This window comes from Corvus kubaryi, unplaced genomic scaffold (assembly GCF_017639235.1).
Source record: "Corvus kubaryi isolate FWS band 111438036 unplaced genomic scaffold, C.kubaryi_AGA036_p1.0 37398, whole genome shotgun sequence".
NCBI lineage: Eukaryota > Metazoa > Chordata > Aves > Passeriformes > Corvidae > Corvus > Corvus kubaryi.
Window position 1 is genome coordinate 34,678,046 of NW_024581137.1, and position 212,775 is coordinate 34,890,820.

General features: G+C 39.6%; 4 protein-coding genes and 1 non-coding gene across 17 annotated transcripts in view; 2 read left to right on the plus strand and 3 right to left on the minus strand.

The window, feature by feature from the left end:
* Positions 1 to 273, minus strand: part of PPP1R9A (protein phosphatase 1 regulatory subunit 9A) — a 135,390-nt gene extending 135,117 nt beyond the window's left edge. The window contains exon 1 of the mRNA XM_042044147.1: positions 23 to 273. The gene's annotated coding sequence lies outside the window, so the exon portion shown is untranslated. The remainder of the gene's footprint in view (positions 1 to 22) is intronic.
* A 36,426-nt stretch (positions 274 to 36,699) lies between these two features.
* On the plus strand, positions 36,700 to 71,377 carry SGCE (sarcoglycan epsilon). 12 transcript variants are annotated; one of them, XM_042044092.1, is made up of 13 exons: positions 36,700 to 36,896; positions 45,473 to 45,577; positions 49,397 to 49,519; positions 51,961 to 52,118; positions 55,073 to 55,145; positions 55,966 to 56,164; positions 57,826 to 57,988; positions 62,490 to 62,701; positions 63,449 to 63,475; positions 64,180 to 64,368; positions 65,986 to 66,029; positions 66,852 to 66,886; positions 68,574 to 71,377. In XM_042044092.1, the coding sequence occupies exons 1-13, from the start codon at positions 36,788 to 36,790 to the stop codon at positions 68,622 to 68,624; spliced, it is 1,488 nt and encodes a 495-aa protein (XP_041900026.1). In that variant the 5' UTR covers positions 36,700 to 36,787; the 3' UTR covers positions 68,625 to 71,377. The 12 variants fall into 12 exon arrangements, with proteins under 12 accessions (XP_041900026.1, XP_041900029.1, XP_041900025.1 ...); XM_042044091.1 differs by having other exon boundaries at positions 36,702 to 36,896; positions 55,963 to 56,164; XM_042044094.1 differs by having other exon boundaries at positions 36,702 to 36,896; positions 55,963 to 56,164; positions 69,868 to 71,377.
* Positions 71,378 to 72,249: 872 nt separating this feature from the next.
* On the minus strand, positions 72,250 to 101,488 carry CASD1 (CAS1 domain containing 1). Of its 2 annotated transcripts, none has more exons than XM_042044089.1 (18): positions 101,223 to 101,488; positions 95,370 to 95,466; positions 94,773 to 94,893; positions 93,193 to 93,237; positions 90,888 to 90,950; positions 89,654 to 89,698; positions 86,832 to 86,955; positions 84,946 to 85,160; positions 83,570 to 83,995; positions 83,075 to 83,164; positions 82,394 to 82,513; positions 81,311 to 81,467; positions 79,700 to 79,779; positions 78,745 to 78,846; positions 77,342 to 77,482; positions 76,719 to 76,796; positions 75,634 to 75,726; positions 72,250 to 74,612 (listed from the first exon to the last, which is right to left on the minus strand). In XM_042044089.1, exons 1-18 carry the CDS (start codon positions 101,353 to 101,355, stop codon positions 74,346 to 74,348), a joined length of 2,397 nt encoding a protein of 798 aa, XP_041900023.1. In that variant the 5' UTR covers positions 101,356 to 101,488; the 3' UTR covers positions 72,250 to 74,345. The 2 variants fall into 2 exon arrangements, with proteins under 2 accessions (XP_041900023.1, XP_041900024.1); XM_042044090.1 differs by lacking the exon at positions 101,223 to 101,488 and adding an exon at positions 97,056 to 97,206.
* Positions 101,489 to 107,312: 5,824 nt separating this feature from the next.
* Positions 107,313 to 107,386, plus strand: TRNAN-GUU. The gene has a single exon. It is a non-coding gene; the product is annotated as a tRNA-Asn (tRNA).
* A 6,737-nt stretch (positions 107,387 to 114,123) lies between these two features.
* Positions 114,124 to 153,226, minus strand: COL1A2 (collagen type I alpha 2 chain). The gene is made up of 52 exons (XM_042043192.1): positions 152,982 to 153,226; positions 150,805 to 150,815; positions 150,169 to 150,186; positions 149,467 to 149,502; positions 147,716 to 147,799; positions 146,351 to 146,407; positions 144,175 to 144,219; positions 144,025 to 144,078; positions 143,684 to 143,737; positions 143,255 to 143,308; positions 142,672 to 142,725; positions 142,361 to 142,414; positions 140,611 to 140,655; positions 140,361 to 140,414; positions 140,210 to 140,254; positions 138,102 to 138,155; positions 136,588 to 136,686; positions 136,458 to 136,502; positions 136,250 to 136,348; positions 135,619 to 135,672; positions 135,412 to 135,519; positions 134,496 to 134,549; positions 134,296 to 134,394; positions 133,379 to 133,432; positions 132,908 to 133,006; positions 132,097 to 132,150; positions 131,421 to 131,474; positions 131,241 to 131,294; positions 131,088 to 131,141; positions 130,245 to 130,289; positions 128,048 to 128,146; positions 127,279 to 127,386; positions 126,400 to 126,453; positions 125,780 to 125,833; positions 125,178 to 125,231; positions 125,016 to 125,069; positions 124,807 to 124,914; positions 123,782 to 123,835; positions 123,635 to 123,688; positions 122,536 to 122,697; positions 121,714 to 121,821; positions 121,170 to 121,277; positions 120,198 to 120,251; positions 119,983 to 120,090; positions 119,719 to 119,772; positions 119,274 to 119,381; positions 118,543 to 118,596; positions 118,305 to 118,412; positions 117,652 to 117,898; positions 117,039 to 117,232; positions 115,134 to 115,376; positions 114,124 to 114,544 (listed from the first exon to the last, which is right to left on the minus strand). Exons 1-52 carry the CDS (start codon positions 153,049 to 153,051, stop codon positions 114,398 to 114,400), a joined length of 4,095 nt encoding a protein of 1,364 aa, XP_041899126.1. The 5' UTR covers positions 153,052 to 153,226; the 3' UTR covers positions 114,124 to 114,397.
* Positions 153,227 to 212,775: the final 59,549 nt, after the last annotated feature.

The following is a 212,775-nucleotide window of genomic DNA, read 5'->3' on the forward strand; positions in this document are numbered from 1 at the left end:
CGGCGGGTGACAGGTGCCTCACCTCCTCGGCGAGCCGCAGTGGTTCGCTCCGCTGGCGGGGCGGGGGAGGTGGCCAGCCCGCTGCAGTCCGGCCCCGGGCGGTGACTGCCGAGAGGCGGAGGACGGGCTCGGCCGCGGCCACAGCCACGCTCCCAGCGCCGAGTCCCGCTGGCTGCCCCCGGCCCGGTTTATCCGCTTCTTCCCTCCCCGGGAACGTTCGATCCAGCCTGATCCCCGCGGACCGGGCCCGCCCGGCTCCCGCCTGTTTCGGAGGAGGCAGCGTGCCCGCCCCCGCCCGGGAGGGGCAGCGTCCCGGGTCCTGGGAAAGCCCCCGCTGCTTCCCGCTGCGGGAAACCCGTGGGGCGCGGGTGGCACCGGGCGCACGGCGAACTCCCTACAGTTCCTAGAGCGGCAGCCAGCGTGTTCCCTCCCTCGCTGTTGATCCACTCACCCAGGCTGTCCGAGCGAGGGACGTGATGGTGACCAACCCCGGGAAACCGCTCACATCTCCGTGGGCATGGCTTGTTCTGGCAGCTGCTGACAGGGACGGAGGATCACCCTTGGAGCACAACCGCAACCACAACCACAATGCCTTTGTTGTTTATTAGCTGGCCGAGTTCACCACAAAAATGTTTTGGCTTTATACCGCGAATAAGAAAACTTAATTGCGGAACATGAAATCTCTAGGTAATTTGTAAAATGGATAATCCAGGCAGGTAATGACTGTTAATCTCATAGCAACTCGTAAGCAAAGTTCGTTAAACTAACTGCCTAAATATCCAGAAAATGGCCTGGGGATGTACACTGCAAAGTCTGAAAACTAATTATTATGTACAAAGAAGCAAGACAGTGGTGACTGAAAATAAAGATATGAGGTATATAGATCCACAAACTTAATTCATTAGTTTTAATGTGACTGAAGCATGGGTACTATATACCACTGAATGTTCACAGGTGTCAATCTCTAGCTAATTTGTACCAAGGGGTTGCAGCACAAAACCGTTTGCCTCAATAAAGTTTAAATAACCAGCATGTTAATATTGACGGGCAGACAACAAATCTTACAAGATAGATTGAAAAGCAGCATTTTGATAAATACATACGCAATAGGCCAGGAACAGAAGTGGAGGCATTTCAGTATTTTCCCCATTGCTGGCAGTAGCCTGTCCTGGCGCACGGCACGGCTCCCGCTCAGGCTCTTGCTGCCTGCGGACAGAGGCACGGGAGGACGTGGGGGATCCTCGACGCCCTGCAGGCTGCTGAGCAAGGCCATGCCAAAGCACGCTAACACAGCAGGGAGAAAAGGAGATCGCATGAGATATGTAATGAACCGAGATAGGAGCCCCGGAGCTTCCAAAGCAGTCACAGAAAGCTCCCATGACCGTGTTCCAAAGCAGAAGAATGAAGGAATTACTTTTTGACAGCTGCTTGCGATAAGAAGTCCTACAGGTGATTTGCTGCTCAAGGACTGAAAATATTGCAACAAACAGGACATCACCTATTAAATTCTAAACATCAGATATGACAACAAATCTGAGGCCCAGCCTCTCTGTCAAGTGTCTTTCTATTGGCATGATTTTTTAGACATGAAGCTGTAGGAACACTTAGAGAGCCGCTTGACTTTTGGAGATAAAAATGTATTAACAGAACTTCAGGTGTCATTGAAGAAGAAAAATAGAGACATAAAGCAGAAATTTAAACATTTCATTTACCTTGTGATTTTTGGCTAAGAATTTGGTGTGGTTGAAGAGCTTAGTATGTACCAGATACATATCCTTAAGAATTTTATAATTACCACGCACAAACAAAAAAAAAAGGGACACAAGCAAACATTTAAAAGTCAATGAAACAATTGAGACAATCTTAAAGAGACTAATTCACATCTAATTATGTAAAGATAATCAGGAGAGTATCCACTACCTTATTTGCATAAGTGAAGCTACAAATATCTTTAAATTAATTTTCTAACCAAAGTTGTGCAAACAAGATGGTCACTTCTTACCCATAATATACATGTTAAACAATGTACCTAAGAGAACAGCTGTCTTATTTCATGGCAGAATAGTGCAAACTACCTCTATTTTATACTTTAGTACGAAGTAAGGAAAACTCACTGATGCTGATAGAAGCAGTGCACATTAAATCTCAAGTTTTCCACAATGAGAGACAATATATCACATTTGTATTTTCCTTAAATGTACTGTAAGTAGGCAACATAAATGTTCAAGCAGACAACACCAGCTTTGAAACAGAATCTAATGCAAAATTATTTTAAGTAATGTCACGTTCCTTCGGTACCACCTCAGGTTCATAACAGCCAAGATGTACAGAAACTACTGGAAATTTTGGCTGCTTTATCAGAGACAACTGGGACCCTATTTAGAGGTTCAGCTTTGGTCACTCACATCTAAATTATTCAAACCTATAATCACTTACAAAAAACTTTCCATCTACATCCTTATTTACACAATGCCTATGTGAAGCAATATTATTGTTATTATAATGCCTAGGATAATAAATTTTATTTTATTTCAATTGCTATGTTGCTTTTTAAGACAGTCTCTTCATGTATGAGCATGGCCATGCAGCTAACTATAAAAGTCAGAATTGTCTGTCCTTTCGCATTTTCAGTACTTTTCTGATAATCCATTTGACTAGAAAGTATTTTTAGGCTTTGCTAAAGTATGAATGATACTTCTGTTAATTCCTGAGCAATATTAAACTGCTGCACAGCATACTTGAGAGAAGATAAGAGACCAAGGGCCTCCTTACTATGTCAGTATAAAATCGGAGTAACTTCACTGGAGTTATAGAATTATTCCATTTCCCAACCAATGGGAATTTAAAATCTGCTCAGTTTAGTATTTACACATGATAGAGTATGACTGTCATTTTACTTGCAACGCAGTAACAACTCAATTCAAATTATTCTAAATTCTCACGTGTCAGGGAGAGACCCAAGTTGTTTAACCTTATTGGCCTGACTTTAAATTATACCCAGTATCTTTTAAAACCAGTTTTGGTGCAGTCCCGCAACACTGAAGACAGCTGATTTTCTGATTACTCTATATGTGTGAATTATATTTATTTACAATATTTTACTTGCTATATTTACTTTGGATGTCACTGAAGGGTTGTTTCAAGTCACTTCTCTGCTTTTAAGCCACTCAGTTTTTGCGATAGCGATTTATTTGTGCAGCAGAGCAGCAGTGCAAGTTTTTCCACATGGCTCAGGCAAAAGAAATGTCATTCCATCATTTGTTTCCTGTCAGTGTCTTTCAAGTCTTGTCTGTTCATGTAGAAATGGAAACTTAATTTAATCTGATCTTTGGCCAAGAAATCCTCTCCCTGCTATCCTGCCAAACCATTGGTGGGGAGAAGGTTTTTCTTCCTTACACATATCACAACATAAACAGAATTGAATTCTATTTTTTAGCACTTAGCCGTGAGTTCTTATTATGTAATCCAGTTTAAAGAAAAAGATCTAGTCTGAACAAAATACTTATATTTTGGCAGATAAGGTACATTCAAGTCAGGGTTCCCCTGAACGAGACAAGCAGAGACTAAAATATACAGCAAACAGCAATAATAATAAGTTGATAACCTGTAGTTTCAAACATGAGCAATCTGTGATTGTCATAAGTGGAATTCTTTTATATAGGAAGCCATTAATAGTTAAAAATGGGAGCTCATTAATATCACTAATTTGGCAACTTCAGAAGATTGTGCTGCTTTTACATAGAACATGTCAAACTACTTGAAAGATCAAGAATAGCTTCAAAAAAAGAAATTTGTCCTGAAAGATCTGAAGAAAATCTGCTAATGATAACAAAACTGCGTATTCTAGCAGTTTATCAGAAAGGCAAATATTAGCATATGAAGGCCTAAACTAAGACTAGTAAAGCCTTTTTTCAGTTACTCTGAGGAGACTTTTGCATCCATTCTTAAACATTCTGCTGTTAAATTATTCAAGAAATGCATAGCTATGACTAGAATAAAATAGAATTTTCGAGAGAGGAAAACATGAATTATACACTGCGTACAACTGCTTACTTTGAAATGGTGGTTGTGCCTGCATTAAAAGCTAGAAATCTTAAGAATGGTCAAAAGAGCTGTATTTCACACAGCTTTCCCTCATGAGCCCTCAGCACTGAACTCTGCATTAACACCACAACACAGACAACTATTAGTTACCAGCATAACTAGAATGATGGCAGCTAGTTGCAGAAAATATATGATCTCATGGAAAAGGAAAAGACTAAATGTTTCACCTGTTAGGATTTGCTAAGAATCAATCCCGGCAAAACTCATTTCATGTTAAACTATTTAGGTGGGAAAACTGCTAGAAAGCATTCCATAAACCAGATTAGTTGACAAAGTGAGTAAGATCCTCCAAGGTGAATGGTGCCTGTCACATACCTTGATTCATCAGATGAATATCATATGTAGATATATGGTATAGAAAGCTCTCCTTTCCAACATCACTGAGAAAGATTCAGACTTGGAAATGTTACTAATTCAACTATTTCAAACCAGAAGAGCAGAAATAAGAGACAGTTGGGACTCTCACCATAATTCAATAATTATCTATTCATGGAAATATTTTGTTATTGTAACAACATTAATTTTCTATGGAAAAGTTTTTCTTTACAGTCTGAATCTAGAATACAGAGCATAATGGGGTTTGGCAGTCTGTGCAAAAGCATTATTTTAGAGTATTTCTTGTGCAGCAGATACCCATTGTTACTCTTAAAGAACATCAAGTAAGCCAAACTGGTAGAAGAGGGAGAAGTATACTAGGAGGGAGAGATACACTTGGTGGTCAGAGCTTATGAGTGTACTTGACATTGCCTGTAAATAACACACAAGCAAATCTGATTACTGAGTTCAGAAATCACTACCTTGGCAAATCAGGTAACATTTTGGACCATGAAGAAGACAGCAAGTTTTCCAACTCTGTTCAAATTCGGTGACACTTTGGAGCTTATACTGACAGTCTAGAAAGAGCAGAAGATGAGAGAGAGAGAAGAACAGAGGCCAGAGTTCACAAAATACAGCACACCACTTCTGCCTTGCAGCGTGCAATGTATTGCCAAGTCGGAAAAATTTGGCTGGATTGCTCCACCCTGAAGCTGATGCTTATGCCTCTATTTGAGTTCATATTTTAGTAGTCTGTGTTCCACACCCTCTTGCTAACATGAACGTAGGCTTCTAACAATTGCATTACTGGAATTTGTTTCTCCTTTTTCCTTTTCAAAAATCTAGTAATTTGAAGAAATAAAATTGAGAAAACAGCTGTTTATCTCAAAACAGCTCTCTGTTACTTATAGAATGTAACCTCAAATATTGTTTCCCATACCTTGGTTACCTGTAATGTACTTTGATTCTCTTTTTCCCTACCTTACAGGTACTGTCTTGCTAACCCACCATCAATGAAAGTTCTCTCTTAAAGCTAGATTTGGTAGTCAATTTAATTTAGTGCATAAAAGCATTAAATACTTAATTATTGTGTTCTGTATGGCATCAGATAATGAACAAAGGCCAGCCAAAAGTATGCCTTTATTTTGGAAAAGCGGTGTTCTTTGCCAAAGCATAGAAACAATATCACAGCGCTGCAGTCACTGTAGAAATACAGGTTACCAGTTAGAGGCATTAGTTCTGTGCTAACACTAAAACACTCGAGTAAGAGAAAGAGAAATCAAGAAGGGGTCACACCATTGAAAAGAAAAACACAAAACATAAGAATTGAATTGAAACAAAACATAAGAATTACTGAATCAAAATCTGCAAATTTAACTATGCCATGTTTAAGAAAGGGAAGGAACACTCCCATTAATCAGTATAGCATTACAGAGGAAAAGGATTACATAAATACTTGCATGAAACAGAACAAGCAATTTCACGACACAGAAGAGAAAACTTGTGAAGGGTCTGGGCTATTGCCCAGGACAAAAACGGCCACCAACAGCTGCTATAAGGTAGCCAGCTTTGCACAGGCAGAACCATCGAGCCACGAGGGTAACAGAAAAGCAAGCCCAGGAGCCCAGGTGCTGAATAGCGGGTGTGACAGTGAACCTCGGGGGTGTTCTGTAAAAACCCCGAGGATTTTACCCCGAGCCCGACCGCGAGCGGCCGCACTGACCGGCGGCTCTTTGGCGCCTCGTGTCGGCTGGAAGGGGCAGGAGCCTCCTGCGGACAGCACCGCGGGGAAAACGCGGGGGAAAAGGTGGGAAAAGTACTGGGTTTCACTATTGCTCTGCAGGGTTATGTTCCGCTAGCCCTGCAAGTGCATTGTGCACCTTCAGACAAGGGAAACCTCTTATCATTTCACTGCCAAGTCAATGGCTAAATCCACACAAGATAGCTGGAAAACGAAGCTTCCATTTTTCGGAAGCTCCACTTCCTGTCCTTCGAGAGAAGGGCTGCATTCTGGAAAGCTGCATTACGTTACAAACACGCTGATACAGCACATGTTTCTGGTAGGAACAAAGTAGATGCACACTCTCTCAGAAGGGAAGCAGCCACAGAAGAACGTGAGAAGCTGTAACTTGTATTGGTAAGTGTTTGACTAGACCGGCACGGTGGGTCTATTAGGTAATGGATCCTGCTCACCAGGAGGAGAAGGCTCTGTCTAAACCAGAGGCAAACAGCACTCTTGCTACCAAGGCAAGGTATATTTGCATACAACCCACCCATCCATTTTCACCTAACAAATAATGTCTGATTTGGTCATTTGTATGCTAACTGTGAAATGACAAAGAGACTGAAGAGCTCCAGGGTGCATCTGCTGAATGGCACTCAGGCCTGAGAGATTATTCCAGTGCCCCCTGTTAAGGGTGAGTGTTTTCACTTATTCAGGCGTAGAGTCATGCACACTTTAGCAGAATAACAAGATCACTTAGTAAATAAGCTGAGAGTAGGGTTTGGACCTAAATATTTGTAAGTGCTGGTGTCTGGACTGCAAAAGCAAGTACTGCAAGCAGGCTGCCTCATAGCTCAGTAGAAGCAACCATACCAAAATCAAGATTCTATGAGTGAATGGGACAGGATGCAGAACCAAGAAGAAACAGAATGCAGAATTTTACTGGTTTACCAAGGACTTTACTTAAATACAATTTATGCAAAAATTCTGTGTAATGAGGTCATGTTACTAGTTTTTCCTCTGTATTGTGTCACATTGCTCTACATAATACACCTCTTACAAATGCCCAACCTCTCGTCCAGGCAGTATCTTGTCATCTAAGAAAAATAGCTGTAAAGGAGGGGGAGGAGAGGACTGGGTGGAAGGGTGAATGAAGGGAAGTGAGATTGCAGAGGTCTAAACAGCAGTCTGCATTAGTTTTACATCATGCAGTGTGAAAGAAAAATCACATTTAGGAATAGATGGTGAGGAGGCGGAGGCAGAAGGGAAATACAGGTGGGTACAAAACTGCCAACAGCCTGTTGGATCTGAGAGGGAAGTTGTAAAGAGTGCATGAGGAGCAAAAGTACTTGACCCTTATTTATCTGTTTTGGATGTAGTGGAATTTTCAGATAAGGGATAAAATGACAGAAACAAAAGAAAGGTTAGCTGCATGTGCCCATGCCTCTATATAGGCATCTTTGAGAGTCCTGCTAGTGCCTTGACTACAATGCCTATCAGGCATGAAATCACTGGCTTTGGTTCATGTAGGTTGTATGGCAGAGACACCATCTAATCAGTCCCAAATAATCCCAGCTGTAGGTAAACAGTTTTACTTCATATTTCAGTAACTCCAGCTTATCCTGTAACTGGAACAGGAAAAGAAGTTTTTAAAAATAAAAAGGAAGGAAGCAGCTCAGGCAGAGCAACAAGGGGATGATTAGCTTGCATGGCAGTGTTCCTCCCAGAGTGCGCAGAGGACTGAATAAGAACTCAGAAACAACAGGCAAGTAACTGGACTGGGACAGGGGGAGGACAAGAGAGCATTTTCCTTGTCTCCTATACTTGAGAACTTATTCAATCAGCTTTGCACAACTGTTCTACAAGAGCATATACAGGCAGTGAAGAGACTGATCTCATTGCACAAAGAAATTCTTTCATTATTTCATTGCAAGGAAAGAAAGTAAGTAGATATTTAATATAGTGTGAGGTAGTAGTAACTCACAGTGCTACTACTGGTAATGCTCAGTGCCATTCAGAGAAGGAAAAAGAACACAGTGCACCAAATCTTCCGAAACAGCTGAGAGAGTGGGAGTTTAATAAATCCCAAATTCACTAACACTACAGTTCGCCCATGCATGGTGTTTTCAGCAGTTTAAGTGCTTTGGGGAGGCCATCTGAAGCTATACATAGATGCATGCCTGCAAATGGGTACCACATTACTATTTTACTATCTTTCTAAAAAGTAAGAGAATGCTAGGCATAAGTTTAACTATGATCATTTTTCACTTCCCACAATTGCAAAGCTGCCAAGTCCGTGCCAGATGCCTGAAGAAGATTTGTGGATTGCTGGAGGGAGTCTGCACCTAGTAAGTGAGTTTGAGATGTTGCTATTTTTCGTTTTCATTGTTCTCCATCCTCCCTGGACAGCAGATGGTGGCATTATCATGAATGGATCATTTGTTAAGAAGGAACTTCTCATAACTTCTCAATATAAATTCACCTAAGTATCAGAACATAGGACACACTAGTGTATTACCTGTTTTAAGTTTAAAAAGACAACTGAGACAACTTACCAGAAAAAAAACGTGGAAAAAATCTTTTCCACTGCAAAGAGAAAACACTGAATGAAATTCTGCTGCCTTAACTACTACAAATTTACATTGTATCAAGACACCAAATCCTGGGGTTTTTAATCAGGATGAAGATTCACAAATCATCAAATTATGCCACAGCTTTCTTGAATTCATTATGTTTAAAAATTAGGGGCTGCTCAGTAACACTGTGAATCACTAAAGAGAATGGCAAATGTCCTGACTATACTGACCTATGCTGATCACTAGAAATGTCTGCACACCTCCCAAACTGCAGAAAGCACTGGCTTGTTTAAAAGTTAAGTTTAGGACTCTGAACCTGTACTGTAAAGGTAGAAATATAGACAATACACGCATAAGGCTAAAATACTTATTTTTCGGCAGGCCTTCTGATTTCCTACTACTCTTAAATGCCCCAAACAATTCTTATTTACTTTATAAATAGATTTTCTGAAGCTTGCATTCACTACTGCTATAATAGTGAACTCATTAAATAGTCAGCAGAACAATCTGTTGGCAATAGAACAAAAACTGGGAAATATATTGAACAGTGGGGGGCAAGGCAAAAGAAGAAGATATTATAGGGAAATAGAAATGTATATATTACCACTTAGACCTTTCTTTTAATATGCTGAGTAAAACTGGGATGCAGTAGTAATACGAAAGGGTAAGTAAAGCATCCTTCCAAGGACACTATGTATCCCATGTTACTAAAGGAAAAAGAAAAAACTCCATTATGATCAAAAGACAGGCTGGACAAGTCACTCTAGGATCTCAGTAAAACTAATCAGCTCCCTTCATCCTCCTAATTTTTATGGGCCTATTCATACAGATAAGTTTTAGAAAAATTGCTTGTACTGTTTTCCCCATTTATACTTATCAGCCTCTCTGCCCTTGTGGTCTGAAGTCTGGCAGCTGATGCTAGCAGGAAGTTCAAGGATTCAGAATATCAAAATTGAAGCCTTTATTTTTTTTCTACCTTCTTCCACTGAAGCCTTTGCTCTATCAAACTATCTAATTGCAAGGAATCACTTCTGCTACATTGCTCTTTCAGAAAATCAACTTCCTGTCCACTTCTATTCTTCCTCCTTCCTTGTCAAACTGTCTTCATAGATGTAAACCATGTGATTCAGCACTGATGGAAATCACTGACCATGTAGCCTTGTATAAAATTTTGCCTTTTCCCTTTCATTTGTAGTGAGCTTGAAAAGCATAAACTTGAAATCAAATATCCAACCATTTGTAATACCATTACTAAGATACACAGTATTTCTCAGACTAAAACTCCCTGTAATACTTTGTACCACTGAATATGTAATTACCCATGATACTTATCAGCTGTGTTTGTAGTCAGAGATTGTAATGCCAGAAATCTTGAGTTTGATCATGCCTTCCATTTCAGCAATAACTCAGTAACAAGGTCATCGTGGATGCAATATCAAAAAAGAAAATTAAGAACTTGCTGATGAAATGAGAAAGCTTGCTAGGACGTAAGTCAATAGGGGTATGACCCTCAGGCCACATAGGTGGGGAAGTTCAAGAAGTTTTTTCTAGGCATGAATCATGAATTTTTCACTAACTGATTCATCTGTAACACAAGAAATTTTAAAGAGGACACATACAGAACAGTCTGTGTTTTTCATGGAAGGCTCAAAATTGGAGAAGAAAAATAGATGCTCCAGAGGAGAACTCTATTTTTTAAGTTAGCATGCTGATCTTGGGCACGATTATGACAATGTTTATCTAACTTTTTGCTTTCTTAGAGCTGAACACAACTCATAACAAAACAGACTGTCTTTAAAGAGTAATTGTTGCGGGCTATACTGCCTTAAAATGTTCTAAAAGTAGCAATTCATGTTAATTAGAAAGTTGTTCATGTCTCATGAAGTACCACTTGTTCCGTGTTGCTGTTTGAGAAGGGAGCTGATCTGTTTTATGTGCAGGATTATGTGTATAAAGTAACAAGGTAATATGAGGTAGCATTTTCTAAAAAAAAGCAGAAGTCCTAAATATTGGGCTATGCCATAATTACTTCTCTGTAAACTTTGAAAGCTGACTGTGTATATTTAAACAATAGCAGGCAGTAGGAAATCATTGTGATGATGCTTATTTTTATGCTCTTATTTCATTGTTTAGTCAAGCCTGTACAGACAATTTCAATGAAATCCAGATCAAAATTCTACATTTTTAAAAACTCTTTTAAAAATTACTGAATGAAAAGGTTATAGACTAAAATCAGGAGTTCTGCTGGAGGGTTGTGGCCATGTAGATTGCTACAGTATACTGGAAACCTCTCCCCCATCAATAACAAACAGAAGGCATAACCTTCTTCGCAGTAGGTAGATGTAGGAACTTTCCTTTTCCCCTGCTTCTCAGTTGAGTCAATCACAGTTCATAATAAACGCACAGGGGAAAGACAACTACTAAGCCCTTCCTGTGGCATAATCTCATCCTACCACGCAAGCTATGGTCTTTTCTCTAGATGGTTACAGAGCAGAGAGAAGCATGCAAAAAGCTTCTGCACCTCCCACATTAGAATGCCATGTTTAGACACAGAAAACAAGGAGAAGGTCATCTCCATCCCCCTTGACTACAGAGTCTATAGCTTTGCTTGCCCAAACAAGGCAGAGCAGAGCTGGCAGTATTGTCCTCTTTACCTATGCACACAGGCAAGGGTTAACTATATAGGGCCACTGAGGGAGGGGAAGCAAGCAGAGCATTGTTCCCTGGAGCCATTTTTTTGAGCGGTCAGGAAGGCCTGAAACATAGTGGTACAAATCTCCCAGAATACTGCCCAGAATTCAGTCTTTCTAGAGCTTGTGTGGGAGTGCAGATGATTGACCCTGGCTGGACACCAGCTGCCCCCCAAAGCTGCTCTATCACTCCCCTCCTCAGATGGACAGAGGAGAGAAAATATAACAAAAGGCTCGTGGGTCGAGATAAGGGCAGGGAGAGATCACCCAGCAGTTATGGTCAGGGGCAAAACAGACTTGACTTGGGGAAATAAGTTTAATTTATTACCAATCTAATCAGAGTAGGATACTGAAAAAATAAAAAAAAAAACTCTTAAAACACCTTCCCCCATCCCTCCCTTCTTCCTGGGTACAACCTTACTCCCCATTTCTCTACCTCCTTCCCCCTCAGCACATTGGGAGAGGGAATGGGGGCTGTGGTCAGTTAATCACCTGTTGTCTCTGATGCTCCTTCCTCCTCTGGGGAAGCTGCTCCAGTGTGCACCCCTCCCACAGGGTGCAGTTGCTCAGAAACAGCCTGCTCCAGTGTGGGTCCCCCATGGGGTTTCCCTGCCAGCAAAACTGCTCTAGTATGGGCTCCTCTCTCCTTGAGGCCACAGGTCCTGCCAAGAGCCTGCACCAGCATGGGCTGCCCACAAGGTCGCAGCCTCCTTTGGGCATCCACCTGCTCTGGCATGGGGTCCTCCACAGTCTGCAGGTGGATCTCTGCTCCACCATGGATCTCTGTGGGCTGCAGGGGCACAGCTGCCTCACCATGGGCTGCACCATGGGCTGCAGGGGAATGAATCTCTGCTCCAGTGCCTCATGCACCTCCTCCCCCTCCTTCTCTGGCCTTGCTATCTGCAAGGGTTTTTCTCTCATACATTCTCACTTCCGTCTTATCTGGCTGCAATTGCTTCCACCAATAATTTTTTTCTCCTTCTTAACTATGTTATCCCAGAGGCTCTACCACCACAAGTGATGGGCTCAGCCTTGGCCAGCAGTGAGTCCATCTTGGAGCTAGCTGGCACTGGCTCTGATATAGGAGAAGCTTTTATCAACTTGACTCTGAAGTCACCGACTGTAGCCTCCTGCTACCAGAACCTTGCCACGCAAGCCAAATACATTGTGGGAACATTTTGGCTCTTGAAAAGAGCACAGTGTAAATCCCTGTCAGATTTCTGTGTAAGTCACAGTCGTTACCAAGGACAAAAACATAACCCTGCTTATTAGAGTAGATCCTCTTTTAGCCTATGTCAGCATTGCTTGAGTCGCTTTGCAGCAGCCTAACTCGTGTATCACCAGGGCATCTGCTGAGTTTTTGTGAATCCAACTCCTCTGCTACAAAAACTGAGCAGAAGACAGCCTTTAATTTCAGTGAAATCAGGAACAGATCAGTCCTTGGGAAGGTTATGCTTCTGACATACTGAATTATAGGTGTTTCTTGGGTGCTGCTTTTACTTGGTCCTGAAAAAATTCCTTGCCAGTTGCTCTAGGATCTTCTGATCTAGCAGCCCTTTCTTTCCTTAAAAAAAGTGACTTCAGTAAGTTTAATTCAAGAAGTGATATCTTAAAGGGAATACCTGGTATTATTTCAGACACAAACAGTATGATGCTTATGTACTAAAAATAATCCTAGGCTATGTCATACACATTGTAATATCTGCGTAAGAAATGAAAAAGGAATGTAGCAGTTCAAGCAGTAGCTGGAAGTAATGATAAATGGTTGTAATTCTTGAGCTGCTCCCCACCATTGTAAAAGTAGAAGTGAAACTATTTTGACACTTAGCATACTCTTTTTGTCTCTTACCTAACCTTACTTACACTTTCAGGCTTACTTTTCATAAATTTAACAACTTGCAGAAAAAGAGACATCTTATTTGGAGGACTACTTAGTGGTCATTAAGTTACTTCTTGCCAAATTATCGAATAATTGCCTCAAATTGCTGTAACGTAGAATATATTTGACATACATAATTGGAAGAGACAACATAAAACATATATTGCATCTTTTAAATAAACAATTCAAATATGTTTGGTTTACACAAGACTACATAAACAAGTAACAAAGACTTTGCTGGCAGAATTTTCTCACCAGGTCATTAAAATAATTCTGCTTTCATGCTTCTGCCCTTCCATGGGAATTGGATTTTTCTTTCTTTTTTAGTTTAAAATTACTACCATTATTCTTGCAGATAAAAACGTAACCACAGCATATTGATGTTAGACATGAATGTCACAGTAACAACCTTCTTTTAAATGACTCTTGTGACATTCTGAGCAGTGCTTTTTCTATCCTAGCTTACATTTTTTAGAAGTGCCTTCAAGCTTTTCATCTCATAATGAAGTTCAAATAGTAAAACACAATAGAACATAGATCACTGATGATCAAGCATAATATAGGAGAATAAGCACACAGTGGACAGATTTTTAGTGATTGTAAAGTATTTGGTGCTCGTATTTCTTCAATGAAAAGCTTACTTACTGAGAAAACGTTCATTCTTTCCTTGGATGTGTAAGAAAAAATTGTAGATCTGATAGTTTTGCCTTCTGCTGCAATACTACACTTTACAAAAGAGTGAATTATCCATTAGCATTGTTCTACCAAGATTCTCAAAAATGAAAAGCGCTACATCATGAACTCTGGCTTGTACCATATCAAACTCACATTAATTCCAGCAGTGAGGCCCACCTTATGCAGTTTGAGGAGAGTATGGCTGTAGATTCCGCAGTCAGGACTATGCAAGTCCTTCTCTAACCTCTAGAAATATAGGCTCTCCTGAGAGGGGAGAAAATGCCTGTTGCTTCACTGAAAGATTTCCTAAACACCTACATTTTTATAATAACAGAGGGAACTGAATGGGTTCAATATAAAGAAGACCGCAGCATATAACCATAGCTACAGGAGAAAGTCACAGTAAATTTGATGTGATTTCAAAGCAATTTAGTTAGCAGCACACTAATCTGCACAAAACATTTATTTCAGTGAGCGTGATAGCAATATTTACCAAAAAAATTAGTATCTCATGCAGGTCTGTAGATTAGGCTGATTACAATGAATTAACCAGCTTAAAGTTTGATTTTAAGTACAATTTTCTCATGAAGACAAGCCCACTTTCTCGGCACATTGCCCACATTTATCACACTTGGACATTTTGTTCAGAGCAGACATAACATTTTTGATAATATAAAGTATGTAGGATAAAGCTGCAGTAGTTTGTCACGGGTGGGCTGATCCTCGCCCACTCGAGTTAGACAGGTTTTGGAGGACTTGTGAGAACAGCAGAGCTTCTCTCGTGATTAATAGGCACGCAGTGTTGTTCCATCTCCCAGGAAACGGTGCTGTTGGATTGGGGCATGCTGTGATGAAATGGCACTTGTGTCAGCCCTGTCCTTTGTTCCACTGTCTCCTATCAGATGTTTAGGAACCACCACCATTTCTGCTGTTCCCATATGAATATCATCACATTCTTCCTCACTACACTCCTCAGACCTCCAGAATAAGCAGCAGCCCTGATGCCTTTTTATCCAGAAGAACAAGTGTTTGAAATTTATAATTCATCAGTGATAATAGTCTTCAGTTTCTCCTTTAATAAGTTTCTCATCTTCCCTAGTGTCTCTGGTCAGCAGTTAGGGATCTAGCACAGAGAACAGTAGGGAACAGCATTAAGCAGCTTACCAATACTAGCATTTGGTGGCCTGTCACACACCTCATCCACAGCAAGTCTGTTTTACAGACTGTAGGGAAGAGAAGGACCAGTCTCTTTCCCAGCATAACTTCAGTTAGGTGACCTGGTCACAGGAATGAAGATTTTTGTGATGTCCTTCTCTCCTGGAAGTCAAGGCAGGCATAGAACTGGGTAAACACAAGCAGTAGGAAGTGAATAAACTCTTCTAGGCATTAAAAACAACGAATAGTCTTTATTTGTGTTTACTTTTGATCACCAGACCTGTACAGGGCAGTAATTTAACATGAAGACATTTTAAAACATACAGTAGGAAACCTGAAATTAGAATTCAAGGACAAATTGAACACTACTTTGCACATTTAAACTGCTCAGCTCTTGCTTACAGGGTCTCTTTGTGCATGGCTAAGGGGGCATACACTTTGGGGCAATACAGTGCCCCAAAGACAGAGCATAACTGTGCTTCATCTGCCACCCCATCCTCCTCCTGTATTCTTTAATATTGCCGGTAATACACCTGAGTTTTTATCTCAGAAGCCCACAAAAATACATCTTTAATGTAAAAAAATCCTTTTCATGCCTTTTTTTAATGCAAGCATTTTTTTTTTTTTGTATTTTAGCTTCATGCACAACCTAAGAAAAAATATTTCAACATTTGAGTCTTCATTTTTCAATACAGTAACTGCCATCAGTGTTTACAACACAGTAATTACTGGTAAGAGACAGAAATGGGATTTCTTAATTTAATCACTGGATTAGATCATTAATCACCTCTGTAGCTGATACATTTTACAATACAAAAATAACAATATTCTCCCACGGGTTATGTTATTTCAACCAACTTCAAAAGAAAAAAAAATTTCCAAACACTGTGATAAAAATCTATGTGCACTTTTCCTTTTTCTCTCTTTATGTTTGTGAAATGGAGATCAAAATAATTACACATAGGCATGTATTAAATACTCAAACCCAAAACCACTGGAAAACTAAATGATGGTAAAGAATATACAAATTAGTTTAAGTTAAAATACATTTTTAAAAAACATACCTTGACATTTACTCTCCTATAATTCACATTTAAATTGTGCTATATTAAAACTCAGCTTATTGGTCAAATTTAATTCTTGGTAAGGAAACTCTTCTGGTCTTTTCTGTGCATCAGCATTTTTAGAGAACTGCAACTTAGCTGCAAGATTTGTGGAACCTGATTTCTTCTCCTTTTGGAGGGCATCTTTCGTAACAATATCACAGATCTAAAAGAGGGCAGACATCTCCGTATCCTTTCCATATTTTTTTCTCCCATGAATGAAATGCAGTGTTCCTTCTCAGTATTTCAGGAAAATAATCCCAATGACTATGACTATGGAAACCAGATAATGGGGAGTTTAACAGAGCACCTCATTAGACTTCAGAGTGACTTTTTTTGTTACCTCACATCATTCTTGAGAGATTTTTCTCCCTCCCATGAAATTGCAATAAACATCCCCCATTGTAGCTAATACTCAGGCATGGTAAGAGGGCACTCAACACTGCAAAAACCAGCACAGTTCAGTTCTGGAGACAGGTCAATGCTCATGCCTGGAAAGCCCTTCCCAGGGATACTTTCTGCAGGATCATTTAATAGCCTCTCAAATTTTGTATTCATGACATGACTGTATCTCCGCCACACATATAACTCACCTTCTCATGACCACTACTCCCTCCTCACCTTCCCTGGACTATGAGCATTTTGATTTAACAGAGAGTTTCCCTTCCTATCATTCAGGAGTCTACAAGCAGAATACAAGGTATACAACAAACCTACAAGGAGAACATAGTGGTTTTCCCTTTTAATACAGCAAGAATGAACCTTACAGGTATACAAAGCAGACTTGGTCTCCTTCCAGATATCTTATTTTCCCCCCTCATTCAAAACATAAGCTTTAGTGCCTTCCATTAAACAGTGGAGAAGTAAATCTTTGCCCACTGGTAAAAAGGAAGATTATTATTTGACTGTTTCAAGATTCATCAGTTCTCACTCTCTGGTTCCCATGGAAACTATCCCCAGTGAAGTTTGAGAGGGGCTTTGTGTGCAGCAGAAATGGCAATAATTATGGAGAGAATTAGGTTTATGCAAGGGAAAATCTTAAGTAATTTTCAAATTTGGTCCAGACCTTAGGGAGCAAATCATCCACTAGTTTAACTTTTGCCAAATAATGAAGTATTAATGAGTATTTTGCTATGTTGATTTATAGTTCATGAGATTTTTTAGGGAAAAAAGGTACTGGAATAAAGAAGTATATTTTATCTGAACAGAGACCAATGTGATCAGCATAAAATAAAAAGTACACTGTTAGGCTGAAATTAGTCCAACAATGTTTTCTGAGAGAAGTTGTATCTAAATTTATAGATAAAATTCTGTTGTGAGAGGTGTATCTCGCAACTCCCTTGAAACGGTGAGACTATTTCACTGCATCTCTACTATAAATTAATTTGATGGAGGAAAAAGTAAACTGGCCCTGCATCTTCAGCAGAAAAATACAGAGGTAAGAGGTTACAGTAAAAAAAATGAGAGGAAATAAAGGGCTGACTTAAATACGAAATTTTATAAGATCTATGAGTGCTCTATTAAATTCTGGTCCTTGATGAATGAATTCAATGATGACAGTATTTCCTAAAAAAACCTATGCTTATTATTGAATCTAGTTATGTTCTGTAGAAAAAAATTATATAGATTTAAAACAAGATGGATATTAGAAAGAAGTAGTTCTAATGACGAGCAATATTACAGAGACATAACTATCAGGTAAAGTATTACAGAAATTATGATTAGTAACTATTTTATATCTCTCTTTTTTAAGATTTGGAAATAGAATAGGCAAAGAGACAGCAAAAGGAGCAGGGACACTAACATGGGGCCCTACTCAGTTAAGACTGCATACAACAGGGAATTTAAACATGGATATAATTGTATAGCAATTCCAAAACCATGAACCAGGCATCTGCAAGTGCCTACTCCAAGGGGCACCGCCCACTTAAATCTGGAAGTTTTCTAAAAATTTTGCTTCTTAACAAGCCAAAAATGAAACATCTTGGCAGCTGTGTCACTTGCCTATTCTAAATGAAGACCCAAAACCCCCCGGTGACACTGGCCCCTAAGGAGCCAATACCTGTACTCAAAACACACCCAGCCTACAGCTGGAGCTCACAGTACTTCACAAAATGAACAGGTAAACATTTTCTTGTAAAACACAGCCAGAGAGGACAAAATTGTTGCAAGTGTTTATTTTCCTACAGTTTCCTGCTGGTTAGAGCACTCACTGGAAAAAAACCTGAGACACCTGGGTTAAAGGCCTCTTCAGCACGAGGAGGTTCCTCTCTCCTCCTCTTTCTCCTGCCTTAAAAATGTGCTTAAATGGAGGGTAGGCAATGCAGAGAGGGAGGGGGGCACAAGACATGATAAAGCACATGTTTACCACTGAGCAGTTCAGGCTGTCACCTGAATAACAAAAATACAGGTTGGACCCCTTGGACTTGTTTTGGAGTTGTGTTTAAAATGCACCAAGTCTGGAAGATGGGACTCTGCTCCCCTCCCTGCCAGGAGAGCCAAGTCACGAGTCATCCTCCTCCATGCCCCAGCACTCCCAGCTTACTCACACAGCCTTGCAGCACAGCTCCCTCCCTAGCTCCAGCCTCCCGGGCAGCCTGCTAACTTGGGCATTCCCCCAGGACCTGGGAAATGCAACTTCAACATGCCCAAGTGAGCAGTAAGCCCTCTCAGTCAATGCTTGTGCTACTGATTTGTGTATAAGAGATGTGAGGAAGAGGGAAACCACCATGGGTTTGGTGGGGGTTTGTGTGTTGATTTTTTTTTTTTTTAATAAAAGACACAGAAGGATAAGAACATGTACCAAAGCTCAAAGCTTGCATGCACTGGCAGGAGAGACAGTGTGCCAAAGGAAGGAGGTGTCTCTGGCCCATAGAGAGCTAAATGTCAAAGCTGCAGAAGGAGGCAGAGGTCCCAAAACATCCCTGTTATTGCTAATTGGCTCAAAGCAGCTTCCTACTGAGAAAGCCAATGCTTTCTGATCACTCTTCCCCATATGCAACATTCATCACCCCAACTGTTTAACAGAGGTAATTAGGGTGCCAAACACCTGGAAGTTATGCACAGGAGCCTGGTGTTTCTTCCCTCTGAAGGCTAGATAAAATTCTAGCCTCTACGAATCACTGTTTTCCCTTTGTTAAAAATACATTAAATATAAGCTTTGTATTCCACTGGGTTGTCAAGGATAAATGAACATTGAGATGCTCAGGCATCCAGCAATGAGAGCTGTAGCACAGGATAAACCTCACAGAGATAAGATCCCTGTCTGAAATCTTACCTATGCAAGCAATAAACATAACTGAGAAGAGTAATATGAATGTGATACAAAACTATTAGAATATTGAGTTGGTTAAAATAGAATGACCAACCAACATTGTGGGAGGAACATACCCCTACAGGCAATGCTAAAATCACAAGCTTTCTGCATAAAAGCAGCAAAACTACCTTCAAAATTCTCTCCCAGTTCTGCTATGTACATGAAGGAAAAACAGTAATAGCCTAGGCCAATAATTACCCCTTCCCATCAGCAAAGTATAAGTAAGGAAGGGAAAATCATAAGGAACTGGCACAACCAAAACAAAATAGAATTTTTTATCCTTGGACTGGGGAGAGATGAACGACTACAGAAGTGAAAAGCTTTGCATAAAATGGAATGGGGCTCAGATTTTGACCCTGCTGCTAGGGCTGCCTGAAGAAAGACATTTCTGCTTCACAAAAGCTGAAATTTCAAAATCTGGCTTTAAGCCAAACCAAGCTAGATTTTTCCAAGCTGATAGTTTCCAAACATGACTTTTGGAAAATAAGCAAGATGCTTGATTTTCCATCCAGCAATTATTCTGTAATGCAAAAACAGCATTTGTCATAAAACCACAGAATTTTAGCATCAGAACACAGCTTTAGCATCAGAATTTTTTGGTTTTGTCAATGCAACTTCAGTTGTAACTACATGATTTAATAAAAATTTCTAAAATAACTGCATTTTTTGATTAATTTCTCTGTGAAGTTTCTGTCATTAACTATTCATGAGTAAGACTCATGATGAACACAAAACCACAAAAAAGGCAGGAACTGGACACAAAAATCAAGTCAGAAAATAAGTACTAACCAAGAGAAAAGATGAATCTTTTAAGGCATGAGAATGAATGCAGGATGAAGGCTATGTACCTTATCTTGTCTCAAGAGCGAATCTATCCAGAGTCATGCAGAGTTTCACAATGATAGTGATTGCCATTAAAAGTACTCTGATATGGGCAAGACTAGTGGACTGTGTGAATAAAGCCTTAATAATTCATTAAGACAAGAGCAAGTATACTAAAATTCATCAAATTAAATAGTTCCTTTCTCATTTTTGCCAAACTGTTTCTGCTTTATCACTGCGCCACAGGAGCTTCAGCACAGATTGATAGCAGAGCCTCACTCCTGTATATAATCGAAGTCACAGCCTGACACACAGATAGTAGATCTAAGGTGTCCTAACCTCCCCTTCCTTCAGGCACAGAAATTCATTTGATAAGTTGCCATTTTTCAACTGAAGGACATACATTCTGTCGTATATGTAGAAATATATGAAAATAGAATAGATGGATAAAAATAAGCTCAATCTGGGAGAACCCAGAATTTTCAAACATTCACCACTGTGAACTGTTAGGAGCTGCAGAGCTGTTTTGCAGAGGCCCGAGTTTGGAAGCCTAAGGTTGCCATCTTTTGGAATTGCGTGTGAATTGTGTAGCTCCCACGCAGTGCCATTTCATGAGGTCAGGAAAAAGCAGTAGCTTAGTGAACAAAATTTTGGATCAGACAAATTGTCTGTACTGCTAAAAAGTCTTTACCTCAAAGTGTTTTAATCTCTAGTAGCATCCAACTTCAGAAGAAATTTCCATGCCTGTCATCAGTCCTCACATCACCTAGGTAAGTTTAATAATAGTTCTACACAGTAACTGTGAAGGACCCCAAATCAACCTCCATTTTCTGTGGAAATGACACAGAATCTACATTTGAAAGGAACATATGGAAAGGCTTTCTATTTTAACCTCCACCCAGTTCCCCTGCCTTGTCCCCATGCTCCTTCAAAGTGTCTTCCTCCTCATCCTGGATGAGAGCTGGCCCAGGGCCTACACCGGAGCTTTTCCATCTCCCTTCTTGTATGGAGTTACTTACTCCTTCCCTTCCATGTCCTACTCTGCACTCCAGCCTCCCCATATCATGCAAGTTGTGTTGTTCTCCCCGAAGATGCCATCTTTGCTCTCCTTCATCCGGTGTGCAGCAAATTGGACAAGAGGCAGCCAGTATTCCTCTTCTGGCCAATATGCCACCTTTCCAGCTCAGGATCCAGAAAATGTAAGCAGATTAAGCTGTTTTCCAGAATAATGAGGTTCAGTTTTTTCCTCAACTTCAACACAAGTTGCTCCTGAGCCTAATGAGATTTTCATTTAAAGATACTATACAAAAGTCATATGCACCACTCTAGTGATGGAAATAGTATCTGTATAAAGCAAACTTTTTTACCAACACCTCATGGTGGATATGCCTGGCACAGCTGGTGACTGAGAAAACTGGATCATGAATGACATGGAGACCATACCATCCAAAGCTCACTCTATTCTTACTTTAATTCAATTCTCTGGCTTCTGTCAAGCCAAACTTGACAGAAGTTTGGTGTTGGCAAAGATGGCCAGCATCCTTCTGGGCTATATTAAGAAAAATGTTGCCAGCAGGTTGACAGGTTCCCCTCCCTCCACTCCGCAGTGGTAAAACACTCCTGGAGTACTGAGTCAAGGTCTGGCCCCCACAGTGTGACACAAACATTGAACTGAAACAAGTCCAGTGAAATGCCATGAAGGTGACCAAGTGACTGAAACACCTGTCACACGATAAAAGGCTGGGAGAACAGGGATTGTTATTGGAGAACAGATTGGAGAACAGAAAGCTCAGGAGGATCTTGTCAGTGTGTATAAATACTGGATGGGAGTGTGTAAAGAAGATGGAGCCAGGCTCTTTTCAGTAGTTGCCAGTAAAAGGATAAAAGCAATGGACACAAATTGAAATATAAGAAATTCCACTTACATGTAAGAAAATACTTTATGACAGTGAGGACGGCCAAACACTGGAACCCTGGTCTAAACTAGGGTCTAAACTTCCCATCAGTTCACAATGACCATATATTTGCTTCCCATAAATATGTCTCCATGACCCTTTTCCTCAAAGGCACTCCTCTGAAACATCCCACAGTTACAATCCTATCAACCTCCACATCACAGAGTAAAACTCTTGTTACAAAGTCTGCAAAACTCTCAATTATTGGGTTGTTGATGGGTTGTGATTACTACTGACCCTGGCACTCTCACTGCCCCTTTTACTCCTTCTGTTTTCCTGTGTTCTTCCGTCATGTTGTTTTATACTTAGTGTGTAAACTCTGAGAATTAGGACTGGCTTTTTATTCTGTGATTATACAGCCTCGAACACCTTATGCATACCTAGAGTTCCTAGATACTATTGTAAAAGCAAGCAGTAGAAAAATAGATCTGTTGATGTAAGCTTAAGAGAGTACATTATCTATCACTTTCATTTTTAGACACCTGTTCGAGTAGGTTTTCATTGTGGAAGACATTAATTTCACTTAAGTTTAGCCATTTAACTGTCAGAGACCTCATGGAAAGACAGATAAGCACCATCAGAAAAGCATTCATCTCACCTCAGGAGACTTGTCTCAGCCTGGTATGATCCTCCCTCTCTCTTCATTTATTAGAAAGTGAGCATAGAGACATAAAATTCAGCCAGCTGAATTTTGCAAAAAGGCATCCTTTTGACTAGACATAAATCTCCACTCTCATCAGTAAAAATCTAGCTTCGATAATTTTTACTTAGATGGCATGAACAAAATCTCATCTTTTATTTTTCCCCCAAAATGTAAGAGAGTAATACAAGATGTCTATTAACACATCATTCATATGATTTAGTTACAGTATTATGCCTTACTAGTTGCTATCTTTCTTCTCAGAAGCTGAGAGGAGATTCCAGTGTGCATCTACTTCTTTGTGCACTGACACTGCTTTCTAGAAAACAACTGTTTTTCTCATCACAGTCTGTAAAGCTTCTATGAAATACAAAAAGGCATTTAACTGAGCTGTTCCAGTTTCAATTAAACTTGCTTAAGATCTGGCTTAGGCATTTCTAAAATATCCTTCAATGCTTTGCAACTTAGATAAAATTGAAGTAGCACCAATGACCTAAAATTGTGGTGAGGACCCTGAAAGTAGTGCTAGACTAACTGCAACAGGTCTGGTAATAAAGTGGTCCTGTAAATGGCATTCGATATTCTGACACTTCTGTTTGGGTGAGGAAGAGACTTGTTAGAAGTAACAATGGATGACTGTTGGGATACAGAAAATGCTGAACTCCAGCAGTCTGTGATTAACAACTTATACAGCCAAGCAATTAACTCCTGCCTTTGCAATATAACTTAAGTTACAAAATGCCAGTGAGAAAAATTGGTTTAATTCCCCAACAAGCTGACCCAGGCTGTACCGTACACAATCTGAAGCCAATTTTGAGTAAAAGAGATTGAGAGAGAGAACTTTTTTTTTCTTTGTTGTGAAATTCAGTCATGCAGAGAAAGAACAAGCGTTTACTATTCTTTCAGAAAAAAGAAGTATCTGTGATGATTGCCAAGAAGAACTTGCTCATTTAATGATGTGCAAAATCTTGGTCATGGGCTGGAAATATTTTAAGTTGCATTTGAATTTCAGAAGGAACAGTGCAAAAACTACTTTGTGCACACATAGCGGTCATCTCCAGGGCTACTCAAAGGAGACAGAATTAATTTTGGACCTTGCTATGCTTTATAAGTTTATAATAATGCAACTACAGGACTGACAAGCATGAGATATCACTTCTGGAAGGGTGCAGAAGGGGAAAAAAGGCAGGCAGGACTTAGTTTTGGTTTCAGCAGCTTTAACTCATATCTAAGCATGATTTTACTCACTAAATAGTCTCAGTAATCTTTACATTTAAGTAGTTACAAGAGAGTCTAATTCCTCACAAAAAATGTAGAAGGGAGAAAAAACCACATCAAACAGGATTTTGAAGCTAGATATCAATTCAAGATTTAATGGCATCTTAAAATCAAAGGACAACTTTGCTGGCAGCACACTTCTCAAGATTATTCTACAGAATCTAATCTTGAATATAATTTATGTTGTTTTCCTTGATATGAAGTCATAAAGCCAAAGCTTTGCTAAAATATTTAAGACGGAGTTCAAGTTACAGACATTAAAAAGGAGGTTGTGTTATAAAACCTTTCATCTCCGGCAAAAATTGTAGAATCATAGAATTGTTTAGGTTTGAAAAGACCTTTAACTTCATCAAGTCTAACCCTTAATCCAGCACTACCACTTCCAGCACTAAACTATGTCCTCGAGCATCACATCTACACATCTTTTAAATACTCCCAGGGATGGTGACTCAGCCACTTTCCCTGGCAGCCTGTTCCAATGCTTGGCAACTGTTTCAGCGAAGAAATTTTTCCCAATATCCAATCTAAATCTCCCCTAGTACAACCTGAGGCCATCTCCTCTTGTCCTATCCCTTGTTACTTGGGGTAAGAGCCTCATCTGGCTACAAGCTCCTTCCAGGTGGTTGTAGAGAGCAGTAAGTTTTCCCCTGGGCCTTCTCTTCTCCAGGCTAAACACCCCCAGCTCCCTCAGCTGCTCCTCGTAGGACTTGTGCTCTGTATAACACTAAATATTCTCATGAATAATGGCTAGTTGAACTCATAGTAGGCAGTTGAAGTAAAACTAAACATAACTTCCTTGTTTTCATTTCTTTAATAATTACAGGAGTCTGTGAATCAGCAAGATCTTATGGAGAGACACTCTGCTGTGTTCCATGAATGTTCCTGTCCCAATATTTAAAGCTCAGCTATACTGTGACAGTCGCATGAGCGACATTTGAAGTCAGTCAAATAGTAATTTGATCATGTGAGCTCTTATTGCAAGCCAGGGCCTGTCTTGTCACCCTTAAGTATGTCTGCTGTACTTCTGGCATACACAAAAAGATTTGGTCTATACAAGCCAAGCCAACTTTTGTTACCTGATTGTCAAAGATTGTTCGTACTTATTTCAAAAGCATAAACAGGATAGGTGGAGAAATGTCAATTAAAAGCCATAATGTACTGTCACACCTACTTAAATATCAGAATCTTCACTCTATAAATTTAAACGGGAATATTCAGCTCTGTTCAACTAGTCTTAATATCTAAATGTGTTTATAATCTCACAGCAGTTGCCCCATTCAAAAGCGCTCTTCTGTGCTTTCACAGCTCCAACATCCTCCTGTTTGTCAGAATAACACATCTATCATTTTGTAGTCATTCTTCTCTCCCACCTCTCTGAGTATTTTGCCAAGCTGTTGATTCCCCCTTTATAATTGTCCTTGAAAAACAAGCAAGCCCTTTCTCTCACTTCCTGTGGGTGAAACCTTTGCGTGAGTTCTGACTGCCTTTCTTCTGAAGTTCCTGAACTACTGCTACCTACCTGTTGCCTTTTCTAATTCCTACTTGGTACTTTCACAACTGCTACAAATCCTTTCACAAAAGCATCCCCTCTTACAAACCATGAATTACCTTTCTAGTTTCCTCCATCCTAGCAAGCAAGTATTTCCAGTTTTGCTTATCCTATTCTTTCTGATTTGTCATATTTTTCTGTCAATCTTATATTCGATTGTATTGGCACTTCCAAACTGACTCCATTCTGGCATTGATAATGCAAAGTCATATCCTACCCCCTGCAACCAACTTCCACTGTCTCCTTCCAGAACATATCAGTACCATACAAATCATTATTCTACATACATCCTTAGGGGATTTTTTTTTCCCAAGGAAAGTTGAGTTTGAGTATTCCTGAATCAAACAAGAACTTTTGCACACAGCTTCCTACACTGGCCGTGCGACAGGCTCACATTAGAACTTCATGGGGAATTAAATACTGTAATTTCCAGCTTAATGCAGCTGATCTGCTACATAAAGATCCTCCTACGCAGTAAGTTCTCTCATGCAGAGATTCTGTCTTTGTTCTGACATTTTGCTGAGAACACATGTGTTTAGTTCGTATAATATAGGACATTTATTCCTTGTAAAAGCAAAATAACTCCCTGCCTTTCCCTTCCTGCCAAAAATACAAACTACCCTCCCTCTCCCTGCCTCAAATAAAAGCCAATCAACAAACCTCTAATTAAACCAAAGGACTTGTGTCGTTAGCTTGTCTGGTGGCAACAATTTTACAACTTAAGGGATGGCACATGCTGAAAATGGAATGTTACTTTTACAGGGAAAATACCCAAATTTGTTCTTCAATTTGGAGTGGTTTAACCTTTATGAAATTGTGTATTCACTAAAAAATATGAATTTATCTTGTATTTTAACTAAGCTTGCAGTTTCAAATTCAGCTACTTGTGCCTTACTGAAAAAAAAACCCCAACAAAAAAACCAAACAAACCACCAAAAATCTGTATATGACACTGACCTAAAATGCCCATGTTTGGGAAGGCTGGCAAGTATGCAACAACTTTAGAAAAGAAGGATGGCAGGAGTGTTCCCCTGTCCTATGGCAAAAATATATCTTCAGTGTACAAAGTCACTTGTTTGTACCTTGACTGAAGTGCAAAATGCTTCAGTTCTATTCTCTGTCTGGATGCTGACATTTGTAGTGCAACTTCCTACAAGTCAAATGACTGAATACCTCTCTGCTCTACCTTCATATACTCTGTGGGATCTGTGGTTTTTAACACGTGGTTGCTACAATAGGTAGCAAAATCCTGGGCTTTGCAGAACTGACTGATACGCTTCAGAGTATCTACTCTCTTTACACTTACTTTTAGGATTCCATTTACTAACTTCTAAAACACAACTGGAGGAAACAATTTTGCAATCCCTGATTTCCTTGAGTTCCAGAATATTCCACTGGTTGCGTACAGCTCATTATTTCATTGACAAAGTTATTACAAGTCTACTGGTTAAAACCTTGTCTTAGGTTACAATGTAAGATGTAACCAAAAGTATGTATTCTATCACCATCTGTTGAAACCAGGTGGGGCAGTGTTCTTTGTCTCTTCCATGACACATCCCTGATAACTCCCTCCAGAGGGATATCTTTGTTAATGAGCCATCCAGCCTCACTGCGTAACTCATAAAATTACATCATCCCATTGTGAGATGCTCTGCCCAGGGGGAGGAACCAAGCGTTCCTACCTGGGTATAATCTGAGGTTTGGAACACCACAGGTAGCCATTACCTACTGGATTCCCAGAGGATAAGAGCTACATAACCACCACTGGACTGTCAGAGGAAGACCCTTCTACAGGGTCACTGCTTCAACAGAACCACATCAATCACTTCAGGAGGACTGCAGCCACCATCCTGCCCAGGAGGGTGTCAGGTTGTATCCTGACTCTGCCAGGTTAAGCCAGTGTTTCTGTATTATTGCCTTGTTATATATACGAGTAAGCAGCTGTTATTCCCATTTCTCATATCTTTGCCTCAAAGCCCTTAATTTCAAAATTAAAATAATTCAAAAGGAAGGGGGTTACATTTTCCATTCCAAGGGAGGTTCCTGCCTTCCTTAGCAGACACCTGCCTTTTAAACTAAGATGAACCTTTTTGCCTAAAGATAAACAGAACTGTCACCTTCAGTAAAGTAAATAAACACTTTTGTCTTGGCATATACAAGGTGCCTGAGACTTCACTTAGTTCCCCCCTGTAGGCCTAACTAACCAGAGTGACAACACATATTCACAAGAAGATACAGAAAAGGAATATATCACAGAAAGGACAAAAATTACAAGCAAGTCAGGCTAACTCCCAAAACCTGGGCACTAATCCCTCCTGCCATCAATTCTGGGCATACAGCTTGCTCCTCCCAGCAGCCAAACTACATCACATGGAAAGAGAGAGCGTGAGAGACTGCACACAGACAAGCAGAGAGGTCTAAATATTGCTCTGCTATTTTCACAAATCTGTACACAAAAGAGCAAGGAGCATTTCCATTTCTGCAGCAACGTTTTGAACAGAGTAGGGTACATTTAATACATGGAAGGAAATACAGTGCATAAACTATCTTGCAGAGTTAGAGAAAGAAGAGATTGACAAGGGACCCATAATTTAAAATTGGAAAACTATTTTGAACCTGCAAAATTGTCTGTAGTAAAATTGTATTAATTTAATTTAAATTAAAATTTAATTTATTTAATTAATTGTATTAAATTAATTTAAATTAAGGTTGCATTTAAACATTTGAAGAAAAGAAACTGAGAGATTTAAAGGTAAAAGTTCTAATCAGATGGAATAGGAAGATACACACACACTAAACAAAGATTTAAAACAAATCTTCGAAGTAATTCCGAGTTGCTGGAGGAGATGGAGGTCTTACTCTGGCTAAAATATGAAAACTTCCAGAATGTCAGCAGATACAGTCCATAATATTAAATCAACGAGTTTTATATCTATGGTCTGTATTTGGCATAGAATTTGCTTTACAGGAGAAAATGGCACAGATGAAGATTTTCATTGTGCAGAACAACACTTCAGAGCAATGAAACTCAATTACATTTAAAATGCAGATTTGCCAACAATGCAAAAACTATGGAAATGACAGATCACAACCACAATTTGACTTAAAAATCTGGAATAATGCTGCATTTGAATTCCATCTCTTGCCAATTACTTCAAATCAAAAGACAGCTAGAATCTATCGAAAAATAATACGTGAATGCTTAAAAAAATTCTTATAAAAACCTGAGGAATCATTATAGGGCTTATTTTTCGCAAGACTTGTGAAACCAGAACTGTCAGGTACTAATGATGTTTTGTGGTCAGATTTATTAACCTGATGTTTTTGCAGGAATTTACAATACTCAGCTTTTTGCATTAAAAAAAGAATCCAGAAAAAGGTGTATAATACTATAGGTTCACATAATCCAAATGTTTTGCATGAAGGCAAAAACAGTGGGCTGCCAGAAAACTGTAGTTTATTTCCACAGAGGAGCAAACCTAGAAGAATCAGAAAGCACCTTTCCTTTCCTACTGCAGAAGAAGCTGAAAAGAAGAATTTTGAATCCTACTGATCTGAAGCATGCCAGCAGCATGTATGGAAAGGACTAGATCCAGAAATCTGACAGTTAAGGAAAGCTTTGCCACATTTTCAGTTCTGCACAAATCCTTTCTAAAGGTGAGGCTCACAGGATTTCTGACTTCCACATTACCTTCCTTCTCCACCTCCCTATGATTACAGGCCTACAGTGAACAGCATTCCCAGTTCACAGTGGTAATGCCCACCTTCATTCATGAGATAAAAGCACTATTTACAGTCTACTGCAATAACTATACTCTTCATCTACCTTGGCTACTTAAGCATTCACATGATTTACTATCATCAGATAGAGAAACCTTACCCAGAGAAAACTAAAATCCTGTCCAAGACTGGTAAGTGAAAATCTTGAAACATGAATGCTCAGAAAAGCACTAATGCATTAACTCTTTGGGCACCCAAATATAAAATGATCTAATTTTCCAGGATGCCAAATTCTCAATTCCTTCTGAAGCCAATGAGAGTAGCAAACGACAAGACCCTGTCTAGGCTGCTCCTTCCCAGATTAATTTCTAGTTTCCCAGATCACCTGCCTTCAGCTCACTGATCCTCCACCTCTCCCGATGAAATGCTGCAATTCAGTAACTCTCTGTGACATTTTCCCCCTCAGGATCTGTAATATTTCATAAGCTGAGACATTTGGCAACTGCTATTTAGTTACTTTGCAAGCCAAACAACACCACAACACAGTGATACAGGATTAGCTTTTCCTAAACAAAATATGTCCTACTTGCCAAAAGACATAAGCACTCCATGTGTGAAGACATGGCAGTTAAACAACAACCACCTGAGCACAATCTTGTTTATATGTGGCATTTTTTCTGAAAACCAAAAACATCTGTCTCCTTTAGAACTTGCTATCTGGGAAAAAAGTGTTAATGTTTGCTGTTCTCAGTCAATATATATCTCATAAAATCACATCTATACAAGACACAAAACTAGGCTAAGATCCTCTATATGAACTCCACACTACTGAAACTAGTTCTGATGTGCTTAGATAAGGCACGCCTTCGGATCCCACTTTAAACAGAACCACATTCAACAATCCTGAAACTTCAGCCCTTCCAGCCTCCATGTTCTCCTGGTTGTAAATCCAATTATTGTACTCTGTGGCATGCTCTTTATTTTTTTGGTCTTTCTTAACTGCTACCCTCAAAGAGCCACTTTCAGCCTGGATTTCTCCATATTAGGTAATACTTCACACAAACACATTGGAGAGCACATGATACATATTTAAAAGAAAACATACAAGTATTTCACTGTTCCTCCAAGCAAAGTTTGTCCTGGAACAGAGAGAAAACTTGTTCTTTGTTCTATGTGACCCTTGGCACTTTCTCCTAACATCACTTTCAAATTTCATGCCTTCAGGCTGAAAACATTCCATTTTTCATCAAACTGTTTTCTTAAATCTGCACATAACACACCTGTCACAAACTTTTGCTCTGCTCCTTTGAGGTGTTTTCTGCAACTCCCACACTCTTGGCAAGAGCTTACTCTAGGTAAAAATCAAACACCCTCCTTTATTCATCATCTAGGATGTAAGATTAACTTGTTTTTATCAAAGATCTTGCCTTAAGCTCTGGGTGTTGACTACTCCCATAGGAGGAACTACACCTTGTTCAGTGTTGGCCCATGTTTCCACTTCTTTGGGCTTAGAGTTCCTAATTAAGCTGGATCTATGTGTTATGTAACCTGGCCAATGTGATACTGACATCCAAGGTTTGGCATTTGCAAGAGTTCCTGCAAAGTATTCCATCCCCCAAATTATTCATAGATTCCATTTTGACATGGGAACTACTTCTCCAAAGCACCACTGACTTATTGCATCAAACATAATAAAGGACTTAAGTTCACAGACATATGCAGTCTCACCTATGCTGATGCACAAGAAACCCTGAATGAGAATGTGCCACTTTCAGTCTAGTTACATTTCACAGATAATAAGTTGCTTTCACTACAAATACTGGTTCTAGGATAATGCCAGCCCTTTCCAGTAAATTTTGTAATAAATTAGTTGGGCAAGGGAGAAGACATGGGCATTTTTGCCAGAGATTAGGATTTACTAACTCTGCATTCACCAATGTGCTCATCTAGCTCATTGTTTTCTCTAATAATTCTTTTTGAGCTATTTCTGTGTATCCAGGGAGTGTATCATCATGCAGCTGCATTCCAGGGCCTATGCTCTGTTAAAAAGAAAACCAAAAAAAAAGTTCATCCAAACTATAAATATTCTCCTGTTTCCACACAGAGAACCTCTGAAGTACAGAGGACCTTAGTTACATTATCCACACAAGGTGCATAGCTTTGGTAAGCCACATGTTAGCAGAATTTAGAAGCTTTCATTTTTCAGCCATTAACTCTGATAATTGTATTTCACAAATGCTTTTGAACAGACACTCACTCTTACCTTCCCAGGTGAGGGAGATTCCTCTTGCTGAGGATTACAAAAAAGGCTGAAACATGGAATTTTTGTAAGAATTGTTGAACAATGAAGACACAATAATTAGTTCAGAATTCAAAACTAATTTAATCATCAAACTAACTTCTCTATGGAGAATTTAAAAGAAATTAAGCCAACTTAAAACCTAGGAGTTTAGAAATGGCAGAGCTCACAGAAACAATGAGGGAAATATTAATTTAGTCCTACTTATACTGGACTAAGAAGTTTGCTAATCTAATACTACAAACAGACATTTTAAGAGATTCAGATGATGCTTCTGGTACTATTTTTCTCCCTATGATAAGTCATTACGTGTACAGTATTTATTCTCGGTGCCATTTTACAAGATGCAGCTTTCCCCAATACAGAGCAAGTAAAGAAAAATCAAACTTACCACTGTCTAGCTATTTTTGTATTTTTTTAGAATAGCAGTTTGAAACCCAGATAGCAACATTAATTCTTTAAACCAACATGTTGCCTAAAAGCTTTGACCACAGGAAAAATTGTGATGGAAATCAGCCAATAGTTGGGTTTTTTTTAACTATAGTGTGAGCCATCAGTGAGCACCCAGCAGCAAGTATGTTTGAAATGGAATCTTTTCATAAAAGAAAAGCACACCTCAATATTATTTCATTCCTTGCTCCCTGACTGTGTCCTAAGAGGGAGAGAGGGACAAATATGGGCTATTTGTACATATAAAGGAGTGAAAGCTTGCTATAATGTTGACAAGAACCAGTATTTCAGGTGCAGTAGAGCATGTCTTAAAAGCCACCAAGAACTACACAAACATGTGAAACTATAGCCTCTAAAATAAGGCCAAAGTCACTGTCACACAGGGCTGCTGGCTATACAAGTGCTGCTTCAGCAAACTGAAATCACTTGTGGGCTGGTTTAACTTACAGTGCACTTCTTATTTCTTCCAAGGTCTTTTTTTAAAAAATTTGTTCCTGTTTATCACTCCTAAATTTGGATATGTATAACCTTCTTTCTCTGAACACATGGTATTTTCCAAAATACATGCCAGATTCTAGAGACAACTACTACATTATGTAATTTGATCTTTTGAGCTCCTCTTTACACGTTAAAATTACAGTTAAAGATAAAATACATGGGCTAAATCAGTTAAAAACAGCTCATAAAATCTATTTCTGGTCAAATGTGGAAGTTATTTTTGAATAACGTGCTTTGTTTCAATAAGCAGCTGTTGGATGCAGTTGACATAATACAAAAATTCGTAACCCTGTAATTTTTTAAGATTTTTTTGTTGTATATAGTATCCTGTAGCAGTGCTGCATATAAAACATTTAGTTAAACACTGCATAAAAACAAATAGTGTACTGCAGTCACAAATTACTACATTAACATGCCAAAAGGCTCCCAGTAAACATTAGAAAGACAGATGTACAAAAGAAATAAGAATCCTTGGAATGTAATTAATGGTGATATTATAAACTCAGCACTTGCAAACTGGAACAAGAATTGCAGTTGTTCTCTTTATGTCTTACATAATGACTTGGTATACTAGTTGCAAACTTTACTGAAAGCTATACAACAATATAAAAATATTTTTCTCATGAGAGTGCCTGAAAAAAAAAAAAGGAAGGGAAGAAAAAGACTACCCTTCCTTCTTTTGTTTAGATAGGCTGATCTCCAGAAACACCAAACACTTGCAAGCATTCAGTACCTATGAAGATCAAGCTGGAACAACCTGTGCTCTAAAAGAGAGAGGCAAATGGATTAGGTTGTATTCCTTCTGCATGAAATAAACCTCCTAATGTGTCTGAACAACAAAATAAACTTTTGAAGTCTGCAGAATGCATAGGGAAACAGTGATTGTAATTTTTGCATCCCTAAAAAATGAGGGGTTTATACTCTGGAATTAGAAAGTTTTACCTAAAAGCTATTGTAGTATTAGAAGCCAACTCTCCTCTTTGCGAAAGTAAATGCAGTAAATATGGAATACAGAACAATTTCTGTAAAAATGTCTCATTATTGCTCCCTTTCAATTAATTTCAATACAAGTAGTCTGTTAAATTACAGGAGAAAGAAATACTTACAGAGGGAGTATTTCTAATCAATATCAAATCATTGGTGGCTGATTTAAACAAGTTGTTCCATCCATATCACTTCATTTTAGGAATGTAAGGGTAGAATTCTTAAGTGCACTGCAGTAGCCAAAGTTTCTCAGGTGAGTCAGTCTGTCATGCAGGGCTGGGTCAGTGACGTGTGCTTTGGAATCCCAGCCTCAAGATATGCTTAACAAAAAAGACAGAGATACCCACCCACCCACCCACAAGGACTGCCATGAAGGAAGCAGTGGGACAAGGCAGGCTCCTGTGGCACTTCCTTACATGTCCATGACACATAACCTTTTCTTCTCAGGCAGTACATCTCACAAACATGTTTTAGACAAACGGAGCCTTCTTTCTATGCAAAGGTGGCAAAGCACTGAACACTATTACAGTGCTGCTACTACATTAAAAATATGTTGACAGTTTTATAGGGCATAACATCTCAACATGCAATACTTGGAAAGAAAATGGTAGTTAACAAGCTGATGACAGTACAGATGTTTACAAAAATCAGACACTTCGCTAGCATAAAAATTATTGTTGGAAAGCTACCAGTGTTCTCACTTGTTAGTCTAAACATTACCATCATAGGGTGAGCTGGCTATCTGAGATTCTTATGGCACAGCTGCATCTTATGTATACTTACATAAGGGAATGAGCAAAAAAATCCCATTTAACTTCAGAGAGGAAATAGGCCTACTCAAAATTATAAAGTGCCACGAAACCAAGGAGTACTTCTAGGCACAGGTAAGGGGAAGGAGTGTGATTTCTGCTCTTAAATACCTTTGTAGTCAAATTAAAAATTAAATATATTCTGAAAGTCTCTGCAGAATGAGAAGAAAAAAGTCCTTTATCTGGGATAATGAGCTGGCTGACTAAAACACCAGAGTATTTTGCATCTTAATGTCAGGGAGAATATTTATACTGAAGAACCTCTTGCTATGTAAAGTTCGCCTTCGTGAGATGGATTAATGGAAATTTAGAGCTGTAACAAGACTAAAGTCAGATGAGGTAAAGTCTTCTACAGTTGTCTTTTTTCCCCTGCTTATAAAGAGTTCAATAAGGTCAATACAATTTGAGTAAGACAGATTATATTTCTTTCTTCCAAACCTCAAAAGCATACAATTATTATTACTTTTTTGCAAATATGTTTGGCTTGCTGGAGTGGAAATGCTAATGAAATTCCATGAGAAATCAAAATTTTCTATGCAAAATGAAGGAAGGTTATTTTCATGGATAATGGAAAATGGTGCAATTTTCAAATATCAAACATGACAGTCCACCAGAATGAGAAAATAAAAGTAAAATCTGATCTATTTGTTAAGATGGGGCTTTAGTTGTGGAATATGCTGTTCTAGTACAGGGACTACTCTTACATGTATCATTCAGAAAGCTGAGAGAGAGTAGCTCCCTAAAAGAAAATGTGGTATTTACATAGCACTGTGTCTTAAGTGGTTATATATGACATACACACACACCTACTCTCAAAATACATCACCATTTCCAAGAACTACATTTGACAATGTTCTTCCATCCTCCACAGGGAGATTTGCTTTCACAGCTCAGCAAAGACTGCCATAGCTTTTGGGCTATGCCACAGATATTAAATGACAGTCAAAAATCAGTATTGAGTCCAGAAAGCGTAATGCAGACAGTGGAAGTGAGACAGCATGGAATGGTCAGACCTGACACAGGTGAGCCTGGAGCTGGGACCCCAACCAACCCCTCCAGACACCCCACTCACACCACCACCAGCTGCAGGAGCTGCTGCTGAACACTGGAAAAAAACAAACCACCTTGGTGTAGAGTAGGGATATAGGCTTAAAATAGGGTAAGTTGTTCAGAAAACTGTAGTTGCACGGGCTTTCACTGTGATGTCCTCCAAGAGCACACCACATCTGTGTGCAAGCCTGCGAGGTGCCCTACTGCTGGTGTCACAGAATCAGTGAATTGTTAGTGTTGGAAGAGACCTCTTAGAGATTATCTAGTCCAACCTCCCCGCCAAGGCAGAGTCACCTAGAGCAGGTCACGCAAGAATGTGTCCAAGTGGGTTTTAAACGTCTCCAGAGAGAGAGAGTCCATAACCTCCCTGTGCAGCCTGTTCCAGTGCTCTGCTGCCCTCAATGTAAAGACCTTCCTCACGCTGAGGTAAAACTTCTTGTGTTTCAGTTTATGGCCATTGCCCCTCGTCCTGTTGCTGGGTACCACTGAAAAGAGCCTGGCACCATCCTCTTGGCACCCGCCTTTTAGATGTTTACATGCGCTGATGAGATCCCCTCTCAGGCTTCTCTAGACTAAAGCGGCCCGCCTCGGCAGTCTCTCCTCATAAGACAGACGCTCCAGACCCGGAATCATCTTTGAGACCCTCTGCTGGACCCTCTCCAGTAAGATGGGGTAAGGTGCTTAGAAAACTACTGTTGCGAGAGCTTTTGCCACGATGTTTTCCAAGAGCACAGCACACTCGTGTACACCAGGCAAGCCTGCGAGGTGTGAGACGCCGCCCTCCGCTGCCCTGGCTCCAAGGGAGGGCACGGGGCTAGGCTGCGCTGGGCGAGGCACCTCAGCCGCTGCCTTGCCCCCTCCACCAGGGGCACCACGGCTTCGTCCCGCCACATCTGCACCGCGGGGCGGGGCAGGGCAGCCCCCGCCAGGGCCCACAGCCGCTCTGCCCCCGCCCTCAGGGGAACCGTGTCCCGCGGAGCACCGAGCAGCTCCGCTCCCCGCGCTCACCCTGCCATGGCGGGGAGAGGCTCCTCCCGGCATGCCCGGAATTTCCCGGCCGTGCTGCCTGGAGACGGCCGCCGGGGCGGGGCGGGGAGGAGCGGGGCGGGAAGGGGAGGATGCTGCGGCCGCCGCGGGGCGAGGCGGCGGCGGTGGTGGTGGCAGCTGCAGGAGTAGCGGTATTTGGTGGCACAGAGGATGCGGCGGCGGTCGTGTCGGCAGCAGCAGGCGGAGGAGCGGGGAGCGATGCGGTGCTGCGCGGCGGGGCCGTGGCCGCACAGCGCCCTCACCACGCTCCTGCTGACAGGTCGGTCACAGCGCGTCTCCCCGCGGCGAGCGGTCGCGGGCCCCACCGGCAGCAGCCGGCCTGCGCCGCGGTACCCCCTCTGCTCGGGCTTCGCGTGCCCTCCCGGCGGCACCGGCCGCCGCCTCGCCCTTTGTCTGCGGCTCGCTGTGCGCCCCATTCCCGCTGCTCCGTGCCCCCTGTCAGGGCGGGGGCCGGGCTGTCCCAGCATCCCCCCATGCCGCGGCTCCGGCGGCTCCCGGAGGACGCTCCACAGGCGGCGCAGGGACGGCGGCCTGCGCGCCCCCGCCCTAGGACAGCCGCAGCCCCTCCCGGCACGACGGGCGCGCCCGAGCCCGGCGGGGCCCCGGGCTGAGGGAGTCCGGGGGCGGCCGGTGAGGCCGGAGCGGGACTGCCGGCGGGGCACGGGAGCCAGGCCTGGCTAAGAGCCGCTGGATGGCGCGGGAGGCTCCGCTCCCGGGGACTGGGCCGGGCCCGCTGCTCTTCTCTGCTCGCTCGACCTGGTGTCTGCCGCGAGAGACGGGCTGTTGTGAGTACGGAGGTGACTTCTGCGTTGTCCTTTTTCTCCCTTCTTCCCGTCTTGACCACTTAATCCAACCGTGCCGGAATTAGGGGTTCAGAAAAACTCTTGATCCTGGTCCCAAATGCGTGAAAATAATAGCTTTCATGCATTAGGCAGGCTTTGCACCCACAAGGTTCTTCACAGTGAAATACATCAAACAGCTAACACTTAACAGCAGCCCAGCCACAGGACTGCCTTTGTGAGACTTGTTGCACCAAGAGCAAGTTAAGAGCAAGAAATCTATTTAGGTTATTTTGAGTTCTGAGAGGTCAGTGGTATGTTATCTGCTAGCAGTTTGTTCTATATCCTCTTGAATAGTATCTAGGTACTCTCCTAATACTTCTTTTACTTACAACCATACGACATGAAGCAGTGGATATATTAAAGATATGGTAAGAACTTAAGTGTGAAGTTGTTCAGTGTGACAATAAAACTTTGCATTTGTTAGATGCAAGAGCCTGCTTTCCCCTTTAGTGGAAGTTTTTCCTGCCTCTTCTGCCTCTAACTCCATGACTGTTTGTGGAATAGCAACCAAGCAAGAACTAAGACAATTTAGAATGAGCTTTCAGTATCAACTGAAATAATGTATTTTAAAAAGGTCAACTAAAATGACATTCTAGAAGCTGAGTTGTCAGCTTAATGCACAAGTCCTTTCCAGGCTACATTGTAAGGGAAGAGGTCTTAAGGTTTTTTAGTGATAACTTTTCCACTTAGGGCTTTCTAAGGTTGGTTCAGTTAGATTTCATTGGTTAAAACAGAAGAACACATTGTTTGAAAGTAATGTAAAAAAGGAGCAATGAACTTTAATTCAGTTACATTCTTTTAAGAGATACCTATAAAAAATTTGTTCTTTGGCAAGGTGGAGGTTTGTAGTATGTTCCTAATGTGAATGAAACTGTCCCAGGAGCTCACCTGAGCTCCCCTCTGTTCTCCCTAAGAAAAGAACTTCCAACCTCATCTGCTGGCTCCAAGATGAGCCATAGCCCAGCATGAAGATCCATTTTTTTGAATCCTGATCGTAAGTAGACTTTGCAGTACTGCAGCATTACTTAACAAGGCAAGAGACATCTTACAGACAAAATGGCACGTGAGAAGGAGCATGGGATTTGTAAATAGATTTCTTTTAGTGTTCCTCAACTAATACAGATTAGTTTTTCCCATTTCTGTTGTAGCACTTGATCTACAGAAGAAAGCTGACTTATGCTTTTTGCATTTCTTAAATTTGTATGAAAAAAGGCTTTTTGGAGGACAGCTGCTGTCAGAAGGGTTGTCTGCCTGTCACTGTGCCTCTTACCCTGTCCTCCTTGAGGCAAAACATTATTTCAAAATCCAGGGATTTCAAGAGAATTAAGAATTTAAAGGGTGTAAGAGTGATTTCGGAAGTCCAACAGCTGCTCCTAGAGATCTAGTATAGTACTCAATTGAAGGTATTGACTCTCAAATGCAAGCTGATGATCCTCCACTGCTAGGAAAACATGGGACTTTGTTGTGAGAAGGGACATATAGGATTAAGCATTTCTAATACAAACTAGTTAGCTGTTCTGTGACTCTAGCTTCATAGTAACAGACTTCATAAAAGTTTGCTAAATTACACTAGTAGAGATGTCTCTCATATTAGTTTGACAGAGCAATGAATTGCCCCATATTGTGTATCTGCAGAGAGAGTGGTTATCAAAAGGTTATTTGAGTGACTGTGGCCAGTGGTTTTGCCATATATTTCTGCACTTGAGGAGTTAATTGTCAGTGTCCATGTTGTCCCTGAAACCCCTGTTTTATCCAAAGAATAGGGAGTTGTAGAGCAATGGAGCTGTATTCTCCTTTCCCTATAAAGGGGTCAAAATGGGGAAGAGCTCATTAGTTCTCACTTTGCAAGCTGTGGTTATGTGGTCACATTAATTTGTGATAAGGCTGCACTGCTGCCAGAAAGCATTCTCCAGCCCTTGCACAGCTAGGGATTATTTGCTGCTTCCCTTGGTGATGAATAACTTGTACAGTGATACTGTGGATTGGGTCATCTGGCTGAAAACTAGTCCACCCACAGAAGTAGTTCACTGAAATGTATGTGCTGACCAGGACTGGTATGGGATGGTTTCCACTGGTCTATGCTAGGTGATGAAGAATGTGCTGGGAATGCCCCCTTTGAGCAGGGCTGCAGACATGCCTGTGTGAAACAGCTGTGAAATCACTGGCTGGGGCAGGGATCCAGGAGGCTGAACTAGATCCCTGCACTTGTCCTGCTGTTGACAGCAGAAGTGCTGTTGGCAACACTCCACTGCTAAGCCGCGCCCTGCGCAGGGAGGCAGAACATTTCACAGATGGGCTGGTGTTTTCAGACTAACACCACAGCACACCTGTCCTTTTTCCTTTTGTGGGTGCAACCGTAAGGGCAAAGAAGCAGGTTTCCTTCAGAGAGCCTCTGTATGTCTGTCTGCCTGTGAAGATGCTGCCTGTACTAATGTGAGCCAGGTCAATACATAAAATCTACTGTCAACAGGTACTTACTTGAATAAGTAATTACAGGAGGGGAAAAGCAACCATTCCATTAATATGCTTTTCATTACAGAAACATATTATTTATAGGCGGTACATGGAGACATCTTAGAGGTCCTAAAGCCAGACAATAAGAAGTCAGCTTTATAGCAGAAGATGTAACTGTTCAATGTGTAGAGAGGCTTATTTTTGCTCCATGATGTTTTCAGATGTGGTTGGAAGTTCATTAAAGTACTTCAGGAATTGCAGTCATGGAAGTAAAACCCTTTCTTTAGAAGAAAGAATATTTCCAATCAAACTAAGAAAAAATAATTTAAAATCTAGACAAGAGTATCTCTTTTTTCAGTATCTGAAGAGCTTTTGGACTCTCCCTGAATAGATAGTGATACATTTATAGCAGTTACTATCAGTGTAGAGTGCCTTCCTTGGCAGACATCTAGATGAAAGGAGGGAGTTGCTAGTTTTGATTACTTCCATAGGAATTTGAAAGACACAGAAGAGACTAGGAACCAGAGAATTCAAATATTAATTTCCCTCCTAATCAGCTGAACTGCTTTTGAAGCAACTAGTAGCAAGAAGTAGTAGAACTAAGAAGTGCTCTAACCTGAGAAGAGTTTTTGCATGAATATCTTGCTGAAGTGTTTTCAATGTGAAACAAGGTGCTGTGGATTGAGAGCTGAAGGCATGGATTTCAGTATTCACCGATGAGTATTGTTTTGTTGGAATTAACATGAACAAGTTACACAGGTTGAAATGATACATTGCTTTGTTAATAGCATGGTTATGGAGCTCATTATATAATGACAAAAAGTATGGTTTATGTAAACATGGTCTGTGTCTAAATGTTGTTACATTAGCAGCACAAACAGCCAAAGTGTCTTTTAAATATAGCTTATTTTATTGACAGTCCAAGCCATGAAAATAAGAAGTTAGAACAACCTATTGAGCTGACAGAAATCTTAGCATCTTGAAATCAATGACTTTTCTGAATTCTTTAGTCTTTCAGAACAATTGTCACTTCAGAAATTTGTAATGCAATTGCAGGGCTACCCTGATAATTCACATCAAAAGATATGGTAGAAATGTAGGAGCATCCTGGAATAGCAGGCTTACAGGGTGGCGTTCTCATGGGCCTTACGCTGGACCCACAGGAACTGACAATGTTTTCCTCACCTTCCTGGAAATGCTAACCTAATTTGGTTCTCTTTTCAGGCCTGCAGTAGGAGGGAGAATGGTGGCGGGCAAATGCTACTAGTAATAAATCATGAGGGTTTTTTTCTCCCAGTAGTTAATTTGTAGCATTCCCATGAATGCAAATACTGAAGTTTAACAGTGAGACTGACAAATGCTTTATTTGGTTACTTTTCTTGAATGATTTAGGAGAAATGTTCAGATGTTACAGTAATTAATGGATAGCACCGGAACAGATGGAAAACCATTGCCTACTGAGCAAGGATGAATAAGAACAGAGCTGAGACGCATTTCTGGGGTAGATTTGGACTTTTAAACAGTTTGAATGAATGGAATGTAGAGGAATCTGAGCAATCCGCGGTGGAGAACTAACACAAAATAATTCCTATTTCTTACGTAGTAGCTGTTATTGTAGAGGGTTAGAAAACATCCAATCTCAATGTGAATTTCCACTGAGAGAATCCACTTTAATTCATAGTAAATTTCTGCCATGTACTACATAGTAGGTAAGAGGATGGTGCATGGAAGTTGGAAGAGGAGGGGAGAGTAGGTGGGTGCTGCAACTTCTGCCTCCTTTAATGGATGATGTGACCAACTGGGCAAGTATCCAGTGCAGATACCAGTGGATCCTTAGTAACTGCCTGGCTACAAGCTCTGATTTCAGCTGTGGGCCAAGCACCTTGGTGCAGATGGTTCTCTCTTCACAGATGTTTTGTTTCAGCTTGCGATGTCAGTTTCTAACTGTTCTGCTGTGTCATTCTCAGCAGCCCTTCAGAAAAATGTGCTGTGTATGGATCTGCACTTCCAGCTCTGAATTCAGGAAGGAGGACTGAGTCAGATGGGATATGCAGTAGAGGAGTGCAAGGGTAGCTTTTTGGAGCAGGGTTGTGCTGTAAGAGAGTAAGGGGCAGTGTAAGCGTGGCCCAACCCTGGTCGATGGCATCAGAGTAACAAGCACGTGCTTATGTGAGGTCCCAGGGGAAGACAGAGCTGTAGGAGAGAGAGGAAGTGGCGGAGTTTGAGAGCTGGAGCTGTGGGCTCCTTTAATAGTGGGAGAGATGGGCTTGAGATCCTACTTCAAAGGAGTAAGAGGATAGGTAAAGGTGCAGGATACTGTGTGGAAGTCAGAGTGCAGTAAAGGAATGGGGAAGGTGAAGTTGGCCCATGATACTTGGGTCAAGTATCTGATTGTTACATGGTCAGAAATTGTTATGTGTGTCCTCTCTGTTAAACACTCAGTTGTTAAATATGATGCAAATGTACTTTAAAAAGGGGAAAAAAGTCTAAATTAATATAAAAATAATTTTTATTTATAAACCAACAAAATTGTAATTAAAGAATAATTAAAGGAAAATAGAATTGGAGTAAAGAAGAAAAAACTGTGATATGCTTCATCTGGGCATGTTTGAGTCCCAGGCACAGAGCTATGAATTGCTCCTGCTGTTGAAGGCAGTGGTGGGTTCTCCAGCAACTGTGGCAACATGTGTAACAGACTGAAGAGCCTGACACTATTAACATTTTTTTCATCGTGAGTACAAGGCTGGTTAAATTAATTCTAAACTGTCTCTTTGATAAAATGCATGGTTTGAATCCCTGCATTCTGTAGTGTAAGGTCTCTTTTGTCATCCTTTAATCATATTCAGATCTTCCAGGGCCTTCGTCATGTTGTCAGTGTGCTTGTTGAGGGCTCTGCTAGACAGAGCATTTGAACAGTGATCGTATCTGTGTCAAGTACAAAAATAAAGTCTGCCTGTTCCTCCTTGATGTTGCTGTTTATGTATCAGCTGTTCTAGCCAGTGTTCTGGTGAAAGCCCTGTTCAACCTGCCTTGCATCTCTAGGTTGTTACCCAAGCTGAGCATCCCTGAATTGTGTGCTCACAGTGTGTGTTTGGCATGCTGCTGCCTTTGTTCCTGGTGTGCAGCTTCATTTTATTCTATTGAACTGCACATCACTGATCATCTTTTTACCAGACAATGCAGACTGTTCTGTCATCTCTATTATTTGTCAGTCTCCTAGCCTTTGTTTTTACCTGCAAATTCTATCAGTAAATTTTATACATACAAGTCATTCTTTGTCTCCCTCGCCATCTCCCTCTCTGTCCCGCCTCTCTTCCCTCCACCCCAGTTGCATAAGGCTAATGCCAAAACTTTGTGAGACCCACTAGAAAGCTCATGTAAACAAATTAACTTTTTAGTAGCCCTATTCTCTTGCTTTTCATACCTGTCATTTGAAATCAAATCAACGGTGATATATATGAAAACATCACACTGTAAACTCTAGGATCTGAAAACAGGCATACTGGTTGCTTTTCCCATTCCCTTGTGAAATGCAGCACAGCATGGAGAGGTGGACAGGTAACTTCTTCAATCCACACAGCTGAACCCAACACAACTTGGAACCCAAATCAAAGACACTTACTGGTCATTTATATTGAAAAACACATTGTGGAACTTGCCTTTTATTTTTTAAAAATGGATTTAAATATAAAATTTGGATAATTATGGATAATAAAATGATTTAGTATCTACTTTCTTGGTCAAAGTGTTAGGTGATAAACTGTATAGCTAAGGGTGACATGTCATTATTACTGTCTTTATCAGAAAAATCTTGTGGGCTCACCATAAGTGCCTAAAATGATGCATTAAATCCTTAATAAGGTTTAAATAAGGATTGTAATAAGTATAATAATTTTGACAAGAGCTATGGTAACTCTCATACTATTCTCCATTTAATAATTCAGTAATCTAATCTTGTATTAATTGTTTTGTCTGGTACTGGTGCTGGTTTGTAGCTGACAAGCCTCTGATTGCCCAGCTCATCCTGTTGAAATAATGGAACAAGTTTGTTTGACCATTTTAGGAATTTCTTGAGTTTTTCAAGAATTACTAAAATTTACACTTAAAGTCCTGTGCAGTACTAAATTTCATAATCGCTAGGATGGGTATTATAGTAAGACCTGCAATACAGGCAGGTCAGTTCAGCAGGGAAAAAAAGTTGTTAGAAACACTATAGTGTTGGTATGGTAATTATTGCATTAACTAAATTATTAAATTTAAGTAATAAATTAAATTAAAAGTGCATTAAAAATGCAATTTTTTATTACACTTCATTCTCAATTCAGTTTTGGGTGTTTTCTGGAAGTTATCAATAATAAATATCTGTCTTACATGCATAGATTGAGTGTGGCGTATCTTTATTACTGCTTAAGCGAGATGTGTTTGGCCTCCTAAATTCTGTTTGGAGACTGTCTTGTCAGTAATAGCTGCCTGGTGTAACAGGTCAGAGGTTTCCACAGATGTTTAAGCTTCTTTCATGTACTGTGCATGTTTTCCAATAAGTGTTAATTTCTTCCTGCAAACTGGTGTATCTGTACACAAGTACTGCTACTTGATGTTACTGGTATTGCTGTTTTTACAAGGACATTAAGATGCTAATCCAAAACCATCTTTGATCCAGGGTTTGACATGAGTTCTCACTCCAAAACTATTTAAAAATAAAAATACATACTTATTATGGCCACTTTCCCTTTCCTAGCATCTGACTGCAGTGCCTTCCCTCTGCACTTTCAGTTGGCATGTAACTGTACAGACGGTATAGCTATTATTCATCACAGAAGAACAGGAACTAAAAGTGGGAAGTGAGGAGGGAGTTTTCTCAGGCACCTCTGCTGCTGGTGAGATGGAGTCTTTCTGTCAGCTCCACAGCTGCTTTCTGTCTCCAGTAATCACTTGCTCCTCACTGCATTTGAAACTTCCACCTTCAGCTGCATGGATCCAGCTGATTTCAGGCTGTGTTCAAGTTGTGTGGGATGTAGACAGCCATTTTAATGGGTTCTTCTTTCAAAATTGATTATTGGTTATGCCTGCAAGGCATTCAGCCCCATGTGTCTTTATATAAGCATCATTATAAAAGAAGAGCTTGGTTACATTACTTTTCCTACTTTGACCGAAATACACTATTCTAGTGAAAGTGACTTTATATATGTTTTTGCCTGTATGTGAGGTTCTGCCAGTGCAAATATACCTATTAGAGAATGCTCTTCCTCGTCTTTGTTATCTGTACAATTATGTTAGCAAAAGTGTCCACAGAGGTTTAAGCATTTAGCATGAACTTAGCGTATTTGGAAAAACGAGTGTCAAAAATTTTACTGTCAGAAAGACTATTATATGTTTATATATTCAAACCAAACACCTCTATTTTTTTAACCTGTGGTTCCTCAATCATGACTAAAACCAAAACATGGTGTAGAAGGCAGCTGATCCCATCTGATCAGATTGTTTGTGGAAGTCTGTTGATATGACTAATTTTTTTTTGCATTTGTTTTATTCTGGAAAGCTTTTTTGCTAAGCTCTGCTGATGGCAATAATGGAACTGTTAACTGGACGACTAAGCGAGCCCACAGTTATATTATCAGCAGAATAAAGGCTGTTCAGAAGAATGGTGAGTTTAGGTTGTAAATTTAAATCCCATGTTGGTTCAAGCAAACCTGCTTTTAATATTACTCTTGCTTTTCTAGTCATGTCCTTGTTTTAGGAGTAGGGTGCTATTTTAAGGTAAGTAATTTGGAAAACTTGACATTTCTTCAATCTTCAAACATTCACAGACCTGCGTGTTCTTGTTAGTCTTCCCTGACTTTTCCTGTTCCTATAGCTTTGCTTGAAATAATGGCTGTGTTTATACCTAATACTGCGCATTTTCTTATCATGGCTGGTTCTTGAAGATACTTCTGCAGTTTGCTTAATACAGTAACTTCTCTGTAACAATTTGAAAAAGTCTTCTCACACGTGAATGTAAAAAGACTATTTTACTGTCATTTATGCAAGTATACATCAAACATTGTAGCTAGTGCACACTGGCTGAGGAAAAGCTTTGCACTGATTGCTCATCTAGGCAGGCAACTGGGATTGGCCTCCAGATCAAGTTTTTCTGGGATTGTGCTTCATCTGGTAAATATAAACGGGGGGAGAACCAACTGAAATTTCCAGAAACAAAAACTTCCGGGTGAATTCTTTCCTGAAGATCATCAACATACAGGCTGCAACCAACATGGTGACTCTTCTAAAATTTATGGAGGTGGGGGTTTTCTGTTTCTGGCAACAGACTCTGGGATGCAGGCTGATAAAATGCTGTCTGAATTCCGGGCTGTGCCCATGTTCAAGACCTACAAGGAGATCTTGGGATCTATAGAAAGTCCTCCAAGTGATCTAGAAACAAGCAAGAGGAAAGCAGTGCTGTCAAGGTAGTTGATTCTAGCAGGAATCTGATGTGATCCTATGTAAGGAAGATTTTTAATTTCCCATGATTAGTTTTACAGAAGCTTTTCACAGTCCCTGAGATTTTTATCTATCACAGGGAATTTGCTCAGATAATTCACAGCTGGCAGTCTGCTATTAGCTTAGTATCAATTTGTTAAGTATATTCACTTTCTTCCCTAGATCACCCAAGATGATGATTACACATTCATCTCCAGTCTCAGTCTTACGAAAATGATCGTGGGTTTTAAAAGCTTGCAAAGAAAGTAGCATTTCACTTGTTTAGTTTTTGAAAAGCTAGTGATAGCTGTAGTGGGCTGAAGACTCATAATTTTCCTTCTGTTTCTGAAGAAACTTCATGGGGGAAAACAAGGAGGGCTTCTCTGACAAGGAGGGCAAGAACTTTTGAGTTCTTGATCGTCATACTTGTGTCATTATGTTTGTCATTACAAGATAAAACAGGTTTCTGGGTTTTTTCCTTCTGAGAGATGTTTCTAGACTTCCACCAAGATCAGTGTTTATATCTGTATCAAATCCTTACTGGGATACTTATTTCAGCAGCAGGGAATGTCTCATTGCTAGGAATGAGCAGGCATTTAGTGGTGGTAATAGGTTTCCTATAGCAGACAAAATAAGTATTACATGGTTTTTTTTAGTAACTGCTGATTCTATTATGCTTCTTTCTTTCTGAAAGAATTGCTTATGGAGAAAAATATGCATCACTTTTTCATTGTTTTTCGTGTTTGAAGTGGATTTTTGTTGTTGAGGAAGAGCATCAGAAATGGAAAACCAGACTTTTCTAGGTATTTAATATACTTCTAGCCAGCCACCATGTTTTTGTCAGCTCTTCTATTAATGTTATTGTACTTTCTCAGCTTTTCTTGAAAATATTTTAAAGGAAATTAATTAACTTCCTTGTGCTGTTTACAGCTCATTCATAGAATTGAGTGCAGAGGCTTTTTGGATAATTATTTGCTAATTTTAAGTAAATAAATCAACAGTCTTACTGTACCTAAGTCTACATAATGAAAATTACAGTAACTGGTTTATTAACCACACAGAACTGTAACAATTCAAATTTCAGGATAATTTTAATTTTGTCACTAAGATAAAATTATTAGAAAGGTATTCTGTTCAGTATTGTGTTAAAAGTGGTTTTCAAATATGGGAAAAAGCACATGCTGTGGAATGTGATCAGTAGTATATCCAGAGCTATACATTCTGCAATATCAAGCTTGAAGAGTGGGAAGTATGTAACTAAATGTGGAGGTCTACATTACAGATGTGTGCATCTCCTCTCAGCTGCTTCCTGCAGTCCATGGAGAGCTAGTCAGTTTAGCCTGGAATCTAGGACATGATTCATCTCATTTTAAAGGAGAAATCAAATAAATCCACCCCTAGAAGAGTCTGTTTCTTCTTCACTGACTATAAAAGGAGCCTGACTAACTCAGTGGTGCATGTTGTTTCTGTAGGCATCTAAAATTAGGTGAGAGAGATTCCACTTAGAGTACATGGTGCGAGGGCTGGAATGCCTGTGATTAATGCCTAATTAGTGGTGCCTTTTTAAGCAGATCCCAAGTAAGAAAGTTGGTATAATTATAAGGCTGGAGAAATTATACCAGGATTAAAAAATTACACCAGGATTAAAAAATTACATGAGCTTTATCCACATTTCAAATGTGTCCTGCTTATTGATCCAAGTGTTGAAATTAGCCCCTCTAGGACCTACAAGCTTGTTCCTATGAGTTTGTTACAATGACTCTGCAGTGTCTTTTGGAGTTTGTCTTCCCAATGACAGCACCTCCATGCTGTATGGCCTATAATTTTTTTTTGGAGATGTGATTTCTCATAAAGTTCCTTTCAGTTTGGCAAGCAAGACTGGTAGCTGTGTGTGATTATCTGTGACTTACCATCTTTATCTACCACTTTTGTAATCCTCATCTCACTAACAAAATCTACTAGCAAAGATCAATTCTTTCAGGGCATTGACTTAAAATTTGGTAGTAATAAAATTAATAATATAAGCGACAATCAGTCTTATTAAGACACCTGAGAAACGCCTATTAATTCAGTGTTCTCTGTTTATACTTACATTTTGAAACTTGTTGATGAAGTGATTTCTTATCCATCTAATTTATTGTAGTGGTTTGTTTATTCTTCTAATTCATTAAAATATGTGTGTAGTTCTGCATCAGATGTGTTATACCTTAAAGAGATATGCTTATCAATGAATTTTGTGTTAAATAAAAACCAGCTTATTACTTTTACGTATGCTGATGGTTCTGAATTAAGTTTTCTTTAGGGTTTAATTCTTAGTCCTGTAAAACATGGCTTCATTTTTTTTGTTTGGAATCAGTTTCACCTGACTGGCCTATAAATACCCACGTCCTTTTGTTTTATCCTTCAATACAAGCACAACATCTTCAGAAAAGAGCTCTCTAACCATAGCTTGAGATGTTTCTTTCCTGAGCCTGCTGGTCTGAGAAAGTCTAGCTTTAAGAACTCACGAAAGTCAGCTGAAGTGCATTGCTATGTCCTTTTCTGCACAAGGACTGAAACATCTGCCATTTCTGTTCAGTGGGGAATGAGAACTGTTGATTGGTAAGGTTCCTCTGTATTCCTCTGTTCCTTTTTTGTGTAAAGTATCAGGAAAACATGATTGTATAATTCATTTAATGTATTTTTATTAATGTAATGTTTCAAATAAACCAACTATAAAATTACAATAGCCTTCCTCATTTTTTAAATTACAATTAAAATAAAGAGCTTATACAACTTTTGAAATCTTAACATAGGCAGTTTTGTTTACTGCAGTCTTGGAAGGGATCCTGGACAAAGAGAGGGTTTGCTCTGTGTTCTGTTCTTAAATCTGTTAACCTTTTGTGTCTAATATTTGTTGCTTTCCTTCTCCCAGATGCCTGCATTGCTGTTGAAATGCATGAAGTTACCTACAGCATGTCTCATTTTTGCCTTTTTTCTGTCTCTGATCTCTCCTTCTGCTTTTCAGTGTACACAATTCTGTCTAAGGTGCACTCTGATCGGAATGTATACCCTTCTGCTGGAGTTCTGTTTGTTCATGTTTTGGAGAGAGAGTACTTTAAGGGGGAATTTCCTCCTTACCCAAAGCCTGGTATGAGATGCCAAGTTCTTCCATATTATATAAAAATACAGAAAAAATATTGTTTTAAAAAACTGAAGTCTACTTAGCATACCTTAGGTTCAATGTATAAGATAAACAGGACAAGTTTTAGTTTCTGTTGAAATATCTTCAAATTAAATAAAATGTGTAGTCCTACACTTTTAAAATATTCTAGTTTGTGATAATTTGTAAAAAGATGCATATAATTGTGTATTGTGACAAAATGTACTTAATTTGGGAAGGTGTAATAACACATTATATATATCTGATATTAAGAAGTGTTTCTTTAGCATTAAATATGAAATAGTGGAAATTTAATAATTGTCTGTTAAAAATGCTATTTATCTGATCACTCTTTCAGACATGGTATGTATCAGGCTATATGAAGGAGCAATTTGAAAGCATATAGTAAACATAAGACAAAACAGAAGGTTCAGTCAAATATGAGACTTCCTAATACTGGTTTTGACAGGTTAGGATATGTGTAAGCAATGTGGTAGGGGAAGAGAGAGAGCATTCAGCCACCCATGCTTATTAACAATAAAAACAAATAAATGTATCCAATTTATATGATTATCTTCCTATAAGAATAGGAAAAAACTGTGTACAGTGCACACATAATCTAAGCCTGTTTCATCATTTAACTTTTGAATTGATTTGAGAGTGCCATTACTGAGACTTACTTTAAAGAAAAAATAAGCTTCTGTTAGCATTGGTTAAAATTTGAGTAAACATGAGTAAACCTAAATGTTTTACGAATTTCTTCTCTTTGAAAAATGGATACCTGAGTCTTCATTTATGTTATGTCGTGGTGACTGGCAGAGTGAAGTTGGCCTCTGTCCCAGTTTTCTCCCAGTTTTGGCACATAGGTGAAAGGAACTTGGAAATTTTACTAATGATGGATTGTCTTTACAGCTGCAGCCTCTTGACATTTGTGTAATTCCAAGGCAATAGGAATCTGGTTTGAGATCCTGTTGAAATTGCTGTTCCCATAGACAATTGTGATTGTATGAGAAAGTCACTGTGAGGTCAGGTTTTGTCATGATCCTTTTATTTTTGTCTGCTGAGCTGGATCATTACCATGGCCTACCTTGACAAAGGAAGGGCAAACCAGAATGTCTCACAGGTGGCTTTCAGAATTTTGCCCAAATCATTTGTGCTGCTGGGAATTTGGTTTGAGCAGGATGCTAATAATGCCAAGTTGTGGGTTCAAGCTCTGAACAACCCATTCACTTAGGAGTTGGACTCCGTGATCCTTGTGGGTCCCTTCCAACTCAGAATATTCTGTGATTCTGAATGCAATAGATTAGTTTACTGGGATGTCCTGAGAGAATTGTGAGGGAAGTTGTGTTACACCCAAGTACTGGTTTGGTGTGGTTCTGGTTCATTTTACCAGATGTGTAAATGTGTACCTGAAGAAAGACTTGTTACGCTTGGGCAACACATTTCATTCTCTTTGTCCCTCTCTGGAGGAGATGAGAGCTGTTCATTCTTCAGTGGGCTTGGTTTCTGCCTTCTGTGCCAGCCTGCCTGTTATCTTCTTTCATCACTTTTCCTACAATGCTGTTGCCATCTCAGAGCTGAGTTGAAGTGCAGGGCAGAGGTGCCTGTACAGGCTTGGAATGGATTTGACTTGAGTTCTGTGCCTCAGATGCACACTGTCTTCGTGGTGAGGATTTGGTACTGGATCAGGCATGATTTCATTTACAAAAGCTAAAATAAACTGAAGTAAAATCCAGACATTTGTAAGAGTATCAATAAGAACCACAAGAACTGATGTACTAGTTTGACTTGAGGGGTTTTTACAGATTTCAGCTGGACCACTGTATTTGGTAGCCATCAGTGGATCCAGTTCACTGGAATGTCTGATCCTTTTTTGAAACAATTTGTTCTCTAAATTAAAATGACTGCCAGGCCATTGGTGCCAAAGACCTCTATGTGTATCCTAATGCTAACAGAAGCTTTCAGGCATTATTGATTACACAGCCACTCTTTACAGTACACTGAGTACCTGAATCCATCATTAAAAACATGAATATAAGTAAGTTGGGAGGGGGAATTAAAGGACTGAAACCTTTGTGCTTTTGTCTGTAAGGAGGTTAGATGTTTCAATTTGAGGTGGAACTGAGTTCTAAAAATCAGACCCACTAGTTACTGAACATGTGCACTCAGCCAAGATTCTAGGAAGTACTAGTACATTATCTCTGCAGTTGGTTACGCTCTCCAGGTATGAATTTCTTAATACCTATAAGTGCTAAGTAATAGTTCACCTATTTCTGATATGGTAAATGTTAGCAAATTTTAATTGTTTTTTCTTTTTAGAAAGGTTCAGAAAACACATGAAAGCAGAGTTAGACTTCCTAGTTGAAAAATTAAAATGAAAGCATTTAGTGTTTTCTTGTAAATATTCTAATACAATTTTTCTTATCTAGGTGAAATAAGTAATGATCCTATAACATTTAATACCAATTTAATGGGTTACCCTGACAGACCTGGATGGCTACGCTATATACAAAGGACACCATACAGTGATGGAGTGCTGTATGGCTCACCAACTGTAGAAAATGTGGGCAAACCAACCATCATTGAGGTATTTTCTTTCAGAAGTTCAAAAATATGTATTTTGGTTTAGAGTGTAAGGTTCAGAACTGTCAGTAACTTCCCCCTTATTTTTGAATAGTTAATTGCAGTATTAAAAAGTTTATAAGCCATGGACACAGACTTGTGATATGAACATTTTCTCATAGGTACCATTTTATCCTCCTTTGAGAGAAAGCCAGATAGTTTGACATTTCATGTTCTACTTAAAAGGTACAGCTAATAAGAAGCAATAATTAGTTAAGCTGCATGCAGTACCTTTTCACTTTTGCCTTTGAACTTTCTAAGAGGCATTTCGTTTCAGTAAATTATATTAAATTATATATTAAAGTTTTACTCAAAATACAGAACAAAAAAACCCCCCTTTGTAAACAACAGTACTTGAAGAATAACTGAATTCGTAACTTTGTAACTTTCAACGTAAATATGGGCCAGACTTTTCCCCACTATATTAGTGTTCAGTCAATAAGCAGTTGTGGGATTATTTTTCTTGTTTGTTTACTTGTTGTTTGGTTGGTTGGGTTTTTTGATTTGGTTTGATTGGTTTGGGATTTTTTTCAATTTTTCATCAAATATCCCCTTGTTCATTATTCATGTTTATTGATAGCTTTCATTTTAATTAGCAGTTTTGTGAATTTAGTTCTTATGAGTGTAACAGTGACAAAACTATATTTCTGAGAGTTAGTTATTCAAATGTTTAAAAACACTAATTATTCATTGAGCAGCAACTTAAAGGGAAAAGGGACAATATTTTCTATCATTTATTTCATAGGCAGCAGACTGGATCAGACACTGTGTGGTTCACAGTGTTAAGAAATCTGCACATTAACTTGCTCCAGCCATTTTGCTGCTTCAGCAGTGTATTTGTCTTAAACCCTTGATTTTTTTTCTAAATTGCATTTGATGTAGTTTTTCTTCCTCAAGAATGACAGCTCCTAATGTTAAGTTATACTGCAGATAGTTTCACCCTTGCTTACTTTTGTATACATGATTCTGTTTTGATTTCTAATAACAATGGACAAATAACATTTGAGAATTGATCATGTGCAGAATTTCTTGCAGGCTTTGCTTAGTTTCATGTAGAGGAAACCATTATTTAAAATTGCCATGTTTTGCATGTGCTTTTAGATTCTAGGATCTATATCGAGACCTCCATTCTAAGCATGACCCCAAGCCATATTTGAAGTAAATCTTGCCTAGCATACAAATTAATTCCTTGCAGTTCCAGTCTTAGATGTGGCTTTTGAATTAATTCTATGGTATGTGAGGAGGGCAGATGCATTTGATCCTCTTCTTAATGCCCTCTGAGAGGAGTGATTGCATCTTCCTGGCCTGAATATAACTTCCATCATGTAATTCCTGAGGGGGTGTTGTGGGTAGGCCAGTTAACTGGAGGAGACCTGATGATTAGAGTAGCCTAGCATTGCGCATAGCACTGCAGTAGAGCAGGTAACATTCTTGAGCTCAAGCTCCTTTGAAAGCTGTGCAAAGACAGTCTGTGTTTGAATGAATGTTCAGGACAGAGGCAATTCTGCTATTCCTGGATGTGGTGTGTGGGCTATGCTGGCAGCTCCCACTGCTGGAGTGGAGGCTCACAGTGGGTACTGCCCTGCTCCTCTAGAGAGCCTGTACAACCAGGGGTTTGATTTTCTGAGTACTAGTGGTTCAACTGCTGTTGAAACGACCCTTTGAAAAATTAACAGAATTAGGACTGGAGAAATCTCAAATTTATTTTCAGGTAATTTTATAATGAAATTGTAACATTAAATGAGATCTGATTATGTTGGTTAAGCTTTTCCTTCTCCACTTAAACCTGCAGTAGATACTCCACAGCATTTTTCTTTTCATTCAAATCCTTTAAAAGAAGTGCAACATCTGTTACTTTCATTTATTTAATAGTTAGTGTCACAGTGGTTTGTGGCTTGGTTTGCTGAGAAGCAACATAGTTCTGTCACTATTGTCACTCCTCTGCCTCTCCTTTGTTCTTGAAATGAGTGAACTGAAGTCTAAAATTAGAAAGGAAATTAGTCTTCTTCAGTTTGTTTCATGAAAGATTTATCACCTTGCAGGGGAAAAAAAGGTAGAGAAAATAATACTTAATTATACTGCTATCCATCCTTGTTCTATATTTCTTATGAATGAGCACTTAATTGTAGTACAACCTTGGAGTACAGTCACCACTGAGAAGTAGCCACTTGCATGCATTTCAAGTATCCTAGATATTTAAACTTTTAGATTAGTATCCTTGCATATTTTATTCATGAGGGTGTATGTTTCCAGCTATAAGAGTCACAAATGTTGCATCTACCTCCTAATTTTCACTTCCCCTACAGTTACAGATTCTAGGATTTTTTAAAAAACAGTTGTGTTGGAGCATTATTTTGAATCCATTCATGGAGGGAGACTTCACTGTGGCTAAAGCTAGAACGAAACACCAGTCCCAAAGATGAGAATTTCTGGCATCCCACTTTTTCCTTTAAAAACCTCTCCATGTAGTTTATTTCCCTGGGAGCTATCGATGAATTTAGATGTTACGGTGTTGATGGAGGGGAATTGGAGGCTGCACTGGGAAATGGAGAAAACAATCTTTCCTTACGGTGATTCTTACAGGTAACAGAAGAGAAAGAATACACATGTGTAGCAGAACACTTCTATCAGGACCAAAATATATAATTTTCACATATATCCCTTCGGTAATTGTATTTGGCTATAGACTGGTCAAGAAAATTCCAATATTCTGACTTGAAGGTAGTACTGCAATAAATAAATTGACTTTACCTTTTGAATTTTATATTAGTGAATGAATGTTCATACGCTTCAAAATAAGGGGGCAAAGCACTTAAAAACTGATAAGTATTTCTAAGTTATCAATTTAGCTTTCACTGATGTTTGATTGATATAATTTTCATTTTTCAATGTTTTGTAATCCTATCTTTTTCACTCTAGATCACTGCGTATAACAGGCGTACCTTTGAAACAGCAAGACACAATTTGATCATTAATATAATGTCAGCAGAAGGTATGTGTTTTGAACCAAATAAGCAAAACCATCTTATGGGCTCCTGCTTTTGAAGATAAATACTGTAAAATAGTTGTCTGGTGTTCAAGCCAAACACAGGGGCACAGGGGAGAAGTAAGAGAATTTTTCCTGCTTTAATTCATTTTGGTTTTTTAGTCCAGATTTTTTCTGTCATTCAGGACTGTTTTTCTTCACTCACAGAAAACTGTTTGCATCTTTGTTTTTCATTAAACTGTTTTTAATTTGAAATTTGCCCCATCTTTTCAAATGGACCTCACATAAAGGATTTCATTGTCTTTCTGCATATTGTTTCGTTTTCTTAGTCCTGCGTTTGCCTTATGCAATGAACAATTGTGTAGGCAGAATCAGAAAACAACAGGTTGTGGCAAATATGGACATATGGACCTTAAAATTAGTTATTTTTATCACATTTACCTATTTACATTCTGGAGTGTTGTGGGTTAGAATCCATTGTTGCTGCAGATCTGTTTTGACCCCCAAATTAGCATGAATGTAATTATATCTGTTTAATGAAGTTTTACCAGCTGATACTCTTTTCCTCTAGTCTGCTTCTTCATCTCCCAGTTGTTTTATAAATAACTGAAGGTTTTCAGCTCAAGTAGCAGCTAATGGTACTCACTATTGAATTAAACATAATCACATTAGGTTCAAAATGAGCTAATTCAAACACAAGATTTTTGGAAAGGTGTATCAGTCATAAAGTAGTATTGCATTAATCATTACTCCAGCTATTTTGGAGATTTATTTTTTGATTTATGGAGCCTTTGTTTAATGCAACACTCTTTTTCATCACAAGTAGATTTTCCTTTACCGTATCAAGCGGAATTCTTCATAAGGAATATGAACGTAGAAGAAATGTTAGCAAGTGAAGTTCTTGGTGACTTCCTCGGAGCAGTGAAAAATGTATGGCAGCCAGAACGCTTGAATGCTATAAACATTACTTCAGCCCTTGACAGGGGAGGGAGAGTTCCACTTCCTATTAATGACATGAAAGAGGGGTAAGCATGTGTCAGTATGACGTTTTTGCTTCATTTTTTGTTTTTTTCTTACTGAAAAGCCTAATATTTTTGCAGGTTTTCTAGAAACTTTGCAATTGCTGTTTCATATTTTAGAGTTAGTTTACTCATGTTTGGAAAAATTTACTCATGTTCCGAGCCCCAGTTATAATATGGATTTATTGTGTTAGATACCACTACAACAGGGCACAGCTCCTATATATTAATGTTATAACCCAAGAAATACTAATAAATTCTATTAATTATAAACCAGTTGGTAGTAAATATGGTTTTTTTGTAATCCCAGTTTTACTTCTGAGCAGTCATTTGGTGTGCTTTTCAAGTTTTTAACCATTCCCAATTCATGAAACTCAAGATTTTGAAGCAAAATATGATAGAGGAGAAATTCCATTCAATTTCTGAGAGCAGTTAGCATGTAACATTGTAATTTTTAGCTGTACTCTTACTAAGTTATGTGATTCAAGAGCACTGTTGACTTTCTTCTGAAAGTCGTAAGGTGTCTGGGGAGCTCAGGTTACTGAGTGTAAACTGTAGGAATGGACTGTTTCCAGTGGTGATTTGTAACCATAAATACTGTTCTGAAATACTGTACTTGGAAACTAGTAAGGATTTGGTTTTTTCAATGTGGCTCTGATAGTGCTTTTCCCTGGTGAAAGTAAAGATGCCTAGTTATATTTAGATAATTTTAGATACTTTGGAGTCACATAGTATCTAAGAGAGGGGTGAAGGTTCAAAATACGAGTTGTGTGTTCGAAAATACTGGTTTTTAGAGTCCTTTTGTGTCTCTAGAGTTTTTGAGCGCATTTAAAGAAGGAAAGTGACTTCTGTACTAGCCAGAGTAATAGCAGAGTCACTTGTAGTAGGTGGCTACACTTCAAATATTTAGTTAGATAATGCCTACTATGACAAGTGGCAACCAGGACCTAATTTCTGTTTCAGAATCCATTGGTACATTATTACCTGGTGCAGCAGACTGTATTTTACAGCAGTGTTCCATATATCTAAATATGCCAATGAATAATACAATTAGTGTAGTAGCTCTTATTTTATGTATGGTAATGCTAAATCAAGTATTAGGTTTACCTTCAGCTTTCAGTATTCTGAAGCAAATTTTGTTGACAGTGCATAGCTACAGTTTGGAATCTTTCAGGAGAAGCTGGGGGTTTAGCATGTGCACATCTGTATTAGGTTTAGCAATAGTCATTGTGAATTTAATTTGAAAACATGGGAAGAAACTCTTTTAAAATACTATGATGAGTAAGACCAAAGATTTCCTTAAGACAAAATGATGCTATTTTAGTACAATTTTCAAAAGTAGTACTGATTTACTTACATGAGGAAGCCAGACTTGGAGCTCTCTGACTTCATAGAAATTGACACCACTGACGGTAATTAAACATTTACACTAACAAGCAAACCAGAATATGTTGTAATAAAAAAATCCTTTTGATTTCAGTCTGTTACTTATATGCTTAAAAAGAGAAAAGTATACTATGAAGGAAAATACTTTTAAAAAGTAATTTCGATCTTTAAATAACAGCTGAATGCTACTGTGTACAGCAGTAATGTTTGGAAGAGTACATAATTGTCCTTTGGGGATTTTTGAGACATCCTGCTGGTCTGTCACTCATCTCTTTCTGCAGTGTGTATGTGATGGTTGGGGCAGATGTTCCTTTCTCTTCGTGTTTACGAGAAGTGGAAAACCCACAAAATCAGCTGAGGTGCAGTCAAGAAATGGAGCCTGTAATAACCTGTGATAAAAAATTTCGCACTCAATTCCATATTGACTGGTGTAAAATCTCTCTGGTGAGTTATTTTATTGTTGCATAAAAGCGATGTTTGTAGAAGTACAGCTGAGAGTTTTGGCAGTTTGGGCAGACAACGTTGCCAATTCCACTTTATTGTGACTGATTTTTTTTCACCTAGCAGACACTCTCAAGATTGTGAAAGGATTTTGCTATGTAGGCTAAATTCTATTAGAGTTGAGCCCCAGTGAAACCACTGTATTTGTTTTCACTAGCAGTGTGTTCTATAAATGGCTAGAGAACTCCAGGGCTTAATGCTGATACTGCTGTTGCGCTTGCTTCCCTATAAAGTGTGTGCATACATAACATATTTTCTCAGATACTGATTCTACACTGACCAGTTAATACTATGCTGTTAAAAAAATGTTTCTGAAAATTCTCTAAAACATATTCTATATTAAAAATTAAATAGAAAAAGGAATGAAAGTAATGTTGATTAATGAAATAATAAATAGGAACATTCTTCTCAGTCAAATGCAAGAAAAATGATAACTGAACACTAGAGTATTTGCCATGAAATGAGACTAATTCCCAAAGAGGCTTTTTAAGGTTGTTTTTTTTTTTTAGTTCCTGCAAGGAAAATCAAGAAATAGTACAGTATTGGAAGAGAATGTTGCAGATAAATTTGAACAATGATGCTGAAGGTATAAAAAATAAATTTAGATGGTTGTTGAGCTGCTTCAGACACTACCCAGGAGGAAGCTGAAAGGGAGATAATTAATGCTTTTTATAATGGAAAAAACATGTGGAGTATAAGGAAAGGTATTCATACACAAAATTGATTGGATAACTTCCAGTCTTTTCTGCCTATACACTGTAAATTAGGAAAGCTTCTAGAAGGTTGGAAAATACTTGTTTCAAAAGAATACCCAGATTATTTGCTTTTTATTTGCTTTCTGTTGAGAAATTGTGAAAGGCACAAGTGTACACAGCAATACTTACCAGCACCTGAAAAATAGCAGAAGGCAGCTGGTCTTTGGCAAGAACATACTATGTCAAATCTTCCATTTCCTTCTACAAGGAACAAGTAGAATCAAGGTGGAGCAGCAAATGTCATTCCTTTTTGGTAAGGTTTTTGATACTGTCTCACAAGCCCAGGAACATGGCCTTGATGAAGCTAGGACCTAGTGGAGAGCTGGTTGGTAGCCATAATCATAGCAGATTTAATAGTAATTCGTGGCTATTCCTCATTAATAGCTGGATGATGGGATGTGCTTATTAAATTAAATTTGTAGTTCCCCATGAAAGTGAAAGGATCTGTAGGTGCATTGAAGGACACAACAGAATTCAGAAAGGTCTTCAGAAATTGGAGAAACAGTCTTGGAAAACAGGATGAATTTTAAAAGGAGCAGCAGAGGGATAGTGCACTAATGCAAGAACAGTCAGCAGTGCCCATGCAGAAAGAAAAGCAGCTGGTTAGGAGTACTTATTTAGAAAAAAATGCCTGATAGTGGCAGTGGCTCATAAACTAACCATGAAGCAGCATTGTCATGCTGGTTTGAGAAAAGCAGAGATCACCCTGGGATGTGTAACAGGAACAGGCTTTTAGAGAAGTGTTATTTTCTGCAGCATCTGTAACACAACCATCTCCAATTCAGCACTTGTTTTGGCGGTGTGCCACAGTAACTGAATTTAAACTGTCTTAGGGGTGTTTAGTGTTGCCAGCAGCATTTCTTCTGTAACCTGCTGCATCAAAGGGAAAAGGGAGCCAAGCTTCCCTCTATCTAATCACAGTCTGCTTTTCACAAGGCAAGCTGAGAGACAGAAATTCTCCCCAGATCTATGGGCTGGGAGGGAGTTGAGCTCTATTTCCCATATCCACAATGTAAACAAGTGATAGAAAATAGAGCCATCATATCCTTATCCTCAGACTATTTATGAGGTAGCATTGGCAGTTAGCACCATATCAAAGAGTGGATTTAAGTTTGGGGGTCCCACACTCTGCAAGGATGGGCAATGTAATAAATACTCCACTTGAAGCTGCATTCTGACAGCTTGTTCTCACACTGACCTCTGTCAGTCACATCAATAAGTACATATTTTTTGTCCATTGTTAGGGTTTGAGATTCAGCTAAGCAGCCAGGTGGAACTCAGTGTACCTAACATAAAAGATACTGTGGAATTAATGAGCAGAGAATACATAAATTAATTTTCGTTTAACAAACACGTACATATATATATATAATGTGTGTGTGCGCGCACATTTGAAGCTCAGAAGGATCTCTGGAAGTTCATAAAAATCTCTTCACCTATTGCCTAAGTTGTAATACAGCGTTTTATGACTTGAAGTGTAAATTATAAAGAAATGACCATCAGTTGCAAGATTTCTTGATAAACAGTCAGACAAAAGGTCAAGCATGTAAGGAAATATTTTATTTGTATTAATGATCTGGAGATCAATGATCATAAAGCTAGCACTGATAGCAACTGACAGTAGCATCTAACTGAAGATAACAAAAAAATGGATGCAGAAAATTAGGTCATCTGGTAATGGCAGTCAAAAGCAATAGGAAATTTAGCAGCAAAACAGGTTTGTATTTCTAGGATCATTGGGTACAGACACACACACACAAAAAATTGTGACCAGGAACGCAGCCTTTGGAAGCTAGTTGAATTTGTGTGAGGGGGACAACGAGCTGTCCTCGGCATCTCAGTTGATGCCTCTTGACCTTTTAAGCACTGGATGTAAAGCTCAATATGAAGAAGGAGAAGGAAGAAAATTGTAGGTACATGACTCTTCATTTTTGCCACCTTATACAAGAGAGGACAGCATTGTTATTTAGGAAGACTAAAGAAATGGATTAATTAATCAAAAAGAAATCAGAATCAGTTAATTAGTTTGCACTAAAGATGTTTACTGAACTTCTACTCAAATACTGTTTGTGTGAGATTGTAGTGGTTTGGTCCAAAATACTCATTACTGTTTATCTGCTGTGAGATAAGAATTAGGAGAAATGCAAAACAGGCACTAAACTTGAAATAATATAAAGAAGTTTATTAACAGACCTAAAAGAAGAAAAAAAATTATACCACCTTCAGAACTCTCCTCCTCCCCCCACCTTCCTCCCTTCTCCCACTGACAATGTGAAAAGACAACCCTTAAGATGTTCAGTCTGTTTACCACTTCCATAATAACCTTGTTCAGTCCATTTAGAGAGAGAAGTCTCTTCTTGCTCATGCTATGAAAACATTATCACAACGAGACAGCCGCCCACTTCCAAATATTGTTCAGTCCATTTAGGAAGAGGAGTCTCTCTGCCTGCGTGTGAGTCCTTTCCCCCGACTTGCAGCTTTTCCCGCAACTGCTTTCGAGGGTCCACTCTTGAAGTTTTTTGGGGTACAATTTTAAGGTTGAGCCGTTCAGAAACAAAAACAGAGGCCCTTCTCCTTCTCTGGGAGCAAAGGGTCTTCATCATCTTCATCTTTAGGACTATCTCTGGGAGCATCTCTAGGAACTGAGGTTTTCTCCTTTCCCATTTGGAGCAAAAGTCCTCATCTGGTTCATCTCTACGGACTGAGGTTTTCTCCTTTCCCCTTTGGAGCAAAAGTCCTCATCTGGTTCATCTCTCCCTGTCCAAACTTCTCATGAAATTACAGCTGCGTCAGCATCTGCCTATCTCAGCGCAGGTGCTTTTGCTCACGAGTTGAACACTCCACCCCCCATATCTTCATGAAATTACAACAGGATACTCTGATATATCATAGCTTCACAACAGAATTTCAGCTTTAAGCATCTCCTCTCTCTCTTCCCTCAGGTTTTCAGCTCTTCACAGCAATAAAAGGGTTAATCTCACCTCGGCCTTGCAGCTTTGCAGCTGGAATGTTGAATTTTTCTTATCGCAGTGGAGAGGGGGGAGAGCCGAGCCGCTCCGGCTGCCCACGGCAAGGCAGTGCGGGGGGGTTCCACGGCTGGAACAGGTCCATGGCTCCAGGATGGCCGTGGCCCGGCCCGGCCTGGCCCAGGCAGGGCCTGGCCGGGCCCGCTGGCCCCCACACGGGGCCTGCAGCCACTTGTCCCAGCGCCGGAAACGAGAGAGCGCTTGGAGGGGGAGTTTGCCTATTCTTAAATGTGGATCACAGAGGTGATCACAACTTTAAGTGGCTTAGAGAAGTGTCCATATTCAAACTGGCCAGCTGATAGGTTCTATCAGTTCCCAGAGGAAACTGTAAGCACCCCTTAGCAAGGACGTCCCTTCCGGGACTATGCTTGCTAACCTATGACAGAGATATACCTAAAATTAATCCGTAAAAGACATGCAGGCACAAAAGAGAGTAGTAATATTACAACATCACTTACCACACTGATCAGAAGCTTCATAAAATGTAAGCTTCTATTATTTAAAAAAAAGTGGTTAGATGAAATTGTATAGAATTTATCAAATGTGTAATATGGATCTTTTTATATGTTATGGTTAGTTAAATACCCAACTGTTTTTACATTCTGTTGCTTTGTTATTTAATTGTCTTTTTTCTTCTTCTTCTTTTTTTTCTCTGGGTATCAGGTTGACAATACAAAACAAGTTTCCACCTTTCAGGAAGTGATTCGTGGAGAGGGAATATTACCTGATGGTGGAGAATACAAGCCACCTTCTGATACACTGAAAAGCAGAGACTATTACTCGGATTTCCTAATTACACTGGCAGTGCCCTCGGCAATAGCACTGGTGCTTTTTCTAATACTTGCCTATATCATGTGCTGCCGACGGGAAGGAGTGTGAGTACTTTAACATGCTAATAAGTAACTAGACTTTTCTAAGATTATAATGCATAGAAGGTTATTTGTTAGAATATCTCCATTCAGTTCATTATAAACATTTAAAACAGGCCAAAAGATATCTGCTTGTAATACTGAACTGTTTCGCACTTAAGCACATGCACTAATTTCCAAGCAAGTGGATATAGGGCCTTTAGTTGTTCTAGAAAGGGTTAAAATACTCAACATATGCACAAAACTCCCCAAAATATCCACATGTGCACAGCTCTCCAAAATTACCCCAGCAAATAAAATACTAATAAAAGGATCATTGGTTCAGGAGAATATTAAGTAATTTCTAAAATGCTAACTTTCATAACATAAACTGGGTTGAGGAGATTAACTGAATTTAGACATACTATAAAACACATAAAAGGAAAGCAGCAAGTAACGTGATTTCTGCCATTTCTTACACAAACTACAATTTCATTTTGTCACAGAATTTATTTTAGCCAGAAGCTTGTTCTTTAACCTGCATTTTTCATTTCCCTGTGTGTGTGTCTGTGTGTATGTCTGTCACCACTATCACATCTCTCTACGTGCGTTCATCAAGGCCTCATCATAAACCCCATTGCAAATGCTGCCAAGTTGCGTTTAGCAATAACCTTGTCAGCATTTCTACATCATATACTGTTTTCATCATCAGATAGATTAATGTTCCAACTATCAATGCTATTATTTAATTCATAAATTTTGTTTTGTTTTTAGGGAAAAGAGAAACATGCAAACACCAGAGTAAGTGTCTTCTTTCCTGTTATTTTTCTTTTACCATTTAATTTTCATTCTCAGTAGCTCGTCATGCTTCATACATGTGTGTCATAATCTTCTTTCATTCTCTCTAATTCATGGTTTAATTCATAAATGTGAAAGCTGCTTTTAAATCAGAGTCTTGGCAAGGATAGAAAAGCAGAATAAAAAGGGTTTGAAATTAAAGATTGTCAATTCAAAATAAAATAGTGCTGTTAGAGTAAGTATGTTAATATGCAGTCAATACTCCTGGTTATTGGACTTTTCAGCCTGTCTTTTAAAGTGATTGAAATGATGAGAAAAAATATCCTGGAAAGTGTCCAGTGCCTATACTATGGCACGTTTTAAAATTAATTTACAAGCTTTTATGAATCTACACAAGAATCAGGAGTTAACCAAAACTTTAACTGCAGCAAATAAATGGAACATCAGCCATAAGAATGCACAGTCTTGAATCCTATGAAAAATATCTATTCAGACAGAAAAAGCTAATGGAATAATTACTGCCTTAAAAATGGAATAAATCCAATATTTATTAATTTAACTGTGCAAAGGTTGTAATTGTTGCACTGTAGTCTGTAGCATGCATCAGTCCTTGTACTTTAAGAATAATAATAATAATTGCAAAAGTCTCTCCGTTTTGATAGAGCACTTAAAATAGATATTCACTGTTTTATTTCCTTCTGACACAGCATCCAGTTGGTCCACCACAGTGCTATCCAGAAATCAACCAAAGAGCTTCGTGACATGTCTAAGAACAGAGAGATCGCGTGGCCGCTTTCCACGCTGCCCGTGTTCCACCCTGTGACGGGCGAGATCGTCCCGCCCCTTCACACGGACAGCTACGACAACACCAGCATGCCTCTGATGCAGACACAGCAGTAAGTGCTCACACTTGGTCTTGGTTCTTAATGCTCACTGGGTTGCACGATCTAACTATAGATTCCAGTTTGTCCTCCGAAATGCGTTTCTTATGGAGGATTCAGTAGCTCTCCAGCTCAAGATTGCTCTGATGTTTGCATTTGCAGCAGAAAGAAAGGCCTTCTGTTATAAGATTAAATGGCTGGCTTTCAGTCTGCAGGCTTGCAAGAAGCTTGGCATGGAACAGTTAGATTTCTGCATGTTTTGGAGAAAAACTACATTTGACAGAGGAATCAATTAAAACTGTTCTATTTTAGATATCCTGTCTCTTGAGCCCTGTCTTTGGGGTTCTGGTATAAAACTACCACCAAGTCGGTGGTAGTTTCGTACCAGAAAATCCAGACTTTGTAAGTGGTTAATCATGTACCTGTCACACACGGTTTGTGTTTGAAATGTTGACATTGAACAGAAGAACATATTCCATGACACAGATAATAAATTCAGACTTGCCAAGAAAAACGCTCATAGGTCTTTCCCGTTTCCATTGTTGCCACTCTCTTTCCAAGACAGAAACCAGAAAAAGAATGAATTCTGTTTTTTAGAGTTCATTTATCAGTAACTTAGTGAAACTAGTTAGACAGACCCAGTTCTTTGCACATGTTCTAATTCAGACAAGTCCATAGAGCTATAGCAAAGAAGCATTTCTGGAGAGGTTTGGTTGAAGTGCCTGGGGCCAAGCAGATCTGAGGCAGTGGTCTCAGAAGTGGCTGGCATTTTTCAGTGCTGTGCTGTAACACCAGCTCCAGCTGGTATCTCCTCTGATGGCAGGCCTGCATAGCTCCAGTGGTATTGGTCCTGTGCCAGCTCTAACTCAGCCCTAATTTACACATACTTGTCCTAAATTCCTTTCACTATGTAGATCCATGCTGCAGGCATGTTTTCTTCTCCCTGTCCCAAAGCTAAATTCTCCAGAAAGGACAGCTGTATAAATTATTCCTTGTACAAGTGCTGCAAGGTGCCCTGCCCCATCTTTTACAGCTTCTCTATACAGAATAGCAGATTTTATGACTGGGGTGCCAAATCCTGTACCAAAGGCTTTCTTGAATTGTACATAGGGTATCTGCTTCACCTACATTGTAACCCTTAATTCCTTTCTGTAAAAACACCTAAATATCTGGTAGCTGTTAAAATAGACACTTAAGCAGGGCACAAAATGCAACTTTGCCTTGATGAACATGTCAGACCAGTTCACTTAAGTGGCTGACCATTCATTCATTTCACAGCCAAAAATGAAGTTGCAAATGCTGTCACCTTTGCTGTATTCATGGAATATGGAATATTCATTTACAAAAACCAAACTTCGCTAAACATCAGAAACCTGTGGTGACTCTTGTTACCTCTGGCATTTCACCAAGTCTGAGCCTTCTGAATGTAGCTGACAAGTGAAATAAGAACCACTTTAACACTAATTGTCTTTATTTCATGGTCTTTGCCAACCTTTGGATATCTATATTTGCATAGTGAAAAAAGATTATTGCTTCATAAGCAAAAAAATGAAGTGTAAATACTGAGCTTTCATCATAATACACTTCAGACTTTGTATGGAAGCATTAAAGATATTAAATGGTTTTTTATAGGAACCTGCCACATCAGACTCAGATTCCACAGCAGCAGAGTGCAGGTCAGTACTCAGAAAATACTGTAATTATTAAGTGACCAGTGTGGAAGAAATACTAGTCAAATTGAATACAGTCTGTAGACAGTGGAAATTATTTTCAAATAAAGTATTACAGAATTGTCATTGTAGATTTTTTTTTTTGATACATCAGTGAAAATTTTGGCATGGGATTGATTAGACAAGGAAGAAATGCTATGTTAGGACTCTGCGTGAGAGGCTGGAATTTGGTTCAGCTAACTTAGAAACCTCATGTAAGTAATTTTCTGTTATGTGAAGCTACAGCTGGATTCATAAATGCAGCTACATGTTTCATATTCTGACACTTGATAGGAAATCCAGATTTCTAATTCCCACCAATATTAGTTAAGCTTTGAAGAATGAGCTCTTTATTGCAGTTACTAGACATAGAGTGGATACTGGTGAATCTGTGGTGAGGCACATCCATGTTTGAGGTTTCCTATGTCCTAAGTCATCACTTTTATATTATTCTCACAACTGCTCATGTACTGGCTGAGGTCAGGAATGACCCATCAGACTGTGGACCAAGGCTGACTCTACTTAGCATCTCAGGTTTGAGAAAAACCTACAGCCAAAGACATGTGAGAGGGGATAAGGACCACACAGGGAAAAAGTAGAGGCCAAGTGTAATTTTTAAATATTCAAAGAGGTATTTAATCAAAACTCTAGAGAGACACATATCTTTGGAACACAATATGGGAACTACAGCTCCAAGTGGAAGATTTGTTTTAACTTAGGAGTCACATAAGCAACTCTTTCTTTTCATTGAAAATCCTTCTTCTTCATTACTGCTTTCGGGGATTAAAGGAGAATTTCGTATGACAACATTTCAAAGATTTGAGGCAAGTATATAATAGATGTTTCTGCCCATGTGGGTTGTTTTGTTATGTGGAAATTAAAAACATAGGTATAAAAAGTCTGACAGCAGTTCTGATAGCCTTGCTATTTGTGTGCTTCATTGTATGCTGGAAATGGTAGATGACCCTGGCAGTCAAAGCCTTGGTCCAGAGCCTCTAGCACTGGTTTGGGTTGACATTTAGCACAGCTCTTCACACTCAATACTGCAGGAATTTAGAAGGCAGAATAAAAGTGTCACACTGCTGCTCTTCTGCTGTGACTGTTTCATTACAAGAATTCGAGTCTGTCTTGCAGCAAGTAAGATGCAAAATCACCTGGTGATACTGTGACAGCAGTGAGGCATTTTTGCAAAGGTATGAAATACAAGCTAGCACGGGTCTGTCACTTGGGAGTTGCACTGAAAAACTGCCCTAAAATTAGATCTTAAGAATTCTCCCATGTCTGTATTTTCTGTAGTACATTATTTTTGTAGAATACAACTGTTCTTTCTTATTCATCACAGACCCTGCCTGTGACAAGCTCTCAGAAATGCAGGGAGGTGGGAGGTGGAATGTATTTGGGACACAGTGTTTCCTCCTCTTCCCTTAGTTTATAATGACACCTTGTTTTGTAGCTCAGATGTGCAGGTGATCCTGCAAGCACTTCCATGACATGATGGCATATGCCTCGTGCAGCTTTTCTAAAAGGATATCCATAACTCTTGTTCCCAGATTTTTAGATACAATTTAAAACAAAATTCAGGCACTACTAAGAGTTTTTTAGTAGCATGAGTACAAGCTTAGCAATCGATTTTATTGATCTGTTCTGGTAAGAAATTTACAGAAATAGAACACCTAAGGCCAAAAAACCTGTAGAATGAGACATTCATAGTTAAATTTTCTTCCTTTCCTCTAGAAAATACCCAGTAATATACTCAGGGAATTTAATATCTTATCAATCATAGCTATGAATAAGAAATTTCTATTTTAAATCTTCAGTAGACCATATTTAGTAATTTGAAGAGCAGACCATGGAGAATAACTGTTGTCCACTTCAGGAATTATCTGAATCCCCAGTAAGGAATGGTTTTATTTTAACCTTATATAAAAAGGCAGACTTAATAGCTGACATAATGCTTGACTATTTCACAAAGTTAAAAGTTAATTGGGAAAGAATTGTGTGAAGGGTGACCACTGGCATCTAATGTTTATTACACTGATGAAAATTGCTACTGCTCTCCAATATGAAAAGATACATTAGGTTTTATAATTGTCACATTAGGTTTTATAATTGTCTGTCAATAGGCAGAATTCACAAGGACTGTTTAAGGTGCTTAGATGGAAAAGCTTATCGGGTATTCCTATAATGTGAAAGACCAAATATTGCATGTACACCATGTGCCATCTTTTCTGTTTTGTGCCTCAGCCTCCCTATGAAGTCTGTTAGATCCCAAATAGAAAGATAAATTCCCTGTTAAACAATCTTTTACCAGCCTTCTCCCTTCCCAGAAGAATGCTTTGTCATGTATATGGCAGCTTTTGATCCAGGTTGTACTTGTACTGTTTCTTGAATGTGGTTGTTGATAAAGGAATAATAAATACTATTTATGTGCTGTGCTCACACTTGACAGTCCAGTATTGTTGAAGCATCATGTGCCACTGATGGATTATATAAATTCTCATCTATTTGCAGGTAAATGGTATTCCTGAGGAAAGAAAACTAACAGAAGCAATGAATTTGTAATCAAAGAAGGCAGCAAATTGTCTCACTTCCTTATTTGTTCTGGTCGATGCATGAGTCCCTCTGGTGTATATTGTGCATGCCCACAGTATTATGATGCTTTCAGTGCCAGGAGTACAATCACTTCCATATAACTGATGTACTGTATCCTTTTGTACTTTGGACATTTTTGACAATTTGTAAACACTGATAACTTTTTATATTTGTTACATTCAGAAAGTAATCTTTAATGTATATATATACATATATATATGTATGTGTATATATATGTATTAATAAATATCAAGCTTTATTCTGTCTTGTGATCTCTCCTGAAAGTTTTAACAGGGAAATCAAAACTTCAGAGATTTCAGACTGTTAATGGGATGATATAATTGCCTAATATTTGCACAGAAAAAGCAGTAGTATACAAGCATGAAAACTTGCAACATGATAAGGCTGAGAAATAGTACTGCACATCTATTAGATATTAATTTTTTAGAGATTACCAAATATAATGAGCAAAATTATTTTTGAAAAATAAATAAAGAAATAACCCCCCAAAGAAAATAACTAAAACTACTCATAAAATTCTTTTACCAGATATTTATGCTATTTGAAAGCCTGTAAGCAATAAAGGATTTAAAATCTGTCCATTCATTCATCTGGTTATGTTAGAAGAAACTGTTACAAACTATTGTAGGCAAAAATTAATGTCTGCAAATAAACAAGGGTTTAATTTGGTACAGTATACCTGGATTAATTTAAAAACACTCTTTAATGTTTTTTTGGTGATATGCTCAATGAACAGCCCTAATGCTGTTTATTTTTTGTATCTTCTACATACTTTTTCTTTTTGGAACACAGTGTTGCAGGAGAACTAGGTACCCCGTAAACCAGGGATTATATTTTCACATCTTAAAAAGAACTTAGTTAAAGGCATATTTTGCTGGGAGGTAGTTTCTTTGAGAAGCATTTGTCCATGCAGCTGAAAGCTTAATAATATATGGAGTTTGCTAAAAGGATCTGAACTGGGGTTTCCATATTTTTCAAGAGACAACTATAATTTGTCTACTGACACTTTTCACCAGATTTTAAATGAATTTCTGATGCTTCTTTAAATCTTCAAATGCAGCATAACACAGGACATCAGGGTCTGCAGCTGTGACAGCTGCCACCAACAGTTGGGGTTTTACCTCAAAGCATCACATTGTTTTAAGCTGACACTTACGCTTTGTCTTTTTTTCTGTAATATTTTCTCTTTCAGAAGCTGTATGTTCATCAGGACATTGCATTGTAAGCAGAAAGCTGCGTCTGCTTTAAAATTGCTAAATGCTGGCTACATTTCCTTAGCTGAGGTTCCTGAAGTCTCTGCTAAGAGAAATTTGAGTAATTTTGGAATTTAAGACTGAGGATAAAAGGAATCTGTAAAATGAGGTCATTTTGTAAAAAGATCGAAGTAGTTGCTCTCGGTTTTGTGGGTTTTGGTTTGCTTTTGTTTTTCTCTTTTTACAGTTATGACCCCGTTCTGTCACAACACTTTAATTTACGTTAATTTTTAAGCATCAATGGCGTGTTTGTAGGCTCGGACCTGAATGCAGGATCTCTGCAGATAGAACGAGTCCTGAGCTGCTTTTTAGACTAATGTTGTGCAACAAGTATGATAACTATGGCAGCAAAGTAGATAAGCAGTGCTCAGTACGTGGTACCTACTTGTATATTGTCAAACCTTCAGTATCAGTTTACAAAGCTGCCCAGCATGCTCAGCACAGCCCACAGAATGTGGCAGCAAATCCTGCTGGTGGTTGTTAGACCAGGAGAGGTAGTTCAAGGCACAGGCATTCAAGTGGAGAAATTAAAGGCAGTTCCTGAAACAGGTGGAATAAAGAGCCATTCCTACTCACTTTCCAAGTGGCATCCATCACACCTTCCTACCTCATCCAAAAGATACCAGGGATGAGACTTCACCAGTCAGTCAGCCTCCTCAGACATCCCCCCTTCTTTCCAGCAGCTTGGGTGGTTATCAGTGAAAAGTGAATTACAAAACTGCACAGTGAGGTTTATAGTAAATTAAACATTTTCATCTTTTACCCAAGCTGTAAAAAAAATCAAGTACAATCAGCATTTGTCTTCTAGTAGTTTATACTACTGTTTTCAAATGTATCAGCTGTCAGTGTTTTGAAACCAAAATGAATGGAATGGATTTTAAATAATGATTTTTAATGCAACTTAAGATTAAACTTTGTAAATAGTACTGGGTGTGGATCATAGCAATTTCTGATAACTCCAGGATGATATGACAATCAATGGATCTACCAGTTGAGCTGCTCCCACCTTATTTGTATTAACGTAACAGTGCCAATATATTTAAAGAAATAAACTGTTACATACATGCATAATCAGTTTGTAGCAGTGGAGGCTCCACCTGTTTTGGAAAGAATCTAATGATGTGGGGCACTCAGGTATTAAGAATACCTGGACTATTTTATGATTGAAAGCTTCATTTAGCTGAGGTAAGTTTAATAACAAATTATTTATTTTTACTTATTAAAACAGTTACTCTGAAAGCATAGATTTATAAAGCTGGTTGAAGAGACTTAATGGCTAAAGAATTAGTAATAATTAAGACAGTAAAGTCACAGCCTCTTTTTAACATTATATGATGGCAATATGAATTGATACTGTGTTAAGTTGCAACCAAATTAAATAGAAAGCCCTACAGCTGTCTTTGTACATACACGAAATGTATAATCTAATAAAATGGAAAACACAAAGTAGTGACATTGTTGACTGGTTATTTTACAAAAGGGTGCCTGAACAACATTGTTACAGCTTTTAATGTTACAGACACAATACTGCATGGTCAGGTCTGAGAACTGGGGTGGAGCTAATGGTGAAGGGTTTAACTGGGGACGATGCCTAAACAGATGTCCTAACTGGAAAGGATAGAGAGGATTTGCAGTCCTTAATGTCTAGTGTGGGCACCTGAACTATGTATCTCCCTGGTTATAAAATCAGGATCACAATCACAGAATATGCTGATTTGGAAGGGACTCATCAAGATCCAGTCCAGCTCCCAGCCTGCAGAGGACCATTTCCAAGAGTCACACCATGTGCCTGAGAGCATTGTCCAAATGCTTCTTGAACTCTGGCAGCCTTGGTGCTGAGACCACTTCCCCAGGGGAGCCTGTTCAACCATAATCTGGGTAAAGAACCTTTTCCTGATATCCAATGTGAACCTCCTGACACAACTTTAAGCCATTTCCTTGTGTTTTGTCACTGGTCACAGGATTAAAGAGATTGGTACTTCCTTTGCTTAACGAGCCCCTTCTATTGAGAGTGGTATTTAAGTAGCTAAAGTAGAATCTAAATTCCTTAACTCAGGTAAGTCTTAAAGTTGGGTTTGGTTTTTTGATGTTGCCAGACCAAAGAAAAGCCAAGTCAGTTCCTCTGCTTTCCTGCAGAGCTCTGTTGCACAGTTCCTGGCAGGGAAAAGTATCCGACGCCTCCGCTGCGGAGTTCTGCTGAGGGCCCCCGAGCTCGCTTTGGCTGTTGGAGCTGTAATTTCAGGGACAGTGCAATTTACTGCAGAGCAATCTTCCTGCATTTCATCTGCCTTAGTTTGTGATTCAGTGAACTGCAGCGCAGCTGGAGTCAAGCAATAGAAAGTTTTTACTTAAATGATGCTGCTCCCATTACAAAAATAAGCATCCACAGCACATTTATTTAATGTTTAAATTACTTCATATTTTTACATAACCTGAAAAGAAAATATATTTATCCCACATACAGTAATAGTAAACAAGTGCATTATTTCAAACATTAAAAATAAATCTTTTAACCAAGTCTGTACAACAGATAAATAGAATTGTATCTACAATACTTAAGTTGTGAAGAACAAAACAAAAATTATCCCTCAAGCTCACAGTTCCCTGTTGCTCATAATACTGGCATAGATGAAGGTTATGCTTGCTATCCCCCACTACGGTGTCCACCTACACACTTTCCTTCAGTCAATCAAATTTATTGATCGAGGAGGTTAAATTCCCAAGCACTGGAAGTAATATGCACACAGAACAAACACTGATTATCTTTCCAGTATCTTGAAAACAGCTGGCAGGCTTAGTAAAACTGCTAAATTTGGGGGAAGTGAATGATTTCTTTTTTGTTTTTCATGATGAATGACTGGTCATTCTTTAACAGAAACTGTTCTCCACCACACAAAAAAATAGAAATTGAAGTCATTCTTTTCACAAATTTGTTTTGCATTCATTCATGGCTGTGAGATTGAATTCAATGTTTTACCTGGGATAAGAACAAAAACATGCATGTGGCAGTATATATGGTACAAATTAGGATTCAAGTTGTTCATAACCATACGTAATTGCACATATGCTTGGAAAATAATATTGCGTTTATGTTTTTGACTGCTAACAAATAATAGCAGAAGAATAAAATGAAAAAGCAACTAGAGGTCGAACTATCACTTGGACCAAACCCACAACCAACCAAGAAATGTCCATAACTTCACTGATAAGTAGAACATAAATAACAGCTTGTCACTGTCACACTGAATGACTATTTCTTTCAATTACAGGGTTTTTTGCTAAAGGAAAGAATTAGTAAGAAAGACTGGGCACTGCTAAAAAGGATGGGAAAAAAGTTTTCTCCAAACAGCTCCAATCTCATTTCACTTGTAATTCTGAGACTCAACCACTTGCATACAACAAAGCTGACCATCAATCCCTCCTCCTCATGATACCAACAGATTGACTTGCATCCTTTTAAATGTAAATATTATTACAGCATGGAGTATGGCACCAGTTCCATAATAAGACCTAATTCAAGGTCACCTACAAACACAGGGAGACGGTCAAAGATCACCATTCCCCTAAGATCTGATGGAGTGGATATGAGGGGATTCCATCTGACTGAAAAAGGTTGGAGGGACTTCCAAAAATTGTCCATCTTGAACTGAGTCTGAAAATTATTCATTTGTTTGTTCACTGGGGTTGTACACAGAACTACATACAGTTAAATGAATTAGTGGAAAGTTTATGAGAAAGCAAGTAATTTAGGATAAAACCCCAAATTTTCTTAATAAAAAAATTTAATCTCAGAATTCACCATATTTGCTGAACACATCTTGAATTTCTGAAAAACCCTCAAAATATTATGTAAACTTGTATATAATCTTCAATCACTGAACTGATGATTACTTTTCACTTCCACATATAAAGGGTTTCGTAGAACATGTACTACTGTTTCCACCCAAAGCACTGATTTCTACCCAGCAATCACCGCTTTGTTCAGAGCGGTGCCCTGGTTTCAGTGGATCAGCTCCGGGCGGCGGTGCCGAAGGCTCCGCGTGTGCTGGCTTTGCTCCTTGCCGAGGATGGCAGCGCGTGCCCCGCGTCGCCGTGCGCTGGAACAGCCCCTCGCCGTCGGCTCACCCAGTGCCAGCTGCATTCCGTGATACGCCCGGGATGCTGCTCAGCCTCGTGTCCCGTTTCAACAGATATGTAAACAGAAACAAACATCCAGTAGAAAAGACTCATTTTCACATGCAATTCTGTACAGTGCACTCTTGTTTCTCAGATTATTTGAGAAGGCTATTTCCACACAAAATATGTACATTTCCACTATATACATTTTCCACACGCTTAATTTAAATGTCTTCTTGTACCTCCAGTTGAGAATTTTTGTTCAGGCAGACACAAAGTAAACCTGAAGAAAGTTTCCAAGTTAATGCCTTGACTGATCTTGCATTGCTGAGAAGAAGTGTAGTCCAGAAAAAAATCCAGCTATGCATAGCAACCTTTTCAGCAGAGTTGAGTTATCTTTAGGAACCACAATCTGTGCTAGATCATTAGTGATCTGAGAAATCTCATGTGCCACGCACACAAATATGAAAGTGCTGACAAGAACATTAAACATTGGATATCCAGGAATGAGCACCAAGATCCCTTTTGTGTCTGCTGCCAGCCAAATATGGTATTGGCAAATGAAAAGCTGCAAAAAAAAAAAAAAAAAAAAAGCTTAACAGTACTTATACATGTAAATATTTTTACTAATCCAAACCCATGTAATTCCTATTGCATCAACTGTCACACTTCTGCTTCAGTAAGAAGCTGTTTTCCACATGTCTTTGATACAAAACAAAACTATGAGCTTGTTAAATCACAAAGTGAAATGGGTTTGCTTGGCCCTTAACCAAATACGGCTCAGGGGAACACTGGATACATTCCATCAGAGCAGGGGAGAATCTGCCTCCCTCAGTTACTGTCTCTGGTGAGGATCTGAACTGATGGGCCTGCAAATAAGAGAGAATGCTTCACCTACTGATGAATGCACTCCAGCTCCCTGGAGCACCTGAAGTTCACCAGGAACTGGAGGAGTGAAATGTGACCCTTAAAAAAACCCCACAAAATCCTGTACTCCAGATACACTGTATTGCAATAAGTTTCTCCTATAAATGTATTTTAGTAATACAATAAAATGTCACATTTAATATCACTAAACAGCAAATAAAATGGGAAGCAAGATAATTCCTACTGTTTAAAAATACACACTCAATGGAACAAGGTAACATTTGCATTAAGAAGGGGTTTATTTGTTATGGTACATTTCTTTATTAGTCACAAGAAGCTAGCTAGGGCAAGCACATTTATAAGTGTACTTACACTAGTAAGTATAATTCATGCAAATTCTTCAACTGGCCTAAATTTTTATCTTCCAACTGCATACACCTCGCAGCATTCTCCAGCATTTAATCCCCACTCTCACAACCTTAAATCACCCCATCCCCTAAAACAGCACAAGAATTAAGCTTGGTACTGTGATATTGCTATTACAGCGACGATTTTTAAGTGCAACAAAAACTGTAATGCCAAAAGAGGTCAAACACGACAGCATGGTACCTATTAAGCCAATAAGTGTTTTCTCTATTTATGTGTTATATTCCAATCTAGACAATTACATCACCTTACATTTCCAAGTTTTAATTCACTGTACTTCTGGCCATTCTACTTACCTCTAAAGAAATTTTGCCAAACCATGCGAAGAATGAGCTATACACAGATCGGACATATCCGGGAATGTTCCTGATGAGGATGAATGCCAAAATCTTTGTTTTTAAAAAAAAAAAAAAAAAGGTAAAACAAAAAAAGTGACTGTGGATGACAAGCTGATTGATTACAAACACATAAAAGGTGTATCCATTTTCACTGCACTAAGTGAAGTACATCATGCATTAAAATTTCTTTAAAAGCTAAAAAAAATATAAACCGAACAGAAATCAATGCAGTTTATACTTAATAAAGTAGGTATTGAAAATAAAAATATTTTACACATATTCTTACAGAATAGCAAGTCACATTTATATCTCCAGTAAAATCATGGCCTTGATGCTGACAGATGTTACTATACGCTTACTAGGCACAGTCACAAACATGTTTCACCATGCCAGCATAAAATGAAGGTGGCCACAAATCTGAGTTAACCCTCGATTTTTAAAGAAAGGGTGTCAAGATGGACAAATTAATATTAAAAAATCATGTCCCACATGCTGCCCCTCAAGAGAGCAGGAAAAATTAATGAGAAAAGAAACAGGGCACAGAATGAGACAGCTGGGGTAGAGTGGGGCAGGGGACACAGCAGGAGGAAAATCTAAATTTAAGAAAACCACATGGATGGCCCTGTGGCCCACCTCTTCCCTGCCTGAAAGTGACTAGAGGGTCCCATAGGCTGCTTCCTACACTAATACCTCCCAAACACTCATGCTTTTCTACAGCTTTCTTCCCCTCCACAGCTTTCTTCTTTTCCACTGCTATGCAAATAGTCAAAAGTTGGGTTTGGAATTAAATGGTGCATATGAAACCTACACTAAGGACATCCAGATAAATCAAAAGCACAATCACAGTGTGCAATTTCAGTGCTTAAAGGCAATGAAAAACTGGCCAATGTTGTTAAACTCTTTTTCACTTTCAGACACGGGAATGAAGCTTAATATCTGACATTCCATGCTAAAGCACAAATATATTTTAAAGCAATTTTTAAAAAAGCCCAAGTAAGAACAGACTAGATTCTATCACTGTACTCAAAAGCATTAATAATTACCTGCACCACAGAAACAGAAGGATGTAGCTCATTGCACTCTGTCTTGTTTTTACAGCTACTAGCCCAAATAGAGTAGGTCTAAAAGATATTAAAAAATTAGTCTGTGTAGCAATTATATGTAACATTTAAAAATGAAACAAGAGCATGCTGTTTTGAATTGCTTTAGTATTAGTTGGTTCACTGAGATGTGGGACACTAAGAAAAAAAACCTATGTGATGTAAAGTTTTGTGCTTCTCTCAAATTCTCCTTTGCAACTGATGAATACTTATCTGATGAATAATTATTAGTACAACTTTTTTTCATCAAAAATAGACAAGCAATCAAGTGTGGAGATAAGAGCTGTGTTATCTACCACGTTATTTTTATGATCCAATTTTCTTTTAAGCTTTGCAATGAACTGAAAGAGTAATGATGTTTTCATCTACATCTGACTGAACAGAAAAATATTTTAGTGACTAGATAGGTAGGGTTGTACAGAAAAAAAACCAGCTGAAATAGCTCCAGATAAAGGTTTGATTTTTCAAGGTTTGTATTAGATAATATTGACTAAACAAGAACATTGGAAAACTTATTTTTCAGATATTTACAAACCTGATTATACTAGGTTATAATAGACACTTACCAAAAAGGACACAATTGAAATAAATAATAAAACATTTGAAACTCTGTTGGAGAAAAGAGGATCTCCTTTTCCTTCTGATATCATCTGACGTTTCTGCAATGCCAGATAAATAAATGCAAACAGCATCCCATGAAAAACCACCTGTAAAAGACAAATGGAATGCAATGAATATTACATGACTTTTACAAGTACTTCAGGTATAAACTCTTAATAGAAATACTACCAGAAAAAGTATTTTTAAAGCTATGTTTCAAAAGGTCCTTTCCCAGATTTGCTGAAGCAAACAAAACCAGACTTTCTATGCGAGATAGCCATAAACTGCATTTTTAACTCAACTCAAAACCTACAAATAAAGAACCTTTACTAAGCTTCAGAGAGCATTAAAGACAAGATGATGAAATTTCAAGTTTTCAAGTACCTACTATTCCCTTTGCAATCTACGCCACCACTGAAAAAGGCTTTCTCTGGAGAAAAACCACGAGTCTCTGGCTTTCTCCCAAGCTGGCAGGTGAAAATATTCAAGAAGCAGGACAAGTGCTTCCCTCTCTCACAGATACAATTCTTCAACAGAGTGTTTTACAATCTTATGCTAAGTTCTCATTAGCTGGCAACACAGGGCTGTTTCAGGCCCATGCAGCGCTTGTCCTCTGTGTTTATTCTGAGCTTTGCTCTTAGCAGCACCACCCAACCCACACTGCTCACAGCAGCCAAGCTGCTGCTGGGGAGCCCCGGGTGTGACAATGCTCTGCAACCCAGATTTCACCTCCCAGAGACCCCAGGGGGAGATGTGTGCCACTGATCCCACTAAGGGTAAGTTTAGCACATGAAGGCTTCCATCTTAGAAACTCCACTTACCTCTGCCAAGAAGGAAAGAAAAAAAGACCAATGTCTCCCTGTTCTATTCCTCCACATTGTAGGGTCAATAACTGGAAGGAAAGCACTTTCCCAGTGGAAAACCATTTAAAAATATGTACAATAGTCTGGTTTGGGAACCAAGACCCTGATTTTAATGTTTTAAATGTAACCTTAAAAGAAATATATTCTTAACTGATAAAACTTCCAAAAAGTATTATTAAAAATGCTACCACAGTAATTTTCCTTGTATTTCAACAACTTGAAGTGCTACAGGTTTCACATTTTCACAGTAAAATTTTTGAGAAAAGACAGATCTAGGATACTTCACACTTCACTTTTTAAATCCAGAAGCAAATAAATCAACCTCCATCTTGTAAGCTAGGCTTTGATAGACATTTGCAAAACTAAAGTGGGCGCAGCCTAGTCTTTTATTAAACACTGAGGCAAACTCCTATTTTCTCTGGAGGAAAGGAAAACAACCCTCCCTCCTCCCACAAATCAAAACATGCACTTAAAGACCAGTATAAATTTATGCAAATGTTACATACATAGCGATCCAGCTTCCACCTAAACCACCATTCATAGACATTCCCATTCAGTTCAAAACACTTGGACAATGGCCAAAATGAAAATATCTTCTCAAATGCACCCTGTGAAAGATAAACATGGCAAAAGCATTAACACTGATGTCAACTGTATTTACTAAATTTACATCAATAACATGTTTAATATTACTCTATCCTTATTTCGCTAGCTACGGGGCATTAGAAAAATAACAGGATTCCTTAGAAGCCTTTCCCTCACAAAAAAAGAAAAAAAAAAGAAAAAAACTTCTTCACATGAAAGAGAATTTCAGTTTTGCCTCTCCTTAAGGTATTAGCATGCCTTCCATTTTGTACTGCTCTCAAAGGGAGAGATCCACTGAGATGTTGTGACAAGGAATATGCACTCCACAGTTCAAAGAAGACCACACTTCAACAGGCTGAAAACCAGTGAGGGATTAAAACCACACAACCCCCCTGTAGGATCCTGGAGTGACAAACTCTGCCCTGACTTCTGTCAGCAGTACTTACAGCATTCAGGGAGTTGCTAATTTAGCCTGAGAACCAATCTTGTGATGATGTATCAAAGCCAAAGACACAGAACTTCATTATCACCATACCACCATATGCATCACCATATGCTGGCAAAACCCAGTAGCTCTAAGCACATCAAAAAACCCCACCTCAAACCCAAAGCATAGCCCCTTGTATTTACTACATTCACTGCAGTACATTTAAAATATGTCAAACATAACAAACCAATGAGTAAGACACACAATTGTGGTTTTTTTCCAGCACCCACACCAATTCAAATATGAAAAGAAATCAAAAGGTTCTTTTTTTGTTCTTCTGTATTTATGATACTGGAGCAAATGTACACATTGAGAGCACGTTAAAATATAGAGACAGTAATAACAAACTCTTAGGTCATTAAGGATAAATATAGCCAGGATTTACTAACCTGAGAATATGACAGAAAATATATACATGTCAGTAAGCAAATCAGTTTCAGCAGTAAACCAAAGTGCCATAGGCAGTTCCCTGAGGAAGAAATATCATTATACTGTCATTAATTTTTCAATAGCAAACCCCAGGACACATTAAATAATAAGTGCCAATTATTTAGTGTAGCTATGCTTTGTAATAGATCCATTCATAAATAAATAAATATTAAAATATTACCAGCAATATCTTATCACTGTCTACATTTAAATTTTACTTTAAGCCATTAAAATAAACATTCACAGCAATTAACAACCTATTAAGCCTAAACTAAGCCTCATGTCTAAGACAGGGACAACATACATAAAGAAGAGAATTTAGGTGCTCGAACAGAAACACTATTTTAAAACCTCTGCTTTCCCAAACACTCTGCACAGGCAGTCCTTACTCTAGGTGAATGTAAATAAATATATACATAAAAACACCCGTTGTTTGTCATGTGAAGCAAGTAGTGCAAATATTGTAAACTTTGGGATACCAGTTTTACTCCAAAGTTCAACTGCAGGTCATTAGGGGCAAGCATCTTGTTAAAACAAGCCTGAGAAACTACTCCTCAAAGCTGTCGGCTGGTATTAAGCTCTACCCAAGCCTCAACGCTGCAACAGAGATCATCTCCCCCTCCTGCCATATAAATTGGCAGCTGTGAACAGGGTCATAAACAACTGAAAGTTGTCATTGAAAGATTTTCTAGTTTCACAGTACACTATCGCTCCAAAGTACACAAGGGTAATTTCTCTGTTTCTGGAAGAAAAGTGCCTTCACAGAAAAATAAATTAAATTGAAGATACCTGCCCTTGAGGTATCTTGTAAAACTACTCTTTAAGTGCATTTTTGCAGCATCTATTCCTAGTATATTTTAGTATATTTCATTGTCATATCTTCAGGCTATAAAATGGGGATATTCCTCCATCAATAGGGAATGAGGACTTAAGGCTTTTAAGGTTTTAGTTCTAATCTAGGTGAATTAAATAATAAGCATTTATCACATGCTTTACAGCTTTTCAATGAACTGCAACACATAAACTGAGATTTCACTTCAGTTTTTATTTTAAATATTTGTATCACAAGACATACTTCTGATAGCTCACTTAATCTCAGATAGTAGGATAGCCAGCCCCATGTTCTTATTTGGCCAGCTAAGGCAGAATTGGTGCTCAAGATGGACAGACACATTGGCAACACAAAACAAGAAATCTAAACACGCCCTGTTCACACTGCACCCACGAGCATATGACAGACACCGCCTCAGCAAGCACAGACACTGCAACCTATGATTTTCATTTCCATTCAATACTAATATTACAATTATTGGTAAAACACATTTCTGATGATCAAAACCTATTAAAAAGTATTCTAATCTGACTGTAACCAGAGGCAGAGTTCTGTTATCAGCTGTTAACATTTTTCAACTGACCTAATTCATCTATGACAAAGAGTATTTCTGTGAGCAGCTACTTAACATATTTTGACTAACAAAAAGACTGAGATCTACTAACAATGCCATTTCTATAATTTTTATAATTTGTTATAATTTGCCATTATAGCAAAAAGGAAAAAAAAAAAATCTTACCATTTGCTTTTTTCTGGACAATCTGAGGCCATACAGCTAAGGTGGCATAAATGATCATAAACCAGACAGTGACTAATGGCACAAAGTAGTAGAACTGGTAGGGTCGGTCCATCACTATGCACAGTACCACAACCAAGAAATTGAGACGAAATAAAACCTGGGGGGTGTCAGAGAACAAAAGACAGAGGATATATAAACTGGGAGGCAAAGCTGAGAAAGATGAGGGCATGTTCCTTTAACGCTATACAAAAACATCTGTGTATTTCATATCTCATATGCTGACTGTATTTCGATTGAAACACGGATAAAGTAGTACAGGGAACATCAGCAGGGCAATGGAAGACTGCAGGTTGATTATGTGGTTCTGGACCTGTCCTACCCTGGCCTGCTTGGGTAGAGATTGCAATGAAAACAAGGTTAACCAGATCTGACTATTTCTCAGGCTAGGGACCAAGTATTCCAGTTGCTGGATGCTGTTAATGTCCCTGTTTTTTCACTCCCGTAGCTACCAGGGCTAGCTCAGTTAAAGCCAGGGTAATGCCAGTACCAGGCTGTAAACATATGTTTAATCGGGACAATGACCTGAGTTACAGGACAATGCAAGACTTCACAGCAATAGAAAATACACACTAGGAAAAAAAAAGTAAACTGCTACAGTATATGCTGCAAAACCTGGAAGGGAAGCCACTAAACCAGGTATGTTCTCCAGTATTGTTACGGTGTGAAAATTATTTTTCTTTATTAATAAATGTAGGCTTCAATACACTGTCTTTGAAAGCCCACCTGGCTCATTACTCATGTATTGCTATATATTGTAAATTGCTAATGCAATGGAAACTCCATTGCTATTAGAAAATACTTGTCTTGTTTCAGAGTGTACATACTTGCATTTTTTACATTGTAAATATAATTTATATGGTTTAAGTTTGTATTAGATAAACACTACCAACTAACAGCCATTTTTATTGTTTAAACCTTGGTTAAGTGATCTGATATCACATTATTTAGAAAGTATGGATATATTATGGATATTTTGCTATCTGAACAAATTTATTTATAAAAATAGTAGGCAGATATTCTTACCTGACACACTCTGTATACACCAAAGTCCCCTTTTATCCAAAAATATGAGAAGTGCCCATAACCTGTTTGAAACAGATATGCAGCAACCAGAACTCGAATGTGCATGTACACAGGCAAAAACTGTTGAGAAAAATAAAGTACCTTTCATAAATGGCCATGTAAATGTTCGGGCTTTCCTTTCCCCCTCTATTTTAAGCTATTTCTGCATCACAGTAAATCACATTGAACTTAGAAAAGAAACACTGTGGTACACTGCCCTATTTCTTACTAAGCTATTTTGGTGTCCCAACCTCTGATGTTAAAATCAATTTCTCCTCTTTATTCCTCTACACTTGCCATATTCTATTACTAGTTATGAGAGACTGAAGATGGGTGCCTTGAAAGCTCACCTTCAGCAGTTTCAAGTTGCTAGCAATTAAAAATAAGTTAATGTAATATTCCACACAGAGGAAACAAATGCATTTTTTCACTGGTCAAGTAACATATATAATGTTTTTATCAATCAAATCTACACTCAGAGAGAAAAACTAACTCTGCTAATGCCATGTTTAAAACTTCTGGAACAACAGCATTACTTATTCATTCTATTCAGTTCTAATGCCCATTTACACTATTTTTCTTTTGAAACAACATACCCAAATTGCATTCCCATTAAAAAAAAAAAAAATTCAAATCACTTACAGTGCTTGCTCCAGAGATATGATAAATCAAAATAACAAGTTGCATCCAGCCCTTCCATTCATCAGTCTGTTCTCTATTTAACACTTTAGTCTAATGCAAAACAAAACAAGAGTGTTGCTATTCCAAAAAGAACAACGAACATCCACAAAATGAGGAGAAAAGGTTCAAAACAATAAACCACTTTATGGGTAAATGATCTCAACTGTAAAAGTCTTGTCTAGTGGACACAGATTTAGCATGATTTACACTCTCTTACAGCTGAGCTCTGATCAATTCCAGTTTGAAAGAGTGTGAATGACTAAAGTGGTCACATCCATATGGCTTCAAAAGGCCTTTGCATCTAATTCTATGCAAACATTATACTGCTTGAGAAGGCATTTTTTGCAGATGAGTTATACTGACTTTGAAAAATTAATTTTAAATACTTAGCAATTGGTTATTTCACATACAAATTGGGAAACAACATTTTAAGCAGGATGTCAAGGTGATCATTACCTCTTTGGTATTTTCAGTATAAAATACCCCCAAAACCAAGATATAGACGATTGGTATGAAGAAAGATGAATGCGTGTAAAATTTATTTTCCTTCATGAAAAGATTTGCTCTGTCACACAGATAAAAATAGGTCATGATTAGACCAAGTTTGCAAAAGCATTGTAAGAGCATCTCTAAAGTAGAAATGTTAGGTGTGCTGATGGCAGGTTTCTTCTCCTCTCCACTTTCCAAATCAGTACATGATTTGTTCTTCCGATAATTATTCCGATGAATTAAGCTGATAATTAAATATCCAATAATGGACAAAGTAAAGAAACAGAAAGCTATCTTCTGTATCAGAGTGAGAGGAGGCTGAGGCTGGCAGCAGGAGCCATCAATGGGCTTCATTATTTTATTGCAGTAGACATTCATAAGTATCATTGCATTCTGTAAAAAAAATAAGCAGTTTTGGTATTAAATTTCTAATAAAAAAGTTAACATTTCCATCAAAGGAAATTTTCTTCTGCACCATGCACTGACATAAAACATGCAATTCTCCCTTATCATTACAAAGATAAAATCTCCCACTATATACCCAGTTGCATTCAGTAGTCCAGTCAAAACACCTCTTCCAAACAAAAAATACTTGAGCTTCTAGAGGTATGCAAAAATGCCTAATCTTAGAACAGGAGGATTCTCTCTACTGGATGCAGAAGGTCTATAAATGAAAAATAGCTCGCTAGCTATGGTCCTAAAAGGGTACAGTAAGGCAAGTCTCTAAAACATGACAGTGAGACTGAAACATGTGGTAAGGTGACATTTAGTTCATCCAGTACTTTCAAGCAATTGAAACCTGCAAAGGAATGGAACCAAAAGTGACATGATGGGAGAGCTCTTTCAAATAAAGGGCAGACTGAAAAGCTCAGAGGGGCTCACTGCATGCATATATATATTGGTTAGTAAAAGAGAAGAAATAAAGTCAGAGGCACTCCATACAACCAGGAAGGTCTATACTGTTTGTTATCTTCTTCATACTCCCTACCAAACCAAATTTTCTGGACACAAAGGGGAAAATTTAAGACTTACTTCTTAGGACTGCTTTACAAGTCATTACCACCTTAACTCACTCACACACACAGGAAAACATGAAGTTTACACTCAGGTTCTAAAAGATCTAGTGGATTAACAGCTATTTTAAAATAGTTACGCACTATTGTGTTTGCTATTTTTTTTAAAATGCCTATAAAACTGACTGCACTCCCACCCACTGGGGAACAAAATTCCCTGACGAATGCAGTTCTCATTACACCCATATTGTTTGCAATTTCAGAACATTCATTTCAGATCTTCTTTTACTATTAATACTTTTAATGTTGACCAGTGATAAAAACACTTACTGTATCTCTGCTTGATTCAGGGAGATGCAGGCCATCTGCAGACTTCATGATAGTTTCTTGTGCTATCAATTTTGATACGCTGAACACTTTAACTTTAGCTTTGGAATTTCGGGAGCTGCTGTTCAGAATCCGAACAGCTGCTTCATTATAAGCATCTATTTTCTCATTAGTGATCATTTTCCGATTTTCACTCAGCATATCTTCATAAACAGGATCTGAATTTGCAAGGACAAAGAATGAACACATTAGTCTTCTACTTGTCAAAGAGCTTCCTTAGCTCAAGTTGCACAGGCTACTTTCATTTAAGAGGTCACAATTGTTTAATTGTACAGAAAAAATGTACAGGAATAAACGACTGCTACAGTTACTAGAGTTGTTTACGATGAAATGTTCTTATCACCATTCCCTATTAATGCGTATGGACTTGTAGGTTAGAAAGCTCTGGCCAGACATGAATGCTTGCTTAATTTTCTGAATCCAGAAAAAGCACATAATGCTGGAGTTCAGAGCTGCTTATGCTTTCTCTCAGCAACAGAACCTCCCAAGAGAAGACTCTAAAGGAAAAAGGGCAGAAGACAGGCACCAGAACAGACATACGAAAAAAAATAAATAACTTTCTCAAACCCTCTAGTTTCTGTGGGAAAAAAACAGCTTTCTCCTAAGTCATAGGCCACAAACATATTCCACTTGCTCCTACTGATTCCAGTTTAACTGATGGCAGAATCTCAGTTTTACAGAAAAAAGGGTCGACTTAATTGCCTACAGGCTTCAGAAATCATGTAAAGCTTAAAATAAAGTGATATGGGGTTCTAGATCAAAAGGTCAGCTGGAGGTCATTAGGTTCCTGTGAAAAGCTGTTGCTGTGACACATTCTGTGAGATGCAGGTTGATTTACTTTAGCTACCTCACGCCTATGTTTGGATAACCAATGTCTAGACAACTCTGTGTACAGACTGCTTCTCTTCCCATTTGGGCCATTAAGATGCTCAGAGATTACCTAAATGGACTAGATCCTTAGCAAGAGGATGGTGGGACATGTCTGACAGTCAATTGCTTCTGGTATAAATAAACATGGTTTTGAAAGGAATGGGAGAAGATTGATTTGTTTATTCAGATTTACCTCTAGAACCACCTTTGATAGGCACTTGGATGTGACTGTAAGGGTACAGCTGGGTATGTTGCTCAAAATCTGCCTATGTTTCTAACTAAGGTGATGATAATCTAAAATGCCGTGTTCTGTGACAGAGGAACCAGGAGAAAATTCTACCTATGAGCTCATTTTTCAGTTTCAGGGAAATATTTTAGTTTTATTGAAGAAAAGCAAAACAATGTAAGCTTGGTGCCGTAATAAAAATCTCACTGACTCATTGTGAGCCATGATTTCTCATCACAGGGTAGAGAAACAAGTTTCATTCTAGAGACTTAAATTCTCTATACTCTCAGGACTGCGTCTATTCATTCCAGACACACACAGAGGATGCACCTGTTCAACCTCTCCTATAATTAATATAATCTGAAAATTCAATTGAACAAAACCACAGGAATACTGCTGTTGCATGCACTTGTGCTCTTGACTCCCAGGAGGTATGTATGGAGCACAGCACAGGGAGAATAGACCTGGCATGTTGAGTCTGAGAGTAAGCTAACAAAGAATTAAGAGTTCATAGTGCAAGTTTTTCCTGCCAGAGCTTTGAAATCTCTATCACTAGTAACAGCTATTTAGGTATCAGCTTAGTTAAAACTGCAAGAAAGGACAGACTGAGGTTCAAACAACACCTTTTTCAGTCTGCAAGTAAGCAGTAGGGATTAAGTTTTCCATATCCTTCAACATAATGATTCAACAGACAGTGACGGCACAAATTGTTACCTACTGTTCACTACTTTACCTTGTAAGACCCAGTAAACATCGCTACTTATTGCTAATTTTTCCAAAAGAGGTGCAATTGAAGTGATATTGATTTTATATTGTGCAAGGGCTTCGTTGCTGCCATTGTGAATCTTGATAGACCACTGGAGAAACAAAGAAATAGATTCAGAACCTGTATGTCTGAGGAGTCTTAATTGATTCCCTTGCTCCGTTAGTAGCTATTTTTCATTATTTCTATACAGCTAGATTTCTTCAGTGTCCTATTCAAAAGTGCTAAAAAAAATTCTTTTGGACCAAGCAGCTGTCCAGACAGATAATTACATTCAATCACATCATCTACAAACAGAGTATTTAACATTCAACTTATGTGTATATTTGGCTTTTCAGAAATTCATGACACAAGATGTTTTAATTCAAAGTCTCTTGGCTTTATCCAGTGATGAAGTAGCAAAGCCAGTCTTGTTACTGAAAAATCATGGCCAGTTCAGTCAATTCTACTCTAGAAAAACTGACCACAGCAAGAGATGCCTGCAAACAAAACTTGATGGTGGTATCAAGTTCCAATATTTCCATCTGTTTTGCAGATATCCACTGGGACAAAAAAAAGGAGGGGAAAAGAAAGCCATTTTAATTTCTGGTTTAATCTTCTATAGGAAATGACAGGGAGAATGCTACAGCCACACAAGAATTCCTCCTAACTTTTGAAAATTATTTCCCACACTGTATGAAAAATGCATGTAGCATTTTTTAAAGTGTTACTGTATCTATACTGATGTAGCCAAAACTAAAAAAAGCAAAACCAAAACAATTAGCCTAAATTTAGCGCACTCTAGTTATTTCTAAATATCTACATAAAAATTTAATTGTAAGACAAGTACACTGATTAATGCACTTCTTGAAAATATTATTCAATATAAATTAATACTTCATGAAACCAAATAACAGACAGCTGCTCTGAGAACTCACACTGGAAAAAAAGCAGCAGTTTCTCCCAGCAGCTAAATACTTATTTTTGAAACACCAACAGAATTTAACAGACAGTTCGTTAAAGCAGCATTCCATACAAGAGGAAGTCAGGAATTAAGAATCAGAGCACTGTAGTGACATGCTCAGAGAAGCTCCTTTTCCCAAAATAAGCAAGCAACTGACTTTTGTATGAGCTGGAGTTCCTCCAGCTTTTAAGACTTCACTTCTATTTATAAACTGTTATGCAGTTGACATCTTAAGGCAGACATGTCCAGGCCAAAGACAAACTCAAGAGCTAGGTTAAAGACAGGTAAATTTCAAAATGCTGCTAAGTCCAAGAGCACACACCAGTTTTAATGTACTGGCAGGTTACCACACCAGTGTCAGCTATGGTGAGGTTGCTGATGTGTCTGATTTTTGAAGCTTCTAGTTTTTTGGAAGTCCCTTAAAATAGGGGATGTTTATCTTTGTCCAACTTTGGATATCATATTAAATGTTTTGTATAAATATACAAGTGTTAAAAAGAGCAGAGCCTCCCCTGCATACTGTTAGTTTGTATCTCCTGCTGTCCACAAAAGGCAACAAGCTATGGCTAATGTATACATATGAGTAAAGGGAATTACTTAGCTAAGTGTCCTGTAGTTTTGCAACCTGAGCTTCTGCATGCCAGAACATTATCCATATATAATGGTATTTTCTGTATGAAATACAACGACTCATCCTAGTAATAAATGCTACATTCTAAGACTGAGAAAAGATATTCTAGGCTTACTACGATTCCTAAAACTCAAATATTTGTGTGGATTCTATAGAGGAAGGGAACTTAGGGGCTCAACTAAAGGAAAAGGAGAATTTTTGATCCCTCAGGAAATGTATGGAGGTCTACATACACACATGGCCTCCCCTTAAAACTGAGGGAATTCCTCCTTAGATGGGCATGCCCAGAAATTTCCAGATTGGTAGAGTGCCTCAATGTCTCTGAACCAAACTGCTTTTGAAGGATTTTGTTTAAAATGCAACACATTTCTCCCCCTCCTTTACATTTCAGCTGGTATGAAAATATAATAGCTAATTCCTTTCAAATTCCAATTCCCAAATATATGGAAGTAAGGGACATTAAATGTGGAAATAATGAGATGAGCATTTGTTTGACTTGACTGTATTACTAGAACAGACTACTTAGGGGAGGCTGTTGAATTCCATCCCTGGAAGTTTTGAAGAATTGGTTGACTCTTGTCAAGTGCAACACAGGTAGAAACTATCCTGCCTGGTGACAAACTGATGGGTTAGGACACCTCTTCTGGTCCTTGTCAGCCCTGTTTTCTGTGATGTTGCAGTGCACAGCCGTGGTGGAATCTTCCAGTGGAACAAGATTCCAGAACTCTGATCTGTTTGGTTGTTGAATTATCCATGTAAAATTATGATTTTTACCTCTCTCTCTCTCTCTCTCTATATATATAAAAGAAATAAGTGCAGTCAAAGAGACCATCCCAGATCAGGCCATGCTCAAAAGTAGAATTTTGTGAGTGCAAAAGGTGTATTAAAAATACACCTCAGTTAGTATACAAATACTTTATTTAACTTTTGAAATTAATAATCTGCTTTTAATTAAAAACTTTATTAGCTACGTTAAAGCGAATTAATGTTTATTAACCAGTATTGCTGACAAAAGCAAGTACTGTACATCACACAGCTATAATAAAGTACACCTGATATTTTAAAACTACTTTTTGTAACAGCACATTCACTGAAAACAGATATTTTATTATAAACTGGGTTTTTAACAATTTGATCATGTAACCAACTTGAGAATATTAAAGTTATCCTACAAGAACTTCCTTCTTTACTAAAATCCCCCATACACGTATAACTTACCGTGGCAGCTCCTACTACAATTATATGAGGTTTTGCCACAGAACCCTAAGACACAAAAATAAAAAGGAATTAGTTTGAAAATAATCGTAAATTATACTTATTATTAAGACTCATACTTAATTAACTGTGACTCACTTGTCCATCAGCTAATGGTTACAAAAGAGTAGACTGCGGATATATTACAGAGAACAGATACCTGAATTTTCACATAATAGAATCTACAAAAGCCTGAAGTATCAATAAGCATCTACAATCATGATCAGTTTAGCAGCATAAGTTCTCTTTAAAAGCTATTTAAACATCTATTCCTAAGGTCATCAAGTAAACTGTAAACACTATTGAACTTTTTATCTCAGTCTCAGCATTGTCAAACATCTGTTAGAGCTGCTGCACTGACCATTGCTACCCCAGGGGTCTGACAGTTCTAGGTAGGACAAGGACAAGGGCCAGCGTACTCAAACACAAGAGCATACAGAAACAAACAGTCCTGAACACCTCAGTACCAGTTTTACCCTGGCATAGCAAGGAAAACTAGCAGCTCTCAGTTTTTGTAGAAACCACAGAAAAAGAAAACCAAATGATAACTTCAGCTATCCTGATGGAAAGTGTTGTGCAAGAATGATCAATAGGATAGCAAAAAAATAGTCCCACAAGAATCACAGTGCGCTACTACTAAATAACTCCAGGCTATTGAAAGGTCAACTAAGGAAGAAACAAGAAAAAATTATTTGCCAATCTGTAAACATATTACTTGTTGTCAGAGTTACATACAGAATAACATGACAACCTGCATCATAACTGAAACATGTAAAATAATTAGTATGCTAATTGAGGGAGATATTGAAAACAAATAAAATCAAGGAATTCTTGATTTTGCAAATTACCTTTGACCATCACTCTGAAACACTCAAATTATCATATATACAAAATCATCGAATCATAGTATATCTCAAGTTGGAATAACCCGTAAGGATCAAAATATTTGGCCACATTGAAGTGGAGTCATTGCAGCCACAGAGGAAGTAAAATGCCAAACCCGACTGAAATTCTTTTAGCTCTTAACAGGATAAATTAACTTGCTCCTAGAAAGTAGGGGTTTTGTAGTTTGCTTAGGGCTTTTTTGGTCTGAGTGATACCATCCTTGGAAGACCAGGAGATACCCAGAAACATATACACCAGTAAACATCCCCTTTTCACTACTCTGAAGTCAAATTTTACATCTCTTAAAACAAACCTCAGTCCAAGATTTGATACGCTGCCTCATAGAGCCATTAACTTCTGGATACCACAGAAAATCCTGTAAAATAAAGGAAGAGTTTCTCTGCAAGCTTAAAAGACAATCAGTAGACTAAAACAACAAATGCAAAAAAACCAAACGAATTGCCATCAATTCAACTGTAAAGGAAAAACATTTGTCTCAGAGTGTGATCTCCTTATAGTTAGCATTAAAAGCCTGACATCTTACTCCCGCATGGAAAACAGAAAGCAAAGAAAAACAAGGGGAGAAAAAGCCAACAAACCCTCAAAACTTTTCCCACATGAGAAACAAATTTTTATTTGTAGTTCAGGAGTTGGAATTTCACCAAGAAGGTAATCTTTTAGTGTCTGCCAAATAGGATGTCCTTGGGTTTCCAATGCAATCAGGGACAAATCCAAGGTCACATCTATAACTTACTAGAACTTGCTTTTTGCTCAATTTTCCACATTTTTACCAGCAGGTTTTCTTTGTTCCAAAGCTTAAAATAATTGATAGCATGAAATCATAATTTTCAAACAAAACCAAAACCTAGCAATTTACCTTACAACTTCATAAATTATCAGCTGTTTAAATCTAATAGTGTCATGGCTATTAAACACATTACCTACGAGCATTCTTTTAGATGCCAGGAGCAGTGCTCAACTTTCATCTAGGACAGTCTAGACTAGTGCTATTATGTCTCCCAGCTAAAGCCATGACTTCCTAGCACTTAGTTACTCCTTAGGACAGCACTATTGGATAGTCTAAAAATACATGTTGAAATGAAATGGCAGGGACTACACGTGCAGAAACTATTGTGAGGAAATTTTGTAACGCAGAATGTTGAAACACCATTAGCAGAAACACTCCTCTGGATTGTTACATTTTGGTAGTTCACTTGAGTACTGTCAATTCATTATTTGGCTGTGGAACCTGTGAGCAACCATGCAGTCCTCTGCAGTGGCTAAAGGACAGAAGAGTCACTGTGATGACTAGAAAGGGCAAAATTAAACTCTCCACTTGTTCCCAGTAATTTTTTCTTTAGTTGGTCAAGTATTTTCCACATATAGATTACTGGGTCACAGCCAGTCTGAATGTGGAAATTCAGCTACCATGCCAATAATGTCGAAGAGCAACACTTCATCAAAACAAGGAAGCAGCAGACTGGGAATACATTCTTAACTACCTAGACATCTCCCAGAAGCCCAGACCTGCCATCTCAAATCTCAGTGGTTAGGCACCTTCCAAGACTTAAGGAGTTTTGAAGATGTGATCCTGTCAGGTTAGGTCAATGCAAATCACACTGCATCAGCCTCTTTGTCCTGTCTTGTGTCCTGCGTCATCTTTTCCATCATTCAGATAACCACATGATGAGCCACATCAGACCTGAACAAAAAGTAACTTTTTGAATCCTACAAAGTAACTTTTTGGCTGACTGACTCCTGAAACAACCCACTCCACAGCTTACCAGTGCTAGTTATAACTCAGCACAAACACAGGAACATACTGTGAAGGCCAACAGAGTTGGTTAGCACATGCTTGAACTGCCATGGGCTTACACCCTAAAATGTTATTCTGTACCCAAAATCTTAAACATGTATACAAACAAATACTGAAAATTCACATTCAGACAACTCAGCAAACACACTGCTTCTTTGGTTTTGGTGAATAGAGAATGAGTTTTCTTCAGGGCATAAATAAATACATGACTAGCACAATCCCAGCACTGCTGATAGCTGTCATGGGAAGCAAAGAAAGCTATTCAGGACAGCATTTCCATTGCCAGGGCAGAGGAGAACAGAGCCCTTCAGAAAAACTAGCCTCAAGTACTTTGTTTGTTTTCTTTTTTTAAATATCCACACTATAACCAACATTGTGCTTATTTCTCCATGAAAAAACAGTGCAAGGAATACTTGTTGAGATAGCATAGAAAACTCAATGGTAATTACAATTACCAATCCAAGGAAGACCCAGATACATATTCTTACAGCATGAAAAGAGTAAACTTCCTGGCAAAAGCTATTCTTGGAAAGGCCAAATTATAAGACCTGACAAAAAGAAAAATTATACACAGTTCCAGAGCTTATGCCCAAAACTAAGCCACAATACAAGTACTCCATGCCAAATTCTCTCAAAATATAGTATGTTACGGTACACTCTGAAATATTCATAGAATATTTACAAAGAATGTTGATGGTCTTAACCTTCTTTTGACTTTACAGATCTGACTGCAACTTCAATTACATTGTATGAAATAATAACATGATTATGGCTTGCAGTTTAACACTAGATAAAAACTTACCACTTTAATTGAAGCAGATTTATCTTCAAATGGGATATTTCCATGCTGTCAAAAAAAACCCAAAACAATAAAAACTAAGCAAAACTTTTAGAATGAAAAGAAAATATTTACATACATATGCTAACTTGCTCTCACCCAAAGGTTTATCTTCAGTGGAAAGAATTTTTCTTGTATAAACATGTCAGTGTACTCACACAAAATATTTATGTTGCTTTCTTGATAAAACAAGCTACTCGAAAAAACAGTTATTTTTCCTGGAAGAAATCTAGCCAACAAAGTCTGAAATGCTTTCTGGTCACTCTGCTGCAAAGGTATTGAATCTTTTCCTAAATTTAGCCTCCCAACACAAGAAATACTTATGACTTTTCCCTTTTTCCTCTTTCTTTTCTTACACTGCCTTCCTCCAGCCTTCCTTTTCATCTGCCCATCTCCTTTACACAAGCAACACAGTTTTAATTAAAGAATAAAAGAAAATAAACTCAGGCAGAAATAAAATCTAGAATGCATTATTAAATTTTCTGAGTGAAAACTGTAAGAAACCAGAAAGGAAGGAGTCAGATATGCATATACAATCCTCCTTTAAAATTACTAAATTCAGTATTAATTTCAATCCAGGTCCATAAGAACAAGTGTACTTCTTCAAACTGAGATCTTGATTTCAATAACACTTGACAAAAGATACTCTCAACTCAAAATCCATTATAACACTCTATCATCTCACCAGTATTTTTGGGCAGCAAGAGTGACCTAACCAATTGACTAGGAAAAACAGAGTTCTGGGATCAATCAAACATCTTGTTTTGACAAGAGAAAGTGACTGCAGGCTGAATGCCGCACAATGCCAGCTTGCACTTCTAAGTGACAGGATTACTAAATAATTGACAAATCTGATGTACTGTTGAAAGTGAAAGGTGTCTTTTCCGTCACATATATACATACATCTATGAAGATATTGCCCAAGAAGTATGATACAGCAAAAGAAATCAACATTACGTTCAACAAATGATACAGCTATATCTTTTCTTCCTCCTTCCACCTGGCTGTTTACATACTTCACCTTATAAAATTCAGACAGCTCTTCATCAGTGATCAAGAAGAAGGTAAGACTTGAAGCTATTTTTAGTTTCAAGTTAGACCTGGAAATCTGTCATTGCCCCAAGGATTTTTACGAACAGATTAGATCAGCAATTTAACTGACATTTTAATTGACAAATTATAGGGCATGAATTACTACTATTTAAAAAAACACAAAGGAGCAATCATTTTCTCATCAAGAAACCAAATATGAAGCATAAATTGCCATGGGACAAGTCAGCTTCATTAATTTATTCCCAGGCTGCTGCAAGCTTTCTCCTGAGCTTCCTAGTTCTCTTCTCAGATTCATAATTATCTCATCTGTAACCAAACAATTATTTTGGTCTAATCTTGTTCTTCTTCAAAAGACCTTTCTGTGCTTCTCCTTCCTGATGGCTAGGCCAGCAAACAGCATAATTTGCTTTCCTGAAGTTTAGACAAGAGTTATGAGGTAAATTGGGAAGAAAGAAACAAAAAAAATCAATCACTAAAATAAGCTATCTCACCTTAATTCCCTCTTCTTTGACTTGAGGATTTATGAGTTTTATAAATGAATAGAACAGCTGTCGAATTCTAGAATCTCCTATAAACACAACATGTTTGTCTATGAGGCAATTTTTTGCTTCACTGTAAAACAAAACAGTAACAGTAATGTTACAGAAAATATATATCTTAGAAAGAAGTATTCTGAAATTCTACAGAGCTATATAGATCATTCTAAACATTATATCCAGCTCTAAGGCATGGTAATTTCTTTTAAAAACATGCTGAGTTAATAAACAGTTTATTGCAATTTGCATAGAATTGAAAATGAACTCTCTTGCTAATGTGATTAGGCAAACAACTAAGCAGGTTTTCCTATTATGTGTACTACAAATATAGTAGTCTCAAAATGGTAATATACAGCATAATTCAAAAAAACCCCCAAAACTTCTCTTACTAGGAGGTGAAAAAAAGTGATTGGTAATTTTATTTAGGATATTTTTACTTGCAATTTGACACGTATAAAATAAAGTGAACAAGAAATGACACTACAATTACTACAGCTGCAGTCAAAAAATGACTCTTCTTTCCAGGTGAACAGAAGACGTGAGTTTCCTTACCTATTTTTATACTTATGCATCATACAACTGTGAGGCTGCCATACTTTTTCTCCAAGAAATCTCCCACTGGACAGAAGATACTCACATGTATCACCACCTTTAAAATGTTATATTAAGATTAGAATTCAGACACATGAAATGTAAAACATAGCCCCATTGCTGTTATAAAAAACAATCTGACATCTGACAATATTTGAAAAACAGAAATTGAAATAATCAACAGCAGTAAACAAATTTAACTGATTGTAAATACATCTTGTACAAGTTTCTGCAAGTTGCCTTTTCACTTATTATACAACACTGTTCTGTAAATCCCAGCCCTAGTCACAAAATGTTAGTGATCCCACTTCTGCTGTCAGAAAGATGTTATGACTTAGAATGGCATTTCCTTTAAAATTTGCCAATCCACTAACCAGATTATGGTTATTATCTGCAACCTACTAACCAGAATATGCTAATATGAAATTAAAGAATACAACTGTTGAATAAAATAATCTTCTACACAGAATCACCATGCACAGCATCTTGTATAGAACACAAAACTCATCACAACATTTGGAAGAAAGTCTGTTACATCTCCCTGTTTAAGACATTTGGTCACGTGGTCACATGGGTTAATATGCAAAAAAAAATCCCAAAAATATTTACATGTCAATTTGCTGATCATTCTGAACTGCATTCATCTTTTCCAGTCAGTAAGTTTTATGCTAATTAAGATTAATCACTTTACAGGTGCTGATGTTTCAGGTCATGTTAAGTTTCAAATATCTCAGTTGTGAAATCAGTGACTGTTATCTTCCCAACTCCATGTCAGATTCTGCTGCCTTATAACTAAACACAACTGAACACCATTCACTGCAAGAGAAGTTGCTCTCCAACATTTTTGTCATACTTGGCATTTCCAAGCACTGACAAACAGTGAAATGGTTGTGAATGAAACGGTAGGGACTTGTTCTAGCTCGTACAGAAACAATGTACCACTGCCCGTACCTAACAGTTTCTTCATTACACTCAACTCATACTTTGGTTTTCAAGCAACACACTTCCCTGATCCTCAAACTTGCAAACTCTACATGTAGCAAACTCTACATGTAAACTATCCTTTCAAGTAAGTTGCATGAAAAACGAAACTGTCAGGAATAATAAAAAAACCGATCTAATCAAAAGCAACATGAATTTGATAATGAGGTGACTGAGAGTTATTCCTGATATAAAGTCCTCCACTTTGCAGATGATGACAACTAGGAGATGCATCAAAGTGATATAAGAGTGAACCATGTAAAAGAATACCTATGACTAATCAGACTCCCTCTGACATCCATTAACTTGCTGAGAAGGATGCATAAGGAAATAAGGACAGTTATTCATGGTCAGACCAATGGTCAGTCTAGCCTGGTATTCCACCTTCAACAGGGGCCATAAGCAGATGCTCAGAGATGAATAAGAAGAGGGCAAGTAAACATCACGTTCTTGCCTAATATTGTCCCAACTATGTTCATTCCAGGGACTTACTAAACTGGACATGCAGTCTTCAAGTTTTTAGCACCCACAGCATCCTTCTACAAGAGTTTTCTACATCCACAGCTGATGCTTGAAGAATCATCTGCCTTTATTTGAAATATGGTTTCTACTAGATTTACTTGGCACTCCCTGGTTCTTCCATGGGACAAGGCAGCTTGGACTTACGTCTGTCATGATTTGTAGACCGCTATAACTTCTTTCTCAATCAAGTTTTCAAGACTGGAGGATGTCCTTATCTTGAGGTCATGACCCAAGCCTGGTATCGCTGTATTACAGCTGGTGGTGGGGTCCGAAGCTGTGACCCAGGAAGAGATGACCGGTCCGGGGAGATGGTCCTGAAAGGAATCGCCTTCCCGGGGCCCGGTGTCTTCCTCTCAGCTGCTGGCAGAGGGGCCCTTGCAGAGGCTGTCAGCTCTTTAGTGATATCAGCTCGTGATTCCAGCTCAGCTCTGCAGGGCAGCCTCCAGGCCAAACCAGACCAGAGAGAGAGACGAGAGGCCCGTGTGGCTGGTTCCGCACAAAGGTAGCTTTATTGTGGGTCCCCTCCGGCAAAGGGAAGGCCAGGGACGAGCTCTCCTTCTACAGAGGCGAATTGGTCTTTTATAGGGATACAGGGGATCAGCAAGGGGACCAATGGGTTACAGAGGGTCTGGGATAGACCAGTGGGTTACGGAACGATCTGCATAGGGTATCCCAAAGGATTGTGGGTCTACTTTTCCTCACCATGACTCAAAAGTCCTTTCCAGGGAATCCTGCTGGGCGGTTGCGAAATCTCTTATCTCAGCAGACATCCCTCCAGGGCAGTGGCTGGGCATATCCCACATCGCTGTACTCCATGGCACTCCCACCACAATAATTGCCCATAAATAGATCAATCCATCATCCTACAGTATGTTCACTGAAGTAACATTCTAAACATCACACATGGTATATATTTTAAACATAGAGACAATAATTCATGTCAAGGGGTTATGCCTTCTTTCCCAACTCCAGGTACTGATTATCTCATTATTGCCCTGAGCAATAATTAGAAAGCTCCTGAGACTCATTAGGAGCATTACTGACGTTTGATATCTTCCTTTAAACATAACAGTAGAAAATAGGGGGAGAAGATGAGGGAGGGGAATAAAACAAAACTGCAACAGCAGCCAAGAAAGTAAACTGGAGGTTACAGACCAGACAGTGCCTCCAGAAATGCTCAACTCTGGCTTTAGCAGATGAAATAGCAGCCAAAGAACATGCTCATTTTAATACACCACAACTTCTTCTTAACCAACAACGAGATCTTAAAAGAAAAAAAAAAAACAAAACAAAACCAAACAACAAAAAAGCCCAACCCCCAAAAAACCCCAAAACCTGAGAAAAAGAATTCCAAGCGCCATTGTATACCCAAAACACAGACCACTCTTTTAAAATTCTTTTTGTGTAAATTATCCTTCCAACACATTACCCTTTTATGCTCACTTAGATACACTACATTATAGGTATACAAAGTGCATAATTTCTCTGAAGTTTATTATGTTCATTATTCTAATTTATCATTCCTCAAAATTGTGGTTATTCCATTGAAATTGTGAAATCTCAAAATCTTCATTCAGCATCAGAGCAGACGAAGTTTCCCAAAGCTTTCTCTAAAAAGCATACTCTCTTTTTCAAAGAGCTGGAAATTCAATTGTTCTCTATTATTCAAAATTAAAAAATGTCATTTTTAACAAAGTCTACTACTGTTGATCTTAAGAATGCAAACTTTTAAATAAAAGCTTATTTCCAAAAAGGTTTAGGACTGTACCTTTGAAATAGAACAACTGAAAAACACTCAGCACTAACTTCACAGGATAGTATGTAAACATTCAATCCACTTAACTCTTCACAAGTTAAAGACAGTTTGTACCTTCTCTTAATTCACATTCTTTTGCAAAAAATTGTAGGTGACCCCTAACACAGTCTTCCTGAACATGAATCTGACCTTTCACAACCCCAGTTCAGCATCTTTTCATACAAGCAAATTTTATACAGGCAAGTTTGACTGGGAAGTACACTGGGCTGCTCCTATCTATTACATGTACTTGCATGGCTGAGGCCAAAATTAGATAAAGCCTTTACATGTAATGACAATCAGACAAAAGGGAAAGGATAAAAGCACAACAAACACAGCAATCCCTTCAGTGACATGGCCTGGCTTTCACAGCCTGGCAACCTTGAACCTGTTTGCAGCACCACCTCATCCGCCCTCTGGAAACTAGAATAACCCTTTTTGGGATATTTCTGGTATAAAATCTTGGTATAAAATATCTTGTGTGGAAAAGAAAGTCCTTTCTTGCTATCACTTTAAATGTATTGCCTGCTAATTTCATTTTCAGTTGATATGTTTTCTGTTGCAGCACAGTAACAATCAATTTACCTTCCCCCAATAATTCCTAATATTTGAGATCATTAACAGGTTTCTGTCCAGGCTACAGAGTTTTATTCTATTTCATTATTTCCTGTAGAGAAGCTGTTTTATTCTTCTGCCATTTGTGCTGCTCTTTTGTACATGCTTTCCAAGTTCTATTATCCCACTACTAAGAGTGGGTGACCAACACCACTGAGAGTAAGTGAGGTGCCAGTCAGCTTTAGCTGTGCACTATCAGTGAAAACCTCTGTTTTTTTCATTAATTGTCCAAAGTATTGTGGCATTTGCTGAATTTCAACTGTTTGATATCACTGAAGGTTTGCAGAATGATCTCTTCGATAAAAGCACCTCTGCTTTTATCCATCCTAAAAGTTCATCTGCTGTAATTTTTCCACCCTCCTTTTCTAAACTTCTCTTTTGAACATTGTATGTTCACAGAAGCCCAAGTTGGGAACTCTGTTTTCACTATGACTCCATGTCCTCCTACCTTTTAAACAGTTATGGGAAAACCTCTCCCTTACCCTCTAATTGCTTCAAGAAACTAAAAGCCTTAGGCGAAAAAACTTGAAATGTTTGTAACAATTCATACAGACCATATCAATTTACATAAAGGCCAGCAGATTCTCACCATTTTGCAATCTGAGACTCACTCCCTTTCTTAGCTCTCCCAGAATATACTGAAATTATGCATATTTTATTTTCCTTGTAACCTGCTTGATATGGCAGTCCCTATTTTCTTAGTCTTCCAACACCTCTTTAAAAGTTTGCCACCCTCCTCCTGTCTAGTTTTGTGACTCTCTTGTGCCTTAAGGAACACGGCACAACAGGCAAGTTCAATTACCTCATGCTTGAGCTACACTAGAATTCAGTAAAGGCTTCCATGTCTTCCAATTTAATACTAGTCGGTTTATCAGACTTAACTGACATGCCAGCTAGAGGGTGAAATCTAGGGAATTGCATACATAAAGATCCCTACTCCGTTTCCCATTTCCACAATGAATTGTCTCAGCCTTGTTTACCATGAATGCTGGCAGCAGGTGTTAGAACACGACACCAGTTGTCCTACAACAAAGCCTGAGTGACCTCCCTACAGATCAACTTTTTAATTTACCCACAAAAACATACCACGTTTTTTAGCGTGACACAGAAACAAGTAAATATTTCCTTCAGCAGCTCCATTTGCATTTACGGATCGTGCCAAGAGTCTCTGCTTCACGGCCAAAACAGCCCTAGCGAGGAGGAACGAGCAGAGCTCCCAGCGCCCATAACCGAGGTGCGCCCGGGCGCAGCCGGTCACGGCCACAGCTGCGCTCGCTCGGTCCCCAGAGCTTGTCCACAGCCACCGACAACACGTGAAACCAAACAGCTCTTTACTTCGCTTCATCCACCAAAGCGGCTGGTTTCGTTATGTTTGAGGCGATGGTTCAAAGAGTGAAACAACATATACCAAATCTCGTACCAATTAAGACTTTAACCACTAATTGCCAGGTAATTAGTCATTAATCATGCCGTACGGGAACGAGTGACAGGGAAGAAGTCACCCTTTACCCCTGCAGCTTCACCTGCCGCAGGCCGGGTCCCCGGAGCTGCGGCGCGCTCTCGGTGCAAACACCGCATCGCCACAGCCCCGCCAGCCTCACTCGCCCCTTTCACTCCGAGGGGCCTCGCCCGACCGCCGGGGCCTGCGGCGACCCCCAAGCCGGGCCCGCAGGGCCCCGCGGGCCGGGTCCCCGCCGCTGCCCCCCAGGGTCGCGTCCCGCGGCAGCTGGCGAGCCGCCGCGCCACGCTGCCCACACCGCCGCGGCTGCCTCGGGCGGAGGGACCCACCGCTCTCCCTACACGGCCACTGTTCCCGAGCTCCGCCGGGGCTCTACCGGGGCTCCGCCTCCCCGGCCCGGCAGCAGCGGCCCCCCACGGAGCGCCCGCGGCCGCCCCCTCACCTCGGTAGCGGCGGGAGGCGGCGTGACAGGCGGTGAGGAGCAGGACGGCGCCCAGCGCCAGCGCCTTGGCGCTCCTCACGCTGAAGTAGTAGTTGATCTCCCGTTTGCCCCCGGTGTAGGCCAGCGCCGCCATCTTGGCTCCTCCATGACAACAGCGTGCGATGGGGCAGGCGGGCGCGGCGGGGCAGCACTGGGTCCCCGCCGGCGGCCAACGCGGACCCTGCCGCTGCCGCCGTCCCCGCCGCCGCGGCCGCGAGCAGCCCCACACCCCGCGACCGCCGGGGCGGGGCCGGAGCCTCTCTCCTAGCGCCGCCGCTTCCCCTCGGCCGCCAGCGGGCGGCCCCAGTGCTCGCCTCCCCGCCCCGCGGCGCCGGGGGGGATGTGGTGGCTCCCGGTGGATCCCACCGGATCCCTCTGCGCTCAGCCCGAGCTCCGCGGCTGAGGGGGCGGCGGCGAGGCGGAGAGCCCGTGGGGACTGTGCTCCGTGAATGAGTAGCTGGGCGAGGGTCCGTGCCGCACACGGTCCGTAACTGGCACTGAACAGGGAGGGCTTCTTCCAAATAATGCGATTTTTAAACACTTGTCACTCTTGTGTTGACAAGGAAATGGTCATTCCGGTCTGGGAGACGCTCACTCCCTCTTAACGCGGGTAACTGTACAAGCAAGCTGACATACTCACAGAATCACAGAATCAATTATGTTGGAAAAGACCCCTGGGATCATCGGGTCCAACCTATGACCGAACACCCCCATGTCAATTGGACCATGTCACTAAGTTTAAGGAAAGACATCCAGGCTTTCCTTAAACACTTCCATGGTGACTCCACGACATCCCCGGGAAGCCCCTAATCACCTTTTCTCTGAAGAAATTCTTCCCAGTGTTCAACCTAAACTCACCGTGGTGCATCTTAAGACTGCGTCCTCTCATCCTATAGCTATTTGCCTGGGTTAAGAGGTCGACCCCCACAGATTTACCTGGGCTTGGGGGATGGATGAAATGATTGCTGAAATCAAACTTTGCTAAGATTTGCAAAAGGGAAATTCTGCTCCTCCACAAGCAGCTACCTGAGCTGGGCAGGAAATCTGGGCTCCGAATCCAATCCCTCACCAGTGGTGGGGCTGGGAAGCTGCCACCAAGCCCGGCAGGCCTGCAGCAGGGGAGGCGGTCACGGGAAAGACATTTCCACAGAATAAAGTAACCATGTATAAACTGCATAAACAAATCTAAAACTTAGGAAATGTGTGCACTATATAGTCACATGAAGATGGGAAATGAATAAGGGAAATAAAGAGTGAGCATTTATCAAGCCTTGGGTGCATGATGAAGTACATACTGTACTAGACAGGTTCCCTCAGATGCAGCAGAACTCTTTTCATTAGGACTAGCCAAAAAAAAAAAAAAAACCCAAAAAAAGTGGTGGTGGTGTGGTGCCCCCCCCCCCCCTTTTAAAAAAAAAAAAAAAATTAACTGAATGAGTAAATAATAATAATTAATTGTCTGGGTTTTGAACACATAAAAAGTCCAATTTTCATTTCACTAACCTTTCATTTCCCTGTCATCCAAAAAAACCCTAATCTGGAAATTCTGCAAATCACTGAATTTGATTATTCATTTAATAATATGTGAAAAAATAATTTTGTGGAGAAAAAAGAGAAGAGAAACATTTGAAAAAAACCCAGGAAGTCTACACATTGCAAACAAAGTTTTATTTTGAAATGTTATCTGAAAAACTGATGAACTTAAAGCAGTATGCAAACACAATGTAATGTAAGTACAAAATGTGAGTTCTAAGTATTATTCTGATGTGTGCTGTTACTATATATTCAATGTATATCCCATTTCTATCCAACCAATGTCTTTACTATCTGCCAACATATAGCCCATACTTCTTTTCTATTCAAGTCTGTCTGTTGATTTGTTCACTTTCTCAGTATTCTTTTTAAATAATAAAAGCACTATTTTAAAGTGCTCAGATTTATTCTCTCAGGGAGAGGGAGAGAGAAAAGGTACCAAGTATACAGATGGGTAGTTACTTGGTTATGTATTTCCAGAAAAACCCCAACAAAACCAAACTAAAACAATGACAACAACAAAAATCCAAACAAACCAACCCCCCCCAGTTCTGGTTGTAGTAGGGATTCGTTTGCTCCATAAATGAAAAATTCTCATGGATGCATTATTTTTTGGTCATGCCTCTTTCAAAAAGACAAGAATTTTCATAGCCTTCTTTCTGTGAACAAACCTTCTTGTTTGTTAAAATATTCCTGTTAGTGCTCCAGTTTCTTTGTGTTCATTTCACATGCATTTTACACTTGAAGAAGCAACTTAAACACTTTTTAACATCTTCTCTAGCTAGAATATTTTTGTCACTTTTTGCACTGTTGCTCATTAATAATTCTTAACAATCTTATGAAATATATATTTCCTGCAGTCATTGAAGACCACAGATACTCTTCTTCATCTGTTTATTTGTTGATGAAAAAGTGAGACTTTTCATCCAACTGAAACGTATTTACTTCAGCTTGTCTCATTCTGCAATGTAACTATGTTAAGTCTGAGGACAAGTCTGCAAGGTGCATTTATGACCATGAGTGCAGCTCAGAACTTACCCAAATTACTGCTGTTACTATAAGCAGTGTAGATGCAGAAAGCGTGGGGTTCTGCCACAGCTCCTGTGTTGACTCAGCTTCTCAGGGTGGATGCAATGCTTAAGCAGGGAAATGTAATTTTTAATTTTTATTCTCAAAATCATGAAATGAATTCAACTCTCCACAACAAGGTGGAGAATTTCAGGGATCTTCAACTAAATCAGCTTCTTTCTCTGAAAGAGCAGCAGGAAGTAAAATGCTATCAAAACAACCATTCTTCTGTTTATAGATATCTCAGAAAATTACAACCCTTAGAAATAGTAATTCTGTCCTTCAGCCTTTGGAGGGCTCTTTTGGATCTGCTGCCTACTGCTGGAAGTCCCTGGGCATTCCTCATTTGCCATGAAGACCTAACACCAGCCTTCAGTAATGCCTGAAAACTCCATGTGTGGATTTCAATTGTGTTATTTTAGGACTGTACAAATACATGCTGATACTGTTACAGGTTGAGTATCTTAATTAAGATAATTCCCCTGTGTATATTAAATATTTATATGGATGTGAGCAAGACATCTGCTTTTGCTTCCTTGCTTCTTTGCAGACATTGCTTAGGTGTTCGATAATTGAGATCCCCTTCATTCACTCAGAAGCTTTTGTCTGAAGTGCCATGACTTAGGAAGTGGTTTGCATGCATGTAATCTTGCTTCTAAAAGGTTCCTCCTTGTTTTTCACAAGCTAATTGAATTTGGCATCATGACATATACCTAAGTAATTCACACCAAAACCACTATATATAAAAGGCCTGATATAAAAGGCTAATTAGGGATTGCTAAGTACCCTATAAAACCAACTCCAGACATGAACTAGAAGCTGCTTTGTAAATTGTGTACCTACTTTTTTTCTTGTCTGCTGATCAACTAAGTGTGCTGGAAGTAAACCAGAAGTCTGCTAGCTGTTCTGATCAGTCAAACCTCAGCTTTTGGGTTGCAAATGCTACAGCTTCCTGTTGGCTTTCTGCTTGCTCTGCCAGAAGCATCAAGGGCCGTCAGTGGGAACACCTAGAGCAGCAACAGAGAGAAGATCCAGAGAAAAGTGTTTCCTTTGAGAGGCAGAGGAGACGTGACACTGTTGTGCATGTGGGATAATATCTATGAATGTTAAAAGTAAAATGCCTCTGGAAGAATTTCACATTTCTTTTTTCTACAGATGTAGCCTTGGCTTAACTGGATTAATTATTTTCATAAGAGATTGTGGTGTTTTGTATGGTCACTCATGACTGATGCTGTCATTACTGTGGTTTTTGGCTGCTCTATTTCCTCTATGAGTCAGTCTAATAACAGTCAGGAATGAAGGGGTTCATCCCACCTAATTCCATTCACTCATAGAGAACCAATCTATTTTAAACTAATCATCACCCTCCCTCTGTAGAACTGGAGCAAGTAAGGTGGTAATTTACTTGTAAGTTAGAATAAGGTGAACGACTTACCATGAAGAATGGTGACTTTCTGCTCAATTTAGGAAATGAATTTAAATTGGACAGACGTCATTTACATGGGTATAATTTAGATGAGGTAATTCTTCTTTTAATGCTTCCTGACTTTGCCTGGCAGGCTCAGCATAAATGGAAGGAGAACTTTGTTTCACGGGTCAAACCTGGCATGTACATACGAGTTTGCTGATAAACTGAGTTCATAGGAGATGTCCTTTCTCCTGTTTACAGCATTACAGCCATATGTAGCTTCTGGAGTTGGACCTACCATCCTCAGGCAAAGGCACAATGTAATCAGAAGGACTGGGTGCATGTAAGAAGATAAAGTGACTGCTGTATATAAAGTCAGCTGTAACAGAAAGCTGATATTTAAATATTCTCAGTCAGAGGAGTAGTAGGGCATTCTCATGTGATATTTTCCCTTTTGAGTTTTTGTGTAGTTATAAAAGTATAATTTTTCACAAGTATATATAGGAAGGAATATAAGCACCAGAGCTGGAAGACAAATTATCACTTACCTTTAATCTTTAAGGTTCATAAGGAAAATGATCATGTGTTCATAAGGAACATACTGTTTGTTATATGATAAGTAAAATATTCCCTACATTAACTAACAGGTTAAGTGTTGAATAATTAATTAGTAGATCTGCCATACCCCAAACCATATCACTTCTTAGTTTAAATGGTGCAGCATTGCCAGATTGCTCTGGTCATATTGTAGTTCCAGAAATAAAGCTACATTTCCAATGGATTCCTGGATAGTGTACTATTTTCAGTACATATTTTTTGTCTGGGGAGCTTTTAGGTACCTGCCAAATGATGGCATCAGACATTTTAATTGCTGGGTTTTCAGCCTCATGATGGTAATCAATTTTTCCCTAAGAATCAAGTTTCCCTGTTGCATGTGTATGCCTGGTAGCCAATATTGTAAATATTTGATTGCATTAATGAAGAGGGATTACAAAGTGTAAGAAGTCTTTTTCTCAGTGGACTCATTCAATCAAGCAGTGTGGCCTGAGTACTGCCACATCCAAATGATGAAACAAATATGCCCTCAAACCTGTAAGATCTTGGAATTCTATCACAAATTACTGCTTTTACAGTTTTCTAATTTTGTAGCAGTTATAAAAATGGTTTCTCAATTGTCTGTACTAAAATCAGACTGATATTAAATGAAGTAATTATGAAATCACATGTACAAAGGCCATATTTAGCTTTATCACTAAGAGATAAATACATCTGCTGTTCTATAACACGAGACTTAATAGCGTTTTCATTTCAGGCTCTGTGGGTCTGAAGCAAAGATGGATCGGATGAAGACAGGGAAGGGAAATGGGCAGATAGCAAATATTTAAGTCATCTGTCCTCTTTCATTTAGGACAGTCAAGGGGCCTCACCTTTCTGCATCGTGGGAAGTGTCATTGCTGTGCAGCTACACAGTCCTGAGAAAGGGGCTGGGACCCAGCTCAGCTCACTAACACAAATTATTTTTCTTTCGGCTGCTTACACTTTATCCTCAAAGCTTTGTATCCATCAAAGTAAAGGGTTAAGAATGTTTGATTTAGATGAGTTTTTTGGTATGCAGGTATAAGTTTTTTTCTATTTCCCCTCCCCTCTCTTTTCTTGACTCCTGGTTGAGGGAAAATGGCAGTCACTGTTAGTCCCTTGTCAAATTGAGTTATTCTTTTTTCATGAACGTTTTGTTTCATATTGTTCCTCTTTCTGGTTCTCCCTTGTGCTCCCAGTTGTGCCTTCTTAAAATTCAGAATTCTTATATTTACAAGACAGCATTTGGAAGCCTACACAGCCACAGTCCAAGCTTTGCTGTGTTTGTGCAGCTTTATAAGCCTTTCCTTCTGCCTGCCAGCAATACAGATGCCATGTGATGACCGTGTTCTCTTTTAGCATCTCTGCACTAAATCCCTGCTACTTGAAATCAATGTTTTTAGGAACATAAATTTATTTTGGGTAGGAAAATTATTTTTTCTTATGAAGATTCCAGTGCCAAGGGAGTCTCTGTGGCGCAATCGGTAAGCGCGTTCGGCTGTTAACTGAAAGGTTGGTGGTTCGAGCCCACCCAGGGACGTGTTTTTCCTTTTCCTCTGCCATGGCAGGGGATTGGAACCAGATGACCTTAAGGTCTCTTCCAAACCCAGCCATTCTTGAAATTTTAGAAACTTGGAATTCTCTGTTTAGCCTCAGGTTCACTTAAACACTAGTTTGCTGAAGTATCAGCAATGGAACAGACTAAAATATTTCTATACATCGTTATTTAAAAATGAAATTGCATAGAAATAGTTTCATTTTAGCAGGATATTGCAGCCTTCCCTATTGTGTCATTTTTGTTTGTTTCTCTGTTTTGTTTCTCTCTTGTGTTGGTTGTGAGCTCTAAAGGATCTGTGTTATTTTATGATGTTGAGAAGTAAATGCGTATCTACAAAATATCAACATGGGCTACTGTGCACCTCAGGCTTAGAAAACACTTTTCATTTAGGAATTAACAGGTAACTCAGTAGTTGTGCCATTTCCAGCAATTTTGTGTAAGAGCCTGGTGAGCTGGAATCTACAGGAGAGCTATTGTTTTTTGCTTCTAGCTTTAAATCTCCTGTGCATGGCACACTTCAATAATTGCTCAGATGGCAGGCAGGTAGATCTAATTCTTTGATGTGTTGTTTTTTCTTATGCTTTAAAAACACTTGAACTGAAAGGTTTAACTAACAGCGTATGATTTTCTGTAAAGCATAAAACCAAAACAAATCTGTATGCAGTGAAACCACTGGAGCCCATTATCCTTCGGCAGCTTTCTTGTGGACTCTTTTTCAAGAACTGTAGTGATAGGGCAAGTAGTAATGGGTATAAATTGAAAGAGGGAGAATTTAGCTTAGATACAAGGAAGAAATCTTTTACTGTGAGGGTGGTTAGGCACTGGAACACGTTGCTCAGGAATATTGTGGATACCCCAACTCCAGCCATGTTCAAAGCCAGGCTGGACAAGGTCTTGAGCAGTCTGGTCTAGTGGGAGGTGCCCTTGCCAGGGGCGGTCAGGACTAGATGGACTTCAAGGTCCATGCATACCCTTTAAAATTCAATCGTTCTATGATTCTATTTGATGAACTTGCCCTTCTCTCACAGAGCTGTCTCCACAGACGTTTTCATGGTACATGCAAAGCAATTTGGAAATGGAATCCAAATCCCAGTTGGTTTTCAACACACTAAATCCAGATCATACAAGATAAGGAGTTTAAAACTGCTATTTTTTTAGAAGTCATGCTGTCCTAAATTTTAGAGCTTCAGGTTGTAGAAAGCCATGAGTTTAACAAAAAAAAACTATTAAACTTTGTAATCATGCTAAGAAACAGATGAAGGAGTCAGTAGAAATCAAGGCAAGTAGTCTTCATATTATGTCTGGGCAGTGCATTGTCCATATGGGTGGCAAAGAGGTGAAGGAGTTGTCCAGGCAAAGCCCACAAAAAACAGCTACTGAGTTGTTGCATATGAAATTTCCACGGTGTTTATGTAGAGTTAACATAGAGAATGGATTTTTAGCCTAATCTGCAGCAGAGAGTACGTAGAATGTAAGAACATTGCTGTGGACCTAGAAAGAAGGTGTGAGACAAACTCAATTAATCCAAAGGTCAGACCACCAGCTTGTCTTGCACAGGGAAGGAATTCTTAACCTTAACTCTAAATCCCTCCAGAAGATTGGAGACTACCAACTAAAACAATAGTTTCAAAAGTTACAGGAACTTTATGGAATAAAGTATTTGAAACTGTACTCCAGAATCACATATGGAACTGAAAAATTTCAAAGAACCTCTTGTATCTGTCTGTATCTATTGTACCTATCTTGTATCTCTTGTATCTATACGCTAATTAAAGTAGATGAGAGAAATGAAGTAAAACTGTAATTCTACTTTTTGTCTACTCTGAGGCAGGTGCTCTTCATGGGTGTGGTTTGCTATCTTTGCTGTTCCTGAGAAGAATAAGCAGAGGTCCTTTGGATCTCATTGCAGAATCTGGGGAACAAATAATTTTGGCAAAATGGGCCGCTTCTGTAGGAATTGAAATTTTAGATGACTGTGGTAAAGCAAATGTGGTATAGAGGCAGGTGCAGACAGCCATAATAGCAATGGATGTTCTTTCAAACTGAGGAATTAGAGTGGTCTTATTCCCTGTTAAATGCTGAAAGATGAAAATAAATTAGAAGGTAGCTCATTATTAACTAGAAACAGTAATGGAAAGCATTTTTCCCAAATTAAGTCAGGCTGTGTTTGGGTGACTCCTCTTGTCACACATTCTAGGCACTGTTGTAGAGAATATACTGGGATATATTGGGAGCAGTGACTTATACCTTGAGATGTTAAATACCTTAACCAAAAAGTAGTGGTAAATCCCTTGGGATAAAATTTCCCAGAAAAAACTTAAAGCCATTATGGAGGAAGGATTTAATGAAGAACAAATCCTGCCCTTTATACCACTACACAGAGAAGATAATTTCAGATTCATAGAACCTGACAACTAAAAGGCTAAATTTAATTATTGTCTTTTTTTCTGCCCTGAGTGAGCCTGTAGTTTGCTGCCAAGAGCTTTCCTGTTTGGATGAGTGTTCTTCTCATATGTTATGCATATTTAGGGTGAGTTCTGATGCTGATGTTTTGAAGAAATAGCCTTTAGGATATTCTTGGTACAGAAGATTTTGACAATAACAACCCTGAGATTAGCTCAGTTGGTTAGAGCATAGATCTAATAACACCATGGTTGTGGGTTTGATACCTCTGTGGGCCATTTACTTAAGAGTTGGACTAGATGATCCTTGTAAATCCCTTCCAACTCAGACTATTTTGTGGTTCTGTGAATGACAGTGAATTCAGGAATAAAAGCCCTAGATAAAACAGGGGCTGGTAATTAGTGTGTGAGTCAGTAGGTGGTGCACAATGCCTATGGGAATTCTGGAGAACTGCTCTGCTGTTTCACTGTCTTCCGAACTGGCAACTGGGAAAAGTTTAATTTCACCCAAAGGTCCAATTTCTGTAGCTTGAACACAGTAAGATATTGATAATAATTATTGGAATTTATTATATATATATTTCAAATGCTTGTGTTCAAAATAATATTCAAATGTTGTGTTTGTTTGTTTTGATAGTTATATTTGCCTTAATGAGAGCCGTCATTTCCTGAGTAGCTGGAGTGTATACATAAGCATGGAATCATGTATAGGAAATTTTGCTCATGTAATATTCAATCACATGTTTTCCAGGAAAGGATAAATTTATTCCAGCCTTAGAATATAGACATGCAGGAATTTCTTTGGTTTTGCGCTGAAGATTGCATTCGTTAAGCATCTGAGATTCATGGGAGAACCCTACAGAAAATTAGTGGATTTCTAAGGAGCTCAGAATGAGGCATGAGTAAAGCTAAATGAATTAGGGATTACTTCTGTTTGCATGTATGATAGCTTTAGTTAAGCTTGCTGGTATCTCATTGGAATTGGGTACATGATTTTAATACTGTAAAACACTGCATCAAATGGATGGTAGCAAGGCAGATTCTGGGAGATCCTGTCTGAAACCACTACAAAGAAAACTATTCAAAAGTCACATCAAAAGCTGCAACTTAAACATGAGTGGTGGAAGTGTAGATGTTATCTGGTAATGTTGTTTTATCACTCACCTGTATTAAAGGACATTTGTCTGTAGCACAGTATTCATGTTTTAGACTGACAAACTCAGATCCTGAAGACAACTGGCAGTGGCTCGTATTTCTCCCCACATGGCTGCGGGGTTACAACTGCCCCTTCTAGAACCGTGCTGCATGATTTGAGTTTCTTTTTGCTCCATGTTGGTCACATGGATTGTGTTCTCCTTACCTTTAGTTTTTACTTACTATGGCCATATTAGTGCAAAAGCACATGCTACAGAGAGCCCAATGTGCTGCCAGCTGAGCCTGCTGCAACAGGAGACAGTGTGCATGGATACAATAAGGCATATTTGAACTGGAGACATCAGAAGTCCACTTAGATACAATTTGAAGCACTTACTGACAGGAGCCTTTTAATCTCTTCGTCTCCTGGGGGGATGGCATAAGAGAAGCTGATAGAGAGAACATATTTATAGATCACACAAGTGAGGGTCATCAGGCACACAGATTCCAGGGAGGAAAATGGTCTGAGTGCTGCAGTACTTTGGTTTATGCAATTGTATCGCAACCGAGCCCTACACGTCAGTTGTCTCTCTACCCAGCTTTACAGAGCTTCTCCAGCGATTCTGTTCTGCTGTGGTACAGTCAGGGCTTGCTGCAAACTTTGCCTTTCACTTAGTTACTCCAGCTGTTTTCCTTTCCTTCCAAGATTCTTTAAAAAACTTTAATCTCTTGTTTTAGCTAATTTATGCTAATGCTCTAGATGTATTGCTGCTGATAATTAAATTCTCCAGAGATAATAGTTACAGGGAGGCAGACCACTCCCAGAAACAATTAAGATCACTTTACCAGAAGTTTATTCAACATCTTGTATTCCCAAAACTAGACAATATGAAGGCTCGCTGCCCTGTCTGCCATTTATCTCTCTTATTTTCAGCTATGATCTTTGAAAGACAGTTTCTTCAATATTGTACATAACATAAGCAAAATACGTGATCAGGCAGTAAGTTCTGATGAGCTCAAAACCTGCAAAGCAGAAGGAGTATCTTTTCAGTGCTAATGAGCCTGGAATTTGTGAGGTAAACACTATGTATTTTTTCAGGTTTAATTTCCAAATGAGGCTGCTTTTCGGGCAAAAATCTGAAAACACATAATTTGGATGTTATCAGTGAGCTGATAGAAAGTATTCTCTGCCTGGGAGGACATGCCATGGAATAGAGCACAGAGAGCAAAGGAGAAATCAGAAGATGACAAAAAGAGACAGTGTTTGTTATGTGTAGTTTCCTTTCTAGACTCAAGTGTCCCTCCTTTAACTGTGGTTTGGGGGTTTTTTTCTCCCCAGGTAACAAAGGTTCACCTCCCTATCCTAGCATTAACCTTTGCATACCTTCTAGTGGATTGCATATCCTGAGGGATGAAATTTTAACTTTTCAGTCCTTGTAGGAACTTCCTGTCTTGTAGTTAATCTATACAAGGAAATAAAGTCTTTACCATTTTCAAATATTGAATTACTGTTTTTACAACGACAAATTTATTTTGAAATTGTGAAACAATGCTTAAAATACTAATATTTTAAGAATCATCATGTTCCAATGAGTAAATGCAGGTATTTTAAAAACAGACCTTCAGTGTGTTTTACTCAGTGAAGAAAAAATGGGGCCTATTTCATCATGGAAATTCTCATTTTACTAATTCAGCACACAGCTGCAGACACATAGCAGCTGCACTTAAGATCATGTTTTGATATTTTCCCTATTTTCCTTAATCAATTCATTGCAAGCAAGAACAAAAAAACTGTCTTTAGAAACAGATTTTAGTGTTTATCTCCCCTTGCACCATTTGGAGCTGCCTTCAGACTCTCAGCTGCTAATCTTTAGAGTGGTGCTTTCTTCAGGTTACAGGGACTTTATTCTGGATATTTTCATCATGTCTTCCTTTGGGGGTTCCAGCTGACAAAACCCATCTCACCTCTTGCCTTACCTGATTTTGCTGTTGTCTTTGTGATCCTCTGTGGGTTCTCCCAAGCACCTTCCCAATAACAAAAACATGGCTGTTGGAATTGTAGTTCATTTACGGTTTTCAGCAGTCTTCTAAAAGGTCTCAGAGAAGAAATATTTGCTTCTCATGGTGGTTTGTGTGACAGTAAATTATTAAAGTCAGTAACAAAGGTTCAGCATATGGTTCTGTGTCTCATACACAACTGAACAAACTGTTAGGGCCTAACAAACACTGAGTTTCCTGACAAAACAACTAAATTTAAGATTCTTGGAATAGACTTCTGCACATCCTTTCTAAAGCACACAGGGACAGTTCTGCTGATTACAGCACAGCATCAGCCAGCACAGCTCTATCAACAGCCAGGAGCTTTCTGTCCCTCCTTTAAGGGAGATGATGGCCCTCCTTTCAGCCATTAATCCTATTCAGTATTTGGAAAAAAGGAGGGAATTATTTCTGCTTCTGAACTTCTCATACTCAGAGGCACAGAGATACTGAGTGAGTTTCTTGACAACTTTTCAAACATTAGTGTTGAAATGAAAAGTAGACAATCACACCCTTAAGGCAGTTGTAGGCAGCTTTACGAGGCTTTAACAAAATGTTTTATAGCAATGTGCTAACAAAGTATCGTAAAATCTGGGTGTGAGTATCTCCAATGCATCTAAGCAAGTAACTTAACTCGTTAAATAGTTTCTTTTGGAACACTTGACATGCTTTATTTCATTTTTTTTCACAATTTATTTAAACATCTCACATATACAAAATACATTTTCTTTCTTTTTTTGAGAAATGATGGGGGGTGTTTTTTACCCATAGTAGAAGATGGAAATGAAATTTGAAAGCAGGAACACCTGATTTTGGAGGAAGAAGACAAAGAGGAAGAAAAATTATCCACATGCTTAAGCTGTGGGTGAGACAGGACATCCTAAGTTTTAAGACAGACTTCAAAGAAACAGAGAAGCAATACTTAAATGCTACTAGCACCATCAAAGTTCAAGTATTGGAAAGATACTCTGTAAGTATGCAATTAGCACCACTGTATTTTGAGTGGAACTGAAAGTACCTCAGATCATATGGAGAAGTTCCTACAAAAGATGTGGATCACTCTTGATTTTAGTGTATGAGGTAGTTTAAACCTTTGGAAGTCATGGATTTAAACTTCCTCTGTGGAAGATATTCAAAGGCCACAAGTGGTGCAAACTTTCATGACTTTTTATTTTGGTTTTTTTTCTTTACAAAGGTTGACATTTCCCAAAACAAGGTGTTAAATCTTGAAAGACTTCCAAGTCCATGTGGGGCTGTATTAAATTTCATTGCACAATGCTCCAATCAATTCTTCTCCTTCTCTTTCGCCCAGAGTTTAAGCAAGTAGATGAACAGAAGAAATGGAAGGAGTCAGCTTTCATTATAAAAAGAAATGACAAGAGAATAATTTGGGAGAGGCTTTAAGTTAATTTTAGTTCATTCATTTAAAACAGACTGGGCCAATGTCCAAACCGAATTCTTGGTCAGCGCCGCCAATATCCAAAGGTGCAATGTCAAGGATGGGCAAGCGGGATGGCTTATTTGTTCTGTATTCAATGATTGTTTTGCCCCATTCGTTGTTCTTTCTCTGTAAGAGAAGATTCATTGCAATTGTTATTGCATTGTTCACAGTACTGAGAATTGTTTCACCTGAATGGATAATTTCTGGAAGAATTTCATATTAATTTTGCTTCTATTGTTTGCAAATCAGATACCCACATCCAACTATTCAGATCTCCAATACAGAGAAAATCTTTACTTGAATCTTCTGTAGTCCTATGTGTGATGCTGTATACAAGCTACTGTATTATTCACACTGATGTTAGATCCTAAGAGAACCCTGCCTGAGTGTTTCAGGACTTAAAAGATCCTGCCCCTCCTACAGCCTATGTGCTGTTTTCTTATCAGTCTTCTGCTTACATAGAATTTGGATCTGGACCCTCTGAAAACTTTTTTTTTGCCACACTGCACAGTACAAGGTAGGATTTGTTTGTAACCTCTTCCCTCCTAACTTGTTAGTGACCTTGCATGGTTGGGTTTGTAGCCTATGTATTTTCACCACGCAAAATTTTGCTGGTCTGACAGATAATCTAATTCTAAACTAAAGCACAACTCTGTCTCTAATCACATGCTTAGGCCTGGGCAGTCATTGCACCCATGGTTTCTGCATTACTTACAGAGCAGCCATCCTCAAGAACACTGAAAGTGAATCTGCTGTTGCCTTCAGCTCGTAGTTCAACATCGTTGGATCCCTGCAGTACAACAGCCTTTTTAAGGTTGCCAGTTTCTGCATCCATGTAGGCAATGCTGTTCTTGCAGTGGTAGGTGATGTTCTGAGAGGCATGGTTGGCCAGCAGACGCATGAAGGCAAGTTGGGTGGCCATATCCTTTGAGGTCACTCCTTCACTATTGTACTCAAACTGAAAAACAGAGAGGAACCCAATCAGTTGTACTGCTAGGGAAAGGAGGATGTTTGTTATGGAAATGTGTGATAGCTGCTCTAGTGTCCTGGTTTCAGCTAGGGTAGAGTTAATTTCTCAGTTGCTGATACAGTGCTGTGTTTTGGATAGAGTAGAATGAGAATGCTGTTGCTAACACACTGATGTTCACTTATGTCTTGGTTTTTTGCTAAGTCGTGCTTATCCTAAGTCAAGGATTTTTTTTTTTTTTGGTCTCATGCTCTGCCAGTGAGAAAGAAGTAGCAATAGAAACTGGGAAGGAGCATAGCTGGGATAGGTGACCTGGGCTGACCAAAGGGATATTCCACACCATAAAACATCATGCCCAGTATATAAACTGGAGTGAAATAACCCTAAGGAGTGGCCTCTCCGGGTTCAGAAAAGGGGGCCTTTGCACCAGTCAGCAAGTGGTGAGCAATTACACTGTGCATCATTTGGTGTTTCACTTTTTATTATCATTATTATTTACCATTTTTACGGTACTTTATTTTATTTTCAATTATTAAACTGTTCTTATCTCAACATACCATGATTCTCCTCCCCATTCCATTAGGGTAGACTGGGGGGAAGAGAGAGGGAACTGAGCAAGTGGTACCTCATTTCCATCTGCGCTTAAACCACGACAGCTAGGAACTTTTAAAGAAAATGAATCAGAAGTCTTCAATCACTTTTCTATTGTCACTCCAGAACTAAAGAGCATGAAATAAAACTAGTAGGAGGTAGACTGTCAACCAGACATGAGTGAATGTAGTTAAACTCTAGAGTTCTTGGTTAACACCAAGAAATGGTGTTAACAGTTTATGTGGGTTCTGAGACAAGATCAGGTAAGTTCAAGGAAGACAATCTACGGTTTCCACAGCTACACACAAAAAATGCCTGTTTCAATAAAACCCTGGAAATTTTCTTTGAGTCTAATAGAGTAGTGTCTATGGATAATACAAATCTTTACTTCACTCTATTCTTTTTACAGCATCTACTTTTAGCTACAGTAAGAAACAGGACCCTAAACTGTTCTGACCCCATGTAATCAAATCTTATCTTGGACACTTCATCACAATATCAACTCAATTTCAATTAAGAATGATGTAATTAAATCTCCTTAGCTGTACAAAAGTAGTTTACTTGCAATTTGCTGGGACAGTGTCTAACATGCAAGTAGACATGGTTCTTGCTTTTCCTTTTGCCAACAATTCTGAATGTTATGGTGGCATGCACTCAGAATCTGTGATGTGTAATATAAGTATCTTTCCAGGAATAGTGTTGTGTGTATTGTATGTAAAAAATATCAATTAAAAAGACTGATGTTTTTCGTACTCTTTCAGACATTTTCTGGACTGTCTTTATATGTATCATATTCCAGTCCAGGCTTCCCTTAGCAATAACCATTATTCAGGCTGAATGGATCATTTGCAGATATCAAGAAAAGTTAGAAGAATAATGAGAAGTACTTTAAACAAACTGATCTAAGCCAGAACCAGAGTTCTATGCCCGTGAGGTAAAAGGTAGTTGGCTTTTTCATATTTCTCCCCTAAGAATTTATCTGCTTGCTTGCTGAGAGTCAATGAATTGGGAACTCTTCAGACAATGCTGTAGGAAACAATCACCCTGCCATACATCACTTACCTGGCTGCCACCATTGATAGTTTCACCAAACCATATGTGCTGCTTCTTGTCCTTGGGATTCTTGTTGATATACCAGTTCTTAACAGGAATATTGTCAGGGTTGGCATAGATGCAAGTCTCACCAGTGGCAAAATCACAGTATGCTCTAATGGCATCTGCAGTGCAGCCTTGGTTGGGATCAATCCAGTAGAAGCCTGCCATTATGGGAAGAAATGTGAACAATGGTTCACTCAGCCTAAACTTTGCATTCAGTTCATATTCACTTGTCTGATACAGGAACTCAGGCCATAAACATCACGGCTAGGTACAATATTAAGGTGATAAGTGCGATACATAGATATTTTGGATTGTTAACGTATGAAAAACTGTATTTGAAAACAAGGGTTAAATATTTTTGTATTATTTTGGAAAATTATTGGAATAATGTCCAACAATATCTATAAAGAGCTTTTCAAAATGTACTTGCATCTATTTTCAGTAGAGGCAGAAAGAACTTCTTCATTGGTCATTTAATATTTTTGCCGTGTGGCCAAAGATACCATTCACCGAAGAAATCTAACGACCTGGAAGTACTCCCTGAGCCAGAAAGGGCAAACGTCTGGCAGTAACATACCACTGCTCCATTCTGGGTGGCTAAGTCTGAGGTCACGACAGGTGCGAGCTGGGTTCTTTTTGGAGCCTTCTGGGGTCAGCAGGGTCTCAATTTGGTTGTTCAGTGTTTTCAGAGTGGCATCAACTTCATAATCCTTGGGTCTGAGAGAAGGCTGATCAGCCCGGTAATATTCTGCATCAAAGCCAACTTCATATCCACCACCGTTGGGACCAGGGGGGCCAGGGGGACCAGGAGGACCAGGAGGACCCTAAAGTTTTTCAAAAGCAGAAGACAAGAAGGATTCTGTCAGATATATGGTGCTTTTAATGAAATTATTCCACACATGGACATTCCTGCTTAACTCCTGGCACCCTCAGCTCTGATTGGAAACAGCACACATGGACTCGCCCTGTGGTGACTGCTGTGGGTTGAAGCAGTGGAAGATGCACAGTGTAGGACTACCACATCTCCTTTGTGTATCTGCTCTCTGGCCATAAGGAGTGAACAAAATCTCTTAGTTTAGGTCTATTAAACATTTCCCTAATATTAAATATATTTTTAAAGAAATAAAACCACATGCATTATTAAACTGCTAGGCTTCTGGAATGACATAACTGCTAGGCTTATAGTGTAACATAAATGTGTTAAATCAACAAAAAAAAGGTTATACTCACAGCAGGACCTTGGCTACCGTGAGAGCCACGCACACCAGCAGGACCAATAGGTCCAGGGAGACCATTGCGACCATCTTTACCAGGAGGACCAGAAGGACCAGGTGGACCCTAAAAGGACATTTGAACAGTTTAATGACAGTAAAAATGCTACAAATAGAGATTCATATGAATGGGAGCATACATATATACTGCACAATCAGAATGGGAGTTATTTGAATATATTCTGAAATTCACATACCCTTGGGCCAGCAGGGCCGGTGTTACCAGGAGGACCTTGATCACCATGTTGGCCCTATTGGGAAAGATACATAATCATCAAAAAAAGAGCAGTGGAACATTTTTGTGTTTGCTTCATTCAAGAGGGAACTATAGGCAACATGTATTTGGGCTCAGAGAATGGGAATCTAGGGCTAATGACATTTATTAGTGGAGTTGGGTATAAAATGCTTGTTTTGGGAAGAGCAGAGAGAGGGAGTAAAGATGTATATAAACATCTTTAGATCTGTAAAATTCTTTATATTGTTTCTTCTGAGCTTCAGAAAAGGCTTTAAAATAAAAGTTGTAATTCCTAAAGTTGATACCCAAATTTAATACCCAAATTTAAAGGGAAGAAGATCCCCAGCTTACTTCGGCTTTTCTGAGATAAAGGTTTTACAATTTCTGGCCAAAATAAGAAATAATACTGAAACAAAGGCAGAGGATTTTTTAATTCTTTGCTAGCCAAATGCAACTGAGCTTCAAGGCAACTAATGGTACTCACAGTTCTAATGCCAATACCAGAATTTGCCATTTTGTACAAAAACATTGAATGTTAAAGAGCCTATTTATGACTCTTGATTTGAAGGGTGCTGCACAGTGGAGTAAGTGGTATTAACATGCTCTATTGTGCATATGTAATTCCTTGCTAGGGTGACCTTATTTTGGTTTTTTTGCTCTTTATACTCAACCCCCTAAAAACCATTTACTTACAGCAAGACCAGGAAGACCCTGCAATCCATTGTGTCCCTTCAAGCCAGGCAGACCTCTAGGCCCCTTATCACCAGGTAGACCTTTCTCACCACGTGGACCTTGTGGGCCCTAGGAAGGGATATAGGTGTCAGAGGAATAAATTAGAAGGCTTCAAGAACATACTACTGTCAAGGCAAGAATTCAGTATAAGTATTCTACGTTAAGCCATATCCCAATGTATATAATGGACATCCCCTTAATACACCCAGGAAGAGTGACAATCCCAAAAGCTTCAGGACTGATCCCACAAAAGAGAATGCTAATATTGAGATTCTAAGTCCCTAAATATTTTCAGGTCCTTAAGCATTACGTTTTGGGCCCCTTGATCACTTCCAAAGTCCTTATCGATAAAGCATGCTTTCTCTTCTTGCATCAACGTGGTAATGTATTTAAAAATCAGACTTACAGCAAGACCTCTTGGACCAAAAGCACCAGCAGGACCGACAGCACCAGCAGGGCCCTGAAACAAGAATAGAAAATACATGTAACTGCTGTATATTGTTCTAATGAAGGTTCCGTGCTCAACACATCTCTGGAGAAAGTGAAGTAATTATCTATACATTGTAGAGGTGTGATGTATTTTGTATATATGTATATATGATAGATAAGTCTTAGTCCTCTTAGACCTTAATCCAAAAAGTTAAGGTATATAATTATCTCATCAACTTACAGGTTCACCACGGTTTCCAGGCTTTCCAGAAGGACCAACTTGGCCATGAGGACCAGGAGCACCCAGAGCACCACTGGGACCAGGACTACCAGGAGCACCACGCTCACCCTGGGAACAAAGGAATGCAACAAGAGAGACTTTGTGTTATTACTGACTTACACATATTGGAATATTTCTTCCAAGACAATGAAATAAAAGAAAAAGAAACAAGTTACCTTGAAACCAGGAGCACCATCTCGGCCTGGAGGACCATCATTTCCAGGATTGCCCTATTAAAATACCATGAAAAAAATTACTAAATTCAATCACCTTTCATCTCACACAGAACTGTCTCAGTCTAATTGCTTACAGTGAGAAGATATTGAGATAGGATAGTATAAATCTTGAAGAGAAAAACGTCTTCCTTATACACACCGTTCTCAAATCCCTTAAATATACTAATGTTGTCAGAAAACTAAAATGGTCTTCAAATATTTTAGTTTTTAAAAGTTCAGTAAAGAAAAAATTACTGGGCTTTGCAACACTTCTGTAAATGAGAAGGCTAAGGCAATTGTGGTTTTCATGTAGCTTGCAGTCTTTTAAAACTGAGACTTTCTTTTTAGGTGAAAAATGCCAGTGGAGGGAAAAGGACCTAAACAATAGCCACAACTAAATTATTTTGTTGTGGTACTTCACAAGATTAAATGGTTTCCTTTGCGAATGTTAATTTCACTTCAGCTCTTAGACTGTGTCCAAACAAAACCCTTTTCCTTCAGAAAATTCCAATGAAACAAACTTTGGGATTTTAAAATTAATATTCTCTGTTCTCTTTGCAAGATTTGTATTAACAATATAATTAACAATGCTTCAGGTTATCAAATAATCTTCCCTGATAAGGCTTCAATTTTTATACTTTCCTGAAAGTTATCTTTTTTCCCTGCTCCATCTTTCTTGGCATTTACGTAAAAAGTCAAAAGATTCTGAGAGTGATTTCAGGATGTATTTCAGACACAACTTGTGCTTTAAAAATTTGTCACCGAGTTGGGCGTAGGAATCCATGTCTATAAAAATCCTGATAAAACCTTCTCTGAAGACATTGTACAAGTTTGCTAGCAGAACAGCCTCCAGTTCCATGCACTTTTTTTGAGTATTTGTCTTTGGCTCAGAATAAAAGAAAAGCAACATGAAGAGGATAAAAGACAGCTTACATCACGTCCAGCTTCACCAGGAGCACCATTTGGACCAGGAGAACCCACAGGGCCAGAGGGACCACGGGCACCAGGAGGACCAGAAACACCCAGGGGACCAGGTTCACCCTAATACAGGAACAGTGGTAAGAAAATGTGACATTATAATACAACACAAACCAACCTGACAGAACTTTTGGCCTTCATCTAAGCGAAACATTTCTCTGCAATCAGTTTGGGAAGGAAAAACAATCAGGACATAAGAAACCTACCTATCTATATCAAATATTATCTTCATTCTAGATGTTACTATTAGAAACCTCTAACATTTCTGACATTGAGAAATATGCTCACTTGCTAATAATTCTCTACAACAAGCCATAATTTCTTCCATTTCTCTACGTCTGGTAGGTCCATATCCTCTGTTTCCAACAGAATTGGAAACAACAGAATCTACATCTCCCTGGTTTCCCATAGGAGGGAACCTCAAATGTGTGTGGGTTTTTTCCATTTTCTTTGTTTTACATGTTATCTGTTTAAAGCAGTTAACTAACGGTATACTCACTGTTGCTCCAGAGATGCCTGGAAGACCACGTTCTCCCCGGGAGCCAGGCAGACCAAGGATACCAGGAGCACCAAGAATACCCTGAGGACCTGGGGTACCAGGAGGACCCTATGACATGAAGAGAATAATATTTATATTAATGGACAAAAATAAATGTAACATACACATCTGACAATGACACTGAAAATTTCATTCTCAGTTGCAATTTCTGCAGATCACAGAAGTTTCTATAATTTTTTCTTGAGTAACAATTGTGATATTTCACACAAGTGCTTACTTCAATAAGACAGAAACATGTTTGACTGTAAAAAAAGCCAGTAATTCTGGATGTGAAAGCTTAAAGATACTCAAAATGAATTAATTTTTTTGTATAATTCTAAGTCAACCTGGGGGCAGACAACTTGAACCTTGTGATCCCCCCAAATCAGAGTTTCTGTTGCAGCTGTGAATTGAGATTGTTCTAAATGGACATTCACATGTTCCTTCCTTTTCCGTCCATGAGTATTAATTTCAGAGCAGAAGATGTGCTTAGTTTTCTCAGACTAAATATCAATTTATTCTGTAGTTAGAGAAAGCTGCAACTCCCCACAAGAGAAAAAGAGAAAGAAAACCCTGACCCAGGGATCAGGTTCACTTTTATGACATGTTTGTCAAACATGCCTATAAACAATTTCTTGTGTCTCAGTGGAACTTCTACATAAAGGCTTTGGTAAATTTGTGGACAAAGTAGAAAAGCCCTTCACAAACACCAAAAATATCTCAGAAGCCATAACATCTACAGGAAGAGAAATGTTTAATGAGATGTGATACTCAGTAACTTACAGCAGCACCAGCCTCTCCAGATGGACCTTTCTCACCAGCAAAACCAGGCGGGCCAGCAATACCTTGCTCACCAGTGCGGCCAACTGGTCCAACATCACCACGCAGACCTCGAGGACCATCTTTGCCAGCTGGGCCAGGAGGACCAGGGGGACCAGTGATGCCCTAGGATTGAGTATGAATATGATACCATTATAATATAGACCTGGGGACAACATAGATAAATTTCATTTTAAGTCCATGTAAAAAAATAGTCCCTTGCAATAAACAGGTTATCAGCTGCTCCAAAGCAGCAACTTCTATTGCTTTGTTAGCAGTGGATAGCTGGAAGCAGTAGAATTATTGAAGTGATTTTTTTTTTTCTTTTTTTTTTTTTACTCTGGGCAGGTGAAAGTGGCAAAATTTGGTGGGAAAATATAGCTCTGTCTCTCTTTGGAGACATTAATTGCAACTATAACATCTATGAGAAAAAAAACCAAACAAACAGTATCTTCCAGTTCAAGAGAATTATTTGCTTTGGATATTGAGATTTAAAATTTATTTAAATCTAGGGCATCTAAGAAAAGAAGTGCCTGATAATGGTTGGAAACAGCTTTGAAAATAAAAACTACAAATTTCAATCTGGAATGAGAATTTATTACTGAAAAATAAAAAATATTCACATTCTAAAACACAATGAGAGTTCACCCTGCTCAAGACAGGGGCTAGAACTGCAGGTACTTTAGAAAATGTGGACATACAATAACCTTAACATTCTTCTGCAGATTGGACATAACCTTCTTATTCCACTCCATCATGAGAAATTGCATAGCCATTGATTTGAGCAAAAGCAAATAAATACAGATTTTTGGAAATGGTTGGGTGCTTCAAGATACATAGGGATGCTTGATGGATTATAAAAAACTCACAAATTAAATGCATAGGTCATACTCTGGGAGTTCAAACAGTTAGATTTTTTCTTACCCAATCCTATAAGGACCTGAGATGATTCCAGTGCAATTATGATTCATATAAACAAAACAAAAGTTAGGATTATCCCTAAGCAAAGCAACTTCTGACTTCTCTCCCATAGAGCTTCTTTATTAGTTACTTCATTACTTACAGCAGGGCCTGGAGGACCAACTCTTCCAGCAGCACCAGGGAAACCAGTCATGCCCTAAAAACAAAATTGAAAATGAAGATTAGGTTTAAGGGAAACAAAAACTTCATGAAAAGCAACAATGTCAGTACTAAAAGTCGGAAGACTTACAGGGGGACCGGCATCACCACGAGGGCCAGCAGGACCAGCAGCACCAACAGGACCCTAAGTAGGAAGGATTGAAAAAGAGATGGATCAAACAAAGGCAATTAATGCTCCCTATTTAGAGTAAGGGCTCAGTCTCACTATTGTGAAAGCTAAGGGTGATTTTTACACCAGTGGAAGGAGGACTGGGCCCAAAACCATGCTGACTATCCTGATAATAGGGTATTAAATTCTCACAGACATTATAAATTGGTATCATAAGGCCTGAGAAAAGTTGCATAAGGCATTTGTGATCCAAATTAATTTCCTAGCAAGTGTTACAAGCATCTAAACAAACCTGGAAGTCAAAATGTGGAAGCAGGACGAAATCATCAAGTCCTCTGCACTTTGTGACTAACTCAGCCACATAGTGCAAGACCCTGGTATTGGTCTATTAAAATCATACAGTAAGTAACCTAAGCTATGTTATCCTGCAACATTTTGTGGTATTTGAAGTATGTAGGTCTGACTTTCTGCATCATCATGAACTTTCAACCAGTTCCCCAATAACGGGCTATGTGCATGTGAAGCAGTATACAGCTTTGGGCTATAAAGGTGTCAGCACATGAAAAGCCTGTCTGCAAATGGGTGCATGGAAAAATTTGCACACATGCATATGGATGACTGAGTCTGAAAATCAGACTGTGAAAGCACAGCCCATCCTTGAGAGAAAAGTGTCAACATCCTCAGGTCAGAACTTACCCAATCACCCCCTGAATGGTCCAAGATAGAGTGATTTGGCTGATCTTCAGAGCAAGTTGAAAATTAGTTATTTTCTCTTCATTTCAGTTCCAGACTCATGATCTGAGCCCACATAAATAGATTGATAAAATTTACGTAATGTGTGAAAATCAGCATGGTAACTTTTCTCACAGCCTAGTTTGAAGTTTTGTTTCTTTTTTTCATTACCTTTTCAGGATTCAAGGCTTTCAGGCTAATGTATTGCTTGCATGTTAAGAACTATGCATTTCACAAAGACACAATTCACTCACCGGTGGCCCAGAAGCACCTATTGGGCCAATGGCACCCGTTGGTCCACTTTCACCCTTAGGTCCTTTGGGCCCACGCTCGCCTTTAGCACCAGGCTGACCAGCTGCACCCTGTGGGCAGAAAAACAGACAAAGTGAGGAACTGAAAATCTTACAAAGGAAACAGAGGAAGGTTATGGCATAAATAACAGGAAAGTACAAACAAAACTCACAGGGGGTCCAGCAAATCCATTGGGACCTACGGGACCAGGCTCACCACGTTCACCCTAGAGAGAGGACAAAGAAGAGAGGACTGGTTGGAATGGTCTTTAAAAGGGCAATTTTCTCAACATCATATTTTTGACACAGGAATAATTGTAGAAATTGTTACTTACAGGGATACCACGGGCACCAGCAGGACCAGCAGGACCAGCAGGACCTCCTTCTCCCTAAAAGACAGCCAAAACCATTTTGACACTGGGAAATGGCCTTACTGTAGTCAGAACAGGAATGACCTTGTGGTACAGATATATATAGTGAGTCTCCTCGGGTCTCTCAGATGTTACTGAAAATGCTTCTGGTTCTGATCCACCTTAATAATTTCTAATGCTATGAGACAGCATAAAGGATCATTCTGAGCTAATGTGTGGTTATTCATGGCTGTATCAAAATCTCCTCTCACAGTATGAGGAGGATGATGGAGTTTAACCTCAACTGGGAAAAATTCATTTGAATTCTGAATCAGAATCTTTTCCACATATAACCCGCTGCCATGTAGATGTGCATCCTCTTTCTTGCCCTCTCAGAAAAAGGTCTGGGGTCCTATGGCAAGCTTTATTGAATAGTCCCATCAGCCCTTGCTCTCTGAATCTGAAAAACTTAAAAAATTTGTGCACACTAGAAAGATGGAATTGGTTCTTATGGAACTCATCTTTAATATTCATGTGTGAGTAAACTGTATCAACTAGACATTTTTTCATTCAAAGAGTAGACTTACCCGATCACCAGCACCACCAGCAGGGCCAGGAGCACCAATGGCACCAGGGAGACCCTACAGGTCAAGAGACAGGACACTGTTTCAAATAAAATGTAAGTAGGACCAACTACTTTAAATAAGCTTTCTCTTTCCTCTTGGAGAAAGGTGTGGAACTTTCTTTCAGATGTTCTCAATATAAAGGACACATGATTTTATAAAAAATACATATATTCTGTTATTTTCCTTCCCAAAGTATGAATTCTAAGAAAGGAACCTGGAATCTCAAATTAAGGATAGTTTTGTGTAAGTTTGCAGGCTGCCTTTAAAATTAGCTGTCTGGGCTGAGCCCATAAAATTAAAGAGGATACTGTCATACTGAACAGCTGTGCAATGTCTGTGCAATACTCTGCTCATGTAATTTCTCTGCTTGGATGCATGAGAAGTGATCACTTTTCTCTCTCTCCCCCTGAATTCAATCATCCTTGGCAAGGGGCAACAAAATTAAATTGATTTGTATCAAAAATGAGCAGATATAAGCAGTAATGCAATACAGTGGGAAATGCAAGTCCTGAACATTCTCAGATATTTAAGTTCTGAGGTGTAGCAAGGCAAAAAATCAAGTAGGACTATAAGATACTTACACGAGCACCATCTCTTCCTGTTGCACCCGTATCACCTCTCAGACCTGGAGCGCCCTGGAACACACAGTGGGAAAAATTGTATTGCTAATGAACACAGTAGTTTGTATGAAAGAAGTCTTGAGCTGTTTACTGACAATCTGTGGATTACTTAGACATCACAAAAAAAGTTTATCATGCTAGGTTTTCTGGAGAAATGAACTTTGATTATTATTTCATTCCTATTGCTGAGTAGGTACTGATTTGCAAAGGGAAGGTTTGCAAAGAGGACTGACATGCTTTTTAGAATAAACCTGCTTCTTTCATGGGAAACCTACTTGGCTTCTCCCAGGTCCCAAGAATTTTCAATGGAATTAGAAATTGAAAATCATGTCCATGTGTATTAGAAATAAAGAATATGAATTCCCTTCAAAATGTCTTTTCTTTTGGTCAAGAGATATCCATCTGTAAAAATTCTTCTGGGTATTCATATTATACTTTCTATATGAAGCAAGAAAACAGCTATTAAAAACAATGACATCATATGGGCGGACACATAAAATGTCATATGCTTCATATAACAAAAATTTATTTTCAGGCCATCACTGGAGTAAAGAAATCAGATCAGCACTCTGTTCTCTCTTTTTTTTTATTAATACAGCTTAGTGTTCTGGATTAATCTGCATATCAATACATAGTGGTTTTTAAAAAGTTTTAGGATAGTACCTTAGGAAAGACTGTTAGTCTGTAAGACCAACAAAACCTCTACTTGCTGACTATTGAGTAATACAGTTTCACAGTAAATAAAAGTCATATTGGGATAACCTGCAGGTTTTTCCAAGTTAATGGAATTTAGGCATCTCAGACCTGTGCATGCAGTAACAAGGCAGTTGTCCACCTCACCTTTTCACCCTTGCCTCCTGGAACACCAGCAACACCTCTCTCTCCTGGGATTCCACCAGGGCCAGCAGGACCAGGAGCACCAGCAGCACCAACATTTCCAGGCTCACCCTAGCAGCAATAGCATATCATGTAAGTCAGGATCAAGTCACTCACACAATTTGGAACAAAATCATTACTATTCTGCCCATCATTCTGCTTGGTTGTAAACAGTGTGAGTAGTAACATTTTTGTCTTGAGCTATTGTACGTGTTTTACTTTTCCAGCTAGTGAAGACGCTAGATGTGAACACTGTCTCTGATTCTGTAGGCTCCTGAGGTTTAAGGTCCATGTTCCAAACAAAACTTCTGTAGAAAGACTACCCATGAAAACCTAAGAAACTACCCAGAAAACTAAGACCCAGATTCACTTAGCATCAAGCCAACATCATCATCTGTTAGATGATCACTTACTATTGCCCTAATGTTTGGGGAAAAATAGTGCTTACTAGACACAAGAAGTTCCTGTGTACAAGTAGATGTGGGTATAAATAGAAGTCAGCATGAATTTTGGTCAGAATCTCGGATCCTATCTCCAAACAGAATAACAGCATACCCAGCTGACAACCTGTATTCAAACTGACTTTCCCTACCATCATCTATGGCACTAAACGGAAATCCATTTAATATTAATGTGGACTAGCTGGAATGGAACTTTACCACTTGGAGAGAGGTTTTGGATTGCGTTCATCAGGAATTCAACAGTAAGGCAGTGGCAGCTGGAAATGACATACCTTGTTACCATCAGGGCCTGGGGGGCCAGAGGGACCACGGCTTCCAATGGCACCAGCAGGACCAACGGCACCGCTCTCACCGGGAGGACCACGTTCACCCTACAGGAGACAGTCTGGTCTGAGTGCTTCCTTGAATTGTTCTGTAGCTGAAAGCACTGGCTAGGAGCAATGACAGTGTGACGCATTTTTATCTGAACAAACCTTTCATTAGAATTGTGCAGCTATTAACTAAATTGGTCATAAGAACCGGCTCTAGTTTTTGACACAAAAATATTAAAATGAAGTAATAAAGTCTTGCATCATGATAACAGCTGACAACTAAAGTATGAATACTTCTTGAACATGGATTTTGGCTACTGTGCTTTTTCTGTTAACAGTGTCTGGCATTCTACTGTCAAATGAGATTCTGTTTTAGGACAAATAATGGATTCTAGTCAAATTAAAGAGATAGTAACTGGAAAACAATTATTTTTACAGTGGCAAATGCCTGGTGAATTATGGAGAATAAAGGTAACACCTAAAGCCTACAAATGTGACCTGTACATTAATACAGGTATAAGGATAAATTCTGATTCATAGATATGATATGGAAGACATGGAAGTAACCAGAAACTTGATTTAAATACACAGTAGATCTATCAAAGATAGAAACACCAGTTTTACTAAATATTTCTCAAATTATCTCAGTGTGATTAAGATGGACATTGGTGAATAATCTGATAAAGTATAATGGAGATTTTTAGTTATGCTGGAAAATCTGGAATTTTGTATAAAAATTATAATGTGGTCAAAGAACTGACTCAAGGGGAGATAGCACACTACTAGAAAGCACCAGTGATGAAAAAGATTAACTTTTATTGTAGAGCTGTTCCTCAACTGATTTTTTTTTCAAACATTTTGTTAATTACAGAGAGGCAGAAAAGGAAGAAATATGCAGATATCACAAAGGTGGAAGCATTTGTCAACAGGAAGAAGGATTGGCATACTACACAGGAAGAAGTGAATAACCTGCTAAAAGGCTGTCACAGCAAAGGGATAAAATTCAAGAGTACTAGTACCAGGTTAGTTATTTAGGCACAAAACTGAGAATTCTGCTGTAAACTGAGGTTTCAATTGTGAAAATGACTGAAAGGGAAAGGTAATAGCCAACAATATGATGCAGACATGATAAAGGAAGATGTGATGTGGCACAAGCAGTGGGGTATTTTTAGGAAGTGCTAGTTTTGTGTATAAAGCATCAGTAAGACCTAATTTGGAATACTGGATGAAATACACTCTGGGCTGGGGATGTGATGCTTAGGGCAAGCTGGAGCAGAGGCATATAACTGCTACTGCTATGACAAAGGGAACTTGGCTTGGATACACTGGCAAAATGAGAGTTTAGCTCAGACATGATAATTGATACAGACTCGGCACTAAAACATAGGGAGCAAAAGTGCTGCTTAAACTGATTGACATAACTTATAAGAATGAATGGGAATATTTGTCATTGGACATATTTAGTCTGGAAGTTAGAAGAAAAGAAGAAGCAACAGAAGCAGGTTAAATATCAATCTCTTTATAGGTGGAGTTGGAAATCAAATAATTAATTGAGCATTTTAATAACTACTCCTTGCTCTACATAAATGGGATCTTCCTGCCATGCAGGAAGGCTTCCACAGAAAGCTCTTTGAAGATGTTTATTGACAGTTCAGGATTAAAGGGAAGTGGGAGGCAATACCTTCTAATGACTATTCCAGGTTCTGAATTGAGCCCACTATTTATTCAAAGACAGTACTGGGGGGGTAGGGGCTGCCTAGCAAGGGATAGTAAAACTGAAATGGTCAGGCTAAGGTCTGAACACAGGCACTGCAGATGAAAATTCTCACATTCATCAGGCCTCAGTGTAACACTATAGGATCAGTCCTTTATCATCCACAGTCTCATTGGAAGAGACATTAATGCAGGACATCATTATTTGGGTAATATTCATACTGCTTATACAGAAATTTACTAACACTGGCAACCATGTTAACCCTAACTCAAATACCCTGACACCTGCAAAGAGCAGAGAATATTATCTTTCCTTCCTGGGAGTCTGCTGCAATGCACTATTCTGTAACAGAGAAGAGCTTTTTGCCTTGAGGAACATGGAAATGTGAATAGCTACTATTATTACTGAACATATTATTAACCAGATTTCCAGTTAGTTACTCACTCGTGGGCCAGCGGGACCGGGGACACCAAATTCACCATGAAGACCCTAGAAGAGAGCAGATATAGTGGTATATTTCTAAGGGAAACTTACTTGCTTAAATTGTACTTTGTTTCTTAGCCACAAATGGAAATTCTCAAATTGTAGCAGCACATTGAAAAGTTTCAGAAAAATTTGCAGACAGTCTATTACATACATGGAAATAACCCCTTTTCATCCAGCTGCACAGGATCTCAAAGTACACATTAGATAGTATTTTTTCATCTGAAGAGTTAGTTATCAAATTACAAGCTCTTTTTTTCAGGTATATACAATGTAAACTCTTTTACAGGGACACAGATGTAACTATAAATGCTAAAGGTGATTATGACACATAGGATGCTCGATTTGCAGATTATATCACACACTAACTGCAGCAGCTAGAGCACGGACTACAACTGAACTACCTCAGTTGGATGCCATTGTAAATTCACTGAAGTCAAACTGAGGTGCAAGAACATAATTGGAGTAATGCAGGTTAGATTGAACCTTGAAGATTTTGAAAGCAATGTGAAGTAAAATATTTTTCATGTACTGCCTCTTCTGGGGGAATAACCGTATTTTATTTCTACTTAAGGCCCAAACAGCAACGAGCTGTCTTTGCTCTGTTTCATACCAAAACTTTGAAAAAGGAAGTATGATACAAGTTCCAATGCAAAAGGGACTATTAAAGTTTGCATGTTACCCTGATTGCTTTGTTTTGGCAAATAGATTCAACAGGCTCTTGCTTCACCACATGTGCCATTGCAAACACAGCCCTCAATGCAATGCCTGCCCCATCTGTGGAATGCCGTGTCTGTCACTCACCCTCTCGCCTGGTTTACCAGCCTCTCCAGCAGGACCCGAGGGACCTGGCAGACCCTGAGTGTAAAGAAATGAGAATAAAAATTTAGTTGAGGCAGAAGCTCTTCACACTTTGGGAACCATAGATAAGATTGAACAGAGCACATTGTTACTTACCTGGAAGCCAGGAGGGCCAGCAGGACCTGTTTCACCCTTTCCACCTGGGTTGCCCTGAATGGAATGAAAAATAAGTGATTAACATGGAAGAAGAAATACAGGAAAGTGGATTTAAAAAAGGGAAGTCCCATTAATGAAAAGTAAATCACAAATTGGATTTGTGTGGAGGCTGTTACTTACAGTGACTCCAGGAGGACCTTGAGCACCATTGTTTCCCTCTGGACCAGGAGCACCCTATATATGTTCAAGTAGAAAGCTGTTATCAAACTTCTGATTTGATATAAATAATATCTCTAAATGATTATGTGCCGAAACCAAAGGTTTCTGACTGTGTATTTTGAACTTAACCATTTACTTGCAACAACTTCACAGCCAGAAGTACTAAAGATTCTTAAAGTTTTAAATTCTCATTATTGTTTTAGTTATTGCAGCACATTCATCCTTAAAGAAACGTCTTTTGGAATTACAGAATATAGAAATCTTGCTGATAGCATTTTCCCCACAGCAGACCGTTTTTTGGGTCCCTTAAATGGAAGTATTAGTAAGTTTCAACTATCAGTAAAAAGCTGGAAATTTACAGGGTTAATTAGAAACCATACACTGTGCTCTAAGAATTAAGGACAGGGAGTGCTGTTTTTTTCCTCTTTGTAAGATAAGACCCCATGAAGGGGAGCTTTCATTTATCCATTAAATAATAGCCCCCACTGACATGAAGCTAAAATGAATGCATTCCCAAGGGCTTTGCTAATTTCATCATCTATTCCTGCCTGCACAAGCCAATGCTATCTTATAGAGGTTTGGAAAATCTACTTTTTTTTTTCGCTCTGGTAGGTGATAAAGAAAACTATCCACATACCCGTGGGCCAGCAAGACCAACATTGCCTTTTTCACCAGGTTTGCCAGGTTCACCCTGAAGTTGAAAGAAAAAGATATAGAAGTTTACCAAGACTTTGTATTAGATTCAGTTTAAACTATTAAGCACAGACTTACACTCTCATTGCCAGAAGATTTACTGTAATATTTCTTTAACCGCAATTAAAACACACACAAGTTCCATCTGTCATTTTGGATCACTTAAATTAGCTCAAAAATACATGTCTTTTCAAAACTCTATGCCTTTATGTTCTGATATTATAATTCATGGCACTCCATATAGTATCCTATGCAATACACTTTCTATATGTTGGCATGTGTGTGTATGTACAGCAACACCCAAACCCAGGACACGATTGTTATCTGTGGCTTCTCTAGGACATGTAAATAACCCCACTGAAGTCACTGGTAGCTTTTCTTCAAAGCTGAGTGAGCTTTGGATATTGCTCCATAAATAACTGGTTTAATGGCCAAATTTGACAGAAATTTTACTGATGTGAATATACAGAAATGATAAAATGGACACGCTGAAATCATAAAATAGACATATATTATTCTAATCACTTGAATGTCAAAATATCCCTAACCTAAGAAAATTGCTTTTTCATTTCTTTAATCATATTTTAGATAGCTGGAAAATAATTTAAAACAACTCTTGAATGTAAGGGGATGCCATCCAACGAGCAGCACAGGAGGATACAGGGAGATGTGTTGGATTAATGATAGAGTTGGGAACCTACAGGTTAGTCTGGAAATACCTTCATAGTAATAGAAAGTTTCTGTATTGTACTTACAGTGGGACCTTTTGGTCCAGGGAATCCAATGTTGCCAGGCTCACCTCTATTACCAGCTGGACCAATTGGCCCAACTCTACCATCTGCTCCAGGGAAACCCTAGAAAAAGAAATCATATTATTAAATGGCTGAGGCAATTTAATTAGAGTTCAGCTTTAGGAGAAATATGTCAGGAAGCAAATGTCATTTAACTTTTCACCATTGTTGATACATCACATCCTTATGCATCCCTCCCTTTTTCTCCTTTTTGTAGAACTCTGTATTTCTGCTTCCCCTTCCAGGACACAAGCCTGATCTGAGACCCACAGAAATGAATGGAAAGGTTCAAGCTGATCTTGAGTAATACAATAGAAAATCTTGCTGTTTTTACAGAGCTGTGTTAGAGCTCAGTGCTGAGATGTCTACTTTATACAACTGTACTTCATTCTTTCACATGCAATGGGGGAACAGAATAAAAAGCAAGGTACTTACAACAGGACCTTCCTTGCCAGCAGGGCCTGGGCTTCCAGGCTGACCTGGGAGACCCTGAGAAAAGAAAAGTTTCATGTTTTTAGAAGGAAACCAACTCACCCAATACAACCAGATTTTTTTCTACATGCATGCATGCATACACACAGCGGTGCCAAGTTATCGATATACACTATTTAAACAGGACTGTAAGTGCTATCACATTTCCACATGAAGCACACTGACTGTCAATTTGGTGGTGTGTGCTCCCATGCCAGCTGAAAAATCAGTGTAGGGAAAACCTGTTTTACTCAGAGAAACTAATTTAGGCTCTGCTTTGGAGGATAGTGAGTTTCAACGTTTGCAGATGCCTAACATTCACATGTGCATTGCAAACTTTCACTTCACAGGGTAGGGTAGGGAGAGAAAGAATAAGGAGTATAAATGTAATGACATGAATATAATCTGGCTGCAGCCAACACCACTAAAAGTGAATGGCTGTTTTCAGTGAAATAATTTGCAAATTAAAAGAAAAATAATTGAGATCAGCCAACTCACATCATTTTAGTAGGGTTTGCTTTCCTTTGAGTTCATTAAAGAGGACACACACCCCTCAGTTGTGATCACAATGATCACATTTTGTAAATAATCACAAGTGGAAGCCCCTTACAGAAGTCAATGCAGTATCCAGTACAAGAGGACAGTGCTCTATCACAAGGCAATCAAATGCTACCACAACAAAAGTAACTAATTTCAGTAAACATTTTGATGCTTCTTAACCATTCCTAATGGGATTTTTTCAATTGAGTGGTGGAAATGCCCTAATTGTGGTTAGCACATGCTGAATTTTTGCAGTTGAATTCCTGAATAATTTTGTCCATTAATTGTAAGTAATTTTCTTTTTATGTAGTTCAAACTTATTCCACAGAGTTCAAACTTACTCTTGGACCCATAAGACCAGGCTCACCAGGACGGCCAGCATCACCACTAGGACCCTTAGCACCAACAGGACCACTAGCACCACGGTTACCAGCAGGTCCCTACAAAAGAAATACATAAAATTTTTGCAGAGGTAGCAAAAAGCATCACAAATCTGTATATAAAAGGTGGTTCAGAAAGAGTGACCCAGACAAAGTCTTACCATGACACCAGCTCTGCCATCAGCTCCAGGGAGACCACGAGATCCAGGTACACCCTGCAAGTCAACACAAAACAAATCAAGAAAGGGAAAGAAATAAATCTGTTCCTCTGAGGTGGATAGTGCTTAGTAGACTTCAGCCTTCCAAGCAGGTCTGCTGAATTTGAGGTAAGTGCACCTTTAAGCATACACACCTCAGTGTAAACAGGTATGGTGAAAGAAATCTCTCTCACTTCCTGTAGATTTCTTTAAATTCTAATCTGCTTGTATCATTTTCAGTGTTCATTGTAACTAACAGTGGCTCTAGCCAGCAGCTAGGATCCCACAGCCTGGCCCACACAGTTCAACATTCCCTGTAGAGAGTTACTGACTGACTCTGTACACCCTACCCAAGATGCAACACTGAATCCTTATCTCTGCCAAAAAAATATCTAGGGGGAAACACTGCAATTTTTCATATTATTCTCCTGTGAATTCTTTTTCCTTCATGAAGCTACATGCCTCCTGAAGTTCATGGCGTGGCTTTCTCACCCAATGAAAAGTTTACTAGGCATCCTTGAAGACACTGAAATGAAAGCTTTTGCCCTCCATTATGTGAGCCCATTGTCTGTTTTAAGCAGTTAAATCCCATCACAAACTTTTAAGAGTAATCAAAAGATAACTCACTAAATATTACACAGTGGATAAATCAAAGCAATCTCTAAATATTTCAGGGGTAAGATAGTAAATAAGCATTTATGCAAAGCAAAAATTGGTTTGGTCCCAACTAACCAAAAGGCTCAGAATTGAAAATTATCACTGCTTAGCAGCATTAATGTAAATTTAATTACTCATAATTATTTAATTTGCCTGTGGGACTCTAGATTGATTTCCACTTCTCTTTTTGCTTCTACTTCTGGAACATGAAAAGAAAACCTACTCTCAGACCAGCAGGGCCTGGGGGACCAGCAGAGCCAGGTTCACCAGGGCTGCCTCTCTTGCCTTCCTCACCACTAGGGCCAGGAGGGCCAGCAGGTCCAGCAGCACCCTATTTAGGACAAACAGAGAAAAAGAAGAAATCAGATGCTATGTTGCAAATATTATCAGGCTTTTGACTGAAAAAACCTTCATATTTTGCCATACTTACAGGCTCACCCTTCATACCACTTTCTCCCTTGGCACCAGCAGGGCCTGGTTCACCCTAGAGTCCAAAACAAAAAGAGATGACAGAATTAGGCATCATTCCAAAAATCTCTCTTCTACCTGGAGAGCTTACTCATGAATCAAAAAATTCTTTTATCATCTAATGCCATGCCTCCCTCTGTTGTGAAGATGGTCAATGAGCACAACTGTATTTTTGGCTTAAAAGGCACAAAACCAAACATGTTAAAGATGCTTAGAAATTACAGTATTGAACTATGACACATTTAGGGCTGGTTCCTCTGCTGAGGATACCCATTGAAGGCCTAGTTGTGAGATTGCTGCCACATCTCTCTCAATATTATCAGCATGGACAGAGCCTCACAGTGACATAATATTCTGAGTTGGAAGGGACCCACAAGGATCATCGAGTCCAACTACTCCTTGCACTCAAAGGGAGTGCAAAGTGAACCTTTTCAGTCTCAGCATCTAAAGCAAGTAATGAGACACAGAAATTATAGTGTAGCAAGAAATAATGTCTGCATTATAACAAAAATGTATCCAGAGAAGATCTTTTACAACTGTGGACACTGTGTCCAGTTTTCAAATGAAGACATGCAATATAGGAGGTCACTTACAACAAGTCCTCTAGCACCACTAGGACCAGCAGGACCAGGAGGACCAAGAATACCACGGGGACCAGGCAGACCAGGAGCACCAGCAACACCAGGAAGACCCTGTCCAACAGAGAGGAAAAAAAGATATTATGAACCCATTGTCTTTTCTGCTGCATTAACTGAATTGGGTTTTTTCAGATCAAAAAAGTGTGAGTGTAGTTGTACTTACAGCTGCACCTTTAGCCCCTGGAAGACCATTAGCACCAGGGTTGCCCTGTTAAAAAAGATAACAATACTGGTTAATTCAGAATCAAAAGTGCACACATCTGACAATAGATAAAGTCTGGCAAGTTACTCACTGGGGGGCCAACAGGACCACTGGAACCAGGAAGTCCAATCTCTCCTCTTGGACCAGCAGGACCAGTAGGACCAACATTACCAGCAGGTCCGATTTCACCCTGTTGGGGAGAAGGAAGAACCCTCTATCAGTGTACACAGTGTTACGGCAATAGTGAAGTAATCCTACATCAGCCTGGCATGAAGATAATCAGATCTGTGTATTCCCACTTCAGAGGCCAGAAAGCCAAGCAGCTGAGAGCTTTTAATGAATTTAAAAATCACTCAAGTTGAGATGTCTAGTTAGGCTTCATCTAAGCTAATGGCTAAGACAGGAAAAACAGATGCTTATCCAGAAGGTTCACCAAAAAAATCAGAATTAGAATTCCAGTCTCATTTACATCCATGTGCCTCCAGAACTGGCCTGAGGTGCCACAGCATGAGACCTAACTGACCATTATCTTGCACTTTCAGATGCCATTTGCACAGATACAAAATGAAAAATTATGCCTGATCAGAGTGCTGTGTGATAGTGCTCAAAGTGGAGTAAATGACAGAAAAAAGGTTCTTGCTATTATTTTCAGAAGGTTGTACTCCCTAAGTCCACTACAAGAACCTGAATATAATGACAAGTTCTCTTCAGCAGTTCAGAGTTCACCCTGGACACGTAGACAGTCTTCTCTTGAAACTACATGCTGTAACCACGCTTACACCTGCATTAGAGAAGACATGATGGTTTTCGAAAGTCTTGCCTTTTGACAAGAATAACCCGAATGGGATCTCAATTTTTTCTCATCTTCCCTGCAGTTCAAAATAAATTTCTAGACCAAATTATTGGTCTAGAAAATAATACTTTATTTTCTTCTAAAAGTGGACTAAGTTTTGTCTGTAACACAGAATAACCTGGATTTTGTGGAAATGGTCAGCAAAATTTGGAAATGCAGTATATGCAATATACTTTCCTTAAATTCTCTGTCCTTCCTTGGACACTCAAAATATTGAGGCTCTTACCCAGGTAAAAAATGGTAAGATTTGAGCAATAAAGTCAATAATATAAATTATAGCCCGCAAGAGCAAAATGCTACTGCCCTAAACCTGAAAAATTGTAATGCAATTTCTGCATTGTAATTTCAAGGACTTAGACTGGAAGTAGCCCAATACTCAAATGCAGCTTCTTGGTCCTCCACTATCTCTGTAAAGTGATATTAACTGCTGCTTTGCTTACTTATCATGATTTGTGTCACCCTTGGAAGGTATATATATAAGTGCACCTCATAGGAAGCAGTAAAAGGATTATATGTCTTCTTAAACCTGCCCAACGTCAATCTTCAGCTGTGAAGTAAATGCTGTATTTTAAATTAGCATTCATATCTGAAGTTCTCCAAATACAGATCAGGATGAGGATGAATCTCCAGAGTAACTGATAAGAAAGTACTCTTAGTTCTTAGGGAGTGGGGGGTTTTTTGCTGCCTAGAAACTCTGGTTAGTACATTTCACCTTCACTGTCAAATGTACCAGTAGGTGCAGATGTTCATACCTTAGCACCAGGAGCGCCTGGGAAGCCTGGAGGACCAGCAGCACCAATAGGGCCCTGGGAAATGAAAGGGAAGCAGTTGTGTAAAGGTATTCAGTGACAACAGAAACAGCTTGCTTATTGAAGTAAACAGATTAAAAAAATGCACATTTATTTATTCCACACATTACCACCTCAGAATATGAGTTTGTCTTTTGCAGTTCCAAACTGACAGATTTGGTTCACTACAGTTAAAGCCAGGTCAACGCTTAAACAACATTTGCAGTGCAAATTAAGCAAGAATTGGTAAAACTTTGCCTTGAGGCCAAACACCTGAGAAAGAACAAACAGAGGATGAGCAGAGGCAGGCATCTGCAAGGCAAGATGACTGATTCTACTATGTCTACTTGTTGCTGTGAGATTTATAATTACATTTGGACAAAGTTCCAACGTACCAGACATTACAAGAGAAGATACACTGATGGATTCATAGCCTTTATTTTTTAATGCATACAAATAAAAAGGGATCGTTTTTCTTCAATTATTAATTAAATATCCAACTCATTAATCGATACTGGGAATTGATATCTACTTTTTTGTGAGCTAACATCTTTCAATTAGAAATATTTATAATAAAACTGCCTCACAAATCCAAGGTAATAAAACGGGCCAGCTGGTACAACAAAGAGGAATTAGCTTCAGACATTCTATAACCTACTGTATTATAAAGGGGGTACCTGGAATTGTTGCTGGTTTTGCATAAGCAAAAAAAAAAAAGACCAAATCCTCTTTAGGATATATTTGAAAGCATAAACTTCCAGAATTTTCATTGCAATGACTTTTTAACATTTTAAATTCCAAATGGAAAGAAGGATAAAACATTATTTCTGTCTTAGTTTTAAAAAATGAGTGTTAATAACTGCTTTGCATAATATTTATGGTATCATAACCTAAGTATGTGTAAAATAACTTCAGCCTGGCACAGACATTGGGACATAATGCAACGCTGTGCCCATTGTGAATAACAACCTATGCAATCAGCAGCTTCAGAATATTTTTCCTATAGCAACTCAGTTTCTTTCATTCATAATGTCTTCAGCTAAAATGTTTTGGTTCTACTACATCAGATCTTAGCTGTAAGATCTCTATTTGCCTGCAAATTAAATGCCCAATCACATATTTTTTAAACACTCCACATGGAAGAACTGAAGAGAAATTCACAGCCATCCTCACATTCTACTCTGTTAAAGCACAACAGGTGTTTGAAGTGACAAGGGGTATTAAAATCAACTTTGGCAAAACAGAACCAAGTACAGCTTCATCATAGACTCAGTTTTTGAAGGTAGGAAGAAAACCACTATTAACTATTATTACTATTGTTCTGGTGTATTCCTGATTTGTTTCACAGTGTCAAAACAATATCCTTGTACTCATATTTATGTGGCTGAGATAAATGAGGTTTCCTTAAATCAGGGGTATATTATGACAACACTAACTCCTTTTAAATGGACAAATCTCCATTGGATTAGCTCTTATTAGGATGGTTACTGTTTACCCGTCAGATCAGGAGAGCTGGATCATGCAGGCCTTTCACACTAGCTCACAACTCATGTATCAGTGGTGAATGAAAAAAGGTTAGTGCCTGTTAGCCTGACAGGAAAATGCTGCAGGCGCAAAGCTATGTCCTGTTGTGCATCTATGATTTACAGGATGTATATAATTATAGCCATCTGTAACGTGCATGGTGTATACCTGTTAAAAAGTAGAAAGTCTCTTTAGTTTTGGGATGAGAACTGTTCTGTTAGACTGTTGGAAATGAGAATTCTGTGCATTGGCTGTTTCCCAGTGAAATGTGCTGGGAAACCTCATGAAATCACCAGTGCCAACAAGAGAATATTTGGTTCCTTTGAAATGGATGTGTTTAATATAAATCCTGAGGCTCTCATTATATTGTCTGCAAAGGGTTTATGTTTCACTAATTCTCTTTGTGATGGTCTGATAAGCAACAAAGAACTGTGTTAAAAACATCAACACAATCAACTTCTTACAAGTCCAAGAAATCCTCTAAAAACAGGAAGAGAAGCACAAAGCCTAATGGAACCACACTGTCAAAAAGCAAGACTGAAACTTACAGCAGGTCCAGTGGGGCCAGTGCTACCATCACTTCCACGAGCACCCTGTGAGGAAAGAACATGATAAACAGTTTGCAAAAAGAGCTGACTATCAGAGACAGCCACAGTAAGTGGCTGGTTCATGACGACAGACAGATGGAAAGCCACTTACAGCTGGTCCAGGGGCACCTATTCTTCCTCTCTCACCAGGGAGACCACGAGCACCCTGAAAGAAAAATTAACTCATTTGTATCTTTTCATTGAACATAGATATATAGATTTTTTTCCTCTGCTAAGTCATATTACTATTACATTAGAGTATCTGGGTATCTGAAGTGTCAGTAATGACAAACATTGAAGAAAATACTGGCTGAACTATATCTATCAGATTGTAATTTCCCACAGCAGCAGCGAATACTTACAGGTTGTCCTGGGGTACCATTTTCACCAGGGGCACCAGGCTCTCCCTATGAAGAAGAAAGTTTGGAGGCTTAAGTTACTTAAAGGATGCTTTGGACAGATAGCATAACACTATCAGAGAGATTTTCAGCTTCTGAATCCCACTGTCTGTGTCTTCTGTAGCACTTTATAACATAGCACTGTCTGTGTTTCTGCATCACAGTATACAACAGTAACACATCAAGTCCTGAGAGTGCAGAGACTGCCGTTGTTCCTGCATATACTGGAACACAGCCAGATGGAATCCTTTTAGAAGGGGAGGGCCAGAGAAAATTGTTTCACTTGCTCAGCTTTCTTTACCCCCGTTCTTTATGCTGACATCTACTCTGTAGTACACACTTAAGAGATTGGACCTGGATAGTCAACTACCAACACAGATCAATCAGCAGCTGTTTTTTAGCTAGAGCAGAAGCAGAATAATGCTTGCTTTTGCCTTAGATTAAGGTGACGAAGTCCTCTCAAATGGCTTAAAATAAAGATCTGCCTCAGCTATTTTTAACTTAAGACCAATAATACTGAGTATTTGAGTAACAGCCATTAATACATGGCTCCTCTCCCTTTAGTAGTGTATTCTCAACAGCCTTCTCAACAGGTCTAGGCTGGTCTACAGTGACATGACTCATCCTAGAGCACTGGTATCCTGGCTATACCTGAATGCACCTAGTCTTAAATGCGGCAAAGAGTGCAAGTTGTTGCCTCCATCACTGCTTTCAGCACAGTTATATCATGAACAACCCTGATTAAATATGCTGGTGTTTTCCAGCACTCTTACTTGTAACTGTTCTATCCTTTACTTAATTGCTTTATCTGCTTTAAATCTCCAATGACTGGACAAACTTTGCTATCTAAACTTTTTCTGAAGGTTAACAACTTGCAGTGATATTGAAGAATGCTAGGATACAATTAAAAACCCTATAACCACGTCGTGCTAAGCTCTCAGAAACAAGCAAGATGGAGAATTAGTATTTGAGTTTTTCATTGTTATATTAGAAGTTTGTGAATAAAGGTCTCCTGTGAATCAGTCAGGATTTCCTGTAACATGATGCTGCAATAGTGAATTTTTCAAGAACACTATTAGGCACTGAGGTGGAATGGAAGAAGAAAAAAAACTAAAAGAGAGAGTTTACCAGAGATGTTTCTAGACTATATTTCAGAATATATCTTTAAGAGTGTTTTTTTTTAAGGCTAGTGTTCAAATGTGCACTAATATGAAAATGATAAAAAGAAACAAGACTGTGAGGATCAAACAGCCTTAACTCAGCACTGCATCTATCCAGATTTTTAGCAGAAAGCCTTACACTGACCATGTGTCTCACACAAGTTTTGTAGAAAAATGAAATGTTGTCATTTTAACGTGCTTTAAAAAAATCCCACCCACATGCAGGATAAAATCCAGAGAAGAGGAGAGATAGCAAAATCATTCTGAAGTGCTGCTGAATAGTCAATCATTAAGAGCCCAGTTCTGCAGCCTTTATTCACTGAAAGCAGTAACTTGCTTATTACAGCTGGACTGAGGGCTCAAGAATGGGGCCCCAGGAATGTTTTCTCGTGACAAGGTGTGTGTATTTGTTCTACATGGATCCACTGACTTCTAGATTATTGCAGCTAGGCAATGTTCAGTGGCAACCTGGAAGACTGATTGGATGGGAATTCACATGTCTTTTGCTAGAAAAAGCTACAAATGCATTCTACATTTTCAGATTTCATCTTTACCTTGCTGCCAGGAGTACCGGGTTGTCCCTTTTGACCATCCAGACCATTGTGTCCCTATATTGAGTAGAGAAATAAATATTGATACATATATGATTTTCTCTCAAATGGCTATATGCAAATCCTTCCTTTCACACAAAATTATTTCCTAATGTAGTCTTCTGATTTTTCAGAAAGAGTCTTTCATATCACGCAATATTAAAAACTTCAAAGAGGTTCATGCACTCTTCACTTTCAGAGGATTTCCAGCGGTTTTCAGTATGCTGCAGCATTGTTAGTCTTAAATATTCAGGGAAAAGTATGTATGTACTCACCCTAATTCCCTTAAAGCCGGGCAGACCAGGAGTTCCAGGGAAACCACGAGCACCCTAAAAACACACAGTGCATGAATGATTGTCTCTCGTATTATACAGTAGAGTTAAAAGGAAAGATGATGAATAAGTCTTTCAACACAATTAACAAGTAGATTTGGGTCATTATCATTCAAATAAGGAACAGAATCTAGATCCTAACCTCTCAGAACCAGACTTATTTCAAGACTAACAGTAATCCACCTGATTTTTCCAGTTCTGAACCACAGAAATTTCATGCATTACCATGTGATAGAACAGCTTTTTAAACTTTCTCTGCCAAGGTGCCTGCTTACCTGCTCCTGTGTAACTCCTCACTATGCCACTTCTGTTACTCATTGCATTATATATACTCATTTAGTGGGAATAGGGCAGGGAAACAAAACAAAAATACAACTATATGATATCCCTGCAGGTAAAGACTGAAATTGTATTAATCCATATAAAGAATATTACTAGATCATTAATGTGGTGAAATTCAGAAAGGTTGTTAGGTTTCATTAATTAGTGAACTGGTTTGTACCATATTCAGTGGATCACTACATACCTGAGGGCCAGCAACACCCCTCTCACCAGGTCTTCCAGGTTTGCCAGGGTGACCCTAAAAAATCCAATAAAGATGCACTAAGGAGGAAAGCTTTTATAAAATAACAACACAAACCATTAGGAAAAAAGAAAATACATTGGCAAGGCTTCTCTTTTTCTATAAATACAGGGAGACTGTTAACTTTCAAGTTTTCTTCTCCCTGTATTCAGGAAGTTAAATAATATATTTGGAGTGGTTTGGAAGTTATCTGATTTTCTGTACAATCCCAACCTACTGCATCTCTTGTACCATAAAATAATTAATTCAGGGACTTATTTATTTAACAATGTAAAAAATATGGTCAATAGAATTCTTAGCTTAACAATAACCTGGTTGCTAGACTTGAATCACCACCCCAAAAGAGATGAGAGACATTTAATAACAACTTACATCTTCACCAGCCTTTCCTGGAGGACCAGGGGGACCACGAGGACCCTGGGGACCCTGTTAAAAATAGATTGAGGATTACTTAAAGCATCATTCTTCACACACATCTTCCCACTGTTTTCTGACTTGAGTTGGGGTGTAGTTGGAGACTAACTGACTTTGCAGTTTATGATTCCAATTGGAGAGAGTCTGAATCTTAGTGCTTAGCTCTGTTTCTGTAACAAGATCAAGCAGGAGTATCCAAACATTCAAAGAAGTGCACATGGATAGGAGAAAGGGGCCTAAGCATTACAAGCCTACTTTGGTGTGCTATTCCAGTGTCTGTACATGAAACCTGTACTTACTGTTTGACCAGGTTCACCAGGCTCACCAGGAAGGCCTTGGAAACCAGGAGGACCCTAGAAAATAAGGGAGATATTTTTAGTTTCCAAACAAGATAATTTGTAATTTTACAGGTATGTCAATGTCAGTAGGAGAGGTAAGACTGTACTCACAGGGGGTCCAGATGCTCCAGGTGGGCCTCTGGGTCCCATTAAACCCTAGGGAAGAAAAATTACAAAACCTTTTTAAAAACGTCACAATTATAGAAAACTTATCTGTAACACCAATTCTCAGCATTCCTAAAATACTGGTTAGCATCACAGTTTTCATTGTGCAATGTTCAAATGAAGTCAGAGGAAGTTAAGAGATCTGCATGAATTTGCTCAGGCAGTCCAAGTGCAAACATCTTCCAATGGCAACAAACCAGTGCCAGAATCCAGTGCAATGGTTAGGAATGTACCGTTATGGCTGTGAACTTTATGATTAGGTTTCTTAATCTATTCTGGCTTGTTAGCAAGTGAACTGATTCATTCTTTAGTGAATTCTTCCTTCTACCCTTCCTGTGCAGAAATGTCCAGAGTTTAAAGATGAGGGTCATAACGCATTATGAAAGGCTCTTACACATATTGTGTACACATCTATTTCCAATAATGATCTACTTCTATCTAAATATTTCATTGTTTTCTGGTTTTGATTACATTTTCTTCATTTCACTTGCAAAATAAGTCACTAATATACTCTCCTTGACATTATTTAGAATTTACATGTATCTTGAAAAAACAGGGTCAGAAAATCACTTCTAAAAAAGGAAATTTCTGCAGATTAGTGCTCTCTCTTAACAGTTTAAGATTTTAAGATTTACTAAGCAAGCAAACAATTGCGAACCAAAATTTAACTTGGACTTGTACAGTCCAAACAAATGATTTAGGAGATGTTTCAACAGAAATCATTATGTTTTTAATTGTTTTTAAAACTTTCTCGGAAAGTCTTTTAGATTTTCTCATTACAAGATTAAAATCATATGCCAACTTTTCAATGGCTTATGTAGCTTTCCCATAAGACTGAATACCTTTTATAAAGAGGAATAAATACACATTAATTCCAGGCATTTACTCATGAAAGTTAAAGCAATGTTGTGGATATGAAAATATGCAGTAGTTCTAGGAAAAATAACTGTTTCTAGTCTGAATCGTATGTGCTGCATAAATCCTGTTAATTTCTTCACAAATTATATTCCATAAATATTTTTCCTTTCACAATCTTTTACATATTCTTTGTGAAACTTAAAACTTCCTCAAAATAGGTAGATTCTACTGCTGTTTCTGTCAAATGAACCTAACTGGCTCAAAAATTGGAACTTAGAAATTGTGACACCTCAAATAAATCCTCATCTACGTTTTCTGAATAATCATCAGACACTGAGGGCAGAACTTGATTAAAGGTACTCCTATTTTCCTGTATTTCATAACTAAGTGGATGCCAAAGTATTTTCCAAAATCCCTGTAATATTAGAGTATTTTTGGAAGTGGAGACAAGCACTTGACCAAGAATAACCCTGGTCATCCTTCATCCTGCTGCTCACCCATCAGAGGCACTGTCTGTGATGTCAGCGTGTGTGGTGGATTTAACCCATATTCTGCTATCTATGTACACTGAAAATACTTGCTAACATAAGAAAGGGCTAGAAATTCCTATGGAGAGGCAATAGACCCCTTAAATTCCATTTGTTCATAGTATACAGTGAGCTATATTCTGAGTAGTCCTCAGAATAGCCTTATAGTACCAAGTACTAACATTCAGATGTTGAGAACCAAACGTTGTGGCCCATTTCCTAAAAAATCTGTGCAATTCAAGGATATCAAAAGAGTTGTACAGCCATGGAGGAAAAATCATCACCAAATGGAGACAAGATGCTGAGTTACTTTTTAGGCCTGTGTCTGTTTTAGAGAGCAGCTTTACAGTTAATCTCATTCATAAAACACAATTTTCTGTCTCAATATGGGTAAAGTAATACTATATCAAAGGACATGTGTTATCTAACATCAGGTTATGAGACTGATAAATTGACTCATAGAAGTGTGGTCAACAAACAGAGTTAAAGACAAGACCCAGCAGTGCTATATTGGAGATGAATATACAGATCCAAGACCATATTTCAAGTCCTAACACTATTTAAAACACTTTACATCATCATAAATTAAAGGACCAGTTTCCAGTCAAGGTCAACATATGATCAAACCACTAATTTTAACACTATTCTTTTCATTAATACAGCTGAATTAGTGTCAAAGGAAAATCCTAAACACATTATCCATGCGAGTTACCAAGTGTGCTATGTCATATACCTACCATAGGTCCTGGGCCAAAATCTGCTGCTTTAGATGGATCATATTGAGCAGCGAAGTTCTGTAGGTAATAAAAAGGTTGAAATGAAAATACTAAGAATTTTACTTCAAAAAGTATTTTTAATCAACATTCTACATGTAAATATCATCTGATTTGTTATACTTGCTATGGGGTTTGTTAAAGCAGCATATATATAACTCAGTAAATACAGCCCTATTATAAACACATTTCTATTCACTTATTTCCAAAAAGACTTGATTTTACTGGGAAGGCCCTTTCAAACCTAAATATCTCTGCACAAGTGATAGAGAGGCATTGCAACAGTGTGAACTGAAAATTAGGAATGGAATTCAGTGCTCATTTAAAATTGAAAGCTTTCTTGAAATTCTCAAATTATTCTGCCTAATTTCCAATAAGGGAAGTTAAGCAAAACAGTGAAAAAATATGCATAAGTAAAATTCATGTACCAGCCCTGAGTAACTATTGCATGAAGTGGGCCCTTCAGCTTCAGAAACATCTGAGGACCGTGCAGCCTCAGAAACACTGCAATGGATTTTTGATATTTTATCAAAATGGAAAAAGGTTCTCCACAACACAATCAAAACGCCTTTTCTTGCTTGTTTTATTAACGTAATTAAAATAAGAAAAATTAATGAAAAGTTTGATATTTGCAACCAGCAAAATAAACTATTGCTGTTCACACTGAAGTCAAAAGAGCATTCTTCCATGCAGAAGGACTTACTAAACTTGATCAATACAACACTGTCTATGTCTTCATGCTCCCTGTGCAAGCTAATGTCAAGCAAAGAGTTAAATCCAGCATTCTACAGAGAGTGCACGATGGACACTTGTGCACAAAGTGTGTACACAACAGCCCATTTACAGTTCTGCAGGAGAAATACAGAGAAAAAGAAAAAATTCTAATGTACGATAGTCTAAAATTCTGCAGAACTTTCAATTGATTTTTTGCTTAAGGAATTGTCTTCTTCAGCTTATTCCAATACAGTTGCTGTCTCTTGAATCCAACCACAAAGCTTTCTTTTCCCCATCTACTTAACAGCACTGGTTTCATTTAGTTGATTCCTAACCCATACACATTATCGCTGTGTAAATTTAATGCTAAATCACAGGGTTGATTTGCTCTTCTTCCTAAGTCCCTGTTGAATACAGAATCCATATTTTCCATGGAATATATACACCCCAAGGACAGTTCCACTGGAACCGGGACCATCAATTTCTTATGGCTCGCAAGAGAATGTTTCTTCCACTCTTCAATTCAACAACAGTGTTTTTCAGAAGAGATAAATTTCATCTTGGTCACAAAGCACAGCTTATGAGTTCTGGTAATAGAAAGTTTGGATGCCTTACTCCGCCAAGACCTGGAGGACCAGGGGGCCCTGGAGGACCTGGTAGACCATCTTCACCATCTCTGCCTGGTGGACCTGGTGGACCCTAGAGTTAAAAAGAGAATTATACAGTGAAAATTAGAAGTGGCTGAAGAAATCTCTGATGTGGTAACTTCTCTAACAACCAGGCACCCACAGCACACCCTACAGCAGCGCTATATATGCACAGTTAAGGATTTCAATAAATGTTGAGAGAACAAGCATAGTCTGATTTTATGTTACGTTGCTACACCTTGTATCAGATACATACTGGAGCTTCATATTTGAGAAGATTTATGGGAGCAATATTGGATTTATGCTACCAAAACGTCATCTCCAAACTGGGGAGCTTCACGTTAAGTGACAAACTTTGGACTTAGGAACCCCAAGTGACCCATGTGGACCCACACAGCCTGTTAGATTCTGAGAGCCTAAAATTTGCCCAGCTGAGGATTTGAAAAGGTCAGCCCTACTGATATGAATTAACATGAATTCAGAGTTAGTCCAAGGTCAGTTTTTAATCAGTATAGACTGCTTGCTGGTACAATTGCAAATCCAATTAAAATTAAGCAGTGCTCTTCTACAGATTTTTGATACTGTCCCTCTGCTACCACTGTCAGAACTTCTTTTACAACAGGTTGAAATCATCTGTGTTCAGTCTGGTAACATTTGTCCTTACATTCTTTCATCCTCAGTACACAAAGGTGGTCAAGTTTTGGCATCATGGCAATTGATGTGAGGTACTTAATTTGTTGAGCATTTTGGACCCAGTTCAGTACTAAATGAAATCCATAATAAATGGATTTCTAAAGAAGCAAAATTAGGCTTGTTGCCTTCAGAACAAAGAAAGCATCTAGTTTCACTAAACAAATTTAGTTAGTGGCAGCCCAAAGCAAATATCCAGCTGACCACACAGATATAGTCCTCCTAATAGCTTCCATTACATTTGTCAGCATACCATGATCTCAGAAACCTTCAACAGCTCCCTCATCAGTACTACGGCATTTTCATTTTCAAAAGATACAAAAAAAACATGTAACTACACACAACCCAGATAAGTATGTGAATTTCAGAATACCACTTTACAAAAAGCAGCAATGATGCAGAAGCAAACAAAAAAAGCAGATATCAGCAATATGAATGAACATTACAATTAAATTATTCAACTGTCCTTATTTATGGTTACTTTTACAGTAGAGCCTTTAGCAGTATATTTTAGCAGCATCCACTTTGACTGGCAGAAGCTAGATAACAAACGCCCAGCTGCCAAGAAAAGAGCTTTTCCAAAACATCATTGGAGGCTAAGGTAATGAACAATCTTCAAAACTGGCTTAGTCTATTCAGGTTTTATGTAGAGAGCTTATCCGTATACCATATTGTTCAAAGATTGCATCTTTACATGTCAACTTTTCCCTCTGCATTTCTATGCATTATTTCTACTGTGAGCAGCTGGAAAAATGTTTTTCAAATCATCACTTGAAGAGCTAGACTGTGCTATGATTTCAATCACATCTGTTCAGGCACAATGACCACAATTAGGCTGATGAAGTATTGCCACGGCAGAATTTGGTACATAGGTAACTTGGTTTTTTTTTTTAAATGAAATTGCACATGCAAGCTTGTATGGGTAGAATCATTTAATCTCACAGCAATGCTTAAACTTAGTTTTTTCCTACTGGTCTTCCAACAAGTACTGTTCAAAGATCACAAGTAAATGTCAATCTAATTCCTTACCCTTTCTCCCTGTGGCCCTTTGTCTCCTCTAGGGCCCTGCCGAAAGAAAATAACACTTTATGAGTTACCATGGACATTTTCCAGGACAATACAGGGAAAAAGACACATTAATAATAGAGTACATTAAAAGGAAAAGAAGGTTCAACAGCTATTTTCCACAGACAGCATATTTTTGTCTGCAATAATCGACTGGAAATAGATTAGCCACTGCCACTATTGTGTGAATTAAACTGTCACTGCACAGACCGCTGAAGTACTTGCAAAACTGGTTTTTTTTTCCTACTAAATAACTAGTTCTAGTTTAACTGCAGTAACTTTTAGAAATAATACAGAATCTATTTTGCCTTTTAGACCTGTGTGGATATTGTTGTACTATTCAATTCATGTAAATCTTTCCAAAGGAACTCTATTCAAATAAGAGTGATACTTTGATGCCATTCAGGTCTTGGTAGGCTTAGTTCTGCTCATAGGTAAAGCACCTTTAATTCAATATTTGAATCTACCCTGGTATTAAGATGCAACATTGATTGTTCTCTCCTTTTTACTACCTATTCATCTCAGCACTACAGCTATTTTCAGAGAACACTGAAAATAATCAACATAGTCAATTTTCCTTTCATCCAATACTCAACAAAATATTAATCTGCTGAAGACTACCTGATATCATGTTCATTTACACACAAGAAAAATAAAAATGCTTACCTTCCGCCCTGCAGGTGCCTGGAAAAAAATAAAGAAGAGAATTTAAAAAAGAAAGTTACAGTTTCTGCCAGTATTTTAAACTGAAACAATGCATATACTTAGACTCATCTTCTTACAGAAGTATACTTTTTCTCAATACAGTATATTTAACTATGCTCTGTGATTTAAAATTACTTTGAAGGCAAGTTATATATAGCAAAGATGCATGTAACTGTATTAACATGTGTTGAAGACTGACAATATTATAACTGTTACAGCCTAAAATATTGGAATTAAAAAAAAAAAAAGTCACACCTGAGCTCTTTCATAATCCTACTGTGCAATGAAATCTAGACTGTAAAACTGGCTTTAAAGTAGAGTCATCTCCAATCCAAACTGCCAGGTACAATGTCCAAACAGCACTGCTCCGTTACTTTCCCCTCGTGGTCTCTACACCTATGAAGGCAGTCTCTTAAAAAGGCCGTCCCACTTGAGAAATTGGGGTGGATACCTTTCCAGGCAGTGCCTTCAGGATTTAATCACCACTTTTCCACGACCATCTTGGGAGTAAATGTTAGAAAATAATACTGCCACAAGAAGCAAAGCCTAGCCTGTTAATTGGAGTGTTACATATTAGATTAAAAAAATTATACTGACCTCACTCACATCTGCAAACAGAAGGGAAAGAAAAAAAGAGATAATTAGATATCAAATATTTTATAAGTTTTAAATTTTAAACTTGCTTTAAATTAAAAATTAAATTTGCTGCTTTTTATTCAAGATGAAATTTTGCTGATTTTCTTAATGCAATAAACATTTTCTTAATATAAGTTCTTACTTTTAAGATGATTATCTTAGATTGGAAAGACTCACAGGTGAAATCGCCCTGTATTTCAAATTCAAAACAAACTTGCTAATGAAATCAAGACAAGTAATATGGCTGATACAGTAAAAAGGCAGATATCAACTATAAACCTGCTCTAAACATGTTTAAACATAGCTCCATAGAAAAACCCCCACACCTATGTATTATCATATATGTGTTCATGCAAGAGATTAATAAACCCACGCAGACTGTCATGTGTGAAGATATTAAATTGTAGGAGTAACCTGAAACTTTAATATCAATGGCCCAATCCCACTTTTTATGGGGAAAGGTTCTAGCCAAAATCCCTATTTCCACAATTTCCTGTAAAACTGTGTAACAGGGAACAGTTTGAAGCTATTTAATGCCAAATTGCAAATAACTATCTCTGTATGTTATGTACCGCTAAGTGTGAGCAAGCTCTTTTTTCACTAGCTGGAGATACAAATTTTCTGACTTCCTTAATTTTTTAGAAATTAAAAATCTATTTTGTCTCAAACTCACTATAATAAAAGAGTCTCACATCACACTTAACTGCCAGCAATTTAATAGCACCACTAACTAACAGGTTGTTGGATGTTTTTCCACGACGTGTCACTTTGGCAATGTATGAGCACACTAAATTCCGATGATTCGTGCAGTCCAGAAAAAGGTAACAGTGCTGAAATGCTGAAAGCACTGGAATTCCGCCGCAGTACACACAGACTGCCTGTGCTAACCCAACATAAAACTAAAGCCATTACTGCCCCCAGGTGCCGGTGACAATGGCGCCCACCCAAATTCCCTGCAGGAAGCGCGGGGCGGGCGTGTTCGGGGACCCCCACACGAACCGCTCCGTCTCCTTTGCGAAGGCCGGGGTTGGGCGGATGTTCCCAGAACGCCCCTCCAGAACGGCCCCGCCGCTGCCCCCCGCCCCGACGAGGGCGACCCGGGGCACTTTTCCGGGGGTGGGGGGGGGCATCTTCCTGGGGGCTCCCAGAGCCAGGAGCGGGCAGCGCACGGCTGCTCCCTCCCGCCTCCGCCCTGGAACGCGGCCAAACCCTGGGTCAAAGCCACGGTGGCCAGGGGCTCGGAGGATCCTTCACAGGGCGCTGCCTCGCAGGAAAGCTCCGCTTCGCCCCCAGCCGAGTGGTGGGGCGCGTTTCCCTCCCATCTCAGTGTGTGCGGGGCGTGTGGGGGGGGGGGGGGGGTGCGCTTCGCTCACTGCGATAAGGGAGCACTACATCCTCATCCAGCGAGAGGCGGAGAGCTGCACTCGCTCCTTTTTCGCACTAGCGCGGAGCACTACTCCTTCCCTGACTCCCTCCTCCCGCCCCATACGGCCCTACTCTCCCCGGAGCCCGGCGCTCAGCGTGCGGGAGCGCCCCGGGCCGCGGGCAGCTCCGCCCGCCGCGCCGGCTCCGAGCGCGCCCCGAGCGGCCCGCAGGGGGCGCCCCGCGCGCGGAGCGGGAGCGGGCCCCGCTGGGAGCCCCTTGGAGGGAGTGCAGGGATGGATGAGCCGCTGCTCTCCCGCTCCCCCCGGCTCCCTGCTTCGGAAAGCGCGCCCGAAGTCTCACAGAAGTGCGGCCTGGGTTCTTCCGCTCGCCGCAAGCACTCTCCTCCCAGCCCGCATTTGTATGTCCTCCCAGCATCTGCGCTGGAGATGAGGCTTTGCGTCCTCCTACGAGCCCGTCTGGGGCGGGGCGGGGGGGAGATTGTCCCTTTTTTAAAATGTCTCTTTTTTTTTTTTTCGTAGATGGGGATCTCGTTGGCCATTTGCCATCTTTTTCTGAGGGAAAGAAAGAATCTAGATTCTGATCTGGGACGGAGGTGGCAGTTTATGAGCTGGTCTCTATCGCTTGGGAAGCGGCAACTCCCCGTAGACTGCCGTGCGTGGGGCGGGCATCGGGACAAAGCACAGAGGGTCGGGACAAAGCCGGACAGCCACCCCTGCCACCACCCCTGTCACAAACAAGCAGAAAGCACTTACGTTGGCCTGTTGCTAGGTATGAAGTTACTGCGAGCAGCAACCAAATCCGTGTATCCACAAAGCTGAGCATGTCTAGTTGCAAGACATGCAGACTCCTTGTGGTGCCGAGTCGGTTGGTTAGCTATCGCCTGTGGGACGCAGGCATACAGTCTCGAGGAGTAACTCCAACCTTAGCAGAAACCTGCTGCCCGGGACGCTAAATTAACCCAGCCCCGGTCCGCCCTACTTATACCGCAGGAGGGTCCCGGCGCCGCCCCGGCTGTCACGTGCCCCGTGTCTCCAGCCCTCCACAGCAGCCTTGGCAGCGGCAGCGGCGGGGGGGGCGGCGACGCTAAATTGGTTCCATGCTTTGAGGACGTGGACACTGAGGCTTTCGGAAGGAAAATCTGACTCGTCGTCTCTTTTTTTTTTTTTTTTTCCCTTTTCTTTCCTTTTTTTTCCCTTCCCCTCAGCCGTCCCACGCCCCTCTCGCCCCGCTTTTCTGGGAGTGCGGCCGGGAGCCTCGCCGGGCAGCCGGCTGGCAGCGCCCCGACGGCGTTCAAAGCGGGAGCTGTCCAGGGCCTGCGGCACCTCCCGCCCCGCGGGGAAGCGGCCGGGGCAGCTGGGACGAGGCTGGATCCCAGCTGAACCCCTCTCCGCAGTCCCACTGCAACCAAAGGCAAAAGGCGACGCTCTCCCCATCCCCTAGCACGACCCCTCTAGCACGGTCACTCCGGTCCCGCTCCCCTGTCGTTTTCCCGCGGACAGCGGGTGCCGGGGACGCCGACAGCCCCTCAGCCCGCCCGCAGCCCTCGGCGGAGCCCGTTCGCGTCCCGGCGGTTCGCTTTCCCCGGGGAAGCATCTCCGGCCAGAGCCCTGCCAGTCTCCCCTCCCGGCTTCGCGGCCGCTCGGGCAGTGTGTGTGTGCGAGGGGAGCCCGGGGCGCCCCGCAGCCACCGCCCCGAGCGCTCCCCGCCTCCCGGCCCGCTGAACGGGACTCTCCGGGTGCAGGGAGGAGGATGGGCACTCCCGGCAGCTCCCCTTCGCGACGGCCATCCGCCCACCCAGCTGAGGGAAAGCTGGCGGGCTTGCCTGCCACGTCTGCCCGGCAGACGGCTTCTCCCTTCCCGGGGGAGGGGGCCGGGGTGGGTGTGAGGGGAGCTGCCCGCGCTGTGCCCCCGGGGGCCGGCGGCGCCGGGCCGCCCCTTGCGGCGGGCAGCGCCGCCCCATCGCTCCTCTGCCCCGGGACCGGGGTCGGGGCTGCAGTCACTTGGGGTCGCCCATCGCGGCCCCCGCGGCTGTGGGGAGCTGACGTGGTGCCTCCGACCAGGCCAAGCAGCAGCCGCGGCCAGCCCCCCTCCCCGCCCAGGGGCTCTTCCAAGGAGGGCAGCCGCCCCCTCCCAGGCCCCCTCCTCTCGCCGAACGGAGTCCCGGGCAGAGGTAATGGCGAAGGCAAATAGCAGCCCCGCCTCAGGGTGGGGGGGACCTCTCCGGGGCGGAAAAGCCGGGGAGGGCGCCCGTCCTCTCTCCCCTTCCCTCCCCCAGCCGGGGGCCGCCGAGCAGGCGGATCCTGCCCAGGCACAGGAGCGAGCAGCCACAGCCCCCGGGAGAGCCGCGGCGGAGGGCGCGGGAGGGCTCCCGACAGCGGGTTGGCACCGCCTCCTGACCACCCTGCAGCCAAGAGGGTCGTCTCGCCCTCAGACTGTCTTAGGGGAGGTGCCGGGGGTGTATCCAGCCCCTATTTATCAGCTGCCTTCGGGGGGACGTGTACAGAAAGCATGGGTCATGGATGGGCACCTGAGCGAGGACCCCACAGGGGTTGTGTCTCAGGGGCACTGCTAGCACCGAAAGCAGCATCCCTGTGCCATGCATCCGCGAGTGTCCGGGCGAGGCAGTCGTTCCCAGCTGGACAGCCTGCCTGAAGTTGCCTCCGTGGACAGGACAGTTCCTCGCTGTCAAGAATCCGGATGAAATGGAAAAGCCTGCAGTTTGGATAGGAAAATCCACAGCATTAGGAAAAGGTGATCCAATGAAGTGTGTCTGACCACAAAATGGTAGCACAACAAATGATGTGATTGAAACATTGTAATAAAAGTATATGGCATAAACGGTACTTGAGTATTCTTTCAGATTAGCTTTCATGTGAATGGTATCAAATTAGACCAATAAGGATTTAAAACTAACCTGGACAGTGAAGATAACTGCTTGTAAGTTTATACCAGCATAAACCTAAAGTAGCTCAGTGAGCTTCAAAGTTAAAATAATAAATAAATTAGACCCAAAGCACTGTGGCTCAAGTCCAGGTATTTCCTGACATCACTTTCAGTGAACAGTTTTTTCCAAACTTGTTCCTTGAAATCAATCATTGACTCTATAGCCAGTTTTTCTTCATTTTGACTCTGCTGCATCAGCAGAACAGTTATTGACTGATTATAATAGTAATAAGAGACTTCTGAGACAGACCTGTCCAAACTGCATATGTATAAACCTATTTTATGCACATTTTCAATAAATTATAGCCCTTTTCTCTTAGTGAAGTACTTGGAAGATGCAAGGATGCAGACACATGTACTCTGACCAAATCAAACTAAGCCACTATTTCCATCCATCCTACCCATAAAGTTTCATGCAAGAAGGACAAGCCCCCACCCCAAAGAATGGAAATCCTCTGCAAAGATGTGGATTTTCAATTACCATGTCTCCCATAAAGCAGGTGGCTGAGGGAGACATGGAGCCAGAAGCTGAGCAACACACAAAAGCAGTTGAGATGGTACGAGACCCCTCTGGCTTCCAAAGAGATGAATTCTTGGTATGCTCCAGCCATTTCAGGATTGGTGCGTATGGATAGAAAAAAAGAGATGCAGAAGAATAATTCATTGATATGGCTCTTTTCCCATGCTAGTCTCTTTTCAGCAACCCACCATGCTGAAAAATCCATAACTGAAATTGTCTAGGACCGACAGCTTTGACACAACAGTCCCAGATACATTACCTGACCTTCAGAACTTATGGAGTCCTCGGCCCTTTTCTTCACTTTGAGTTGTCTGTTGTCTTTGTATTTCAAGCAAAGATGAGGAAGGAAAGAGAGGAATCTCTTTTCCCTCTAGCATCAGCAGTAACTCAAGCCACACCAAATGATTTTAGGCTAAGTGACAAAGGCCTATTAAGCTGACCTTCCTGCAGGGTATCCCTTTCACACAGACACTGTCACAGTTTCTGTTGTGAAGACAGGCTACAACGCTCATCTTCTCTACCTAAGCATGCAAAAATAATCTTAGAAACCTGGGGGAAAGAAGAAAAAGTATTTCCTTAAAAAGGTAGTGCCTAGTGACTTTGGTTCTATAGTGTGAAGTCAGCAATACTTTTTCCATAAAGTACAATTATTGCAAATGGTTGCTAGCATGCAAGTATCATTATTAGTACAAGTAGTTCTGAAGTAACAGAAGTAACATGAAAGCTTTTGGAGCCATTAGCATGCCAGAATTGATTTGATCAGCCAGCTTAAACAAGTAAGCATCTAAGAATTCTTTTTCCCTTTGGATCATACCTGTTTAAAGGAACTATTTCACACTAAAGCCAGTAATGCCTATGGCACAATTTAAATTGAAATTTTCATGATAATAAAAAAAATCCTCTGCAAAATTTGCTGTTAGGGCAGGCTTTAAAAGAGAGGAGTTTCCAGGTGATGTTAACCCAGATTTATTTCTCATTATTTTGAAAAATCATTAGAATACAGAGAAAAAATGATGAAAGCTGTAACATTTGTTCAACAACGGATGCATGCCCAACCATGCAGCAGTAATGAGTGAACAAAAAAGGTGCCTAAGGGAAGTAGTTTCCCAGGGGGACTACTTCTAGTACTGGGGCTGGTTCAGTGACATGATCTGGCTTCAGTCTTCCTTTTGTAGTAAAATGGATATATGAGGGTCTCTTTGATTTAATGCAGCAGTAAGTGGAACCTTGGATAGTTTTTGCTTGATGTCTGCTGGGCAGACATATCGTCTTCCTTAGAGCCATCTTTAACAGAATTTTTTACGATTCTGAACTTCACATCTCAGCTTGGTTAGTCAGTATCTTGCATCAACAAGGAGACTAGTACTTTGTCAGTGGAAAAAATATGGAAGTGGTACCATATATCTCCCTCACTGCAATTCACTGTGTCATGCTTGCTGTTTTCTTCTTGACTGCGTAGTTAAAAAAAAAAAAAAGAAAAAAACAAAACCAAACCCAAACAAACAAACCAAAATGAAACAAAACAACAAAAAGAGAAAAACAAAAAAAAGGTTGTGCTATGCTCTTACAGAAAAACCGTGAGGAGAGACAAGATACTGCAAGTAACTTCCAGCAGTCCTCTGTACCCTGTGTAGAAGGGTGGGGTGTGCTAAGGCTCCTGTGGCCAGTCCTACTGTTCCCATATAGGACTAAAGGCACACATAGATCTAAGAACATGGCATAGGTACACAGAGCCATGACTTGGCTGCTCCGTGGATCATAATTTAGATGGAGTCCATAGGGTCCCAGTAAATGGTAAGGAAGCAGGAACATTGGGCAAACAGCTCATAGCCATTGACTTCTAATACTTTTTTGATATTTTCAGACAGTTCTTTTGGAATCATTTAAATTGGCTTTTGAGAGGTACTCCAACAAACTGACTTTCGATGGGAAATAAACAGGTTCTATGTGAACAGCTATGGTAGCTGCTTCATTTAGTTTCTCTTCCCCAGTGACTGTCTAGTGTCTGAAACAAATCATCATCCATTACTCTCAGCGGGATTAGTGGTCATGAATTCTCAAAAAGGAGCAACTGATAGGCAGCCCTTGGGGAGTGCTGTTAGAGGGATCAGTAGACAAATTTAATGGAAAATTTTCCTCAATTATACTCAAGCAAAAGCAAACGAGGATGACTCAAGGCTGCCTTACTGAAACAGATGTCTAGTTACTCTTCTCTAAAGGGGTAAACCTCCACAGCAGCAGTCAGTGAGCTTTCTGGGTGGCGTTTAACTTATTTAAAGGATATATATTTTTTTCCTCTTTTTTTTCTTTTCTTAATTTTTTCCTCAATGGTTACACATTTAGGGATTGAGGAGGTCAAAACAAAGGCCTAGTTCACCTGTTGATAGAAGGCTCAGTTGGTTGTTACTGGAGCCAAACCAATTTATCATGTTTAAATAAATTCAGGACACATTGACCTCTTTTCATGTTATTATCACTTTTCATGTTATTAACTCAATCTATTGCTCTGTTACACTGAAAGTCATCCAATAAAATAATGAAATTATTAATATGCTAACTTATTTACATCTTAAAGCTCATTTTAAAACTTTATTTTTTTTAAGATCATTTGGACTTCACCTCTAATTCATTTAGTAAAGCTCTAAGCCTGCATGTCTGTTATAAACATCCTTCCACACAGTCTCTGATTCTGTTCTCACTCAGATAATACAATGAAAACTCACACTGACTTCAGTAATAGCAGAGCCAGGCCAATATTTACTATAGTTGTGTATATCACAAGTATTTAAGCCATATCACAGAATTTTTAACTTTAAAAAAAAAAATCAGCTTTAACCATCTAATTGTTTTCTTTCCCCTGTTCTATCTGCCAGACTTACAATTTTGACTTAAGGAAATTGAAGTTCTCCATTAAGAGATAAGGTGAGATGAAATGAAGCCAGGTGGTCCTTTGAGATGCTGATCAATCTCAGTGAATTCTAGTAAAGCAAATTAACATAATGCTGGTGAGAATATTTTTTCTATATGAACACACATTAATGGAAGTGTGTAGACAGACTCTAAATAAGTTGGTGATGTGGCAATGAGTTCTGGTATACCCAGCAAGAATATTGCTGAAATGGGGATCAAATCACAGTATTAAAAGGTTGCATTGCATCTTTATGGAATTGATATCTAGAGAGCCTCGGCTCCTGGGGACTTCCAGGATTTTCTGTGTGAGGGAAAACAAAAATGCAGAGAACATCACTTGTAGAGGATCAGTTTAGATCCATTCCTTTACGTTCTCAACAGGCTTGGGAGTTATAAGAATTCAGAGGTGCATGCATCAAGACTGCACTGGAAAATGTAAGAGGTAGAGGTCGGTGGAGTAATTGAAAGCAAGCAAACATGATCATGGGTTATATATGGTCCATGTGAAGATGTCTTTGTTATGGACAGTATCATATAAAGCTCCAATTATTGCTTGATACAATTACTGTTGCAATTGAAACCACACAGGAAATATTAGAGGAAGCTGCCAAATTATTGGTATCTTGTCTTGAAATTAACCACTGAAAAAGTTTGCTGCACAATTAGAATTAAAAAATCCGAACCAAAACAATCAAAAGAACCCTCAACTATAACTGTTTACAGCAGGTGGGAAAAGAATCAGTCCTTTTGTTATCTTCAGATCCTGAGTTTCAATTACCATAATAATAAATGGTAGTTTTCCATATCAAGTGATAATTTTCAGCTACAACAAAGAGCATATAACCCATAATTTAATGGAAAGAAATCTATCTCAGTAAAGGAAGCACCTTCAGCCTGATCCTTCATTGTATAGATACCACTTGGTATGCACACTGACAGTGAAAAATAAGCAGCAGTGCAAGTAAAGGCTTGTTTCAGACCGTGCACATCACTAAAATATGCTTCTGAAGCAACTAAATTCCCACAGGCAGTGGGGGCAATTTTCAAGTGCATTTAAATCCTACTTTGAAAAATGAGGCAGCATGCAGATTTAAGTTGCATGCAGCAACAACATTGCCTGGTCAGTCCAGGCTTTTCCATGACTAAAACTTTTCACCCCTTGTCATCCTGAAATGCTTTCATCTCCTACAGCAGCTATAGACAGATGCCTGTTCTGCTTCATGTGGAGTTTGAATCCCTCATTCTGGAAGGAGAATGCACAGGAAATCTTACGTGTTGGTTAGTTCTGGATGTCCTCACAACTTTCTGTTTCCTATTCACTGAAGAGACAAACAAATCTCCTGCTGCAGACTAGGGAAAAATGTTATAGCATCGGAGTACAAGAACTTAAGGCATAGTTTTACTTCACACAGAGGAAAATGTGAAATCCCCACAGCTGAAATCACTCATATAAGGCTTAGCTGAGTACAACATTTTGCTGTTCCCCAAAATTGTATACCTCAACATTCCCATTTTTAAGCATCAATGAATGTCATGCAGTATGGTGTTGTTTCTCCCTACAAACATTTTTAAAGCTGACTGTGCTTTGTTAAAAGCACTTAATACAGTTGAATGGGCCGTTGTTCATTTTAACAGCATGTGGTTTTGGAAAAAGCCCACGGTGGTTGCATGAGGGGTGGAACCCACAGACCTTGCAACAGATTGGTCAGAGCATGGTGCTCATAACCAAACCAAGGTCACGGGTTCTTCGCTTAAGAGTTGGCTTCAATGGTCCTTGTGGTCCTTTCCAGCTCAGAGTATTCTGTGTGCAGGATTCTGTGTGATGCTGTCTCACACACATTCAGATGAATAGGTGTGGCAAACATCCTAAAAACCTCAGCTTCTCCCTTCTCCTAGATTACCCTCTCACATCTATACCTGCTCCTCTCACTAGGCTCAGCTTCTTCCTCTGCAACTATCAGCTGGGCAGAAAGCAGCCCACGCCAATGCTGGCACCAAGCAAGCCAGCATATTTGTGTTGTGTACTGGTTTGAAAGCAAACTAGCAAAACTAGTTTGAAACCAAACTTGTTTTTCCAAGTAAGAAAAACAATTTAATATGAAAATTAAAATAAATGCAATGGTACAGAAACAGTGACAGAGTAAGAGTACAACTGACACCCTGACGGTCAGGGCGGTGGTAGCAGTCCAATTAAATGGCAGCTACAGTCCTTGTTGGAGTGATGGATGAGGTGCTGTCAAAGTGGTGATCCTGTAGAAAAATCTGATCCTTCTCCAATGGTGGTTGTCAAGCTCCTATCCTCTGGGAATCCAGTGGTTGATGCTCCTCAGGTGTTCCAGACCTCAGATTATATCCAGGTAAAATGTTTGGTTCCTCCTCCTGGGCAGGGCATCTCACAATGGATGATGTAATTTTATGAGTTATGCTGGGAGACCTTGATGGCCCATTACCAGAGATAGCACTCCGGAGGGAGCTATCAGAGAGAAGATAAAGAACACTGCCCTGCTTAACAGCTTACATAGATGGTAATAGGATATATACCTTTTGGTTACATCTTACATTGTAACCTAAGACCTACTGATTAGCCAGCTGGTAAACCAAACCAGATAGGTTTGGACTCACACTGAAGCCTTTTCTTCTTGGAGTTGCTGATTTTAGTCTTTTCCCTCTAGCTAACCTGCCAGTTACATGAAACTTGCAGAATCTTTATATCTTTGTGGATTCTTCCATCAGTTCTGCTGAAGTTGCTACAAGGTTATCGAGTGATGCAGTGGGCAGGCAAATAGAGAGGATGCAACTGTCTCCTTACTGGAGTCTGTTTGGCTTCAGATGTAAATATATTTTGTTGAATGTTGTTGACATTCTTCAGCACAAAATACCTTAGTACTAACTTTTCTTGATAGTAAATACCACTAGTAGATAAAGAGTGGCAGCTCTCCATTCTCTCTTCTACAATGTTTTCCACTCTCTGAAAAACCTTGCCTTGATGTTCTCCCACATAGTCTTGTGAGATGATAAGCAGCCTTATTTTAATGCTGTACTCCAATTTTTTTTCACAGCATACCTTCACATATCAAACTTTAATAGGATATTTGACATATTAGGCAATAAATCAGTGAACTCCTTGAAACTCTACAAAGGGCAAATTCTCAGGTGAGAATTGAGGCTTGTAGCTCCTGCACCATAAGAAGCTAAAGGCAGTGAGAATACTTTAATAAAATATCATCTCTTATATTTGCTTTTTTTTTAATGTCTTTTATTGGTCACCATCAGAGACAAGACACTGCATTAGACACACTTTGATCTGACCTGATCGGTTCCAAAGTAGTTATGAATGAAAAAAAACACATGATACTGAAAGAAGTCTAGGTTCTTTAAACACAGAGTCACAGAATCACGGAATATCCTGAACTGGAAATGCCCTACAAGGATCATCGAAGTCCAGCTCCTGGCCCTGCACAGGACAACTCCAAGAATCACAGAATAAAACCAGATAAGTTAATAGAATCCATAAATTAAAAAAAAAAAAAATCAGTACTGAGACAGTGTATTTAAAATAATTTTTGTTTCCTATATAATTTGCGGATATAATTTTTTTCCTGGATCTTTCTTGAAAAAAGTAAATTATGCCTTAGACTGCTCTTGAAAAATTGAATGGAAAAGTTATGTACTTGACAGTCCCAGTACACCCATGGGACTCTGAGAAAGGTAAGATCATGTCTACAGAATCTGTATTACTGAGCAGGCTGTACATGAGAATAATTAAACTCTGTGCTTAGTCTGATGATGCTAAACAGATATGGTGGAGAATATTTTAATTTGTAAATTTGCTTTTTATCTGTGCCACAGAACAAGATGCTCAGTAGGGTGTATGGATAAGATCTGAACAGAAGAGGTCCCAGTGCAAGTATGTGCAAAGTGCGTGTACAAATGTCTGCTGTCTCACAAATTATACTCTATTTTTACAGTTATTCCATTTTTTATCATTTTAGAAATTACAGAAAGAATGATTAAGAACTAGGATGTCTTGGTGAAATTTCTTTGTGCATGAAGGCCCCACTCCTGAAACAGTGTGGTGCAATCCAATCTCAGTGGATTCACCACAGGAAGCCAACAGGTTATGTCTCAGGAACAATGTTGGGAATCTAACATGGTCCTTAGTGGAACTGAGGCGTTATTTCCCTATAGGAAAGGTAGTGGTGCAGAGTGGGGTTACACAGTGAGGGAGCAGACTCCTCTGCTGACCACAACTGGTGTACATTAAAAGGGAATGCTTTGTTGTGAAGCTCAAGGGCATAAACTCTGTGGATAGTCCAGAGTGTAATGCCCTTTCTGCATAATTTAGGGCTGCAGTCAGAGTAGCCTGGATAGCCTCAGGAGGTTTGATTCAGCAGCTGCTTGGCCTCCCCTGCAGTGGTCACAGAACCGGGACTACAGGCTACCATCACCTCATGGATTATCCAAATTGAAAATAAAAATATTTTCTTAAATTATTTGTACCAAAAAGGTCTCATAGAACAGAAAAGGAGCAAATCAACAAAGGGTTAAAGTGCTTTGAGAAAACCCAGACTAGCTAATTAAGTGAATACTATGTAAAAGGTCTTTGGGTTTTGAAGGCTTATCTGAAAGGTTTCAAACCTTCAGAGTATGGTGCATCTTTGTTATAAAACTGCTATAGACAAGAAATAGGGGGTCATGCCTCTTAAGCTCCCCTCAAACACATGGGAGTGTTTGCCTTTCATTTGGTGTCTTGGGTTACAATGTAGGATGTAACCAGGGGTATGTATTCTATCACCATCTTTGTAAGATGTTAAAGCCAGGTGGGGCAGTGTTCTTTATCTTCTCCATGGCACATCCCTGATAACTCCCTCCAGAGGGATATCTTTGTTAATGAGCCATCCAGCCTCACTGCATAACTCATCAAATTACATCATCCCATTGTGAGATGCTCCGCCCAGTGGGAGGAACCAAGCGTTCCTACCTGGGTATAATCTGAGGTTTGGAACACCACACTCAGCTCTTACCTACTGGATTCCCAGAGGACAAGAGCTACATAACCACCACTGGACCTTCAGAGGAAGACCAGACTCTTCTACAGGATCACTGCTTCAACAGAACCACATCTATCACTTCAGGAGGACTGCAGCCACCATTTAATTGGACTGCTGCCACCACCCTGCCCAGCAGGGTGTCAGGTTGTAACCTGACTCTGTCAGGTTAAGCCAGTGTTTTCTACCTTTAATTTTCCTATGAAATTGTAGTTCTGACTTGGGATCTCCCATTGGTTTGTTTTCAAACTAACACATTTGGCTAAACTGAAAATGAGAAGATCACCCTTTATGAGTGCACATAACCATATCCATTGTTATTGTGTGATCCTAGCAGACTTAGATTGTGGGTTTTGCAGCCACCTGAAGCCAAACTGTCTCCTAGCCATCAAATAACACTATTTCCATGAAATTAAGTAAATATTTGTTTGTTGCAAGTGAAATGTGCCTTCCTCTGTATCCCTGTTAGGAAATTGAAAGACATTCAAATGAGGCAGCTTTCACCTTTTCTGAAAGCTGCTGTGTACTGCTGGCATTACTGTCTAACTGTGTTTGTGTCCTCCAGAACTGGTCTATAAACTCCACCTCAGTTTAAATGCTTTTAGGAATTACTGCTTGAAGCTATTTGCATTCAAACAGAGAATGTGAAAGAGTTACATGAGCCTTAGTTTATTATTTTCTATAATAACTGCTAGTGCTTTTCTCTCTTATTTTTAAATGTTGAGACACTTTGTGCTCTCATCGGTGCTCAAACCCTTGCTCTGCATTAGCAGCATCAGCTGTGTCCAAGATCCAAAGACATTTGCAACCTTTGTGTGTATACAGACATATCAGTTTACTCAGCCTTGCAAATTCTGATATTCTGAACTATAATACTTGAAAAAAATTAGTACATTTAACTTAAGTAGGTAGGTGCATTGTTCAAAATTCAAGCCTCATGTATGTTCTGCATCATCAGTTCAAGACAAGATTTGCTTGTCCATCCCATGGAAACTGCAACCTCAGTGTACAGATATTTGGTCGTCAGAGGAGTCTGAGTCGTAACAAAAGGAAAAGAAAACTGCAGCAGAGAATGTATATCTTAATTTGTACAGGAGTCCTCTTTTTTCTTTGCTCTGAGTTAATTTAATTTTCCTTAGCTACTTCCAAATGCATAACTTACCCTCCATCTCAGTGTTGTCACATTCCAGATGATTTCTGACTGGGGTTGCCCAGCTGAACTCCTATTGCTTTGTTTCCAGATTCTCATATTTCTCAGCTCTTTCTAAATTGCTGGAACTGCTGCCCCTATTGCAGGGAAGAGCTCAACTGAAGGGAAACACACAAGCTTGCTGCCCCCTTCTCAGGCACAAACATGAGTTTGGGGCAAGAGGAATGGCATTCTTGGTATTTATGCAAAATTAACCCAGAAGACTGTGTTTGAACAGTGAGTTTTGTCATGAAACTCGTATCTTAGGATTTCCTTAAACAACTATAGGAAAGCGGTAGCTTGCTTCTATTTTAAATCAACAGGAAAGCTGTGTGAAAACTGAACAGTCCTTCCTTTGATAAGCAAGGGTTAATTTTCTCATGGGTTTGCTTGGCTTATGAGAAATTCTCTGGATTCGCAAATTTGGCTTAAAACAGTTGTGTAATCTAAAGAATGGTGTAGAGGTTCCTTTCATCCTCATTTGAGGAAATACTGAAGGAAAGAGTTCAACAGAAACAGAAGACAATTCACAACTATGTCCTGGGTTGCAGTGTATTTTTTTACCATCCTCAGGAGCTGTCGAAATCAGGTGGGGCAGTGTTTCCTTGCCTCCTCCCCCCAGACTATCTTTCTGTTAATTGCCCATCATTGTCCTGCCGCATGACTCAGAGATAACTCCCTCTGGACTATCTTCTGTTAATGAGCCTAATCAACACTTGGCCTCATGACTCATTACCCCATTGTGAGATGCTCCACCCAGAGGGAGGAACCAAGCATCCCAATGTGGATATAATCTGGGACTGAACGCCAGAGACACTGGCTTCCCACTGGATTTCCAGAGGACAGGAGCTACACAGCCACCACTGGACTTTCTGAGGAAGAGCAGACCCCTTTACTACAGGATCACCGCTTCAGAGGACTGCAGCCACCATTCTACCAGACTGCTACCACCACCCTGCCTAACAGGGACTCAGGTTGTATCTTGACTCTGTCAGTTTGAACCAGTGTTTTCTTTTACATTTTTTTCCTTTTCTTTAATTTCCATTAAATTGTTTTTCTGACTTGGTGCCTCCCACTGGTTTGTTTTCAAACTAGTACAAACTAGAAAAGAACTTCAACATATTTAGCTAAAAGAAGTATGATTATTTTATTCTAGGAAGTAGCTTTTGATTAGTGTTTGCTGCTCATGTATGGAACAACAATATTTCTCATCTACTGCAAGGGATGTGCTAAATGATAGAAAGAATTTATGTAGTATGTGTGTGACAAAGCCATCACATATCAGGAATATGATCTGCTTGTGGAATTGAATCAGGGCTACAAAACGTAAGTTTGGGTATTATTTTTCCTTGCAAGCCTCTGTCTCTGCAGCCTTGATGCATTGGATTGCCTTCCTTCAACAACAGCTCTCAGACTGGTTTGAGGGCAATGCTTCAGGGTTCTACAAGGAAACCTTGCTGAATAACTAACATCGAAGAGCTCGCATGATAATTTAAGCAGATAGATTTTCCCATTCTAATTCAAAATACAGAGGGAATGCCTGGAAAGTTTTAAGAGTTTAGAGTTTCATTTGGTAAAGAAGAAAACATGTTGCAAATTCATTCCTACGCTGTTACATCTCAGTCTTTAAAATTTAAGTTTGCTCTCTGTTCTTTTAACCTAAGGTTGGAACACTATTTCAAAAATAGGAGAAAATATATACTTTAATGTCAAACATTTCAGGCTCTGAGGAGTTCTGTACCAAAGACTCCAAAGGAAGCTTCTTATCAATGAATTCCAGGTCATTTGTTTATATACAGAGCTGCATTTCACAGTTGCAAGGTTGTTCATTAAAAATAGAACTGTGCCAATTTTTACACAAATTTCAGGTTCTCAGTTCTTACTTCTCCAAAGGAACAATTGCTCCTAAGCTAAGGGTCAGAGCAGGAGCAGGGGTTCACTTATTACAGACTCAGAACCAAAGAATGATTACATTCACACCTGGTAGAGTCGACTGCAGCACACCAGAAAATTTCACTGGTGCAAGAGTCACGCTGCTGAAAATGACAGTGCTTTGGCTCTCATTCTCAACATCCTTGCCAAAATTAGCCAGATAAAAGTGGAGAATACCTTTCCATTCACTTCCTGCAGTAAAAGTTTCATAATTTTCTTCTCTTGGTTTTAAACTTATTTTGCTGTTTTACTTACTATGCTCCATATTACCGGTTAAATCGAATTTCATTTAGAAATCTAACTAATGAGTTACATGATAAACATGTTGCATACACCAATATTTGGTTTCCAGGCCATTAATACAGTCAACAGACTCAGGTCAGTTAGAGACACTATTTGCCAGTTTAACAGACCTTAGAATCTCATTATTTCAAGGGGTCATTAAGTTTCCAGACAATTTCTTGATTTCCAGTGAATGGAGTGTTTGCATACAAGTTTTATGAAAAGGCAGCATGATGGCATTTGCCATAAGACAGGTATTTATCATCATCTGAAGCTACTGATTTGGCAGCTAACCTCTGCCATTTTACCTCCTGGGTCCTTGTTTTTGCCCTGCATTATGCGTACAAGCCTTCATTTACATGACTTACAGAGGTGTGATGCATGCTAATAGTTTCGATGGTGCAGGCCTTTGAAGTTACGCAGTTCAACAGTGGTGCTAAATATTCTTCTTTTAGCCAGCCCGGCCTTAATTTCAAGTGACACAGAAATCTTAATGTTTTGGCACAAGCAGACCTTGTGGCTGAGCCCTAATGCCAGTCAGAACCTTTAGTGTTGTGTCAGTTCACTCAGCCCTACCTACACCTGGGCATTCCATCTCTCCAAGCAATTAATACTTCAAGAGCTATCTTTCAGTCATCACCTGTTAGACTGCTCGCCACAGTTGTATGGGATCCTTGAATATCTAGACTCCCACCAAGTAGAATGTCAGGCCTTATTTATGACTGAGTTGGTGTAACGACAAGGTTGGGAAAAGGCATTATCACTATCTGAAATCAATAGTGGATATAATTCAGCTTTTCAGCTATCTTCCCACTACAAAGGTGTCTACAGAGGCTGTCTGGCCATTAAAATGCCACTTAGAAGATGTTGTCTTGATGACCTGCTCTTTATTAGTCAGTTCTAAGGAGATTTGTGGCTGATGAAGGTTCTGAAGGCCTAAGACATTAGCTTTGATACAGCAAAGTGGTTGTGCTCTAGATATTTTTTGTGTTTCTTACATATGCTTCTTAATGAGTTTGCCAGAAAAGGATTATATTGTCACTTGCAGAGGCTTTGCTCATCAAGTAAGGCTGTAAAAGAACCAGAGCAAACAGGAAGCCCATGTCTTCAAGCCCTAATTTGAACAATATGTGTATTTACAGAGAGCCACCTAACAACTGCTTTGCTATGTGATCAGGCTGATCAGAGATTTGCAGAATTCTCTTGAGTAGGCAGAATGTAAACACATCTGGGATAGAAAAAAAAGTAGAGGAAAAAGATACAGAGAGGGGCCTAGAGGGGTTATGGCCAGGGTCAGGAGATGGCTTAAGGCAGCTCTTCAGCCTTCCAAGTAGGCCTGTGTATATGTATGTATGCATGTGTGATAATATTTCTTGAGGTCCAATCCTGCTTGTATTACCACCTTTCAAAGAAAGCAGCACTTTATAAGTGTCCATAACTTCTGGATTTGCCCCATAATAAATAAATGTTCCAGGACTTGTCCCATAATTAGCTGATCTGGGTTCTCATATACTTCCTGCACTGCATGAGTGTGTAATAAACTGAGTGCCATGTGGTTGGAAAACAGCTAGGTTCGCTCAGCATGGAAAAGAGACAGGGGAAGGTGAGGAGCTTTGTGAAATGGCTGCTGTTCATCTGGCACCAAATATCTACCTCTCTTCTGATGGGCTGAGAGTTGCAGCTGTGAGAGAAGTAGGAGCAATATTCTGTGTGGGAAAGACTGCAGCGGGTCATGAGCGGAGCTGCAGTAGCATGCAGAAATGGGGAGTGGATGCAAACACTGTAGTGCACTTGGTCTCACTTTCCACTTCATTTCTGGGTTGTTCTCTATGAGCTGCTTAATACAATGGGGTCTACACAGCTAATAATGGACAGCTGCAGGTCCTGGATATGAAGTGGATTGGCTTGCTCCAGCTCATACAGAACATTCTTCACTTCCTTTTCTATAAACTCTTGTGTTCCACTGTTATGAGATATTAAAATTTCTTTACCATGTGTAAACCTGTGCGACCTTTGACAGCAGATGAAGCATATACTACTCCTTGAAATAAAATACTCCGTAGCCACTGTAACTGGCAAAAGAAACATAGAGCCCTATCTGTCTTCACAAGTCTTTATACACAATACAAGCACAAGGATGTGAATTGCTGCCTACAGGTGGTCTAACAAATGATCTGTCACCAGCTGAGCTGTGATCAGTGTCTCTGAGCATGACAAATAATCTGTGACAAACATGGGGAAATGAGATTACTTTATCTCTATTCCCCTAAGGAGTAAGGTAAATTGTATTATTTTGCAGTTTACATGATCTGAATGCATGCACATAGACAATGACATAAACACTTGATATGTAAACATATCTTAAATAATTTGACTGTTTTTATGGATCTGTACCTGTGTCCATCTAAAACTATGTAACTGTGGAAGTTAGTTATCATCTTTATGAGAGGGAGGACCTAAATTTGTACTGCATGTAATGGTTTGGTAAGTAAACACATAAATGAAATTATGTTTTTCCTTTGGTTTCAATATCAAGAAAACTCTCCCTGCTACACCAAAAGTTTTCTGTTGCTGTCTATATGTAGTGGTCAGCCTTCTTTCAGAATTGGTTGAAAGCTGCTTTTTGATGGATTGGTCCAAAAATCTTTTTTAAAAAAAGCTGGAAAGCAAGAGTTCTTCATAGCCAGCTATGAATCATCTCATGTCCATCTGAGAGTGCAATTAGGAAATCTAGGAAAGAGCCCGTGTTTCCTCCTGACATGTCATGCAACAACTAGCACCCAAAGTGGTGACTTACTTTGGATTGGGCTCCCTGTGCTCAAGGAACTGAGGAGTTGCCTTTTTTCCTCAGCAGATTAGGCAGAGTGAAACTTTTGTCTAGTTGCCTGGCACCTAAAGCAGCAGAGAAATCATGACTCAGAATACACGCAAGGAATGTTTTCCAACCAAATAGTTTATTTAAGAACAGTGCAGCCTGAAGAATGGGGGCAGGAAGGGAGACAGGACTTCAGCTCAGACATTCTTATGATTTCAGCTGAAGTTTTTCATGTCCTGGGAGGAGTTAGTTTTCTTAACCCTCTCATTAGAAGTATCTGAATAACTTCAGGTAATGTCACAGACAATCAACGCATCTTTTTCTTACTACAACAGGGTCTATACTTTTGTGGAGAGTCAGAGGAGGAGAATAAAGACACAACCTGGCATTTATACTAGTTTTAATCTGGAGTAACTAGTAATCTAATTGCAATTTCTTCAGACTGTTACTAGTTGGAGAATCAAAATTATCTACCTCCTTAGATATTCCTTTACATCTGCTGCTGTCTCTCTTAGTAGATTAATACTGCAATTAATTACTCCGTGAATTCTACCCTAAAAACTCAGCATGTAAATCACAGCAAATGGCTAACATGTGACGATGAGCACTACTGCCAGCTACCTGCATATTTACACATGCATATGCACAGTGTTAAATTGGCACAGGGTAGGGGTTTTTTTCTGTCCCCTTCTCCCTCCTGTCCTTGACCATTAAAGAAACCCAACACCCAAACCAGCCTTGTCTGACTTTTGTTTCCACAGTGCTCTAGGAAGCTGCTGCAAAACTATTTTGTGGTTTGCCTTGATGCAGTGCAGCTGTTGGGAAGTACAGTATCTTTCCAGCCCTCCAAAAGTTCTTTATAGCTGCAGCCATTTCCCCCTCCTTTCACTTACTAAAACTGCTTGCAACGCCTTTCTCAGAGCCTACTTTCGACAATAAAACCTTTTGGTTTTTCTGCTCCTCTAACTCTCATCAGTGCTGTGCAGCATACCCAAGCAGTGATTCTTGTGTTGACCTGCAGCATATGAACCTGGACCCTAAAACTGAAAGCTCAGAGAAGGGCACACCCTTTGGTCAGCATAATAACCATTTATCTTTCAGCAAAATCCCCACAACTCATAGTTTTTTTAAACACACACATTAAAGACCTAAATATATCTCTTACTCTGATATACATATGAAAGGCAGCAGGGAAGGACTAGTTCAACCATAGTCTCTGGCTGTGGCATCTAGCAGTTCTCTCTTATTTAAACATGAAGTCCAGTGAAATTCTCATTTTAGCCTTCAGTGGCAGTTGATTCAGAGCAATCGCTTTGTGTGCACCACACTTCTTGAATGAAGATGTGAATTGCTGGAAATTACTTCAGAAAAATGCTTGAACAGGCCTCCCCTTCTAATTGCATTTTAGATAATGCTGTTTCCTTTCGTCCTTCTATTAGTCTGGAGTAAATACATTGTAACTACCACCAAACAGGCTTAAAAACGAAGGGTGCTTTGATTTCTTAAAAAAGTCATGGTTAGAAACACTTGTCTGGCCCATGAATCTAGTGGTACAGATGCTAAAAAGAAATAAGCCTAGAAAATATTGTTCTGATTCCTATCAGCATAATCTTGGAGTGCCTTGGCAGTCAGTCAGTCCCTTAGAAAGGGACTTGTAAGAATAAAGAAGGAGAATAAGGGGGAGGAAGAAAGGGAGGAAATACTTTCATAAGAAAGCCTACCAATCCTAGGCAGTTTCCTTGAAATCCCTCCATCTGAGAACTGGAGCCCTGTTTTGGAGAGCTTACTGCTGAGCCACGTTTACTTGTGCCTTAAGGAGGGGCCTGGAGAGCAATGGCAGGATTTGCTCCAGCTAGTTAGCCATGTGGCAGTGCTGCTCCTGCTGCAATAGGATTCCTTCACCATTACGTTTCTTCTCTCGGGCTCCACAGGCAGTTCAGCTCTCAGAATCTACACTTAAAATTATGAGGTTTCAAAAAAAGGAGAAAAGCCACATTCTGCCCTCCCCCTCCCTAGTTTGAACATGAAATATTTGCAGTAGCCACACTGCTCCCATTGAGCAGGCAGGGGACTCTTCACTAAAGTAAGCACAAAGTAGTCTCTGCCTCTCCCCAGAATGGGCTGCAAGTGCTCTGATGCAGTGCCTGCAGTACCTAGAAAGCACATGGCAAGCTCTCTCTGCTTGACCTGGGAAGCCAAGTTCCCCCAGGACCTGGGGAGAGTTGGGTTCTGGGGAAAATTCAGAGTTCACAACATGATGAGTGGGGGTTTCCTGCTCTGGCTAATAAGGAAAAAGTTTGCCTGTTTTTTTTTCTTTCCCATGTGGTAGTAAGATTAATGCACTGAAATCACATCCTGGATATAACCTCCTATGGCTGTCTCCTTGGGACTGAGTAGCTGGCTTGTGCTTTTCTTTTCTGACATGGGAGTTTCTGATAGATGTGCAGATTGACCCTAGCTATTTCTGCTGGTTCCTGGGCAGTGGTGATGCCTGAGAAAGGCCAGCCTATATTTTATCATGTGTCATGCACGCATGAAGGAAAGCCGTATTTTAATCAATGAAACACAAACTAAACACAAACAACTAATCTGTCAGAAATGTATTGTTTCTCTATATTCCACAGTTTGGTAAAAGCTTTTAAATTAACACATATAGAACTAGATGTGTCATACATGTGCAGAAGCCAGTTTTTCATATAACGGTAAAATGCTTGTAGATTAATGACACCTCCCTAAATTGTTTTTTTAAAAAAGGGAGGATAAAAACTTTTTTATCTCTGCAAACTCTTTTGACTGGCAAGACTGAATTTTAAAAACTTCAAATTAAATAGTAAATATTTAAAATTTATTTCAATAATGTCTCCTGGTTATGTGTTCGCGCTATATTTAGCTGCTTCCACACAACCTTAAGATTCTGAGAAAACATAAAAATACACTACAGAAATTTTTTACAGGTTGATAAATTAAAAATCTATAGTTATGGAATCAACATAGATTTAAAGTTTATTCACTTAATTTAAAAAAAAAAAAAAGGGCAGGACTTTTTGTGATTTTTCTTCCCTTCCCTGAAGTGTCTTGTTTGATTTATGGATGATACCAGGAGCAATTGATGCAGCATGTTGCTATTTTCACCTGTAGGTCCCCATGTGTTCTCTCTGGCTAAATCATATGGGGTTTACTGCTTTCAGTGAGCTAGTCTTCACAGAATTTCTCTGTTACGAGGATGGGTGAAACAGTTTGAATAAAAGGCTAAAATTGAGTGCTTTACTATTTCTGTAATACCCATATATTTTCCTTTTTATGCAGTGATTCCTTTTCGTGTGGCATCTGTATCTGTGTATGGACAGTCTGAAGCATGGTAGGTTTAGTGGATTTTAAAGACAAGCTATTTGAAGGACCTGGTGCTGTTCCTACTTGTGGTACAGTTGCATCTGATGGTCTGAGCTGGTCTGACATCTCAATAACTGTCAAAAAATGCAGTTCCATTCCCACGTGATCCTCACTGCACAGTGCCTCTTTTCCAGGTTGAACTGTCATCTAACTTTTGGTGAATAAGCTCTGTTCACTAAACTAGCTGAAAACCATTAATTTTCATTTTTGTACTTGTTTTTGGATGGTTTGGTAAGCTGACTTCCCTCACAACGTCATCAGACAAACATTGTGCTGCTAAACTGCCCCTTTCAAGCTGTAAGTTCTTAGCTTCAATCAGTTCACCATTTAAATGTTCATCATTTTCACATTGCTTAATTTGCATTTACAAAAATCAGACTAAAAATCATTAAATTGTGGTCTGGGATTTCTTGCCGGAATCCCTACTTACGAACTTTCCACCTTCATTTTACATCCCAAAAATCTACTCAATGTGTCCCCTTCCTATCCATTTGCTACTTCTTTTGTATTAAAATTAACCAAAGCTAACCTGTACTAAGGTCTTCTCTTTTAAGAAAAATTATGTTATTGAAAATTATTGAAAAATTATGTTATTTTCCTTTCCATTTTCTCCAAACATAGCATCACGCCACCATTCTTTCTAGGATGAATGAAAATTTCTCTGGTTTAGTGTTCACTAGTTTTCAGTCCTTTCAAATTCTTCCTAGGAATATAGAAAGCCAGTCACAAAGGACAAAAACCAAAATGAAGATCCTGAATGAAATACAACTGACATTTAATGAAACCCATTAAGCTCTGTTGGATTTAAAATGAAACTCACTGAAGAGCTCCCTAAGCAGTTTGCCACAGGTCTGATATTAACTGTCTGCTTAGTTGATGGTGAATGTAAAAATAGAAACGCTATTTTTCTAAATAGTTCCCAATCTTGCTTTGACCTGTCACTTAGGTAACAAATACAAGAAGAGGAAGGATTGTCCTATAGTTAGAAACCAGTGAGATGTGGGTCAAATTCCTGGATGACTGTGGATTTCTTGACTGGGTGTGTAGCTTCTGTAACCTACAGCTATTTCATTTGTATTCCTGGCTGTAGCTCCTCCCATAAACTACACCTCTGCTTTGTAAGAGCCAGCTGCTGCTGGGCTGAGTTGCAGGATGCTTTTACTTCACCCAGTGCTGTTTATCCCAAATCATAACGGAAGGGCTTAGTTTCAGTTTAGGTGTAAGAGAGTTTTGTCACATGGATATGAGCTCTGTTGTGCCTCTTACCCACAGGCCCAGACAATAGACCTTGCTCTTTACACCTGCTAGTATAGATGCTACTACAGACAGTTAGTAGGAAACACAGGACTTTGGAATACGACCCATTCTAAATGGTAAGAATATCCCATTGTGCTTATTTAGGAGCCTGTGTGAGGCTGGGATTTCCAGGACAAAACTCTATGATGACACCTTAGTGCATCCTTATTGTCATTTCATCATTCTTGCAAAATATATGAGGAATTGCTGAAGCAGATGATAGAACCCAGGATGTGGCTGATGATCCCATAACAGCTTGAGTTATGTGCTCCTGAATTTTTATATGAAGACTGTGATTGCTGTATCTTTAGATTAACAAATACTTTTTCAAGTAATGGAGACAGGGGGGTCTTAATGAAAACTCTTTATGTTGGGCCCATCTAGCACTTAGGCACAGGTATGTACGTGTGTGAAGCCCTCCAAGAATGGGGGTACTGAGTCTTTTATACTAGCTGAGTGTGTAAGAGGTCCAGTAGCTATACATCTGTCTCCTAAATTACTTTTCTTTGGAGAAAACTTGGCAACATAAGAATGCTCATGGGCATATTCAGCTGGGAAAGTTATTTCTGGGTGTCTAAGACATGAGTTTAGTTTGAATTTTAAAAATTTTGGTGGATCTCACATTTAATTTCTCTGTGTCTCAGTTTCTCAAGAATTAATTGCAAATAGCAGTAGGTCCTTGTCCTGTAATCATACTGCAAGAATGAATTCAATACAACTATTGTGAAGCATTGAGAGGCTTTGAAAATTTGAGGATGTTTTTGTTACTAGAAATTTACTTCACGAAAGTTATGTAAATGATGAAGTTTTGCATATAAAACATGAAAATACGCAAAATTAGGCTATATATTTAGCCCATAAAAGAATATTTGTTTTGGCCCTCTTTCCATAAATTATTCCTCTTTGAAAAATCCTTCTCACAGAAAGTCCTAGGTCCTTCAAAGCAAGTTTTGAAATTAAACCAATGTAGAGTTTAATTTTTGGATAAGATTATGTGAAATGTAGGCAATTCACTATTAAAACCCAAGGAATGGTGTTAAGAATCTACAGAAACAATCTGGTGGGATAAAATGCTGAAGCAACCTAAGACATGATTTTCTCCATTTTTCAGTTTATTCATGCTGCAGCATGAGAAGTTACCCACTAGAATGGGAAAATGTAGCTTGTTCTGGTACAGGAAATTGTTTGCTAAGGAATTTTCTTTCTGAATTTTTTTATATGGAAGGCTTTTCACACACACAAACATACGATGCACATAAATGTGTGTATGTGCAAACACACACACACATACACGTTACATGGTATTCCCAGCTTCCGTACTTATATATAAATGATCCTCTTAAATGCAAAACTTACCAATCTGATAGGAACATGAACTGTTTTCTGAATAGAATAATGTTTAAGCTCTCTCTTTTTTTGGCATTACAAAGAAGTTCACATACAGTTATGGAACTGAATCCTATGGCTAAGGTGGAAACCCTATTCTTCCTGTGCAGAAGAGTTGATTGGACACAGAGGAAGCGAAAGGAAAGAAAACTCTAGAAATACAGGTCTCTGGAAATGTAGCACCACATTATTAGCAGATTTAGCTGCACTTCTCTCAGTGGAGCTGCATCCATTTACCCCAGTCAAGTCCCAGACCCAGACTCACTTCCACTGCTGCTCTTTGAATCCATGCCAGAGTGAGGTAAAACTTAAACTAGAAACACATGTGGGTGACTGTAGCCGAGCTGCAGAATATATAAAGGCTCCATACGTGTTAATTTTCCAGGCATTTGAAACAGGATTGCTGAAAAATCTTGTTGCTAATGGACCCTGAGTGGTGAGAAAGGCTTCTCCTTCATTTGCTGCAAATTATCTTTCATTTCTGCCTCCCCTGTTTAGATTGCACTACATTTATTTTGAATTGTTTTCAGCCTTTTCTGCTAAGGATCATGGGAATGCAAACTTAAGTGATTGCAAATGTTTCTGCGGTAATCATTTCCACTGGAGAAGCCAGCTGGATCATCCCCCATTGCCTGGCTGAAACTTCTGTCCTTTGCTTTTCAAAAAAATAAAAACACAGAGGGATAAATATTTTTAATTTGTATAAATATGGTCCTGAAAATGCAGGGTATAGGTATATAGGAAGGTATAAAGTGAGCATTTCTGGAAGCAGAGAAGCACCAGAGTAAGAATTCTTTTTCAGTTCACTGTGGTTTTGGAAGGCAGACCAAAAGAAAAATGAGAGGTTTCCAGAAAAAACAGAGTTATGGGCCAAACCAAGCAAAATACTTAAAGTGAGCAAAGCAAAGCTCTGTCTGCTAACAGTTTGTAGCAAGGGACTGTATTTTCTTTACCAGCCTCCTACCCCAGGAACTTTGTCTTAACATCAAACAAAAACCACAATAGGAATAAACAGATTTCTCATGATGCATTGCTTTGCAAAACCAGGCTATTCTGAAGCTAAAATAATGACTATTTTCAGATGTGATTTAATTTTTTTAACGAAGGTTTGCTCCTCTTGTTCACTTATGAATCAAGACTAGATCACTGTACATTGCCTTGTCTTAACTTTGCAATCATACTATCCGATTTCCTGTGATTTTTTCAAAAGAAGGAAGCTTTCTTTAATAAGAATGGGTGTAGTGGCATTTACTTCTTGAACTTCAGGAGTAAGAAGAATGTTTAGGAAGATTCAAAAGCCCTCATATTTTTTTTTCCTGTGATATTTTTTCAGTCTGAAATGAAGGTGAAGAGAGAATCCAGTTTCCCCACTGCAAGAATTTCCATGGCTGCATTTCCTGCTGAGTCCTCGCAGTCCACAGTGGTTTCTGCAGCTTTAATACTCAAATCTTAATCAGCATAGCTGCCCACTTGTTCGTTATTCCATTTCTCTTCAACATTACAGAACAGTTCTGCAGGGGATGTCAAATGGACTAAGCTTGCAATCATGACATCCAGCCTCTGAAGTTACCGACTGATCTTTTATGTTGAAATTTGCTTCCTGGGCAGGGCATCAGCACAGTGCCCAACTTGCCACGTATGTCCCATCTCTGTGTGGATCACAGGAATGTGAAGCAGTTATTTTGGCTCCCTGTGCTTGTGGAAGAGTAACAGTGTCACTGGTGGTTTGCAGACTGGTTTTGCATCAGAAAAGAGCATCCATCTCACTATGCTTACAGCACAAGAAAAAGGAAATGCCTCCAAATTTCTGAAAACTTTCCTGAAGAATGTACTATTCTGCACAGGTGACACATACAGCGTATGTTGTGGGAAGGCTGAGATCTGTATCCTGTTTCTTATTGGACTGTTCAAAGCAATGGCTAATGAGACAGACTGGCTATGTTCCCAACAAAAATGTCCTAATCCACTTCCATAGTAGGAGGGCCTAATTCTTCAAAATGTTGAAAATAATTTCAGACAATGGGCCATTGCAGATGAAGTGAGGAGATGCCTTAAGAAGGCATTTGTCTGGACTCTGAGGCCACTAATAGGCCTTACTGGTGACCAATCTCACCCTGGGGCCTCCACCCTCACCTGTGGTTCCAGGACCCCCTATTCAGCACAGCCTTGGGCCATCAGTCCTTACCTGAATGACGCTGTAGGTGTTCTCTCTTCAGCCCTGCTTCTGGCCCTGCCTCCTGGATGTACTTGGGCCCTGTGCAGTAGGTAACTTGTGTCTTGCAAGAACTTCTGACACACAATGCAGCCTTGTCTCTGACCTGTCTCCTATTGCTTGTGACAGGACTTCCCAGAAGGACCCTGGACCTGATTCCATGTATGCTGAATTTCCAACACTTGATGGACCCCCTTGCCAGCACCTGACTTTGTCTGCTGCATTGCAGTCATCCACTCCTACCCTTCTGGAAACTGCTATTATACAGCCTTTAAAACATTTCTAATTTATGTTTGGTTGTGGAATAAAAAAAGTAAGAGAAGCCCGAGTGGCAGGTTTGCAAGTAGTTCCAGGAGAATTGTTGTATTTTTATGTCTCAAAATATTTTACTTTAGTTAACTAAGGAAAGAAGGAGGTATCTGTAAGTAGAAAAAAATTTCATAATTGATTTAGGGGAAAAAAGGAATTCCTTTACTGTAGTACCACATCTCAGATGATGTCTAGAAATGAACACACACAAGCTAAAGACTCCCGTGACACCCTGCATTGTAAAGAAACTGTCCATTGAGTTCTGCTGAAATTCAGTGCTGTGCAAGCCTATACTCATTAGTTAAGTTGCTCTGTATTTTGGCTTATTATGGAACCTGTGACTTCACATTACACATACACCTGTTTCTTGTGCTGTTAGCTTCAGTTTCCTTCTGCAGTGATAAATACAGAAATTCCTGAAGAAACCAAGTACTTTAGAAGAATGTCATGACACCTATTTATCATCCTGCTAATTACTAGACTGTTTTGAAATAATTGGATAAAATCAGACATGTAAGAAATATTTTTTTGTGACTGTGAAAATGGTTACTGATTTTTTTTTTCCTCAGGATGTATTCTGCCTGGTTATCAGTTGTTCTAAAACTGATATGAAAAATAAGTTAAAAAGAATGCTGTTTGAGTGAGCTCATTTTCCATACCAATGTGAAGCTGACTAGTGCGGACATCAGTGTGTCTGGATAACAAGAGGAAGTGTGCCTGCAAAGAGTTTGTGTGCTACTAGAATTGAAGTGATGAGCTCTCAGGTGTGCAATTCAGTGTCTACAGCTATATCATCTGAACCCTTCACAGCCTCCAGGAACCCCACTTTCAGAGCAAAGCTAAAGATTCTGAAATGAACAATGCTCTGCAGTGGTGAGGGTTCACTCCAGGCAAATCCCCATCCATACAGAAATAAAAGTTTGTGATGCTTCGCAGTACACTTGGCTCCCCAGTCCTAAGTGGCTTCACTTTATGGATTAAAGGCACTGTAGAGCCTCCAGCTGAGAAAAGTCAATATAAATGTGGGACCCCCTTCTCCATGTCATAGCCGTAAAAGCAGCAGTCACATGTTAGAGCTGGAGTTCATACAAGGCCTTTCTCATTAACCTAGAAACTGTAGCCAACTGATTGCCACAGCCTGAGAGCTATGCTTCCATGTATAAGCAAAACCCTATGGAAAGAATGACCATGGTTCAGCCTGCTTAGTTTAGTTTGCTTTCTCAAAGTGTTTTTCACTTTTAAAACAAAAATATTTCCTTCTTTTTTTGCAAGTTCTCATGATGCTATTATCTTCTCTGCCTTAGATAGAGAGAAAGAAAATATTTAAGCTGCATTTATTGTCGTTATTACTAGTTTGAACTAGAGAGAAGAGGACCAAGCTGGAAGCCATAGGAAAACATTTTAGCCTGCAAATTTAGGGGTGAGCTATGGTATCAGTGATAGCCTGGTTCTGGGCTCCTTGGACAAACTGTGTCTGCAGGAAAGCAGAGCAAGTGTCACCACTCTGCCACTGTCCAAGGGCTCTGAGTCCTCTGGTCTCCAATCTTGGGCTTGTTTTTTTCGCAAACCAGAGTGAGTCCCATTTCTGGCACCAGCAGGGCCATTAGCAGCAGCAGGTGGAAAAAAAATGGATGAAAAGACAGAGAAATTTTAATGTTTGAATTCATCATTACTGTTGAGCTGAAGGTATGTATTTTTTTCTTTCAAAGAAAAATGGTTTTATTTTGCCAGAAGGACAGTAAAATAGTATTGTTTGGATAATGTCTGGTTTACAATAGGAACAAAGGCATGAAAATTCTGTGTATATAGTGTAGAAACTTTAATTATAGCGTTTAATAATATATAAAACATACTGCAAAAATTAGGCCAAGGAACTGTATTAAAGTCTCATGCTGTGAATTAAGGTGTAAGGAAAATCTGGGTAAAGAAGGGTGTTTGGGAAGCCTGTACAGAATATTGTTCATATTAATTAGAGTGAATGGAAATGTAAACAATTGCATCTTATATTTGTCAAATAAACTAAGAAATGAATGTTGTCAATGCCTAGTGTACTGCCAGACTGTGGTGCACACAAGGCATTGGTATCCTTCATCCAATAGGCTGGTGTTCAAAGCAAATGCTTGCGAGGTGGGAGACAAACCCTTCCTCTGTTTTTTTATCTCTCAGCAGGAAACTCACCTTTCAGAAGAGGTGGTTTCTCTGCTCATGGTTTATTGTTTGAAGGTTGTTCAGTCTGGAGAGTTGTTAATCAGAGCCATAATTCAGTGCAGATATCCACCCTTCATTTTCTTTTCCTACTGCAACAACAGAAAGCCTTTACATACACAAGTGCAGGTGGGCTTGCAGTCCCATTGGACAGGGAAAGAAAAAGGGAGGATTCCCAGCTGTGCAGAAACATCCTGTGATACAACATCTCACACTCTGCATCCAGAAGCTAACAATCCTCCTTCAATCCACCAGCCCAACCCCTTCCATGTCTGGGTTTTTCACCATAATTTTTGGACTCAGAGACTGCATGTATTTCTTCCATGTGTAACTGCCCAGCAGAAGGAACCCCAGCCCCAGAGGACTGAAAAGATGGGGATTACCTTCAGGTACTGGGACATGGCTTAAGACTAGTTTTTCTGATTCAGCACTGAGCATTCAAACGTCTGGGTACACTAGTGCCACAGTGAAGAAGGAAGATAATTTGGTCTGAAAAAGAGAGGAACATTCCAAAAGATCAGCCCTGCACCCAAGGAACTTCCAGGATTTCATATAATGGATCAGAAGTGTACATTAATGTTCCCCTTACCATACGTTAAACGTGTATTATAATGATTTCCATTACTTTTGTATTCATTGCAGGCACAGGTAATCACTGCATTTCTCTTTGTGCCATGCTGCAAGCCATTCTTCAGAATGTCAGAAGCACTGGTAATTATTATGCTTAATGGAACATATAGCCTTAAATCTAGTTGATGTAACTTCAGGCAGGCAATTTACATATAAACTATACAATAATTTCAAACTATGCATAGGAGTTAGTATATTAGTTGGGTAGAAGTTCTGCTGAAATTAGGTATCCAGAATAATTTTGTATGGAAGTAGAAAGAAACAACTGACAGGGAAAGGTATCAAAGTGTGTCTCTGTCTGTTGGGCAAGACATAAGCATGTGCGGATGAATATCTTCCAGGACAGTTAATAAACAGTATGACTTCACAGGACCAAGTTAAATGAAAGCATCAGTTTGGTTTGCTAACTGCAGCTGGTTCCTCAAGTGACACTAAGTTAAGCACTACAGCTAGAAACAAAACCCTGGTGGCAAGCTACGAATAAAGAATTTAAACGTCTTACAGAGCATTACTCGGCGCTGTTCAATTGGAACTCAAGGTAGCAGAGGTTGCTCCACTGTTCCTGACAAGTCCCTTCAGAGTATGAACAGTTTCTGTGGAACTCATGATACACTTTAACCTTGTCTTTGAAAGATCACTCCAGAGATAATGCGGCATTTTGATCTCTATTTAGTTGTGGAGTCTGAGGACTTCATGGACATCGTTGCATACCCATGGTAAAGCTCCTGGGTTGAAATCCTGGGTCCTACCGAGGCCAGTTTTTTACCATGAATACAGGTGAATACAGCCTCTTCCTGTATGACCCCCCTCTATTCACACCGTATGGGGCTGCACAGTAGCTTCCCTGAGCATCATCAGAAAGGAGACTAAAAGGCTTTTTTGCTGAACTTTTGGACCAGTTTGACTGACCTAAATTGAAACAGAAATGGAGAAAACCCCTGCTTCTTTGATCTCTGCTATCGAAGTGGAGTTATTAATGGATTTTATCTTCCTCACTGTGTAAAAAGGTGGAAAGAAGTAAGAAGCTAGGATTTTAAAATTTTTTTTAAATTTTTTTCTGTCCAAATGTTTTTAAATCTCCAGTGGGGAAAATCAGGAAGTGTGAAGAAATACATTGCTAACAATGGGCTATTATGGGTGCAGCATTAAAATGGTGTGAGGCAATATTGCATTAGTGAATCAAAATTTCAGTTTCATACAGAAAATTGCAGCTGGTCTAAAACAATCTGTCCAGAGTTGTGTTAAGTATCCAAAAACATTTCTGAAGAGAAAAGAATACTAGTGTGTTTGACTGAACATTTTCCACACATTTTTAATTCTTACAATCTTTTGAATTTGGGTGCTTGACTTTACAGCCTTAAGACAATCTTTTAATTTAGGTGTATAATATGTTTTATTGCTTTATTAAGAACAAAAATCTTATAAATTGGATAAACATTTTCAGAAAGACTGGACAGATGGTAGCTTGCCTGTGCTAAATTTTATGTAAACAAACATACCATCCCTTTTTCCGGTCTGAACTGTAGGTGTTTTTAAGCACCTACTTCAGCAGAGGCTTTGCTGAGGTTGCACAGAGCCCACAGTATCACTAAGTCCAATAAAAATAGTTCAGGCTGAATGAGCCAGTCATTGACATGATGGGCTTTTTAAGCTATCCACACAGAGTCTAACCACATTAGGGACTAGAAACCACCAGCATAGCTACCTGTGGAGTTCATTAAAGAGTCAAGAGGTTGTTCCAGAAAAATAAATACTTCCTCTACCCTGGCATCTAAGTCCCACAGGTCTTTATCAGAGGTGGGGTGTTGATGTAACAGAGTTGGATGGCTGCTCTCTTGCCGTGCCACTGCAGCCACCTCATGCCACTTTGGTTTTTACCATAAAATAGACATTAGTGCATTAAGTTCACATCAGCATTCAGCACATAAACATGGATGTGTATATAGTAAGTATATAATACAGAGTGTTTAGACATCAGTTGGATTTATGCATACATTTCATTCCACATTTCACACAATCACAGAATCTGTACGGTAAATCATGTGTGAATTATTCAGTCATATCAATTCTCGAAAATGGGAAACTGCCTCTGTTCCCCATGTGAGGAGATTATGTTCAGGTGATTCAAAAGGGCACTGGAAACAGGAAAAAAGAGATAACTGAACATCCATCACCAGCTGAGAAAAGTCCATAACTGTATTTATTTTCTAGATGATCCAGCACTCATCTGTGTAGTTGTATTTATGGTTTCTTTGAACTTTTCACAAATATTTGCAAAGTGGTACTTGAATACATTAATTTCCACCTTTAAATAGTTATATCAACTTGCTTCTGTCTAAATAAAACATACTTTTGGGGGAATCTTCACTTATTTCTTATATTTTTCCCTGAATTCTGGTATTTGTTTCTCCTTTTTGCTCCCAACATAAGTATTTTAACATCCCTGTTAAGTCTCTATATGTACCTGTTCTTTTCTGAATGTTTCAACATCCCAGATCAAGTACGCATGTTAATGAATGTTAATAATCAGCATATGATGCCAGCTCTGATAGTTCAAAGGATGGTTTTTACAGCAGGCACTTCAGCAGGCTCTTCTGTCCTCAGACGCATCATGTCTGAGATAGGTAGAGCTGTGGCTGTGTGAACACACACTCTTATTTCACATATATGGTTAAACAGGTGTAAAGAGGTGCATGAATAAAAGGTTTTCTTTAATTAATACTTTGCTACTTTTAGGGGCTGAGCAGATAAAAGGGGTGCTCATATTTGTGCTGTTATCCCTACAGGGAGCATCCATACAGGTGGTCACTGTTTGGCCCTGCTAATACAGTGGTGAATTGCTCCTGGATCACCTCTTCATAGTTCATAGAATTGCAAATACACTTCAGTGTTTATAAATGAACCCACTGTTAAAAATCTGCTCAGTGGGCCCAAACCCAGGTAAGGTGTCTCAAACATGTGGCTCAAAGTCGCTCTCCCTACCCCTAGAACAAAAAACCTTGAGTTTCCTGTATGGTGGGCATTCAGAATGTGAGCACAGTGGAACCAAAGCTAGGTAAGAATGACATTTATGTCTTCATGGCAGTTGCAACATCATACAGATGTTCCTGAATTAATTCTAGTACCAAAAGCCATCGGGATCTGGGGCTCCTTAGGGTAGGAGCAACATTGGCTCTCTGTGTCTGTTAGGCTTTGACTCCCAAGTCAGGTCAGGTATGTGTATGGGAAATTGTACTGCATGGTCTTTTTATATCCTCAGTCTCTCTGTGGCTCAGTTCTTCCCTGATTTACAGAGAAGTGGGCTGAGAGGCTTTTGGGTATAGAGGTAGTAAGTTCCTAGTATACTAAATGGAATTAGGCACTTTTTGTAAACAGAGGTTTAAAGTGTGCAACATCCCTGGCTGACTGAGATGTGAGGGGCAGAAGGGCATTTATTAGCAGGCATTTGGGTAGTTTTGTGCCTTGAATTACTTCTGTGGTACACTTCAGTTCTGCAGCGACTGAAGAGCACTGTGCTGGGATATGCTCCTGCTGATGTGGCACCAGAATTTCCAAGTTCGTCAAGGAGAAGGTATTCCTGTTACCTCCGCCTCCTTTTGTGGGCTGGAGCCCTACAGACGTGGCAGCTTCCTGAACCGCTTCCCAATTATATGGTATGCATGTCGTATGTCCCCTGTGACCATCAGGACAAGAAGAGAGTCAACAATTCCAAATTAAGAGCCACATAGCACAAAAAACCCCCAAACAAAATAAAAAAACCCACACCCACCCAAAAAGTGAGAAGTCAGGAAGAAACACAAAGACTTTCTTTTCTTATTTTTCTTTGCATAGAAAAGTTTTGTAGAGGCACAGCCTGATACACTGAGACTGAGAATTACTAGATCTCAGGATCTGACTTTTGTTTACTGCAGTTCCTCAGTAACATTAAGAAAATGTTACTGTTATGATTTGACTAAAGCTTGCAAGATCGAGACATTTGCAGGGGAAATTTTCAGTCTTTTTTGCCTACTCTTTCTGAAAGGGCAGAAGCTGGGAGGCAAGATGACTCATTCCATGGGACTTTTAATTTTAAAGTGTCTAGAGCTGCTGTGAGTGAGGCCAGGCTGTGGAACACCCAGAGACTCGCAGGGTTTTATTACCCCTTTCCACGTCATCCTGCAGTTCTCAAATCCCTGGAAGAAATATTCAAGCAGAGCAGGGGGGAAGGGAATCCTTTGCTTTTTGACCTGCAAGTTTTCTCGTTAAAACATTTGCATCTTTAACCCACAAACATAAATTTTGCCAATGTTCCTTCCAAGGGTGTTTCTGCATTCTATGGTTTGTTTGGAAAACCAGAGAATTTAACATTTTCCTTCTCACCATGTAAAAGAACATTTTGCCCTCTCCTCTGTGCCTGTGCTTTACTGTTGTGAGTTAGAAGTTGCCCTATCACCTCTGGAGCTTTCCATTCTTAAATGCAAAAATACTTGGTTGTTAAAAACAGTGCTAGGGAGGTACCAATATTTCTGAAAAATCACAAAGAAATAATGTAAAGGGGGAGGACACTTCCGAATTCAATACCTCGAATAGGATGCAGCTTGTTGCTGAGCTCATGAAGTAAATAACAAGCAATTTTCAGCTAAGCATAAAGGTGCTTGCGTTTCTGTTCAGAAAGCACACGGAGCCTGAGCTACATTCTCCTTGGCAGCACTTGGAAGAGCAGTTTTAATGAATGGCAAATGTCTAAACTCCCCTGCTCTCCCCATCCACCTAAAAAGCTTTCCCTGCTCCTTGCCACAACATAAACCCCGTATGCTGCGTTATTTTTTTAACTTAATCTGAGCAGCTTCACAGATCTGTGCAACAAAAGAGTGAAAAAATAATCTGTAGAACACATGGAGAACAGAGACAGGGCTTCAAACAGTCTGTGCACAGTAAGATAGAAGGAATCTTGTGGGGAATCTCTGCTAGGAGAAGCTGGCTTGTCTCACTTCATGACGTGTCAGGAAGATACAAATGACAGACCATATCCAGGCTGAGCACAAAGCCTGGGCAAAATCTAGGAATAGCCTTTGTTAAACTGCCCCCTGGATCTTGAGGAGGAGGTGCACCAGGGCTTGAGATCATGTAAACTAAGGAGGAATCTACCGTTTATGTATAGAAGTGCCTTAAATTATTAAGATTTTAGAAAATACGAGATCACCAATGGAAAATGAGAGAACAATATAGTGAAATAAATTTTTTAACTACTATTTTTTAAATTAAATGAATGCTGAAGAGTTTCCTACTTTTTGAAAGTTTAGTAAATGCCATTTTACATGGCTTGAAAAGTTTTTAATCCTACTTTTTGTTTCTGATAGTTTTGGTGATCGGCATTTTTACTAAAAATACCTATTTTACTTTAAAAAGAAAGGGTTTTAATTTTTTTTTTTTTTTGCTAAATTGCCCTTTTTTACAAAAACCTTTTAGTATAGAGTATGATACAGGGGGTTGATAAACATAATTTTTTTAAAATTTGTAAGCCAAACCATTACTGAAATATTTACAAATACCCGATATTACAGTAAAACTGATTAATCATCAGGGAAATTTTCTGATTTGAAAGAACTTATAAAAAAGGTAAGTTTACATGAAAAATTTTAAAAAACTCTTTCCAAAAGTAGTAAGTACCACTTCACAGAGTCAGGTACACTGATCAGGATCTCTGGAAGTCAGTTAATTCAATTTCCTGCTTGAACCAGCGGAGTTGCCAACGCTGTATCAGGTCAGCTATGAGTGAAAAGGTAACTCATATCCTGGGGCTGTTACTTTTTTGTCCCTGGGATTAGATTTCTCATTAGGTGTTTCCCGAAGAAATGGCAAATGAATAAAGAGTGAAGATGTTAAGAAAAATTTTGCAAGAACATCTGCCAAAAACAAATCTGCATGAAACAAATGACTCTCACTCTACATCTAGTCTACATTATGTCACTGCAGTTAATTCTTACAGGTTTTTTTTGGGGGGGGTGGGGGACCCTGTTCATGAGAAATTACTGAAGGAAGAATTCATAATGGATGAAGAAAAAAGTATTTGGAGAAAATTTTTAGAAATTAGGTTTGGATAAGAATTCTTGTAGTGGGGCAGTCTTAGCAAATGTCATCAATATGGTAGCCCATAAAATGTCTTGCATTATAAATGCTTGATTCAGGGTATTTTTTTATTTTCAAAAGAGCTCTATGTGAGTTTTGCTCCACCTGGGATTCTCAGAGCATATTTAAACTGAACATGAAAATACTTAAATGTGACACCACAGTGGGGGCAGGGGCTGAAAGCCAGTATCATTAGGATTCAGAATGATCTTGACAACTTGGAGAAAGGGAACAAAACAGTGGAGTTCGATAAAAACAAACACTAGCAAAATAAATTTAGGAAGAAAAGCAAACAGATACATAAATATACAATGAATAGTTAACCTAGGTGGGTGATAACACTCCAGAGGAGGATCTGGAGAATATAGAGACTACACTGAGTGAGTCAATGGCACAGCCTCTTTGCAGCTTTGCTTGTGACATTCAGAAGTATATTAATAAAAATATTCTGTGTAAGCAGTTACATAACATTTCTCCACACTCACAATGCCTCAGCTTTTTTCACTCTTGAGATGCATGGGGGACAAATTGGAGAGTCCAAGAGTGAGAGCAAGCAAAGGAGCCAAGCAGTTGTTCAACAAGGTAGAGAAGAGATTGAACAGATTAATTTTGAGGAAATTAAAATTGAATGGACATATAATCTGTGTTCTTTCAGGATATGAAAGGTTGCTCACACTTCATTTGGGGCACAGCAAGCAATTTTTCATTCTTCAGAAGACAAAAAACTTGGATTATCTGTTAGAGAAAAACTTTCTACTCATGGTAGTTACCTACTGCCACTTTTGAGACAGAAAGAATTTCTTTAGAAGTTTTACAAGGATATTAAGTAAGAGTCACAATTCATCTAGAAATATTTGCCCTTGATTAGAAGTAAAGACATAGATTAAGCTGACTTCTTGATTTCTCAGCCCTACATTTCCGTTATATTTAATAGATTAAGTTTCTTACAGTTTAAATGGGCTTGCTGTTAAAAGACTGATTTCCATGTCTGCCCAAAGAGCCCATCTTTGTACAATCTTGGCTGGAGCTGGGAGTTTTCCATGACAGTAGTCATGTTGGTTATCAAGGACTGAAGAATCTGGCAAAGAAGAGTGAATCTCAGAACCATCTGTCCAAAATAATTTGATACTTTTGCACATCAAAGGACATGGTAAGAAACTTCTGGTTTTGCCTCAAAGCTGTCTGAAACTTTTCTTCCAAGTGTTGCTTGACATGCGCACGAAATTCCTACATCCCCCTCTATGTCTGGGCCATGCTGGCTATGACCACATAGTGGTGAAATTAAACAGGGGGTCTCCTTGGGCACTATAAATGGTCTGTACTGTCAGAATGGTCCCTGGACTGCTTTTGGCCCATGCCAGTTCATTGTCTGCCAGACAGTTGTGTAGTACTGTGTGTATTCCAGGGATCAGCCCCAAAATCATCCTTGTATGTAACAGTGCTCAAAAAGGTTTCCTGGCCCAGAACCAGTACCTAACATCTCATCTTTGTGTACAGAATCCTTCTGGGCATGTCTGGTGTTCTGATATAGACACACTTTGTCCTCATTATGAATCCAAAGGTGCATCCTCATTTATATTTCTGAGGGCAAAGAGAACGTTTTCACTTCATAGATGTTGAGATATTGTAAGAGACAGTAAAATATAGGTTTAAAGTCTTATAATTTAAATATAAGAAAGAGTGAATTTTACTAGGATTAAGGAATTATTAAACCAGTTCCTCATGAGAGATCTGTGCCTATCACCAGAATTTCATTTTAAATCCAGATTAGTGCTAGCAGTTGCAGAGCGAGACAATGTTCTTTTCTTCTTACAGATTAAAATTTGTAACATTCTCTGTACCATTTTAGATACTCTCATGGTGGAGAAATGTGATTTTAATGTTGCTTTTATTAGTTAATGTTTTATTTAATAAAAAAACTGTCATGGATCTCACCTGTCTAATATAACTCAATAACTGATAAAACAGAAGGGATAAATCAAAATTGCTTTTGTTACAATTGATTTTGTTGTCCTGCTGAGAGTTATTGGTCTTTGACTTGCACTTGGTTAGTGTGCTGAATACTGAAATATGTTCTTTCTCAGTACCTCATAACAGACAGATCCACCTGTTCTACTACAAGTCTTAAAATTAAGCAAAAATTGGGTTGCAAAATTTCTTTGCTCAGTCTAATTCTGGCCAACACTTTGAAAGTTTTCTATAGACAGCTTTCACAAGTACTCCCCTTCTCCCAGTTTATCATGAGCAGCTGGTTTTACTTTTACATAAAATAATGTAATGCAAGAAGTTAAAATTGAGAAGGTTGATTCTCAAAAAGTGCGTGGTGCTTGGAGACCATCTAGTCTATTACTGATTAAAGTATCTCTGAAACACAAAGGAATTAGCCTCAGAGTAAATAGGTATTTCGAGGAGTGGGCCAATGTGAACTTCATGAAGTTCAACAAGGCCAAGTCAAGGTACTGCACCTGGGTCAGGGCAGCCCCTGTTGTATAAATACATTGTATAAATACACAGTATAAATACAGGCTGGGGAATGAAGGGATGTGGAGCAGCCCTCCCAAGAAGGACTTGGGGGTACTGGGGGATGAGAGGCCATGTGCACTCACACCGCAGAGAGCCAAACGTGTCCTGGGCTGCATCCAAGGCAGCAGGGTGAGGGAGGGGATTCTGCCCCTTTGCTCTGCTCTGGTGAGAGAAACCCCACCTGGAACACTGAATCCAGCTCAGGGACCCCCAGCACTGGAAGGACATGAACCTGTTGGAGCGAGTCCAGAGGAGGCAAACAAAGATGATCAGAGGGATGTAGCTCCTCTCCTACAAGGAAAGGCTGAGAGAGTTGGGATTGTTCATCCTGGAGAAGGCTCTGGAATGACCTTTTTGTGGCCTTCCAGTACTTAAGTGAGGTTTGAAAGATGGAGACAGACTTTTTAGCAGGGCTTGCAGTGATAGGAGAAGGGATAATGATTGTAAAGTAAAAGAGAGTATATTCAGATTAGGTAGAAGGAAGAAACTTTTTATGATGAGAGTGAAGAAACACTAGAACAGGTTTCCCAGAGGACTGGTGGATGTCCCATCCCTGGGAACATTCAAGGTCAGGTTGGATGGGGCTCTGAGCAACCTGATCTAGGTTGAAGGTGTCTCTGCTCACTACAGAAACTCCATGGGGTTTTTGGCAGCCAGTAAATTTGTGCTGGTGCAGAAGATGCCAGCACCTAAACCCCAGACTTCTTGAGGCAGTCCAGGACTGATAAAAGGCTATCTTCTTCACAAGATGTAACAATACCGCTTCTTCTCTTGTCATGGATGGGAGGGCTGGAAGACACAGCAGCTGTGGGGGTGGCCATTTTGATGTGGACAGCAGTGTTAGGGGAACAAAGGATGTCTGAGTTGAGGAATGGTGGGATTCCCTTAAAAGATATAAAATAAATGCATCCTGAGTTTTATCCTCAGAAAAGGTGGGGCTGGTGAGGTGCCTAAGGAGGAGGCAGTGGTTTGCTGGCTTTCAAAGACAGAAGTTCTTAGCATTAATATGTTATTTTGTTCAAAAGGGAACAGAGTATCTTACAAATACCATACTTGGCAGCCTCACATGGGCATCAAACACACCACTGCAGAGGGGACTACTGTTTTGCTCTCCAGCTTAGCAAATGCAGCACGACTCTTGTGTCATCCCTAGGTGTGTCAGAGGATGTTTTGACTCTACCTTACAAGGTGATTTCCCTCTGCAGATCATAGAGATTTTTGATACTGTAGCTGAGTACCATTGTCTCCATTTCACATGGAGGAAACTGAGGCATTAAGAGGCAAGATGGTTTGCTTCAGATGGCTCAAGAGACCAGAGACAGACAGCAGCATGAAAATTATTTTGTGGTGGGCAGATTTAGGTTTGTAGAGTTAATGTTTTCTAGTTTATTCAACTTCATGGTATTTACATAAATACCAATAGCTTCTATAGAATCTGCTTTCAACTCTTTCCCTACAAGGAGTATTTTTCTTTCACTTTATATCAGAAAATTTCCTGGAGATTGAAGAGACAAAGCAACAGGCATTTTAATTCTCCAGCTCATCACACATTTATATAACCAGAGTAAAATCTGTTTTCTGTTAGAAGAGAGGGGAGGGCACAGTTTTTCTTTTTTTTTTTTTTTTTTTTAACAGACCCAAAAGTTGTCTAGAAACTGTGCCAAAACAAAAGCGTAAAAAGAATTCATCTGGAAGTCATTAGGGAAGCTTGCAGTGGGCAGTGATTAAAGCAAGATGGAATTTCTACTTTTTTTTCTACCATTACAGCTTCTAAGCCAATCAAACACAGCACAACTTTAGAGCCAATCAAACCTCAACACTTTTTAAGTCTTATGAATATGCGACCAAGAAAACTTTCCCCCCATTTCCCTCCTGAAGGCAATTCCAATAAACCCTTCTGTAATACCTCTGAACACAGTTCCCTGCACTATTTAGGAGAGTTCAAATAGCTTTGCTTTTGCTCTGCTTTTTTTCCCGTCATAGTTTTCACTGGAAAATTCTAACTGCTTTCTTACATTAAAAACAACTGCTAGAATATTATACTGGCATTTTAAAACACAGGGCTGTAATTTGGCATTAAATCCAAATCCCTGCACAGAATTAGAAGAATCAAACTATGAATGAAGATCTATCCTCTGTCGAACTTCTTCCACTGACAGATCTGTTTGCCATTTTCCTCCTGCAGACATCAGTACTGTGGGCCAGGCTGTTACAGTCTCCTCCCAACAGCTCCTGCCAATTTATGCCTTGAATGCAGCAATTACAGCCAGCTAAAAAATGCCAGGGTCCTCCTTTCCTAACTAGCTGCAAACCCCTCATAGGTCCTCCTTCTGCTTAGTATATCAGGTGATGAAAAAGCTGAAGACTTCATCCTTTACTGTTCTGCCTAAGGTCCAATTTTTTTCCTTGAATCTTTAACTGTCTCTAGCAGGGAATCTGATCTGCTGTAAGGTTAGAATCAGCCGCAGTCAAAAATATGATAACTCACTTTTTCAACCAGTTTTAAAGACAAGTGACATCATACAGAAACATCAGCTGATCCCATTTCACCATCACAAACAGGGAGACAGTAGCTGAATTAATAGACACTGTTACTGGTACCTGAAAAAACCATGAAGAAAAGGCATACCACTTCATATTTTCATGCAGAGTGTTTGTACCACGTTCCACTGATGAAGGGGCTACGCTTGCGAGCCTGTGGTGCTCCACTTTGTTTGTAAAAAGAGAGGTGATATTGTTTTCAGTGTTTTTGAATCTAAAAGATGGAAACCAGTGAAAAACTGGAATGACGAGTACATTAACAGGTGTCAGTAATAGCTGTGTTCTGCCACTGAAGTGTCCTGTCGACTTGGCCAGACATTCAGCCCCTCATTCTGCAAGTGTCTGTGGTCAGACAAGTATCTAGTGGAGCACAAAGGTATTGTGAGGTCCTTTTTTTAACACTTGGATGAGGTTTACACAAACTGAAGTGTTGTACATGTGGATATATAAATATTACAGCTATGAGAATGCTATACCACTAAGATATATGCTGCCTGAAATGATTGGAGAATGTTAATAATGAACAAATAAATACAGGTCGAGTTCTGCACTGAAATTTACCAATTAGTCCATAGCATAGTTTTGTGCTTCTTATGGAGTATTTAATTTTCCTGCACCCTACATCACTGTAAAACTATATACTAGAAAATAGGAGATCATATGAAGGAAGATGTCCATTCCTGCCATTTCACCTGGCAGGAGCCCTGCAGAGTGAAGGAGGCTGTGGCCCCCAGCCAAGCCACCAGCCTGTGCTTTGCCCTGTTCCTGCAGCAACACAGAGATGTTGCCTGAGCACAGGTGACCATTGTCCATGGCTCCTTGTGCTTTTCACCCTGTGTGCCCTCAAGGAGTATGGGAAAATCATATATGGGGATTTTGCCTGGCATTTCTGTTAGAGTAACAAATAGGTTTTCAGCCTCCTACTGCCTCAACAAAAGTCACCAAAATGTTGCTAACAGGAATTAGCCTATGTATTATTTTGGCCTTGAGATCTCCATATATAAATGTATATATTTAGCCTAAGATCAGTGCTCTCCACTTTACAATCCCCAACTACCTTTCTTATTTCAACTTTGGGGCTGCTCATGTCCCATTTTCTTCTCCTAGTATTTTCTTTCTGTTTGGTAGTTCTCAATTTTATCCAGAAACAGTGATGGTAACAAGAGTCACCTGTCAAACTATTGTTTCCTGCCGTGAGCAGTGTTAAAAATTGACCATCTGGGGCTGAAGAGGTTTTGCTTGAGCCGAGGTGCAGATGCAGCAGAAAAATAAACACAGCTTGCAATAGCACTGGGGAAATGGTATGTAAGAGCCTGTTTCTGTTACATTTCTCTTAATTTCCTAACAAAGTGCAAAAAGCAAGTGAAAGAATCCAAATGGGAAGAGATGTGCAAGGTACAACAGTGTGATAAGCCTGAAAACACAGGGAAGAAAATTAACACCGGCCTCATGGGACCAACTCGGGACGTCTTTCTGCAAGGCAGAGTGTTGGATCCCTCTTTCCCATGAGTAGCTCCTCCGAAATCAGCAAAGTTACTTAGGTGAGTAGAGCATGGGAATTGGTGAGGGCAGTAAGCCTCCCAAGACAAAGAGAATCACAGGTAAACAGACATTAATGGTCATTATTCTGATCAGAGTAGTTTTCCAAAGAATGATTAAGAATACTTGTTTACAAATCTTTGGTAAAATCTCCAAGAGCACCAGTCATTAGCAGCACTTAAATTATAATGGATGAAAATTCTAGGTTTTCCAGACATTAATATAAGAGAACTAAAGCCTGAGGTGGGTGTGCAGATGTCAGATGTTAGAAGAAAACCATAAACCTCTCCCATTTTGCAGCTCTGTAACTATAAAGATTTTATTTATTCCAACTTTCTTTTCTAGTCCTTCTCATATAACATCCATGTTATTACCTATAGAGGTGAAATTCCCTGTGAAATTCATGTCTTTCTGTTAGCATACCCAAAGGAGGCAGAGAAAATATGTAATTAATGTAAATGATAGCTTCAGGAAGCTTATTAGCATAGTGCTCATTTATTCCCCCATTCTCCGTGCTTTGACCTTTCCCAAAGGAAATGGGATATGTTCTGAGGAAATAAAAAACATCTTTAAAACAGCTTCATGTGAATTGTCTTGATGGTATCATCCTGGCCTTTGTAATCAGGTACTGTTGATCAAGTAAGCAAATGATCACACATTTTCCTACACTTGAGCAGAGTTATCCACTTCCCTGGGGACAGACATGGAAATCACAAGCAACAATGTCCATTTGCCAATATAACCAGCAGTTCTGTCACCAGTTCGGAAATTAATTACGCTAGGTTACCCACTTTGTCACAGAAGTGAGATTTTCATGTCAGGAAAGAGGCACAATGGATGTGGGGACTGCTTTTCCTGTCCTGAAGAATCAAGGGGCTTCATGCCTTCAAAGTGTGCAGAGCAAAAATGGGAGGGAGAAACAGAAAAAGATGATGCAGGAATAGATGTGCAATCTGAAATAATTCTGTGGAGCTGGACATTTAGCTGTGATTTGGGAAACAAAGACCCAAATTCTTGCCCAGGGTCAAAACAAAGACTTGGATATTGGAATCCATCACCCCAAATTCCGGTTTTTCTCTGTTAAATCATCCCTTTTCAGAAGGAAATGTCAGATTAGGGAATCAGCCAGTGATCAGCCCTTAATCTTCCCTCCTGTCACAGGATACAGGAAATAAGGAAATAAGGGAAAAGAAAATCAAGATGTGGAGACAAAGCGATAGAAATTTTCTCTTCTGTGCGTGTTTCTGTTACAAATATAGCCCTAAATTTCTAAGCAAAAATATTTTTCCAGAAAGATATTGGGAGAAATTCTAAGAGTATGGGAAGATGCTTGATGCACAGAACAGGATATTTCATCCTAGATAATGGTAAGAGACTATATGGATAAAAAAGTTATGCAAAAAAGTAACCTTTATCCTGTAAAGAAGGTGAAGGAAAGTGGAATGGACAAAAATTAATACTTGGTCTTCTATATCCTGAATGAACTGGTGGAAAAAAACCCCCTGAGACATTTCTGAAGAATCTGCAGGTAAAAGTACTTTATTTAAAACTGCAAGAGAGAGATCTGGGGAAATCATGATATCACAGGGTTTCTAATTTGAACCTCAAAGATGACCTGAAAGTACTGAGAGGAGTGGAGAGGAAGGGGAAAGAGAAAATTAGTTAGATTCTAAAAAACTGGTAAAATGTCCTCCAAGTACACAAATGAGAGAAGGTGGCAGGAAAGAAGAAATGGGCTATTAAGTAGTGAGAAAGAGGTGAAAGATGAAAGGCAGAGAATTACTTGCAAATCAGTATCCAGGTAAGTACTTTGCTTCATTTTTCATTGAGAAGGTTATGCTTTTATTTGCTGAGAATTCACAAAAATTTCATGGTGACACTAAAACTTAAAAAAACCCCAACAAATGAATAAAATCCAGATTGTTTGCACTGTTCAGTTTTCTGGGCCTCTCTTCTCACAGCACCTAGTCTCATAGTGAAGCTTCCCAGATCTGTAGAGACCATCCCGTAAAACTGATTGCTGCAAATATTTTATCAGAATTGAACATAACCCAGCACTTTGTAAGGAAGAAATATTCATAGACCATATCTTAAGAACTTTGGAAAAAAGGGTTAAAAGTACACTTGATGAATTATAACCTGGATTTAGCCAGAAGTCTGTTAACAAAGTTTTGAGACTTTTCTTTCTGAAATCAGCCATTTAACATAAAGGAGGCATAGATACAGAAAGCACAACAGAAGCCTGATCCTTTCACGTAACCCTTTGACAGCCCTGAAGGTGCTCATGTGTTTAAAACAAAACACATCCCCAGGTCCTGGTTTAAAATGTGGACTTCAGCACCCAGTGGGCGGGCAACACTGATGAACAGGTATAAGAAGAGGCTTTGTCTCTAACAATTTGTTTTCCCTATGGCAATACCTTTGATGGTAGTCCTTATTGTAATTTCAAGCAATATCTTTCTGTCTTGATAGTAAATGCACTCTTCTCTTTTTGGAGAGGACCTGCTGTTGTTCTCACCACCCCATATATATACAAGACCCCTTGGATAAGTCTTGGTGGCCAAAACGAAAGGGATGCCCTGTTGAGAGCATTGCAAATAAGCATTGTAGTGTGCTGACTTTGGCTCACTCATTTCCCATTCCACCCTAACATTTGTAAATTAAACTCCTATTTTCAGATTTCCAGAGACAGTCCCAAAGTTTGATTCCTTTAATTATGGCTTGAAGTAGAGGGTAATGCATTCCAAGAAACCAGTAATTACATGCAACATGTTATTACAGAGAGACTGGTGGAGATCTGCAGCTTTTGTGAAACTCCCTGCGACATAACAGGAAGAAACTGCTGAAGATGGATCCAACTAGGTTGCAAATAAAGAAGTCTCAGAATATGAGTCTTCTTTCAGTACCATAGCTGGAATAACAGAATTAAAATGCAGATAGAACTGCCATTTGAAAGCCTTACGAGGTGAATAAGGAGGGATTTTCATCAATGAAAGGAAGACGAGGAATTAAATTTCTTTTTTTTTAAGGCTATCACATATATACTTATCAGCTATATTGCTTTTCACATAGGGAAAGATATTTTCAGCAGTCAAAAAACCCTGACAATTCAATAGGAAATGCTTTCCTTAGCAGGGTCACGTGCGGTGATTGTTCTGCAGATGTTCCTGAAATAGAAATCTGTCACACTGTAATTTATGCTTTGGCAACTGGGCTCATTGAACCTGATGATCCCTTCCTATGCTCTGTTTGCCTATATAAAACTCAGCATATTTTCTGATTTGGAAGTCCCAGAGTAGAGTGTGTTTCTCTAAAGGTAGATGTCAACAACAAAGGAATTTGTGCCTGAACTAGGCGTCCAGCTATAATAGGAGATCTAGACAGTCATCCGGGACAGGTATTTTGACATTTCACTGCAGCATGATATCAGTACATCATCAGTCAGAATCAGAATATGAACTATGACAGGACTACATCTGCAGTGGCTTCAGAATTGTCTACACACTGGCAAAGCTGTAAAGTGAATGTCACAGCTGGTAAAAAATAAAATAGATCTCAGTGTTTATCCCAGAACATCGGAGAAGGAATATAGAGAGTAGGGCTCCTTAACCAGAAATTGTAGAGACAGGGAGAGGAAGAGAGGCACACCAACAGGTTGCCACATTAGCTGAGATGGTTCTAGCTTTTTTTCATCTTTTTAGCAAATTGTTTTCTTTTGCAGACTAAAAGTAAATATTATTATATTTCCAAAATACATTTGACTTTCAATATTGGCCTAATTAGGCCAAACTCCATATTTAAGACTAGGTATATAATTCAACAGATGTGTCAAGAAAGAAATTTTGTTTAGCAACTACTTCCTGAAGGCACTCATTGCAATAGATGTACTGTTACAGATCTGTGTTGGTGGAAGTGGTCTTTGCTCTTTGCAAGTGCTCCAAGACATTTAGGCTTTGGATATAGATCTGTGTAGATCACACCTTCTCTCATCCCCATGGGCAGTTGGGTGTGCTGGTCTTGAGGAGCCACATAAAGAACATTAGTTTTGGGATATGGCTGGGAATTCTCTGTTGCTGGCAAAACTGCCTCGTTAATTCACTTTAAAGAGAAATATGGACACTGCTGGATCTTGCTGATCCAACAGCATTCATGAGTTTTGAATTTGATTGTGAGCACCCCGTTGTGTGGATTTGCTGCCTTCCTTTGTCGGACTGCAGTAAAGAGCAGTGGAAACATGGCTGTGCATCTACCATACTTGAGTGCTGCAAAGGAGAGGAGATTTGTGGCTCTGTTCCAGTAACAATGGAAATGTGGCACACATGAAATGTCTTTGATGGCAAACCCAAAGATGAAACACATGCAGTTCCCTAAAGAACTATGTACTTTGTCTAGTTCCCTAAATGTCCTTACAGAGCATTTTCCCAGACACCAATCAAGTGTGGTACACTAAACAGTATGAACTCAGAAAAGCAAGAACAGGAACATACATCAGTCAGTCGGAGAGTATTTTCAAAATACAGGTGATCTATTTTTGACCTCTCAGTTCTGATCACTGAGAGAGACTCATGAGAAGGTTTACAAAAATCTCTTTGGAGGACAAGACTGGGAAATGCAGTCTGTGACAAACAAAAGTATGATGTAACAAAAGGAAGTTGCAAGGACCTTCACTCTTAGGTGGTAGGACTGTGACTGTGGAGATCTGCACAACCCATTTCGCCTTCTGAATGGGAGGGAAAATGAGATGATGCAGCTGGTATTTGGATTAAGGACGAATGAGCAAGATGTCTGCTCTGAGTGCTTTTTGCACAAAACTACTGCCAGAGACGCTCTAAGAGGAGGGGTACAGTTCACTCCTGTTGCTTTTGAAAACTTCAGCACCCTTTTCTCCCCAGTGACTTCACCTCTTACAACATGTGAGGGACTGCTGACTCCACTGCAGTAGACAGAAGAGTTTATTTTCCCCAATTTTTTGCATTTCCCCAATTTCCTTGCATTTTTTTCATGCATGCTAAAATTCATTTGAACCGGAGAGGGAAAGAAATGAAACTTAGAGGCAGTTGTGCAAAGCTCTCTCCAAAGGCCAACATATCTGCATTTGCTTCATTTTACATGAAACTGATGGAATTCATGTGTAGCTCTTCTAGTTTGGTAAGTATTTCCATAAATGCAACAGTAATTAAATTCAGCTATTGGCAGAAGTATAGAAAGTGTAATGCTGCCAGAATAACTGAGTGTGCTATACTGTAAATTTAGCCTTTTGCAAAGGAACACTTTGAAAGTCTATGCAATGGCTTCAAATTTCACAGCTTTAAAAGCACTTTAATTTTAGTCTGAGAGGATCATTCATCTCATGTCGTATATACATTCATTACGCATATCAGTGCTTCCCAAAGCAGATCCAGATCTGTCTGCCTTCCATGCTAGCCTAGTTTAGACTATAGACTGTTTAGAATAGAAGTTACTGCAGTGCCTATAAAGCAAAACCAACTGTAAAATCAAGCTAACATCTAATTTAAAGATGTGACTTTTGTCTAATGCAAACAGACCTACATGGAAAATATTTCCAAAGTGTTGTGCTGAAACAAGGGAATGATCTGTGGCATGATGATGACAGGGAATTATCTGAAATTGAAAAATGCAGGCTGAGGTAGGAGACATGATGTGGCTGTCAGTAGCATGAGCTATTTAAGGTCGACCAGAGGAGTTCAGGCCTCAGCCTCTGCATGCCAAATACAGGTCTTTTAAATGATAGAGTGGGAATTCCAAATAGACTCTGGCCAGTCTGCTCAGATTTCACTGGACCACAGTTCCAGGCATGGCAATTAGACTCGCCAAAGAACAGCAGCAGTGGAGAGCTCCCTGTCGTCCAACCCTTCCTTTGTCCGTCTGTGGGTAAGGGGCCTGTTTCATTCACTTGATCCACCTTCCTACACATTGCTTCACTCATGCAACAAGGTGGGACTGTTGAATTTTATGCAAATTCTGTATTGTGACAGTCTCTTGCAGCTGATTTACCAGAAGCCTTAAAGAGTTACTGCTTTTTAATTCCTCGGCAGGCAATATGGTATGTACCTCATATAAACTCACTTAGTCCAAGCCAAGGATTTATACCAAATCCTCTGCAGCACAACTTCTACAACAAGACCAGTTTCCTTTCATGATTAAAAAAGCAGATAATTAGTCACAAATAATAATAAGGAGGCCAGACTTGCTCATTTTTATCAGCATTTTTTAAAAAAAGTACATCAGTCTTGCAATTTTCTCTTTCTCTATGTGGAGAATATACACTCAATTTAAATATAATTTCAAGACTGAAGGTTTTATATGAGCTTTGTGTGAGGATTTGTGTGAACAATAAAAATAGATGGAAAGCAAAAGAAATGGAAAAAAAGCAGATGAATCTAACTGAAACAGACTTTAAGAGCAATGTATTCTCCTCCAGTTTCTCTGGTACAAAGAAACTAAAATTAGTGGGAATCTGGGAAAGGTGTAAAAGACAATGGTAGATCTGCTTCCTGCTCCTCTGCCTGCCTTCCTCTAAGAAGTGGCTACTTCTTAATCCAATGCCTTGAAACTAGGGTAAGAACTGATTTTTCCTTCAACACAAGGAAGGATCAAGCACTGAGTCCTTTGACCCCAGTTATAAGGATATATGGCTTACCTGCCATCCTTGAACTTAACTTGCAGATTTTTTATGACAATTATTCAGTTGTTTTGGCCCATATTCCAACAACTGTGTTCTGTCAGCTAGAATGACCTTCGTCTAAAGCGCTGAGAAACACAATTTTTATGACAGCATGTCCTAGGTGTTTGAATAGTCCTATAAATACATGTGCATCCCTACCTATAATTATATGGGTGCGTGTCTGCTTTGTGCCGGTCCCTACTGATTATGACTATGGAACAGCTTCTTTTCCATTGGTGTCTGTAAAGATATTAGAAAAAAACTGCATCCTTGACAGCAAACACCTTGAAGAATCACAAAGTGGTTTCCTGTCCATCCAAAATTTATTGACAAGGCAAGAAGCAGGAAGGCCATGCAGCCTAACTATTCCAGGTGGAAATAATGACTGCACCAGAAACAGGTCAATTCAGTGTCCAGAACATTTTCTGTGCTGTGAGACTATCTAGAATCAGACTAGATTATTAAGTCACAGATAATTTTGCTGCCAATTATTTCAGTTTACCACATTTTGAATATGTGGTCAGTGTTTTCCTTCCAAGACTCCCCAGCTGCTGCTTACTTAGCCACTCATATTTTCTTTTCACATTCCCTAGCAAGAGGCACAGAGCAGAGGGGTCTGAGGGCTGCTTTGAGGTGAGCTACAGTGGCAAGAGGGTTGCAGAGGTAGGGGTGCAACATGCACTGCTGCTGAGCTCTAGAAAACTCTCCATTGCATAGGTTCTCCTGGGAAAAATGGTTGCTGAATGCAAAAGAAACAGATCTCTGCAAAACAGTTTTGACTTTAATGGGAAAGAAGAGCTTTCAGATGAATAGGGGAGTGGAGAGAAATCTTGGTTGCACCTGCCTTCCCACCTGAACCCCGACAATTCTACCTCCAGGATGTCTATTCCAGTTTTTGTTGATTTAGGCCTGAAGCAGAAAAGTTTTTTAAAAAATTTCCTTCTTACTAGACTGCTGGATTAGGCATTTATTCAAAAGGCAATGGCCCACCCAATCAGCCTGCTGGGACCTTTCCCAATGAAAACACCTCTCTGCTGCAAGCCTGTAGTCACTTTCAAGTGAGTACACGGCTGAAGAAGCAGGGGGAGAAAGGAATTCCTCCAGATTTTTCCTTTTGCACCTTTTCATTAAACTACAACTGTGTGTGCTCCATTTCTTCAAATATTTTTGTTTCATGCAACAGGAGAGGGCTGGCTGTGTGTCTGTGGAAGTAGTTTGTCACAAGAGCGATATGCAGTCATTCTTTTTTCCCGTTTACTAACATAAAAATCATGAGGCTCTTCACAGTCAGTCATCATCCCAGACAATGAGAATGAGAAGCTAATCCAGAAGCAGGAGCTGTATGGCCAGCGCCATTTCTCCAAGGCACAAAGGAAAAAAAAAGAAAATATGCCGTAGCTCTGCAAACAGAATTTGTAACTGTTTTCCCAGCTATCCATACCCCTTTTTGTCCCCTGCTTCCAGGCCATCTTGTTCCCAGGGGCCAGGATTGCTCAGCAGAGCCTGTGGCCATGCTGGTGCTGGTGTCTGACCTGCTGCTAGAATCGTGACTGCAGAGAAGTGGGGATGACTGAGAGGAATTAGTCCTGCTTCATGCAGCTTTTCCTGAATTTTTTCCCCCTGTCCTCAGAATGGGGTGAAGAAAAATTATGTAGCTAAGTAACTGCTCAGTTGGGCTCCTCCCTCAGTCCATCCTTCCTTCTCTCCACCTCCCCTTTCTTTTTTTTGGTGTGCAGCCCACTGACTACGTGGACACTGTGGAGCAGAGCCAGGGCAAGGGACACAGAAAGACACATCCTCTCTCAAGAGCTTTTCTCCCTTTTCAAAAAGTTATCTCAGCTCTAGCAATTCTTCTTGCAGCTCTGCATGTACCAGGGAAAGAAAGAGAATTTAAGGAACAGATTCAAATTAATGCATATCATACTGAAGCTCCAGTGATTTCCCACACCTTCGGCCTCAGTTAATTTCAGTTTGACTGTATGGCAGGAGCATTTTCTTAGCACCATCTTTCACATGTTAGCCCATAATCTCTTAGACAATAATATTGGAAAACTCAGATCATAATAAACCCCGTTGATTATTTGATACATAGCTTGATACAGTTCACTTTACCCAAGGTGAGAGATGCCCTGGGAAACAGCCTGGCCTCAATTATAAACACACACACAAATCACTGCAAAAATTTTTATGTAGATGTTGTGTTGCGCTAAGAGCAATTTCCATTTTTACTATCTGCTCTTTTGTGTTAGTCTCATGACCAAAAAAATATATGTACTGCATGCTCAGGTAAGAAATTAATGTAGCATGCATAGGAGTCTCAGGGGGCTTGGGAACTGTATTTGGAAAAGTAGAGTATGAGTGGGAGTGGACTGTGGATGACTGTGGGGCATGAATCTGTAATGAGTGGGTTATGCCAAAAGTTTGTTGGGGTGGTATGGAAGAAAAACAGAGCCCTCCAGCCTGCTGAACATTTGTCACAATGGGGGTTATTGTCTTCAGGATGCTTGGTGAAATATTTAAGAAGGTGCCAAGAAGGAAGAACAATGTGATGGTTTGGCAAGTAATACAGAGAGAATTGATAATATGCTATCAGATGCAGAGGCCTTTCTGCACAACTCTGGGAATACCATCAGGGTCTGGGAAAAAAAGTGTGATTGCCAAATAACAGCAGAAGTTTCTCAGAAATTCTGAGAAAAGGCAAAAGCAGGTAGAGGAGAGGAAAGGAAAGATGCTTTAAAATATTAAATTCTCTCTGTCTCTGTTGGATATCACTGCAGCAATGAAAATAAGAAGCACTCAGCCCTATTGCTATGGCTGCTTTGTTTTTTATGGGAAGGTAAAATCAAGAGGCTATTTTCACTAGGGACCAATTTTGTTCTAACGTAAGTGGTATTTGTTCCTCAAACTGGAAGTACCTCGGGATTTAGGCCCATCTAATTTTCTTAAATTATTCCTCACCAACATGGTTGGTGGAATTATGCAAACTTCTTGCTCTAAAATCCTCCTGCAGTTGTTCCTCCACCCTTATCCCAGGTCACTTCTCTTTGCAGCTGGGGTAAGCTACCTCAGGAGCATTCCCCTTCAAAACAGCTGATGTCTTTTGCACTGGGGAAGTGGGACACACATACCAAATGTATCCAGTCCTTGAAAAGTTCCTACCCACCTTAGTTTCCTATGAGGAAAGGGGAGGGAGGATTGGATGAAATTCCCTGGGCAGCAGATAAATAAAGGCTGTAATTAAATAAATGTTTGAGGAAAGCAAGAGAATGAGTGAGCACATAATAGAGATAACAGAACTCAAACTGAGAAGAGTAGGCGGTAGAAGGGAAGGGAAGAGAAAATGCTGGAAAAATGCAGAGGCCAGTATTGGGGAAGACCAGTTACATTACAGAGCTGCTCCTGGGAAGTCAGCCAGAGTATCTCTGTAGGAGTCTTCATCTTTCTCGCTGCCTGTAAAACAGAGCTAAGGCCTCACACAGCATCCAGTTAATTAGCTTAACCAGTGGTAAGGGGAACATCAACTCAGGTATGATCAGATACCAGCCAATCAGTTCCCCTAACTCTACCAGAAAGGAGGTTACTGGCTGGAAATTCGGACATCTCCATCTCCTTTCCCGTAAAGCCTGATGGCTTTCATTAACCTCAAATTATCCCTAGTATTTTGTACTTTTCTTTGTGCTTCAATAGCACTCTGAGAGAACACCTACATCCCCAAACTCCTGTTATTGCTTTTCTAATAATAGTCCTGCTTCAAATTTTCATATTTATTTTTATAACAATGTTTCTGAATTTTGGGAAGTCAAAGAGATCATATAAATTAATTTATTGTTCAGGACCACAGCTCTTCTTCCTTAGAAGAAGATCCTGCTCACTTCCATTCGAGTTTTACCTGCAAGGGCTGTAGAACATGAATGAGAAAATTGGCCAAAGGAGTCACAGAGGGGTTAACACTGGTAAAATGATCCAAAGTCTGCAGATGTCCGAGTTACACTCTGCAAATACAGCCTTGTAGCCTGAAGACCTGTGCATTTTATTGGTGTGAGCCCTGGGGCAAGATAGAATGGAAAAACAGGATGTCATCTAGATTCAAGAAAAGGGCACCAACACTTTCTGTGCCTAAATAGTCTTAACCTATAAAACCAGGGACACATTCATAAAGCATTTTGAAATTCCTTGCATAATGCTGGAAAATATAAATGTTATTATTTAAATAAGTTTTGAGTCTTTGCTGCAAATCAGAAAGTACAATTTTATTTGTATTTAAGTATCTTGAAACTTTTTCAACATGGACCTGTCAGCTAATTCTTAGACTAATGTTTTGATTTTTTTTTTAATACCACAAATTTGTTTTAATATCTTGTAATCTTGAGACAGGTCATCTGGTAGGACCAGCAGAATAGTTTAGTGCACTGGGTCCTCTCTAGGTCCTCTAGATAACACTCTGCAAATGTTACAGTATTACAACCATGAGGCCTTTCAGCATTCAACAGGTTCCTGCTGAACCTCCACACATTCATCTCCAGATAAAATAAAGAGAGCTGGGAAAAAGAACATGCCTTTAAAGCCAGGACATTGCAATACAGAGGGGCAGGCATGTGTCTTCTGTGGACTAGTAGCTGTAATGTCCTGAGGGAATGCACAGCTGGAGGCAACATCTAAGCTCAGGTTGTGAAGTCTGTGTCAAGCCCTGTGATGCCTGAGCATCCTCTTGGATGACTGAGCCAGTCTTTTCTGCTCCCTCCATTTCACAGATCCTGGTGATGAGGGTCCAGCAGTCACCTGGATTGCAACAACAGTGTCAGAGCTTAATAGCTACATACGGACAGATTTGAGGTCATGTCTGATTAAATGGGAAGCCTTTAACCCCAAAATGTGGTTGTCTGAATTTTGTATGAAGTGTGTGTGTCTGAGTGTATGGTGTATGTTTGTATGCACATGAGAGACAAAGAGCTGAACACCTCTGGAAGATGTTTGTTTTGAGCCTATGCATACTCTACTGTGTGTGAACAAAATCTCTGAAATTTAGCCTAGAAATCCTTGTGTTGTTATTAAGATACTCTAGCAATTTCCCTGTCAGAGAAAAAATACCTACAGATGCACATAAAAGCATCTATGTTTTCTTAGGCAACATGTGTGAGAAAGTGTATTTGCATGGTAGTGTTTGTGTCCTAAATAGCTGCAAGTGGTGATGCACTTATGCAGCAAATGTAGATTTAGAGGATAAAGTCTTGATGTGAATGTGTGAAGAGCTGCCACCTATAACAAATATTAATGGCTGTTGTCTGGCCTTGTTTGGCTCATGTGTTCTTTCTGAAATGCCATGTGCTACCTGAGCCTCTGCTATGGTTCGTTATCCTATGGCCCACCTGAATTCTTGTACTGGACCTGAGATATGCAGTTCATGTGTCTTCTCCCTGGCCTTCCCAAGCTCCTACCTAACAAGCAATGCAGACAACCTACAGACCAACCAAATCATCCTCAAGCAGGATATGCAGAGTGCTGTGCCTCCTAGCTGCTCACTGGATGGTGATGAGAAATTGGAGATGTTCCGTTCCAGAGCAAGGCAGATGGGAGAACCCAACAAAAATCAACACACATGCAGGGTCAAGAATTACCCTTAGCAGGGTAAGATGATGGAGGCACGATTCAGGAAGGAAGGTGTGACAGACAACTCATTAGCAAAAGAGAACAATGAGCCGGCAGGAGGCATGAGCAGCTTGCAGAGAGAGGTCTTATGCAGAAGAGGCTTTCAGGTAGTGTGAGAGGAAATAATCAGAGGAAGAGTGACTTGGGGCAAGAAAGAAACAGGTCACAGTTTTAGGGTTGTAATGCAAAAAATGCCATATATAATATGATCAAAATTGTTATCTGGAGAAGATCTCCCAGATGTAGGTTACACTTTCTGACTGAGATATTTGTCAGGATGGATCACAAAAGGGGTGGCAGGATATTGGCTATATTTTCCAGTTCTCCAGACTCAGAGACATAATGCTGACCAAGGCAATTTCTCCTCTCTCAAATTCAAAGGAATTTGTGAGGAAATCTGAGCCGTTGTTGGTACTTTCACAGTTCAAGGTACCCATCACCTTTGGGTGGGGTGTGGGTGCTCCATTTGGGATCACTGTGCTGACTGTCAGTGAGGCTATGGATATTGTGGCAAAAGGGTGCAGCTCTTTCCAGGCGAGACTTGTCTCTCTCTGCGGTACTCACGTCAAATTCATCCACGCTGGCCACAGCCTGTGCCAGAGGAAATCCAAAATTTTGGAGACGGCTCTTGGAGCTGACGCCCAGCCCTCCTCCCTTCCAGGCAGAGGAGCAGAAGCGTGTCTATGGTGTGGGGGGCTGGTTTCAAGCAGGAGGAATGTGGCTGACAGGGAGGTAGGAAAACAGGAGAGGGACAGGCTGCAGGAACTGACAGCAGTGTTCACCATTCTCCCTGAATTTTGATACTCACACCACATGGAAATAGAAGTAATTCCTTACATTTTCTGACTCCCCTCACTCCCAAGCAAGCTAAGGGGGGGACACTTGCTTTCACAGCCAATCCTTTTTTTTTATCAATAACATCAGCTGAATCTTTCTATGATTTATATCTTCTGGCTCCTTTGCTTTCACAGTAGCAGTGCAGCAGGCTTTTTCACCTCTTTCCAGGCTCCTCCTGCATGACTTTTCCTTTAAATTTGATGGTGACCCATTTAACAAAACTTACTTTGGTACATGTGGAAAATTTCAGTAAGGGTTGACTTAGGATACCTATTCCTCTTTAACCCTTGAAAGACATTTAAAGTGTCTGAACATATAGTGCAACGGAGATCAAGAATCACTTTGAATGGAAAATGTATCTGATTATTACAAGGACTATAACTGTGAAGAATAACAGTATTTTATGACTTTTCTCATGGCAAAAAACAGGTGATATCAGAAAAAAAGTATTCTAAACCTGACTTGAAAACATGGTCCAAAAATCATTTGCACAATAAATTAGGCTCAACTGATTTTTTATGCATTCCATGGCTTTAACTCTGAAATAAGATGGGCAACTGCTGCTTTTTAAATAAAATAAAATAAAATTAAATTAAATTAAATCCTTACTTTGTGCTACATGGCCTCAAACTTGCTCATCTGAGAGTGGGAAAAAACCCCCACATACCATTACTTTCAAAACCTCTCTATTGTATTTTTATATTCTCTTTTTCATCTTGTCTTTTTCAGTCTAACTGCCACTCTGTATTATAGGGTGTATCCAAATTCAGGGAAAACCTCTGGCCAATTGTTTTTGAGGAACTTTCCGAAGGACTGCGCTGCTCTGTTTGGGAGACTGAGAGTGCCACGTCGCTCCCTAGTTATAAAGGCTGAGAAAACCATCATGGTTACTTTTGCAGTTCTTGATGTGGTTCTGGGTGGTAACTTCCGATGGCCAACATTGTTTTTTTTTCCCCTTGGCTGCAGGGATATGCCATGATTGTATTTGCTGAGAAAACTGTGGAGGCTCTGAAGTGTAAAACTGGATCACAGGGACCATCTAGTGTTCTCAGCCTGCACCACCACGATAGCAATGCCCTGTATCTGTGTAACACAGCTGTTAATGTTCTGCAGTCTGTTCGATCAAATACCTAATATTTCAGAGAAAGAAATCTATAGGTCAGCACAACTAGTTTTCAGCTGTTCTAATTGAGAAAATGAGAAAAGTACTTTTGAGTGGTCTTTTTAGGTGTTCTGTTCTAAATGAAATGAAAGCTGTTTTTCAACATGTTCACACAGAATCTATCCCTACTTTTCAGCTAATATTTTTTTTAAAGCAAAGAGGAAAAGATGTTGAGGGTGGCAAGGACAACAGAATTTGGCTTTAGAAAGTCTGAAGTTTCCATCTTTGATACATTCACTGTAAGGCACAGCAGCCCAAGCTCCACTCTGCGTGAGGTGCTTGGAGAACAGCAGCTGAAATGCCTGGGCATGAGGATCAGGACATGCAGTGACAGAGAGCTGAGCTGGACACCAATGGGAGAGAGACAGGGTTGCCATGAGATTTAGGAGTGACAAAATAGAGAATTAGGATGCTCCTGGGTCACCTGAGGGATGGAGAAGAGAGAGGATTTCCACCATGCTAGAGTAGAGATGGAGGGGAGCATATCATGACTGCAGGCTGGGCTCTAGCTGGACTGATGGAAGGGAAAATGAGGGTGGGACTGAAGCCGTCAGGCGAGGCTGAGGGTGTCAAGGCTGTGCTTTCTACATAGCTCATTCTCACCCACACCAGCCAGGGTTAGGCATACCCTGCTGCCCTACCCCTCCACCACAGGGTACTGCCTTGTCTCTCCCACTCTCGTTTTGCAGACAGAAATTTGGCCCTTTAGAGTGTCAGGTTTGGCAGAGAACAGCAAGTTTGGGAAGAATACCTGTTCTAAGAATAAAATCAGCATTTTTGTCTTGATTCCAGGCAGAAGTGCAGAAGTGCCTCTTTCCATGTTTGGAGACTTGATTATTTCCAGAATGTAAAAAGTAAACAGAACAGAAGACGTTAGTGAATTGTGATAACTTGCCAGAATCCCAGGGCTATTTCATCCCACTTGAAAAGAAATAAAAGAGCCAGAGGGCCTTAAGGAAATTGAGGCGTTCACTCTATTTAAGTTTGCAGATAAGAAATTCCTCAAAAGAACCTCTAGAGGCAATGAAGGGAGGGAGAGAGGGAGGGAAGAAAGGAACACACTCCCCACAAGCCTGATTAATGGGGATTCTACTGCACAGCCATTAATCTGGGTGATTTTTTTTCACTGAAACAAGATGACTTTGCACAATCACAAAAGTTTGTGAAAGCATTTTGTTTCTCAAAAAGGCTCAGCCTGCCAAAAAAAGGAAGAAAGAACTGGCAAAATAGCTGAGAAAAAAAAAAAGTCAGTAATTCAAAATGAAATATATTTCAAAATGTATTTCCACCTGTACCTCTAAAATTCCTCATTTTAAAGGAATTTTAAAAATGTCCAAAACCTAAATAAATGCTTTATTTCATATCAATCCAAACATTTGTTCAAATTAAGAGGAATTTTATGCAGTATTTTTCGCCTTATACACCTATACTTGCACCTCATTTTCGTGGACTAGATGTAAGCCCCATTCATGTGTTGATTCTGCGACAGAATGAAAGCCTGGACATGTCCTACAAACCCACAGGTAATAGGAGAGACTAACGTGGGAAGAAATCTGTGAATTGCTGTAAAAGAGTCTCCATGGAATAGGACAGCAAGGCATAACATTTACCCTGTGTGATATGGAACAGTGTAAGGAATAGTTTAACATTTTTCTAAAGTGTTAAAATCTTGCCAGAATATTCAAAATCTGCTCTTTTACTTTAGTTTTGTGAAATTGAACTTTTCTGAACCTTCACCATGCCAGTACATGCTCCTGAACTGGGAAACTTACTCTAATTAATTGAGATCAAGAGACAATTTTAATTCCTAGTCAATGTTTGTGTTCCATAATAATGAGCAGGGCAGGAAATATATTGTAATAAACTCAACAGTAAACACATTAAGGTATGACATATTCTTTCTGTAGACAGTGTCTCCACTATATGCGTTTAGCAAACCACAAATTATGATCTTTAATTACAGCACAAAAATGAATGGAATCATTTTAGTGATTTCTGGGCTAACAGAAAAACTTGAGAGTTCTTTTTAAAAAAAGCTGGGAAAATTAGCTTTTCTTTTTCGAGACATAGAAAAAAGGTGGGAAAAATTAAAGGAACTTCAGTAAAATGTAAAATAAAAAATTAAAAAAACAACAACCCCATGTTGGGACCAGCACAACAACAACGAACCCGCTGCAGGGACCGGAAGTATTTAACATTTTTGTTGATGGCATGGACACAGACTATGGGATTGAGAGCACCATCAGCACTTTCACTGACCAGAAGGGAATGAAAAAGAGAGCAACGAATGAGTGAACGGAATAAGGGGGAAGAAGGGAATGAGAAAGAGAGCGCAACGAACGAGGGAAGGGAAAAGGGGGAAGAAGGGAACGAGAACGAGAGCGCAACGAATGAGTGTGGGGGAGAACAGGGGAAGGAGGGAACAAGAAAGAGAGCGCAACGAACAAGTGCAGGGGGAAATAAAGGAAGAAGGGAACGAGAAAGAGAGTGAAATGAACGAGTGCAGGGAAAAAGGGGGAAGGAGGGAACGAGGAAGAGTGCGCAGCGAACGAGTGCAGGGGAAAAGAGGTGAAGAAGGGAATGAGAAAGAGAGTTCAATGAATGAGGGTGGGGGTAAACGAGGGAAGAAGGGAACGATAAAGAGTGCGCAATGAACGAGTGCGGGGGAAAATGGGGGAAGAAGGTGATGCCATGAAGATTTTTGCCTTTTCTTTTATACCCCTGTTATACCTTTTTACAATGTCTATATTCCTAGTGCTTTTTGCCTACAGTCTTGGACTTGTTTGTCAAGCTAAGAGACTAAACATTTTAGAAGCTTCGTAGTTAGGGATCAGTGTACCCCAGACCCCAAGGTCCTCTCCCGAACATATTCTGTAAACCAAGATAGAACCATCCAGGGGAAGGTTCCTTGGGGAGGGGGGCTCACTTGAGCCTCTCATTGGGGAATCTTTGATAGATATGCTAATTAGTAAAACCTATAATGTTATACCCAATGTTGGGGGGGAGAGACACAGAGACACAGAGACACAGAGATAGACTCAGCGGGGTGCATCTCGATGCATATGACCTGGACGTGTGCACCTAAGGATCCTTAAAAATAAATACCAAGGTAAAATCCCTTTTCCCCTTCTAACCACGTATGCCTCTTGATTTTAAGACCAGGAAAAGGCATCAGTTGCTGGCGACCACGAAGGGACCCTAAAGACCTTGAAAATCGCAGTCTTGGGTTGGAACACATCTTGCTTTGCCCCTCTCTTTGCCGGCAAATTACAGCGGGGTCGGAGCAACAATCTAAGACTGTGACCAGGACTTTAGGACCCAGGACGGAAAGGCAGAAGCACGGAAAGAGGTGAGTGAAAAGGGGATCCCCTCAGTACTACTGAGACTGTGCTAGCACTAGGGAAGGAGATCTCCGAGGGGGTTGGAAAGGTTGGAGGCATAGAAGCCCAAGAAAGGGGAAAGCTTGAACTTTTCCCCTGCAAACTGTGGAAAGGAGGGGAAGGCCTCCGTGGAGTCCACAGGAGCCCAGAGGTTGCACCCTACGGAGCCACAGGAGTGGCTCAGAGGCTGGTTGGTTGGTTAGTTCAGACATTGGGAGTTGTGGGTTCGAATCCTGTTGAGACCAGATTTTCGTGTGCATGCATTTACTGCTCGCTAAAACTAGTTGCTTTTTTGTATTTTAAAGTGCTGTTTTGAAGTGTTTGTGTAGTAACCTAGATAAACTGCCTGGGAAATCAGAATTCCAAGGCCAGATCGCAGGCTGAATTCCAGAGTTAAGAGCTTTCCTCTGGCAGAATTTTCCTGTCTGTGAGCAAACATGGGTGGTGTGAATGAAAAAATCCCTCCTAACAGCCTATTAGAGCTGATAATAAAACACTGGAGATGGCTGACAGGGCGAAAAACTACTTTGGACACCTGAGAATTGACCAGATTGTCCACACAGGTTTGGCCGACTTTAAAATTAAGTCAAGGAAATTGGCCTCGCTATGGGAGTTTGGAAAATAACATCATTAATGACCTGATGGTAGAATTGAGATCATTACGTAGGTTTGCTAAACTAGGATATGCAGAACTTTTTACTATGTATTTGAACAAGGAAGAAGCATATGTGGTAGACAAAAGTAATATGGAAATGACTTTGAGGAGGAGAAAGGGAAAGAAAAAGCCGCAGCAAGCTGACTCGTATGCTAATACGGACAGAGAAATTGATATGACAGGTACAGATATGGTAGCACCAGCTTTGCGCAATGGGAGGGGGTCTCCCCACCCTGTTCAACCGCCGGGGCAGCCCGCACGGGGAGGGGTGGGGGGGCGGCAGCTCCGCCTCCGCCTCCACGGCAGCCCGCACAAGTGGGGGCGGGGGATGGGGGAGCAGTGGCTCCCCCACCACCGCCGCCGCCGCCGACTCCACCGCCGGGGCAGCCCGCACAGGGGGGGG

Bases quoted from the DNA above. Each gene is read 5' to 3' on its own strand.
- SGCE (XM_042044091.1), top strand. From the start codon at position 36,788: ATGCGGCGGCGGTCGTGTCGGCAGCAGCAGGCGGAGGAGCGGGGAGCG. The intron at 66,030-66,851 runs GTCAGTACTCAG...CGGGGATTAAAG, and splicing joins TCCACAGCAGCAGAGTGCAG to GAGAATTTCGTATGACAACA. The intron at 66,887-68,573 runs GCAAGTATATAA...ATCTATTTGCAG, and splicing joins CAACATTTCAAAGATTTGAG to GTAAATGGTATTCCTGAGGA.
- CASD1 (XM_042044089.1), bottom strand. From the start codon at position 101,355: ATGGCGGCGCTGGCCTACACCGGGGGCAAACGGGAGATCAACTACTAC. The intron at 95,467-101,222 runs GTGAGGGGGCGG...AACATTTTAAAG, and splicing joins CGCCTCCCGCCGCTACCGAG to GTGGTGATACATGTGAGTAT. The intron at 75,727-76,718 runs GTAATTATTAAT...TTAAAAACAAAG, and splicing joins CTTCTGTTTCTGTGGTGCAG to ATTTTGGCATTCATCCTCAT.
- COL1A2 (XM_042043192.1), bottom strand. From the start codon at position 153,051: ATGCTCAGCTTTGTGGATACACGGATTTGGTTGCTGCTCGCAGTAACT. The intron at 130,290-131,087 runs GTGAGTGACAGA...GCTCTCTTCTAG, and splicing joins CTGGTAAACCAGGCGAGAGG to GGTCTTCATGGTGAATTTGG. The intron at 123,689-123,781 runs GTAAGTCTTCCG...TTTTGTTTTTAG, and splicing joins GTGGTGATGCCGGTCCCCCT to GGCATGACTGGTTTCCCTGG.